At 33.1% G+C, this 288,358-nt stretch overlaps 18 protein-coding genes and 1 long non-coding RNA gene across 29 annotated transcripts; 10 read left to right on the top strand and 9 right to left on the bottom strand.

The window, feature by feature from the left end:
• Positions 1–13,293: 13,293 nt before the first annotated feature.
• On the bottom strand, positions 13,294–16,953 carry LOC132703370 (facilitated trehalose transporter Tret1-like). The gene is made up of 3 exons (XM_060672592.1): positions 16,751–16,953; positions 15,524–15,809; positions 13,294–14,555 (listed from the first exon to the last, which is right to left on the bottom strand). The coding sequence occupies exons 1-3, from the start codon at positions 16,932–16,934 to the stop codon at positions 13,520–13,522; spliced, it is 1,506 nt and encodes a 501-aa protein (XP_060528575.1). The 5' UTR covers positions 16,935–16,953; the 3' UTR covers positions 13,294–13,519.
• Positions 16,954–41,021: 24,068 nt separating this feature from the next.
• Positions 41,022–45,289, bottom strand: LOC132703180 (cytosolic non-specific dipeptidase-like). The gene is made up of 5 exons (XM_060672309.1): positions 44,748–45,289; positions 42,650–42,880; positions 42,139–42,343; positions 41,741–42,071; positions 41,022–41,234 (listed from the first exon to the last, which is right to left on the bottom strand). Exons 1-5 carry the CDS (start codon positions 45,247–45,249, stop codon positions 41,022–41,024), a joined length of 1,482 nt encoding a protein of 493 aa, XP_060528292.1. The 5' UTR covers positions 45,250–45,289.
• A 341-nt stretch (positions 45,290–45,630) lies between these two features.
• Positions 45,631–48,827, top strand: LOC132702787 (cytochrome P450 4C1-like). The gene is made up of 11 exons (XM_060671568.1): positions 45,631–45,880; positions 46,504–46,610; positions 46,663–46,753; positions 46,977–47,162; positions 47,254–47,323; positions 47,421–47,547; positions 47,807–47,977; positions 48,031–48,099; positions 48,158–48,326; positions 48,458–48,637; positions 48,700–48,827. The coding sequence occupies exons 1-11, from the start codon at positions 45,697–45,699 to the stop codon at positions 48,717–48,719; spliced, it is 1,374 nt and encodes a 457-aa protein (XP_060527551.1). The 5' UTR covers positions 45,631–45,696; the 3' UTR covers positions 48,720–48,827.
• A 4,854-nt stretch (positions 48,828–53,681) lies between these two features.
• On the top strand, positions 53,682–54,267 carry LOC132703178 (uncharacterized). Its single transcript, XM_060672308.1, has 2 exons — positions 53,682–53,756; positions 53,824–54,267. Exons 1-2 carry the CDS (start codon positions 53,682–53,684, stop codon positions 54,265–54,267), a joined length of 519 nt encoding a protein of 172 aa, XP_060528291.1.
• Positions 54,268–54,695: 428 nt separating this feature from the next.
• Positions 54,696–78,349, top strand: LOC132703177 (uncharacterized). Its single transcript, XM_060672307.1, has 36 exons — positions 54,696–54,759; positions 54,814–54,863; positions 55,353–55,502; positions 56,400–56,506; positions 56,559–56,649; positions 56,873–57,058; positions 57,150–57,219; positions 57,934–58,060; positions 58,345–58,515; positions 58,569–58,637; positions 58,700–58,868; positions 58,994–59,173; positions 59,251–59,408; positions 59,874–60,076; positions 63,850–64,040; positions 64,412–64,518; positions 64,569–64,659; positions 66,594–66,779; positions 66,830–66,899; positions 67,530–67,656; positions 67,710–67,880; positions 67,934–68,026; positions 68,116–68,284; positions 68,939–69,118; positions 69,384–69,540; positions 71,306–71,493; positions 72,037–72,143; positions 72,459–72,549; positions 74,259–74,444; positions 74,565–74,634; positions 75,429–75,555; positions 75,614–75,784; positions 76,050–76,118; positions 76,173–76,341; positions 76,389–76,568; positions 77,767–78,349. The coding sequence occupies exons 1-36, from the start codon at positions 54,728–54,730 to the stop codon at positions 77,925–77,927; spliced, it is 4,824 nt and encodes a 1,607-aa protein (XP_060528290.1). The 5' UTR covers positions 54,696–54,727; the 3' UTR covers positions 77,928–78,349.
• Positions 78,350–85,605: 7,256 nt separating this feature from the next.
• Positions 85,606–92,998, top strand: LOC132703176 (cytochrome P450 4C1-like). Its single transcript, XM_060672306.1, has 12 exons — positions 85,606–85,683; positions 86,203–86,390; positions 86,967–87,073; positions 87,417–87,507; positions 89,020–89,205; positions 89,326–89,395; positions 90,204–90,330; positions 90,389–90,559; positions 90,807–90,875; positions 90,930–91,098; positions 91,146–91,325; positions 92,554–92,998. The coding sequence occupies exons 1-12, from the start codon at positions 85,670–85,672 to the stop codon at positions 92,604–92,606; spliced, it is 1,425 nt and encodes a 474-aa protein (XP_060528289.1). The 5' UTR covers positions 85,606–85,669; the 3' UTR covers positions 92,607–92,998.
• Positions 92,999–93,465: 467 nt separating this feature from the next.
• LOC132703033 (uncharacterized) lies at positions 93,466–105,319 on the top strand. The gene is made up of 15 exons (XM_060672054.1): positions 93,466–93,765; positions 93,823–93,959; positions 94,016–94,329; positions 94,490–94,849; positions 95,010–95,174; positions 95,232–95,458; positions 95,512–95,898; positions 96,392–96,638; positions 97,389–97,657; positions 97,766–97,932; positions 98,169–98,293; positions 98,354–98,624; positions 98,677–98,858; positions 98,920–99,318; positions 101,858–105,319. The coding sequence occupies exons 1-15, from the start codon at positions 93,647–93,649 to the stop codon at positions 103,082–103,084; spliced, it is 4,596 nt and encodes a 1,531-aa protein (XP_060528037.1). The 5' UTR covers positions 93,466–93,646; the 3' UTR covers positions 103,085–105,319.
• A 1,487-nt stretch (positions 105,320–106,806) lies between these two features.
• LOC132703034 (protein krasavietz) lies at positions 106,807–109,107 on the bottom strand. The gene has a single exon (XM_060672055.1). The coding sequence runs from the start codon at positions 108,781–108,783 to the stop codon at positions 107,515–107,517; it is 1,269 nt and encodes a 422-aa protein (XP_060528038.1). The 5' UTR covers positions 108,784–109,107; the 3' UTR covers positions 106,807–107,514.
• A 1,589-nt stretch (positions 109,108–110,696) lies between these two features.
• On the bottom strand, positions 110,697–111,371 carry LOC132703296 (histone H2A). Its single transcript, XM_060672453.1, has one exon. The coding sequence runs from the start codon at positions 111,201–111,203 to the stop codon at positions 110,796–110,798; it is 408 nt and encodes a 135-aa protein (XP_060528436.1). The 5' UTR covers positions 111,204–111,371; the 3' UTR covers positions 110,697–110,795.
• Positions 111,372–111,965: 594 nt separating this feature from the next.
• LOC132703496 (myosin-6-like) lies at positions 111,966–122,148 on the top strand. 4 transcript variants are annotated; one of them, XM_060672799.1, is made up of 16 exons: positions 111,972–112,107; positions 112,154–112,271; positions 112,384–112,533; positions 112,848–113,005; positions 113,812–113,971; positions 114,344–114,512; positions 114,579–114,773; positions 115,267–115,333; positions 115,574–115,710; positions 116,081–118,011; positions 118,322–118,519; positions 118,587–118,754; positions 118,805–119,005; positions 119,598–119,657; positions 119,722–119,889; positions 122,090–122,148. In XM_060672799.1, exons 1-16 carry the CDS (start codon positions 112,074–112,076, stop codon positions 122,094–122,096), a joined length of 3,921 nt encoding a protein of 1,306 aa, XP_060528782.1. In that variant the 5' UTR covers positions 111,972–112,073; the 3' UTR covers positions 122,097–122,148. The 4 variants fall into 4 exon arrangements, with proteins under 4 accessions (XP_060528780.1, XP_060528778.1, XP_060528782.1 ...); XM_060672797.1 differs by having other exon boundaries at positions 111,966–112,095; positions 115,267–115,710; XM_060672795.1 differs by having other exon boundaries at positions 111,970–112,107; positions 115,267–115,710.
• On the bottom strand, positions 120,143–242,428 carry LOC132703495 (nascent polypeptide-associated complex subunit alpha, muscle-specific form-like). The gene is made up of 17 exons (XM_060672794.1): positions 242,033–242,428; positions 236,430–236,539; positions 235,608–235,816; positions 235,281–235,469; positions 235,075–235,224; positions 234,839–234,935; positions 233,599–233,763; positions 154,569–154,859; positions 151,362–151,706; positions 131,866–131,978; positions 130,269–130,529; positions 126,400–127,794; positions 125,942–126,160; positions 125,602–125,834; positions 125,045–125,450; positions 123,271–123,537; positions 120,143–121,152 (listed from the first exon to the last, which is right to left on the bottom strand). Exons 1-17 carry the CDS (start codon positions 242,200–242,202, stop codon positions 120,871–120,873), a joined length of 4,902 nt encoding a protein of 1,633 aa, XP_060528777.1. The 5' UTR covers positions 242,203–242,428; the 3' UTR covers positions 120,143–120,870.
• LOC132703965 (transportin-2-like) lies at positions 237,001–240,918 on the bottom strand. Its single transcript, XM_060673541.1, has 2 exons — positions 240,823–240,918; positions 237,001–240,719 (listed from the first exon to the last, which is right to left on the bottom strand). The coding sequence occupies exon 2, from the start codon at positions 240,698–240,700 to the stop codon at positions 238,016–238,018; it is 2,685 nt and encodes an 894-aa protein (XP_060529524.1). The 5' UTR covers positions 240,701–240,719; positions 240,823–240,918; the 3' UTR covers positions 237,001–238,015.
• On the top strand, positions 241,022–246,973 carry LOC132703500 (fatty acid-binding protein-like). 7 transcript variants are annotated; one of them, XM_060672805.1, is made up of 6 exons: positions 241,022–241,100; positions 241,909–241,977; positions 245,868–245,943; positions 246,057–246,229; positions 246,668–246,772; positions 246,837–246,973. In XM_060672805.1, the coding sequence occupies exons 3-6, from the start codon at positions 245,874–245,876 to the stop codon at positions 246,891–246,893; spliced, it is 405 nt and encodes a 134-aa protein (XP_060528788.1). In that variant the 5' UTR covers positions 241,022–241,100; positions 241,909–241,977; positions 245,868–245,873; the 3' UTR covers positions 246,894–246,973. The 7 variants fall into 7 exon arrangements, with proteins under 7 accessions (XP_060528788.1, XP_060528794.1, XP_060528791.1 ...); XM_060672808.1 differs by lacking the exon at positions 241,022–241,100 and adding an exon at positions 241,737–241,815; XM_060672811.1 differs by lacking the exon at positions 241,909–241,977.
• Positions 242,894–244,236, top strand: LOC132703499 (intraflagellar transport protein 52 homolog). Its single transcript, XM_060672803.1, has one exon. It carries the CDS (start codon positions 242,947–242,949, stop codon positions 244,210–244,212), a length of 1,266 nt encoding a protein of 421 aa, XP_060528786.1. The 5' UTR covers positions 242,894–242,946; the 3' UTR covers positions 244,213–244,236.
• LOC132703501 (UPF0545 protein C22orf39 homolog) lies at positions 244,245–244,942 on the bottom strand. The gene is made up of 3 exons (XM_060672812.1): positions 244,803–244,942; positions 244,584–244,748; positions 244,245–244,525 (listed from the first exon to the last, which is right to left on the bottom strand). Exons 1-3 carry the CDS (start codon positions 244,851–244,853, stop codon positions 244,295–244,297), a joined length of 447 nt encoding a protein of 148 aa, XP_060528795.1. The 5' UTR covers positions 244,854–244,942; the 3' UTR covers positions 244,245–244,294.
• Positions 246,974–247,144: 171 nt separating the features above from the next.
• Positions 247,145–252,535, bottom strand: LOC132703497 (E3 ubiquitin-protein ligase RNF10). Its single transcript, XM_060672800.1, has 9 exons — positions 252,157–252,535; positions 251,566–251,941; positions 251,385–251,475; positions 250,746–250,930; positions 250,207–250,682; positions 249,907–250,158; positions 248,347–248,651; positions 247,736–247,985; positions 247,145–247,288 (listed from the first exon to the last, which is right to left on the bottom strand). The coding sequence occupies exons 1-9, from the start codon at positions 252,227–252,229 to the stop codon at positions 247,200–247,202; spliced, it is 2,097 nt and encodes a 698-aa protein (XP_060528783.1). The 5' UTR covers positions 252,230–252,535; the 3' UTR covers positions 247,145–247,199.
• An 840-nt stretch (positions 252,536–253,375) lies between these two features.
• Positions 253,376–256,018, bottom strand: LOC132703498 (T-cell immunomodulatory protein). 2 transcript variants are annotated; one of them, XM_060672802.1, is made up of 3 exons: positions 255,208–256,018; positions 254,742–254,845; positions 253,376–254,579 (listed from the first exon to the last, which is right to left on the bottom strand). In XM_060672802.1, the coding sequence occupies exons 1-3, from the start codon at positions 255,842–255,844 to the stop codon at positions 253,674–253,676; spliced, it is 1,647 nt and encodes a 548-aa protein (XP_060528785.1). In that variant the 5' UTR covers positions 255,845–256,018; the 3' UTR covers positions 253,376–253,673. The 2 variants fall into 2 exon arrangements, with proteins under 2 accessions (XP_060528785.1, XP_060528784.1); XM_060672801.1 differs by having other exon boundaries at positions 253,376–254,845.
• A 1,304-nt stretch (positions 256,019–257,322) lies between these two features.
• On the top strand, positions 257,323–263,573 carry LOC132703252 (uncharacterized). The gene is made up of 2 exons (XM_060672400.1): positions 257,323–257,423; positions 262,826–263,573. The coding sequence occupies exons 1-2, from the start codon at positions 257,336–257,338 to the stop codon at positions 263,035–263,037; spliced, it is 300 nt and encodes a 99-aa protein (XP_060528383.1). The 5' UTR covers positions 257,323–257,335; the 3' UTR covers positions 263,038–263,573.
• An 11,600-nt stretch (positions 263,574–275,173) lies between these two features.
• On the top strand, positions 275,174–282,536 carry LOC132704087 (uncharacterized). Its single transcript, XR_009619226.1, has 4 exons — positions 275,174–275,277; positions 277,603–277,681; positions 278,262–278,512; positions 279,263–282,536. It is a non-coding gene; the product is annotated as an uncharacterized LOC132704087 (long non-coding RNA).
• Positions 282,537–288,358: the final 5,822 nt, after the last annotated feature.

Here is a 288,358-nt window from a genome sequence, read left to right as displayed (position 1 = left end):
AACAATTTCATGACGAAGCATCATTAATAATATCTGAGTTAAGGTTAAAATCTAGAAATGGGAACAAGTATTTAGCTTGGCTTGTCTAAAGATGATTAATAACGTATTTTACGCACACCGTTAACAAAAAAAAATGGAGATGATGATAGGCTACTACCGCCATATGTCATGTACGTGTTTCAGTCGCTGTTGCAACTTCGTATAGTGTCAACTAGGAGTTAAATTTTAACTAAAAATTCGTCGCTATAAGGACCAGATACGATTATAATAATCTAATCAAATAATTGTTGCAAGGTGTGTTATCTTACACCATCATTCTTTGTATTTTAGAACAGAAACGTTATAAATACTTATAGAATTACTTCTATTTTCATGAAAGTATTCGTTGTCAAACAAAAATTCCAAAAGAGTTTTCCCACGTAGTAACTATAACTGACTCGAATTAATTCGTAATACAAATTTTATTGTTTTTTAATAGTTTTAGCGAAGTAGTCCAGATGTGAGTGTCAAAAGTGTAGTTTTGGTTAGTTTTATTTAGTTTTGGTATATATGTTGGATATAATTTGGATATTTGTTGTTTCCTAGAAAACCTTCTATAACACCAGTGAAACCATTAACGAACTGTTTATCTTCCATTAATCGTTTTATTTGAGGACCTACAAAAATTCTTTCCTTTTATTTTGCAGTTGAGAGAGCAGGAAATTTTCCGCATGGGCATTGAAAGCTTTAGCATACTGGTTCATCAGTTGCAACGGTGGTAAAAGAATTTTTCGTCTTTGCTTCTTTTTCACTCAATGTTGAGACATAGAAAGCCTTCAGTCGTCAGAATTGTAGCATATAGAGCAGGAATAACAATTCAATAAACAAGTGAACCACTTTGTTCAAAATTTCCTATAAATTCTCTCTCGCGCTTCCTGCAATATGAGATTTGAACGTCTTGTGCCAGTAAATATTTATTTCGACGTCTAGCTAAAGTTTCAGAAATATCTTTAGGTAAGCGTAAGTCTCTCACTAAGTCATTAAGTTCTGATCTATTTGATATTCACAAAAACTGATGGTATGTTCTTCTAAATTGGCTAGGTTTCAGCAATTGCGACATCTGAGGTTCGGATAAAGAATGTTTTTTAAATTTTTAGTGTTATATCCACGAACATTACACGTGCCGAAATCGTAGGACTCTCTGCATATCATACATAGGTGGTGCCATTATTGATTTGATTTTTGATTGATCACCAAATTCTCTGTAAAATAAGCATAGTATTGTTTTTTAAGCAGGGGTGTAATTTTACGTGTAAGATCCACTAAATTACTTCAAGAGACCTCCAATTTTTGGTAGAGGCAGGAATGAGGCAAAGCTTTTGGGATATTGATGAGATTTTTGTGTTGTTCTAAATTATTGTGGATTTTCTAAAATTGGAGGTGCACAACATGAAATATTATGCAATACATGCGGCAAACGGCATTTGACTCACGATTTTATTTGACAGAAGCGGAGCGAGTGCTTAATAAACGAGTGATTTAAAAAGTTTACCGAACGTGTTGCATACCATACTTTTCTACGACAGTTAATTTTTGGGCAAAACAACACGAATACATTCACTGACAAACGTCAAAATTCAAGGCGTGGGAAATATCTCCGAAAACATCCGATTGCTCCCAAACCCGTGCAATAAAATCCCGGAAAAGTGGCTCGAATCCGTGGGAAACGAAAGTGACGTTGTAAAGTGACGCTTCCCGCACGCTAGATCGATGTGTAATTAGGCATTTTACATACAGGAGTAGAAAAATGTAATTCCGTTACAATATTCTTACACATTCGTCTGCAATAATTGTGGGCTTTTACTTGATGAAAATTCATTTATCAGAATAAATAAGAACTAAAAGTTCAAATTTTCACAAAATTATATATTTTGACATGACAATTGTTTCGACAACACCGTGTCTTTATCAAATGTAATATTTACAAACTACCTGCTACTATATATACCAAAAAATGGCCATAAAACCTTAATTAATGTTGTGAGAATTTAAGTTCAATAACGGAGACGTATTTAAATCTAATCGATCGTTAAGCAATACATATGAATGTTTCGTTTTGTTAATCTCCATGGCTTCCAATAAATTTAATTTTCTACTTTTTGTGACTGTGTGTAAAATATCAAAATTGTCGTCAAAAATGTGTTATTTTGTGTTTAAGTGTGTAGCACAATTAGAATCTGGACTATTGTTTTAAACGCTCTTTTATGTTCGTTAGTGCGTTTCTGGAAGGATCTACCTGTTTGTCCAATATAATCATATCCTTCATATCATAAACCTTCACACATGGACACAGTCATACATAACAGCTCAAATCACCCTTATACACACAAAATGTCTGCATTTAACTCTTTTAAGAGACTTCTTAATACGCCACTCTCAACAGAAAATTACAACAAAGAATTTCATATCATTAAACAAATTCTACTGAACAACGTCTACAATCCGTCAATTGTAGATAAAATTATAAATAAAAAACAAATACAGACAACGGTAAACTCTATTTATCCGAAACCAAATACAGAACACGAACAATTTAAAACAATTACATACATAGGAGAACCTAGTGAAAAACTTTCAAAGCATTTGTCAAAATGTGATTTAAAAAAAGCTTTCATAACTAACAACACAATAGGAAAATATTTACAAAACAATAAAAAAAAATGCCCAAAATCCCAAAAATCGGGGGTCTACAGGTTGAAACGTGGATCTTGTCCTAAAATTTATATTGGTCAAACAAAAAGATCCTTCAAGAAACGCATTAACGAACATAAAAGAGCGTTTAAAAACAATAGTCCAGATTCTAATTATGCTACACACTCAAACACAGAAAAACACATTTTTGACGACAATTTTGATATTTTGCATACAAGCACAAAAAGTAGAAAATTAAATTTATTGGAAGCCATGCAGATTAACAAAATGAGACATTCAAATGCATAGCTTAACGATCAATTACATTTAAATACCTCTGAGTTATTGAACTTAAATTCTCACAACATTAATTAAGGTTTTATGGCCATTTTTCGGTATATATAGTAGCAGGTAGTTTACATTTGATAAAGACACGTTGTTGTCGAAACAATTGTCATGTCAAAATATATAATTTCGTGAAAATCTTTTAGTTCTTATTTATTTCGTCTGCAATGCTTCAAATGCTTTAGAATAGTTTTCCCATAAGTGGAAGTTATAATACAAATTTAAATAAAAGATTCTTATATTTTTTATTATTGCCAAATATATTTATTTAACTTATTTCCGTATTAAATATATAAAATTATAGTACAGAATATCGAAGTAAGGAGAAAATTTCATCACCAAACTGCAAATATTGCTGAAGATTTTATTGCGGTCACACAAGGACATTATCCGTATCTTGGTCAGTATTTCAATCAGTTTAGACAGCGTCGCCGCGTGATATTTGCATTTGATTGCACCAAAACTGACCACACACACGAGACCCGTTGAATTTACTTACTCTTACTTTTTAAGAAACACCACCACGAAGTAGGCGCGTTTACAATTTTAAACAAGCGCCACCCATTTGAAAACGTCAACCAACGGACGCTGTTCTAAGAAGTTTCGACGATTATTATTCCCGGTATCCAAGCGCGACGTGCTTCACACTCCTGATAAATCAAAGATATTCTATTAAATGGGTATTCCGGTCATGCGACCCTATCATCTTCTCGTTTGTTATTTATTAGTGCGCCTTGTCGACACCTTGAAATTAAAAAAAAGTGTTTGATTTGTATCTAAATATGCGTCGCAATTAATAATTCTGCATTTAAACCGGACACCGGAGGAAGTCGGGGGCTAAAAATAAAATTAAATCTGATTAAACAAAGCTTACCATTTGCATACAGTCGATCGAAGAGCTGCTGGTCAAAGCGGCATGCAGGAATGCAGTAAGAATTATTTTGAGAATAGGCGACGAGATTTAGCAAAAACACTACACAAATAACAAATTAACTTTCAAGTGATGGTAAGTAAACCAAATTCCCAAACGAATTTGATGGAACGATGTGACAAAATCTATGAAAACTTGATTTCAAATAAAATGTGCTCTCACAATTACAGAAATAATTCAAACTGAAGCAGGTGCACTGAAGAAGCAATAGAGACAGAAAAGATAACAATATTGGAATATCTCGACTCTATCTGACATCATCTTGGGTTGAGATTGACGTATATTCTGAATACTGAAAGTATAACATAGTAAGAACAATGGTAGGTCTATTGACGGGCCATTGCCGGCTCAAACGATATCTAAGTCCAATAGGAATGGAAGAAAACACTGAATGTAGATTCTGTCAAAAAGGGCCTCAGCTATACAGGTATTACGCCAAAGCAATAAGCTACATCAAGGAACCACTATCGGGCTGTGGAGTCTGTTCAGAGAGACGAAGCTGAATAGTTATGGAGAGAGTCCCAATAGATCATTTAGCTTGCAGTAATGGACAAAAGAACTGATAATCTTCCAAATTTGAATCTTCAATCTTGAAACTTGGGGCTCCTAAGCTGAACCCGAAGGCGTAAAATATTTATTAACAAATTCTAAGATTTTTTTACAATTAGAAGTTAGTTTTGAAATTTAATACAACAATGTTAGTGCCTAGAAAAAAATATAAAATAATTTTTGGTTTATCACATTAAACGTATAACTATTAGCATTATCTATTTTTAACAAAGGTTATATCAACTACTACTACTACTAATAAACTTAAACTAAGTAGTATACCAAACCAAAGAATATTAACCACAGGTAGGTATAAAATTATTTTCTATTACGGACCACAATTTTACCTGAATTTAAATTCCGAAACTTTAGGTAATAATCTTGTTGCATTGTATGTTAATGACCACCCTTGGATAATCCCATTCAAAAGCAATTGGTCACTTTCTTATATCTATGATCAGACCATACACCATACCAGTTACGCTAAGAGCAAATGTCTAGTCCTAAAATTGTATAGATTCCATTTCAAACTTTCTTTTTTTTTCTGTCATCGTCACAATAATAAAATGGCCGCGTTTTGGTACGAATAATAAGAATTACAAAAAAAGACACGCTCACGTCAATGGTCTTGTTAAGTATGAAAAATGGCGTCCCGATAAACAAACGATTTATTTAAAACCGTTTTGGAATTCACAATTCTCATCGTCTTAATCCACATAGCTGGTTCCGAATCATCATGTCATGCTAATAATTACTATTGTATGAAGGGACGATGTGTTACACGGTCCGGCTCCCGCTGGTCTCTTGAAAGGTCTTCGAGGCCGGCAGTCGGGCAGGTTGCTCAACCCATCAGGAATTTGAGGAAGGTAGATTGCTATTTGGATTGTTCTTGTTTTGTTTTCTTGTTTACATCCCGACGAGAAAGGTACCGTATGTGTCTATTATATGATATGGAAAAAAAATTACCCACGTCATCGTTGTTTGAAATAATAAGCGACGATTATTGAGACCGAACCGTCTGATGCCCATAGCTTTCCTACAGTTTTCTTTATCTATAATTTTTGTTTTGTTAACATATTTTAAAGTTAAATGGGAAAAGGACATATAAATACTAAGAAAAAATGTTAATACCAAAACATGATCATGTAGGATTTTAATCATAAATAAATATTTTCTTTTTATTTTCTAAAAAATAGTGATGCAAGTACTATGCATCCGTGTGCTTTGTGGTCAGAGCTTCTCATCTATTATGCTTGCACATGCACAAGTATAGTACCCCTTCCATGGAGAGTTTGAATAGTTCCTCGGACTCAAATAGTTGATAGTCTTCATTTTCTACTCCCTAGTGGTTCCCAGTTGGTTAGGAGATGAATTGAAGTTTCGTGACTTCTAAACACTCTCTCGATGCAGTCATCTATTCAGCTCGCTATTCAGTACACTGTCTGTTATATCAGCTGACGCTCCTGTCCAATAAACGATACTTTTTTATCCATTGATCACAAAAAGATGCTTTCTACCATTTCTTTAATAATTCACAATTTTTTGCACAAAATCAGCTGTTTTTAAGTTTTCAATAGTTTTTTTCTGTCAAAATATTTTTAAAAGACTAAAATAATGTGTCTTCGCTGTCCCTTTTTCATTTTTTGAATATTCTTTACACTTACAATAATAATGTAATATCAAACTTATTTATCAAGTGAATATTAACATATAATGCACGTAATACATCGATCAGTTGATAAACTATTTAGCAGTGAAATAATATTTATTGCTTGTTACTGCTTGTTTGTTCTCATTACATGTATAATGACTGGAAGCCACTTTAACAATCCAGAATACTGTCGCAATTGAGTTTAGAGTAGTCGCAATGCAGATAATACACTCTCAATTAAATTTACATAAAGTCGATGTGTTTTTTTATTTAATCACATCTAAGGTTACAATGTCTATTTGTGTGATTTTATTAATTATTAAACTGTCTAAGGTACCTGGAATTAAAAGATTTCCCAAATACACACTACCAAATATGAAATCAAACCTTTCCTTAGGTCTGCTTTGAGTGTCTTTAAAGTTCTCCAGGTAAAAAGTTTAAAAGCTTTTGAGCGAGCAATATAAATGATATTTGATTGACAGTTTTATTACTCACTGGGATCACTACATAATTATTTTCATTCTGTTTTCTGTTGATGTGTAATAGTTACAAGTTCAATTTTTTCTCTGTTGACCGATAGAAGCACAGTATCAAAATAAAGTTGACGGGTATCTAATTTTGGTTTCTTCATACAAAGCTAAAGTTAACATATTAATGTAAATATGCTTTTAATATTAATAACCTATGTTGTGGCAGAAATTTTTCATTGCATTTTAGAAAGCCATTTTGCAAGAACTTTTAAAGAGAGATTTGGTGAAAACCTTGATACACCCAACCAAAATTTCCCTATCATTTTTCTCTTCTTTTATGTCTAGATCTAATCTAAACTAAGTCTCAATGTAACTGACTCAAAAACCGTTCATTTATCTGGCCAAAAATCTTTGAAAACCATTTATTACATACTGAAATATAATATTTTACGATATTAAAATAAGTTGCAATACAAGACAACGATTTTAAATCATGTGTATCCAAATTCCTTGTTAGTTGTAAAGTGGTAAAATCAGCATCCTCCATGTCCTCTACTTTGGTTTTCCTAATTTAACAGTCTCGAAAACTTTGCAAATATTCAAAGAATTAGTCGTGACATCTCTAACTCACTCAGACATTTGAATCTTTTCAAGTCAAGTATATTTATATATATATATATACAAAGTATATTAGCGAGATTTTATCCCTGCAACTATATTTAAACTAGTTTTCGGGAGCGGAATCGAAACTATAATTTAACAACAATTGTGCTGGCATAAACCAAGACCGACAATCTAGATCGTATAGCGAACCTAATACGGCAGATATGAATTTTAACTAACTTCATAACACAATGCGGCATGGCTCGTATATGCAACTCTGGGACTCTATTGTTTCAAACAGACACTATATTTACTTTCGGCCAGATGAATTCAACACCAGCGTCGCATTTATGAATGTATGCGAATCTTGTGCAATTTATTTTCTTTTGGAATTGTCGGGACGAGACCATTGAAACGCGGTTGCGTTTGTTTTATTTGTTTCCGACACATGCAAGAAGCGCTACGTGCTTTCATTTATTCTTTGAAACAATGCTTATCCCGGTTTGAGGGGCCTTTACATGCTACTCGTACGCCAATATACCTGGCATAAAAGGCAATTGATAAAGACACGGTGTTGTCTAAACAAGTGTCATGTCAAAATATATAATTTCGTGAAAATTTGAACTTTTAGTTCTTATTTATTTTGATAAATGGATTTTCATCAAGTAAAAGCCTCCGCAGTTCAACAATTGTGGTAGATTTGTCTGCCAAGACGAGAGAAATTTAATGGAAGTTTGAGGTTTATTAATCTTTGACATTCAATCATAACACATAATAAGATAATGAAAATGGCGAGTTACATCGACTTTGGCAATGGAGCCTCTCGCTTTTGCGCTCCGGATATCTTTTATTTAGTTTTCAGAGAAATTATACAGTTATCTACATCGAGGAAGGCATATTGGGACTACTGCTCTACAGATTGGTCCTCTTATTACATTGTACATGTTTAGAAGACAAAGAAATTTCATCTTCACAATAATAACCAGTAGACCAATCACAATCACATCACACAATGATTACACTGATATGATGATATGAATGATAATTAACATATATCATCACTCCCACCCTAACAATTCCGTATATAAAAAGTACAACAGAAAAGATCAGACGAATAGCGAAAAATTATAACGTCCAAACAGTATTCAAAGCAGGAGGGTCTTTAAGCAACACATTTAACTGCATGACTCGAATTTAACAAAAAACGCTCACAGATAGGCGAAACAGTAAAATGTGAGATGTTCTAGGTCGAATACGGCAGAACACTGCCTGCAGGGAACCTTACTGGAAGCAGCATAAATTTAGAGAAGTTGTGTTCATCGGAAATATTAACAAAGTTTTCCGCAAACCAAGCGTGGAAATACCCGCCGGCAACCGCTAGTCCTGGCGTCCTCATTGGGCAACTTTAGGATTGACTACACCCAACTTGGTCAAGGTTGAATACCTCAAATTATTACAAAAACCCAATGTTCTTCTGAATTATTGAAAATTGAAAATTCATTTAGTTACAACATAGGCAGGCGTACTTTTGTGCTGTAATTTTACTCTAAAATAGTGAAACAGAGCAAAAACTACAGATCTGAAATATTTTTGCAAATTTCAGCCCCCCCTCGTTTCATATTTTCGCCAATTAAATAGCGAAACAGTTTTCCAAAAATCTCTGTACATCACTTTGTACCAATTAAAAGAGAATAACTCTACGAAATGACCGGGGTCCCTGCTGAGGTCTGTTTAACGGACAATAGGCCTGCTGCAGGATCGGACCAGTCATCCTCAGTATTACTTGACCCAGAGGGGGGTACAGTGGAGTCATCATGGGCCCCAGGCGCCCGCCCGCAAATCCATGAGAACGATACTAAACGACGTGTGTAGTTATTGACTGATTGGCTGTTACGTAATTGCTTTTCTTTTTTGATTTCGGCTTCATATAAATAATGCAAATATTCAAATTTTTCTTATTAAATAATTTCAGGCTGATATTAATTTATAGTGTTCATTATTTTATATTGCAATCATATACGTGGCGTTTGAAGAAGACGTTTCATTCTATTACCAACGAAGATTATTTCAACAAATTTCCAAATGGAACTGTGTTAATAATAACGTTTTATATTTTTGAAGCCATTTTCAACTCTTTCTATTTTAAACCAATTTATCCAAAAGGTTTATACATAGAGTGTCCGGAAATAACGTTCAAATAGGTATAACAGGTAATTCTACATGAAATAATAAAAAAAATAATATAAACATGCATCCGGAAAGGCATAGGTTTGGAGATACAGGATGTCAAACATTTTAATAATCTTGCTTGGTTTCCGAAAAAAAAAAAACGAAAATGTATAAGTTTGCCTCTTATTGAAGATGTATGTAAAACCCGATCAGAATTGGTTGCCAATTAGGAACATGTAATAGACTGGCTTTTATTTATTTTTCTCAAAACGGAAGGAAGATTCGAAAAAAAGACATAAAAGCCTAAACGGTTTTAAAAAATACGTACAAATAATATTAAATACCGGTGAAATAACATCTTTTTATATTTTTTCGAGAACTAAATCTTCTTTTTTGACATAGGCAAAAATTATTATACTAAAAATGGATTTGATGGATCAACACATACTTTTTCAAACAAACCATGTTTGTTAAAATCCTATGAATCGATTAGCAGTTACAAATGTTTATTTAAAAAAGGAAACATTTACTACCGAACACTACTTTATAACTTATACAAAAATTAAAATAAAACTTCTTGAAAGTCTGAAAATATTCTCCCTAGTCTCCTTGTGACACTTTAGTAATAAAAATTGATACCATACCCCGTACTTTTGGCTGACCCATTCTTCTTTTGTTTGTCCACAATATCAGGTGGCAGTTTTATCTGAGTGATAGCCACGTAACTTTTTTAAATACGGACTAATACTATTTTAAGCATTTTTTAAAATAATTTTAATCTTGTCTCTGGTTTGGTTTAATTGAAGTTTTTTTTTTTTGATCCCAATGTGGCCCAACATATACGTTATATACCATTTGCAAAGACAATAATTTCTTTTATATTTATAACATATATTCTCCAATGCGTTTCAGCAGTCCGTGACATTGATTTAGCACCCCCTCGATATTACAGCAAAACAAAAACTGAAACGAGAAATATGGAACACTGAGGTAATTAAATAAATTACACAGTCCAAAGTTTAAAAGCTGTTATTTGGCATAATGTATATATTCACGATCGGGTAAGCGAGCGTTAAAAAAAGGGATCACCCCGCCGGCCCATCTTACCTTCTTTTTGTTATTATATTAGAATATATACATTTTTAAAATTCTATCGGGCGTACGCAGCTATCAATTATGTATTAAAGATAAACGACTATCGAAATGCTTATGGCTAAATATGTGTATATACATACATAATTATATAGTTCAGGTTTTTATCGAGTGTACCTTGAGTGGGGGCTCTGGTCCTGTTGGGCCCCTTGGGGTCCTTCGCAGTCACACTCTCCTGCGTTCTGCTACATATTTTATAATCGCCTCATTTGAATATTATTGACCGTATTCGTATTTTCTATTGGCCTTTTATGATCGCTGGTGGCAAAGTTACTCCCTTCTCTTAACTTACTCGCTTATTGTCTTATTTTTCATTTTTGCTGCAGCGTAATGAGAAAATTTCCAACAAAAACAGTTGACGTTTACAATTTTAAACCAGTTTGTTAATTTAATTACAGAAGTTTACTGCATTTTTATTATATTATATTATATTTAATTTTCTGTCTACTTGAAACAATGATATAAATGTGAAAATTAAATATGTGTTGTTTTATGGATTCCCACGTAACACGTAAAAAATCAGACTGCTTTTGCTCTCTGCATATTTCTCTGGAAACGAAAACTCTACCCATAACGACAACATTAAATAGATTATTTACAAACCTTCTGTATTCCTCCTACTAGGGATTCTTGATCATGAGGTCAAATAACAAAAGTATCATGGACGTAGCCTTCCATAAATATATTCGCGATGATTGGTGATAGTGGAGAACCCATAGCTGTTCAAAAATTGACCGTTATAAGAAAAAATGTTCCAGACAAGCATTTTTCAGTTAAGGTGAGAAGGTTTGGTTGCAGATTCACGCCAGATTCCGCCCCCACCCCACTTCCAACAAAACAACATATAAGCAGGTAAAGAGAAAATGCGAGAAAGTTTCAGTAAAGCTCTGAAGAAGCCAACAGGATGATTGGCGAAACGCAGGAGGAATCCAGAAGTTTTGCAAATACAGTAAGCATGTAGAAGGTTCTTTGAATAATTAACATTGATCATATTTAACAGTTTCAAAAATAGCTTATTGAACTACCATGACCTCAATATTTAGGGCTAAACAGATTACTCTGGATTTTCTTGCAATCAAATACGGAAGAATTTTTAATTAGGGAAGTCGTTTGCATAAAAATCAATACTCACAAATTTAGCGTGTGTGTATTGACAATTTTTAAAATGACTGTTCTATGAGGTAGTGCCTTGGTGATCCAAAACTGCCGAGGAGGAGGTCCACCGTGGAGCCGTTGGTTTGTTTTGGTTAGCCTCTGTTATTGTCTTGGTGATGCCAGACCGTCGTAGAGGATGTCCATGTGATGAATTCATATGCGTGTGCTACAAGGAGCGACACCGCGCAACAAATTCGGTAGAAGGATGGCATCATCGACTCAACAACCGTGTTGGGAAAACGCAACCAAATATTTATGAACTGCTTAAAATCCTTCAAGAAGAAATACGGTTCTACAATATTATTGTAAAAAAAAACTGAGCTGAATATGAACACTCTACACATGTAAGTCGTACAGGCGAAACGACAAGGTTTTATGATACCTCACGAAACGCGGTACCCCAAACAACCACAAACCCTGCAGGTTTGCTTGCCTTGCGTATTAAATCCGACATTAAATTTGGTCAATCGCGTGGTCCGCGTTAGAATCCACCAAATGACACGGATCAAAAGTTGGTCAGTGAGCAACTATCTCGTATTAATAAATAAATGAGTCTATTGTTGCGGCTCCCTATCTCGTGTCCGTATATGCCTTCTCGGCATCGGCAGTCCCGAGATGGGATCGGGTCGATCCATCATGTATTGTCACACGGAGGCCGATCGTTCATTGTTCTCTCCGCTCCTCTAATCCATTCATTTCACTCGTCCGTTGGTACCACAGTTCAGGAATGGCAGGCCAGAACATGTTTTAATTAATTTTCATTTTTGTCGTTCGCCGAATAGAGTGGGATGAGCATGATTGAAAACGGTGGCTTTGTGTTTTTGTCGTGTAACCCTATGGTGTCTCGCGTCCCAGATAGACGCACTCGAAGTATCGACAATAGGAACAACGTCTACCGGCTTACGACTGCGCGATTTATCTATCGTTTACTTTTCTTAGTGTATTCTGATGTCGAACAAACCGACGAAGATAACTTGTTTTTGCGACTGAAATGGGTTGGAGTAGTTGAGGTCGTTTTAAAAAAAATATTGATCAGAAAATGGCAGCATAAATTTTTCAGGAATATTACTTATGCACATTTAACCAATATCTTTTATTTTTTGATTTCTTACATAAGATTGTCACCGTGAAAATTAGTCAAAATATATGAAAAGCAGTTCGAAGAATGATAAATGATAACAATAAATAATTTCCTTACAAAACTGATATTGGTTGCAATAGTGGACCCACACTAGTACAGACAGTGTTCTGAACTCACAAAATTGTGGAAGCAACCTTAAACCTGGGTTTTTAATTATTGTATGTGTTGTGCATTGGTAACAACCAAATAAAGGAAGAAAACTCCCACCAAAACACATACGACAACACACTGTCTTGATTTCTTTCTAATTATACCCATTGGCAACGACTCTTACGATACTATATTACTCAACTTGCATCTTTTTGTTATCAGAACTGCATGCGGAAATAACAAAAGTATTGAAAATTATGTCCTCCCCGTTTAAAAATTCTTTTGAACATTAAATTAAATTGGCCATAGTGTGCATTAAATAAATGGAGATAACGTTTATAATCGTAGTTATAATTTTGAGCCTGAACATTACAGTTTTCGTTAGTTTTGGTTAGTTGGGTATCGTCGAGACAACCCCACAAAATATTGAGGTATAGAATTTCATTTGTCGAAGATTAAGAGCTAAAAATGAAAAACTGGATAATGGAGTTATGAAAATAAAAACAGCCTACACAAAAAATTTAATACAAAATAAAATTGGATACAGAAATTTACAGATCTTTGCCTCATCCGTCACCTCAGATTACGAATCGTTAATCGCTTAGCATTTCCTGAATCTGAGCCAAAGTTTTGCCTCTCGTTTCCGGTACTACGAAGTAAATAAAGGTTAAAGATATCACGCAGAAGCCTCCAAATACCCAAAACACAACGCCGAGTCCTAAACAATCAGTTACGATAGGGAACAAAAATCCCAATATAAACGCGACCACAAAACTGACGGTAGTCACGAAAGCTGTGGCTGCTGATCTTACGTTAGAGGGAAATATTTCATTTAACACGGTCATGGATACCGGACCCATGCCTAAATTAAAACATACAAAATATAGTACCATACAAACTAGAGGCAAAAACCAAAGGTTCTGGACGAGTTCCGGGTTACGAGATTGCAAGAAGAAGTAAAGTCCGAGAATGGAGAGTACGATCGAGATCCCGATCGCGGAAAATAGCAAAAGGAATCTCCTACCGAGCCGTTCTATGATGGCAGATGTAACGAATATCGCTAGTACTTTGATGGTACCCACGATTATGCTGGCATACTTTGCTGAAATTATATTCTCGGTGGCACCGAAGATATTGTGAAGCACACCGACCACTACCGATATTCCTGTCAGTTGGGGTATTGCCGATATACCCAATCCCAAAAGTAAAGCACGTCTAAGAACTTTCGATTGGAAAAGATTTCTGATTCCTTGTTTCTCGTCGGAATTTGCGGAGACGAACTCCCTTATTTCCAGGAGATCCTTTTCTATGCTACTTACATTTCGGTTGCGTAGCTTAGCCAATGCCCATCCTGCCGCATCTAGATCGCCGGACTTCACCAGGTATACGGGCGATTCGGGGACAAAAATCGGAAAGAGAACAAGAAATACCACCAGAGGTATAATGGACACAAGGCAAAACATTTTGATGCTGAGGAAGGGTCCTACTAGATAGGGAAACAGAACACCCGAGGAAACGAGAAGCACAGATATGCAGCTGAATTTGCCTCTGTTGTGTTGTTGTGTAATTTCGGCTATATACATTGCGATCACGGTCATGCATCCGGCAAGTCCCAGTCCATGAAGGATCCTAAAAAATATTATATCATAGCATTTTTGATGCATGGTGCGTGAATTTTGATTATTGTTAGTTTCTTCCCAGATGTGCCGACCTTATTAATTGTTACACTGTTGCAGAAAATGATACCCTGGAGGCATTTTGATATAGTTTCAGTTAACAAACTTAAACTCGACTTTTTTTTCTCCTTCACATATTGTCATTAATCCAAAATTAGATAAATAACTTCCTAATATCAAGGACCCTTTGACGCCACAGTGTCCTGAGTGACACCCAGAATTGTATTTAAAAAAAAGCATCATATGGCAGATATAGGACTTAGTCTTTGTAAACTTTGTAAATGTTTGTGATCCCAAAACGAGTGCAAAAACTTCGCTTTTGCGAAAAACTCTTTGAAGTTCATGAAATATCGATCGAAACGTCTATAAAAAGTTACAAAAAGTAGATATTTAACATAATACACCTTGCACTGCGACGCGCACCAAGTCGAGCAAATCCGCGTCCTGAGGAACAACAAAACTTTTAATATATTGACATTTCTTTTATTAAATTTTGTAGCAAACTAAAAGTTACTAAATTGTAATACTTGTTCTTTATTACTGCACCTAACTATGAGCGGACTCTTTTAATCCTTACTTTGACTTGCTTTTTGATTAGTTTATGTTTTGTGATATCTCAAAAATGTTAGAGTATATAAAACAATGAGTTTCGGACCAGCCAAATCTTTGTAGAAAATAACAATGATTAAAAGTGGTCCATATATTTTATATGCTTCGCTTACAATATATTCAGATAATGACGAATGGTTGTTTGGTTAAATAAATTTTTCATTAACTTAATTTTGTCTAATTTGTTTCAAGAATCCTATAAACTGAACACCTTACGTCACTGCTTTGAACTACGGTGAATTGCCAAAACTTTAGTAGCTACATCCAAAAAACAACGTGATTAATATAAATAGCACGAAAATTAAATCTTACCTGGCTACGTAGTAAAGCCGTACATCAGTCGCGAAGGCCAAAATCACAAATCCAACCAGCAAAGGAAAGGCGATTAGGATCATAGTTTTCTTCCTACCAATTTTGTCAGAGAAATACCCAAAAATAAAAGGGCCTATGACCTGACCAACTGATAGAAGAGAAATGATCCAACTCTTTTGAAGAGTATCGATTGGCGCGCCGAATGGACTTTCCGCCGACTGAAGTTTTGGAAATACTGGAGACGTCCATGAGAGTGAAATGCCGGCGCCGAAAGATGTTAAACTTGCTATAAAAATATGATTGTTAAAACGCGGGGTGCAATTGAAAATACGTATTATTATATAAATAACCAAGTTCAAATTTTGACTTAACAACAAATTAGATTAGCTTATCAACATAAATTGTAATCCTAGCGATAACAAGTCAAATCAATGACGGGTATTACTTAGAATTACTTAGAAATTACAAATTCTAATTTAATAAAAACGTTCTCTTGAATTTATAGCGCCTTTATTTTGTTTTTATTGTATAAATAAATGTATAAAAATATTACAAATACATGAAAAAATTAATAATTACTTTCGCAGTGGTGAAAATCAGATCTCTATAAGTGATAAGATTGAAGTACAGCGTAGACCATTTCACATTTTGTAAATTTGCTTATCAATTTTTTAAGCGCAACCTCCTTCATCTCCTAGCCCTCTCGCCATCGATATATAGTATGCTCTGTCTAAAATACGATGTGATACTTGTCCAGTAAACCCCAACAGTCTGCATACGTAAACAGTAAATGTCTGAGAAATTTATTTTAGTTTAGGTTGTGTATTTTTCGGTTAAGCAACTAATTTTTCTTATGTAGATACTAATAAGAATTAATTTGAACGTTCTTGTTTATTTTACTTTTCTTTTCTTTTCTTTAAAGAATAATAAAGTTTTAAAAAATATGATAAAACTATATGACAATGACAATTACATTGACTAAAATTTAAGAAAACTGTCTCCTCTTATGTTTAAAAAGAAACGTTAAAGTGACAATTGACCGACATCTTAAAATACTTAAAATAATATATTTATTAGAAAGCTGCATATGTATTCTACACTAATTATATTGTTAATTTATATTGACCCAATGACAGATTTTCTTTATTAAGTTGCTAGTTGTTAATTCTCAGTTTGTTAATTGTTAGTTGCTATTTTTTTATAAACCCACCATAACTGTAAACTCACCCAAAACCGTGGTAAAATACAAAAAGAAGGGATCACTATCTTTTTTTAATGTTTCCGGTTGCAAGCATTCAAAATCGCGAAAACGCTGATCAACGGATGTGGGTCTGTAAACAGTCCCACCTTCAGCATTCCCTTGGTCGGCAATTGGAACAGTCTCCTCAAAATCAGTGTTTTGGGCGACCATTTTACGATGTACCGTTAAAAAAAATAGGAAATGCTGAAGCACTACAACTTTGCTGTGTCATTCGGGACTTTTATTCCCAAATTTTTTGGTAATCACAAGGCAAACAACACTTTTGTTATCGCCAGTATTTGGCAAACTATAAATACGCATTGTGATTATACAAACACAAGTTAGGTATAATAATCTCCAAAATCTAGAGAAGACGAAAAATTTGAATGGGTTGGTAAACAAAATAATTGAATGCTCGATTCTTAAATTGTTGTAAATGTGTCTTTATCTGACAGACTAACGGTAATGTTTTGTTTGTTTATTTAAATGTATAGATCAATTAGCATTTTTAATAAAATCAATCTGTAGGGAGTTGACTCAACTATCATTACAAAGCTTTAAGCTATTTTATTTTGAACCGAATTAGTATGGTTTGGAATTATCTCATTTCACCTTGATACACAACAGTTCAAGCACATTCAATTCAATAATCGACGAATTGACAGCTTTATGGTATTCAATAAGTAACAATTACTGCTAAGCATTTATATATATTCATAATCGCAATCAAGTTAACAAACGGGGGCGCGTTTACACATGAAAGTAGAATTGTGACTTTTTTAAACCTCAATTTTTATTCGGTTCCTATTTTGTATTTATGTTTATCAGGTTGTAAGTATGATAAATTCGCATATAATGAATAAGGCGAAGCTTGTAGTAGTTCTAGCTGCACAAAAAGAAACAATCAGTAGTCTGAGCTTCTTATATATTTTATTCTAATTGTAATTTTTTATACCCAAAACGTATTTATATATTAAATTTGAGTTTGCTACCGATGTGTCCATAATAAAACAAAATCAATCCCTATTTCTATTATTATTCACCCACAAAATATAGAAATAATAGAAGCTAAATATTGTTATTTGCGACAGGCTTATTTCGTTTTATAATTATCGCAAACCATAAATCATCTTTTTGCGCAGTAGAAAATTAAAAATTTAAACAATTTAAAAAAAAATACATTTAAGCTTTTGCCTTGATGAAGAGGGGGGAGACTTGTTATTGGAAGAGTCATATAGATATTTGGTACTTATCTCGAGGACAAAATTCAGGTGTAACATATTCAAATGTAATGGCAGAAACTTAATGTACCTAAAATTCTCGGACGATAATCGGTTGATTTGGTAATTAAAAAACTGCCCTTTTTAACGAATAAATAGTAGAAGAAGGCTAGGGTAATAGAGTTTCTAAGAAGATGCTTTTAACTTATACATTTCAGCATAGGTGTCGAATATTGGGCTTTAAAAACCATACAAAATCAGGGAGATCGGTTTCTATTGTACCTACAGCAAAAGTTAAATGGGGAGAGTTTTAGAGCAAACTTAGGGGCTTTAAAAACTGGCTTCAGAAAATGACATATTTTGTTTATCGCCAGTAAATTCAAAACGGTTAAATTAACAGCTGACACTCTTTAAGACGAGTAAGATAACATCGGTTTTTGGTTACTTTATGAATTAGATTTTGCATTACATTGTTTGTAAATTGTTTCTGTCGCGAGTTTCTTTTCCAATGTTTATCGAACTTGCACTTTGCTCAAGTGTTAATTAAATTAATAAAGACTTTTCCGACTTTTTCTTTTTAAGAAGCACACAGGTTGTAATTTGCACAAAATATCTGACTTGTTAAGAAGCGTGCTGAAAGCGTTACGTTTTAGGATTTATATTTCCCACGCCTTGAATTTCGACATTTGTCAATTCTGACGATCATGCCAATGAATGTATTCGTGTTGTTTTGCGAAAATGTACCCAAAAACTAACCGTCGTAGAAAAGGTATAGTATGCAACACGTTTGGTAAACTTTTTGACACACTCGTTTATTAAACACTCGCTCTGCTTGTGTCAAAAAAACTCGTGAGTCAAATGCCGCTTATCGCACTTGTTGCATAATATACTTTTTCTATTCCCTTCTATTTATCTACCGTACAGAAAGTGTCGTCTTATCGCGTCAGTTTCGTTTCCCACGGAACCAAGTCACTTCGGACATTTCCGGGACATTACCGCACCAGTTTAGTAGTAATCGTTTTATTTCGCAGGGCTGGAACTTGACGTTTTTTCTTCTTCCTTGCTTCTAATAGCCACGTCTACATCAGGTCATTCGGTCAGCTTAAAAAATTACTAACAATATTCAAAATTCCTAAAGGAGGCCTTCAAAAGAAAAGAGTCTGGATTATTCCATCATCCTCCAGGGTTGTTGACATAATCTTAATTCGTTCTTAGCTTGCAAAAAAGTACTTAACTTCCAGCAAAGGGAAATCCGAGCCCATCCCACCTTTAACAACGACTACAAACGTTAAAACCTTCACCTAGGAAACAAAAACCACATAATTGAAATGGATATCAAAACTTTATGGGAAGATTACAAAAGATTATGTCGGGAGCGAGAGGAAGTTAAGCGGCCATGTGCAATGCTCACGACAGAATCATTTTGACATTTATCAATTTTTGACGTTTATGTCAGAAAAGGTATTCGTGTTATTTTGCTAAAATGTATCCAAAAACTAACGGTTCTAGAAAAAGTATAGTATGCAACACCTTTGGTAAACGTTTTTTTCTACTCTCGCCTGTAAAATACCTAATTACACACCGATCTAGCGTGCGGGATGCGTCACTTTAGCACGTCAGTTTCGTTTTCCACGAATCCGAGCCACTTCGGACATTTCCGGGATTTTACGGTACGGATTTGGGAGCAATCGGATGTTTTCGGAAATATTTCCCACGCTTTGAATTTTGACGTTTGTCAATAATGACGGTCATGTCAGTGAATGTATTTGTGTTGTTTTGAGAAAACATTCCCAAAAACTAACGGTCTTAGAAGAAGTATAGTATGCAACACGTTCGGTAAACGTTTTAACTCACTCGTTTATCAAAAACTCGCTCCGCTCCTGCCAAATAAACTCGTGAGTCAAATGCCGCTTACCGCACTTATTGCATATTATACTATAAGCAACGCGTTTATTAAAGAACTTGCTCCGCTCGTGTCAAATAAACTCGTGACTCAAAATCTATTTTTCATGTGTTACTTATTAATATAAATATTAAGTAAGTCACGGCCTACTGATAAAATAATTATGACCTAACTTTACGAAGTGCGGCAAAAAAAATTGTGCACTTGTGAGACATCACTGAACCGTAAATGTTGCGCTCTTCTCAAAAATCGAAGAATCCAATATGGCGACCTTAAGAAAAATTAAAGTTAAGGCAGACTATCGAGGCATGTCACAAACGCCATCCTACTTTTCTTAAATGTCACATTTTGATAGCTGTGAACCAATTGACCGATGGTAAATCTGGAACCGATTGTTAAAGCCACTAAGTTATTATTATATAGAAGCCTTTCCTATTCATTTCAAAACTAGTTTTCAACCAATTATAGCTGACATTTCAATTCTCGTTGTCAACCAATCCGGCGGTTTTTCTAAAATTTCCAGATATATATTCATGAAAATGTTATATCCACGAGATGGGCATCGATTTTTCGGTATTGACGGCCCCTGTATTTTATAAGAGCGCAAGTTTTCAAGCACGTCTTCCACAGAGAACCAGGTCACTACGTTCACATCCAAATTATTTATTTTTCAAGAATTTATTCAAAAAGAATTCAAGAACGTGTCCCATGGGCTCCATCGTCCTCTCGAGCAGCAGAGGGGGAACATCAAACGTTTACTGGCGGCTGTTTCCCAACTTCCGACAAAGTGTTATTCAAATGATCTCGCATACTAACGACTTTTTAAATTCCACAAAACTGACCATATTGACCCGGAGAGAGTAGACGACAAGAGTGCGTATACTCGAAGTCTTTCGCGACAAAAGATGCGGGGGTGAGATATGCCAACCGCGGCTCTCTATGATGTACCAAGCGGCGTGATACTATGCGGGACAAATGACATACGATAAAGCCTACGTGATCTGAACTATGCATAACCTACACGACAATTCAGACGGCCGTCTTTGTTAGTGTGAGAATCACTACACGATGCGAAAATCTTGACTGCTTATGATGCTCGTAAAAAAAAGATTAGTATTTATAAGGACGGAGAGCCTAATGCCGCCGCCATGTACGGACCGGAAATATTTTTATTGCGTGAGCGTCATTTTTGGAAAGACAGCGAATAAAATCTTAAGTAAAATTTGCTCAGTTCACTTCAAAATCCTCATGGATTAAACAGTGCCGGATCATTAACCCAAATCTATCTCATACAAATGTCGATGGTTTAGGAAATCCAGAGCGATAAAAAATTGAATTGAACTGGCTAATCAATTTTCAATTTCTCGATGCTAACATTTACAGCTTTGCTCACACAGTGCGCTAGTTGTTTAATAAGTGCTTGATGAGAAGCACCATCTACATCTATTGCTGCATAGATTTACTGACGTAAGTTTTATTATATATTTTTGAAATATGAAAGCTAAACGAGCGCTCAAAAAAAGAAAAGTGAACTAGTTGGGAGATAATGAGTTCATGAATAAGATTTAAATTATCGCGAGCAGGCGCACTCGACAGCCAGTCAGTCGAAAAGCGAAACCTGAGCGCAAAAATATAAAAAATCTATTCTATTCTATTCTAAAAAAATATTCTGACGACTGAAATATTCGACTTCCACCACGAGAAGACGAATACCGCTTCCTAGTCAGTCAAAAAGCTGAAACCGTAGTTATTTTGTTCGAAATAAATTTTGAGTTCCGTTTATACAAAGAGACCTGCTTAATTTGATCTTCACGTTTGGCGAACCAAAATTATTTAAAAACATTAAAATACATTGAAAACAAAAAAAAACGACAGTAGTCAATTTTTTTCAAGTTACGTATAAAACAAAGGCATATCATCATATTATATATTTTTTTCATAGAATTTTTTACTATGATTACAATTTATTATTATTAAAATTGTTTTTCTCGAATTTAGTATCAGTAAAAAAAATGATATGCTTCAAATATGTGCAACCGCTGGTCGTTGTCAGTGTATTAGACTAAATTCGCCAGAAACCATTTTGATCAGAATAACTGCAAAAATAATTCAAAAATCAACGTTATTAACAGGTGAACAAACAATGAATTATTTTTAATTCACAATTATGACACAATTTTGCTATACCTTTTTCAACGGCTTTACTGTGACTTCCAAAAGGGACTTAATATACCCCACAAACAATTTTGTTTACGTTCTTTACATCATGTATATTTGATTCACGTTTTACCGGTCCATGGAATAACAATATCTTCAAATTAAATACAACTTTAATAAATATCAGAATGACAAGAATTCTTTTATAATTGTTATGTTAACTATGCATTTTATTCAATGGCTGAACCATACCTACGCATATTAAGCATTTATTTATGAAAATAGTAGTGATCCTCACTGAATAAATGCCACCATATTTAACATCGCGCGACCACCTGCTTTGGGTTATTCGTCTTAATATGCAAAAAGAAACGTCAAATAGAAACGCGCTTGTCTAGACCTAGACCATAGCAAGAAACCGAATACTTGGAAAATACTACGTATCCGCCCCCTGACAATTATTTTTAGTATTACGAGGGAATATTATAGTTAGTGTCGATGTTACTAGACGTAGATATAGGCCACTTTTCCATAGGAAATTTTCCGAAATCTATAGATTTGAGAAAGCAGATATCAAATATTTTTTAACGCTAAAATTCATACTCATACTTGATATAGCACAGTTGAAGAGGAACTAGGCAAGCAATTTTCAATTTCCAGTGCTGGAAGAGCAAAAACTGTTTGTGCAAAGAAAAGATGAACCTAATTCTTGAAGGAAAGACGAACCACGGGGAAATATCTAGCTTAGTTTTATGACTTTCTAATAGATAGCGTAAAAACCATTTTGCATCAAGAACTCGGTCCCGAAAAGATAAGTGCGATGGGTACCGCAAATTCAATAGGTCTATTCAGATTTGAAATTAGCCGCCTTTAAGCGAAATACTGCAAGATTTGGTACGGTGGTTGAAACACGCCTATGATCCAGTGTTTAACAGGCAGCAGAGTAATGGAGGTCCGAGGCTACACCACCGCTGCAGCAGCATCTGCAGGGGAGAAGATGGCCAAAGTTTTTTGAGATATTCAGAACCGACTTTTTTAGACTTTTTGCAGAGTGGTCACACTGGGCAAAATTATGCGCCTTTATTTTCCAGATTTATCATCTGACCACATATGCCACAAAATACCACAAACCTTTGTAGCATTAATTTTCTGGACGATGAGACGCTGGTGATGGAGGTGAACAAACCAACAGACCAAAAAAATATGTCGTTAATGGTGTTTACTGTACCCTCGCAAATTGAAAATAATACGTAATTGTCTGGACACAAGCCTGATAAAAACTATTATTTCGCGTATAAATATATCAATAAACTTTTTGCTCAGACGCGAACGATTTCGGGGAATTTCAAAAAACCTGTCCCAACATTCCGGTCCCATGTTATAATGAATATTTCAATAAATTTCAGCAATTTTAATTTAATCCGCCATCGAATCTTAAATAATAGATTCCTATCCGGGGAAGAGCGACTGTCAAAGTGGCGCATCGACAGTCGAAAAAAGGGCCACCTACGATTGCAATTCATCGGTTTTGTCCACTGGCGGAGGCAAGAGGAGTCGGCACAGAAAAGAAAAACAGCAAGGATCGCACTTTTACGTTTAATGACCAAAAGTTGATTTTCGGGAATATTTACATGATGAGAAGTTTGGCTTATTTTTCTCCATCGGATCCTCCACCAGTTGTCGAGAAGATAATAAATGGCAGTCCTTATATACGCCAATTTTTAAAAATTACTTTAAGATATAAAACATTAGCCTGTAGATTAAAGAAAATCAGGAAGTAAAAATATTGACACGAAACTCAAAACACATGTTATTATTTAGGTGATACGTGTGTTATTTAGCTTGTCTACAGCACCATAGCAGTGGACTTAGGAAAATTTTTCTGCAACACTTAAAACACTTTCACAAGAAATGATGATAATGATTTTGATGATCTTCAAGAATAGATTCTGTTGTGGTTGGTTGTGATGTTTTGTTTCCTGTTCGACGATGACACTTCTGTAGTGTTTCCAAACTTTATTCTTATACCAAAGTAATAAAATAATTCGTTTTTATTTTCAATATGCATTTTAATATTTCACAGTTGAATAGAATTTTATTTGTTTATTTATTGATGGTCCACGTTTATCCATAAAATTTATTATGCATGATGTGATGACAGTAGGGACCAATATGTTGAGCAGGAGTTCACGACGAAGAAAAGCAACAGCAACTTTGCACTCTGCTACTTAGTGACTAATGATTTTTAGCTTTAAATTTTTAAAATTTACTTGTTCCGGACAAGAGTATTACGTTTTTAATTTTTTAAAAATTTCTTAGCATTATAACTTTGGGTTAATCCCAAACAGCGTAAGAAAAAGAGAACAGCGTTGACCTGTCATTTAAATAACTGAAATTTTGAAGAAAAACGGGCTCATTTGGGTCAGTTCAAAGTTATATTTCAAATGAAAAGTTTCAATGCTTTGAAGGACGTTAAATTTATCTGGAACAGAAGTGATGTAAATTTTCAAAAATCAAATAAAAACTACGGGGGGAATTCAGAGAATTCCTTGGAGTCTATGCACAACAGTGATTTTGTTTCTCCACATCCACTGGATCTCAATGGATATTGCACCTAGTTACACATGATATTTTCACAGGCTAGAATGGGGCAATCAACAAGAAGCATATTCTTCTCTCTCCTTTCCTTTTTATCTCGAGGGTGCGGTGGTTTTTACAGTCATCGGCAGTAACGAGATGAAAATTGCTTTGTGTAAGTTGAAGGACTTGCAGACAATGTGGCTAGTGTTAAGAATTACCAAATTTTGCATATCTACTACTAAGCTTTTGAAAAGAGCAGTTTTGTTCAATTTGTTGACAAAGAACGAGGTATCACCCCAGTAACCGACATCACCAGAGGCAGTATGACCCTTACCTGTGGCCATTATATTGGCAGATATTATTTCAATTGAGAATCGCAATTTCTATTAAGTATATCTCTTTATAATTTTTATCTATTAATATGACCGATTGGCAAGGATAATTCTGTCCCAGTATAGTTTAAAGCTGTCGTTTTTCAGGATATCCTCAGGGTCGTATCTGTAATGTGGAACGGACTCTTCGGTCAGCTTGCAGAGCTGAGTGCATCGCAAATGTGCAATTTCTCTCAGGCAAGTATGGAGATTTAGATATTCATTTTGAGAAGTTGTCGTCCTCACTGTTTCCTGCTGATATTTTCTGCATCTGTCATCCAACAAATTATTATTATTTCAAATAAAAGTTTTAACTAATTCGTCGATCAGCGGACAAGACGATTAGTTGGTGCAGTTTTCTATTCCAATTGTGCGGCAAACTATCGAGCATGTATCTTAGATCCATTCCTATATCTAGCTTGGGATTTCGCTGGTGGTTCCAATAAGAATAGGTATTATCTTCACTACCTCCATGATAAGTATTTATTTATTTTTTCATGATGTTCAGTTCTTAAATTGGTATGCAGAAAGATTGCAATGTCTGTTATGCACTTTTTCTGTTGGTTGTTCAATGTGAGTACAAGATCTGCTATACTGTTTGGAATCGGTTTATGTGATAATACGTCGATTCAATGTAGCCCTCCTTGCTCACTTTCACAGATTGATGATGTTGATAATAGGGTACTGTTTCCTGAGCGGATATTCGCCACTCTACTATGATCACCTAGGTAAGCTTTGGATGGGGCACCCGGACCGCAAATGATGCAAAAACAGTTTTTCTTGAATTATGCACCTTTTTCATATTTTTGTTGGTTTTCTTGTTGATATAATTCCTTCTGTTTGTCTAATTAAAATTCCTGTTTCCCCTTTTCTATTTCACAGGTTATCGTCTAGGTCGGGTTTGCACCAAGGCTACCGATGTTCTTCACCTGGAAAGAATTTGCGAACAATAGGCACCTTTCCGAGTATTTCCTTGAAACGCGGCAGGAACTGCAGGAAATGATCAAGTCAGTTTTTATGTACCAATCCATTTGCCGATATTATTATAGCAAATATGTCGACTCTTTCAAGTTCCCATAACAGCTTCATTACAAATGATAGCTGCTGTCTCACCTTCTCAGCGGAGGCTCTTTGGCTTTAGTAGAGAGAGGCTACTGGGACGCCCAAACTGTATTTTCTGTAAGTTCTTGTTGGCACAACCTGGTGCTGAATGGAGCTGGAAAACCCTTCTATCTCAGCGGTTAGCTTTCGATATATTAGGGCTGGTATGAAACCTACCATGCAATTCCTTACTTTTCCGGCTTTCCGCTAGTGCTCGCAGGAGATCATTTAATCTTAGGTGTTCTTCGTTGTTCAAGCTGTTTATCTTTCTCACTATACCCTGAATGATCGGAGTAGTGATTGCATGAAAAAATTTTTTTAGGTTCCTCGTTTCATCTGCTGATTCTTGATTTAATAGCTCCCTTCATCGCGAGGTAAGTATAGCCTTTCCATAGCCGATTTGGTGTGGTCGACATTCTGTTATTATTCATATTTTCGATGTCTGTCTTTGATCATTTCAAAATACCGAACATATAGATTATGGTTCCAACCGAAGTTTCTAATATATTAGAATAAGGTTTTGGTTTGGATATGATTGTTTCGCAACGCCCCGTTCGGCGCCCCTGTCAACTGGCAGCAAAAAGTGGAGCCGGTGCCTGCCGCAGCCGAGGCGCACGACGTACGCGACGATGGCGTAGGAACCGCGCGGAATGCGTCGCTCGTCCAGCGCCAAAACACAAATCGGCCACCGCCGCATGCATACATTCATCTCGCGCCGCTTTTTATTGTCCACCGTTGTTTTCTGACTTATGAATGTCGCTGACAGTTTTGCGACTCGACCATTATAAGCGGTTCTTTTATTGTCTTGTATAGATTCCCTTGTATTCATATCGAGGCGAGGAATAAATTTATATTAAATGTGCCCCTATAACCGAATACGAGACTTTCATACTCACGCATATTCTCTAGCGCGAAGCCCAGTGAAAACTATTTAACTGGGATGAGTTTGGAATAAATTTTCTATAATTTTACTCACTGTCGATTTTGTAATAGGTCTTTCTGGCTTTTGCGTTAACCAAATTACAAAGTTCTTCTCGAGATCTCGTTTTGTTCCCATAACCAATAAAAATTAAACTTTCAATTCTCTGGGTTTCATTTAGATGCCCCATATATTCATTTTCATTGCTGAAAGAAATGTAATTGTGACAGTTTAAGAACTTTACTGGTACTACTGTTGATTCAAAATTTAACTTTTGTTTTTTATTATTTTGCTCGTAAAACGTGACACGTCAGTATTATTTGGCACAGAGTCATTTTCTAACCAATATTCCTGGATTTGAGTTTTTGAAATTGATAAGGCTGGTGCTCTGCATAGCTGACGCTATCCATGACAATGGCACTGTTATTGGGAACATTTCTTAAACGACAGTTTTGAAACCAATTTTCAAAAAGTTCAGCACTTGTATGCTCATGATAATCCAAGCGGGAATTCTTATATTCTTCGCAGACAACAGCAATCTGTCTTCTGATCCAGCGTGTATTTTGGTGATGTATTTTCCTTTGAAGGTGCTTTCATCTGACACTTTTACACACACTCTATGGAGACAGACCCGGCTTATATTTATATTGGTTTCATATTCTAGCTTCTTTTCCAGTTTATCCAACGTTTGATATTGATATTTTCCCTCTTATTATCCCTGATCCCTGATCACTGTTGTCTATACGGGGAGTTTCAAAATCGCTTCTTATTTAATAACTCCTCTACTGATTAAAGTTTCATACACATTTTTCACAACCGGTTTTGCATTTCGTAAAATAACTTTTTCTAAACGCATTTTATAAAGGATTATTAACGCTGCCACAAATGGTCAACATTCAAGAAATGTATCAAAGAGAACGAAATATACTTGGCCCTCCCCTGCCTTGTCACCCAAATAGGAATAAATTTTTTGTTAATGGCCTTACCCAATGATAATAGGTAATAACAAAGTTAAAGTTTTATTGGGGAGGGTCCGTCGAAAGCCAATACGATGTAGATTCAGATAGACTATACCGACATTTACTTTCTGACCGACTCTGTATATTTTCTGTTTACTGCAAAAAATGCATAACAACAAATTATGCTGGACGTGTGCGAGCATTTACCAGATTTTTAAGTGAATTTGTTCCATATTTTAGCCGTTCACTGCATATTCTCGTCTTTCTACTTGTTCATTTATATAAATGGCAAAATGCGGTGTACACGTTGTTGATCGATTTTTTTTAAATAATTTATTCATTCTAATTCACAACACAATACAAACAAAAATAAACACAAAGTAACAGTCTACATCATTAAAGTTCCTTAAATTTAACATAATATATTTGATCTACATGTAATAACCATTCTTTGGTGTTTATCACAGTGGATCTAAGTATATTTTCTCATTGTATAATATAGTTATACACATATATTTTTTTTTGTATAATATAATTATACATATTTTTATATCTATCAGGAAGCTTACATTTAGAACTACGTACCTGATTAGAAACTACAACTTGTATGCCAGACACCCAGTTGCTCAGTTGCATGTGTGCGTCTCTCATAGTTATACAGTACCTTTAACGACTTATTTTGCAAAATCTGCATTAAATTAAAGGTTATACACACATCCCAAACACAGGGAGAAGGTGTTTAAAATGGCTCAAAAAGAAAACATAATATGAATTAAACTTACATTTTTCTGTTAAATAATTTCTACATTTATACGTAACCAGGATTATGGTGAGAATTTTATTTGACATATTATTCACTTGTTAGGACTAGCTTAAGTTTTCACCTACATGTAGACAATATTACTTTATAGCAGAAACCCTCTGCTTCCATGTGGTCTTATCTACAAGTATTAATTAATTAGGTATTAATAGCTGGAAGGTTAGCGAGCTGCTGGCTCTGGAGACAGGGAACCTTCAAGCGGGGCCCGTACAACATGTTAGAAGGCTGGCTCGGGGATCGCATCGCATGGGCATGCCAAGTGACATAATGGTCCCTGAGACGACCTTCTTTGACAAGTGGACCTTTCAGGGGAGTAGTGGAGTGAGGGCAGAGTTGGCTCCTGCGATGGACTCCTCTGGTACACAGACGAGTCCAGAATGGGAGATTTGGCCGGAGCTGGGGCGTACTACACAGTATGCACCGTGTTTCAGGCGGAAATTTTCGCTATATTGATGGCGGCCAGAGAGGTGTTTCGGCTCAACCACGATAGCAGAAGAGTATTCTTCTGCTCTGGCAAAAGGGCTGCACTTATGGCGCTAAAGTCAGTGCGCACGCGCTCCTTGTTGATAAAGGAATGCAAACGGGTACTGAGGAAAGTGGCCCAGGTAAGGACTCTCACGTTGGTCACGGGTAACACTTGGATCCGGGGCAATGAGGCAGCAGACGCCTTAGCTAGGGAGGGCTCCTCGCACGGCATATGGGATCAGAGCCCCGCCTGGGGATCGCTCCGTGCGTGAAGCCTGGTTGAGAGAACGGACCGTCGTGGGCTGGAGGGTTGCTCCGGCAATGAGGCTGGCGAAGCTTATAATAAGTGAGCCCGCCCTCCCTCGGACTAGGAAGCTGCTTGGACTGCCCAGAAGGGACTGTAGAGCACACAGGACAGGCAGGCTTAGGAGGCATCTTTGCTTGCTAGGCATTGGAGACGATCCGGAGTGCAGGTGGTGCATGGAAGGGGAGGAGACCCCGTATAATCTGTTCACCGAATGCCCTGCTTTGATATGGGCAAGATTTGGAGTCTTCCAAACAGAACTGCTCGATCGGGAATGAGTGCACGGTATTGAGCTAAAGGAGTTGCTGACGTTCTATAGGAGGGGCGGCATTCTGAACGCCCTCTAGCACGGTTTTGGTTCACAACGGGCCCATCTGATGGCCTAAGTGCTTGGACGCCAGCGGAGGGCCCCCCTTAATAGCAATATCAATACCAATACCAATAGGTATTAATTATTACTTTATTAATAACCAGTGCACATAGACCTTAGTAAAATCATTTTGCACATATATTGAACAGGCTTCAACTTTTCTGAAGTTTAAAAAAAGCATATTAGTCAAAAAATGGCAATATTCCTGTTTTTAAAATACACAAGTTTTAGTTTTACTTACCAAGCTTACCAAAACTAAAAATAGTAAACTATTATTACATATAAATACTTTATTTATGTAATGATATTTATATTGTTTATTGATACTCTTCATTTATTATATAATATCCGCTGATGGTAATATTCAGAAGGTGTAAATGCTATACTTTTTTTGCCGAATTACATTACTACAAGTGCATACGACACAATAATTTGCCTTTTTCTATTATTATTTAACACCGACATGAATAGCCAGAGTATAACACAACCACTTTGTTGGCAATGATTTGGTAGGAAGGAATCCCTTATTTCACGTATTTACCATTAGCATTAAACGGGTAGGACAAAAAAATCAATTTAGACACTTGTCAAAAAAAATGAGTAGTCAATATTTTGTCCATATTTCTTAAAATACACATTTTCTATTGCCGTTTCAAAAAAAAAATGTTTTGCCACATCTCACCACAAATCGCAACCATTTTCGAAGAAAATGAACTTAAACAAGTTCCAGTTCTACTGAATGTATTGAATATTTTAAGTAAATATTTAATTATGATAAAAATGCATCTAGCAAATCAAACAATTTACGCATTCTGCATTTTGAATCTCTGTTGTTATGGCGCATTTAATTTTAAAATAGAAGGTACGTATTTGTAAAAATATAGATTGTTTCTCTAACGAACAATGCATATTGCGCCTTTGTATTTCTACTACTGAATTATTGAGAAATGAGATGCGTATATTTGTTTGTATGAAAAATGAAACGGGCAAATTGAATTTTAACAAAAACATTATAAGTAGATACTACCCAAAATGTTTAATTATTTCCTATTTTCAAATTAGTGGGTATATGATATGAGACTAATCTATTAAAAACAATAATATAGGTGAAGAATTAAAATAAATGGAATATAATGGAATGGGAAGTTAAACTTGTTTGAATTTCAATTAATGGATGAGAAGCATTTAATTTATTCTTTTCTGGACATTCCTCTCAGTATTAGGTTTATCCAAACAGCTTGTAAAAGGGCACGTTTTGCGTGGTCGTTAATTGTTTATATATATAATAATTTACCGAATTTGTAATTGTAATTAACTTACCGAAACTAACCAAAAGCGGGAACTTACTGCATTATTGAAAACGGGTTAGCTCCTATGGTATGAGTGTACTCTTTGCTAATAGCTGTCAAAATCAAAAATTTAATAAGGTCGTTCTTTTGTATACCGAATTCCTATACAAAACTTTTGTTGCTCTTTTATTTTCTGATTTCAAAAACTTTCAGTACACCCCTCGTTAAAATTATTACAATGAAAAATTTGCTGCAAAATACATCATATTGTTTATCCGTTGCTTCGATATAGACGCGTACTGCAGTTATTTTGAATCACATATCGGTGAAATCTGAATGCTGTTTCTAATAATTTTAGAAACTTGATAAGATTAGATCCCAAATGCTGTGTTAGCAAGTATGGTGTTTAATCGGAGTGGTGACTCATTTTGACGGTCATGTTAAAAGTTGTGGAGAAATAAAAAAGAACTTTTTATAATTTAGTATCTTGCTTATTGTGATATTTATATCTAAAAAAATGTATTAACCGGACTTAAGGGCAGCACACATATTATTGAAGTTTCAAATATACGTACAACTTGAATTTTAGCAAAAAGATATAACTATTGCTCAAAAAAATAAACATTTTCAATTATTTCATTTTTCAGATTAGTGGCAAGTAGGCTATGGGAGTAATCTTTCAAAAACGTAAAGAAACTACCTACTAGTTGTTCATTATTTTTTTTTTTAGCCGAATTTTTTCAATGTGCAATTTGCAATTAACTTTCCAAAATCTTCAAAAAGGCAAAGAAGAAAAACGAGTTTAAAGTTGATTAGTCTACTGAAAACAAAATTAATATAAACTAAACAATTATTTTACATATACTGTAAATTCTTGTGAAGTCAATTGAGCTACAAAATTAGTACTTAATTACATGTTTTTATTGTTTTAAAGTTATTTAACTTTACTTTATAAAAATTTTGAATTATCAATCAATGAAAATGGGATTCTAATATTGTCAAATAAAATATTAGTAAATTTTTGTAATTATTGTTTTTCTTACATATGTTGACGTCAACATCGACATTCGTGAACTTGAAGATGGGCTTTTATTATTTTCTCAGTTAAAGTTAATCAAAATCAGTTTTATGTGACTTTGTTGTTTAGGGGTTACGAAAGGTTCATAAAATTAAATTTTCCGTCTACAACTTTTATTTTGAAAACTGCATTAAACGTTAATCACGCACCTCCAATATTTTTACATCAAACTTCATCGCATCACCTAGTATATAACGCAGATTATCTTGACGACACCGAAAGAGTTCTGTTTCGGTGGAAGTTTCCAGTTCCGCCCTCAGAATATTAAAAAATTTTGTGTAAACCAGAACGAACCTGTCTAGTCCCGGATCGCTGCCGTACATTTTTATATAACCACCTATTCTCTGATTTGAAATTTTCTGACTATAATCCAGAATAATGGAAATACAAGGATATTCATTTAAAATCTTTTTTTTTAAAAACATGTTTATTCGGGTTGTACACTTTCTCTCCGATTTCGATTTTCATTAAATCGGCGAAAGTGCATTCGAAATTATTAGACTCAACAGGCACAGACGCAGACTTTTTATTAGTCCAACGAGCTTTCTCAGTGAAATGACCATCTGCTTTATTTGAATGGCAAGTTATATTTGCTTGAGCTTTAATTAAATGATTAGAACTATTTGGTTTATTCACTTCCTGGATATTCTTCTCAATCAAAGGTTTCTCCAAACCACATGTAATGGGTGCCATATTATTATCTTTCTTCGTACGTTTGGCATTGTCGCCGATTTTTTCAATGTGGGGTTTACATACAATAACTTCCCCGAGTTGTAATTTTTTGGGATTAACTTTAAAACTTCGAACTTTCCCGCCCCATATTGAACACGGTATAGTTTCTGTGGTATGAGTGAACTTTTTACTTGATGATGTCAAAGTAAATTGTTGCAGAAATTCACCATCCTTCCTCTGCAAGACGCTGATGTCCAAAAGTAACAGTTCTGACTCGGAGTCGACTGTGATGAAAACAAAAAAAAGCAAACATTCTTGTAGGAAATAATGTACTTTTTCGTCGTCATCATCTATGGAATCTACGTCCAATAGAAACGACATATTTCTTTGTTCCTGGTCTGGGTGGCAATCCTTAAGATGACCCACCAATTCGCAAGAGACGCCACTAAATTCTTGGCAACATGGGCAGTTATACCGAGTTTTCTTACAAACCTTTTGGTGCCCATATATCATCTGACTACTGAAAAGTTTAGTACACCCCTCGTAAAAATTAGCGCAATGAAACAACTGTTCAGCTGCACTCTCGGTTAGAAATCCTCGGCAAGATGTACAAAATGGTTCAACCATTGCTTCGATATAGACACGTACTGCAGTCATGTCAATTCAGATATCGGTATAATCAGAAAGTTATTTCTAATAACTTTTTAAAAAGTTGCAAATTGATAAGATTATTTCATAGGTGCGGTGTTTATTTGGACTACTGAATCATTTTTAAAGTTGCAGTAAAAGTTCTGGAGAAATAACAAAGGGACTGTTTCAAATTTGGGAAGTATGAAGCCAAATAAATTAGCAAAGTAATATGTGCTGACAAAATGGTGAATGTAGAAAAACAATTTAATTTTCGAATAAAACAATGTTCGGCGCTAGACTCTTAATTTATTTAAATCGAGAATTTTACCATACAATATCACCTACCTGTACTTCCGCGACTTCCTTCCTCTCTCGCAGGTACATCGCTTACATAACTTCACATCTTCTTTAATTGTTTGTTTGCGAAAACGGGATTTTTTGAAGATAAGATGTTGAAAAATTGAACGGAAAACGACTTTGATGTGGTAAACCGGTTTTGGATCACATGGAAAGAGAGATGCTAAATAAATGCGCATGCACGCCTAGCATCTTCTTTTGCAGTAGAATTAAAATTGTATTGTGTCAAATTAAAACTAAAGCATTTTTTTTAATGGAATCTACTGCACAATTTTCTTAGTACATTAAAGTTCTTACGCAATATTGATATATAATATTGACGGTGTACTTCAAAAATGAAAATCACATTCAGTGCGTATGGATTGTTCTGCTGTCATATAAAAAGTAATTTATATAATTTAATGACTATGATTTAAGACATATTAAAGAAATGCGATATGATAGGAGCGTATATTGTGTGCAGGAAAATTAGTTTTTACGTGCTGGAACAATATGATCAAATGGTCGTGAATCTGGTCAGTCATACGGGAGGCATATCCTAAATTGTATAGAAAATTCAAAAAGAACAAAAACGTCAATCAAAAAATTAAAACTAAGAATAAGTTCAGATTAAATGAATAACAAATCTCAAAAAATCCTGATTTAGTCAGAAATTTAGAACTACCTAATTCAATTGTTATTCTGTAATTACCGTCGACATAAGAAATACTAGTACTTTTATTAATTTTACCTACATCGTATCTCTAATAGTAAAAAAGTTAGCAATAACGATCACAACAAGGATTTGATATTGATTTTTACTAAAATATTTGCATCCGGTTAGATGAAACCTATGAAATTATACCCAAAGGGGACATGACAGTTCATTCAGGAAACAGACAGCCCACATAAACAAACATTTATGAATGGTTTGGTTAACATGAATCATGTTCTACGCCTGCCAGTTTATGCTGTGCGATGTCACCATAGGTGTTAGCTATTCTATGAAAACTGAAGTGAGAATAATTGTAACTGGCTGGTAAACACACCGAATAGCGCTAAAAAAAAATAACTGTTTTTGTACTCCCGTCGGAAAATACCTAATTACACATCGATCTAGCGTGAGGGAAGCGTCGCTTTACCACGTCAGTTTCGTTACCCACGAATCGGAGCCACTTCGGACATTTCCGGGATTTTACCGCACGGATTTGGGAGCAATCGGATGTTTTCGGAGATATTTCTCACGCTTTGAATTTTGACGTTTGTCAATTCTGACGGTCATGTCAGTGAATGAATTTTGTTGTTTGGCGATCGTAGAAAAAGTATAGTATGCAACACGTTCGGTAAACTTTTTTAACCCACTCGTTTATTAAAAACTCGCTCCGCTGCGCTCTGCTCGTGTCAAATAAACTCGTGAGTCGAATGCCGTTTACCGAACTTGTTGCATAATATACTATTAACTAATATTTGAAATTAAAAAAAAAAATCAGTAACAGCAAATTCGAATAATAATAAGTAATAGCGGCTTGTCGGATCTCTTCGATATATGCAAAGTGTGAATTTCGAATTTTTCGAATTTTTAAACATTTGGTTGCGCAAAATTCGAAGATTCAAATACTACAGGAAAATTCTAATTTGATTAAGATAGGAAAAACTTTACCCGCGGAGATGTGCAAAATCTAAAATTGGTTATGTAAAACTGCGCAAAATTGAAAGAATATAATGTTTAGGAGAGAAAATATTATCATAGTCAATATACAATGTGTCCCACTTTAGAACACCCTTGTAAAATATTTTATTTCGGTTTGATTTTCATAATTTTTGTTGTTGTATAGATCTCTCAAAAACGCACTTAAACCTTATGTTTCTTATTACATCAATCTGAAGTCATGGCTAACTGGGACTAATTTTTAATGTCCAATATCACTGTTAGGGATTTCTTTAAGAATAAAGTGTTAACAAATTCTTATTCAGGACTACATAAAACCTAACTATAGATTTCAGTGAAAGACGCTAACTATTTTTGATGAGTTGATATGATTAGATAGGATTAGATATGAACTAAACAAACTTTACAACGCTGTATTTTTTTAATTAAAAAGGATATGAATAATAATGAAAATAACAAAAATATTAAAATTGATTGACGTCGGGATACAATTTCCTCGTAAAACCAAGTTTGCCACGGAGAAGAGAATATTCGAATATTTTAATTTTGTTTACATCTTTCGAATACTAAGATTAAAGATAAAATTAAATGTCCCTTAAAACGTTTTTTTGATCATTATTTTTGAACATTGTAAAATTAAAATTTGGTCTATTTACTTTTAGGCTGTCCTGAACACGAATCTGTTGTGATTTTCATTTCGAAAAAGTCTCTAAAAGTACTTCTAGATGTTCCGCTTCAAGAAATGGTGTCAGCCATGACTTTCGTCGATGCTATACGAAAAAATCGTTTCAATTCCCTTTAGTAAGATCTATCCAACAAAAAAGAATTATCAAAATTGAGTCATAAGCAAACATTTTATACGAGTATTCGAACTTCATGGAAATTGGTACAGTTAGGTATTATTATTAGAATAAGAATTCGTTGACACTTAATTCTTAAAGAAATCCCTAATAACCTTTCCCCAGTGAGAAATACCAATTTAATAACCAAACAAGGTTTTAGTGCATTTTTCCAAGGCCAATCCAACAACAAAATTATCTAAATCGAACCATAAACAACGATTTTACAAGGATGTACAGTGTACAGGAACATCACTTTTTTTAAATTTTATTTCAAAAACCTGTCCAAAATTGTGTGAGCGTTATTTGAGTACGGTTTATGGTGATATCCAATATATAATTGGAGGATGATCTTGACGAGCCGCTTTCCTCATCTCTATGGAGACACAAAAATTCTTCGTTAGCGGTGGTAGAAAAAAAAGTTATAAACGCAAGATTAGCGATGCTACGCTCCATGGGATCGTTTGGCTGATCGTCATCTTCACGGCGCGACGAGGAACACAGTTACTTCAGTTCCGCGGTACCTACGTAACCTATCGTTTAATGACATAACTAATCGTACGGGCGTTCTTTTATTTTCAACACAACGTTCAACAAACATCTCATTACTTTAAACGAGAAGGAAGAGGCAATAAACTGCGAAAAGCTCACCACAGATACAACACATTATTCGCGATAGATAACAGGGGTCGCGCTCGGCACTTCGCCCCGCCCCCCTCGCCGAAACAATATTAAATACTGCGAGAAAATCGCCGAATCTGATCGCGGGGGGGATTTTCGAGGCAGCTGGCCGCACGATTTTACCGTTTTGTGAACACATATATATCTATATAATATGCGAGAGAGTAAACCGGCCAGCATAACAAGGGAAAGATGTAAGGTCCAGATGAAGTGAAAAAGATCCAGATCGAATATATGCCAGGCCCCCTTCATTACACGGTGGGTAGCGATAGTCACGACTCGGTAATGTGTGTACACATACCGACTCGGATAATAACTTTTATTATGAACCATCCCGGAGAGTATTGTACGTCTTCTTTTGCCGAGGCTTCGCACTTTTTCTGATTTATTTTCTTAGGTATATATGGCCCGGGGCGACTCGATTCCCGTCATAATTTATTGCAATATGAGGCGGCAATACTTAATGGCGCGCGCGCCTTTTTTTTTTTCAAATTTGAGCGAGACCAAAAAAAAGTCGTAGATGTCTCGGGGTCAAACGATCTCGGGTTCTTTTTTAAGGGCTTATAATGCGCTTGCGATGGGTGTATCGGTTTTACGCCTCGTTCGCAGGAAAATCGACGCGTCGACGCTTATCTCTTGATATAATTGCTTATGAGTAATTGTGTGTCTTCGCGGTATACGCATTAGAAGCAGGAAGGTATAATGTGTAACCGCCATATGCCATATGTGCTAAAAATGAAATGCACTAAGGCTACGTTTAACTCTTTTAGACATCTAAGATTAATTAACAACGAAAATACTGAATCACAACTTAAACTTTTAAACATTTAAAAAGCATACATTAAATAGCAGTTTAACCCTCACTTTTAATGAGATTAGCCAGACTGATATTAAAAAATGTTCGACTTCTATAAGAACAAAATGTGAGCAATATTCCCAATTTTTTTTGAAAACTGCCTGCCTCAATTTAAACTAACCAAAAATTTCAATTCAAGATATACTAGAAAAAAATTTCTTCACCTCATGTCAGTGAACATATTATCTAGGCCACAAAACGGATAAACTACGTAAAAAATTAACGAACCAAAAAACCTGGGACCATGGATTGATATTAACTAATTCCCAAACATGTCAATGGGCTGTGTTAATACTCCTATTGATTGCTCAGGAAGCTCTATTCAAATGGTAAAATAATGGGTCTTAACCTTAAATTATTGCTGTGCTCAATTTCATTAACGACGAGGGATAGTGCCAGATTTCAGAATTTCAGATCGTTTGCTTCCGATTTTCTTGCATAAGGCAAACAAACAAACTGAATTTAATATCTTGCACCGCCTCAATCTTACTTGCAAAACGTTAAAAAACTATCAGCAGTCTTACTTATTTGTATTTTTTTAGGGAACTTTTTCGTATAAAATGATCAACAAATTATGATTAGATTTTTACGCCACTTATTAATTAATAAAACTACAAAAAAGGCTAAAAACATATTTTTTTGATGATAGGGAGGATTTTTTATTATAATGATATGTATATGCCCATGGATGTTTGGTTTTGTTGTTGTTGAGTGGTTTTATTTTTAGCAGGTTATTTTCTTAAAATATCCATGTGCCTTTTCTCTTGAAAACATTTAATTATTTGGATAATGAAGAAATATAAAAAAGTTCAATAGGTTCCAGTTTTCGAATATCTGTGGATATGCAGGTGGTTCCGAACGTTTGTTGTTACTTTTTCCCACGAACTACGTTTAGTTTGCAATTCCGAAATTGGAAATACACCACAAAGTGGTACCTGGTTAAATATATTTAAAATCTTTTAGAAATAATAGCTCCAGTGAGAGAACTTTGGAAACATACAGTTTTTTTTATTTGGCAACTGAGCAGCAATCCATCATGAGTTAACTTATAACTTTCCATCTATTTTTAGTGCCTCTGGTTACAACCTATAATACTATAGATCTTCTATGAATTAACGGTACCATTTTCTCTCAGCCGTTCTCCTTTTCGTCCATATCGAAGATGCCACCTTTGTTAAGTCTCCTCATTAAAACAAGCCAGTCAAAGTAATAACAGTTTTTATTTGGAATTGCGTTTTTACAATTTCAATAAAAAACTCATCCTATCTATCTATCAGAATATTGTGTAAGAACCGAAACTGCTATCGGGTGTGTTTGACTTCAAAATTCACTATTGCCATAAATTTTTGATTTACTTTGAAATACAGTCATCTATTTGCCAAGAGTGAGGGACAATTCATCTATTGCACCAGAACACAAAATAACAGTTACTCTAGTTATAAACGTTCAGTGGAGCCATATGGTAATAGTCATAAATCTTCAGTTTTGACTGACAGAAGATGAATCTTAATAAAATACATCACAGCATTAATGGTGATTATCCAGTACGATCATATTTTAAAATTTGTCAAGAAATAAATATAAGCTACGCTTGTCATAAAATAAAACTATCGTTACCCACTACAAGAATCTCGAATTCGCAAACGATTCTGCATGTTTCGAACAAAATCGATTGCATTCTCGGACTCATATATTAACCATCAGAAAATGTCACCCAAGTTTTATCCCAGGTAATATTTCCAGTGGCGTATATCTGTTTTCCTTTTTGACTGAGTTATAAACAATAATCTAATTAACAAGATCCAAATTGATTTTAAAATAATTTTGAAAAGCCACATACATTTGATCCTCGAATTATTCCAAGCAATTACAGAAAGGAATATTCTCAAAATAAATAAGAACTAACAGTTCAGATTTTCAAGAAATTATATATTTTGACATGACAATTGTTTCGACAACACCCTGTCTTTATTAAATTTGATAAAGACACGGTGTGTATAATTTCGTGAACATCTGAACTTTTAGTTGTTATTTATTTTGATAAATGAATTTTCATCAAGAAAAAGCCGTTTCGATCGCAAGTAAGTTTAAGAACGCTAACTCTGGTAAAACCCAACATTTTTTCCAGGTGATCGTGAATCTCTAGGTGATTTTACCGTTCTAAGAGCAAGCCTTGAAATCGGAATGCATCAACCCTTTAATCCAACGTCTATGTTCCTATTTAAATTTCTTAACCTTTGCAAATAGTTAACAGTACGAGCTAAATCCAGTACACGGTTGATCAGAAATAAATCTGCTTATTTGTGCTAATCAATCTTGAACTTGCTCACGTTCAACCGCTCTAAACATTATGCGACCAGTATGTGGATACGCTACTGATAACCGACCCTGGGTTGTTATAGGCTCTCACGACTCCCCAGGTGACTTATAACGATTGTTTCTTGTTTTCTATATACACAAACAATTGCAAGCACGCTCCTTGGTATTGTTTATTTTGGCAGATTTTATTTATACACAGGTTCCACCATTGTTCAAACTAATTGTATGTTTTACGTATAGGTACGTTATCGGTTCTATATTATCGACGTGTGATTTTGGTAGTGACAATTTGTAGGAAAAATATTACTCTAACGGTTGAATAAACATCAGCTTATTAGCATTGAACTTGTACTTGAAGCAAATTCCGTGAAACCACAAGGCGAAATGATACTAGTTCATCTTGATAAAATTTTGTTCCAGGGGATTTAAAAAGTATCATGTTTCTTTTAAAACCCGTTTGTTTTTTAGAAAAATAGGATATGCGAAACAATATTCTTTTCTAACGGCCGATATTTTTCATTTTTATTTTATTTTCTTACAAAAACTCACGCCGTATATCAATATATTATATTGAAGGTTTTGGCGTTTTATTTGATTATTTTACCAAGTGATACCAATTTTTACCAACTTCTTCAAGGAACTTCAATTTTACGATCAACTCAAATTTAATATGTAATAAGCAGAAGACGAATTATATCAAGAAACGTAAATATTTAATTACTAAATATTTGACATTTGAAATAAATAAGCTGCTATTAATTTGGTCCCCTCATAAAAATTCCTGCTCGAAATATTCTCGTTGGGTTCACCAGGGTTGGAGCCTCTACATGACAAAGGCAACATCACAATGTTTTTCTCTAAAACTCTGTCGAAAATTGTAACAGCTTGTCTGGCTCTAGCTTCTCGAATCATATTTGGATCTTCTTTGTAAATCTGAAAGTTGGTAAAAAAAAATATTTTAGCATATAGAGCGCCATCCAGTGTGAAGTAGTCAAACTTGGTTAAGCTTGGGAGTCAGGATAAACACTCTAATATATGATTCACCTGCACGCTTTAAATAGTTCGCGTCGTTACTACTAGATGGATGGTTTACCAGAACTAGGAATGGTTTTACATGTTTCTTTTATTTTATTTCACAGAGCCAAATAAATTGTCAAAACAAATAACCAATAATTATATAATATAATAATATAATTTAAAAAAATATTTACATTTATATTGACCACTTTTACATTTATTCGCAAGATTGGAACGACACAAATAGTTATAAATCGTGTGCTGGTTGGATTTTGTCTCCACTTTCCTTTCCTCTTCTTTTTAACTTATTTCTACCTACATTTGAGAATGGTTTTCACAAGAATCTTTCGATTTGGGAAAGCATTTTTGTAAAAATTTGATATATATATATATATAAAAAAAAATCACACTGAGCTACTTACTTGCCTGCACGCTCTCCTTGCTGCATTATAACAAGGCAATCTGAAGTTTTCGAACCAGGGCCTTGTGGACGACATCAGTTCACAGGTGACATTATTTTCGATTTTCAGTTCTTTGACAGTATTTCTGATGTGCTGTTTTGTTGATTTTTCCACCTGATCAACAACCTGTCGCGGAACAATTTTCAAAGTAAAGATCTTCTTAATTTTGGAATAGTCCTTCTTATCGCAGATACATTCGAGGGTGTCGTGCAATATTATGGACGGCAACCTCCAAAAACTCATCAATAGTTTTACTTTATCCCAAGATCTTTTAAACTCCGGAAGATTATTTCTAAAATTAATTTTTATAACAACAAAATTATTCTAATTCGTGAGTCCAATTATGCTTAGAATATTACCTTATCTCTTCACAATCAAAATCTCGTATATTTTCGTATTCAATTTCTTCGTCCGGCGTAATTTGTTCAACATACTCATTGAAGTCCCTTATAAGAATATTTCCTTCAGCATCCGTCAGATTCGCAACAATTTTTTCCATATCTTCCCTAATATCTGCGCTGGACGTCTCCGACTTTGTTATGGATACTTCAAAGTGCAAAATACCTACAAACAAGATTAGTTAATTCCTTAAGTTTGTTGTTTGTTAAATTTGAATACGATTTTTAGAATTTAATAATTCTGCAACTTTCTGTTCGCAAATAACAAAAAAAACGTGCTTTTTATAACTTGTGTATTCATTATGAGAAGACTCTACATTTTGATATTATAGGACGAGTTTCTCTGATATCTGTTTTTCTGTTTGTGTACATAAAATTCCTCTGCCGGAAGTTAATCTTTCTCTAAGCACAAGATTAAAAATTTCTACCAATATTTTGTTATGGATGTAATAAAATTCAAATTTTCTCTCACCTACGCATCCGTAAATCAAACACGGATATTTTTCCCCGATCCATTCCGATTCGCATATAACCACGTTATAAACGTCATAGAAAAAGATTTGAGTTTTGGTCGCTAAGAAGGCAGCCAAACCCCTACTTTTTTGATGATGCATGGACTCTATTACAAATTTTATGTTCACTGGTAATTGGATGCCAGAATTCTGGAACGCTTCTACTACATGGAACCACATCAACAGGGGACCTGCACAGGAAATTGAGTAGTTCTAGATAATCAAATCAAATAAAGACGGTGCTTGCAAACATAAGGTACATACGGATAGGATTTCTGACTCAATTTGCATAATACAACACCAGGGCATATCCATGTTGAGGAAGTGTTCGAAATGGTAACTACAGGCATCAAAAAAGAAGTACTCTTCAAATTGTGTTGTTTCCTTCTAATTGTTATTATTTACTTTTTTATTGTAATGATTATTACCAAAACTTTACATAATCGAGCCATCCCAGAGAAAATAAATTGCTCTAGTAATTAGAGGTGCCCTAATAATGGAAGGAATTTAACTTCATCGATCTAATTACAGAAAAACTTAAGTTTTTCTCTCAATACAAAACCGAAACTTCATCTAGTAGTTTGTAATCTATCAGCAAGGGCGCGGATTACCGAATACAGAACTCACCAATTCCATAGCAATTTTAAGAAGAAAAGTATTAAAAAGTACAAAAAAATAAAATAGTATAGTGCTTAATAAACGAGCAACTCAGGAAGTTCGATTACATTGCATACTATTCTTTTTCTGCGACAATTAGTTTTAGGGTATATTTTTGCAAAATAACATTCGCTAAGTGAAGTGGAGGCGACAGCCTGAACATCAAAATGTCTTAAACTGACACTTACACTTAATGTATTTTATTTAACACTATAATAAATGCAATTTTTGAAAACACAATCAAAATTACAAACAGTTATGTAATGAAGAATTCTTAAATTTCTGGCAAATGATACCTCCCAAAAGTCAACATACAAATTCAATGCGAAAAAAAAACAATATTTTAAATTCGAAATTTAACATTTAATATTTTCAGTTATACTTGGAGTAATTTCAACCCATACTGACTATAAAGAAGCAGTTAATGAACCTTTAGTGATGTCGTATTTTCGTAACCTTCTTCCTAGCTCCTTCCAAAAAGACTCAATAGGTTAAAGATCTGGAGATCTGGGAGCTGAATGCAGGTGTTTTGCTTTTGCTTGTTTTGAATCGTTGTCTTGTTGTGGACTTAAACCCGGATTTTCGAATTGAGGACAGTAGATTTTCACGCCACATGTTCAAGTATAGTTCATTGTATTTTCCATAAAAACCAATTTTCCCACCCCAGCCGCTGCTATAGAGCCCCAAACGATAACATCCCAGCCTGCGTCCTGCGGGTACTAACTTTTCCGGTTTCATTTCTTGATTTACTTGTCGCCATATTTGTTCTTTTGCTATCCTTGTCCATGTACTGTCTAGCGCGGTCAAGTCGTTTTTTTTTATTTCTCCTATGATATAAACTTTCTTTCTTAAAATCAACCATTCATAACCTCATAGGTATCGGTACTCAATTAATAAACACGCTGTATGATATAACGATTTAAGTTGCACCACGATTGCCACATACTTTCCACTGAGAAAAATTTACTATAATGGACATCATTGTTACCTAAAAAAATTTAGATGAAATATGTTAACTGTTAAAACATCAATTAAAATAAATAAGTTATTAAGAACCTTTTAAAACAGCAGATGGAGTAAAGAAAAAATAAAATTTCAAAATAAGATTTTCGATATTGACCGATAAACAAAACAAAACAAACGGAGCATCAATTAAATAATACAACATTTCTCCACATGCCACATCTCCCTTACCACATGTGTGCGCCCTTCTACATGGTCACCAACACTTGGCACACCCGATGGCATACATTTGCATTAAATGACTTAAGACCTAGTAGGGCTCGAAAATAAAACTCTTTTTAAAATATTTGGACATCCTAAAGGTTGCGTTTGGGAAATACATTGAAAAATTCATCTCTTTCGTATGTACCGCGTGTTTAGGAATACTCAATAATTAACCTTTGCCACAACAAGTGCCGCATCCGTAAAACGTGTTATTTTTTTGAGTAAGATCCCACGGATTTTCAATCCATGTCGACAAATCAGGTTCCGGTACGTCGAGATGAAGGTAAGCGCAGACAGTTTTCTTTTTAGGATCGTTTCCAACAGACGCTAGGATGACAGGAGGTAATCTAACTCTAGTACCGTCCACATCGTGAAACCCGATATTGAAACATTCGTATTTAACGTTGAGTTTGTTCAACCATTCTTCCGTGAATCTGATCATTCGAATAATTTCATCTCGGTATTTCAATTTATTACTAACTGAACGAATTTTCACAGCTTCCTTAATGTTTTCCAAAAACTGAGCGCGGTTCGAATCGATGTACTGCAAAATTTTCAAAAGTGCGGGTGAAATGGCGATCTTTCTGCTTTGCCTGCTCGCATAGTAATCGCCGTAAACGCAATTGGTGGTAAGGGTTTCACTGTGCTCCGTCCTGTATGTATGCGGATAAACCATTTTTTCTTAAGGGTCGTAAAATAATCACACGACAATAATAAACACGTGAAATGACAAATGTCAAAAACTTGTGGTGTGGTTTTAGTTAATTTTAGCGCAATTGTTAAATAAAGGATAAAGTGAAGAACGCACTGTTTGAAGAATATACTGAGTGTTGCAAATTGGTCTGCAAAGTAATTAAACAACGGGAAGACCTCCATTTAAAGAAATAATTTTTATTTTTTTATTATGGTATCCCATGTTAATTTGAGAAAAAAATGTCAGCAAATAAACTCAAAACTAACCAACATGAACCCGTTATCAATAATTATCGCGTCTTATCGGTGCGAATATATAAATAAATGATACCAACGACTTAAAATAATTTGTTTGGTTGTCTGGTTTCCAGATTATGATAATTATAAGAAAGTGCATTAAGAAGACAAATCGCTTTATGACAGATCAAAAATGGTCTCCGTAAGCGAAATTTTATTTGGTTTGGGACTGGTTCTTCTAATTGTCTATGGATCAACTTTGTGGAACTGGTACAAAAGAAGGAGAGAAATAGTCAAAGCGGTAGATGCGTTCCCAGGCGAAAAGTGGTATCCGATCATTGGAACTTCATTGACGTTTCTTGTGGCACCGAGAGAAAGTAAATACACATAAAAATTTAGTAATAATTACTAATAGATGTAATTATTATTACTTGACAGCAACTATTTTTGTACAAAAAATAATACAGTCAAATTATTGCCCCACGTAAATTGAACGAAAATTCTTTATGTTCGATTGAACTAAAATATTCTGATTGATTTGGTAGCATAGCATTTTATTACACTTTTAGATTCACTGCTTTCTTCTGATAATTCAAAATATCACATCACCGAAACTTTAATTTGCACTCACTCAGTGCTAAATTTTGGTTGCCGTTTGCGAAGGCCTTTTATATTAGATTTACCCAGGATTAATGTTTTCAAATGGAACGCCCTGTATATTATTTCAAATTCTGAAATAAAATTGAGTTTCGCTTTTCTAAACCTTATTGGTCTAGTCCTGATTCTTCTAAACATTGTTTTTTTAGCATTTGTAAATCGTTACGATGTAAAGACAGAAAATTGTTCGACTTCCTTAGTATTCTTTTTTGTGGCTTTCGTATATAATGTATTTATTTTCCTGTTTTTCGTGTTTTGGCAAAACAAGAAAAATACTAAAAGTTCCCAAAAAAAGCGCTGCAATGGACTTATTGATTTCATTCCATACTTTTCATTTTACTAGAACGATGGAAGATATTTAAGGAGTTACAAAAGCAATTTGGTCCGACCTCGAGAGCATGGATGGGAAATATTCCCATAGTTGGGATTAGTAAAGCGGAGCATCTCGAGGTAAGATTTTATAACTATTTGCTACTGTTATATACTGCAATTTTGCTTTTAGTTAATTTTTAAAAGCAACGTAAGCATAAATAAAGGAATATTCTACAACATATTGAAACCTTGGTTAGGCGAAGGACTAGTGACAGCGCATGGTAAGACATAGATATTTTGAAGAATCGGCTAATAAGTCTATATTTTATTGGTAATTTATGTTAGAATCTTTTGTGGATTAAAATTAAATTAGAAAATGTTCTGCATAGAACATCTAGGATAGTAAAAAAAAATTAAAATTACGTTTTAAATTCCAAATTGAAGAACAGAGTCGAATTAAATTGTACTTGCTCTTTGCCAAAAAAAGACAAAAATGCTTTTCAGGGTTCAAATGGAAGGAACATAGAAGACTATTAACTCCAGCCTTTCACTTCAAAATTTTGGATAGATATACGGAAGTTTTTTCTGAAAAAGCTATCGAACTTGCTCGTATCCTTGAAGAGAAAGTTGGCGACGAATATTTTGAAGCGAGTGTTTATTTTACTAGATGTGCCTTGGATATTATATCAGGTATATTTTCGTATTACTCGTATTATTCGTATTATTACAGTTTCTGAAATGTGAGCTCAATTAACAGTAACAGTAATTGTAAATTTTTTAGAAACAGCCATGGGTGTAAAATTTAATGCTCTCCGAGATCCGACTTGTGAGTATGCCAATGCTATATTCGGGTAAGTGCACTTTCAAATTAATGATCCAAAGGTGATGTTGCTCTCGATTTGTGAAAACTATTTCTGACTCCATTTCTAATAACTCAAAATTTTTTAGACTATGTGAAATTATATCACTTAGAACTGATAATCCACTGTTGGGCTTGGATTTAATTTTCAACTGCACTAGCGAGGGAAAGAGATTTAGTCGGCATTTGAAGACGATCCACGACACCACGAATAGGGTAAAAACTAATCGTAAACCTGTAGATACAGGGTGGTTCATTCAAAAAGTAGGACTGCAAGGAAAATTTATTGTCGACCAAAAGTCTAATCCCCTTTCGTATATTTGACAATCCGACGAAGGAGAGTCAAGTCCTCATAAAATAAATAGAATTTTTATTTCGGCAAAAACTCCTCTTGCCATTTTTCTTGTTATCAGTACCTTTTTATTGTTCCACCCTGCGTCGTCAAAAAGTACCGACAATTTAAATTAGTTATTAGATTATTGAAACGCGAAGAGAGGAATTTAAAAAGAGACAAATTGGAACGGGCACCGACGATCTAGGTAGAAAGGAAAAATTTGCCTTTCTAGATATTTTGCTGGAAAGCGAGAAAGAAAACAAATTTACCAATAAAGAAATAGCCGATGAAGTGAACACATTCATGTTTGCGGTAACCTAAAAGCGTTTGCTGCCTAGCAGAAGTGAAATGGGCTTCATTTATAGGGCCAAGACACTACTGCGTCTACTGTCACTTACACACTTTTTGCATTAGGGAATTATCTGGACATTCAAGTAAAGTATTTTGATGAGCTTAATCTATTGGTAATTTTAAAAAATTTGAATTGTCCAGACAAAAGTGCAGGAAGAATTAGACGCAATTTTCCACGGCGAAGAGCGACCGATCTCACCGCAAGATATTTCAAGTATGGAATATCTTGACAGAGTCATAAAAGAAGCTTTGAGGATGTTTACTTTCGTGCCATATATTTTTAGAGTTCTTGAAGAAGATGTAGTTATTGGTATGTTTGCAAAGAATTGAAAATATTAAATTAAATGGATCTTTAAGCTCGTTTACAATGAGCAGAACTGGATGCTAATAAATAGGAGATCCCATAAATAGACCAACGCTTTTTCTTTCCCCTATTTTCAGATGGACATCGTATCCCGGCTGGAGTAACAATGGGGTTGTCACTTTACGACTTACACCACAACGCGGAGCATTGGCCAGATCCGGAAAGATTTGACCCAGATCGTTTTCTCCCTGAATTTGCCAGCAAAAGACACCCCTACGCTTTCGCACCCTTCAGTGCTGGACCTAGAAACTGCATAGGTATTTTCTTGGGAAATATTCACTTTTGGAGGGTTTAATCTACGCCGAAAATGTGTCAGAAGTTTGGAACAAGGAACAGTAAAACGTTACTGGCAGCAATTTTAAGAAAGTACAAAGTGAAATGCTTGGAAACTCCCGAAACACTAGAAGAATACGCAGAAATTGTATTAAGGCCACAACAAGGTCTACATTTGCAGCTAGAATTGAGAAAGTAGAATAATAAAATGAATTTTATCGTATTTATTTTGTTTTACTATGACATTTCATTCTTAAATCGAAGACACTGGTTGTGCGAATTTTTTGGGATTTTATTTTAACGCCGTAAAATTGGTAATTCAACACATACATACAAGCCATTCAAGGGCGAAGTCTAGCTGACTAAGTCCCAACACCATTAATGTATATATTATGCACCTTTTTGACAATACAACATGTAACAAGATAACCGATAGTAAAGAAAAATAAAATAAAAAAAGTAAGTAATAATAAAAATAACGCTATGATTAATTAAAAAACGAACAACCCAGTCAACAATTTATGTATCTAATAACACCCCTTCAATGTTCTTCCCAAATAGTTTTAATGTCTATGCCGATTAAAAGTTTTTACCGCATTTTAACCATAGCGTAATCTCCATATTTACATTATGGGTTTCACAGCGAATAACTAGCTTTCAAATAGGGAGGGCTAGGAGATTTTTTTAAAAGGCGTAGACAGTCAAGGAGCGCTAAACATGGATAAAACAATACACACAGTTTTATCCTAACTTTAAGGTCTTTAAGGTTCAATCTATGCTTATTGGCATATAGTCTTAAGTAAAAGGTAAATTCTTTTATTTAAATTTGAAATGTGCTCACTAAATCTTAATGATACGTCCACCGCTACGACAAGGGTTCCCCACTTATCGCAAGATGCAAGTATCTTTTCAGGAAGTGCATTGCAGTGTCGCGAACAAAGAGTAGCACCTGAGTTTTAGTCGCATTTAACCTTAAAGCATGTCTCTCATAAGTGAAAACCTGTCGCAGATCAAAATTAATATCTGCTTCGACCTCATCATAATGGAACGGGTCAAAGAAAATAAACAAGCTGGGTATCGTCAGCACATGACTGAGATTGGCAAATCTGAGGAGCGGTACCCAAATCAAATATATACAGTAAAAATAATAGCCGCCCCAAGATTGATGCCTGATACCACTTCAACAACTTTCGACACACTAGCTATCGTCTTAACAACTTGTCTTCTATTTGCTACTATGCCGCTTTTACACCCCTTAATGAGAATAAAGCAAAATTGCGAAAGTGCTTATAGGTATCCCAACTGGAAATTGATTTATTCCATTTAACCCAAGGACCATCAGTCTCACGGAAGGGCATGGCTATCGAATATTTTAACCAAATTCGTAGTAAGAAACTCAATTTTAATATCAATATAATTCATATAATAGGCTTCGTCCCATTTAATGTTGTTTATGTCATAGTAGAAAGCTGGGTTGTCAAAATGCTTGTACATTATTTATTTTCGACTTTTAACTGTAAGTGAGAGCTCACAAAACGCCAATACTGTGATCAGACATTAAATCTGTATTCAACACTCCATGATCTTTCACATACAATATATTACTTATGAAAATAGGATCCGCAAAACATATTATAACAGTCAAAACAGCTGCTGATAGGATTTGAATAAGTTCACATTTATATCGCCGACAATAACTGTGCAGTTAAATGTTGGATAATATTGTACGATACGAGTTTACGGATTCCCCTACTCTGTGGGCAAACGATATACAACTCCTAGACAATTTTTTAATACTAAAATTGACCAGCACAACATAGCATCAGCATAAATAGCTAGCCCGCAATAGAAGGGAGTGAAGACTAACAATTAGGACACTTATTTGCGAGTAATAGCGTAAAGAAGAGTTTACTTATCCTGTACTCCGCGCTGTACAAGATCATTGGCGTGTCCCAAATCATTCATGCTAATAGCGCGATCCCCATCATTTTTCCTGACAAAAACATGCCAATTGTATTTGTAGTCTTTGGTCTTCAATTTCATAGCATTCACAGCTCATAAGTTGTTTTACACAACTCTTCGTTGATAAAAATTTTATGTTTTAGGTTGTTAATGCCAAAGCACCTTTTTATTTTTTAAGGCGCAAAAATTCTGTAGCCAGGTTCTTCTCTTTTAAGCTAATAAAAGTCGATGGTCGCCTATTCCTAGGCCTGATAATTTTTAGATTTTCAATACTACCTTCGGTTATGCGACTATTTACTTTTTATTACTTTTAAGGTTTTCTTCTTAATCGCTGTGTGGTCACCATGATCGTCATATGCTCCATTTAGAAGTAGCTTCATTCCCAATCTCTCAACTTCCATATTATGTAATTGGAGTTGAAGAAATCTATCCTTTATAGATCTAATTCCTTTATAGATAAGAATTCCTGTTTAAGGATTGAAATATCATTCTTAAAATCAAGTATTAATAGACAAAGTGACTCATCATTATCATCACTGACAACACCCTGGTATGGCTTGTATTTATATTTGAGGAACACTGTGCTTCTCCGAACGATGATGCAGTCTTCCTCCTATATACCCCACGTACCCTAATTCTATTTTCTTCAGCTATCACTCGCAACTCTATTTCGCTTAATTTTGCAAAAATTAAGTGATGCCATTTGCAGTAGCAAGATACAGTAGAACACTGTATCTTGCTACATTTCTTGGATACACCTTTCCCGAAACCAATAGGGACCGTCGACGGAAATCGAACGCTCCAGGCTCACACATTATAAAAACACACGTGCAGTTCTGGCAAAAATTGCCCAGCCGTAATGTATAACAATACCTTTACACATCTTTTTAGAAATTATTTACAAGTAAAATTCCCAAAAAATAGCACTTAACTACTAGATGGACGAACTACCAGATCTAGGAGTGGTGACTATATTTATTTGTATAGTATTCACTTACTTATTAGGCTTACTCTGTCTTATACCACGATTGGAACGACAAAAAAGACAATCTGAAGAGTCTTGTGGACGACATCAGTTCACAGGTGACATTATTTTCGATTTTCAGTTCTTTGACAGTATTTCTGATGTGTTGTTTTGTTGATTTTTCCACCTGGTGAACAACGCGGAACAATTTTGAAATTGGAGATCTTCTTAATTTTAGAATAGACCTACTTATCGCAGATACATTCGAGGATGTCGTGCAATATTATAGACGGCAACCTCCAAAAACTTATTAATAGTTTTACTTTATCCCAAGATCTTAAACTTCGACAGATTACCTCTAAAATTAATTTTTATAACAACAAAGTTATTCTAATCTTGTTCGTGAGTCCACTTATGCTTAGAATAATAGTTTATCTCTCCACAATCAAAATCTCGGTATTTTCGTATTCAATTCTAATGTGCGCTACACACTCATTAAAGTCCATTATTTCCTTCGGAATCTGCCAGAATCGCAACATTATTTTCCATATCTTCCCTGATATCTGCAGTGGTTGTCTCCGACCTTGTTATGGTTACTTCAAGGTGCAAAAAACCAACAAACAAGATGCTTTTATTATAAAAAAAAAGCTAATTCTTTAAGTTTGTTATGGACGTATTTCATAAATTGTTAACTCTTGACTTAATTTCAATACGTTTTGTACGTTTTAGAATTTAAGAATTACAGCAAAAGCTCTATATTACGCAACCTTCTGTTTGCAAATAACAAAAAACCTATGAAATAAAGACGGTGCTCTTAAACATAAGGTACATACGGATGGGATATGTACTTGTATAATACAACACTAGGGAATATGTTGAGGAAGTTTGTTGGGTTGTTTCCTTCTTATTGTTATTATTTACTTTTTTATTGTAATAATTATTACAACAAATTTACATGATCGAGCCATCCCATAGAAAATAAATTGCTATAATGATTATAGGTGCCCTTATTATGGAAGGAGTGTAACTTCTTCGATCTAATTACAGAAAAAGGTTTCATGATTTTCTCTCAATACAAAACAAAAACTTGATCTAGTAGTTTATAATCTATCAACAAGGGCGGCAAATTACCGAATACAGAATTCAGAAGTTACATACTTCAGCAATTTTAAGAAGAAAAGTATTAAAAACTACTGTTGGGGTTGGTGATGAAGGACCACCCTGTTTCCAGGGACGAGATTGACGACAATTCGAGTGGATTGTAATTACTGTTTTATTTTTAAGAAACACTTAGAAACGAAGAAAACTTAATAACAAATTCGCTTCTTCGCTTCTTTCTTCCGACCGTCTCTGTACACGTCTCGCAAAGCTCTCTCGGCTCTCGTCGTGCCGCCCCGCAGTCGCACTAGTTTCGCACTGTTAGCCTTGTTGCCGAGTCTTTCACAAACTCCAACAACTACGATAAAATAAAATAGTATAGTGCTTAATAAACGATTAACTGAAAAAGTTTGAATGTGTTGCATACTATTATTTTTCTACGACCATTAGTTTTAGGGTATATTTTTGCAAAATAACATTCGCTTAGTGAAGTGGAGGCGACCGTCTAAACGTCAAAATGTCTTAAAGTGATACTTACCGCTCCCTAGATTGGATTGTCGAATTGCGGGCAGCAGATTTTCACTCAAAATATTGTTGTATTTCAATAAAAACCAATTTTTCCTCCCCAGACGATGCTATACTTCATTTCTTGGTTTACTTGTCGCCATATTGTTTCCTTTGCTATCGAGTCCAAATATATTGAATTTACATTTTTTGGAAAATCATAATTCTTGTCAATATACTGTCTAGCGAGGCGAAGTCATTTTTGTCTATTTCTCCCATAATATTCCTTCTTAAAATGAAGCATTCATACCCGTTGGTATAGCATTAGACCAGGCAAACCTAAGCGTCAAGAAACAACTATATAGAAACTGCCACATTAAAGTCAAGGTCGGCCAAAATATGTCCAATGTATTTACACCCACCCTCTTCAAGATATATCTTGAGCAAGCGTTAAGGACATGGAAGCAAAAATGCAGAAATGTTGGCATCAGCAAGTCATAATGGCGCAAGACTACGATGACGTAGAATACATGATGCGAAAACTGATCGAAGAATACAAGAAATGGGTGTTGGAGGTAAGTACAGTTACCAAAGACAAAGTGCATGTGTATCGGTGGAGCACAACGCGACCTCCTGTTAGAGGACGGTCAGACTATCAAAAGCTGCGAAACCTACAAATACCTGGGAATGTATATATCCAACAGTGGGACGTTAGACTACGCCATTAAAGAACAAAATAATCAAGGCAGAAAGGCAATTACTATGCTGAACACCTTCTTGTGGGACCAAAAAATCACGAGACGAAACAAACACCTAATATACAATACGATCATTAAAAGCATAGTCACATATAGCAGTGAAGTTTGGCCACCAAAAGAAAGAAACATGAAAACGCTGGAGGCAACAAAGATGGACTTTTGGAGAAAAGCGGCAGGAAGGTCAAGAACCGAAAGAGTCCCAAGCGAAGCAATTCGCACAACCATGAAGGTGGGCCACACGATTTTAGACGAAATAAGAACAAAACAGTTAAAGTGGTACGGACACGTCCAAAGAATGGAAGAACAGCGACTGACTGGAGAGGACTGAAGAGGACCTATGGAAGGACAGAAATCGATGGAGATTGGAAATCGGACGACGTCGGAGGACGTTATAAAAACCGATGTATTTTCTATTGCTGCCACATACTTGACACTGAGAAAAATTTACCATAATGGACATCATTGTTATCTACAAAAATTTAGATGAAATATGTTAACTGTTAAAACATCAATTAAAATAAATAAGTTATTAAGAACCTTTTAAAACAGCAGATGGAGTAAAGAAAAAATAAAATTTCAAAATAAGATTATCGATATTAACCGATAAAGAAAACAAAACAAACGGATCATCAACATCAATTAAATAATACAAGTCCAACATTTCTTCACATGCCATATCTCAACACTTGGCACACCCGACAGTAAAGGTCGTACCGCGTAACTATTTTTTCGCATTTGCCTTATTGATTTGAGACCGAGCGTAGCCAGAAAGTAAATCTTTTTTTAAAATGTTTGGATTTGGATTTCGCGTTTGGGAAATGTAACGAAAAATTCATCTCTCCCGTATGTACCGGATAATAAACCTTTGCCACAGGTGCCGCATCCGTATCTCGACAAATCGGGTCGCGATTCGTCGAGGTGGAGGTAAGAGCAAAAAATTATGGTTTTTGTTAATTTTAGTGTAATTATTGAATAAAAGATTGAGTTAATAAATTGAAGAACGCAATGTTTGAAGGAGTGTTTTGTGAAATTGGTCTGCAAAGTAATTAAACAACGGCAAGACCTCATTCTGTCATTTATATAAATAGACACAACTTTTTTCATTAGCCCTTCTGCGCTATCGTAGGGTTCCATTTAAAGAAATAATTTTATTTTTTCATTATGTTATCCCGTGTTAATTTGAGAAAAAAATGCCAGCAAATAAACTCAAAACTAACCAACACGGACCCGTTATCAATAATTATCTCGTCTTATCGGTGCGAACATATAAATAAATTATATCAACGACGAAAATAATTTGTTTGGTTGTCTGCTTTCCAGATGATAATAATTATAAGAAATTGTATTAAGAAAACCAATCGTTTTATGACAGATCAAAAATGGTCTTCCTAAGCGAAATTTTATTTGGTTTAGGACTGGTTCTTCTAATTGTCTATGGATCAACTTTGTGGAACTGGTGCAAAAGAAGGAGAGAAATAGTCAAAGCGGTAGATGCATTCCCAGGCGAAAAGTGGTATCCGATCATTGGAACTTCATTGACGTTTCTTGTGGCACCGAGAGAAAGTAAATACAAACAAAAATTTAGTAAAAATTACTAATAGACGTAATAATTATTATTTGACAGTAACTATTTTGGTACAAAAAGAATAATACAGTCAAATTATTGCCCCACGTTAATTGACAGTCGATGGTAGCTTAAAAGTTTGAGGAGAACAAAAATTCTTTATGCTCGATCGAACTGTTGATTGATTTTGGAGCATAGCATTTTATTACATTTTTAGATTCACTGCTTCTGATAATTTCTAAATATTAATATTTTTTTCTCCAAAATATGACATCACCGAAACTTTAATTTGGTTGCTATTTGAACTCAATGAGAGCTAAAGTTTTGGTTGCAGTTTACGCAGGTCTTTTATATTAGATTTACCTAGGATTAATGCCTTCAAATGGAACGCCCTGTAAATTATTTCAAATTCTGAAATAAAATTGAGTTTCGCTTTTCTAAACCTTATTGGTCTAGTCCTGATTCTTCTAAACATTGTTTTTTTTGCATTTCTAAATCGTTATGCTGTAAAGACAAAAAATTATTCGACTTCCTTAGTATTCTTTTTTGTGGGTTTCGTATATAATGTATTTATTTTCGTGTTTTTCGTGTTTTGGCAAAACAAGAAAAATACTAAAAGTTCCCAAAAAAAGCGCTGCAATGGACTTATTGATTTCATGGTAATGGTCTTAGTCCTCATTTTTCTAAACACTATTTTTTGCATTTCTAAATCTTTATGCTGTAAAGACAAAAAATTGTTCGACTTCCTAATTATTCATTTTTTGTGGCGTCCGTATATAATATATTTATTTTCCTGTTTTCGGTGTTTTGACAAAACAAGAAAAATATTAAAAGTTTCCGAAAATATGCGCTGCAATACACTTATTGATTTCGTTCCATACTTTTCATTTTTCTAGAACGATGGAATATATTTAAGGAGTTACAAAAGCAATTTGGTCCCACCTCGAGAGCGTGGATGGGAAATATTCCCATAGTTTTGATTAGTAAACCGGAGCATCTCGAGGTAAGATTTTATAATTATTTGCTACTTTTATAAACTGCAATTTTGATTTCAGTTAATTTTTAAAAGCAACGTAAGCATAAATAAAGGAATATTCTACAACATATTGAAACCTTGGTTAGGCGAAGGACTAGTGACAGCACATGGTAAGACATAGATACTTCGAAGAATCGGGTAATAAGTCTATATTTTATTGGTAATTTATGTTAGAATATTTTGTGGATTAAAATTGTATTAGAAAATATTCTGCATAGAACATCTAGGATAGTAAAGAAAACTTAAAATTATGTTTTAAACTCCAAATTGAAGAACAGAGTCGAATTAAATTGTACTTGCTCTTTGCCAAAAAAAGACAAAAATGCTTTTCAGGGTTCAAATGGAAGGAACATAGAAGACTATTAACTCCAGCCTTTCACTTCAAAATTTTGGATAAATATACGGAAGTTTTTTCTGAAAAAGCTATCGAACTTGCTCGTATTCTTGAAGAGAAAGTTGGAGACGAATATTTTGAAGCGAGTGTTTATTTTACTAGATGTGCCTTGGATATTATATCAGGTATATTTTCGTATAACTCGTATTATTCGTATTATTACAATTTCTGAAATGTAAACTCAATTAACATTAACTTATTATTGTATTTTTTTAGAAACAGCCATGGGCGTAAAATTTAATGCTCTGCGAGATCCGACTTGTGAGTATGCCAATGCAATATTCGGGTAAGTGCACTTTCAAATTAAGTGATCCTGTTCCGTCCAATCGGAATTGTCTTTGTTTTATTTTTCCTCTTTAGTTTTTGATAATTCGAGCAAATTGAAATTGGTTTTCATTTAAGTCGTTGCTTAATGTGAGAGCATCTCGAGTGCCGTCAAGCATTGCGAAACTGTGCTAGTCAACAGTCAGAACTGCATCTAGGTAGGCCAAGAAGAAAAGAGATTGTCATTTTTCGTCTCGTTACATCAATATATTATTACTAAATCGCCGCGTTATTTCTAGCTTCAATTTATAAAAATTTACAGTCCAACCAGATCCAGATTACTACATTTAGAGAATTTAATCAGATTTCTTCCTATTTCGAAGCTAATGATGATAAAAATGCTTTCAAATAAAAAAATTGCCACAAGTAGTAAAAACCTATAAAAGTTGATAGATATTAAGGATATCGAAGAATAACAGCTTTGAATACCAAATCGTCTGGGCGCCCTAACTGTGACATTTTTAGTTGTCCCATACCATACGATTCAGCAATCAGCACAGTAAATAAAATGTTTAGTGTATTAATAAAAGAAATCGTATTTTTTCAATTTAATCATTTTGTAATATTTTTCACTAACAGAGGGCATCCACCCACAGAGGTACGAGCTAATGTGATGTTGCATTCGATTTGTGAAAACTGTTTCTGACTTCAATTCTAATAACTCGACAATTTGTAGACTATGTGAAATTATATCACTTAGAACTGATAATCCATTGCTGGGCTTGGATTTTATTTTTAACTTCACCAACGAGGGAAAGAGATTTAGTCGGCATTTAAAGACCATCCAGGACACCACGAATAGGGTAAAAACTGATCGTAAACCTGTATATACAGGGTGGTTCAATAAAAAAAGTAGGACTGAAAAGAAAATTTCTTATCAGCAAAAAATCTAACCTACTTTCGTATATTTGACAACCCGACTAAGGAGACTCAAGTTTAAAGTATTATTGATATTATTGTCCTCACAAAATAAATACATTTCTTAATTCGGCAAAAACTCCTCTTAGCATTTTTCTTGTTATCAGTACGTTTTTGTTGTTCCACCCTGTATCGTCAAAAGGTACCCACAATTTAAATTATTTGTTAGATTATTGAAACGAGAAGAGAGGAATTTAAACTGCGACAAGTTGGAACGGGCACTGACGATCTAGGTAGAAAGGAAAAATTAGCCTTTCTAGATATTTTGCTGGAAAGCGAGAAAGAAAACAAATTTACCAATAAAGAAATAGCCGATGAAGTGAATACGTTCATGTTTGCGGTAGCCTAAAAGCGTTTTCGGTCTAGCAGAAATGAAATCGGATTCGTTTATAGGGCCAAGACACTACTGCGTCGACTGTCACATACGCACTTTTGGCATTAGGGAATTATCTGGATATTCAAGTAAGGTGCTTTGATGAAATAATCTATTACATTGGCAAATTTACAAAATTTGAATTTTCTAGACAAAAGTGCAGGAAGAATTAGATGCAATTTTCCACGGCGAAGAGCGACCGATCTCTCCGCAAGATATTTCAAGTATGGAATATCTCGACAGAGTCGTCAAGGAAACTTTGAGGATGTTTACATTCGTGCCAAACATTTCTAGAGTACTTGAAGAAGATATAGTTATTGGTATGTTTCAAGCAATCGAGGAAAATTAAATAGACGGGTCTCTAAGCTCGTTTACAATTTCCATCTTGATGAGCAGAACTGGATGCTAGTAAATAAACCAACGCTTTTTTTTCGGTTATTTTCAGATGGACATCGTATTCCGGCTGGTGTAACAATGGGGTTATCACTTTACGACTTACACCACAACGCGGAGCATTGGCCAGATCCGGAGAGATTTGACCCAGATCGTTTTCTCCCTGAGTTTGCCAGCAAAAGACACCCCTACGCTTTCGCACCCTTCAGTGCTGGACCTAGAAACTGTATAGGTATTTTCTTTGAAATTTTATTTTATTAATTTTTGGACGTTTTAATCTACGGTGAAATGTTTATAAATTTTTCTCAGGTCAGAAGTTTGGAACGAGGAATAGTAAAACGTTACTGGCAGCAATTTTAAGAAAGTACAAAGTGAAATGCTTGGAAACTCCCGAAACATTAGAAGAATACGCAGAAATTGTATTAAGGCCACAACAAGGTCTACATCTGCAACTGCAATTGAGAAAATAGAACAATAAAATGAATTTTATCGTATTTATTATTGTTTTACTGTGAAATTTGATTCTTAAATCGAAAACGCTGGTTGTGCGAATTTTTTGGGATTTTATTTTACTGTAGTAAAGTTGTTTCAACACATAAATACAAGCCATTCCTTTCTATTGGGTAAAAAAATAGTGTTATTGGTTTAAATAGTTAAGCAACAACAATACAAAACAATTAAGGCTGCCAAGTTAGTAATTGTTGATAACATCATAACGAACTCAACAAAAATTAGTCGATGTCATCTACTGCTATGTAAGATATCTAAATATCAAAAAATAGTACTAAACAAGAAAATTTTCGATAATTCTCTCAAAACAGTGGTCCCTTTGATAAATTTGGGCGTTATTTCCCACACTTAAAATTAAGCTTAAACTATTCTTAGCGATAATTAAAATCACTGCGACCTAAATTTACTTTAGTTGAAACCAGAAGGAGAATATAGTGCCTGTAAGCGTATCAGACGAAATTGAAAGTCGGCTAGGTGTCCGCAGCATTACTTTTTGCTCACAGCGCATAAAGCCTACTAGTCTACTAGAGCTTCTTAACAGAACAACACAAGTCTGCGACAAAAACTCATATTTATTGGCAAACACCGGCCTATTCTTCATAACCTCGTTGAGAAGCTCGTCTATGTGCAAACTATCATTAATGAGAACTGGAAGCATATAATGGAGATAACATGTCGGATCGAGATAGAACATCATTCTTAAACTTAAATGAAAGTCTTCATTTCAACCTACCTCACTAGATTATTTAGGGGTTTCGTGTTTACTATACTTCTGTACGGCATAGAAGCTTTGACTCTGAAGCTTCACTAAAAAGGTGCAATGCCAAATATTTAACAGTATAGTATGCAACATGATGATAAACTTCTTAGGTTTATTAAACACAAACTCCGCTCGTACCAAAACAAACCACACAGAGAAATTTTTTAACAACGAACGTTACGAAACAACCCACTACAACAATAAAATTGCGTTCACAGAAAATAAGCTTTTGTTAAGACAAAATTGATTATATTTTTACTTTAATCGTCTTAACTAAAATATTTAATTCAATAATCCATAGTTTTGTAAATTATATTATGCAAGTAAATCTCTAATTTCCGGAAGCATTATCATTGTCAGCCATTTGTATTGCCCCCATGTTATAGGCTGACTGTGAATGTGGATAATGGATAAATTATTATCTGAAGGGGGAGGGCAACATCTTTTCCGGTATTTCAAGGTGTATAGAAATTAAATTATTTTATACTTAATAGATCCCTCAAACTTAAAAAGTGGAAACCTAATATTGCTGAGTCTATTGAAGGAAGTAAATTTAGAGTATGACTTATTGTAGACGTCTATTCAGATCAAAGGAGCTATAAGTACTAAAAGAGAAAAAGTAAAAAAATATGGCAAAACATTACAACCCTTTACCATTGTAGAAGCTCCCACAATGACAAAGGTTACACCCACATTGCTCTTGGTCATGCAAACAAATATCTCTGGATATTGTAGGTTTTAGACCACCACGACCACAACAAGTAGTTACGCGAAGAAACCTACCTGAACATAGCAAATTTCATTTAGCCGAAACGTCAACTTTCGCTACATTTCGTTCAATTCAATATACTTCCTTATAACGCAAATTAATTTTACTCTGGTTGAAATAAATATTTCACTTTTGTTACTTCAAAGAAAAGTTTTCGCAAATAAATAATAATTGTTCTTAGTATACCCACTTTCTTGAAAATAAAGTAGAATTGTAATAATAAAAACATATTTCTTGTAATAGTGTAAGACTTATCCTGGCAAATAGAATTTTCTTGCAACAAATATATTTGAGTTGAGATACTAAAAAAAATATAATTCCCCGAATTTGATATTTAATTGCTGGATACGAATTAAATTATTTAATAAGAAAAAATATGCTTTATTTTCAGGAACTAATTTTTTTCTCTGTGCTGTATCTAAAGTATATGTAATATACATTCTTTTTGTTGGCGTTAGAGTTGATAAATATTAAGTTTTGTTAAATAAGGTTTCTAAATAGAAGCTTTGATACAAAGGTTTCGAAAAGTTTGCGGAAGCAAATCAACATTGATTTCGCAGCCCATACTTAAGAAATATTTTATATACATATAAATTTGCAACAGATTCTCAGAGTGGGGTTAATTTTTATTTCAAAGAAGTAAAGAAGTTAAGAAGTTAAATGTTAGCGATAGTATATACAGATAATCCAAAAACAAAAAATACAAGGAGTGTGCTGTTTCAAAAATAAACTGACAAAATTGTTTAACAAGGACTTGTCTAAATTTTTTTTAATCATTCGGCAGACTTAATATAACATCTACTGTGAACCACCCGGTATAGAATACTAATTCTAATTTCACAAACGTCGATCGTTTTTAATAAACCTTTTGTTAATAAATAACGCAAAAAGTACGATCACTTCTCCTTATCTGGCAGTGAATCATAAAATTAAAAACCTAATTCTCCGCGTTGTCTCGTTCAGTGTGTGGCGGCGCGACTGGATTCAACTGAATTTTGAACCTTATAACAATGTAACATCAGTATTTTTCTTTGAAGCGTCTATTTCGCTAGATCTAAATATGAATTATTAACGGGGATTACTAATTATATATGGGGCAGATTACCCTATGTCAAACCAAGTATAGAATATCCCCTTATTTTAGAAAATCTAACTTTATATCTTCAGAAAAAATTTCAGGCAGTTCTAAACACTATCACAATGTATGAGATTCTGGGGTTATGCTTAGACAAGCACTAGTATTGCAAAAGTGCGTGCATTTATTAAAAAATACAGTGGAGTGTCTAGTGGTTTAGTATTATACACCACAGAAGAATAAAAAGCCCCAGACTAAAATTATTTTATTATTTCAGATGGTCATCGCGCGTCCCATCAGATAAATATAGACGTTATCGATTCCGATTTGATATATAAAAATGGAGTGTTTTGTAGCATATTTTAGTCTCGTTTCGTGTCTTTGCGAATTTCTGAGCGCCAAAGTTACGCTAATTGGTTAAGCATTAGTGATTTTATGAAGGGACATTGTCATCTATTTATTTATTCGCACAACCATAACTAGTAAAGGTGTGTATTGCTTTTTGGTATGAAGTTTTATTAATAAATTTGGCAAATATTAAAAATCTAAAATCTTAATTTCCCTTTTTCTACTCCCTGCTGTAAAATAGCCAATTATGCACTCATTAAGAGTACGTAAAATATCACTTTAAGACTTCAGCTGTTGCTAGCCATTTCGGATGTTTCCGGTAACTTAATCACAGCTCACCATCGATACATTCTTGATTCTGACATTCACGTCACACGTGACCCAGGGAATCTATTCGTGCTGTTTTGCACATGGTGCGTAAACAAATAAACAAGATTCATATCACAATGTTTACACAAAATTCAAATCCAGACATCTCCACTGTGTACACAAAATGTGAATGGAACATATATAAAGTCTGCTTTGAAGTTTTTATTGATTCGTTATTTTAAAATAGTTCAAATTAGATAAGTGAAGTTTTTTTTTTCCTAAAATTTACAGTCACAATACCATCAGGGTTTAAAATCCACCGAAAACATTCGATTACACCTAACCCATGACTAAAGTACCCAAAACACTCGGAGTGACTCGCGACAGTGTCTAGTGAACCTAAGGTTTTAAAGTGAGATTTTACGTACGTACGATCACTGCGTAATTGTTTACTTTAGAGTAAGGAAAGAAAAAAATGATGTTTAGGTACTAATTTACTGTATTTTTATTTTGTATAATATTTTAACTCAATTTTTTCAAGGCTAGATATTGACAATTAAGCATTTCTTTTAATTTTTCTATTATTTATTTTCTTAATTACCATTTAACATTTTGAAGCGGTGTTTAATTATGAAAAATATATATAGAATATAACATATAACATATAACATGGATTCGGAGATTCAGCCTTTGGTTTGGGAGTTTAATTTAATTTTTATTATTTATTGTCTACCACTGTATCTAGATATAGAAATACCTGTACCTATAAGATGGCTTAAACAATTTTACATGTTATTTTGCCATGAAGGCTGTGAAAGTTTTGACGATTGAACTGCTGGCAGCGGTAAATGGTTCGCAATAACTGTACCTAATTAAAATTAGCAAGAATTTTACTCGTGTCGATGCTTATTTTAAATAGCACACAATATTCTTTCGAGAATTCGAGACTTTAAAATGTATTCAGTAAATGCAATGCGATTTAATTTTTCTGGCAGAGAGCCGAAACCTAGAGTCATATTCTCAGTTAATGAAATTCCAAAATAATTTGTGCGTCTTTGTTCGTCGGAAATATCGCAGTCAGAGACATGAAAGAATAAAATATTTATCCACCGCATTTATCTACAATATTTGTTGTAGATCGAAAATGGGATCCCTATTTGACATTCCGCTAGGTATAGGCGCAATTGTTCTTATAGTTTATGGGTCGGCTTTGTGGAGTTGGTATAAACGGCGAAGAGAAATATCCAAAGCCATAGACGTCCTTCCAGGCGAGAGATGGTATCCTATCATTGGAACCACATGGAGGGTTCTTAAAAGTCCGAGAGAAAGTAAATATTATGTAAACTTATTTAACAAAACAGATTTTTTCTGCTCCAGGATTTTCAAATTTTAGTTTTCAAAATATTAGTTAACATTATATATTAGTCCTTTTGTCCGTATGGGATTTTTTATTTGTTAGTTTCTTGAAAATCTTTCAAAATCGCAGTGCATTACTTTTGAAAACCTGCTATTGCTACATTGCCTTGTTTTTATTAAATTAAGAACGGAGTCTTTCAAAAAATTTAGTTATCCTGAATAAACTTATTTTTTGCAGATTTTGCAAAAATGTTTAACACAAATCTACCACAAGAGTAAAAGTTTTTAATTAGTTTTCAAATTTGTTTCATTGTGAATGATGATTTTGTTTTCAACATTTCAGAACGATGGAATGAAATGAAGTTGTTGCTCCAAAAATATGGACCCGTCTCAAGAGGATGGACTGGGCATCTTCCTATGGTCTTCATCAGGAAACCGGAACATCTCGAGGTAAACAACTGCCTATTAAATAAATGCCATATCAATATCCGTGATTTTAGCTGCTGTTTAAGAGCAACGTTAACATAAACAAGGGAGAGTTCTACAACTTACTATATCCATGGTTGGGTGGAGGACTACTTACAGCACATGGTAAATGATTCTTCGCCTTATGGTTATGTAGAATATGAAAATCGCAATCGTGGGATTTAGTTAATTTTTTGCTAATATAATATACAGCGACTCACAGCTTAAATGATGCAGCCGCTATAACAAAAACTAACTGGTTTGAATGTCTCTTTATTTGAAATTAAGTTAGTAAAGAGCCTTCTAAAAATGTGCATTACTTTTTGTCTTAAATATGCCTTACTTAGTTAACAATAAAGAATTAAATAAATTATGCAAAACAAAATATAACCAAATCAATAGAGAAAAACAACTTGATAATTTGAAATATTCCTACTAATATTTAGATAACATTTTGTGGTCTTTTGGGTATTGATTCAACTCATTTTCTAGTACACTCCGGGGAAATTATGTTCCATACTTCAGTAATTTTTACCTTTAAATCATTCTTGTTAGATATGATGGCACTACTTACTTTGTTTTTTAATGTCACAAATTATCAATTACATTTAAGCCTGGTGTCTTAACAACATTTGGGACGTTATAAAGCAACCAACTGCGGACCCGAAATGACGTGTGCTTTAGATCATTGTCATGATAGAACAGATAATTTTTACCCATACTAGCAACCAGATGCTGTCTTAATATATCCAAATACATACATTGGTTCATATTTCCTTCAATGAAATGCATATTACCTACTCCTGCAGATGACATACAGCCCCATAACATCACTCCACCTCTACCGTGCTTTACCGTAGCTTTTAAATTTTTCAATTTTAATTCTTCCTTAGGCTTTCCCCATACTGATATTTTTCCAATCCAAATAAGTTTATTTTGAAAAATATTACTGAATTCCAAAAGTTCAAATCTTCGTTCGACCATGTAAATTATTTTTTCGCAAGATTCGTCGAATTGTTTCGGGGTTTCACCTTTTTCCAAACTGTCCTTCCACCTCGACACACATCTTTGGAGCACTTTTTTTTAGATAATTCGATACCTCTCTTACATCTTTCTTCACTTTCATTGAAGATCTTATTTGGAGCTTCCCTTGACTTATTCTCGACCCTACTTTCGTTACAGTAACGCTCAATGATATACTGAACAGTTTACTATTTTGGCTATGTCTCTTTGGCTGTATCCATTTCTGTGATGAGTAATAATTAAATTTCTCTCAGAAATTGTAGTACGTTTTACTGAATGAAAAATGAAAAAATAAATTAAAGCCGCTTTGGTAAATTTCTTCTAAACTTATAAGTTTTGACTCTAGTTATTATTTTTGTATCATTTAACCTGTGACGTTAATATTGCATAGAATTATCTCTTTACTAAATTAATTTCAATAAGTCGTTTTTTGCCAACTAAATAGACATTCAGACCAGTTAGTTTTTGTTATAGCGACTGCATCATTTAAGCTGTGAGTGAGTGTGTTTTGACATTTTGATGTAGCTGTCTTAGTAAACAGGTTTTATTCTCAGACACGATAAAGGGTTTAATCAGTTCAGTTTATTAAACAGAAGAGTTATTGATTCAAAGCACTTTTTGCTGCAAAAATGTGGGAAGTTGTGCAGTAGATCATACAGAAATTAATTATTACTTAAAGGGCGGATTTAATACGATTAAAATGTGTGTGCCAGTGCGCCACTCATGAGCACGACTGAATTTTCATTCTAACTTTCAAGAATGTAGAGTTAACCATTTTTTTTTACAAAAACAAGACGTACAACATTGCAATCTGTTTTGTCAATAAAAATTAAGTATTTCACAAAAATTTCAAACCAAATTACTCTATTTGGAATAATTTTAAATACTGGAAGTTTTAGTTAAGAATATTAAACATTTCCGTCATTACGCAAGAAGGCTCCTTCACGCGATCTAATATTTTGAGATGATAAAGGATAAATTTTTGCCGTAAAAAGAATAATGACTTTTTTTTCTCATATATTTCTTTCCATTCGTAGGTGCGAAATGGAAGGAGCACAGAAGACTGTTAACTTCAGCGTTCCATTTCAAAATTTTGGATAAATATTCGGAAATATTTTCCGAAAAAGCTGCGGAACTTGTTCGAATTTTGGAGGAAAAAGTTGGAACTGGCTATTTTGAAGCGAGTGCATATTTCACGAGATGCGCTTTGGATATTATTTCGGGTATGTAAAACGTATATAAATTAATAATGAAACAATAACGTGTTTTTTAGAAACGGCAATGGGTGTAAAGTTTAACGCTCTCAAAGATCCGACTTGTGAATATGCCAATGCCATATTCGGGTAAGTGTGAATATGGATATGTGAATAAAATACAGAAATGTCCAAAAAAACAAAATTCCCTTTATTAGTAATGTTTTTATATTTATTAACCCATCTTATTGAAGACACCCCACTAACCTAATTTTTATTATTATGTAATTTATTTAAACAACAAACTTTTTTGAGTCGAACTAAAAGTTATTTTACAAAAGTTACACATTCGTGAATAGAAATCGTTTCTACAAAAAAGTGAAGTAGTATAGATTAAGTATGGTTGCCCAAATGCTCTTATCACAGAACTTTTGGGTATTTTGTCTCCCGACAATTTTTTAACTAAACGCGGCATTCCCTCAACCAAGTAATCACCGTCTTAGCAGGTCTATGAAAACCAACAGTAACTAAAAATTTTAAGAATACACAAGGACATCGTCTAAGCCATTGCCAGATTGATGCAATGGAAATAATTGAACGCTTAACAATGCGTTATTAATTCACAAACAAATCAGAAACAAATTTAACAATACAATTGGTTGTTAAATAAAATAAAAACAATATTATTAGGGTATTTTCTTTCTTTCGGAGGACTCTATATAAAATATGTTAAATATTGATTGATAATAATAAAATATATAAATTGATAAATGATTGTAGGCTGTGTGAAATCGTGAGTACTAGAATCGACCATCCGCTTTTGAACATCGAATTAATATTTAAGCTTAGTAAAGAAGGAACTCGATTTAAAACCTATTTAAAAACTATTCAAGATACTACGAATAAGGTAGAAAACCGAACTAAATTATCTTAAATACGTAATTGTGATCGGATTTTTAGATAATCGAAAAACGAAGAGCAGAATTCGAACAACGCCAATTTGGAGAACACATCGATGATCTAGGGAGAAAGGAAAAATTGGCGTTTTTGGATGTTTTGCTGGCGAGCGAAAAAGAAAACAAATTTACCAACAAAGAAATAGCGGACGAAGTAAATACGTTCATGTTTGCGGTAAGACAAGAAGTCTTGCGATTTGGAAGAAATTAAACATGTAAGACTTTCAGGGTCAAGATACTACAGCATCAACTGTCACTTACGCCCTCTTCGCATTGGGTAACAATCCTGATATCCAAGTAAATGTTTCTCTTTGGCAAAACGTAAACTTGTTGTGGTTGCATTTTTCATATGTTATGAAAAATACAACCTTTTTGGAATATAGTTACTTCTGATGATTTTCCTTACTCAGGTGAAGGTACAAGAAGAATTAGATGGCATTTTTGGTGGCGAAGAACGAACTATAACTCCTCAGGACATTTCCAACATGGAATATCTGGAAAGGGTCATCAAAGAAACGTTAAGAAAGTTTTCGTTTATACCGTTAATCGGCAGGTTGCTCGATGAAGAGTTAGTTATTGGTAAGGAATATTATTTATGTATTTTGAGAATCGATATGCAATATTTTAAAATAGGTGTGATTTTCATCTCTTATATTTTCTATTTATATTATATATATATTCTATTTATTATATATTCTATTTATATTGTATGAAAACATTTATTCTAATTAATTTTGTTTAATAAATGCGCATATATTGCAGCCGTAATGATTGTGCTGGTTTCCTCTTTTTGTTAAATATTTTGTATTTATTCGCTAGCTTTAAATTGCTATAATTATTGCTGAGAAGATATTTACTTATATCATATATAAATATGTTATTTACAGGCTTTATTTTAAGTATTTATTTATTTCTATTTAGATGAAAAATATTAAAAATAAGTCGGAAACCTATTTACATAGAACTATAAGTAATATATATATATATATATATATATATATATATATATATATATATATATATATATATATATATATATATATATATATATATATATATATATATATATATATATATATATATATATATATATATATATATATATATAGAGAGAGAGAGAGAGAGAGAGAGAGAGAGAGAGAGAGAGAGAGCGAGAGAGAGACACTAACAACACAAAGTATTGTTAATGATCACCTAATTATAACGCATTTATATATGCTACCTCAATTTTAGACGAACATCAGATTCCATCAGGAGTTGGAATTGGAATGTCGATCTATACTCTGCATCACGATCCTAATCATTGGCCAGAACCAGATCTATTTGATCCTGACCGTTTTCTACCAGAGGTTGCTGCCAAAAGACATCCCTACGCTTTCGTACCATTCAGTGCAGGTGCTAGAAATTGCATAGGTAAGTCCCATGTTTGCATAGATATTGCATTATAGACTGAGAATGGTCACCATCCACGATTATGAAAGAAATTTAACAAAAAAAAGAAACAAAACTAAAAATTTATGTCCAAACAATTCTACTACAATAAACGGTTTGACCAAGACTAGCAACTAAATTTGGTTGGTTGTCGAATATACCAGCATTTTTACAAAACTCCATTATCGATACATATAAATTGCTTAGTTGCACGTGGCGGTTCGAAAAGTAACATTTATTTGTTCAGGTCAGAAGTTTGCAACAAGAAATAGCAAAACCCTGTTAGCAGCAATCCTTAGGAAGTACAACGTGAAATGTTTAGAGACTCCAGAGACGTTCCACGAGTACATGGACATTGTATTAAGACCCCAGAAAGGCTTACATCTACAATTAGAATTTAGAAAATAATGAGCACTGTTTTATATGTCACAATTAGTTATATTTATTTATTTAATGTTAATAAATCTTAATAAAATAGTAAACCTTTTTATTGGTATTTCGTTTTTGAAAGAAATTGACAAACCAACGATGTATAACTAGTTAATGTCATCTGCTGATGATACTCAAAGGCTAAGGTTAATAAAAGATTTAGGCAATTTCTATAGCATTTAGATTTGTAGTGCTCCATTGTGTAGTACACTGAATGAATCATTATTCCCACATTAAATAGGTAAGTTCCTTTGTAGTAAATGCAAACGTGAATGGAAGTGCATTTGCCAAGATTCGTAAAACTTTTGACCTATTAAAGGAAAGCAGATACCGCGGAATATCATCATGGAAAATCCATTCTATCGCCAGAACCAAAGGAACCCAACCATTCATTAATATTGTTTTGTATTGGCTAACGGTCATGTGATTACCCTTGGCCTCCTGTCTGTTAGGGCAAGTGAGTTGCGGAGTTGAGATATCCATTGAATTATTTCTACCTTTTTTCTAGCTTCAGGTTTACAATTTTTCAATACAATAAATGATATATATTAATTTTTCAACTCATTTGTATAAATCATTCAGAAATAATGGTTGAATGATTGTTATTGATATTTTTATAAATTAAAATAAATAATTTATATATATTAAATTATATATTTTTATTATATGAGCCCTGTTCGTTCCTTTTACTGAGGCTACATATTTGTGGTAAAAAGTGAACATTAATATATTCAATAAACTTTTTTATAGATTTTTGTTAATTCCTTTATGCCATTTAAAATTAAATTAAATATAATATCTACGTTTGGATAATAAAATGGACATCTAGCACCTATACAATATCCCATATTGGTGTATTTAGTGAGTTCCATTGCCTTCGAACTGGCCGCCGCAAACACTGAACATATTTAAATCAAACGCTAAGTTTAATTATGCAATTATATTTTACTGCTATAATTTTCCGTATTCACAACAATTTCCTCGTATAATGAACAAGTAATTTTAAAATTTTCCAACGGCGGCTACTGCGCGCCTGCTAATATTTATTATATCTGCATTCATCAGCGGAGATCATTTTTAGTTCTACTCGTGGGTCGTGGGTGATCACACGCTCTTTACGGAAATTTAACGCTTACCGCTTTTGATTTATTTACGTCTTTATGTCCTGATTGAGGTAAGTTTTGCGCTTATTCTACTGTGCAGTTTTGATTGAATGGTCAGGCTATGTATCTTGTTGCGGACTAACTAACGATAACCAAAATCGTTATATGTTTCTCCAAAATTTAATTTTATTATGTATCTACGAAAAAATAGTTCGGTTGAAAATATTTTAACAATAAATAAATGAAATGATTTCCGCATACCGCGTTGTTAATTACTTAATATATAATTTTAATAATATTTATATTTACAAACTTATAACATTTAAAATGGTTGTCTCCTTTAATTTTACTTCGTATCTTGTTAATATTTCATGAACAAAAGGTTAGATAACATGTTTCAAATTCACGAATCGTTTTATGTGATTCCATATTTACCACACTTACTACCATTCTTACCATTTACATTCTGATCCCACCAGGAGAATGTTTTAAGGACATCAGTAGAGAAGAATATTATATACAGTCTCGCACAAACACGTTTTGCAATTTTTATACATATACTTGATTTGCTGTAATTACAGTAAACTGTATAACATTAAATGATCATTAATGGTATGTTGTTGTTGTTTAATTGCAGCATGGATTCGCTGCCGGACATTTGGGTTGCCCTGGGAATTATTTTGCTCACTGTAGCGGTATATTTGCCAGTTTGGAAATTTTACAAAAAGCGAAAGCAATTGGCTGAAGCTGTAGATGCTTTTCCGGGGCCCACGTGGTATCCTTTAATTGGTACTGGCTGGGATTTATTGGTAGCGCCAAGAGAAGGTAATTACATGTTTTTACATAATCTTCGTTTTTATATTTGAATTAAAGGTCACCCAATAACTCTAATTGTATTTAACTTGATGGAGACGTACTAATTGATAACATGGCTCATTTTAAAACTTTTGTTTAATATATTAAGCATCAAAAATTGTATTTTGAGACAAATTTTATTTTCCAAAGCAATAGCAAAAAAAAACAAAAATATATTAGTACTTTTCCAAATTTTTCATGTGATTATTTTCGAATTTTAGTTTATAGCCCCATTCATTGTTGACATTGTGATTGTGTTGATTGTGAATCCTGTGGTATAGACTTGTGAAAACAAATCCCACAAATGTATGCTAAATTTAATATAACAATCTATTTGAACATCGGATTAAAATGCATATTTTACAAGGACATTTAAAATTCAAATGGATCACAGTGCCTTCTTAAATAAAATTGTTTTTGTTTTGCAAAATATTATTGTGGTATAATAGAAATTTTAAAAAGACTGTTAATATTTTCGAATTATTCTTTGCCTGATTTAATCGAATTTTGCAGACAGATGGAACATAATAAAAAAGTGGGGTCAACAATACAGTCGTGTGATGCGAGTATGGGTCGGATTTAACCCCATTGTCGTACTTTCCAAACCTGATCATCTTGAGGTAAATGAAACTAAAAATTCGATTCGATTCGAAGTGACACGTGGTATGTGAATGTTGAATTAATTTATAATTGTAATATTAGAAATTCTTGCACAATATTGCCAAAGTTGAGAGCTTAAAAACAATCAAAATCACATTTTAGTATTTATTTTCTGCAGTCGTAGAAAGATAATCGTATACAAGATGTTTTAAACTGACCGTTTATGCTGCTAGTTTCCTAGCACTTCATGCGTTCCACAAGTAATTATTTTGAGATAAAAAAAAGCGGCTTTTCGTTGTAACTTATTTTAAACGAAATCGATACGAAATTTTCAGATCCTATTCAAAAGTCACGTTAACGTAAACAAGGGAATATTCTATCGATACATGATGCCATGGTTAGGAGAGGGATTAATTACAGCATCAGGTGGGTAACCAAAGTTTTACAAAAAAGTGCACAGCAAATTCCCGTCTTCATATCCTTTTAGTTTTCAATTAGTTACAAACATTTGTTGAAGTCACCATCGTTATTGAGTAAAAGGACAGTGAGTGATCCATAGAAATATTAGACCTCCCCTCTAATTTAGTTATTTTACATTTTACAAAAAAAAGTTTAATACAAAAGTTTGTGGTTTAATGTGTGGATTGAATTTTACATACTTATTTGTGTACAAAATTGTTAGCTCTGTGTATTATTCCATTCCGCTGATTTCAAAAACAAATATCATTTTATAATTACTTTTTACCTTAAGGGCCAGAACTAGTCAAAAATAAGATCGTCATTTAGTTGGTCATGCATCGTGGCGTCACCCGTCTTTTGTTTAATTATGACAATTGTGGCAAATCTTTAATAATATTATTGTTTAGAAATGAATAATCGTTGTATAAAAAAAAAGAGAAAAATGCAAATAGAGTCCGCAAATATATTATATAGATAATACAAATGCAATAAAAAGTAATTTATTTATCTAAAGCTTTAATTATTCAGTAAAGAAACAAATCATTAATATTATTAGGTCACTCCTAATGTTGTCAATATTATTTTTTTAATACTCCCACAATGAACTAGGTGGTAGGATAAGAACTGGGCTATTGCCTGGCCCTATCGCCCAATCCATGTTGGATATGTATTCAAATATCCTGTTGCCAGATGCGCTAATTTATTGATTCTGATGTTTCTAAAAGATAGGTTCTCTTAAAAATCTTAAATAAATAGATTTCTGCAGTCATTGCCGAGTTATAAAAAATGGATTGGATAATTTGTTTTTTTTTGAAACCACATACTAAACGTTTAAGGATCAATGTCTAGAATGTTTAACAACTAAATATTTTTCCGAATTTTATACCGACCAATAAGTTTTTTTGACTGGGCACTTCTGCTGTGGCGAAAGATGATTCGTCAGTTCATAAAATTTCGGGACCAAAGATATATCTACAAAACTACTGAATTTTTTCAAATGTTTTCCAAATTCTTCTAAAAATCGATAACACCTTCGAGCTTGGAATTTAATAGACTTTCTAAAAATATTTAAAATGTTATGTTAATCTAATTCGCTAAACCAGTTGTTTAACAAACCTACCTAAGTAATATAAAATTTGTTATATTTAATTTTCTATCAGGATTTGAGAAGCAATGCTTTGTTTTTCTCTCCATGTATGCCTACCCTCCCTATGTATTTCCTTCTATTCGCTTCCGAGCCTATTTATATTTTCAGCATTTTCAGCGAGTGAAAAAAAAACCTTTATTGAATTTCGAATAATTATAATATTCAATGTATGTGATAAGTAAATGAGGCCACGAAATAACTTTTTTTTTAAATCAACACACAATAATATATAACTCTGATATACTATGCTGTTCTGGCACACCTTGTATATAAATAAATATGTAATATTAGTAACTCTACAAGTTATATATTAAACTTTTATTTCTATTTCTAAAATGTAAAATAAACAAGTTACAGGAGGATTATAATGGATTGCCCCTGTACCAGAAATGATATGAAACTCACAATACCTGACTGGTTGTTAGCACATATCTTCTTTTATACCATGCACAAATTGCTTCCTTACAGCCTTGCTCTTTCATATACTGCAGCGAATGACATGAGTTAACTACGTTTTATTCAATTTAAGGCAACAAATGGAAAGAGCATAGGAGACTTTTGACTCCTGCATTCCATTTTAAAATTTTGGATAAATATTCGGAAGTCTTTTCTGAGAAAGCCTCAGAACTGGTGGAAATATTTGAAGAAAAGGTTGGAAAAGGGCCTTTCGACGCCAGTACTTATATTACTAGATGTGCGCTAGATATAATTTCAGGTGAGAAAGCCTGTATTCTTTGTATTAATCTTAGAGAAACATTAAATGACTCCCCATATTCCATAATGGTTTGTTGGTTTCGGAAGATATGAGCTACTTTTCAGTTACATGTTTTTTTAGAAACTGCGATGGGGGTAAAATTCGATTGCCTCAAAAATCCAAGTTCCGATTATGCCGTTGCTATATTTGGGTAAGTAGATAAATAGAATTAGACTATATTACATACATTATACACCAAATTATTATTATTTTCATTAACATTTAGAAGCGCCCAAGCATGCATTCTTTTAAATCAGTGTCTAACATTTCCAATAATTTAATTTATTAAATTCGCTGAAGAAAAAACTCGTTTCATCACGTGATAGTAACCGTATTATATTTACAATTTTTGAGTTTAACTTGGGCTTATTTTAATTTATGTTGAGTGTTTATCTGGGAAAAACGGTACAAATGAACCAACCATATTAAACATATTGTCATTAAGAGTTTTGGTACTGCAAAAAGAGAAACGAAAGCCGTCATTTAAGAAAAAGGGAATAAAACATCATAAATAAACTGATGAAATAATTCTTAATAGTTGAAGCCCTTGTAAAGTATTCCAATAAAGTATAATAAATTACTGTGCATAATATACTCGCATGAACGATATTATCTGCAACATAAATAAAATATCATTAAAATCATATTTGATATGAGTACATACCAAAACAAAAATTATTCTTTGTACTGTCTAATAATTTACAATGTTTAATTGCCTACCAAGAGTCGATGCACGTTTTTGTAGTTAATTTTGAACTACTTAAAGATTGTTAATTTCTACAATTCTTTCATGTCTATTTTGTTAAATTGATAAAGAGATAACTTTGGAGAAATACCAATATTTTATATTTCAATATGTCTAAATATTCTGTAGTAAGATCTACGTTTAAAACAATTTCGTACAATAATTCTAAATAATACAATTATTACCACAATTCTGTGTAGGCTATGTGAAGGAGTGGCCAATAGAGGAAACAATCCATTTTACGCATTTGACTTTGTCTTCAAATCTAGCAAGGAAGGAAAAAAATATTACAGTTGTCTAAAAACTGTCGAGCAAACCACGTACAAGGTAAATTACAACCTGCTTTCATGTAGATAAAATTATATAACGAGACACCTAATTTTAGATAATAAACGACAGGAGAACAGAATTCCAGAAACATAAAACTGAGCAAAAAATCGACGAGCTAGGCAGAAAGGAGAAGTTGGCGTTTTTGGACATTTTGCTAGCCAATCAACTAGAGAATAAATTCTCTGATAGACAAATTGCCGATGAAGTAAACACGTTCATGTTTGCTGTGAGTTTTGCAAATCGAAAAATATGGGCACTATCAAAATTATTGTGTAAATGCAAATAATTTTCAACAAAATATAACTTTTTCAAATTTTGAGATATGATTTGATATGATGCACCCAATTTCCGCTTAAATCTTCCGACTGCTGCTTTCTTCGGTCATAATGCTATGCACAATTTTCTGCATAGACCTCAAATCTATATCCAGCGCTTATATTTCCTTATAGCAGACACGTCTAAATGACAGAAATATACGATATAACTTTCAGGGTCAAGATACAACTGCATCTACGGTGATGTATACCCTTCTCGCTTTAGGAAATTACTTGGATATCCAGGTAAACGAAAAATATTGAATTTGTATTTTCACACATTATAGTGCAATATTCCAGGCCAAAGTACAAGAAGAGCTGGACGGCATCTTCAACGGCGAAGAAAGGTCTATTACGCCACAAGACATTGCCGACATGGAATATCTCGACAGGGTGATCAAAGAAACTTTAAGAAAGTTTTCTTTTGTTCCTTCTATTGGTAGAATTTTGGAGGAAGATATCACTATCGGTATGGATTTGTCTTCTATCTACGTAAGTCAAAACTTTTGTTTTCAGATGGACAACGTATTCCAGCAGGGGTCGGTGTTATCTTGTCACTATATAAATTGCATCACGACCCCGAATATTGGCCTGAACCAGATCGTTTTGATCCGGATCGCTTTTTAGCTGAAGTGGCAAACAAAAGACATCCATATGCTTTCGCACCGTTCAGCGCTGGTTCTCGGAATTGCATAGGTATGCACTTAAATCTTGAAATAACCAACCTTCCTACACGTCGGAGCTCAAGCGAGATCCTTGGTGGTCGTTTAATTTTTTTTTCAGTGAGTTTTAGTAACGTATACTCACTTGGGCAGGCTCTTTCTACATCTATATAAAAGTCTTCATCTATTGTTATTGCATTATTTCTTTATCAACTTCGTTGTGCACAGCTTCGCCTTCAGAGATCAATTTAGAGGGAATGTAGTCGGCCTATTTGCCTCTTGTTTAGTAGGCAAACTCCGCTCTGGTAATGACTTTTTACAATAAAATGAGAATGGAGAAAGATGAAGTTCACAATAATATAAATAGATAGATAGAACAGCAGTTTTACTACACAAATATTAACATTTCTCCTGAAGAGTTAGATTCCTATAAAATTAAAAAATTGGGTACTGTATTTTTTTTCTTTTTTTTATATACTTAAGTGTTTCTCTCTCAAATGTTGTGTGTTGTTTTTCTTTTAATATTGTTAATCTACAAGATAACAATCGAATTGTACTTTTCTGATTGCCGATTTTATTATTCAGCCCTTCAATACTGCCAATCAATAATGAAAAGTCAACGCGTCATATAAAATGCTTCGTTTTTGAGAGTGCCATAGTTTTATTTTTTATATAATGTCGATTTCTGAAAGAAAATGTAATGCCTGTGGGTTTTATGAGAAATTTGACTTTTTTTGGTTTATGGGATTTCCACTGGAAATTGTAGAAGCTGGCGAACAGCCTCGTCACCCTTTATTTTATTACATTAAATCCACTTAATACACAATCGACAACCTTGTTTTCTAAAACCCTACCCTAAAACCGTGTGATATGCCTTCTGTAGATCTATGAAAACAAGATGAGGAACTAAATCTGGTGCATATTATTATCTTATTTGTCAAACAAGAGACATTATTCCAATGTAACTACATCGTTGGATTCACAATAGTGGTTAATTTGTACTAATTTAGAAAAAAGAATGCCTCATAAACTTTTTCCTAGAGGACTTAAAAAAGGATACAAAAGAAATTAAACCCACTCAGTAATTACTCAAATGTTATCACTTACATTTCCGTAAATCAAAATGTCCAAAATTATCATAATTAAAAAACCAAATGCAAGCAAAATATCGGCAAGCGAAGCACTCTGGCGAATTTACTTAATTTTCTCATTGTTTTCTTTTTTTGTTTAAGGTCAGAAATTCGGGTCAAGAAACAGCAAGACTCTATTAGCGGCAATTTTAAGAAAATTTACAGTGAAATGTTTGGAAAATCCGGATGATCTGCAAGAATACGATGAAATAGTACTTAGGCCCCAGAATGGCGTTCGTTTAGAATTAACACTAAGAAAATAATAACTGTTTTAAAACTGATCAATTGTATGCGATTAATGAAATTAGTCTAAGGTTGGGATTAGGCAACTATGTTTTTTTGCAATTTTGAATCGCAAACGTATTAGCAAGTTTAAAACATCTTTTTCCAATTTTTCATTAACAATTGACACTTGACAATTTTCAGTTTTGCATAAGACCATTTTTTATGTATTTACTTTTTAGAAAATTGTGTATTGGACATTGGGATCTGTTCAAACCAATAGGTCGTATTTTAAAATATAATACTTTTAGGATTTAAGGAATTGTATAACCGATCTTATTTATTATCTATTTAGTATCTCAAATTATGGATTACGAATTGAGAATAGGAAATTGCCCAATCCGGGCTTAGATTTCTAGACATAAAAAACCGGGATATTTTCAATATATTCAATAAATTACGATATGTTTGAGTGTTTTTTTAACCAACAATAACAAAATTTACTGGAATTAAATGGATAGAATTTTGCAGAAATGTATAACAACCTACGATGTTTAAACGGCATTCGTCGTCTGTGGAACTATAATCTAAGCTTTGTTTACAAATTTTTCTCAATTTTGAAGTTTGGAACGAGGAACAGTAAAACGTTACTGCCAACAATTTTAAGAAAGTACAAAGTGAAATGCTTGGAAACTCCAGAAACACTAGAAGAATATGCAGAAATTGTATTAAGGCCACAACAAGGTCTACATATGCAGCTACCATTGAGAAAATAGAATAATAAAATGAATTTTATCGTACTTATTATTGTTTTACGATGAAATTTGACCTTAAATCGAAGACACCGGTTGTGCGAATTTTTTGGGATTTTATTTTACCGTAGTAAAGTTGTTAACACATAAATACAAGCCATTCCATTCTATTAGGTAAAAAATAGTCATTGGTTTAAATAATTAAGTAACAACAGTACAAAACGATCAAGGCGGTCAAGTTGGTAATTGTTGATAACATCATAACGAACTCAACAAAAATTAGTCGATGTCATCTATTGCTATCTAAGACATCTGAATACTCAAAAATAGTACCAAACAAGAAAATTCTCAATAATTCTCTCAAAACAATGGTTCCTTTGATAATTTTGGGCGTTATTTCCCACACTTAAATTTAAACTTAAACTATTCTTAGCGATAATTAAAATCACTGGGACCTAAATTTCTCACGAATAGTTTTGTTGAAACCAGAAGGAAAATATAGTGCCTGTAAGCGTATCAGACGAAATTGAAAGTCGGCTAGGTGTCGGCAGCATTACTTATTGCTCACAGCGCAAAAAAACCTACTAGCTTACTAGAGCTTCTTAACAGAACAACACAAGTCTGCGACAAAAACTCATATTTATTGGCAAACACCGGCCTATTCATAACCTCCTTGAGCAAACTATCATTAATGAGAACTGGAAGCATATCATGGAGATAGAATGTAGGATCGAGGCCAGAACATCATTCTGATACTTACACGAGAGTCTTAATCTCAACCTACCTCACTAGATTATTTAGGGGTTTCGTGTTTACTATACTTCTGTACGGCGTAGAGGCTTTGATTCTGAAGCTTCACTAAAAAGGTGCAAAGCCAAATATTTTTTCTACTCCCGTCTGTAAAATACCTAATTACCCACCGATCTAGCGTGCGGGAAGCGTCACTTTACCACGTCAGTTTCGTTTCCCATGAATCCGAGCCACTTCGGACATTTCCGGGATTTTACCGCACGGATTTGAAGGAACACCACAAATGATCGAATGTTTAAATGATCGAAAATCCCGAACGACGTTCGGTCCAGTTTCGGAAAGACACGGTGAATCTCGCCTAGCGAGGTATCTCGATGTAGCAGATGATCAAAAGGCAGACTTTGCAATTTGACAGTTGATGCTAGATAGATTTAATCCGAATACGAATTAAGAAAACGGTGCTTGTTTTAAAGATACAGGAGGTACATCGGTTGCTAAGTCCTCACAGGACACATGAATTCCGGTCAATTATTGTTTCCAAAAAAATATAGGTTAATTTTATCGAAAAATGAGTATCTTTTAAATATTTTGTTGTCATTATCGCCCCCTATTTATTACAGCCACCGGCTAAGGTAAAAGTTGACGTCTATCAAATCAAATTTATAAAAATTTTATGAATGATAATGTCCACAACAAAATTCATTTTTTAGCAAAATAGGTAGGGTTTACAGCTGATGATGGGAATAAAACTGATTATAAGCTGACTGAATGCACTGTGCAATTTGTTCTAGCCAGTTGCAAGTGAGCCTTGGGATAACACACATTTATTACCCCTAGCCTACTTTACAAATAAGATAGGGCATTTCCTATAGCCACATGAGAATCACATAAGAATGTACTTATGGTGATACAAAAATACTTTAAATCTACAGCATCGTGGACCTGCTTTCTGGACTCACAGCCCCAGAGGGGTCCATAAATGTCCGTAGGGGCCCCATCAAATCTTTTGTTGTTGAATTAGTGTACCAGAAAATATTTGTACTGATTGTTCTCTTTTATGATGTAAAACTGTTCAAATGGTTGAAATGAAACAAAAATTTTAAGCACAAGCATTTTAATGATTATTCCCAAAACAGTATTTCCTCCATAATTTTTTTCCATCCACATTTGACGTACAATCCACAGTGCCTTGTCCAAGTAAAATACTATAATATTTTTGATTTTTAGGACAAAAGTAACTTCTACCTTATTAGGATTTGCCAGTAATTTTTTTAATAAATGTCAAATATATTTATTTAAGACTTCAAAAATTACCAAGAAAGGTTATATACGTATTCCACTTTGATATATATATTATTATTTAATATTTATTGGCGGTTCCTATTAACTTATGCAAAGGTAGAGGTTACCTACCCAAAAAAATATAAAATACTTGCTATAGGCTCTGTGTGGGGGGGCGTGGTCACGGAAAAATTGGATGCCAGCGATCCTCGTGAGCGTCAGTCGAATCTTTGCACTCCAAATTTTCGTACACTCTAATGAGTAGTGTGATTAAAAGTGAAAATATAAATAATTTTAAACGGTTTTTAATTATAAATAAAAAATGGTTTGAACGAGGCGATCAGGAAATACTTGTTGTGTTCCTATAAGTTTCAAACTTGATATCCCTATAAAAATCGCTGGTTCTAACCTAAACATTCTGTCACTCGATCACGTATATGTCACGACTCAGCTGTTGGCGGATCGGCTGTTACAAACCACCCCCCGACCGAACTCGAACGCCGTGCGGGATTTTCGATCATTTGCAGATTCGTTCATTTGCTACCATCTCGGATTTGGGAGCAATCGGATGTTTTCGGAGATATTTCCCACGTTTTGAATTTTGAAGTTTGTCAATTCTGACGGTCATGTCAGTGAATGTACTCGTGTTTTGCGAAAATGTACTCAAAAACTAACGGTCGCAGAAAAAGTATAGTATGCAACACGTTCGGTCAACTTTTAACTAACTCGTTTATTAAAAACTCGCTCCGCTCGTGTCAAATAAACTCGTGAGTCAAATGTCGTTTACCGCACTTGTTATAGTAACAGTATAGTATGCAACATTAAACACAAACTCCGCTCGTACCAAAACAAACCACACAGAGAGAAATTTTTTCTTGAGCTGAATTACATCATTTTAATAACGAACGTTACGAAAAAATTCACTACAACAATAAAATTACGTTCACAGAAAATAAGCTTTTGTTGAGACAAAATTGATTATATTTTTACTTCAATCGTTTTAACTAAAATATTTAATTCAATAATTTTGTAATTATATTCTGCAAGTAAATCTCTAATTTCCGGAAGCATTGTCATTGTCAGCCATTTGTATTGCCGTCATGTTATAAACTGACTGTAAATGTGGATAATGGATAAATTATTATCTGAATGGGGAGGGCAAGATCTTGTTCCATAATTTAGGTGTGTAGAAATTAAATTATTTTATACTTAATAGATCCCCCAAACTTAAAAAGTGGAAACCTAATATTGCCGAGTCTATTGAAGGAAGTAAATTTAGAGTATGAGTTATTGTAGACGTCTATTCAGATCAAAGGAGCTATAAGGACTAAAAGAGAGAAAATAAAAAATATGGCAAAACATTACAACCCTTTACCATTGTAGAAGCTCCCACATTGACAAAGGTTACACCAACATTGCTCTTGCTCATGCAAACAAATATCTCTGGATATTGTAGGTTTTAGACCACCTTGACCAAAACAAGTAGCTACGCGAAGAAACCTACCCGCCAAAACATCAACTTTCGCTACATTTCGTTTAATTAAATATTATTCCTGATAATGCAAATTAATTTTACTCTGCTTGAAATAAATGTCTCACTTTTGTTACTTCAACGAAAAGTTTTCGCAAATAAATAATAATTGTACTCAGTATACCCCTTTTATTGTAATAAATAAAGTAGAATTGTAATATTTAATTGTGATATTTAATTGTTCGATACGAATTAAATTATTTAATTAGAACAAATATGCTTTATTCTCAGGAACTAATTTTTTTTCTCTGTGTAGTATCTAAAGTGTGTGTAACATACGTTTTTTTTTGTTTTGTTAAATAACGTTTTTAAATAGAAACTTTGATTCAAATTTAATACAAACAAATCAACATTGATTTCGCAACGCATACTTAAGAAATATTTTATATGAACATAAATTTGCAACAGATTCTCATAGTGGGATTCATTTTCATTTCGAAGAAGTTAAGAGATTGGTATTAGCGATAGTATATACATATAATCCAAAAATAAAAAATACAAGGAGTGTGCCGTTTCAAAAATAAACTGACAAAACTGTTTATCAAGAACTTGTCTATTTTTTTTAAACCCGGCAGACTTAATAGAACATCTACTGTGAGCCACCCGGTATAGATTACTAATTATAATTTCACAAACATCGATCGTTTTTAAAAAACCATTTGCTAATAAATAACGCAAAACGCACGATCACTTCTCCTTATCTGGCAGTGAATCATAAAATTAAAAACCTAATTCTCCGCGTTGGCTCGTTCAGTGCGTAACGGCGCGACTGGATTCAACTGAATTTTGAACCTTATAACAATGTAACATCAGTATTTTTTTTCAAGCGTCTAGATCTAAATATGAATTATTAAGTGGGATGATTAATTATATATGGGGCAGATTACCCCATGTCAAACCAAGTATAGAATATCCCCTTAATTTAGAAAATCTAAGAAAAAAATTCAGACAGTTCTAAACACTATCACAATGTATGAGATTTTGGGGTTATGCTTAGACAAGCACTAGTATTGCAAAAGTGCGTGCATTTATTAAACGCTAGAAACAAAAAAATGTGGAGTGTCTAGTGGTTTAGTATTATACACCACAGAAAAATAAAAAGCGCCAGACAAAAATTATTTTATTATTTCAGGTGCTCATCGTGCGTCCCACCAGATAAATTTTTTTCGATTCCTATTTGATATATATTTGATATGATTAGTGATTTTATATTTATTCGCACACCAATAACTAGTAAAGGTGTGTATTGCTTTTTGGTATGAAGTTTTATTCATAAATTTATCAAATATTAAAAGTCTAAAAAACAATTAAAATTAAATCGAAACATCAGTTATTTCCCCGAACTTTCCCTTTTTCTACTTCCCGCTATAAAATAGTCAATAAAATAGCTCATTAAACTAGCCACTTCGGATGTTTCCGGTACTTTAACCACAGGTCACCATCGATACATTCTTGATTCTGACATTCACGTCACACGTGACCGAAGAAATCTATTCGTGGTGTTTCTTTCATGATATTATATTTACGCACATGGTGCGTACACAAATAAACAAGATTCATATCACAATTTTTACACAAAATTCAAATCCAGACATCTCCACTGTGTACACAAAATGTGAATGGAACATATATAAAGTCTGCTTTGAAGTTTTTATAGATTCGTTATTTTAAAATAGCTCAAATTAGTTCAGTGAAGTTTTTTGTTTTTCCTTAAATTTACATTCGATTACTCCCAACCCATGACTAAAGTACCCAAAACACTGAAAGTGGCTGGCGACAGTGACTAGTGAAGCTAAGGTTTTAAAGTAAGACTTTACGTACACCCGATCACTGAGTAATTGTTTACTTAAGAGTAAGGATAGAAAAAAAATGACGTTTAGGTACTAATTTACTGTATTTTTTAACTCAAAATTTTCAAGGCTAGATATTGACAATTAAGTAAAATATATAATATATAATAATATATATTGTCTACCACTATATCTAGATATAGAAATACCTGTACCTATAAGATTATTGAACTGCTGGCAGCGTTAAATGGTTAAATGGTACCTATTTATAATTAGCAACAATTTTACTCGTGTCGATGCTTATTTTAAATAGCACACAATATTCTTTCGAGAATTCGAGACCTTAAAATTTATTCAGTAAATGCAATGCGATTTAATTTTTCTGGCAGAGAGCCGAAACCTAGAGGCATATTCTTCGTTAATGAAATTCCAAAATAATTTGTGCGTCTTTGCGCGTCGGAAATATCGCAGTCAGAGACATGAAAGAATAAAATATGTATCCACCGTATTTATCTACAATATTTGTTGTAGATCGAAAATGAGATTCCTATTTGATATTCCGCTATGTATAGGCGCAATTGTTCTTATAGTTTATGGGTCGGATTTGTAGAGTTGGTATAAACGGCGAAGAGAAATATCCAAAGCCATAGACGTGCTTTCAGGCGAGAGATGGTATCCTATCATTGGGTCCACAAGTCCGAAAGCAAGTAAACATTATGTAAACTAAATTAACAAAACAGATTTTTTCTGCTCCAGGATTTTCAATTTTTTTTTTTTTACTTTTCAAAATTGGCCTTGCATGACTTTTGAAAACCTGCTATTCCCGCATTGCCTTCTTTTTATTAAATAACAACGGAGTATTTCAAAAAATGTAATTATCCCGAATAAACTTATTTTCTGCAGATTTTGTACCTGAATAGTATTTTGCGAAATTTAGGATGAAACAAAAATATTTGAAACAAATCTACCATAAAAGTAAAGGTTTTTAATTAATTTTCAAATTCGTATCATTGTGAATGATTATTTTGCTTTCAACATTTCAGAACGATGGAATGAAATTAAGCTGTTGCTCCAAAAATATGGACCAGTCTCAAGAGGATGGAGCGGACATCTTCCTATGGTCTTCATCAGGAAACCGGAACATCTTGAGGTAAACAACTGCCTATTAAATAAATGTCATATCAATATTGAGATTTTAGTTTTAGATTTAGTTCATTTTTTGCTAATATAATAGTGACTCACAGCTTTACAGCTATAACAAAATCTAACTAGTTTGAATGTCTCTTTATCTATTTGGAAAAAAACAACTTATTGAAATTAAGTTAGTAAAGAGCCTGAATTACTTTTTGTTTTAAATATGCCTTACTTAGTTAACAATAAAGAATTCGGAATATCGGATTCCATCAGGAGTTGGAATCGGAATGTCGATCTATACTCTGCATCACGATCCTAATCATTGGCCAGAACAAGATCGATTTAATCCTGATCGTTTTTTACCAGAGATTGCTGCCAAAAAAAGTAATTTTAAAATTTTCCAACGCCGGCTACTGCGCGCCTGCAAATAGTTATATCTGCATTCATCAGCGGAGATCATTTTTAGTTCTCCTCGTGGGTCGTGGGTGATCACACACTGTTTACGGAAATTAAACGCTTACCGCTTTTGATTTATTTACATATTTATGTTCGGGTTGAGGTAAGTTTTGCTCTTATTCTAATGTGCAGTTTTGATTGATTCGTTAAATTACAAAAATAAAAAAAATAAATAAATTACAAAGATAACCAAAATCGTTATATGTTTCTCCAAAATTTAATTTTATTATGTATCTACGAAAAAATAGTTCGGTTGAAACTATTTTAACAATAAACAAATAAAATGATTTCCGCATACAGCGTTATAATTACTTTATATACATAATTTTAATAATATTTATGTTTACAATTTTATAACATTTCTAAATATAATTTATAATGGTTGTCTCCATTAATTTTACTTCGTATCTTGCTAACATTTCATGCACAATGAATCGTTTTATGTGATTGTATATTTTCCATTCTTACCACACTGATCTCACTAGTAGAATGTATATATTGTATATACATATTGTATACAGTCTCGCGCAAACACGTTTTGCAATTTTTATACATAAACTTGATTTGCTGTAACTGTATAATATCAAATGGTCATTAATGGTATGTTGTTGCTTAATTGCAGCATGAATTCGTTGCCGGACATTTGGGTTGCCCTAGGAATTATTTTGCTCACTGCAGCGGTATATTTCCCAGTTTGGAAATTTTACAAAAAGCGAAAGGAATTGGCTGAAGCTGTAGATGCTTTTCCTGGGGCCACGTGGTATCCTTTAATTGGTACTGGCTGGGATTTATTGGTAGCGCCAAGAGAAGGTAATTACATGTTTTTACATAATCTTCGTTTTTATATTTGAATTAATGATCTCCCAATAACTCTAATTGTATTTAACTTGATGGAGACGTGCTAATTGATGGCATTTTAAAACTTTTGTAAATAAAAGTTATACTTGGGAAACGCCCCTCTCAAATGAGCATTTCTCAAACACATTGTTTAATACATTAAGGATCAAAAACTGTATTTTGAGACAAATTTTATTTTTCAAAGCAATAGCAAAAAAAAATTATTAGGATTTTTCCAAATTTTTCGTGTGACCGTAAGCTTAGTCAATTTTGGAATTTTAGTTTATCGCCCATGCATTGTTGACATTGTGATTGTGTTGATTGTGAATCCTGTGGTCTAGACAGTTTTGGAAAGAAATTGAATTGTTTGTATGCTAAATTTAATATAACAATCTGTTTGAACATCGGATTAAAATGCATATTTTACAAGGACATTTAAAATTCAAATAGATCACAGTGCGTTCTTAAATAAAATTCTATAATAGAAATTTTAAAAAGACTGTTAATATTTTCGAATTATTCTTTGCCTGATTTAATCGAATTTTGCAGACAGATGGAACATAATAAAAAAGTGGCATCAACAATACAGTCGTGTGATGCGAATGTGGGTAGGATTTAACCCCATTCTCGTACTTTCCAAACCCGATCATCTTGAGGTAAATAAAACTAAAAATTTGATTTTTCTCCGACTGCTACGCAAAGTGTCTAGAAACAAAAATTAAACAAGATCTCAAAATGACACATGGTGTATGAATTGTTGAATTAATTTATAATGGCAATATTAAAAGTTTTTACACAATATTGCCAAAGTCAAATCAAAATCACATTTTAATATTTATTTTCTGCAGTCCTAGAAAGATAATCGTATATAAGAGGTTTTAAGCTGACCGTTTATGCTGCTAGTTTCCTAGCACTTCATGCGTTCCACAAGTAATCATTTTGAGATAAAAAAAAAGCGGCTTTTAGTTGTAACTTATTTTAAACGAAATTGATTTTCAGATTCTATTTAAAAGTCACGTAAATGTAAACAAGGGAATATTCTATCGATACATGACGCCATGGTTAGGAGAAGGATTAATTACAGCATCAGGTGGGTAACCAAAGTTTTACAAAAAAGTGCACAGCAAATTCCCGTCGTCAGATCCTTGTTAGCTGTGTGTATGATTTCATTCCGCTGATTTCAAAAACAAATAGCATTTTATAATTAATTTTTACCTTAAGGGCCAGAACTAGCCAAAAATAAGATCGTCATTTAGTTGGTCATGCATCGTGGCGTCACCCATCTTTTGTTTAATTATGACAGTTGTGGCAAATCTTTAATATTATTATTGTTTAGAAATGAATAATCGTTGTATAGAAAAAGAGAAAAATGCAAATTGAGTCAGCGAATATATTATATAGATAATACAAATGCAATAAAAACTAATTTATTTATCTGAAGCTTTAATTATTCAGTAAAGAAGCAAATCATTAGTATTATTTAGGTCACTCCTAATGTTGTCAATATTGTCATACCGCCCAAAACAAATATTATTTTTTTAATACTCCCACAATGAACTAGGTGGTAGAATAAGAACTGGGCTATTGCCTGGCCCTATCGTCCAATCCATGTTAGATATGTATTCAAATATCCTGTTGCCAGATGCGCTAATTTATTGATTCTGATGTTTCTAAAAGATAGGTTCTCTTAAAAATCTTAAATAAATAGATTGGATAATTTGTTTTTTTTTGAAACCACATACTAAACGTTTAAGGATCAATGTCTAGAACGTTTAACAACTAAATATTTTTCCGATTTTTCTACCGACCAATAATTTTATTTGATTGGGCACTTCTGCTGTAGCGAAAGACGATTCGTCAGTCCATAAAATTTCAGGACCAAATATAGATCTACAAAACTACCGAGCTTTGGTAAACTTGGTGGAATTTATTACATTTGTAATTTTTCCAAATGTTTTTGAATTTAATAGACTTTCTAAAAATATTTAAAATGTTATGTTAATCTAATTCGCTGAATCAGTTGTTTAACAAACCTACCAAAGTAATATAAAATTTGGTATATTTAATTTTCTATCAGGATTTGAAAAGCACTGCTTAGTTTTTCTCTCCAGTGTATACACCTACCTTCCCTATGTATTTCCTTCTATTTGCTTCTGAGCCTATTTATATTTTCAGCATTTTTAGCAAGTGAAAAAATTATACCTTTATTGAATTTGGAATAATTATAATATTCAATGTATGCCACAACTGTGATAAGTAAATGAGGCCACGAAATAACTTTTTTATTAAATCAATACACAATAATATATAACTCTGATATACTATGCTGTTCTGGCACACCTTGTATATAATTAAATATGTAATATTAGTAACTCAACAAGTTATGTATTAAACTTTTATTTCTATTTCTAAAATGTAAAATAAACAAGTTACAGGAGAATTATAATGGATTGCCCCTGTACCAGAGATGATATGAAACTCACAATACCTGACTGGTTGTTGTTTTATACCTCAATTACAATACAAGTTGCTTCCTTACAGCCTTGCTCTTTCATGTGCTGCAGCTAATGACATGAGTTAACTACCTTTTATTCAATTTAAGGCAACAAATGGAAAGAGCATAGGAGACTTTTGACTCCTGCATTCCATTTTAAAATTTTGGATAAATATTCGGAAGTTTTTTCTGAGAAAGCCTCAGAACTGGTAGAAATATTTGAAGAAAAAGTTGGAAAAGGGCCTTTCGATGCCAGTACCTATATTACTAGATGTGCCCTAGATATAATTTCAGGTTAGAAAGCCTGTATTCTTTGTATTAATCTTTGAGAAACATTAAATGACTCCCCATATTCCGTAATGGCATGTTGGTTTCGGGAGATATGAGCTACGTTTCAGTTACATGTTTTTTTAGAAACTGCGATGGGGGTAAAATTCGATTGCCTTAAACATCCAAGTTCCGATTATGCCGTTGCTATATTTGGGTTAGTAGATAAATGTATTACATACATTATACAGCAAATTATTATTATTTTCATTAACATTGAGAAGCGCCCAAACATGCATTTTTTTAAATCGGTGTCTAACATTTCCAATAATTTAATTTATTAAATTCGCTGAAGGAAAAACTTGTTTCATGCTATGATGAGAAAAGCTTACAGATCACGTGATAGTAACCGTATTATTTTTACAATTTTTGAGTTTAACTTCGGTTTATTTTAATTTATGTTGAGTGCATATCTGGGCAGAACGGCACAAATGGACCAACCATATTAAACATAGTGTCGTTAAGAGTTTTGGTATTGCAAAAAGAGAAACGAAAGCCGTCATTTAAGAAAAAGGGAATAAAACATGATAAATAAACTGATGAAAGAATATAATAGTTGAAGCCCTTGTAAAGTATTCCAATAAAATATAATAAATTACTGTGCATAATATACTCGCATGAACGATATTATCTGCAACATAAAAATAAAATATCATTAAAATCATATTTGATATGAGTACATACCAAAACAAAAATTATTCTTTGTACTGTCTAATAATTTACAATGTTTAATTGCCTACCAAAAGTCGATGCACGTTTTGGTAGTTAATTTTGAACTACTTAAAGATTGTTAATTTCTACAATTCTTTCATGTCTATTTTGTTAAATTGATAAAGAGATAACTTTGGAGAAATAAAAATATTTTATATTTCAATATGTCTAAATATTCTGTAGTAAGGTCTACGTTTAAAACAATTTCATACAATAATTCGAAAAAATACAATTAGTATCATAATTCTGTGTAGGCTATGTGAAGGGGTGGTCAATAGAGGAGACAATCCATTTTACGCATTTGACTTTTTCTTCAAATCTAGCAAGGAAGGAAAAAAATTTTACAGTTGTCTAAAAACTGTCGAGCAAACCACGTACAAGGTAAATTACAACCTGCTTTCATGTAGATAAAATTATATAACGAAACACTTAAATTTAGATAACAAAGGACAGGAGAACAGAATTCCAGAAACATAAAACTGAGCAAAAAATCGACGAGCTAGGCAGAAAGGAGAAGTTGGCGTTTTTGGACATTTTGCTAGCCAATCAACTAGAGAATAAATTCTCTGATAGACAAATTGCCGATGAAGTAAACACGTTCATGTTTGCTGTGAGTTTTGCAAATCGAAAAATATGGGCACTATCAAAATTATTGTGTAAATGCAAATAATTTTCAACAAAATATAACTTTTTCAAATTTTGAGATATGATTTGATATGATGCACCCAATTTCCGCTTAAATCTTCCGACTGCTGCTTTCTTCGGTTATACTGCTATGCACAATTTTCTGCATAGACCTCAAATCTATTTCCAGCGCTTATATTTCCTTATAGCAGACACGTCTAAATGACTTTCAGGGTCGAGATACAACTGCATCTACAGTGATGTATACCCTTCTCGCTTTAGGACATTACTTGGATATCCAGGTGAAGGATAAACATTGAATTTGTATTTTCACACATTATAGTGCAACATTCCAGGCCAAAGTACAAGAAGAGCTGGACGGCATCTTCAACGGCGAAGAAAGGTCTATTACGCCACAAGACATTGCCGACATGGAATATCTCGACAGGGTGATCAAAGAAACCTTAAGAAAGTTTTCTTTTGTTCCGTCTATTGGTAGAATTTTGGAGGAAGATATCACTATCGGTATGGATTTGTCTTCTATCTACGTAAGTAAAAACTTTTGTTTTCAGATGGACAACGTATTCCAGCAGGGGTCGGTGTTATCTTGTCACTGTATAAATTGCATCACGACCCCGAATATTGGCCTGAACCAGATCGTTTTGATCCGGATCGCTTTTTAGCTGAAGTGGCAAACAAAAGACATCCTTATGCTTTCGCACCGTTCAGCGCTGGTTCTCGGAATTGCATAGGTATGCATTTAAATCTTGAAATAGTCAACCTTCCTACACGTCTGAGCTCAAGCGCGATCCTTCGTGGTCGTTTAATTTTTTTTTCAGGGAATTTTAGTAACGTATACTCACATGGGTAGGCTCTTTCTATATTTATATCAAAGTCTTGGTCTATTCTTATTGCATTATTTCTTTATCAACTTCGTTGTGCACTTGCATGGTTTAAACTAAAGATCTCACAGCTTCGCCTTCAGAGATCAATTTAGAGGGAATGTAGTCGGCCTATTTGCCTGTTGTTTAGTAGGCAAACTCCGCTCTGGTAATGGCTTTTTACAATGAAATGAGAAGGGAGAAAGATGAAGTTCACAATAATATAAATAGATAGATAGAAGAGCAGTTTTACTACACAAATATAAGCATTTCTCCTGAAGAGTTAGATTCCTATAAAATTTAAAAATTGGGTACTGTATTTTTTTTCTTTTTTTTTTAAATATACTTAAGTGTTTCTCTCTCAAATGTTATGTGTTGTTTTTCTTGTAATATCGTTATTCTACAAGATAACAATCGAATTGTACTTTTCTGATTGCCGATTTTATTATTCGGCCCTTCAATACTGCCAATCAATAATGAAAAGTCAACGCGTCATATAAAATGCTTCGTTTTTGAGAGTGCCAAAGTTTTATTTTTTTTTATTTAATGCCGATTTCTGAAAGAAAATTTAATACTTGCCTGTTTTATGAAAAATTTGATTTTTTTTTTGTTATGGTATTTCCACTGGAAATTGTAGAAGCCGGCGAACACCCTCGTCGCCCTTTATTTTTTTACATTAAATTCACTTAATACACTACCGACAACCTTGTTTTCTAAAACCCTACCCTAAAACCGTGTGATATGCCTTCTGTAGATCTACGAAAACAAGATGAGGAACTAAATCTGGTGCATATTATTATCTTATTTGTCAAACATGAGACATTATTCCAATGTAACTACATCGTTGGATTCACAATAGTGGTTAATTTTTACTAATTTAGAAAAAAGAATGCCTCATAAACTTTTTCCTAGAGGACTTAAAAAAGGATACAAAAGAAATTAAACCCACTCAATAATTCTATTTTATCACTTACATTTCCGTAAATCAAAATGTCAAAAATTATCGTAATTAAAAAACCAAATGCAAACAAAATATCGGCATGTGAAGCACTCTGGCGAATTTACTTAATTTTCTCATTATTTTCTTTTTTTGTTTAAGGTCAGAAATTCGGGTCAAGAAACAGCAAGACTCTATTAGCGGCAATTTTATGAAAATTTACAGTGAAATGTTTAGAAAATCCGGATGATCTGCAAGAATACAATGAAATAGTACTTAGGCCCCAGAATGGCGTTAATTTAGAATTAAAACTAAGAAAGTAATAACTGTTTTAAAAGTGATCAATTGTATGCGATTAATGAAATTAGTCTAAGGCCGGGATTAGGCAACTATGTTTTTTTGTCATTTTTAAACGTAAACGTATTAGCAAGTTTAAAACACCTTTTCCAATTTTTCATTTGTTGACACTTGACAATTTTCATTACTGCATAAGTCCATTTTTTTATGTATTTACTTTTTAGGAAATTCAGTATTGGACATTGGGTATCTGTTCAAACCAATAGGTCATATTTTAAAATAAAATACTTTTAGGATTTAAGGAATTGTATAATCGATCTTATTTATTATCTCAGTTAGTATCTTAAATTATGGATTACGAATTGAGAATATCCAATCCGGGATATTTTCAATATATTCAATAAATTACGATACGTTTGAGTGTTTTTTCAACCAACAATAACAAAATTTACTGGAATTAATTGGATTGAATTTTGCAGAAATTTCTAACAACCTACCATGTTTAAACGGCATTCGTCGTCTGGGGAACTATAATCTAAATTTTCATCTTCCAAGTCTGACGTCAGAATCGTCAGACAAGTAGTTATGTTTTACGAAATCAAGTCTCACAAAGAAGATATTGCAGCAAACCTTATTTTTTTATATTTTGTCTGCTATTTACTTATTATTTCCGTTTTTGAAAATTGCCCGGGAAGTGATACGCAAGCGAACATAGTACAACTACGGAACACACTTCAAAGAATGTCAGTCGGACAAATGTCAAAATCATATGATTAATCAGTCAACATTTTGAAATTTTAAATATTAGTGCTTTACCCTCTCTATCATGTATTTGTTCATTTGTTGTTTATACTCGTAGTTTGAATGTGGTGTCTGTTTGGAACTGCTCGGTTTTAGAAAATGTTTTCAAGCGAGTTTTTATATATGTGCCATGCTGGTAAATGAATGAAAAAGAAGCATGTCTTTGCCAGTCATTCAAAATGTATTTGAATTAAAATGCTTATTAGAAAATATTAATATAAAATTGTGTGCCTACTGCGAAAGCGGCGTTAAACAAATATTAGCACTGATAACAAGGTAAGTTAGATGCTAATTATTTATAATAAAGTATATGTTATTTATAAACCTTTTAAGTGACAATGAAATAGTATTATATTATTGCTATGGGGAACTACCCCCTACTGTAAAAAGAATCCCTTGGTTCTCAGACAGCCACAAACAAATTCAAGCCATTTGCTTTGATGCTTCAGCAACTTGGTTATTAATAGTTTGTAAGTTGTACAAACTATTTTATAGACTTAATATCTGCTCACATTTAATTTTTCAGCCCTTGATGGCTCTCTACACATACTACCGGCTTTAAATATAGTAGACAATAAACAAAAAATAGATTGCAAATGGTCCTTAAGTGACATTACCCAATTCCATAACACTTCACAAATATGCAGTGTTAGGCCAACTAGCTGTGTGTGGTGGCAGACTTTAGATTGTAATCAAAATGCTTTAGTTGGTTATGAAAATGGAGCTATTGTTTTATTCAGTTTAACTGATGGTAGATGTTTAGGAACCTGTAGCATTCCAGAACCTGTTAAAAAATTGTTCCTGTGTCAAGATAATACCCTAGAAACTGTTTCTTTACTGGTAAGTGTTTATTTTTGTGCAAATTTACATAAAAAAACAGGTGCTACTTGATATAGTTCTCAACAGGATAAGTCAAGCTTGTTTACAATAAACTTATGTTAACAACAATTGTTCAGACAAAATAAAAAAGAATTTTACCTTTTAAAATATGTGTTTGTAGATAAATAGTAAAGATGACCATCAGTGGCGCTTAATATTGGAACACCATTCAGTGGGATATTTATGGCCACCTGAATCCAATATCAACACAGATGATTCTTCAAAGTCCAAATTCAACAGCTTAAAGCAGTTAGGTGTAGATAAATTCTCTTCACTTAGACAGCGCTTTGCAGAAGTTAGAGGGAATCGCAAAGATAGTCAAAGTGACACCGCCAGTGAGTCGTCACACTCTGAATCAAATCATTCCATTTATTCAGGACCAGAGTTGTTGCCTCACTTATGTGACACATATTTTGCACCACAGTATGCAAGGAAACGATATCTGTTTTCTGCATTATATAAACCTACAAGCTTACTAACAGTATGTAAAGTTTTGATAATAATGTCAGCCTTAGTTTTGTTTGGTTAGTTAATTCCTAGCGCTTTATACCTAATGTGTAATTATTATTTTTTTTTTTAATTTATTTGCTGTCTTAATTAGTATTGTTTAATATTGCATTAATTACAACATTTTTTTGTAGATTCATGTTGCTGATATAGAGACTGCACCTTTATATGTGTATAAGTTGATACCAAAAACTAAAACCTTAATTTTAACAGACAAATTGATTTTTGCGGTTAGTGAGGACAATACAATATCAGTTATAAGCTGTCAATTATCAGAGAGTAGATTGGAAGGCGATGCTGTAAGGCATATTAAGTTTCATATCAGGCTTGTGAAACTTAATCGATTTTTCTTTTAGGAATTTAATGATGAAGCCTTGGTTCAGCAATTTTCAGTAAATGATGCCATTATAGAGGTTTTTAAAGTAGCTGACTTGTCTGCAGTAAATTCTTATAAAAATTATTTGGAAAATAGGGACCCAAACATTCAATTGCCAAAGAAGGCCACCGATATTAATTATCCCAGATTAAGAATAGACACCTGTCTAGTGGTTACTGACAGTGCCGTTTTCAAATTACACATCAGGTATTCATTAGGTAGTGCTGTTCAGCTCTCTGACATAAGTTTAAACTTTTTAGGAGTTCTCCAGTACAGAAGTTCCTGTACTATGTGACCGAAGAAAATGACCTAGAAAAGGCTGAAAAATTATCTATGATATTTGGATTAAATCTACAAGAACTTCTTGAATTATGTGGAGATTTGATGATTTCCAGGGGTTCTTTCCATTCTGGAATTATTTTATACAAACAAGCAAAGGTGCATCTTCTTAAAAGGGTTTTGAAGCTCGCGATTTCTGCCGACTGTAAAACATTACTTAAATTTGTACACTTATGTTTAAGTGCCAGTAAAGTGGATATGTCGATTACTACTAAAATTCATATTGGAAATGTAGCTGTTTTGGCTTATACTGAACTGATATTGAGGTCTAATGGTCAGACAAAAGTTTCTAATACCAAAGATTTCATGTAAGTGTTTTTATATTGCATTTTCTGTGCTTATTGGTATTGGGTTGTGGTAAGTTGGAAATCACAAATGCATAATAATTTAATATAACATACATACATTTATTAATTAATGATAGATAACACTCTACAATTGATTTTTCAATTAAAAAGTGGTCAAGTACTGTTAGAGAGAATTTATTATGTGTATTCTAGAAACTCTAAAATAATTGAAAGCATATGTTGCATGATTACTTTGACTACCACGTGACAAAAGCTGTCCTGCGTATCATGTGAAAAAGCCTAGATTGGGATTTACGACGCCTCGTCCCAAATTATTTAATCTGACCCCAACAATAGGAAAACCAAGAGTATCCATTTGTGCTGTTGTTAGTGTTGGTGTTTAATGTGTACTATACTTTCATACACAAATTTATAATGCAATGAATTATGTTTTTTACTTTGAGAAATAAATATAATTTTTGTTCTGTGGTGTTTACTGATTCTTTTGTTATAGGAAGTTTCTGTATTACGAATCTCACTATGATCAAATATTGGCTGTGAATGTCGCTTGTCAAGCTGGCCAATGGAATGTGATGACTTTGTTGGCAAAATCAAAAGGATTGCAACCCGAGGTCATAACAGCAATTGGAAAAATATTGCAAGGTGGCAAGGCTCCAAAACCTGATGATGTTGAGTTTCTTTATGCATTATCTGAGCCGAGTTTGACCCAAGGTTTGTTGGTATTGCCGCAATGGTCCCAGGTAGGTTAAATTAGTAATAACTGTTCTGTTTATGTGTTTCTCGGCTATATTTCAGTATTGTTCATAGATTGTGTCATTAGTTTTAAGACGTGAACAATAATGCTTATTTTTGGTCAATTATTTGCAATTTTTTTTTGCATTTCTGTTAAAGGCATTAAACACCTTCCAATTTTTAAAACTGCCCTGTCATAATTCATGCTATTAAAATTGTTTTATTTATTTATTGTATTATGTATCTTCTTGGCATCGTCAATTTACCCAAAAAAATTTTTCTGAAATGTTGGAAGTCAACCTTATTTGGATACATTGTATATGACCCTAATGACTAGTTTATAAACTACATTAACGGTTACATTTTAACCTTATTTAAATTACCTCTTTAAGATTAAGATATTTTTGTGTTTGAAGAAAACATAATTTATAATTAATGTAGCAAAAATTATTGTCATTAACTTCTTTCTTAAAAAGACCACTCCTATATAATGATTATTTATGCATTCCCGATTTAAAAGATCAGCATTGTTTGAATTTCCTTTTAAGCTACCATATTTGATTGCATCATAGGTGAAGGATTCTACTGTATTTATAGCACCTGTCATCTTTCACTTAATTGCATTAAAGTACTTTACAACCTGGAGTAAAAATACTTAAATTAAACCTTAAATGATAATTAATTCTTATGTTATATGAAAGCTTAACCGTTAAAGTAATTGATCAAATTGCATTAAGTATATTTTTAATGGCTTCTAGATAATATTTTGCTACATTCGTATGAACTTAGACGGCTTTCCAATTGAAATTTTGAAGAGACTGGCAGCACAATTGGATCCTAGTCAACCCAGTGCCATAGCTTTAGTTAATGCCATATTTAAGACGACTAAAAGTAATTCTAGTTTAGACACTAGCAATGAGTATTCAGATTTTGAACCCTCAGATAGCTACTGTGTTACAGCAAGAGACTTGGTAGAGACATTTCTTTATGTCATAATTTTTTTGATTGCAAAGCAAGACAACAATAGGTAAGAGTAGAAAATTTTTGCATTTCTGTGATAATAGGTCAAATGAAAACCACGGTCATTTGTTTTTGGCTTGTTAAGTTTTAAAACTTGATTCAACTTTATTTTTAGTTTCGAGTTAAGCTTGTTGGAAGATGTGCCTGATAAAATTTCTGAAGATATTTCTGTGATCAAAAATTTTCCAGATTTGAGATTATTGAGTTGTGGTTATGAACATGCTGCTGTTATTAGGAACACTTCAGTTTACACTATGGGTGTATCAAGTGCTGGCTGTTTGGGTATGTATGCTTCATTTGGTGGTTGATAATTGATTGTGCATAGATAATGAATTTCCGAATTTTCATTTAAAAATAAAACAATTTAAAATATACATAAAATTAGATACACACACTGAATGTATATTATTTATGTCTATAGTATCGACTCCATAGTTTTAGAATTTTTGCTCAAAAATCAAAATGTTATTTTGACTGTTTTATATAACAAAAATTGGCATGTTTTTGAATTATTTTAGGTATGGGTCCATTGCTTACCCACACCAGTCCTCCTCGACTTGTCAACACCCTGCGCGACTTAAAAGTTATAGCTTTGTCAATTAGTTGTGGTCGCAAACACACTATATGTGCTGCAGATTGTGGGGTAAATACGACCCAACTACAAGAATATATACTGAGTTAAAAACAAATTATATCTGTATAGGTGTATGCTTGGGGATCAAATGTCTATGGGCAACTTGGTCTCGGCAATCATGTTTATGAAAGTCCTTATCCACAAATTTTAACTGCACTGTCGTCTGTCAAAGTGATTGATATTTCTGCTGGCCAGTACCATAGCATTGCTCTGACCTCTGACGGCAAAGTATACACTTGGGGTTGGGGTATTCACGGACAATTGGGACATGGAAATTGTGATACTGAGTTTTTACCCAAGTTATTAGATTTTGATCAACCCGCTAAACAGGTTGCCGCAGGTTAGTTGCAGCAACATGTAGTAAACATGAGTTGAATATAACTCTTCCATAGGTCATGCGCATAGTTTGATATTAACTTGTGATGGAAAATTGTATGGTTTTGGTTCAAATGTATTTGGGCAACTCGAGAATTCTCAAATTAAGACTAAAAAAAGCACCACACCAATTTGGATATTGCTAATGCCTGATATGTATACTCCTGTAGAAAAAATTGCAACTTCGTACTTTCATAATGTAAGTTTTTATTATCTCCTGTTATTTAATTTTAAACACTCTGCTTTGTATTTTTTTGTAGATTGCAGTAACATCAGACCAAAAAGTTTACACTTGGGGTGCGAGCCCTGAAGAAGTAAGAATAGCCCAGTCAAAATTAAATCAAAAACAAAATGGTCTCGGTTCTTTAAAACTGTCAACTCCCTGGCGGTCGTGCGTCAATGTTTATACCGGCCATACTTCAAAACCAATCAAGCAAGTTGCCATAGGTTACCGCCAAACCACTATACTAGATAATGGAAGAATATGGTGGGGAAAAAATAAGGAGGAAGAACTGACGCAACCTCATATCAGAGATCAAATTTATATGAACAATGTTTTTACACAAAAATTTTGGCATGTCTCGTGTGGATTCGACTACACAATGGCAATCGATCATACTGGGCAGGTACTTGCCTGGGGCAGTCCTTCAATGATACAGGTAAGGGTTATGTGGGATAAAATATACTATTGCGAGTTTGATATGATTTTTACATACTAATGGAAGTGGTTATCAATTGGGTTAAAATAAAAAAGTTTCTTGGTAAAATTTATCTATTAAGAGTGGGGAAAATCCACCCAAACGTTCATAAAGGCTGAAGCGAAAGAAGAATTTCACAGATAGTCTTATTAAACCGCAATCTGATTCTGCACTGCTAAATGTTAAGCAGGATGAAAATTTTTGGATTAACATTTTTGTCTACCCTGATTTCTTCTTCCTACTGCATGTAGGCATGATTGCTTGTTTTCTTCACATCTTTGCCATCGTTCAGCCATTTGGGAGGTTGTTGCTCCACGTTTTCCTAGGTCTTCCAAGTTTCCTTTTTCCTGCTGGTGATTTGTCCCTCGATATCTCCACTATTCCTTCTGTCATACGATCAATGTGTTCATTCCATATTTTATCTTTCGATCCAACGCCCAGTCATTGATGTTATCTACCCGCACACTCGCTTAATATCTTCACTCCTTTCCCTATCTATCTACGCTATTCTTCGAACTATTTTCATTTCCATGGTCTCTACTATTCTTTTTATTTTCGAGGTCTTAGGTCAGTAGGTTGGGTAAGTAGCAATAGCAGTTTTGGCTAGTTATATATCGGGTCTTTTGCTGCAGTTCGGAGGTGTTTATTGTGCCAGATGGTATCGTTCAAGTATGCTGCTACCCTAGACGGCCTTGTAGCTTGGTTCCTTAATTATGTCTCAACGTCTCATTATATTTCAGTTCTTAAATATTTGAATTTTATTTGCTGTTGCTAACCACAAGTTTGCATCTGAACGTATATTAAATTGTTTGACTGTTTTGTTGAACTCGTACAGAAATCTCTGAAGATCATCTTCATTCTCCGCCACAAGAACCGCGTCATCTGCATAGCACAGAATTTTTACTATCCTATTTCCCATTTTGTATCCTCTTAGTTTGCCAACTTGTTTTATTATTTCATCCATTAAGATGTTAAAAAGAAGCGGGCTTAAAGAGTCGCAATGCCATTACTTGCAAATATTTGTTCGCCATTTATTTTTGATCGTATGTTATTTTGATGATGTTGAATGGAATTTGTCCATTGTAAAGAAGGTTCATTATATGTTTTAATTGTATTCCGATCGAAAGCTTTCTGCAAGTCGATAAAAGACATGAAGACTGGTCGGTTGTATTCCATTGATTTTTCTGTTATTTGTCTTATTACAAAGATTTTTTGTAATAAGACAAGTAATTTGTCTGCTAGTGTGATATATTCATTAATTTTGTTCGTTTTTTTTATCTCCCTTTTTGAATAAGAGAATCATAACGCTAGTTCGCTATTCATCTGGTATTCTATGTTGGGAGAAAATCTTCTTGATTAAAGCTATTAACTGTTGGTTAAGATTTTCACCTTCATACTTAAGTAGCTCGTTTGTGATGTTATCATGACCCGGGCTCTTTCAGTTCCTTAATTTTTGTAGTGCCATTACTATATCTTTTTTTTTCTATATCGATCTGGTCACTTGTTATTATATCTAGTGTATTGGGTTCAGTTTTGGCCTTCTCTTTATTGTAAAGTCCCTCCAAGTATTTCATCCAAGTATCCTTTTCTATGTGTATTGTATTTATGAATTCATTTCTGTTCTCTGCTTTTTTATTAGTCGCCAGATTTGTTTCTGTAGTCCATAAAAGTCACGTTCCATTCTTTTGTAGAAGATTTCCCAGTGTTTGTCTTTGGATAGTTTAACTAGTTTTGTTTGTTGTTTTAGTGTCGTTGCGGATTCACTTATATTCTTCGTATGCTTCTGCCGTTTTTGATGACATGTACTTTAAACAACAAACAAAACCACGGTGTTTTGTTCGTTCCTTGTTTTTACTGTTTTATAGTTCGTGTTCTGAGCGATTCCATTGCTGTTTCTATATTGTTCTCTTTTAGTTTCTTCCAACTATTGTTAATATCTTGATTTTCGTCTATCGGGTTTTTATTGATTTTTTGTGTTAGTTGATTTTGATAAAGTTCTTTTATGGTGGTGTCTCACATAAATTCGACATTTATTTTTTGTATATGTGTTCTTGTTTCTTTTTTCTTCCACCTCTGAAACTTCAAACATTTACGAACTTCAGTGTCCTTATTTCTTGTACCTGTGTCGGCTATATACACCTATTGATTACAACGTGGTCTATTGTTAATTGTTGTCCTCGAGAATTTCTGAAAGTAAATTTGTATTACGGTTTGGTTATTTTAAAACATTCTAATTCTATATAAAATTTGGGATTTAAGCGCTAACTGTTTATATCCTTTAAAACAGTTTAAGGACGTCATATTGTATTTGACCACTGCAATCAGTAAAAATAACTACAATTTCCGAAATAGTCTTTTTATATTAATCCGAACTTAAATTTAAAAGAAACCCGCAGCACATTATTTTGGGATTGAAACTTTTAACCTAAGAATTATATTCTATTAATGTTACGCACTTCCATTTTGTTGAGATTGAAGAAATACCGTTTTTGCGTTTCAGACAATATTAGGATCAACATCTGAGAGCGATAGAAAAAAAATTGAGGGAAAATTAATGTTATTAAGAAACACGAAAAGAGTTGTCAAATTCCCCAACTTGACCTCTAATTCTGAGCTCTACCCCGTAGAAATATCTGTTCTGCCATCCTTAGCATTCACATTCAACCAAACGAATCCCAAATTGTTACTTTCACATAAAATTACGCCATACTTTGTAATGGCGGTTGAGAATAATGACGAAATATTTTTGCGAAGAGTTGCAGTAAAAAATGGCAAACAGGATTTTCAACACATATATGATGTTCCCGACATTCATGTTGGACAGAAGACATTACACTACACCTTACAGACATTTTTTGGCTTTTTTGATGTCGAAAACGTAATTATACAGTGCGTAAATGTAAATAACTATCAGGCGGCCAGCAAAATATCATTCCTCGATGGCCATTTTGGAGATAGTTTCGGATTTATATTGGATGCTTTCAAGAAACATCTTGAAAAGTTAAATGTGAACCTGCAATCTATGTTCTTGTGCAAGGACTCTTATGATATGAAGGAGAAAGAGCAAGGAGTCGAAATCATAATAAGAAATATGAAAGAAAAGCAAGAACACAGCAGTTGTAGTTCTCCAGCACAAATGCTTAGTTCAAGCTCATCACTGGACAGCTTGAGGCAGTTTGGAGATGAAGGAGGCTGCGAGAGTCCTTGTGAATTGGGCGATATTCGTCAAAACATTACAAACTATGTTCAGTCCTTAAAAAAGTCTGATTCATCCCCTCTTCGAGAGGTGCCTAATAGTTTGTCTGAAAATGATAGAAACATTAATAAACTGCAAAGTGTGAGGAAGCATCACCATATAAAAGTCAAAGATAAAACTGCCAAAGAAATAATAGACGCGGCTTCATATTTGGTAGAATTTTACATAAAAAGTATTTATATTTCCGAAAATCACATTTTAATGCAAAACATACTACTCAGATGTATCGAATTTTGGTTGTCCCATAATTTACCGGTTCCAATTTTAGAAGATATACTCTTAAAAAATCTGGATAAGTACTTTTATCCGTTATCAATACTGTTATTTTGCAAGAATTTTTATAGCGATGAAGACTTGACGAAAGATGAACACCTCATCGAGCCGAGTTCATCTGGTTTTCTAAAGGAGTTTTCAACCAAGTTTTGCCTTCAGCTTTGTTCTATGGTATTAGAAAATTCAAATAAATCATAATGAATATGTTTTAATATTTTTAAATTAGTCGCCATGATCTCTTTTGTAATATAAGTGCTGAATAATTTATATAATGTTTCACTAATTTTTGGGTTGAGGTTGTTCGATAATATCAAAACTGCTTAAATTTTTAAAAATTTAAAGATTTCTTTAAATATTCTATACATATATGTTATATATAAGATATACAGGTTGTTTCAAAACAAATGCAATAACCTTAAGGGGGTGATTCCCTGTTTAATTATTTTTTCTATTTTATGTGTTATTTTGAAACTTTTCTCCTGTAATTTTTTTATAATACTTGCCGTTTCCGAATAAAAAAATAAAAGCTAAAATCTAGTGCATTTACTGTCAATTCTTAACGCCTTTCTTATCACTTAGTTTGAATACAAAATACTACTAATGGCAAGACTTTTTTTTCCTGGGGCGTCTTGCTTATTTGTTGAGTTTTGTTTAAATAAAATGTTTACGCAATTAGTTTTATAGCTGTTAAATAAATTATTTTCAAAATCTAATTGTTGAGAAGATAATTGATAAATGTTGGGACAAAATGTAATTGTTTTTCAACACCCAACTAAATTATTTTTCTAAAATATTTTTTCTTTCCACGTGTAATGCTTTACATTGTATGTTTTCATTTGGAAACCGTTAGTTTTATGAGAAAGTTGTAGAATACAAAACAGTTTCTAAATCAAAGATAACATATAAAAATCCTTTTTTTATGTCATAGCATAAGTTTTTCCTCAAATTTAGGCAGGAGGAATAATTTGAGTAGTTTAATTCCCCTCCACTCATTTTAAATAAATAAGATAAAAAATAAAAACATTATTTTTACGCCATATTTGATACCTCCCTAATGGTCGACTCTTGATCCAACGTTTTTATAACAAACTTCCCTTTATTTTAAACAAGGAATCACCTTTGAAGTATTATATATTATATAATCTATCTAAATATTATTGAACAGCCTCTACCCAAGAACGACCGAAGCATTATATGTATTTCAAAGTTAAGAATAAAAAGATGCTTTTTATTTATTTGTGCATGTAAAAAGTAAGGCCCCATGTAATAGAAAAGTGTACAGTGGCGTCATTAGTTCCCAAGCAAAACATTGTCTTTTCTCTCAATTGGTTCTGGCCAAGCTGTGTAGCTCTACATTCCTACAAATTATAATAAATAATAAAGGACTGGAAGGGGATAATAATCAAATATTTTTTGCACCGAAGCTAATAATGTCACTGTAATCTTTTTTAATAATTTTAGCAGAGGAATGAATCGAGTTGATTGTATATGTTTGTATGTGGAGTAGACAAATCATCAAAGTAAATAATGAGACAAACGAAATATAAGGGTTCTATCCAAAAATTAAAGTAAACTGATATTTTAATTCTTCATTCATTCTAGGAATTTAATTATTGATGTTTGGTTACAATTTTGTATAAATTATTAGGTGCTTTCCCAATTTCTATTCGGAACAGGACATATTTTATCACAGCATGTGATGCAACTTAATAATAATTTTTAATTAGTAATGCACACCAGCATAAGCAGTGAAGGCTTTATTTCATTTTTGTGGTAATAAGCAAAGAAATTATTTATAGTTAATTACTATGAGTGTATGATTATAGAGACAGGTATTTTTTCAAAAATTTGAAATATTCCAAATTCAAAAGCTGATCAAAGAACGGAAGTTGTTTCAAGTTCTTACAAAGTTAAATTGCTACTAAATTAACAATTAAGTAACTTGCAATAAGATATTCATATAGGAAAGCGTCCGACGCTGGTAACTTGTGGATACACCATATAACTATACCTAGTAGCTATATGTGGTGCACTATTCTAAAAAACTTAAACCTAACATTCTGTTAAATAAACAAACACAAAAACGAGCAACTAACAAATTCTCTGTATAATCAGCGACTGTAGAATATTCGAGAATTGTTGTATGTGGGATACACCTTGCGCAAAAGCATTATTTTAAATTAGTGGGAATCTATTAACGGACACTTATTTTGTTTTAGCTGTTAATAAAATTTTTTTTTTATATTTTTGTAAGAATCGAAATATGATACCTAAACAGTACTAGTCATTAGTCATATCTAGATTAGTAGTGAAAAACTTAATTATGTAGGTCTTAATTTTACTGCAACCCAATACATTTTTTGAGCTCTAGTGGCACAAAACCGTATAGTTATATTAGACCCTGTTATACTGTCCATTAAATGTTAGAAAGACTTTTTGTGTATGAGATTAATAGCGTCAGACACCATTATTTTCATAAAATACTGGCTGTGATATTAACCAAATATATTACGCCATAATTTTTATTCATTCCTTCCATTTCCTCAGCTACCATAAAGATGAGTTCATTTAAATTTATATTTATTGTTGAAATTTTCTCCTAAGATGTGTCCAGGGAGTTAAATTACCTAGGCCAGAATGTTATAAAAAATCTTTCCATAATTATGCATAAAGCAAGTTACTTTTCACACTTTGATATAAAGTGAATATAAAATGTGTTTAAAGCAATAGTAAATGTTTTAAAATAAATACTGCAATACCATATCACAAGCACTCTATATTCATAATTAATTCAAAGCAATAGTATCAATAAGTATAACATCAAAATAGTAACCAAAAATAAATCTAAACATGCAATACAAGAAGCAAATTGTCACAACGAAAGGTTTACATATTCCTCAAAAACTTAATTCAATAACTGGTAACTCAATATCTTCCACCAATTCAACATCTTCATCAAATCCATTTTCCAAATACTTTGGATCCAAATCTCTAGGAACTTTTTGTGTATTAGGCACTTTGTCAAATGTTGGAGAAGGTGGAGGAGTTAACATATTCAAAACACAATAATTACGCATAACATTCAAAACGCCTTGCTTGTCGAGCTGTGTCGAATATGATATATCACTAAATGAATCGCAGACTTCTTTAAAAGAAAACAAATCATCAAACTTTAAATCTAAACTTGGAGAATTTTGTGGTGATTGGGCTTCCACCTTCTTTGTTGTGCTTTTTAGTCTATTTAACTCGGGAGATTTCCGATTAATGGTTTTATCGAGAAACGGTTGTCGTGAAAGAATATTGTTTTCAGGCTTTCTTTGTATCAAACTTTCCGCATCTAAAAATTTGAAATTGGCAAAAATTAATTAATAACAAATAAAAGCGGTGAACTTGAACCGTTGGGATTTTACAACTTACTTTCTGAATTAAAAATGCGGATTGCGGGTGAAGAAAACTTGTTCATATCTTTCAATCCAAATTGCAAATGGTACGACCAGCTTTTTTTTACTAGCTTTAGATTTTTTAATTGACCGTTACATTTATTTTAAACTGACACTAGTGACATATTTCGTAAGTTTGCAAATGATGTTATGATTATGATAGAATATTTGCTGTCTCAACTATCCTTTATATGATCTGTGATCTCCAAAATATATAATGCTCACAGTTTGTCGGTAATGGGCAAAGGTGTTTCGATATTGGTGCAACGTTGTTAAGCGCAAACGAAGTATACGTGACCTTTAACTTGAGTATTCCATAATGCTGCTCAACTGAAGGCGAGACCATAGATAAATTTGACTCCTACTCCAATGCAATTAAAGCAAGACCAATAATTAACATCAGGAACTTTTTTATTATTACATCTAGTTCTGGGTTTACTAGAGCGACTGTCGCCAAAAAAATAATCGTCAAACTATAATTCCATTCGATGCATTTATTATGGTTTCTATTATAACGTTACATCAAGGTCAAGTCGATTTAGGCATCCCTAACGACCAAATTGATTTCTATAAAGTTTAATTTCTATCCCCTAATTATTTATCTATAATCCATCGATCGTTTGCCGTACATTTAATTTTACATTAACCTAATCAGTTTTTTTTTATTTTTAAAATACTGCAAAATGTATTTTTAACCAAGCTCTAAATATAGACCAAGATATAAAACATCATCGAGAAGTTATATCACCCTTGCTTATTCATTAATACTCCCGTTCTTACTTGTTTATTTGATTTATACATCTTCAAATCATTGATTATTTAAATTAAGAATTAAAGTTTTCAAAGTACTATTGAGCCTTTAAGACAGTGGAAAGTAGAACAATTAATTTGAAATTTGTTTTTGGAGTTTCTTAAATGAACTTATTCAAAATTTTTAAACAGCTAAAGACTTGTTTGGAGTAGATATTTTTTTAAAAAATTGAACTTATTTTTGTAATTTATTTAATCTCTGCAAATATTATTGCTTGCCTTCACCACACACCAACACAATAAGGCACCATAATGTTTATACATTATGAATCATTTATATAATAGTTATAGAATGATATATACATTGGAGAAAAAAGTGTTACTATCTTCATGGTTGAGTCAACTTGGTGGCACTAGTTTCGATAGGGCGATTACTTTTTATTCACTTTCTTCATCGGAATCGCTCTCCTCTTCAGCGTTTTGCAACCACTCCACAAACTGCTTCATCTGGTCAAGGAACATCATCTTGCCCTTTACATTGTAATCTTGTCTGTACCATTTAAGTATAGTTTGTTCTGATATGACGTCCGTCTTGTAAAACAACATAATAATTTTATGGAAAGCACGCATAAATGTCATATTCGAGTAGCAATATTCTTGCACTTTCAACAGAAGGTTTAGTTCGGCTCGAGCTGACTGAGTGAAAGCTGAGAATAATGTGGTGTACTGCTTCAAATGACGGACAGCCTGATCTGTAACTAACTCCTCCTTTTTGGACCACTCTGGTATGTCCATTACCGTTGTCCAAATAATGCACACAGTTTCATGTTCTTGAATTGCATTCTGGGTAGAAATCTCTTTCAGCTCAGTCACAATGTCACGGATAGATTTATTTTCAGCTAAGCTGTCAGCCAATAAGATTTGCAACTCTTTTTTGGCTACCTGCTGATGTTGATCTTCATATAGTTTGAGAATTTCTTCAAGTCCATTGTCTTGAAAAGCATTACGAAAGTATGTTTGTGATTGCTTTGTATCTGGTATGAAGCTATTTAAATGCTGCTCCAAATTAGCTTTACGTATCGCTGTTTGCAGTGAATTGACGCCTCGTTCTTGGCGCCAATATTTGAATAAATCAATTAGAAAATCAAATGCAAGATGATCTTTTATTAGATGTGAGTTATTTAATACAAGGACGGCTGTAAATGGTACACTACCATTTGAGATCCACAATGCTAACATGGCCGATAACTTTTTTCGTTGTGGTTCATTGAAATATTTAACAAACATCAAGATCTTCTTGATTTCATCTTGGAAAATTTTCTCTAGGTACTTATACCTCCTCATTAACTTTGTAAAAACCTGTTCCCAATTTTTCATTTCTTCCATATTGATTTCATCCTTGGTGTTAAAAATACAAGCATCTGTCTTGTGTGGGCCATCACCTTCCTGGGATAATGTACCTCCTGGTACAAGAATGCCGCCGGCAATGAGAATGTCAAATAAAGATTCTCCATAACGGCGATAGTCAAGTTTGTTTCCAGCACCATCCAAATATCGGGATATTGCTTCGAAATCGTTAGCACATTTATCGAGTCCAGCAATTACTGCATCTCTAAAGCCAGTTGGGTCATATCTCTCCCTTTCATCCCTTTTTCTGGTCTTTATGCGCTGACCCGATAGGACTGGTTTTTCTACCTTTTGACTCATACAAATACCTGTTTTTACGGTTCTATAAAAACCACCTTAAAGGACACTCCAAAAAATAACCAACGTATGGTTTAACTCGGTGAAAATCAGATCGTCTTGCCTACTCTTTGCTCCTTGCTAGAGAGTGGAATCGATAAATTTCGTCCACGCTAGAAATTTGTAACGAATACCTTTATACTCCACGTGCTATTTTAATCACTTGAGATAATTTTTTAAACAAAAACTAATATTCAATTGCGGAAATAAAACTGCCACGTGCTCTCAACTAAACAAAAAAACCAGTGACTTTCTCCAGTGACTAAGACTTTTTAGACATTGCTTCCCCTCTTCTTTCCGTAAATATTCAATGGCCGCCGCCCGTTGACAGCATGAATAACAATGCCGTAATCCGCAGACCGCAAAACGCAATACGTAATCTATGCTGATTTTTCAATTTTAGATTATTAAAGCGACTTTAAAAGCCCTAAGGGATTAACTAAGACTAGATATTTTAATGTTATGTCGGTGTTATGTGTTGGTTTTGTTCTATTTAGGTGGAATATGATTTGAATTAATGATTAAATTATTTATATTTTCATGTAGAATACAATAAGGCATGTTAACCTTTGCTTATTATTAACTAATAAGAAGTTTCTCGATCAATTTGCCAAAGCCAAAGTTACGTTTAAAGTACACTGTCAGCGAAATACAAGTTCCGATAACACAATATGTTGGTCTATGCTTCTGTCACCTAAATCGCCGTAAACAACAAGAGATCAGCGGTTCTTTTAAATTACTTATAGCGCTGTTCCGCAATTGTTCATGTGGTGGTTCATTTAATAGATTTTTTTATTAAATAGATAGGCTTTAAACGAAAATACATAAAAATACTTAATTATATCGCCGTTATAATATTCAAATACGTTGAACATAACTGGGAATTTCCCAAATTATTTTTGATTCCTTTCATTGCTTAAGATGAGATACCTACTAAATTTTATTGCATAAATTATTTTGAAAGTAAAATAATACAAATGGCTATAGTTTTTTGAATTCTACAAATCTTCCAAATACAAAACTTTGCCTTACTAAAACACAAATCCTGAATCTGAATACAAGTGAAAATAAATACATTTTTTGTTTATTGATAACATATCTATACCATTACTAGTTTATATTTATTACTAAATTGTTTTTCATTTTTTAAACAATTTTTCGTGCACAACATTCCTATGAGGTCCTTTTGTGGGTTTTTTTTTTCTCCAACTTTTCGTTTCAATACTTAATCCTTATGAATATATTTTGTAGCAAAAAACATCTTGCTGGTTCCAATTCAATAGGGTGCCTTAAAAACGTTCAATAACTTTTTTTACTATTTTAAGATCCTTACCATCATTTCTCTTACATCTCTGAATCCAGATTTGTTGAAGTTATCTTTCAGGAATAGATAAAATGATATACTTTTATCAGATCGTAGTGCCTTTATTCATCATGTATTTCTACCATACATACATACCGTTTCTTCTAATCCACTATGGATTATTACTTAATACATTTTTACCCCAAAACGGCTCTTCTAAATATTAACGTAAACAACGTCTGCAATTGTAGCAACTCAATGGGGACTAAGTTTTATGCTGGGTCACCAATCGAAGTGTTGTACTATTGCCTGCACTTCCCCTTCACCCTGCCTCCAACTCGTCGAGTTGATTTGTGTAGGATCAAATTGTTTACCACTTTAATATCATTTTGGCTTTTGATGCTTATGGGAAGTAACTTAACTCCCGTTTTTCATTCTTGTTATATAAATTACCAGCGACTGAATGATGTATAGAAGGAATTGTTTTTTATTATTATTTTTCTTAACCAATTGTACATTATTTGGGCAACAACCTTTTAATTTTTAAACAAATACAAACTAACTTTAATTTTTGAAAAACTTTATTTCTCTGAATTCATTTATTTCAACTTTTAATTATTAACTACCTAGCAAACAGAACATTAGACATTACATTAAACCAAAGTGTATATGATTAATAATCTTGAGATTGAGATTTGGACTTTCCAGAAGCTGTACCACCAGATTTCTTGGGAAGTAATACTGCCTGAATGTTGGGAAGCACTCCACCCTGTGCAATTGTTACCCCAGATAGCAGCTTATTAAGCTCTTCATCATTACGAATAGCAAGTTGAAGGTGCCTCGGTATTATTCTAGTCTTCTTGTTGTCCCTTGCTGCATTGCCTGCCAACTCTAGCACTTCTGCAGCTAAATACTCCATTACGGCCGCCAAATATACAGGGGCGCCGGCACCAACGCGTTCACCATAATTGCCCTTGCGTAATAGACGGTGAATTCGGCCTACTGGGAATTGCAAACCAGCTCGGGATGAACGGGACTTTGCCTTTGATTTCACTTTACCACCCTTTCCACGTCCAGTCATTGTAATAACTCTCTTTTATAAAAATTCCAAACGACGCCACAAACGCGGGAAAACGCGTCCGTTACAACCAAAAGTACTGAAACGAAAAAGCCGGGAGATAAACCAGAAGAACGGATTCCTCCACAGAACATTGCAAGAAAGATAGTTAACGTTTTGGATTGGAAAAGAAGAGGGGCGACGGCAATTTCTGATTCTATCATTTTATTGGGAACGTAGCTGGTTAGCGCCTATGTGCATATTCTAGCATATCTTCAATTCTCCGACATACTAGAGACCTTTACACTTTTTTCAGTAAAATCGAATTTATATGAGGCAGATAAAATGTTTCTCTGGTAATGACGCACGCCCTTTGGTTTGGGCAGAGCTAACTGTTACCACTGCCAATAGCAAAGTTCCCTGATTTCGGATGTGTGACGAATACAACCCGTTCAAAGGTATCAGAATCAGAAGAAGTGGTTGTAGACCAAACTTGTGGTGTTCTTGCACAGAGATTGATAGTTAGACATTAAACTAACCAAAACTTCTTTTATAACCAATGTTTATTAGGATATGAAAATTAGAGGCAAAAATAATATCAAAAGGCATCAAACTTGTTTTGGAAGGGGCAGATGACGTCACGGCAGCAGCAAACGCTCGCACCAAATTAGCAAAAATGAATTGGTCGGGAATCATGTTCAAAGAGTTTAGAGGTGGCAAACCTGGCATGGCAAATTTTCAATATATTTGAATCGACAAATCCTAATGCAGTATTATCCCGTCCGTCGAAAGTATAACGTTTTGTGTGATTTGAACTTTAATAAGTAGTGATGTATTTTGAACTTGGGATTGGGATAATTGGAAGTTTCTATATTTGAATGTAATTAATCTATAATGGATCCAATAAACGTGTCCGGTACAAATAAAGGTATGTTTCTGCAAAAAAAGTTTTTTTATTAGTAGTATTTTTTTAGAAATGGATGTTGCTACAATATCTAGAAATATTTACATATCCTGTGACACTGATAATACGGACTCGGTTTCGGTTTCCAAATTGATCGAATTTATTAAGCCTTATATGACAGAAAATTTGTAAGTTTATATAAAATGTTTCATAAAATTAAATATTTGTGCAAAAAAGAAAATCGTAGTCTGTACTTACATTAAAAGCATCATGTTTGCGTATTGCGTATTAAATTCGTAGGAGTGCCCTGGAAGAGCTCCAGTTAGCGTTAGATCCGGATAAGAAGGATATTAATATTCCTAATGCTCTGTTTATGGAAGTAATGATTAAATGGAGTCAGAAAATGGCTGGTTCTTCAGATTCGGAACATGATTTTAACAGGACACCTAAGTAATTAATTTTGTTTTTATTTGGGCACAATATATGTAATAATCAATATAAAATATATAAAATATAATATAATACAAAACTAAATCGTAATGTTATATATAATTATATCATTATATAAATTGACTGGCATGTCCTACATAATAAAATTTCACACAAAATTATAAACACTTTTAATTATATTTATTTAAAATTCATAATTAACTGTGTAGGAGTTTCTGCCTAAGGTATTGGACGATTACATTGTCTATCATAAAAAGAAATTTTGAAAAATGTTTATTAATTTGTTATACAGTTTTTTAAATTTGCATTTGCAGCCACTTAATTGTATTGGAAGATAAGGACTTACCCTATACTCATTCAACACCTAGAGCAAGTTTAGGAGATAAACTTCTAAAGTGCAAAGATCTCTTAAATCTATCAAATGTGTCTGCGTATAGCTTGTCCACCAGTAAATTGGAGGATACAAATCCTGGTAAGGATAATAAGTTAATTTTTAAATTTATGTTCCTTTATTATGTTTATTATTAGAAAATTTCGTTCAACATCTAGCGTTATAGATTTATGAAGTAAAAACGCACCATAACAAGTATAAATAAATTTAGTCTAGAGGCCTTATTAATACTGATAACATAGATACTTTGATAGGCAACTAACATCAAAAATGCTATTGATGGATATATACGTATATAGTTGATTAGACATTTTGGGAAAAGATCCTGCTGAAAATTTGGTCAAAAAAGGTTTTTGTCACAATGTTGCTGCTGGTATTGAAAAGTGGTGACAACTTTGATTTTTTTAATTGAGCGACCAATATATTGTCACTTTCAGATCATTTTCGTAAAAAATAAAAACCTATATCCATGTCTAGCGGTTTTCGAGTTATTAATAATTTTCTATATTTAACCCCTGAAATAAACCGCAATTTAAATTTGTATTGCTCGCTTATTTGAACATTTAGAAAACCGAAATTTCTTTTATTTCACTTGCTTCGTTGAGTTACGCTAGTGCTAAGTCAAACTCTAACTGACTAAATAAATAAATAATATAAATAATGATTATTATCAATCTTGTATATGTATACTGTTAATCCTAATATCTAGAAACATGATGAATCATTGAAAAGGACATTTAATTGGACCCGTCCTTTAAAATAAATCAAAGGCCATTTTACCCGGATGGGAGCTTTACAATCAGAATTAATTTTCGGTTATAATTTTGGCTCTATCTTTAGCGGGCGGAAAAATTTTTTCTAACTTATTTTTCGTTTTAATAACAAAGTGGACCTCACAGTTCTCGAGGAAGAAGTTAAAAGGTTACAGCATCAGCTTTCAAAAACAGCGGATGAGTTGTCGATGACAAGACAACAAGTGGCGCTTTTAGAAGATCAAAATGAGGTGCTGCATGCGGATATCGTCAGGTTGAATAAAAAATTAACTTCGTGAGTGACTCCCATATATTTTTAGCATATACACTGTGTTGTTTTGATTGACGACAATTCAGTATTTATTTAAAGAGAACCTGATTTTTCAAATGTTTATCTTTGTTTTTTTCTTTCAACAATAGGAGAATCACAAAACTACCGCATACTTTTGTAGTCTATTTAGAAAGTAGATAACTGTAAAATAGGCGAACATTATTCAGAAGTGTTGAAAAGTACATATCCTGTACATTTATCGATCTTTTTTAATAACTTCAATCCCGTGATATTCTCACCTACTTTTAGTTACTTTTTTTTAAATATCAAATATCAAAACATCCCCAATAATGTGCTTTCATATGCGTTAAAGGGAGACTGATTTAATTTTTTTAGCGAACAACACATTTTGGAGCAGCACCAAAAGGACAAAATTTATATCGAAGGATTACGCGAGGAAATAGCATGTTCAAAGAAAGTTGCGGAAGAATATAAAAAGAAACTGATCGCTTCTGAAAAAGACACCTTCTATTTAAACGAGTTGTTAAAGAATATGGAGAAAGAAGTAGGATGACTCTTGCTTAATCCCATTGTGCGCTTGTCATAGATATTTATTTTTATGTGATTTTAGAAATGCGCTCTAGAAAATAAGAATGAGATGTTCTGTAAACAGCTGAAAGATGCATTGAAAGAAAATTTTGAAATGCATACCATAGTTGAATCAAAGGATCAGGGAATTGCCGAAATAAAACAAAAATATGATGACTTAAAGGTTCAATGTTCTAAACAAAGAGATTTTATTGATCAACTGGAAAATGCAAAGGAAGTAAGTACCATTTCTGTACCGATTTCGTACATTGCTTGAGCATGTGTTTGTTACTTTTTAATTTCAAATAGGTCGATCTATATTTCTTAGCGATTCAAATTCTACGCAACATCAGTGTTATTTAACTTTTTATCGCTGGTATTTATGATTCATTTTAAAAAATGGTGTGAAATGTTCATGGGAATATATATATGGAGATATTGTATCTAAGATTGTTGCTCAATGAAATAAGACAATGTGTGCTGATGCGTGATTTATAAAATTCCATGATCTCCCTTCTCTAAAATACACTAATATTTATTAATATAATGGTACTGCATAAGTACTCTATTCAGTACCATTATATTATTAAATATTTCTTTTTCAACAATGGGGCAGCAACTATGTAATATATACAGATAGTTTAGATATTGATGAATGTGAAATTCGTTTCGAAAATATTTCATTTCCCTTTATTTAGTTATAGTATTAACTTTATTTATTGCAATTCCAGATATTAGAGCACCAAAAGTGCACCTTAGAAAACACATTGAAGGAAAAGTCTACATTCAACTCTCTAGGTAATGCATCTCTGTCTGCAGGCAAATATCAAAAATTAATATCCAACATACAGATTCAATCGAATCAAAGTATACTGAGACAGGTATTGGTTAAACACTCGACCCCAATGAAATGTTTGGCACAAAATATAATTGGTAAAGATGAATCAAACCATGTGACAGATATTTCCTGTATTCTCCCGTCGGATGATTGCCATGTGAGTTTCGGGAAATCTCTAATTGTTTCTAATAATACCGCAGGATGTAAGGAAGGAAACGACAGTAGCGAAGAGGATGTTGCGTGGAAAGTACCAGCCGATAAATCTGAAGAATATAATGATGCACCTTGCACCACTAATGAAATTGAATCATTGGAAACTGAGCTGCAAAGGATAAAGGTGATTTTATTATCAATTAGTTTTTTTCTGTAAATCACCCTATACGACACTCCGCCCCTATTTCAACCCATATCGAATATTACAGTATACGCAAAAGTTAACAACAAATTATTAAAAAAATCCATTTCCTACAAAGTTGAAAAAATAGAAGTCATAGATAATATATGGCTGGAATATAAATAAATAATAAAATAATAATAATAAAATAAATAATTAAGAACTAGATAGTTTTCGTAAGTATATAATTTTATTTTATTTGCATTGACCATTATTCGAGGTAATTTTACTTTTAATTACTCTATCTTGTAGTGAAAAAGATTATCGTAATATGGAACTATTGTATACTGTAATTTGCATACTGTTTTTATAGGCTTTTCCAATCTCTTACCAACACAGTACTATTCTATATGAACGCGATGAGCAGATTATAGAACTAGAGGAGGAAGTAGACAAGTTAAAAAAGGAGATTGAGTATTTCAAAGAGGAAAGTGCAATTTGCGCAATGAATTTAAAGTGTCAGATTGTAAAGCCTGCAGAAATCCAGCAATCTATCATCTCGCTTGGTAATGAGGTTGATTTTTGTAAAGACAAAATCGATAAATTAAAGACCAAAATACCCATGACATGTAATAAAGAAGTTCAAGTAGATTTGTTTAGTGATGGGGACCTCAAGAAAGAATTAAGCGAAATCTCTATGGAGAAAGAACAAACTGAAAAGCGTTTTGAAGGTTTTAGAGAGGAGGCAAAGGTCAAAGAGCGCGAATTCAACGACAAAGTTTTAAATTTAGAAAATGATCTACAAAACTACCAAAATCTTGTTACGATGCTTCGTAATAATGTGTCAGAACTTCAAAACGTTAAACGAGAACTCGAACATGAAAAAAGCGAATTAGTGGTGAATTTGAGAAGGTTGGAAACTGCAAACCAGAGCATGTCAAAGGCATTAGAAGACACAACAAGTAAAATCAAATATTTGAGTGGGGAAATTGAGCGGAAGGAATTCGAAGTGAAACAGTGTAAGGAAGTTTGTGAGAAAAGATATGCAATAGAGTTTGAAGAAAGAACCAGAATATTTAAAGAGAATTTAGAAATAGAGTTGAAAAAGAAATTAGAGAAAGATAGGTCACAAAATCAGTTGCAATCAAAAATTGTGGAACTAAATAAGAAAATACAAAATTTGGAGATTAGTAAAAATACTTTGCAATCAGAATGTGAATCAAATAACCGGCTTAAGGACGATTTGCACACTATGCAGTTAGAACTTGCTGTTAAACAAAAACACAATGACCATTTAATTGAAGAGCATAAGAAATTGTCTGAATCCTATGAACAGTTGAAAATTGAGCACGCTCAGGCTGTGGCTTCTTACCATGCTGAGGTTAATATCGCGCAAGAGCTGAACGGGGAACTTTCTAAAGCAAAAAAGCTGTATGAAAAAAGTGTATGGCAGATTGAACAAAACGAGAAAGACATTCAAAAATTCGTTAACGATGTATCTTTGTTAAATGGGCAAATTGACAATCAATTCAAAGAAATAAACGGTATTAAAGTTGCTATGGAAAAGAAGAATAAAGAGTGTAATGCATTAAGAGATGAGCTGAAAAAAGTGAATGCAGTCAACAGTACGCTTGAAATTCAGTTGGAACATATGAAATTAGAAAATGAAAAGTTTAATGACATTTATATTAAATATAACAATATATTAGTTCAAATTGAAGCGCAAAAGAATGAGGAAAAAGATTTGGAGGGTGAAATCTCTGATAAGGATACGAAATTAGAAGAATTAAGAGCCGAAAGAGGTGAAATGGTCACTCGAGAAGAACTTGCCGCAGTTTCTGGAGTGAATGTAGGTAGGAGTAAATTAGTGAAAACTACTTCAAAGCAAGGCGGCAATGTCGAAAGAAAAACTTCATTCTCAAAGCAACAGGTGTTGATTGAAAAATTAAAAGAAAAACTTGAACGCCTTGAGACACAATTAGTGGAAGAAAGGGAAAGGAGTAATGAGTTGGCTAATAAGTTGAAACTAACCGCACCACCTCTCCACAATGATGTAGATGAAAAACTAGTTTTGCAAGATTTGGAAATGAAACTCTCTGACGCAGAACACAAATATGAAACGCTTTATACCGAAATTTTGGCAAAAGATTCTCAAATTGACGAAGCTAATGAAAAATACAAAAAATTATTGCAACTTGGCCAATCTGAAAACTTAAGAACGACAGAGCTAATGAAAACTGAAGAAAGAATAATGGTATCCAGTACAGAAGTGAATTTGTTTGATCCGTTCAAATTCACCAAAAGGTTAGTAGTAGTTTATATATATATATTTATATAAATTTATTAGTAAATTAACTTTTTTGTCGACATTAGTTCATAACTTTTTTCAACCTTAATTTTTAATTGTCTGACAATTGTGATTAAGTTTCCCATGGCGTATGTGGTTATTAAAAAAATCTTGTTAGGAAAAATTGTAGCTCTGAAATTAATTCAAAAATAAATAAGGATTTCAATTAATTTCAACGGGAGATTTTTTTGTTAATTATGGGTGTCATGAAAAACGCGATACGCTTCATTGATTTATTACCATATGACTTCATCCTTTTTTATTTAGTGATGGAAATTCCGTTAAGAAATTTGAAAAATCTTTAAGTTGTCCGTCTAGTCCAAATTCCCCATCTGAAGATGTTCTACACACAAAAATTGTCCAGCCAAATAGTGAACTACATTTGATTCAACTACCTACTTTTAAGTTTTCCGATTTTTCTGATCAGCTTTTAGAAGAAGTAGGTTCAAGGGAAGGAAGTCAGGGGTTAGTATTTACACAGAAATTATCAATCTTGCCAATTGCTTTGCTGCAATTTTAACGATGTTTACAGAAAGAAATTTAGTAAGAGTGAAATGGAAACGATGGTTACCACACTGGCTGTGCAGTTTCTTTCGAATTCGCGAGATTTAATGGAAAGGGTGGTTCATGAGACCAATAAATATAAATTGGAATATGTTGGTCTCATGTCACTTTGGTGGGAGATATCTAATCGTCTAAGGTGAGGAAAACATTTATTATTTTCTTAACATAATTTGAACTTTTTTATAGGGAACATCGAGGTAAACCTACAAAGGCGGTTTTTGTTTTGTTAGAAGAGCTAAAATTAAGAATGGGAGATTTATTGCAGACGACCGGGCAAGTGGGAATATTGCTCCACGAAAGTAGGATGAGAAAGTGTTGGAATTTGGCGACCAACTATATGACCACGCTGAGACAAGAAAATGAGAAATTGCAGAAGAACGGGGCCAGGTAAACTAATTTCTAACTGGCGATTTTTAATAAACGGATAAAATAATTGCATTCTATCACTTAATGAATGAAAAAGCACTCTTCTCTAATGCCTAATCTAATGTAAATCAGTTTGTTTTTTGAAGCGTATCCCTTTTTAATGCACAGTTGACGCCACTAACATAAATTAATCATAAATAAAAATTTCACAAGCAAAACTTTGACAGCCTTTTTCAATATTAAGGAATCGATAGGTTTTTGGGTTGGCTTTATGCAAAATCAAATTCTTATGCGGTCGTTAGATATTATATAGATTAGTTATAGATTACATATACTTAAAATCGTGTTGTTTATATACTTTGCTTCATTTTAGAACGCGATTTTAAGTGTTGTAATTTCATTTAGTGTCCTGAAAAATGTGTAATAAAAATGCCGAAACGCCGACCACATAAGAATTTGATTTTTTATAAACCCAGTTTAAAACCCAATTCGTTAATAGATATCAACATTTTGAAGCTTAAAAGTCCATGGCACTCAATTCAGTTGCAATTGGAAGAAAGAGTAAAAAAAATTGTCAAAAATTTTTAATGCAAATATAATTTTTTTTTTATAGTTTTGAAAATATGTCCAGGCATAATGCCTGTTCATCAGAATCAGATCAATTCAAAGAAAGGTAAAAGAAATTGTAACCTCCTCTTGGGACCTGTTAGAACTTTCATTGTCAATTTAAATTTTAGGACCAATTGCAAATCTAAGTTATTGGTAGCCATATCTATCGGAGCCCTGGCCCTTATATCCAGTTTATGTGTAGTGCTCCATCTGCATTGTAGACTGACTAGTTCCGAAATTCAGTATTGCCCCTTGGATGGAATTATAACTAGACAAGCCATAGGAATTCCGCCCATGTAAGGTCCACATTCTCGAATTACTAAATTATTCAAAATTATTTGTTGTAAATATTAAGAAAAATGTAGTCGTTTTTTGTTTTGTTGTTGATTTTATATTAGATATTTTTTATGGATTTGCTTTTTTGCCTCGTATCTGCGTTATTAGATTTTTTAAAAAACCCTTTTTGTTTTGAGTAAAGACCATGGATACTGTGGATGTTCCACTGATCTTTTCCAAAATCAGCCCTACTTCTGTTCTACCACTATACACAGATAAAAAACATTTTTCTCAGAGTTTTTATTTTGTGCTCAAATATTTCACAATAAATAAAATAGCAAACTAAGACAAACACAATAATAAAATTTTTAAACATTAAAACAAAATCTTAAGTAAAAAAAATGAAATACCGATGGATACATTGAATAGTTTATTTAAAGTATGATAAAATAAAATGCAGTAAAACTTAAGCATGGATACTCAAACGATCGCTACATATGCCAAAGTGGTTTTAGCACCCAATATAAAAACTTTACGAATATAACTTTTAATTATTATATACAAAAAGAATAGTGCGTAGCATCACATCAGCACACCTAAGCGATAAGAAGCTTAACTTAGGATTTTTTTTTTATTTCTTAGTAATTTTTCGGCGAATATAAACATAGTTAAAGTTACGCCAATATAAAAATTATGATTTTAAAATCAGCTTCCAAAAGAGAAACCCTGGACTTAAGTACCAAATGAATGTTATTGCTGAAGCTAAAAGGATGTCGATTATCAATCAAGTCCACTATGTTCTTACATAAACTAACTTTAGCCTTTTCAAATTTTACAGCCCGGTGTTCATCCACACCACTTAACCCAAACTTTTAAAAAATTAACACAGCTCTATAAACACAGTTAAGGGGTATAATATATATAGTTATAAAAAAACTAAAATAGGACTCTAACAGTTATCTAAAAAATAAATGTTAGTGCATTTATAAAGAGCTACACTTTCAGTCTGCATTATTGACACCTATCAGTGCACTTTCAACCGTTAACTTGTTATCAATTGGCGAGTTATCTTTTAAAAGTTGGCTTTCCAATTCATTCACCATATTATTGACTACAGTGATTTCTTCAGTCACAATTGTTGCAGAAACACCATTTTCTTTGGGCTTTTCTATTTTGGTGGTTTTCGTTTTGCTAACGCTTTTAACTTCGCCTGGCTTCTTACCTAACGTTGACTTGGCTGTGGTAGTTGTAGTTTTGGCGGCGGTTCGGTTTGTAGTTGTAGGCTGAAACAAAAACATCAATCAACACCAATTTAAAATAGTTACTTATTATTAATATATATAATATAAAAGGGGGTGGGGGGGGGGGCTGCTGCTGGATCAACAACAAAATTTACATACAGAATAAAAAATAATATCGTAATATTTTTTAATTTTTACCATAAGTACAATTTATTAATATAAAAAAATAATATATTATTCCTTGACATATTTTTTATTTCAGTAAATTTGTTTCGGTAAATTGTCGTTTTTTAAAATATTGCAAAAATCTTCACAAGAATTTGTCATTTTTCTCATGTCCGCACTTGATTTACTGTAGAAAAAACGCGTTCTGTCAGTCAGTCAGATGGTGCATATTCCACAATTTTTATTATATTATTGTATGGAACATAGTTTATTTCCAAATGATGAAATATTCCTAACCATTTGTTTCCTACTGTTATTTTTTCTGATGCCCAATATTTAAGCTTTTAGTATTCAATATATTTTTTACTAATGACACTTTATTAAAAAGATCATTTTCAGAAATATTACTATTTGTGAATTTTTGAGAATAATAAAATGATTTTTAATGTATCTCAACGACAGTGATCAATATCATTACATTATACCGTCCAGTCGTTAAGTTAACTTCATTTGCTACTTCGATGCCGACATTTTGTCACCTTCTGATATTTAATTTCCTCAGTTTCATAAAAATTTTCAAGCATTTCAACGCGCACATTGTACATATAGAACTAAGAATATATTTTAAGAACAATATTTTTCTAATCTACTGGAAACAACTCAGCAGCTGTTTGAATAGCGTTATGTATTATATGCGATGAACACACAACACCAATAATATTTTGATTCAGATCTTTCCTCGCTTTTCCTCCGTAATTTCTATTCCTGTTGTCTGCAGAATATGAAATAATTTTTTGTTTTAAATTTATTTTAGTTCTTAAACTGCATATCGGGAAAACACATTACGTGCAATTGCTTCGGTCTTTGTTCTCGCACAGGTAATTTTTTTATTAAACAGCTTTCTGAAAACTTGTGATGTACAATCCATAAATCTAAAGGAATGATTGTGATTAACAGCACGAAAATACGTAAGTCCTTCTGCTAACGCTAAATTCATTTCTTTATATCCGCAAGAAGTTTTTCAAAAAAATCCAGCATTTTGGAAGATGATGCAGAATTATTTTATGTTTCATGCAGCCGTGCAAAATACTAAATTCGCCATTACGTGTTTTTTAATAAAAGGAAATTCACCTCTTAAATCATCGTTGAATTTACATTACTCATTCCTTAATTATTTTGATAAAAATCTAAATTAAAGCAAACTATAAATTATTATATACACAAAAACACGCAAATAAATTCAAATTTTGAATTAATTTGTTATTCTGTGTTTTTTAGTGAACTATAATATTTATTATATGTCAATGAGAATTAATAAAAATACTAAAACACATACAGTACAAATATTCGTTGCACATCGGCAAAATTTCGCCGAATTAATTTGCATTAAACATAATTTACAGTTGTAACGAAATTAGTTTGATTGACTTAAAATATTTGGAAAATTTTATTAGTATATTTCTTTCTAAAATTTCTTTTAAGGTTTAGGTCGGTGATATACTTTTTGACATCGATATAAAACATGAAGACTACGAATATTTTAAGCCAAGTTTAAGAAAATTTAAGTATTTATGAAATATATAAATATATTACTTAACTTAATTATCTATTGTAAATAGCAGATTTGTAATATTTATTTGTTTAATTAGTTTGCTAGCACGCAGTACAAACACGAAGTGTATTATCTGAGAGACAAATAGAATGTAACTGGGTAGCAGCAACAGCAATGTTGGTCATCGTAGCCCCTAGGATTCTTAGAACACAACACAATGATTTTCGTAAACACAAAATTTAACTTAATTTTAAAAGTCGGGACTTTTGAAAAACCTCGCGGGACAAATTGTGAAAAATAGGGAGTGTCCCGCCAAAAGCGGGATGTCTGGTCACCTTACTTATTATTGACATACCAGGCCTGATGTTGCCAAATTATCATTCACTTAAACACGTTGTTCAACTGACGTTTCTACATAGGGGCAAGAAAATACTTATTATTACCTTAATTTCTGTCTTCTTTACGGTAGTGCTGGTCGTCCTGCTGGATGCACTTTGCGTGCTGGTTTTCGTTGTGGTTGTTCGTGAGGCCGTAAGTTTATTCGCGCTTTCTTTGTGTTGTTTTTCCACATCGGCACTTTTCGTTATTGTTTTTGTCAGAGGCACCCTGGGTTTTGGGGCGGCACTCGTTAGAGTTCTCGGTTTCGCCAAGGGAACGGTCGTAGAGGGTTTTGGAGAGACACTAAGTGTTTTCGGCGCAGCGGATGACAGCTACATGAAAATAAATATATTACAATATTAACAAATCGTTTTTTTTTTTTTAGTGTTTGGCACGCAATGCATTCCAATGATTTGTATTTGTTATACCGATATAGCTTGTTTTTTAATACGAGAGAGTAATAAAATGTAAATTGGCAATGACAGGGATCATTAAACAGGGTGGACAACTTAAAGGTTATATCGTAAAGTTCAGATCAATTGCAATGATAGTTTCTGATACACACACACTACACACCTCGAGTCGTACCTAAATTAGAGCCACACTAATTTGCACACAATAGAAAGACAACTTTTAGTGAATGAAAGTAATGTGACAGTACAGGTAGAACAACAAACAATAATTATACAGGATTATAGTTATAGAGATGGACAGATAATTGACATATTAGTTATGCTAAGAATTTATGTTGAATTAAGATTACAAAATTTTATGAGGTTAAAGTAACGTTCGGACTAGTCAAAAAATGTTTTAACTAACATCTTGAAATGTTTTTTATATTAAATTGTTATGCTTTATGATGTTCAATTTACTTATAACCCTCTTCAAGGAATATCCGAATAGGCTACTTAGTGATTTGGGGAATCCCAATATAAATAAATATATATAAATAAATAAATATAAATTTCATCTTATTTTTAAAATTATTTCGGTCAATTGTCCACTTTTTAATTGATTAGCCAATAAATGTTTTAAATAACATTTTGCAATTGTATAGTGTTGTCCATCATTATTTAATAATATTTATTTTATTTTATTTATTTATTTTTTAATTCTATATTAATTATGCATTTGTGATGTCCAATTTGCCCATAATCCTCTTCAAGAAATATCCGAATACAATACTTAACGATTCGGGGAATTGCAATAATAAAATTAAATCCATTTGGTTCCCAGAACGACGCGACGGCGACGTAACGCGCAATATAATATATAAAAATAAATAAATATAAATTTCGTGATATTTTTAAAATTATTTCATTCAATTAACACAAAAAAAATTTGGCCGGTCAATTACACAACGTTAGGTTAAAGTCATAGTAATATGGCGGAAGGCGAAGCATATAATTTGTTTTGAAGGGATTTTGTTGGCAACAATTTTTGTAAGTAAGCTAATGAAGGGGTCATTTTTTTTTCAACAAATTCAGAAACAGTAACCATTTTTAAGAATGAACTTTGCCAATAACTACCGCAAAGTAAATATAATTTCAAGTTTTACAGTCCCACAATGATTTATAACTTTCTCGCATTAAGGAACAGAGCCGAGTAATAAAAATTCAACATTTTCATCGACAACAATGTCATTTTAATTATTTTAAACATCAAGTAACGGTAATATTTTAATTATTTTTCAGATGCTAATGACATTTTTAATACAATTACAAAGAACTATTGAATCAAATTCATTATTGAAGAATGCTAAGATACACCCATTTAACAAAGATTTTTTTTATAACATAAATTAAAATTAAGGAAAAAAAAAAAAGGCAAGGCAGTTACCTTAGTGGGTGCACCGATTGAAGGCTTGCTGGTAGCGGTTGCATTTTTTGAGGTTGCTGTGGCTGGTTTAGGTTTGGCCGTAGCTGTGGTAGTCCCCAGACGAAGTGTGCTTGTCTTTGACAGAGGAGGAACAGTCTTGGGCGCGGTGACCGGTCTTGATGTCTTGACCAGACTAGGTTTCCCGCTTGATGGGGATGCCTTGGGCATTGCTTTAGTTGCTGCTGGTTCTCCAACTGGCTTTCTAGCAATAGCCGTTGTTCGTGCAGTGGCTGCTTTTGATTCTCCATTAGTTAATTTGGAATCGGATGTTCTTGATGTCAATTTCGCAGTTGTCGTTGAAGAGATTGTCTTTGGTTTGGGTGATGTTTTAGGTTGTGTTGTTTTCGCAACGGGTGGCTTAACAGATCTACAACAAAAAATCGATGTCATACAAAACTGCTAGACAGTCACAAACCGGTACACAAAAATTGTTGATTGTTTACAAAACAAAAAAAAATCATTTTGATTCACTTTGATGTATGAAAATTCATACAACACATATTGAAGAAATTGTTTACCCAGTCTTTGGGGGCACTCTTGGCGAAATTGTTGGTTTTGTTGGTGCTACTTTTGGAGACAGTGGATATTTTTGTGAAGTTTTAGAGGGTCCAACTTTACCAAGAGCTGGCTTCTTTGCTAATGTAGTTGATTTTTTCTCTTCGTTTTTAATCTCTTCTTGGATTGCCACCGTCGCAACCACTTCCTCTGCTTTTTCTAGTTCTTCTGGTTCTTGGCTTAAAGTCTCTAATATCTGCCAAAACAAAAAATACATAACATGTTCAAAATGGTTCAATGAATGACAACTTAATAAAAAAAAACTCGCCAGAGGTTTACCAAAACTTAATAAAAAAAACTCACCAGAGGTTTATCAGAAACTTGTTTGTTGTCCTCTTCTGAAGGTGTCAATACTGTTTGTTCTGCAAACTCCGGAATAATATTTTCAGTCTTAATTGCAATTTGCTCGCTCAAAGCTGCTTCCCCATTTGAAGAAAGGATATCATCAACTGGTTTCAAGGAATCCGACGTCACTGGTAAAATCGCTATATCCTGCTGCACATCCCCTATATTTGATAAATTCTGAAAATTGTTTTAGTTAGGCTTTTCTCAAATTTAAATTTTCGGGACGCTAAGTCAGTGTATAATTAGATGTTACAAAAGGGAGTAGAAAAACAAATTCGTGAAATTTTTAATAAAACATATTATAGAGAAGAGAAAAAAGTGAATATAGGAAAAACTTGTTTTGTTCAGCGTTAAAGTAGAGGAATGTCTTCAGGTACCAGGAACGAGGAACTAAAGAAAATTAACACAAAAATTACCTCAATAGCGGAAGGGTAACTTGAATGCACTTGAGCTTGCGTTTGTTTCTCTTCAAGATAGTCAACAGTAGTGGATGCATCTTTGGTAATAAATTCAGCTGGTGAAATATCATATATTGTATATTCAGCAAGCTCAACTTTACCACTATCAATCAATAAATCATCGGGCGATTTCATTTCATATGCCTCTACACTTGGGAAATGAGAAGCTTGTAAGTCGCAAGTCAATATGGGAGATTCGATAGGGATTGGCTCCAAATCTTCTGGAGGTTTAGATGACACTTCAGTGTCAAACATGTCCTCGGATCTATATTCACGGGGTTCCTCAACAGCGTCCGGTGTAACAGTTCTCACCGCGTCATCATCCAGTAATTTTTCTTTTGGTAGTTTATAGCAAGGAGAAAGTGATTCATTTTGGTCAGGAGTCTTTGAGGAATGGATTTCTGGTAAATCGGAAACAGGAGATTGGGTTTCCGGCAATTTTAATTGTGTAACATCAGGCAATGGCGAATTTGAAGAAGGCAACTCGCAAAGAGGTGAATCAGCTTTGGAGATTTCAGGAAGAAGAGGTGAATCTGCTTTAGATGATTCACTTAAAGCAGATTTTGACTCAGAGAAATCAAGTGGGCTCCGCGATTCTGTTCTTGGTTCAAGCAAGTCTCCCACTAGGTTTTCTGTAGCTTCTAGTAAAGGAGATACAAAAGGTGGTTCTAAAAGATTTTGAACATCAACCTCTGAATGAACAGGATGCGGTGATTTTGAAATTCCGCTTGCATCTATTGCAACTTCGGTTTTATTGCAAATAAAATCACCTAGCAGATTTTCTTCAGTAGGTTGAGGAGTTTTTGACAAATGAGATTCTTGCTCCAAATCTGGAATTTCTTGTTCCAACGGCGATGCCAACTCTTTCTCGTCATCTTTGGAAAGTCTATCGAAACCACTAGACCGAATAGCATCATCATTATTGAGAGGTTTGCCTAAAGGATAGTGTTCCGGCAAATCTGATATTGTTTCATCCAGAGCTTCCTCTTTTTCATCATCAAAATTATCTGGCAAAACTTGGACCTTATTTAAATCGAACGGATTACTGTCTCCCCGTTCCTCCGAGAAAGACATTGACATTGGATCGTTATTTTCTTTATTAAATGTTTCACTAAACGATGTATCTAAAGTGGCAACAGATTCGTCACCATACACAGCCTTAGTTGATAGGGCAGCTTCAGATTGGTCCAAAAGTTTTGGGGTAAATGGAGCAGCGTTTGGCCCAAAATGGAACTCTTCAGAGGCAGCGAGTACTTTTGTCGGCGTACTGCCGGGATAAAATTCTGGTATTTCATCGATGCTTTTGCCATTCAGCAAGTTTTCCATGTTATCATTTGGGGTAGTGTTAAGGTCCTACAAAAAACGAAAATTTATATTACAGCGTGTCAGGTAACAATAACGTAAATGTCAAATTATGTATTTTTTAAACAATGAATATGTCAGACTAACCAATGAAGGATGATGAACTGAAAAAAATTCACACATTCTAATCAATTTCTAATTAATTCTCTAAATAACGATTAATAGCCCTGGCCTCGAGAATAATTACAATTCTTTATCACAGTGTTTGGGAGATTTATTTATAACAAAATGTGTTTTAATTTGCATATTTTTTAAGTTTTCTGGGACTCTACAACTAGCAGAAACAGGTTGTGTTATTAAGTTCTATATTTGTTCTTTTATATCTTTTACAAATATTATTTAGAGATGTATGTATGTATAATAATGTTAAGTTCAGTTCGTGTCCGTTAGCCTAACACAAATAACAGTTTCGAAATTCTATTATGAAGCACTTGAGATGGGTTAAAATTACTTTGACAATTGTAGTACATGAAGCGGGTTATTTTTAAACGGGTTTTAAAAATTTTGATGTTAAATTTTTGCAAAAAACGTTTGGATATTAATTGGGATTAGAAAAGAGAAGAAGCTGTTAAGATAGGGCGTGAGATAGTTAATAATAGACCTAAAATTACTGGTGAACAGGGTCAACAACGAAAGCATTAAAATGGAGCTTACAATAAATACTGTAAAAATTAAATTCATGATTTTCTCGAAAAACTGCCAATCAAGGTCAGCTGATGATACAAGGAAAACTCGTAGAGTGCGTGGAAAAATATTGTTAGAAACCAGGGTAGGACCAGTTAAAATTATTTATTCATTGCTGGATATTTTTCGATATTTGCTACCAAAGTCGCTTCCGGTCAAAGAGAGTGCCAGCCCACGAAGTGTACTTGAGGATAAGGGTTCCCAGATGTTTATGTTTATCTTATGGCGCCAATTGGGTTAACTTGCCGCTTTCGTTGTTATATTCGTTGAATGAATTAAACGTTATTGGACTGCATACGTGCCTACGTCGATAGTGAACTATCTACTTGTGTTTTGGTGGGGAAAACCCCTTTGTGCTTGTGAAGAAACGAAGAGAACGATCTTTTAAACAAAAACAATTGACGATGGCATCCAATGATAGTGATGGTTCAACTAGCGCAATTTTATTGGATTTGGTAAAAGCATTGTAGTCTGAAAAATGTAGTGATTAGATAGATTGATTCCCGCAAATGGTAAGTCATGTTGATCATGTTAAAAAGAAAACTGGATTATCTGATGTACAAATTTTGATAAAAATTGCTCGCTATCTTTTAAATGATTCAGAAAGATGGTTCAAACTATGGGATGCAAGCTTGATTATCATAACCGATTATTAAGGTTCTCGAATAGAACGCAGACAACAGAATTCCAGAATAAACTTAAGGAAGTGCTGGACCACTTCGGCGGTATAATTAGAAGTGAAAACAAAGTAGGTGCAGTTAACAATGTCACTTTAAAGATCCAATTGCAAAAAAATGTTGTGATTAATCGTGCTCCATATCGATTTTGAGTCAGTGAAACAGAGGTTGTGCGTGGAATAACTGATAATAAAACAGCTGACCAAACAACACATGTCATCACGGTGGGACGAAGAACAGGAGATTGCACGGCGGTGTGTCATCGAGCATCTGATATCGAGACCGTTGCTAGCAATTTACAATCAAGAGTTGCCGATAGAATTGCACACAGATGCAAGCAGTTTGGGTTATGGAGGAATTCTTATTCAGAAACTTGAAGGTCAGCCCACAGTGGTTTCCTACTTTAATAAAAAGAACTACAAAGTTGGAAACTTTAGCAATAGTCCAGCTGTCAAACTTTGTTGTATTGTAATTCTATCAAGGCAACAATGGTCAAAAAGGATTTATTGCCCCGAATCGCAAGAGCGGTATGAAATAAAGAGATGCGACGTCAGACTGATATTCTCCCTGCTTGGGTTAACTTCGTTCGTTTCGTTGAATAAAAGTAAATCTTACAAACTTCAGACTTAGATCAAGATCAAGAAATAATTGAAGTTGCTAGGAAGTCTTTCGTAAGATTTAAAACACTATTCAGCGACAAAAATCTATTCCTTAAACTAAGATTATTTGAGGCCTATGTGCCTGAAATGTGCCTGCATCGCAAAAAAGTGTTAAGAATAGGATAAAATTAAGAAAAACAGCTTATCTTGGCCATATTGTAAGAAATAATTAATACAGGCTAAATACGAATTACTACAGACTACCATGCAGAGACGAGTGGATGGAACAAAACCAATAGGAAGAAAGAAGAAATCCTGGCTAAGAAACATCAGAGACTAGTACACAGATGAGTGTACGAGAGCTTCACGTTGCAAGAGACAAAGACGCATTTAGAAAAGTGGTAGCCAACCTCCATTAGGGGAAGGCACTAGAAAAAGAAAATAATTAAAAAGTAGTTGTTACCAATGCTTAGTTTAGAAAACGCACTGTGTAAGTGAAACTTACACTATCGCTCTCATCGTGACCATTGTCCAAAGCAGCGACATCGCTTGGTCTCGATTTCACCTCCTTGTCAAAATCGTTTTCGCTAGGGACATTTATATCCATATTGAGCGGCCTCTTTGGCGACGATTGGGCTATTACTTCGTCGTTGATTAGCGCCCTACAAGCCGGAGACGGTATGCTCCTCGTAGGTGAAACCGGAACAAATTCGGCAGCATTTGGGTTCAACTGCGACATCGCGTCCTCTTCTGAACACTCAACAACCTATAATCATAATGGACGTTACGAGTATCAATTACTAACCTGTTTAATATTTAGTTTTTAGTGTATATGTGATGTTATATTTCCGAAAAACAGAAAATTACACTCAGAAAGCAAACTAGAGTAGAGCTCCGCTAATCCGAACTCCACTAATCTGGACAAAATTTAAATATTACTTATTTACATTATGTATTCTATAATCCGGATTTCTTATTGTCTAGATCATGTGTTCTTCGATAATTTCATATAACTTTTATGGTGTTGTCTAGGTGAATCCCCTAATTATTAAAAAGCCGCAAAAGGCAATTCTTATGGGGGCACATGCAGGCAAGTCCGCGTGCAAGTGTGTCCAGATAAGTCCGCTAGCAAGTGCGAAACGAATTACGGCCACGCAATATTCAGGTAAACGTCGAGGTTCGTTAGTTGGTAGGACCTGTTGCTGTGCGAAAAATGAAGTTGGCTTTCGCACTTACTCTAAAAATCAGACACAATCTGATTCGCTTCGAGCCGCGCTTGGAACTGAACGCGTTGTGAGTTTTGACACATACACATTCGTACTTACTCGCGTGTCTCGACCTGTACAGGCAAGTCTTAACACTTGCCTGCACGTGTATAGGCCGCTTTAGAGGTTAAAAAGCATCATGGCCCCGAAGAGAGCACACGAAAATGCCGGTGGGTGTTCTTGCTAGGAAATGTTTACATTTTTCGTGTTAATAAATGCTACAACAATGTGTATTTGGTGAATTTTTATAGCTTTTAAAAGATTAAAATAATCCGGATGTTTCACTAATTCGGATTGCCCTCGGTTTTTATTAATCCGGATTACCGAAGCTCTACAGTATATAGGTATAGGACTTGAATAGAAATTGGAACAATATGGGATCCCGACACACCACGCAGCGGTTACAAGAAATGAATTTGATCACTCAACCTGAAAGCATTGCCTAAGACAACCATACAACGTGAATGGAGTGGGAACGCAACTATTGCCCATCTTGACTTGACATCTTTTTGCATTGGTGGCAACACAAATTCACTAAGTACAAACGGTACAGATCAAAAGTATTAAGAAAAAGCGTAAGTGAAAGTGTAACACGGAAAGTAAAACGACCCTCTACGGTGCATAATTTGTTAGAAGACAACGAGAACAAGCTGTAGTTTCAACTCAGATATAATCATATATTACGATGTTTAATGAATATTTTCAGAAAAATAAACACCAATAATAAAAACTGGAAAAACATGTACAATAAAAACAGTTTGGTCTGGAAAATTTGTTCCCAACCTAACCAACGTTTGAATTGATCTTGACAGTTTAAATTCGACCCTCAATGATTACCGTTTCGGGTTGTGAGGGATTGCCCTTTTTTGCTTCGTCTCCCTTGAAGTAGTTCCACTCGTCTTCAGAATCACTATCCGCTTGGTTTTCTTCTAAGTCGGTAGGACCATGAACTGAAACCAAATTATACATCATTACGAACAAGGATTAAGAGTTGAACACGACATTTTTAATAATCGTTTTTCTGCAATACAGAGAATTAAAAATAAAAGCAAAAATAAGCGAATTTAGAAGCCACACCTTGGGGTAATGTTTATTCTATCGCTACTGTACCTCAGACGTCGCCGCGATTCGTATCTTATCGACTGGTGAGAAAACATGTTGGGGTCGGTCAGGAGCAAATTCGATAGGATAGAGATAGACAGATATTTGTAAATATAATATGAAAAATTTAACACTAATTACCGCAAATTTTGAAAGTATTTTAATATGGAGCGTTTTTGAATAGCTTTGCGCATTTGTTGCAATTCGATTTTCAACATTTCAAAGTCGCAAATTTCTATCGTTTTCATTTTTTCGGCAACTAGTTAAAAATGAGTTTTACATCGACTGAGAATATAATAATCATCTGTAATTGAGAAGTTAATTCAGACACAAAATAAATTGTAGGGAGATGTAAACACTTATTTTAAAGTTCACTAACGAACGCGACGTCGCGAAAACGAACAATAATTTCAGAACCCATGTCGGTGAGCGACATAGTAGGCGTGCGATGCACCAGGCAACATGGCCTACCCTCGGATAATCGGCAACGTGGACCTGACGAAATTTCTCAGCTGTTCTGAGGGAAAATCGGGACCAAGGCGGGCGCGTTGCGCGGCGAACAGGTGGGTTATTACCGTGTAGAAGAGCCCGAGCACCCTCGTTGTGTAGACCAAGCAACACAAAGCGGCATTTTTATGCACTCGCAAAGGCCGCAAACGAAATGCTCGTTTTAAAAGAGACATTTTATAAGACCGTTTGATAAGGGGCGGTCAATTTTTCGACAATGGAAAAAAGAAAAACAAAGTTTATTCGGTAAATACATTTCTGTTAACAAGGGGTTTAAATTAAGTTTAAAGTTTTATATTAAAGAACGATCAGTCCGTATGACTTCGTTTTTGAACAACTGCGTGTTAAAATTTGATTTTTTTCTAAGGAACCTTTATTTTTTGACAAACAAAAATTATTTAAAAAAAAAATCCGGGAACTTTCAAGCAAACCTGAAAATAATTTGATCTTTTTTGTGCGTGAGTTGCGAAGAGTAAAACTGTTTTTGGAACATATGCTGGGATTCGCTGCACACAATTTTGTTCATCACACCAAATTATACCAGAAAAAAGCCACCGTTTGACGTAAGTCATGATAGAATATTTATTTACTGTTTTGTGACGTTACTCATGAAACATTGCCGTTCAGCGGCTTGAAAAACATTCTTACTTATTTCGTTCGAAATTACGTACTACAAACAGTAAAAGTAACCGCTTTTTGCAGGTTCTTAGACATTTTTACATTTACAGATATGGTTTTGCATATCGCATCAATTCAGCGAGTAAAATTCGTAGTATGTTATTTGTATCGGCGCTTATTTTTACAGAATTTTATCCTTGGAATAATGTAGGCAGAATGGAATTAAAACCCAAAGTGCTCCAATAAAAAAAAAAACAATTTAAATACGCCCCCGCCGAAGTATAATGCAAACACTCGGTGTATCTATGATCGGGATTATCTTTTTTGGAAAGTTAAATGTGGAATATTAAAATACATAAATAACTATTAACCCAGGAATTGTCTTCGAACCCATACTTTTTAAAGAAAAATTGAAATTAATGCTGTTGCGTAACAGTGTGGTATATTTTCCTAACAACTACTGACGAAAAATGTTTCACTCGTATAATCAATCATCCGTAGCATGAGCCCTAAGATTTTCACATTCGTTCGCACAAGTAATTCTGAGATTTGACACCCAAACAAGTATCGAACCTCCACATTAATTATTCAAAACTTTCTAAAGCCGCTAACTTCTTCATGTCATCTAAATAAAAATAATACTAGTTGAATATGCCAACCACATATAACATGTACCCGAAAGGCAACAACATCCGCCATTTGAATACCAATTAAGGAACCTATGCTAAAAGTGTTACAAAATTGGGAGAGTGGAATACCGATACTCCTCGATGAGTAACACCAATACCTAAACAATATACATATAAATATGCGGGTTGCCTTGTCTCAGAGTCGTTTTCATTGGACTAACCCACATAGGTACCATGAAAAAATGTTGAGAAGGGCCTTTTAACATGCGCATGCGTGGTCATTTCGAATCTCGATTGCAACAGAGAAGTCCTGTCATTCCAAATCAACTAATAAGACCTCTCGGTGTTCAACAACCAACATGGCTGACACTTCCTCAATTCGATAGTTTTCAGTTTGCCCAGATTCCATTAAATGTTTGGGGAAAACGAGTTAAGCGTGTGGAAATCGCTCCTTTGATAGAAAATGAAGCATCAGCGCATCACGTTTTACCTCCTTACGTTACCTAATAGTATAATAATAATATGGACTAACCAAAAGTAATCCCATCTCATACCAATTTTATCAAAAATCAGAAAGGGTGAGATGGGTGTAATTTTTTAACCGCAAATATTTCTTACTGTCATTTGTATGTAGGCACACAGTCGCCGTCATTTACATCTTAGGCCTGCCTACTAAGGCACGAGAAAAAAAAATAGTGGAGGAAGCGGTTAAATATTTATAGGAGCCGGTCTTGGGTATATAAATTTAAGCGGGAATTTTTCTTAAAGTTCAATTTATTGTCTTTTTCGCTCAGTGCGAGACCGCGTCAATAACTATGCCCACTTTAGAATGGCCTACACGAATAATTGTGCATAGCGGATTAGATACTACCTACAACCAATAACGCGTCTAAGTTTTATATTGGTAATAAATAGTAAAATATGGCGGAAAAACTAAAATTTTCGTTTCAATAATAATAATCCTCCATCTCAAATATCCTATATCGTTTTTCAAAACGACCATGCTTTTCACCAACAACAAAAATATACGCTTAGAAACTGTAAAACTTGAAATCAAGGTCAGAAATTGGAGTCTACGGAAGAAATTAAAAATTCATGTGAATAAAGACTGGGGCTTATTCGTTTCAATCTATAACTGACCCCACTGAGAGAAGATGGAAGACAAAAAGTCAAATACTGCTTCCGACGCGGTAAAAAATCTACCATTAGCGAAATGGGTATTGAACCTTTAAAACAAAACATGGCAGTTGTAAGCCCCAACATTTTACCTAGACGTAAATCTTGGGTAACTTAACCCGGAAACCTTTCTATTCGTTTCCACTAGTTTCTTGCACTTTTTTACCTGCATGAAACGAGAGAACGCGCAGTCTGGTCTGGGATATTCCTTTTATCAAGCGAACATTTGCTTGGTGGTTTCATGAAGGTCATGAGTGAATAATAAACAAACAAAATGTAACCACAATAATTAAACACCTCGACGCAAGCATTTCATATTAAGGTGATAACGATTTCATATTCATAAGGGTTTAGTTTAGATAAAATGCACTAGCTATAGGTATTAACGGAGCGAATAATACATGCACATATCACGCGATACTGAATATATTTAAAAATAGATTTTCTCACAGCGTGATTAAGATAGAGATAGTGAGAACTTTCGAAACATCAATAACTGAGAGGCGTAATTTTCAGCTTTCTCGATTCGCACTGTCCGAAACGATAACAGGGCTTCCTCGGCACGACCGATCCATCTTACGACTTTTTTAATTTAAACACAAAATAGAGTAACCTCGACGATTCATTGGCGTTGTCTTATTTATGATCTATTAATAACCAACATGACCGGAGAATAAAAATGTCAAGAATACCAGAAAATATTATGTTACCTCACAACACACACACGATGCGGTAAAATATATCACAGAACACAGGTTAGACTAAAAAAACGGTTAGTAATTTAGGCACTTTTTACAACAAACTTAACACTGAACGGCTCGAAGCCGGTCCACGACTAAACCGATCGGGCTGGGCAACGGAACGCGCATGTGTCGCACTCCGCGGGTTTCAGGTCTGGCAGACCTACTATGTTGATAAACAGTTTACGGAAGTTGTGCGTGTATTTCCAAAATAGTTTCCACTGCAAGTGATTACGAATTTTACGCTTAAATCAATCTAACGAATAATGTAAACTTTTATTTAGATACAGTCACTGAAAACTCGCTGGCACTAAATCCAGACGACATTGACGATACCATGTCAATCATACACTGGGTGTCCCAGTAAGGCCAACGTAATATGGTATTAGGTAAACTGACGGTCCTAGACATTAAAAAAAATATTAAGAGTAAATGGTTACCACAGCCGTAATTTTGTAATCTTAAATTTTAAAATTAAAATTTGTAATGCAAATACAAATGATTTTTGTTCTCCTAATTGCTCCATCTCTGCAAGGAGAGTTTGGGATGGAATATTTTCTTAAACAAATGCCCATATCCTCAAAAAGGCTAAACACATTATAATAAACTTCAAACAAGGGTCCAAAAACGCTGTGAAAACTACATCTCAACATTATCCTGACCTAAAATATGGTTAAAAGAAAACGCGAAAAAAAAATTGTTGAATTTTGCGAAAACTTTTCACTTAAAGGGTTACAATTTACCAAATAAAACGCTGACTTATTATTTACGATACCAAATGATATTTAAAATTAAAATAAAATTTTGTTTGTATCTTTTATTTTTTTACAATGTTCGCCAGCCAGTACTACGATTTAACAATATCGTGGCCTGTTTTTAATTAATTAATTATTATCCATAAGTTCTTCATTAATAATTAGGTTCAGTCAACTAACCAAAACTAATAAATTGTTGGATACTAACCAATTTTATTAATTATTGAATTATTTAAATAGAAAGATGTGTGGTCAGCTAAAAAAAAACGAAACTTGTTTTCATGGCAATTGGAAATGAATTATTAATTCTTTTCTTTCTTTCATTATTTAAGCAATATGATATGACAAAGTTATTACGAAGAAATAATGCCAAGTTTGGCGCAAGTCTAGCCTTTGGCTACTTTACTGAACCAAACAAACAAACATAGTTTAACAATACTATGTTAATCCTATAAAAAATTTATCTAGAGAAATTATTGAAATTATACCCGTAGAAATAAGTAAAAGAAAAAACAAATTATATACATTATAGTATTTATTTTATAATATTTTGATATGTAGGTACAATTATTAACATTGCGGACAGTGTTAGAAATATTATACGATTTGGAATTAGGATTATTTATTACATTAAACAAAAATGCGGTCACTCATTTTGAGCCATTTTATATCATTGTATAAGTGCGATACATGATCAAATTTCCTCAGACCATAGACAAATCTAATACATGCATTCTGTACTATCTGAACGGGTTTTTTACTTTCCTGATAAAAACAAAAACCATAGACAAAGTCATATGAATTGAAATTAGATAGGAAGGGAATCACACAAACCTCTTTTCAGTTGTTTACTTAAAATATGTTTATTATTATACAAAAGTTTAATGTAGGCAAAAGATTTTTGAAATATTTTTTTAGGTGTTCTTTGAATCTAAGTTTGCTGCCTAATATAACTCGCGGATTCTTGGCACAATCTTTAAAATTTAATTTTGAGTTGCTGATCCCTATGTTTAATATGTTCATTAGGAAGTTAACATTCTTATAATTCCTAAACACCATAACACATTATTTACTTAGATTAAGTTTTAAGTTGCGGTCTTAATGGAAGTTTCAAATTGTTTATAATTGTCAGGGCCTAAGATTGATCCCTGAGGGACACCGGATAGAATTTCAACCTCCGACAAAAAAATGTTTGAAATCTATAAGTTAAATATGATTTCAGGTAGGTTTGACTATCTAATGACGTCAATAAAGTCATATTCTTGCGTTTATTTTTTCAATTTTTTTTTTGAGATTATGTCAAAAAAGGCTTCCTGGATAACAATTACTCGCCCTGGTTATCAATTCAGGAAATAATGTCCATATTTTTTTGCATATTTACTTAATAATTCTTTCTTCAAATCATAGGCAAATTTCCACCAGATAAGTATCTAAATAATTCCTTTGGAACATTCACATTTGTTAATTCGCGCAAAGAGAAATATACAAAAATCTACAGGATTGAGTTATCCGTTTATAAGCGTGTTCAAATTTTCAAGAGCGACAACCGAAGTAAAAATATTCGTTAATCGGATCACGCACAACACCACTACAGTTACATTTAATATGAGCTACCGCTATTTTACTTATGCACAAGAATGTACTTATACGTCGTCGTAATAATAGAGACGTTATGAACGTTAGTAACACACGGGAGGACATTTAAAATAAATTAAAATTTGGGTTTTTTGGAAAAACAACGATTAATTTTCAATTCAATTCAACTCGAAAACAATTTATTCCGCAAGAGAGGGGAGATTGAATTGGTATAAAAATTATCATTTTAGAGATGGCTATGATGGCTAATCTATAAATCAAACGCACTGATTTATATTGCCATGACCGGTAAAAAGCAAACTTGTCAACCTAAATGCGATACTGCGTCTTGTAACATTTAGACAAGACGTCTTCATTTCCATCGCATTCAGACGATGCCATTTTTAGACGCAAGACAATAAATGTTAGAGCTAAGTACTATTAATGGTGATGGCTTCATCTGAGTACTTAATGCCGATATGGCAGATGGTGGTATTTACGTCGTATGGCAACCCAAGGCGGAAAAACATACTAACTATAAAATTTTTGCGGTTTGGCACTTGGCAATGATAGGTTTGCACCAAACCGTTACCATAAAGCGTCAAGCAAAATTTCTCATTTAATTCTAACTTGGTTTGGCTTTGAACTTTAATTAATTGATTAATTTTAAGTCTTAAATACGCATGCTGGATAAGTACACATAATCCACAACCAGATAAAGTAGAAAAACGCATTTAGGTGAAATTATGGCGAAAGTGGATATTATGCATGCTCTCAATTCGGCCTCTTATTATAGGTACAGAGAATATGGCTCATATTATAGTAGCCATCACAGTACCATTACTTGAGGCGATCCACATGGTATAACATTTGGTTGACTGTGAAATCCGAGTATTGCGAGAATGTATAAGTTTTGGCAGTTGAGAATGCAGAAATCAGTGGATAAAATCAAAAGGAATGATTTACATAAAACAAATACAGTGTGAATAAAAGTTGAAGGCGATAATAATCACTTTACTATTACACAATTTATTGTCTGTGTAAATCTGGTCAGTTGAATTTCGTTATACTTGCTAACAAAGTAACGAATGCCTCATGCCACAAATACATCTATATATGTACAATACTCGCACAACGCAAAAAACATCATATATGTATTTGTATAATTGTCTTGCAAGAACATGAAAAGTGTAATTAATTTAATTAAAGAACAGTTAAGATATTTAAGGGATACGTATTTCGAAAAATGCACAATTGTTAATGGGATACACCAGAGAAGACAACTAAAGAACTAAATTGGCGTTTTTGCTATTTAAAGCCTTTTATTTAAGGAGATGAATATAGGTACTTTGGAAAAGGAAAACGTCTTTGGCAAAACTTAGGGAAATAATTCATTATGGCCAGACAATGAAGGGAGCGTCGATCATGTCATATCATTATAGATTAGCCATAACTTTTGCCGAAAATAATTGTATTTTTATTGGTGTAGAATTTCACAACATCACTATTTGTGGTTGTCCTAAGTTATATTTCTTTTTTAATGAGAGTATCAAGTTATAATAAAATAACCATCGCACTGGCAAAACATAAGCCGACGCGTTTGCGATTTTAATCGCCTCCGCCATTTTAGTCAATTACTTATTCGTAATTATAACGTTCTAATTAAAATGCAAATAAGATTTTTTACAGTTTCTATGATAATTACCTCAACTTCCTAATTATAGTGCAATTTTTAACGATCCATAAGAGCACCACTTTTTTAAGGCACTCGTTTTTCGCGTAAAATCTTCAAGGCGACATATACACCACTTTTAAAAATATTGCTGTACGGATATTATTTTACGGTCTTCTGCTTGGGATCACTGAAGAAACTTTCTTGTCTTACTCGTTGCCACAGCCAAAAGCATTTTCACGTGTTATTTTTGGATATTGGACAGGCAGGAACGGATTTACCACAATCCGTTGGAGATGTCCCACAGGTCCCCATGCCATGCAAATATTAAGTAAGGGATAAATTAGAGGTCTAAAACAACCACTTCAAAGAGCTGCTAAATTATTTATATTTATTGATATATTTAGTGGCATATGTATATTGAAAAATATATATCACGGAGAAAATAAAATATATTTAAAGAGGAATTTGCAGCGATGCTAAAAAGAAAGATATGGAGAAATCGAACACTTTGCGGATGTCAAAATTTGTGTCCCTCCTTATATGTAAGCAGCTCAAGTTCTCGATCTAGGTAGAATGTCGGCAGATTTTGGTTGCATCAAGTTATTTATTATTATTTATTCTTATTTAGATTTACTCTCTTAAGCAGGGCTCGCACCAATATTTATTGACGAGGGAAAGTGTTAAAAGAACTTAGTAATTAGTATAATAAAGATATTACCTAATAATAACAGAGATCTGGTGTTTTATGGCTTTTAAAATATAAAAATTATTAAAAATCCGCAGATAACAAATCATCCGCCCATAAAACAAGAACATTTCCCGACGTTGAGCTACTGCTCGATTACCATTCATTCTCTTCTCTAATTAAGCAAACGGGGAACTACTCTAAAATGCTGAATTACGCACTGATCAGACCGTGCGGAAAGTGTCACTTTTAAACGTCAGGTTCATTAAACACGATGACGAGCCGGTACTTTAGTCATGGATTCGGTGTGATCCGAAGTTTTCTTCTTATTTTCTGAATTTTGTTATTAAAATCGTAAAACGAAAAACAAACCAAATAATTATATTCCTACATCTTTGCGTTACCTTATGACGTCAGAATTTTTTATAGATACACTGCATAACTATTTCATTACAGTTTTATTTCTTTGTTCACAATTATGTATCTAAATCCCATCAATCTCCAAGAAGGTTACTAGTGATTAGATAAATTTGAATAAATTTTGAGATACATTAATTTTACTTTTTATTTTTCTATTGCCACATCGACCTTTTAATTTATGAATTTTGTTATTAAAATCGTAAAACGAAAAACAAACCAAATAATTATATACATTAATTTTACACTTTGTTTTTCTATTGCCGATCTTAAAATGTAGTTTCGAAAAAAACCTACTGTACTTTTTGTAATCCTATTATGGTTACGTTTAGTCCTCACCTCCTCTTTTGTCAGAAACTCTGTATAATATATGAAATTTGCTAGCCAACACCCTAATCCTCACAACGTTTCATTTTATCTCTGATGATGAAAAATAAAATAGCGAGTTGTAGTTGAAATTAAACGCATTTGCCATGATTTCGAGATATACAATGGAAAAATCCAATTTAAGTCTTGGGTGCTAATTTCAAAATTAAAAAAGGGAAAAGCAATAACTAGTTTTTCAATGCAATGCTTTTTCATTCCATTTCATACTATTCCGCTGGAATTACCATCGAAGTCATGAAACTACGAACGATGTCTACAATAAACACAACTAATAAGAGGTACAAAATTAGTCGAATAAAGTCAGTCCCTGTCTCCAGAGCGTACATGGAAGGTTCATTAACACAAGAAGGAATCGTATACGAAAATAAATTGTCCCCAAGCTGATTTCGCTTTGCTGGCGTTGCGGCTGTTGGAAGTTGACGCTCTATCACGTTCGACTAAAAAACGACCAAGATGCGCGAATGTCTTGTCTTTCGTATCCGACAACATAACAAAATAGAAACGTTGGGGCTGCGGCTGCTGCTGCAGTTGCGTACACGTAATCAACGAGACAATAATCTATCACCTAAAGAAGACACTGTCGGCAGTGATTTATCTTCTATATAAGCGGAAAATCTAGAGAAAGTCCTATTATATAAGAATACTGCCGTGCTTGAAATACTATTTTAAAGAGTAAGCTATAAGTTTGGTAATGATAAATTCATTACCTAATGGCAAATAGGCATCAACATATGACAGAATAAGTAGTGTAATTTTCTTTATTTCAATACCACTTTAACCGTTTACGGTCAACGATAAAAAGCATCTAGTTGACGTAGGTGTCCCATTATCAATTAAACATTTTTTATATCTAATTTAGTGCTCTTTTTATTTTTATTTAATCACAGAACAAAAAATCTACTTAAGCTAATCAAAAAGTCCTTTCATTAATAGAAAGGAACACGCAAGCAAACAACACTGCCTCACGCCTATGTTCTTTTTCTTTATATCGTCCAGGAAATTAATTTGGCACCATTAAGGGTACCGCATATTTATGCAAAAGTTGCTATTAATCTTACACATACTGCAGGATGTATTTATTCTCTATTGTGCAGCAGGTCCTTTTTTGTTCGCGCTTCAAAATGACGGTCTTTTAATTTATTACGAGAGAACTCATTAATATGAAGTACGGCGGAAGTAAAAGCATTTACCGCTGTATAGGAGGTTTAGATGATTTATTTCAGGAGACTGAGACGCAGTCAAGTTTGAGCGTTTCAAACAAGAAATCGTTAATCGTCATTTCGCAGAGTTAGAACTGCAGGGGATAAGGTAGACAATAAAACCAAAAACTTACTAAATTTTTAGTTAAGACGAAAAGTGCAAAGAAAACTGGTAAACCATGGGTAGATGCAATGTTAAACACAAAAGGTTATTTTATTTTATTTAATAATGCATAATTCGCTGACTAAATAATAACGACAATTACCCTAACTTAATATATTTAAAGTAAATTAACTCTCCTCCGTACATTTAGTACTTAAAGTTTTGACCCAGCTCAAGATGGTGTAATCCTCTTATGCATTTTTCCTACCTTCATATTAGTTTATAGTTTCTGACCAGGGTGGGATGCTTTTTTTTATTTTCTATAATATGCGTTAGCTGAAAATGAGCACTTGAGTACTCTAAACATGGACTGACGTATTGACGCCTTTTTATTAAGGTTGTTTCTTTTCTCTTGAATTTACTACTCCACTTTAGAAATTATAATTAATAATTGAGAAATGGCATTAGTTTGTTGCGTTTAAACATTTAAAAAAATCAAAAAAGAATGTTAACAATTTACTCATGCTTACCAATTTCTTCCATAAAAAATTGCCCCATTGGGCACACTAATATCATCCTTGCTTTATAATTAAACATATTTTGTAAATAAAAGACTAAACTTCGAGTTAAATCGCGAGGCAGAGGTCGGTCATACGTATATTAGGGTAATATATGATACAGGTCAAAATATAACCCCGAAACTCTTTTTCTTCCATAACATGAATATATCAAAGCGGTTAAAAAAGCGTCCTTGCCACAATCTCGGAAACATGACCATCATAAACAATTGGAATGGATTTCTGGTGTGTGAGTTTCGGAAAATGTTAAATCAGAATGTGTCTTTATTTTTATTAATTATATTAATATTACACCACAGAATAAGGGGTATAAATTAAACAATTTTATGTACCTCAGTAGGAGTCATCTCACAAATGACAAACAAAAAAGAAAAAAGTTTTTGTTTTCCTTAGAACTACACTCACCGCACAAAAGAAACAGTCTATTAAAAACTGGACCCCAATTCAAAGTTGGTTTTGTTGTTTGTTTTAAAATTGTAAATGGATTCAGTAACGAATGAAAATGATTTGAAATGAAATTTTTATTTTCATTTAAAAATCATCGGTTATCAACTCTCTTATTTACACAGCCGTAAAACTATCCCAGCCCGAGTCACTGAACCCAGAATTAAAACATCTTACCTCAGCTCTTCTCTCTAATAATTTCCATACTAAAGATATTAAGCGTTCCATCACAAAATACACGTCACCACAATTTTCCAAAAGCAATGAGACCGACCTACACTTGCCACTATTGTCCTGCCTTACATTCAAAAAATCACTGACCACATATCAAAAGTTCTAAAGAAATATAACGTCAAATCCAGATTAACCACTTGTCCAAAAATCCATGCATATATGCGGCAAGGAATACATTGGAGAGACCGGACGAAAAATGTCAACTAGGCTCAAAGAACATGAAAGAGACTTACGAAAAAGACAAATAAATTTATCAGCAGTTGCCGAACACAATCACGAAATCGGACATAAAATTTTATTCGATGAAACTAAAATTCTTGCATGTAATGAAATTTTCTACCAACGGGGGAATCAGTCACCTGAGACGGTGTTTATGCCCCTTATTTAGCTCCGCCCCCCTTAAAAAATATATAAGCCGGTACAGAGTAAAATGCGAGCCAGGTTCTGTCAAGCTCTGAAGAAGCCAACAGGATGATTGGCGAAATGTTAGCAAGTTCCGCCGTAAGAGGAATCTTGAAGTTTTGTAAAAGTATTATCTCTGTTTTCATCGGAGATACATGGCTTTAATATTTTTTTTATGTTGTAAATCTTTCTGTTCTTTTTAGTTTACGGTCTGGTGTTTATTTGTTACGTTTTCACGGCTTAATCCAATGATCTCGTTTGGAAACAGTTTATTTCCAATAAAGACAGAAATAATGTCATGACTAAAAAACTAAGCGTTCAGAGAAGATCCTGCTCTACAGTTGACAAGAGCTGCCACCGCTGTTGCATTCTACAGGGTGTTCCAAGTTTCGGGACAAAAACTTCATTGCTCAAATTCAAATCTGAATAAAATTTTCTGAAACAGCATCGTTACTAACCGATACCTATTGGTACCATTTTTTGTATTTTTTTTTTCGTTCCATTATCATATTGCGATCTCCATAACGTTGCATTTTGTTTATAATTTGGCTTACTACATATAGCAATATTATTCAGTAATAACTACGTGCAACAATTTCCTCGAAATATGAATGGATTCGGGCGTTTCAGCTAAAACCCACGACAATTATTACGATCGACAATAAAGCGCTAGCGATTAAAAATGCATTAAAAACTCATATGGAACCATGCAAAGTTATTATCTGCATGTCAAAGAGCTGCACTCGTTGCAGTAAAATGTAAAGGGTGATTCAATAAGGGTTTCCACATTAAAATAATAAAACTCGGAAGAATATAAAAATATACAAACATTTTTATTTGCCATTTTAGATTAGTGTATTACAATTAGGTATGAAAGGTGATGTCATTCAAATGACCCCCGCGACTCATGTGGCATGACTATCACTTTTTGAGACAATTCAGGTTCTATGCCAGCTATTTCGCGTCTAATCTTCTGTTTCAGCTCTGGAATAGTGTTTGATTTATTTCTATACACTCTGCTTTTTAGATACTCCCAAAAAAAAATCTAGGGTAGTAAGATCACATGATCGCGGCGGCCAATTGATATCGCCGTTACGTGAAATAATCCGACCAGGAAACTTGCTCCGCAGCATTTGCATCGTTTCTCTGGATGTGTGACAAGTGGCTCCATCCTGTTGGAATCACAAATCTTCAATGTCCATACCTTCCAACTGCTCCCAGAAAACATCAGATATCAGCGTTCTCCGCATTATCCTCGAAAAAAAAAGGGCCAATTATTCTTCCGCACCAAACAGTCACTTTTTGAGGATGCATTGCTTTTTGAACAATCTCTCTTGGATTTTCTAATCCCTAAATACGAGCATTGTGTTTGTTTACAAAGCCGCCAACGTGGAAATGTGCCTCATCGCTAAAGATGATTTTCGTTGAAAAATGAACCCCTTGTTCTCGTATCCATTCTGCAAACACGCAGCGCTGTTGATGATCTGGAGGTTTCAACTTCTGAATTATTTGGACTTTATATGGGTGTAAATGCAAGTCTTTTGTTAAAATTCGCTGTGTTGTTGAATACGTAAGGCCCACTTGCCGCGATCGATGTCGAATCGATGTGTTTGGATCTTCGGCTACACTTTCGCGAACAATAGCAATATTTTGATCTGACCGACCTGCACGAGCACGTTGAGGTACTTTGAGGTTAGTTACAGATCCAGTTTGCTCAAATATTTGAACCACATTCCAAATTGTTCTCTCAGAAGGTCGATTTTGCGCGCTGAAAAATTCACGTAGAGCCCGAAATGCATTTTTTCTTGATGGAACATTTTCATAATAGGCTTGCACAAATTTTACAAGTTGTTCAGTCGTATATTGTTCCATGACTAATTTTGTTTATGTTTTGAGGTTAGAAATCTCATATGATAATAAACAAATACAGTGGCGTTTGAAAAATATTTCAGATTGTAATGTGGAAACTCTTATTGGATCACCCGTTATAAACCAACGTCGCGGCACAACATCTTGAAAAGTCCAAGTTTTAAAGACGTCCAGGTTAGTGGGAGTCCTGAAAAATGGGTTTACATATTTCTGATTAACTCCACTTGTCACGTCAGAGATTTCGCATTCATAACTCATGAATGAAGCCATATGTCCGGCAGAAAGATGTTTAACACCGAGAAAAAAACTCTACGTGAATGTGACGTGCTCGGTTATCTGAAAATAACTACCAACAAAATGATTTTCAAACTAAACAATAAAATCGAGCACAGGCCACATCACACGATATTTTATAGCCTCTTTATTACTTTTTCCGTAAGTACGTTTAATGGCTTCAAACGCTCATAATCCTACGTTTATACGCTGGAGTCCTTTTGCGACCTTTTTCGAAATAAAAACTCATAGACGGATCTTTGAAATATAAATCGTAGCGGAAGCAACTAACAAATTTTAAGCTTTGATAATTGAACCGTCTAACGCAACAAAATCGCTTTCAAATTGTCTGCGCCAATATACAAATATCAGAATCCTTTGTAAAATCTAAACAAATAGATACACCCCGTTAAAATTTGAAAGGTTCCGCTTCCAGTAATTCAATATAACCTGTACCAAGGACCCTTTTAACATAAAAGCATAGGCAGACAGAAACAACATATATTCGTTTCGCTTAACATTTTCGGGACATTTTCATATCGATGTCATATAAAATTGCTTGCTGAGGACACTTTTTAAAAATTGCTCAGATCCCAATTTTGACGATCAGTAATAAACGAAAAACAAACATTGGGGAAACTTGGGGAAGACTCAAATTAATCAGAAATGCGTGATCTTGAGCCGTTATTTATATTCGAGCGAGCCCGATAACAATCTTTTGTTCAAAATACTCTACACTGAGATTAGTAAAATGTCGATATGAGTTGATCTTCCCATATGGATTCTCCCTGTTAGATTACTTTTAAATTAAATATTTTGAAATAATTAATTCGCATGAAGAAATTGCTGTCATTCAGGGTATACATAAAAATTGACAAAAACATTACTCGAACGGACACAAAAATATATTCGTATAGAAGGGGGAGACTAACGTCACTTAATGCGGCTACCCTTTTGTATGTAAAAGTTTAACGAGCGTCCCCATGCATAACAATATCAAGGGTTGAAACCCTTTCCTGGAGTTATTCTTTTACTCGCTTTTACATAATTTAACGTTAAATTAGAGTGCGTATGTGCACAAGTAACGTGCAGTGCATTCATGCTTTACGAATTACATATAAAATTCAAGATCACGGTTGGTTCTTGCAGATATACACTGCCGCTTAATTGCGAACTCATTGACGATACGAGAATGGACGGTAATTGGAAGTGCAATTCGAAGGTTTCAATGGGCAAGTTTATCATTGGTCCAGCAGATACGTTTAAGTACCGATTTATGCTTTTTAAAGTCTTAGCTAATTTTTAACCATGTCAGGTTTTTTTGTTGTTCTTGTTGAGAAGACCATGATAAACTCGACAATATACAGATCTCTCAAAAAACGTATTAAAACCTTATGTTTCTTACTACGTCAACCTGAAGTCATGGCTAACTGGGACTAATTTCTGATGTCAAATATCGAGCACTATTAGGGATTTACTAAAGTATTTAAAAGTTACTAGATCAATGACCACAGTTTTTAATGTTTTTTTTATTGTAATTCTTGTTAATAACGATTATTGTGCATGTGATTTTAAAATCTTAAAAATTTTAATTATACAAATTACAAAAATAATGATAAAGACTTTTTAAGGGCCATTCATTTTTAGTATCATATTAAAACAACAGCACTAATAAATCCTAGTATTCGAACGATATAATGTAACCAAAATTAATATATAAATTAGCGAGTGAATTTGATCGTCGAATATTCGCTTCACCATGGCAAACTTTTTTTTTACAAAGGAAACTTGATGAGAATTAAAAATCCTTTTTAATTAAAAAAATACAGCGGTACAATGTCTGATTAGTTCACATCTAATCCTCTGTAACCATATTTAATTTTAAGAAAATCGTTAGTGTCTTTCAGTAAAATTCACCCAACAAAAAAGAATTTTCAAAATTGAGATATAAACAAACATTCTACAGCAGTAAGCTTGGAAAGCTTAATGCTTGGAAATTAGTATAGTTAGCTATTCTGTAGCCGTTGACAATTTATTCTTAAAAAAATCCCTAATAGCCGTTCTCGATATTCGACATAAAAAATTAGACCCAGTTGGCCATGACTTAAGGTTGATGTAAAAAGAAACATAAGATTTTAGTACGTTTTTGAGAGATGTACCCAAAAAAAAAGTTATCAAAACCAAATCGTAATCAAAGATTTTACACCGATGTACAGCCTTAAGCGGGGCGTAAACGATATTTCAAATACCTTGTAATGAAACATTATAGAAATTGGTATAGTTGAGTTCTAAGTACTCCTGAACAAGAATTCGTTTTTCTTTGTTAAATAGTCCCATTTGGCCATGAGTGAAAGGTAAAGCAATAAGCAACACAAGGTTTAAGTGCATTTTTCAAAAATCTAAAAAAAATTAAAATCTATCGATAAACAAATATTTCGCAAGGGTGTACAGTTCTTAAATAGGACACACTGTATATTAACGGGACGTGTCCGCAACCATTAAAAAGCAACCCTTAATTCCCTAAAGACGCAGGAAACAATCGATTTGGGTCCAGCGCTATTCTTTTGTTTGACCGGCGGCTCTCTCGTTGTCACGGTAACCGGACGGGCCGTCGGTAAACAAAACCTCGAACGATCGGGCGACAGATCGGACGACAATCGCAATCAACGTTATTTACGCCACGGAATTGTCATTCATGAGACGACGAAATAATGGAACCTTATAATTCCACAACTGTCACGGACCGTCTGTAATGCCCGCAGGCATCACGGGAAGAATTGGAAATGCAAATGGAAGATAATTTAATGCAGAGCGGAGAATTTCTGCCGGAGGAAACTAAACCATCGATGATATTTATGTATACCTACTTAAAAGATAGAAAAATTCTATTCGTCACTTAGCCCAAAAGGCATAATATTAATTGGGAATTTTCGAAGTTGTAGAAAATTAAGTCAGTCGCGTATTTTAGGTATTTGAATACTTTTGCTTCAAAAACTTCCGAGTTTCAACATTCTTATCTGCGGTAAAAGAAAGAATGGAGACCCTAAACTTCACCTCAACGTTATCTTTCTCTCTCTCTCGGATACTACTACAACAAGTAATGAATTTAACATAAAGTAGCAAATAGCAACACTAATTATTGTTTTAGAACTAAAGTTTAAGGCTTCTTTGGAACAATACATAACATATACCGAACATTAGTAAAATAGAGATTTAAATATTAGTAAATATTGTACACAGAGTAAGAACTAATTCTACCTATAGTGAGTTTGTTATCGAAAATTGAATTAAATGGTTATGTGACATAACGATCACGTTCACGACATAATAAAAAATCTACGGAACAGGCCAATATTAGCTCTGAATTTCACTGAACATTTGAAAGTTGGCGGAAAAAATATTTTCTGAACGCGCGGAACGAAATTTGTACTTCCGATAATAGTGTATAAAACAACATGGTCTCAGAAGCCATCTGCTAATTTATTCAATTCATGTAGTTAACTCATTGCATTTAATTTGTTTAGGAGAGTGGAATGACATCGGGATGACGTAATTTAATGAATACTAATTCATGGTTATAATAGAGATAAAATCTGCTTGTTATCTAGGAAATAGCATAATTTGGGATGCGCGTTAATATATAACGCCACGCGTATTCATAAGTGTGTAATATTTTCTTTACTACCACACTTTTAGTGATTGTTCAGCCCTAATGGCCACTTCTTGTAACCCGAAGGCTTTTCGCGCCAACATGGGTGTCGAATCCTAACGCATTTGTCTAGCCTCGGGGCTGCGATTCAAATAAAAGGGGCGAATAAACTGAAAAGGGCTGGAGTTCCCAAGGGACCCCTCTAACGTCCAGTCCAATTCATAACGACTATATGATATTACTTGTCATAATAATTAAAACTCAACTCGTTCTGTTGATCACTATATATGCAACGAACAAATCCGAAAGAAAAATACGCAATATAAATTGTATAAAGTACTAATTTAAATACGATGACGGAAAGTAAAAAAACCAATACTTTCATTGAACTCATTCCCAACTGCTATAGCTGATACCTTAATTAACTAATTCATTTTTTCATCTATGCATTTTTACCGGTAAAATTTCAAATCTTCGTCGCAAAAAAAATTGAAACAATTAAAAGACTCAAAATGCATGGACCAATTGTTCTTTGGTGGGAATGTATTTTTTTCGGTTGAAATATTATGTATTTAATATTGCGATAAATATTTTCATTAAATTTTTGTTATATATATATTTTTTTGTGTAATATTATAAAACAACGGAAACATCTCTCATTTAACGAATACTTTATGGCAACGAAAGGGACATAAAAAATAGGCAAAATAAAATAAATAAGAACTAAAACTTCAGATTTTCACGAAATTATATATTTTCACATGGCAATTGTTTCGAGAACACCGCGTCTTTATCAAATCATATTTGATAAAGACACGGTGTTGAAACAATTGCCATGTGAAAATATATGTGAAAATTATTTTCTTAAATAGATTTTCAAGTAAAAACCACCTCAGTTCAATTTTTAAAAAATAGGTATTTTCCAAAAATCAAATAATAAAACATATTCAAAAACAAGTCCCTTCGTCGAAGTATTTTATTTTGTGTTCCGAATTAGCCTCCAAATTAACGCAACTGTCATTTATAAGGCTCATTATTATAAGACGTGTCTCAAACAGAGTGGTAAATATTGGTTCTTGTAAAAACACAGTCTGTAGTCTTTCTCCCTGTTTTGGTTCAAATTGATTTCTTTGTAAGAACTTTACGAATTTGAAATGCGGTTTTCGTCGGAGTTATTTAATATGTTTTTTTTTTTCATATTTGTCAAGGAAGGTGCCCCAATTTAACCTTATTGTAATTTTTAATACTCATTATTATAAGTGGTCTGTCAAAAACAACGGGAAACTGTGCGTCGTTCGACATGAACTATATTCTTACCTGTCTCTCCCGGTGGAGTAGGGGTCTCTTCCCTAAGCGACGGCGATCTACGATCCTGGCTGAAATCTTCTGTTTCTATTTTGTCAGGTTTGATAATAATTTCGGAATCGGTTTCTAGTGCAGCCTTTTCCAAATGCTCCAGGAACGGGTTGTACGATTCCTCCAGTGGATTATTATTGGACAGTCCATCGTTAAACGACTTTGTCTTCTCGATCGGGGAGAGAATTGGTTCATCGATAGCGTCCACGTCTGTTTCGGGTCCAAAGTCGTCATCGTCGAATTCCGACGCTGATCGTTTGCCATTCGAATTTTCTGTACGCAATATGTCTGCAGCATGATCAGTTCCTGCAAAAATATACTTGAAATCAGTTAACTAATACGAAATCTACTCTTTAAAACTCAAATCAAAATGATCACTCGTAAAAAAAAAAAAAACAAAGAAACCTTTTGAAAATTACCAAAATTTTGAATATTTCCGCAACTTTTGAAGTTGTAGAAGTGATTTCAAGATAAATTGCGTTTTGAGTGGATAGTGATTTTACAAGATAAAAACGGCATTTGACAAACAATTTTTGAATCCACCGTTATTGAGTTGCCAACGTACATTTCGCCCTGTATTTTTTCCTGTCATAAAATAGTGCAAATATTTACTCTGTGTTTTGCTGGACAGAAACAACATTTCATTAGATGCAAAAACTAATACAAATACAACCGTACAACATAGCTTATTAAAAGTCATGTTAATTTTTTATGGTCACGAGAGATTATCGAGATTTACCTTGAATCATCCTGGGACTTCTAAAGTTGAGGAAATATTTTATAAAAAAACTCCAATAACACCAAAGTTAGAAACGTATATCTTAAATTGTTCTTACTGTATATTGCGTAATTTTTGAAACAAGTTCAACATTCCAGAATCCAAAATGTACTAATGGAGCAATTATATTCCGATTACAAAAAATATATTTCAGTGCCGTATGGAAAGTATCTAAATTTTGAGGCGGAAACTAACTGCTCTATTGCACTTTTTAAAATTGATATTACTTCCGGTCAAAACCGAAAGTTCAAAGTTTGATTTCGTTAATAAAATCTCATAGATTAAGTTGCCAAATTTTGGCACACACTATATCAAAAAAAAATTATTAATTTCCACATAAAATGTACATCTAATGAAACAAATGGCGCTTAAGTTTCGCATGGAGACTGTTAAATGAAAAAATGAACAACGGGCATTAAGGTTTACAAATAACTGTCATCGGTGCGACAGGTTGGTGGAGAAAGTTGAATTTATCTCTAATATAATCAGTGTGAGAAACAGATCGACCGCCTTAAATAAACGGAGACTTGCTTGCACAAAAACTATCGAAAACTAGTGCAACTCATGATTCAATTTGATGACGAGCCTGTTATGGATCGGAACATTTCGCCATTAATGTCGAATTAATTTCCATAATTAAGTGCATGCAGCATATTTGAGAACACAGACCGAATGAGTTGCAATAAATATGACTAATTGCGATAATTATGCTTAAATTGATTTCAATTCTTTTTTCAAGAACTGAACTTTCAGGATTTTTTTGCAATAACAAATAAATATATAAAATAAGGTTAAAATACTGCAGAAAATCAAGATTGTTCGACTTTTTTGTAGAAAACTAATAAAAATTATCGATATTTACAAAAAAAAAACCTAATTTTATATAAAAAAATATATTTATTTATTTCTATTTATTTATGTTATAACAAATAAATAAAATAATAATAAAAGATCTCCGGAGATTGTTACTAAATAGTATTTCAGTTATTTGATTTTATTACAATTCAAAGAGGCACTGATTAAAAAAAAAGATAATTAAGTTAACTCTTTTAATTGTAATAAAATCAGCTAAACTTTACTTGGTCTTGAAATGTTAAAACCATATTATATTAACTTTGCATCAACTTAGACGACACACTAAAGATTTTCTTTGAAATCGAGTGTTTAACACAAAGTTAAACGAAAACACTTTATTAAAGAATTCAGTCTAATCCATCTAAGTAGTTTGATTCATATTTAATTAAATTAGGATTTATAAAAGCTAGGTTAAAATATTTACAAAAAAAACCTAATTTTATATATAAAAAATATAGAATAGAATAGAAATAAATAAAAATATTTATTTATTTCTATTTATTTATATTGTGCGTTACGTCGCCGTCGCGTCATTCTGAGAACCAAATGGAGTCGATATTATTATTGGGAGTCCCCGAATCGCTAAGTATCGTATTCGTATATTCCTTGAAGAGTGTTATGTGTAAATTGGGCATTACATAAGCATAATAATTTATTATAAAATACATATTATTATTAAATGATAGATAACACTCTACAATTGCGAGACGTTATTTAAAACATTTCTTGACTAGTCAATTTAGAAGTGGTCAATTGCCCAGCAACAGCACTAGTGGCGACAATGATATTCAAGTTTTGACGTTTATGTTAATTAATTAAGTTTTCAGATTTTGAAAGTATGTTAGGGACCGTATAAGAAGCATGTATTGTTCAATACGTTAAAATAATTTTAATTTAAAATTTTAAGCAAAATAATTTAGATTGAAATATCAAAAATCAAAAATAACATAAATGACCAAAATATTAAAAATTACATCTTTTTCGTGGTCAATTGAAAGTGCCCAAACTTGACAAGTTACAACCGAGTGGCTTGCATAAAATTTCTGCCAGATATAATTTGAAATATGCTTAACTTGGTTAATATTTAATTATTTAATAGTCAAAACATTTATTATTTAGAAAAATGAACTAGTTAACACGGACTAACAGACAAAACAAAACAAATTCTTAGTACTATTTTAAGAGACATAATGTAATTTACAAGTACAGAGGATAAAGTGAGTTTTATCCAATGACGTTCCTTTTTTTTTAATATACTTAAATATACTTTAATCTATATTACCTGTGAAAACTGAGGAGAGGATGTTCGTAAAAAATTATCCCACACATTAAGCAGCATAAAACAAAAGTGGCATTTAAAAATTCGAAACATAATCACTTCTATAAGAAGCGCAAAGTCGCCAATTTAAACATAAATATTCGAACGCGAGGTTAAAAATTTTTAAGACATCGTCGAAACATATTAGAATGAAACCTCAAATCGGATAAGTCAAAATAAAAGTTTATTGGTTATATGACAGCGTTATCAAACTTACCATTCGATTTATAATTGTCTGTGATATTTAGCAGCAGGCTTTCGTTTTGCTTCTGCAAATGGATATTATCGTTGGCGACGGCGCCATTCGAATTCGTGAAGGGGTTGTTCGCGTTATCGACACCGGTATCCATTGTGTTAAATGGTGGACCGTTGCGGTTTGCCCAACGATGGGCTTCCGCTGCGATCTTCGATGGTTCCTTTAGGAACACCACAATCACCGAAATGTTATCGCTAGAACCTCTATACTGGGCCCACCGGGCTAGCCGCTTGCTGACCCTTTCTATGTTCTCTGCAACGAGAAAAAACATACAAATTAAACCAAAAAAAAGTATTACAAACTTGGTGTGAAACAAACAATTTCAAATTTTAAGGCAATAAATGTAGAGTAACTTAAAAAACTTTAGATATATTACAACTTTTACTTTGATTCGGACTGGGGCCACATTTTTAATTTGAGATAATTATCCCATTGCGGCGTTATAAATGATAATCTTTTTTACAAAAGTACCTTGCTACTGAACAATAGCAAAAAAACAATTTTATTTAATAAATATTCAGTTCCTTCCTACGCCACTGGTTATTCCATATGATGAAAGTTTTTCATACAATTGCACCTTTGTTACACAAGTATTTAGTACATTTGCAGTGTAGAATAAGAAAAAAGTCTTAAAAAAAAAACGTCTACCGGAAGTACAGTCACATCCACCTTTGTTCACCTAGTTTCAGGTGCATTGTCTTAATCGGGCAAAATATTCTCTTCTAGTACTTGGTATTGGTAATTGAAAATTGAATCGAAAATACATAAAAAATGCAGTGAATGCAAATGAAATATAATATATGGCAGAAAAATACGTATATGCTGCTAGCGACTGTAAAGATGGTTGGATTCCAAATGGGCTTTCTCTGTCTGCGAAAAATATTAAAGATTCTTCTCTGGATTACCCTGAAGACACCACCGCTGATTTATTTGAAGGTTGTTTTAAAAACAAATTAGTTCCAAACATTCCACCTAATAGCGTAATTGTAATGGACAATACAAGTTATCACAGTGGACAGTTGACTAAAACCCCTTCCTCATGTGACACAAAACCAACAATCCAAAACTACAAGTATAATAACGACATTTATCTTCACGAAGATTATACCAAAAAGCAATTAACTGAGGTTCTACAAAGCTTGAACCTACAAAAGGAATACGTCTGTGATAATTATGCAAAAAATCTACTCATTGAACATGTTTGGCACCAACTGAAATTTGCCATTGGTCGTAACAATGTTTTCCCCGTGTTAACTCCAATGCCCTCAAACTTATAGAAACCGAAGTTTTTAACATCCCTCAACAAAGTTGGGCAAATTCTGTTAAACATATAGAAAAAACCGAACAATCGTATATCCATATTGCAAATAATATAGAACAAATAATAATTAGAACACGCGATGATAGGGATAGTGATACTGATATATTATGTGAATAATTTTAAGTAATTTAAGTAGGTAATAAAAATAATTTGTAATTTTATTTTAGATTTAAACATAAATACATACATAAATAAATGAATATTGTTTAGTATCTTTCCTAACAAAACCCCAAATAATTAAATTCTAAGCAAAGTACGGACCTGTTGAGCCATATTTCATTCTTACAGATTGCCCGGGTCTTTCCTTAATTCGTATTAGTTAGTCACTTTCTCATATCTATGAACAGACTTTACCTACACCATTGATTTGTCAATGTTTTTAGTAATTGAATTTTAATTTTCTGCGGTCCAGCGTCGGTAAAGAAAACTTAAATTAAAAAATAGCGGTAACCGTAACATTTAAAATGGCTAAATATTTTTTCTATTCAACGGCTTTGAGCGAAATTGAAAATTTTTATAAAGTCTCCTCCTTTATAACTACACGCTGCTTGTCAGCTGTAAAGAAGTTCCGTCTTCGTATATAACTGACCAAAACTAATCTAATATGCACACCTCATATAAAAAAACGTAGAAAAGAAATCCTTTAATGAACACAGTCTGTATACCGTACGAATCGTAATAATTACAGTTTTATTGAAATCATACTTTGTAATAAACGAACCCAGCAATAAGTATTGCATCAACGAATGGAAATTTTCGTTATGCACAGCCGTTCATTGATCTAGCGAAATTATTGGACGGCTTGCCGTCAACGTTAACATTAATAAACAATTGTTGTTCTTCGGATCGTCCAAGCACGTCTTAGTTCGCACTCTTTTTTCTACGTATTCGGTCACGGCACCAACATGCCAGTGAACTAGAGCAAGACTGCATAATAAAATAGAAAATGACGAAAGCATTGTGTTATATTTAAAGAGAAAAAAATTAATGACGTGTGACTTTGTATAAAACGAAATTACTTTTATAATATCGAAGAATAGAAAACTGGAGCAAGCCCGGTTAGGACGTTAATAGTAATAATTTTATTACGGAATTCGAGCAGCTGCACAATAGTTTTTCATATATTAACAGCCCGTGATATCCCCAGTAAACATATAACATTTGCGCTTGAAATAAGGGGGTGCGTGGAATCTTTGTGCAATATATAAGTCTATCCGTAGATATTATAATATGTAAAATGGAAAAACAAGCTACAGCGATATCCGGGTTAGTAAACAATCAGTAATAAAACTAAAAATAAACAAGAATTTAGAAAGACAAAAACAAAAAAATAATAGAGTTAAGTTATCATCCTTATTTTCACCTGAAGTCATGTTCGAAGTTATGGATGGTGTCGTTAACACTTTTCTTGCTATAATGCACATATTCGTTACAACTGAAGTTACGAAATTATTTTTTAAGTTGGTCTTCCATTATAAATTTTAGTTAAATATATAACAAATAAAATTATATAAATTATTACAGAACGCTTTTATGATTAGACATTTTGCCACGCGATGTGAACAAAGTAGGTATAGCCATTAAGAGGTCCATGAATATCCAAAACTTTATTTTTAACAATTGCATCGAACAATTACAAATAATTTTTAAACATATTTAAGGACTTTACAGAATAGGCCCCCTTTAGGAGGAAACTTCTTTTTCTAAAGGAAATAGACTAATGTCGGTGTCATAATGACAAAAATCGATATCTGTTACCGTTTCAAAGTGCCATTTGAAAAATGTACATTTTTAAAAACTTTGTTGAAATGGAAAATAACATAATTTCACAAGCGCTTATTTTCTTATAATCTAATAGTTTAAGTATCCATCAAAAAAGTCATACTAAATATTTTCTGTTAATACATGAGAGATTTTGATTTGTGTGAGTATTAATTAGGAACAAACGCTCTAATTACACCGATAACTAGTTCTATATTAAATAAACGATAAACTCCGGGTAATTGCTTGCCTGGAATTGTACACTGGTCGAATAGCGATAAAAAAATAATTGCATTTTGGAAAAAAGTATATTACAGAGCCTACAGAGTTTTGGTAAAATATGATATTCACTGGCGAAACAAAAATTAATATTTTAGAATACATGTGGAGAAAAACGAAAACAGCATTCAAACCGAAGTATCTCCGATCAACCATTAAGCATGGATGTCGTAATTTGGGAATACATGTCAGCATCTGGCTTTTTCAAATATCATTACGGGTCACATGCTGAGGGAACAATAGACGCCTAGTATATAAAAATTGGCCGTTGCATGTTTCAACAGAATAATTATCCGAAACATATGGCTAAAGTCTTGTAGGAATGGTAAATATATTTAACCTTCGGCAGCTACTGCGGCATAAGATATGAACCCGATAGTGCCTCTGTGCGATAAGTTAGAGCGACGTGTGGGCATAGCCAATTTTTCAAGGAAAAATTTAAGGCCAGGTTTACAGAAGAATGGAATAATATTCCAAGATAAGACATCATAAAATATATAGTTTGCTATTAAACGGGCTACAAGGTACGCCTCAAAATATGAAATTCTCAAAATATATTTTACAAACACAAATATTTATTATAATATTTTAAATGTCCGAAACTTTTTTTAATATGGTTTTGTGTACGTTTCGAGAAGAAATTTAAATGACTTTAAAAAAAAATTGATATTTTAAATATCGGAAACGACTCAGTACTCATTTTAGCTGCAATCCGCGTCATTGATTTTTAAGCTCCACTCAATTAGGAGTTTTGAGGCGACTAAAAGAACGAACGATCGAGAATATTGGCTTGTTTTCTATTCCGCGGCGATATCTATATAAGGCAAAAGATTCAAAAAATTTCATTAAAATAGCGACTCATTTCCTATTACCGGAACGCGATTAGATTAAAGATCGTTTGTTAAAATGGATTACGCGCGCAAGTTTTTGTACCCCTTTGGAAATATTTGTCATTTCAGATAATGAGCAATTATCTTTAACGATCAATACTTTAGCAGATTAATGTACATTTTTATACAAATATGGAGTTAACTGCCGATTAAACATTTTCTTTTCCATTAATTTAAAAAGCGGTAGGAATATTATCGCAACCTATTTTGTTTGCCCTTGCTTGTGTTATTCTAAATATCAAATAATTGTTTTCTATAAGCGCGCCTGTTTTTAACCCTCATCACGACCAGTTTACAGTAAATCGTATTACTGATAAAACCAAATCAGAAATGAAAATACATATTTTTTTATTTTTTGTAGGTTCCTCGAATTAAAATCCGAAATACATGAGACCAATCAGGCTTCTACTTCGTTCAAGCGAACATTCTTCCATTAGATTTGGTGGGTATGTGACTTATTTTACCTATAATTATTGAAAAAGTAACAACTCGAAACTTCTTTAAAATTAGGAATTTTAAAAAACAATAAAAAAAAAATATCTCAAAAAAGAAAATTTTTAATAGCGTAATAGATAAGAAGCAACAAATTATTTTTAAGGATACATTTGAATTTCGCTATTTCTATTCAATAGGCAATTTATAACGAAAAGATCAGCCGCAGGGGGAAACCCACTCCAGAAAAGGAGGAATTCAGAGAGGAATAAACGTAGGAATCGTACTACTGTTCCAACAAACCAAAGTAATCCTGATGGGCGCAGTCCCCTTATAACAAGGGAATAAACAGCAATTTTTTTAAAACGTAATTCACTTGTATCGGAATATGAGAATCTAGTCAACAACACTCTTCTGCTGGATTCTACTTTCATTAAAACCGACCAATCATCTCAGTTTTACGTTCATTTTATATTAATTTCTGAATACAATTTAATTTGATCACCAGTCGTTTTAATCGCTTTTCTTACAGTCTCAGATGACGTATTAGAAAGACTAGACACGGTGTGTCCCACTTAAGAACTGTACACGCTTGTAAAATCTTTGTTTAGGGTCAGATTTTGATAATTTTTTTTTGTTGGATAGGCGTCTGAGAAATGCACTAAAACCTTGTTTTGCTTATTGCTTCGACTTAAAGTCATGGCCAACTCAGATTATTTAACAAAGGAGAGGGAAGAAAGAAGTACTATTACGCATTAAAAAAAAATGGCACCGGATTCTCATTCAGTGGTACTTAGAACCCAAGTTTACCAATTTTTATAATGTTTCAATACATTGTGCTCGAAATATCGCGGACGTTAGCATTACTCCTGGAGAATGTTTGTTTATGGTTCAATTTTGATAATTCTTTCTTGTTGGATGGAATAGCAGTTATTACGAATTTCTTTTAAAATAAAGTGTCAATTAATTCTTATTCATAAATAAAACCTAACTATACTAATTTCCTTATACTTCCTTCCTTTATGGCTCAATTTTGAAAATTCTCTTTTGCTGATTAGATGTTACCAAAGAGAAATGAAACGGTTTTTCCGAATAGTATCGACTAAAGTCTTGGCTAACTGACACATTTTTTTGAAGCAGAAAATCGAGAAGTACTTTTAGGGACACACATTCGTGTTCAGGGCTACCTAAAAGTAACTAGACCAATGACTAAAGTTTTCAAAGTTTTCAAACAATGAATATTGCAAACCTTGTAAATAACGATTATTTTGTATGTGATTTTAAGATCTTCAAATTTTAATTATTCAAATTAAAAAAAAAATGATAAAAACACTTCTTAAGGACATTAATTTTTTTGTATTATCTTAAAACAGCATTAATAAATCTTAGCATTCCAAAAATACAATGTAAACAAATTTAAAACATAAATTAACGAATGAATTTGACTGTCCAAAATTCGCTTCTCGATAGCAAACGTGGTTTTACGAAGGAAACAGTTTACCGACGTCGATTTTTATTATTTGATGAGAATTTAAAATCTTTTTAATTAAAAAAATACAGAGTTGTAAAGTTTGTTTAGTTCATATCAAATCCTCTCTAAACATATTTAATTTTTAGTTAGGTTAGGTTAGTGTGTTTCAGTGAAATTTATCCAACAAAAAAAAAAGAATTATCAAAATTGAGCCATAAACAAACATTCTACAGGAGTAATGCTTAAGGAAATTAGTATAGTTAGGTTTTATGTGGTCCTGAATAAGAATTCGTTGACACTTCATTCTTAAAGAAATCCGTAATAACACTCTCGCAATTTTACATCAAAAATTATTCCCAGTTAGCTTCAGGTTGATGTAATAAGAAACATGAAGTTTTGGTGCGTTTTTGAGAGATCTATCCAACAAAAAAAATATCAAAATCAAACCATAACCAAAGATTTAACAACGATGTACACCCAGTATTGAAACATTATACATGTCGGTAAAGTTGGGTTTTCTAAGAATAAGAATAAGAATTCGTTGCCAATTTATTTTTAAAAAATCCCTAATAGTACTTCTCTCTTCTCACTCTTTTGTTAAATAGTCTCAGTTGGGCATGACTTTAAACTGAAGCAAAATAGAGTCTTGGTGCATTTTTCAGAGACCTACCTGCATATGACTGCTGCATACTGCATGCCATAACAAACTGCTTGTATAAAATGCTTCGGTAAATCCCGATTTCCAAAAGATCAATCCAAATTATGTTTATAGAAATAAGAGCGGTTGCAAGGAAAATTGGTGACGAAATGTGCCATCCTGCCAAAATATTAGCGCTCGCCCTCTGGCGGTGTTGTTACCGTAATGGGTTGTGGCGGTGTGGCGTTGTTCAACAGCCGTAACGTGCACTGGTTCGATGAACCCCCCAGGCGGCGGCAGCCGTCACCGTTCGTTGCAGATGATCCGCAGGTGGCTGGTACCGAAAGATGAAGCAGAAGACCATCTTCGACCGCCGATCCGCGAAGATAAGCGGACCCGCTCGAATGATCGCCCCTTGGTGAGCGAATTTAATTGATTGCGATTTTTATCCGACGGCACGTAATGACGGTACCACCACGTACCGCGGAGAATCGTCTCAACTGTCCCATTTTAAAGACCAGGGTGGAACGGTTGCTAACGAGATAGCGCGAAATGTAATTCAATTGAAGTGGCGTCTTGACACTAACAAAACGTTAACGCCGCTCAATTTTTTAAATGAAAGAGAAATGTTTTTATTTAACAATAACATTTTCTTGATTATACGTTAAAGTACATGCTTACTAATGACAGCAGCCTGTGAAATATATAGATAATATAGGAATAGGTAAAATTATAAAAAAATAAGATTAATAATTCGTAATTTTAAAATAATTTCAACTTGACATTTCGACAATTTGAAAGTTTCGTGTTCTAATTCAAAATCCTAAGGATAAAGTTATAAGATTTTTTTTTATTTACATTATTTTAATTTCTTCGAAACACTTGAGTTTTCGGAACTCAATATATATATTGACATGCTTCAAATAAGAACGAGCAAAAAGCTTTTAAAATAAATTGTTAAGAAAATTGCTCGGTTTGTAAGACATGATCTCGCTGAAAGCTCGATTCATTCCTCATAGTTAATTTAATTTAAAAACATCATATTATTGAATGGAATGCACAAATTTGTTACGAAAAAAAAAACAATGTCTTCAAATTCGTCTTCCGACCATTAATTTTAAACAAATCTAGATAAAATCAAGACAAAACGTAAATATTTTGAATAAAATTGAAAAATTATATTTTAAAATTGGGTATTTGTTTTGTTGCATGTCCTTTATACGTTCTTAGAAAAGAATATAATGACTCGTGAAAATGATGTGCGCGCCCGCAAAATCGAAATGATGCACTGATGGTATTCATGTTACCCAAGAGGCCCCGTAATTGTTTCAACTTTTAAATAAATTAGGGACGTTTCGGTGTTCACAAAAAAAAGAAACCTTTTTTGAGCTTTTAAAATTTTGTGTTACAACCTCAGGTAAAAGTATGTATATTTTTCAGTTACGGCATGTTAAAGTTTAAAAAAACAGTAATCTGTTCTTTAGCATAACTAAGAACTTCTCAAATACATATTTTATGAAATTTGGCACCTGCTCTCTAAGCACCAACATCCATTTTCAAGTTTTTTTTTCAGTGGTGTCCGTACTTGAAATCGTCAAAAATCATACATAACGACATATCTTCAATTGGAACAAAAACATCTCAAAATTAAAATATGCCAGAAAAAATATATTTAAATAATAATAATTTAAATAATTTTTATTTTAAGCGTGTATAGTATAATCAAAATATCAAAATTTTATTAAAAGGTCTAACAAAAATCAATTGTTCTTAAAATCATCTTCACGAATACAGCTTTTGGGTACCCTTCAACCAGTTAATATTGCCATGAAAATGTCATACCTAGGTTGTCAAGAGAGACTCGTTTTAATCACTGTTATGTAAGTTACAAAAAAAAAATCTCCATCATAATGGTTTTTTGTGTAATAAAGAGTTTGCGAGAACCGTACCTCTAGAGCTGTAAAAGTTCAGAAGAAGGAGAATGGTACAATATAAATTCGTTAAACTATAAAAGCAACAGACCATCAAACGAACCTCTTTAAATAAAAAAAAAATTAAATATCCAAAAATAATCTGGGATAATTAGTAGCTTGCGAGTAGGCTTCGCGATTGTTGGGCCACCTCTTAAGTCATGTCAAGTACTCTGGGCTGCTTAATTTCCTTTCTTTTGCTCTACTATTTAAATCTCCACTTACTCACTTCAGACGGATACCAAAGGCAGAACTACCTTTTTATCGTACTCAACATTTTATTTAGTAATTTAAGGCAGTAGTTTAATTTAATCAAGAGTTCCGCAACCATAATCGAGCGTATCGGAATACCGACTTTTACGCATTCCCGTTCAAACGGTATCCAATTATTTTTACCATAAAGTGGTGCCGCGCGCGCAACCGACACTCCACGCTTGCGAAAAGAATATGGCCGATCGGTAACTAATCGGCAACAACTGGCGTTGCGTTCCTATTCTTTTTTTTTTTGCGGAATCCGCCTCCGTTCTTGTAACGCAATATCCACCTCGCGGTTCCCTTTTCGAAGGACATTTAATCTCTTAGCAAATAAAATGAACACGAGACGGCGGAACTGTGGGGGTAACGAGGTTGCCAGACGGACGACGACATATGGTCGATTGGTTATAATATAAACCTGAACGGATATGCACCAAAAACCAAAATTTCAACTTTTACAGTCTGCTGCGTATTCATCCAAGTCATGAAAAACAACGAATATCTTGTCCACCAAAAAAAGAAATCAAGAAATGGAAATCGGTATGTCGATTATTATTAATTAGGTCATACTAGAAAAAATGAAAATTCCAATTATGGTTTGACCTAATTCTGAACCAAAAATCAAAAATATATAGCATCTGCATATGTGACAACAAAGCTAGCTACAATTTTTGGTACTTCTCCTCTGTGTGGACGGTACTAAAATTTTAAGACATACATTAAATACTCAGTGTCTTAAACAAAATTGGGACTGACGCTAGCACATTTAAAATATTCAATATGGACAACTGTTTATCCCGATTCTTTATTAATCGTATACAACTTGAGAATCTGCATTTTAAAACCACAGCGAACGCGATAATTTATTTCCGACGAATTCTGACACTTCGAAAGCCTAAAATGTGGACCGTACGCCGCCTCCTATTTTAAGAATTCATTTATTATCGAATACCACATACCTTACGGAAAAATAAAATATACACTGTACATTCGTCTTTTAGAAAACGGCACATAGTTGAAAATTGGCCAACTTTGTCAAAGGAATGTCAAGGAAGGACTAAAATTTTTGGGTAGGTCCAGCATAATAAATGTAAATATTCTGCGAACCAACGCACCTTTAGAATATTACCTGGCCTACATCAAATCCTTACAAACCTTAGCAAATAAATAAAAATGGGAATTGCGTCACCCAGAAGGATTGGTTATGTCGATTCCTTCAGAGTCAGTTTATGGTAAAAGATTTAAATTCTTCACATATTGTAAACCTTAAAAAATCCTCAACAAAAAGCTGTTGCCCGAAGAAAGAATTTAAGCATCACACTATGTTATATTAGAAGATAACCAAAAAATCATTTCACAATTCATTTGATCATTTTATCTTAATAGTTTTATTATCGCACAAACGACACTTTGGTTTATAAATGTGTTGTCTATAATCTTTTTACGATCACTACATTTTTGCAAAATAATAAGTATGAGTGACGTGATGGATATACAGTCACCAGAACCGATAAACGTCAAAATACTATCACTGTTTTTAATATCCAAAGAAAACCATCCCATGGCTCCCAGTTCATGACTAAAATACTGGAAACGCTGGTGTCGACTCGTGGTGTTTAACGAATCTAAAGTTATGAAGTTTCAGATAAAAAGTTTTTGCAAATACTTTGCGAATACCCTGTATACTATATTTGACTTGGCTTGATTAAATGACGTGTCACAGTCGTCCTATGGCTGTTTTCTTAGTTAAATTGCACTCTCTTCTATAAATAGAAAAGAAGAATAAACGTATAATGCAGCTTTAACAGCAGCAGCGGTACTTATCCAAATTCTTGCCTCGCGACATCCACACTGGCCGGTAATGTGCGAAACCCTGGTTTGACATGCAATGTTTAAAGAAAAATCGCCTTAAAATGAATTTATAAACGGTTGGAAGCGTAATTGCATGTAATGTGGTTGTCGCCGTCGAAGCGTGAATTTTTTTGCTGCAAAATTCTTCAACGGTGAACGCTAATTTGTAGAAAATTATTTATATCAACTTAATTTTGAAATTATACCCGTTTTTATAAGATACGTAGCACTTATTTCGTGCTATAAATGTTCCCGAATGTACCTAAAATAATATGGGATGATCGTGATAATGGCACGTACTTAAAAATTACATTAACCTGCACAAAATCTGTGGTATTTTTCCAGAATCTGTGAATATGATGGGTTCGGCTTAGTTCTAGAATTTATCAAAACTTAAGTGGTTATGGGAGTGGCTAGCAATAAGAAATATAACAGTTAAATTGAATACAAATTAAAATATAATATACATGTAATATGAAAATATAAATATAAAATAAAAATACCAGGAATATACAGGCAGCGGAAACACAATTGACTTGGATGTAAATGGCTTCTTAAAGGTTTAACGGTTTTACTGCACCTTCCAAAGGAACGAGGTACAGAAAATTTTGGTATAGTTATTACACTTTAATATACACAGTAACTGACAATGTTAAAGATCAAGTTCCCAATTATTTATGAATGTTTGCGATGATGAAATTGATTCCGTCATTTTTTGTTATTCCAGCAGCAAGTTACGATCGAATTATCCGACATAAATAACAATTGTACAGTAAACAGACAGCTATTAAACTTTTTGTTCATTTGTTTCTCAACATTCATTCTCATTGGGCTGTCAATATATTATATGGTTCATTCTTTCTTTGCAACTGTATATTACTTAATGAAATACATATTTTTTAAAAGTCCCAGTGTTTAACGAGAAGAGCAAAAAAAAGACAGCGGCTGCATGGTTCCAATTTATTGATTTAACTTTTCTAGATTTCCTTTAACAAAGAGGGGAACTTTATATGTGTAGAACAATATCTGTTGAGTATTCCAGCAAATGAAGAAACTCTACACTTTTTTTACGAAAAACTTTGAAAGTCATTCGTTATAATAATATAATAAAATAATACTTTTGAAACGATTACATTTGATAATTGTCTGAACAGACATTTTTTATTATAAATCGAAAGCCACTTAAAGCAAAATGAAGAATAATCGAAAACGAATTTCAGGTCGACTTTGGGATAATTTAAGGAAGTTCTCTGACATTTTCAGGTGTATCAGTTTAGAAGGAACCATGGGCCTGCGGGTTTCTTGTAATACTAGATTTCTGGACTTTAAAAATATATGTTTTAATTATACAAAATGTATTTTCGTAAGGTTTATTTCGTGCTCCTCCATAATCGTAAATTCGCATCCCGACAGGATCCACTTTTGAAAATATCGGACGAGCTGAAAACTGTCTACGAAACACATAAAAGTCAAAGTTAATGTTTACCAGTACTCCTCGGCTTTAAGTTTTGTTAAGATTTAACCGATGCGCAGCTGGTCAGCATTTTCCGACGAGCGTAAAGTTTCGACGTCTAAATATTTACGTACGTAAATCACCAAGTTTTTATTTACCCTTTGTGGGCTGAGATTGCTGGATAAATTTCGTCAACATTTTTTGGTAGATCGTTTATAGATTAAATCACAAATTATCAAATACTAAAAATTTTTTTGAACCTATTCAAATTTAGTGTCAATGAAGTTTCTAAAAAGTTTTTTCAGTCCGACGAATAAGTTACGTTTTAAATGTGAAATATCCGTTGCAAAGACTGGACCGAATTTGACAATTTCTTTATCCGAAAACATTATTATTAAACAAATGCAGGTTTAGATTAGGTTTATAGGCAAGTATTTTTGATTAAACTTATTGAAAGTTTAAAGCGGTGGGAATAATGGTGACGAGTGTGGTGGCCAAACTAAACTTTTAATTAGGCCCGAAAAAACATTATTGTTACTTCCTTATTACAAAGCCGACTCGAACGATTCTGAAAATGTCACTTACTCAAAACTCGTTTGATATTTCACAAATCTCTGTGCTCATTAGAAAAAAAAAAGATAGAAGAAAAAAAGTCGGCAACAACAATGCCATTAAAGTGTAGTTGATCCCAAGCATGGGTAAGGTGTATGAGAATAAATCCTCTTGAAATGAATCATAAGAAATTGATGAAAATATTTTCCTATAACCACTAAAAATTTGTTTTAAAAATGGAAGATTCGAAATTGAATTAAAAATGAAAATTTGTGCGACACCTGGGGTCTATAAAAAGTTATTATTTTCTTTCTTATTAAATTAACGAAAAAAGCGATTTACAATGTTACTTTTTCCTTTACTAATGGGGCGTGGTTAAAGACATCCGAATCTTGAAATCTTAAAAATTGAATAACATATTTTAAGGATCCATGACTCAATAATATGAAGCTAACTTATTATTTCTAAAAAATAAGTAACGATGATATTCATTAATGATTTAGTTTACTAATTAGAGTCAAATATATACGTACATTTTAAATCGTCGCTCATGTGCTAAAAATAACGCTTGGCTTTGGTCAGGTCAGTGCTAGTCAAGCTACATTGGATCACTTTGTGATTAATGCTGCGTTTTCAAAATCAATGTTAATTGTCCGGCCAATATGTCACTAGACATGTACGTTTTCGGGTCGATACGATCGGAATTACGATATTATATTGTCTCTCTCTCTCTTTTGAGATTACTCGTTTTGTCAACACAACTGCATTTAGAATTCTGGTTTCCTCACGACATAGAAGGACTTACCCTTGGATGAATTGGATGAATATCGCCCGAAGCACGAGCGCGAGTAAGGCGAGAGGGGAGCGTTGACATTCATTCCCCTAAATATTAGATACAATTTATCTCCACTCGGAAAAATGACCATTGACTTCAATACGGTCCTATTTCGAATTTTCGAGAGACTATTTGATTCCCAAAGGTGCGAGCGCAATAAATCACAAGAAATATATTTAGGGGTGGGTTCTGCGTTTACGAGTTTTATAAATAAATAAGATGAAGTTTGAACTTATATTCAATTGCAGACTTGCAGTCCTTTTTTTGTGTTTTTGTATTGCTGCCATATTATATAATAAATACACACACAGTGGCTTCCGTACAAGGACCTTTTTGCAAATTCTCGAATTTATTAGATTGTTTCATATGCAGAAAGGAGAGCTATGGTTAAGCATTTTGGTAAAATAATTAAAATTTCACTTGAATTTTGTCAAGCTGTTAAAAACCCTTTACATTATACATTTGGATCTGCAATTAAATCACGTAAGCAGATGATCAATGAATAGAAAAAAGTAATTAAAAAATAATTTTAAATCAAAGATGAGGAAATAATAACAAAAACACAGCATAAAATCTGCCTTTTCTGTGACAGAGAGAAAATCATATCAAACTAGAAACAATATGTTTTTGAGTTAAGTAAAAATCATTTTCAGTACTAAGTGACACCAATGTAATACTAAAATCAGTTTATATTTTAAAGCATCTTAGAGCATTAATTTGCTTTCTTAAGGAGGGGATCTATGTACTCTAAAAACGCTTATGGCACTATACTCACGTCATATCCTTCCCAAGGTACTCACCTGAAATTAAAAAGAGAAAAAATTAATATCATTGATTTTTCGGACTAACAACAAACTACCCACATAATTAGCTAAATTGGAAATCGAAGTTTAACGAATAAATTATGGGTTAAATTTTGCATTCGAATTCAATAGAATCGTATCATACAAAATCGTGAAAAAACTACTAAATTAAATAAAGTTTACAATTAGTAAATTTAAATTAAAGTTACATCAAATAGTGCACCAACAAAATATGGAAATAATTTAATAATTTTAATTTAAGCCGCTCTTTTGGTTTCGTTTGCATTACATGTCACATGTCAATTGTTTGCAAGCTATGCAACTGAATTAAATATTTTAAAACGTGACAGAATGACCTGACCCTCCGCAGGGAAATGAACACAGATAAAATAATACATTTTGGTCGGATCTAATTATACGGCACCACAGATGTCACATAGCTTTAAATTAGATGTTAATTTCAGAGCGACACGTCAGAACTCTTTTGTATAATGGCCGAAATTTTCATTACAATCAATGATTGCAAACGAAGGACAAGAAAAGAAAATCGATTTCTGTAAAATTAAAGATGAATTATTGCATTTTCCTAAGAAAAGGTAAATCATATTTTTTTATCATCGATAAAAGTTCAAGGTCAATTTCACAATACGAATGAACAACCGAACGAATGAACGATTGTTGTGAAATATCCGCCACAGCATTGCCAAGGCGATAACACTATAGTCGCATTGACAGAATAAGACTCTCCCCATATCGCATGAGTTATAGCCAAAACAAAGTAAAAACCACTCAACGACACACATTTTTTTTATTACTTCGGTATAAATTACTTTCGTTGAACCGTTAACATTTTACGAACAGCCTTTATACCGCTCTGTATCTGTATTATAAACTCCGATAGTGCTGCATTCTACCCAATGAAAACAAACAGTGCTTTAGCTTCACGGATATAGCTTGTTTATTGCTTTTTGGCAGACGTAAAATGCGACTTCATTTTCGCCCCGCATGTCAATCATCGACCATATTCTTAATTAAAATTTGGCGTTCAATATTTAAAAATTCCTTAATTTAATTATTTTATAAAATACGTATAAGACAGATGCATGTCTCTAAAGCTTACCATAAATAACTGACAGCCCTCAAGGACGTTTTTTTTTAATTCGGGCGCACCAAATTCTAATCATAGTTCTGATGGATTAACTGAATAATGTGCGCAAGTCCCGTAATTTCAATGGTGGCGTTCAATATGATCTGTGACAGCACTGCGGTTAGTTCGTGAGAGTTCACCACTTTCCACTTTGGTTGCACCGTTTAAAAAATGGCAAAAATACAGGATTAGACCTTTACCTTTATTATCTAAGACCTAATTCTCAGAGTACTAGAGTATTCTCCTTTTAAAATCGTTCCGCTATAACGCAATAGTATATTAGGCAACAAATAAACGGCATTTGACTTATAAGTTTATTTGACACGAGGGGAGCGCAGCGCAGCAGGTGTTCAATAAACTAGTGACTAAAAAAGTTTATCGAATGTGTTGCATACTCTACTTCTTCTACGACCGTTAGTTTTTGGGTACATATTCGCAAAACAACACGAATACATTCACTAACATGACCGTCCGAATTGACAAACGTCAAAATTCAAAGCGTGGGAAATATCTCCGAAAACATCCGATTGCTCCCAAACCCGCGCGGTGAAATCCCTGAAATGTACGAAGTTGCTTGGATCCGTGGGAAACGAAACTGACGTGGTAAAGTGACGCTTCCAAAGAAAAATTAACTTTAAACTATGTTCTGTAGATAAGCGCTATATATTTCATATAAACTATGTTTTAGATTATATTTCTGATCAACTAATAAAGCTATATCTCAACAATTTCAATATTGATCGGTTTTGGATTCAACATAAACAAATATTTGTCTATTTCCTATACATTTCATTCCTACAAAGTACCAGGTCGATTTTTCTTGAATAACTTTAAAAGTACGCGGCGGAAGAGATACCCTGTGGTATAAGACAGAAAAATATATTTATTTATACCAATTATTTCCAATTAATATTTTATTTTTGATAAAAAAAGTCAAGTATCATTTCAAAAAAAAAAAAAATAGAACTTTAATTTAAATTCAAATTCTTTATCAGTTTCGAGCAATACTGCAAAGAAGATTGGAATATACAGAGGCATGAAATATTTTTACAATAAAAAGAAATGACTAACACTCAAAAATATACGTATATAGAACATAGCTGTACTAAAAATGATAATAAATAAGTCTTGAATCGTGTAGAAAGTAGGAGACAACAACCATTTCCAAAATTGTGCCTTCTTTTATGTCCACTTCAACGAACTGATAAATTTTACATCCCGAATAATAAGAACGTTTGGGGATGAAGACTAGTAGGTTTAGTAAGTATATACTGACCACCATTAATCGATTGTACTTTCTAATGACCTCCCGACATGATTCCTTGTATTTCAAACAGACAATGAGACGCAGAATTCTTTTCTGTCAAATGAATACACAATTGCCCACATATAATTATATTATATGAGAGAATGCAATACACTAAAGAATAATAAAAAATAATAAACTGCTATAATATAAAGATATAAAGATTTATTGCACGTTTTTTTTTATTTAAAGTAAAGGAGATATTTAGAACCTAGGTCGCTAACCTGCCGATCGCTAGCTATCCCCGGTAGCTCGCGGAGGCAATTCCGGTAGCTCTCACAACGATTTTAATTTTAAAAATACAAACTGCAAAGATCAGAGAAGCTTCAAAATTCCACAAACAAATTGTCATATGTAAGTCAAAGGGGCAGCTCACTGTTTATTCCAAAATTAACAAAGTAGCTCAACACATTGAAGAGGTTGTCGACCACTGATTGAGAAGCTAAGGCCACTATTTCAAAAGGTCCGTTCTGGTGTCTTCGAGTATACCTTGTAAAATAAGTTTTGGAGCACACCCTTGTGTTGGCGTCCATCTTTCCCGGATCGACAAGTAAATAAAAACGCCATCGGCAAAAAAGAGAAACAAGAGTTGCGTAATTAATTTTGATAGTTGACAAACTTGCTGAACAATCGTAATAGAAGTTTCGCACGAAAGAAGCTTAAGGGGGCATTAACAAACCGGTTCGGATCGAAGCTATACAGTGTTGTATTAAGGGTATAATACGGAGTTTACTCTGGCACTTTGTAAATCGATTCTAATTCGGCTTTTGGACTTTAATCGCCAATATTGGAAACACCCCGCAATCCTCGTTTGACTTAATAAAACGCAATTCGCAATTCCCGTCCGTTGTTCCTAGCCAAACCAATTTTGCTAACATCCCCTAAAATTTAGCAATTTCAGTGCGGAAAGGCTCGGGGTGCAATTAGTCGTCGTCAGTGTATTTAATCAGCGGGACTGCCAACTTAAGTGATTAACTTTCGGGCAAACGTGACGGAGCTCTATACCATCGGCTGCGGTTTCAACTAAACATACAATTTGACTTGCAAAGCATCGCGGCGTGAATTCTTTGGGAAGATCTCCGTTATTATTGTTAATTCGATACAATTATATAACGGTACCCGTTGATTGTTTTATTTTGACACCACGTATAATTTGACTTTTAGCAAACCACTGACAACAAGAAGTTCTAGAAAACCCGATACCAGACTTGTATATATTCTGGTACCGTAATGAATGTGCCAAAAAGAAATCCTATATTAAACTCGTTAAAATGATGTTATTGAGCTAAATAACACTCAGCAAAATGTCGCTCATTAGCGATTACTTTTTAATTTTTTATATTATGTTGAGGGAGCTAGTTACAATTCTGTTAAGACAGAGAGTATGTCTATTCGTTCCTCTTGTAGTTTTTTTTTCTATTTATTTACATTGAAAGTTTAAATTATATTTTATTTCGTCTTTTATTACTATACCAAAGTTGACGATAATAGCATGTAGCATATTATAGTAGATTTTTAACTCATATTAATAAATGAGAACTAGGCACACTCAAAAACTTGCAGCTGATTTTAGATCTGCCGCGGCATTTGAAGCCACAAAAAATTCGATTTATTATATATTGCCTTCTGCACCACATTAAACCTATATTATAGAAAATTTTCAGATGAAAATGGTGCCTAATTATGAAGGGAAGCACAATTATTTGTTATCATACTGGCACACCCAAGTGGTAGAAAAAACACCCAGTTTGGCACACAGAAACCTCTTGATATCTGTAGTATCTAAAGGAAACCCAACGAATCATAATCAAGCCAAAACAAAACACCAATACCAAATTGTCATAATTATTTCTTGTATTGCTATGAGAAGAAAAATTTTCATCAGAATCGAGATTTGGTTTTCAACATGTTAATAATAAAACAAGAGTTCGAGCATACCTTCCATTTTATGAAATTATGTTTGCGTCCACCAATTTCTCTTAACATCTGTATTTCCGCCTTAAATTATGTATTCGTAAGGCCAAATGTCATATCGTTAGTGCCGTTGAGTTTGCGTTGAATTATGTTGCCATTAACAACAGGCGATGGTGTACGTCTATTTGGTTTTCCGCAGACTCACTGGGTGGTTTGTCAGTGTCTGTGACTGCGCGCGCGCGATTCAACAGATGAAATCACAGCTTTGCGTTACAGGTACGAGATTAATGATGCAATGATGGTAATAAATTTGTGGTTTGGGATGATTTACATTCCCAATAAAGGAAAAGGAGTGGCCATCTTTGGCTTTCTGCTCTCTTAAATTAATTATTCGGTGAGCGTAACATTTTATTTGATGATTTCAATTCAGTTTACATATTTCCGCGGGCATATAGTGTTCAAATAAATTACGAGCTCACGAGTTCAATAAACTTGTGTGTAATATAGTGGAAACAGTCAAAATAGCAATGTTTCAGCGTGCACCGACCCAAGGTCTTCTTATACGGTCTGTTACCTTATAGAGGGTGTTTTTTAACCTGTCTTTGACTCTGTGTTGCTTTATAAAATTATTATTGTACATCTTCCTGCTTACCAAACAAATAAAATTGGATATTGCATTGTTTTGCAGTCATTTTCTTTTTTTTTTTTTCATCCCTAATTTGCACTGTCTTTGGAGAATGTGCTTGTGTATTTGGCACTATCAACATTACATATAAAATAATATAGTAGGCTATTATTATTATTATATTCTGGCGATATTTGGTACACATAATAAGGGGTTTCAGTACTTCTTTGGGTCTATTTTAAACTCTTCAGTTAGTTCACGGGCAATGAGTACCAGAGTTCAAAAGAGATGTGAGGAAAATGCAAGACACGTAATTTGCTTAAAACTAATTTTAAATGCTGAACAAACGCGTACTATTTAGTTTTTGCAAAATTAAGGTACATATCAAATGCGAAAATCGACGCTGAGTTTTTACCATCACACAAATTTGCGATTAAGTTTTTGCATAAATTTAAAAAATAAAAAAGTTGTGCGAGGCTACATGCAATAGCTTCTTATCACAACAGACTAGACTAGCTTGACAACTTATTCAAAATTTCATATTTTCAGGTCTCCGGTTAAATTTTAAAGTTTGGCTAATCATAAATGGAGATACTTCTTATTGAGACACAAAAGCAGGTATATTAATAGGCTTTATTGGATACATGAGGCTTCAAAACTCACTCATCACAGACTCATTGAATTCGCTCAAAGAAAGCTGACCAACATTTGTTACGGTTTGACCCGAGTGAAAAATAAACTTAATTGTTTTTGCATTCTCTGTTTTAAAATTCTCACTGCCGAACGAGTTAGAGACCAGAAATTCTCGCGAGTTTATTTGCTTTGTCATACTAAAATAAACCGTGACATTCTATTGTGCAGTTTTCGTTCCCTAACCGCCGTTTTCGGGTGTTTTTTTTTTCCTTAAACAAAACTATTACCGACAATAATAGAACTAGCTGTAAATGACTAAACCGCCCATTGTCTGTGCCGCCGCTATTGTTTTTGCAGTCGGTGTTACGGGGCCTTGATTTGGATGAAACGGAAAAAAGAATATGCAACACTTGATATACAATGCGTTTATCACACTTATTTTTCTTTCTTGATAATTTATATTCTCATCAAGACAAAAACAGAAACTAATTAAACTATCTTTGCAGGAGATTAGCGGGTATTTGAAATCACCAACAAAAAAGTTAATATGAAATAATAAGCCAAGAAGTTTCCAGGGTATACTAAAAACAAAGCACAATGTAATAAATAACACGCGCGATATAAAACATTCACAAGCATTCTCTCTTTTAGGTGATTTACAATTCTATAGAATTTCAAATATTTCTGGAACCCTAGAAATCCAATTAAAAATTAGCATCAAAAGAGAAATTATTTAAAATACTGCTACAATAAACTCTGTACATGGACTTTACATGTACAACCAAGGCAATAGCAACTGAAATATTAATTACATACATGGTGCAACATGTGGTTTCCCGTATCTAGGTATTTGGTTGAAGCTATTGATAAATTGATAGTAGTAGCTAAAAATTCGTTCAAATAAACAAAAGCAGTTTCTTTTTTTTCATCAAACCTCTTATGACAATAAATTAAATCAGCTTCTCTTTTCTCCTTGTATCTTTTATCGATTTTGTTCATTTTGCTTAATATTTATTTTTCCATTCATTAATTGATAAATTTGTTAATAATAGAGTAGATAAATAATAGATAATATCTCAAATCGGAACTTCACTTTCTTTAATGGAATATAAGCTGAACATTTTACTTAAGATGAAATTAATTTTAATCCGATTTCAAAAATATATAGCTTGTCGGTAGTTGGTTTAGCAGTTTTTTTTTAAATTAATTTGCGTTAATGGATAATATAGAAAAAATAATAAAACTTTTAAATAAAAAGATTTTACCTAGCCCTTTTATTAAACTCTGGAGATTGGTGTCAAAATGTAAATGAAAACCCTGTACATATGTGAATATGTATATTTTTTAAAAAAATTTCCGTATTAACCTACAAAGAATATATCCTATATCAAAGAGAAAAAGGTCATAAGAAATATAGAATTACTTCCGAATTAACAGTGCGATGACAGCGTAAAAATACTATCCCGATAATTGACTGTGAATCTGGACTATTTAGATAACAAAACCGTGTTTACGACTTGTTAAAAATAAATGCATGCCAGTGATAGGTCACTTCGTGATGGGCGTTTTTAATTAACCAGGTGAAAACACCATGTTTCACGAGATATCGATCGTTGGGTCCCCCTGCCAGCTAATATAAATTCAATTAATCGTGCTTTATATTCTGAAAACTACGTACTCAAAAACCATTAAAAAAAACATTTGATTAATAACATTTTTATGGTCAGTTGCCTTGTCAATTTATGCTATAAATGTAAAAATTAATGATCGAAAAATAGAATTGCGTCCTATACAAAACAACAAACGTCAAAAATCCTCCTACTTCTGGATCCAGAAGATCGATGTCTACAGGTGACTTTCATCCATTTTTTGCGGTTTTCGTAAAAACCCCTCTTTGGAGCCACTGATCAATTTAGAAGGTGAGAATTTAAGTTGATATAACGAAATAAGTAGCGGAAAAGCTGGTTTTGACTGGCATTTGGCCGAAATCGACTGGGACAAGTGGAGTTTCATCACTTTTCTTCATTCAGATACCTTGGAGCTACCCAGAAAGTAAGGTTTTAAGTTAATATCTGCAAGTTTGATATTGTTTTCGTAATTGACGAAAAAGCTGAGATTTTGACTGTCATTTGATCGAAACTACTTTTTTTTAAGTTATTAAGACTAAGTCTAAACTCTGCCGCAAATCTGGTAAGCTGGCTACTACTTGGTGACGGCTTGAGAGTGATCGGATGTTTTTGGTAAGTAAATATTGAAAACATTGATGATGTTCAGATCTGACGGTTCCACATGTGGTAGGTGGCCGGCCGTACAAAAATTATAATATGCAACACGTTTATAAATCCCTTCAGATAGTCGTTTAACTCGCGACTAGAGTCGTTTATTAAATTTGTTGCATAATACACAACTACAAACAGACAAATATTTACCTTACTTTTATGATTTGTGAGAATCTCAGAGAAGTGTATTTTTATAATAACATTAGTTTTTTTTTAAATTTGTTGAATATATATGCAAGGTTTGTCGATAATATGAACTTTAAATTGTTATTAAGAAAAGTTGTCAGAATTTTTTAAGCTTTCCTGGGTTAGCATTGATAATTTACCTGTCACGACATGCACAAGAACCGGTTGTCTAAAAAGACATGGTGGTTATACTGAACGTTAGTAAATTGAAATAAATACAAATTATTTTATTTAAAATATTGTTACTAATGTTAAATTTACGTATTAATTAAGTAATTTAATTTTCATTTGCGAAATAAAATATGATATGTATGCATTAAATATTCAAATGCAATAGAACATTGTTTCATTGTATTTAAGTTAAACCGAAAATTATATATATATATATATATATATATATATATATATATATATATATATATATATATATATATATATATATATATATATATATATATATATATATATATATATATATATATAAACGATGTAGAACTTTTCTAAGCAATAACGTTTCTTCATAAAACTAACATGGTGCCAATTTCATTGAACACATACATAAAAAAAATGAAACTATTTGAAATAGATATTATGTATTAGATATTTCTGAAAAGCTAATAGCAAGTCAAATAAAATTATTAAAAAGCATACATTGTGTTTAATTAAAAAAGCACAAGCACAATTTGTAAGACAGAAGATAACTGGGCCTACGAAGATACCTATTTCTGTTGGTGCCTGTATCACCTATCATTCCATTTCATAAAAAAGTAGCCTTGGGTTACCAAAACCGAGACACACTAGTTTTGGTATAAAGAGCTTATTAGTAAGGAAGATAAGCGGTAAAACTATCAAAAATAGAACACACTGTACATATGTAGCGTGCGTTTATCTTGATAACATTTTAAATGGCTGTAACTTTTTTGTTTTTAGATATATCAAGGTAAACAAAAAAACAAAATGTAGGGTTAATAGCCAAGTTTTTTTCCAAGTGACGTATAAAATCGATCAACACTATCAATTTTTTATCATAATTTTTGAAAAGGAACACCCTGTATATCATACATGTGTTTAATAGAATATCTTATTCCGATTGCAATGATGTAACACACTTCATATTTTAGTCCACTCGTTCTTGACAAATCGGAGAAAATAGGAAAAGAAATCCCTGACTGGCAAATAAAAATATGTTTACTTTTGACATATTAGCAAACAACGTTGACGGTTGAATTATTGTTCAAGTCATTATTGTCGCGAATTTAGCATTCGTGAAAAGAGTAATATGCTTCAAGTATACTTTCTGAATAATAAAAGTGTAACCGCAGCTCGTCGTCAATATATTAGACTCTATAAAGAGCGCCGAGCTCCTTCAAAACAGATATTTTCAAAGAAATTTGCAGAAAACGGTAACGTATTAAATGCTAAAAAGGTATGCCGGAATCATAATGTTTTAAATGAAGAAAATAAGGCAAACATAGTTGGATTCTATGAAGCACATCCAGTTTCCTCTATTACTAGAGTATATGAAGGACAGGTATTTATCGGAGATCAATCCACTCGGTTTTGAAAGAATATAAATATAATGGATTTAAATTTCATAAAACTCAAAAACTAAGTGAACAATGTCAAATGAGAATGCAGTGTTGTTTGGATTTTATCAATAGACATAATGAGAACAATAAATTTTTGAAAAACATTTTATGGGCTGATGAAAGTTCGTTCATTACAAGAAAGGGTTGCATTAGATAAAATACGCGATATTGGTCTTTAAATAATCCTAGACAAATACACGAAATAAAATCCCAGGAGCACCAATCAATGGTTTGGTGTTATAGATGGGCATATTTTGGATCCCATATTCATAGATGAAAAGTTAACTGGAGATCACAATATTGTGCAAGTTTAAAATTTTCTTAAAGTGGAATGAATATCTCCAGCCAACAACCCCGACGTAACTGTAATGGATTTTTTCTTTTAGCGGCACATAAAAAATCACGGGCACAGAACTCCTTGTAATAATGTCGTGGAATTTCGGCAAAGCATTTCAGAGGCAATCAATCAGTTAAGAGACAATCCGGAAACGTTACTAAATGCAAGACGTCATACAATCAGAGTGTATGAGAAAAGTGTTCAGGAAAGTACAGCAATATTTAGAACAGTTAAAGATTTTTTTACTTTAGTGTGTCTTATCATTTATAGTGATTTTGTTCTACTTTAATTTGCAAATAATTATTGTTTCTGCAGTCAGTCACGGCACACATTAGAAATTATATAAAAAAAAATTTTGGCGATTTGTCAAAAAAGAGAGGACTAAAATATAATGTGTGTCCCATCATTGTAATCGGAATAATTTATTCCATTAAACGCATATATAATATACAGGGCGTTCCATTTAAAAATATGTCACATCGGCTTATGTGTCAGAAAATTGATAGTGTTTTGTTTTATACGTCACTTGGAAAAAAACTTGGCTACCAGCCCTGCATTTTGTTTTTTTTTGTTTAACTTGTTATCTCTAAAAACAAAAAATTACATTCAGTTAAAATTGTTATCAAGATAAATCGGAGGCACGGTACAATGATTAAAAAGGCATGAACCGTAAAATATAATAATTGCAATAAGCATAAATAATATATAATAATCCGGTCGTGAATTGGGGGCGTCAACACCTCTAAGCAGAAAAACTCAAGCCGATACTGGGTTAACAAACTTTCGCGTGGGGATTAAAATTAAAACGTCTGCCAATCGAGCCCGCCCGCTTATCGTGTCTCACCCCCGTGTGAGGTGCCGCAAAAAAAGGACGGTCTCGGGCGCACCTTTTTAACGTTGCGTTCCAGCCTAGGTGTATATGTGTTTATTTACATGATGTGTCTAGGGATCCTGGGCAACACACCCACGGACCGAAATTTACAAATTCCAATTAGGGAAATTGCCTTTGGGCGAAGCATTTTTTTTTATTTTCGTCGGGATTTAGGAATTTTTAAACCGTCGTGGTGGTCTCATGGGGACGAAACGCGGTGGTTTAATTTTAATTCAATTTGAAGCATAAAATTGACGGAAAAAATGTTGAAGTAAATTTTTATACGTTATGCACCCCATGAGGTTAAAAACGTTTTCTGGGTGTCAAAATTTGATCCTTTTTTTGTTCTTTTCATATTTATGAAATATTTATTTTCAATTTATCACAGACAAAAAAGAAATAAAAAAATATATCAAAAATTTCTTGATAGAAACAGCTGTGGATTTATATAAAAATGTATTGTCTGGGTCTGGTAATGGACGGCGAGTTAAGATTTACAAAGCATATTAACAAATGTATTCGGAGAGCCTTTACTAATCTTGAACTTATATATTATAACCAACGTATTTTATCAGTCCAGATGTTAGATTGAAAAAAAATATATGCGAAAGTTTGGTTCGGTCAAACTTTACTTCTTGTGACGTTGTGTAGGAAGCGTGACTGCCAAAATGAAAAACAATGGCTCTTTGGAGAAAGAAGACTTTTTCACAATCTAACTTTCTATTATAACGTAATCTCCTTCAAACGTTCAGCCTATTTGCATCAAAAAGTAAAATTTAGGCTTTTGCACAGAACGACACAATATGAAGACCATTTGGTTACCAGGTCTACAGCAGTCAATACAGTACCAAATAGCTTAAAAGTTCTCGGTAACTTTAAATTTTATAAAGAGGTTTGTAAGATCGTTTATCGTTTGTTACTTTAAATAACTGATTTTTCATAAGCCTAGTTGCTTATCTAGTTAAGTTAAGAAGCTAAGCTACAACTTTTCCTATTGAAATTATTATTATTATTAAATAATAAATTAGTGATCTAATTCTACAGTTATTTTTTTATACAATTTTTGTTCCTGTAATAACTATACGCGGCATTCATTAAGGGAATGTCAATACTGAACGGGATAGATAATTCTTGAATTCATAATAAAAAAAAATCATATCAACGTATGACTTTTATCATAATGCATAAAAGTTTGTTTTTTCTTGTCAGATGCACTGGAACACTCTGTGCAGGTAAAATTTATAAACATTCCTATTTGTGATTATCGTAATTTTATTTCTTATTTCGAACATTTTTGAGCGCTACAAAGGACTTAATATACAAGATTAATTCTAAATAATAAAGTTTTTCTTTTTGATGAGGTGCCATAAAATATGGATCGCTATAAACGACAATATAATTGCAGATCATAACCGTCAAGTTGGATTTGTTATTTATCTGACCGAAACAACATTCACCTTGAAAGTATACCGACCTTTCCAAATCGCTACTCAACAAATATTTCGCAAAGAAACGAAGCTAAATTATTAAACAGACAACGTCTAGCCTCTTGAAAACACTAAATTATCAGATGTTTTTCTTTCCCATTCGAACTGCTCGTGTGCAAAGCTATAATTAGAACGAGTTTAAAAATAATCCGTCCAAAGGATAAACTCTACTAATCAAATGTTTGGTTCTTTTACTTTCGTTCTTAGTATATATGTCACGTGGTGGCGAGTGATACGACACATCCATGGAGACCTTTAAGTATATAAAAATAAAAAGGCACAACGCTTATTCCGGCGACGACTAAGTAGTGTTTCAACTGAGCTTGGACGATACGAATAGATTCAGAAGAGGCCATAAAAAAGTTATATTCTTATTTTAATAAAAGCATTAAGCAATTGTTGGCTATAAGAATATATGAACTTTGTTCAATTCGGTTTAAGAACGAAGGAAAAAATTGACGTGATTGAAGAGAAGAACTGTCACTCTCTTTTGAATAAAGTATTTGTATTTATTGACTCTGTTGCAGATCTCAAAGTCTGATTAATAAATCAAAATCACTATTTTTTTAAACAATTTTTTAACAATCCTAATTACAATTATTTAGTTAATAATCGATCATTTTGGGACCAGTTAATAGAAGCAAATTTGCAAGTTTTCGTTGAAACAAAAATTTATTTAAGTAGAAATTCCAATAACAAATGTTAACAGTTTAACCAATAAAAGCTGACCGCATGATAAATAGCCAAAAATATAAATGACCGTTAAAGAACTTTGACGTGTCATTTCAACATCGTTCTATTCGATAATATGCATAATCGTTTCCTTTGGCGAGTATACGAAAATGGTAATAATGAATCATTTAATTTAGCATAACAAATGGCAATTTTCCAAGCAGAGCAAATTTTGCGCACACACTGTAAATTCGAGAAAATGAAAACTGCATTTCCGCAGGCTTATGACTTTTTAGCTTAGCTCGCAAACACTAGTGTTTTGTAATGTAAAACAGCAACATATCATATTTACCTAATTTTTCTGATTTTCTAGTTTGAAAATCTCGCACAAATATCAAATTTTCATATCCAGAAGTTGTCTATTTAGGTGCATAATGCTCTGAAGCTACCAAAATTAATGCTATGTTGATAGTAGTTTAAAACTAGACGTTCTGTAGACAAAAAAAGTAATAAGTGAATTCCGAAAATATTCGTTGTCAACGCTACACAATATGCTTTTGTAAAACATTGCTTGGTCCAACTCTGACAATTTAATTTTGGTAGCTTCAGGGCATTCATGTAAATACACAACTTTTATCCTATTTAACCGACCCTGCATATTTTAATGGCTTAACAATTACCCATGCCTAGTTAAACGAAATTTTATCCAATTCCCCCGGAAATCAAAACGAAATTTAAAGAAAAATGTCGTTTATAAATCTCAATTTTTCGCGCGGGGCCGACACAAATGGATGATGTCATAGGAAGTCTGGAATACGTGCGTTTCTTATTAAGGATTCGCATGAGTAAACGGCACCAAGAATATATTGCGTATAATAAATTTCCGTCCTTCCTTTTTTACTTCGCTGGTTCGCGTGCGAAAGAAAACTCGGGGAAAGCCAGTGCCGTAACAACGACATAGCAAATATACTATGTCTGAAATGTTTATCGTTTTGAAAGCGGCGCACGCCTGTGGTTAAAATAATCGCCCTTTAAAAACGTTTGGCATCGCTGTAGAGTGATTCACGTTATATGTTTTTAAAGTCGGGTATGATCTCGCGGAAAAAACATTTTGTGGCTGTTAAACCGGTACCGTTTTAGATACGTAAATTCGGAGAAATGATGTTGATACTATTTTAAACATTGTTTTAACATGTTTACAGAATAATGGTAGATTATCAATAACATACACAGTGTGTTAGATTGTGTCAACATTTTTGTAATACAACGTTTCGTCTCTCGAGATTAATACTACAAATGAGTCTTTCCCCTAAACTGTTTTTGAGAGTATAGCAAGTTGTGGACGTTTAAATGAAAAAAAAAATTAAAATCATTGGCACTTGTAGTTACTCATCATACTGACTTGTAAAACAATGTTTCCTTATTTCATTCAATGAAAACAAAGAAAATGTTGTATTAGTTGTAGAGTATCATTCACAACCGCTTAAGAACGTATGGCATATATATATATATATATATATATATATATATATATATATATATATATATATATATATATATATATATATATATATATATATATATATATATATATATATATATATATATTTCATTACGAAAAATTTATACGCAGTTGAATTGAAATTAATAATATACGAAAACAATGACTAATATCCTGTTTCCTTCATTAGCGATTTAGATTTTAGGTAAACAGTTCACAAATATAGCGTTTCTCATTGTTGAATAAATTTGGTGAATTTTGCAGATAGTACTTAACTAAAGTTTAGATGCGCAGGTAAGGTCTATTCTACAAATTGGAAAAATTTGCTTCGCACTTTTGCTTCGTTTCGTTTTGAACGGGTAAAAAAAAATTAAATTCCCATTGAACTGTTCAATCTAACCGCAACAATGGGAAAACTGAAAATGAGTGGCATGGCGGTCAACGTTTGGGATCGAAACAAACGAATTTAACATGGTCTCGATATGAGTGTTTGTAAGTGTTTCAGTTTTTGCGTGGTGTCTAATTACTATCGATTATTGAACAACGTTCGTGATTATTTATGAACAGTGTTACTATTCAATTAGTACTCTGTAAATCTTAGAATTGGAAATGAAACGAGCATTTTATTGAAAATGCAAATATAATTTACAAACGCATTACTTATGTTTGTCTTTATTATAGGATTGGTTGCGATCTTAAAAGAAATCATGTTTCCCTCTAATTGTAATACCATTGTGATTAAAATCAAACTTGTAGGATACTAATGTACTCCTTCTATGTCATCATAAATGATAACGAACTCTTTTAAATAGTCTACTCACACAAAAACTGAAACAACCGCAGAAACCTCGATAAAAACTGAATGTCAAATCGGTTTGTCTTGATCCCATACGTTGACAAAAAAAGTACCTGGCGTGCCTGAGTTTCTAGGATTGAGTTTGGATGAATTTTTAAACTGCAACTCTCCTTATTTCAACTCTAGATAGTGTAAACTATCTTTTTATAAATCTTCGTGAGATTTGAACTACGCAGCAGTTGCTTAATTTATACTATGCGAAGGTGGAGTCCCGATTACGTTATGGGATCAATTTGTCGGGGAGCATCTGTAAACGTATATTAAGGAGTATTGGGCACATTTCCAAGTTTACAACTTGTAGAGGGGTTTATTTGCCCAATACAGAATTCTCACACTGGCGAGTCTATTGATTTTTGAAATGTCATTGTATGTCTTTAACAATTTATCAAATTTTAAGTCAGTTGGCATTCTAAGCACACAAAGATTAAAAAAATATTTTTGTTTTATAGTCTAGACGAATTCTTTTGAGTAAGTATTATGTAATTTGACTATTCCTATACAATTTTGTACTTTTATTTGGGAAAATAAACATTATTATCTCATATTGGTTAGTTATTCGTTAGAACAGGATTATAGCTCACCAAACTGTTCTGACAAACAACTTTAAATATAGGTTGGGATAATCCTAAGGGACTCGGGTGCCTAAGTAATTATCTACATTTTGTATGATCTTATGCTACTGTTACACGGCGTGTTGAATTAAAAACTGTGTAACGGCATCTTTACAAATATGACAACGTGTGTCTAAAAATAGGATTCTACATAAATCAGCATCCGGTTAAAAACTGAACCAAAAGTAAACAGCGTTCCTGCATGCGCCACAAAAAAACATTCGACGCATTTTTCACGATTATACAGAGGGAATTTTGATATATTCCGGAGGTCGCATTTTCGCCATCAACAAAAACTTATGCCCGTACTTATTTGTTGTTGAGCAGATTAGGGTTATCAGTCATCGTAACGTTATATTGTCGGCTATATTTCAGTCGACAATATCAAATGAACCGACAGTGATACGCAACGTTGAGACCCGATAACGAAATATTAAATTTATCGTTGGCTGTTTGCGATATTGCAATGGCAGATAATTCGCATATACGATTAGTGGCAGTTTAAACTGGTGGGTTTGTAAGTCCCCGTCAAAATGAAATGCCCCTATATTATTTTTCAATTTCAATATTCGCAATACCTTCATGGCGTATGGAAATCAATAAATTATTGCTGTGGAGAAAAAAAAACTAAACACGTATTTGTAACATGCAAAAGTAGCAATCCTGTCTGTTTGACTGGTCTTCTCAAATGGATCTTACTAGAACAGTGGAGTTATGGTTGAGTCATACCAAACAGTGTACGAATTTGTGCTTCAGAACTATGAGGTATCACTGAAATGGATAATACCCAACCTTTCACTAGGTCGAGGTGAAAACTGCAATTACTGCAAACGACTCAAAACCTGTTTCTTTGCAAAATGTAATTTCTAATTTTTTATGTTAAATCGATCGTTTCTCTAAAATATTTCGTTTTTTCTTGAATTCTGTTAATGTCGAATTTGCTTTTCTCAATAAAAGAAATGTTAATCATTAGTATTAGTTTTGGCCAACTTACTTATAAATATGAGTTAAATAAAGATTTTCAACCAGAATTTTTTGGGATTTTTTAAAGATGTAAGTAAAAAATGTTTTTAGATTTCATATTGAAAACGCCACAGGTTCCGACAAAAATTGAAGAAACAAATTTTTGTTGTCGTAACACAACGAAATTTGTTCAATATTTTTTGTCAATAACATCGGTTAGAGTCATGTTGCAAAATTTCTCTGCAAAATTTCCGAAATTCGAAATCTATAGAAACTAAACAAAGCAACTCTGTACGCTGGAAACAAAAGCAAAATTCTAGTGTTTTAGTTGGCTTTGAAATGAGCAAAAAATGTTATTCTGAGCAGAACTCGAAAATTGAATAATATCCATGGAGTTAAAATATTTAAAAGTTTTTCATTAAAAAAATTTTTTTTTTCATCTCAATCCTCCCTAAAACGCATATTTCATGGCGATTATATCACGTGGTTAAAAAAATTATAGTGAGGAATGGACTTTTGCTAATATTGGTCATAAAACAACGAAAAATGCTAATTTTGGTTAGTTCTAGTTTCCAAAATAGCCACAGTTTGCAAACGTTAATGAGTTTAAAAATTTCTATCGATTAGTCATTGCAACAAATTCTATTCGGGTCAAATAAACAAAAACATGAGTTCGTTAGAATCAAGGTGACACGGCGATATTACAAAAACATTCTTTTCCTATAAACCAGGTTCTGGGTACATGTCAGAGAAGGAAAAAAAACAATTAAAACGAACGAACCAAGTGGTTTCTAATTCATCGAACTGAAAATTCTCGCGTTTCGTAATGCTTGAAAAACTAGGTAGCACAGCAACAGCGATTTCTTATTAAGTGCTTAATGATACAACTTGAAATGTCTTGGAACATAAATTTTTTGTATGGCAACTATAAGGTAAAGGAGGAAAATAATGTATTTTATAATTATGGGACTATTTGGGAGATATTATTATAAATAAATACAGATACGAGGATTTCAATGTTTCAGATTTACGTATTTTTTCAGTTTTGGTTGGCCTTGCTTACACATTGATGGACCCAAGGTTTTCACTAGGCCTAAAAATAACTCCCCAGGTTCGCCACTTTACTTGCACTAACATATTTTTTATACCTGTTTATATAAATTGAAAAAAAAAACTGTTCATATAATAGCACTAAATAATTTTTCAAGAACTGTAGCACAATTTCTATTAAAATTAGGTATTATCTCCACCTTGCATATGTGCAAAGGCTTTTTTGTTTTAATTATTTCATCCTATTACAATAAATTCGGGTAATCGCAACACTATTATAATGTCAATTTACAATACCAATTTTGTAATGTTATATACGCATTTTGCTCGCCGATGCTACATCAGCGACTCCCAGACACATTTGCGAATATGTATTAATGGTAAACGCAAATTAATATAAGCAACTATTTATTTTGTGAATAAAGTTTTTAGGCAAAAAATAATAATAAGGAATAATATTTTTTTCAATAAAATTTTCTGGAAAAAGTTTATTAGTGTAATGTAACTACACCATATAAATTGAGAGAATCTGCAAGTTGGCCGAATTGAAAGATAAAATAATCGTACAAAATATTATAATGCATTTTTTATAATCATATTATAATATCCTTTTAAGAAACTTTGTGGATACACTATTACAGACAATGAGAAAAACAAAATCTAAAAATAATCTAATAATGTATTTATTGTTTCCATGTATCTGCCGTGTTATCAAAAACAAATACAATAAAATTGTTGCTAACCCATGGTGTTTTACTATTATTAGAACAAAGCTTTAAAGGAAAATATGTATTTCAAATCATAACTTTAAAGACCATTTTCAAATACGACTAACTAAAAAGCGAACGAACCAAAATTTTCGACGCTTGTGTTTAATAGATATTTACGTTTCGGCCGAAGGGGCCCTAAATGAACCCGGGAATGTAAATGCGAAAATAATAGCTTTTGTTGCATTCAACGTGTATGACTAAATACATGCATGTATGCCTGCACCATTTGGCAAGCGCATTTTCTCTGAAAACTATTCATAAGCGCGGAATTTTCAATTATTAAAAAACCCGTAAAATTAAAATAGCATTTTTTTAATTTATAAAAATGTAAGTAGACACATTGGCAAATACTGAACGCTCGGCGGCGAAATCAACAATAAAATATGATAAAATTATGCGGTTTTGTCGAGGTTCATGTGAAAACAAATTATTTGTACCTATCATACAATTAAATACATAAAATTACAAAATTAGACCCAATATTTTACTAGTTGAGGTGAGGCGTGAATTTGAAGATCTTGTTTTTGATGATGTCACGTCCCGCATGCGATTCGTTTCAGCGCTCCCTATTGAGCCAGTTTCCCATTCAAAACGCTACACAAAGACTATTTTACAAGTATATAGCCCAACGTTGCACCTGGCGTTTACTGAAATTGGCACAGCGTTTGGTGGATGATACCGAGAAGTCATGTTGTCCATTGGTTTATAGAACTACTTGTAGCGAATTACAAGCGACAGACAGTACTTTCAAATTGCTTTCCACACACCCTTACATTTTCATCAATTTATTAAATCATAAATTTTCTTTGACTTATAGTTATCCAGTTTAACTATTTATATAAAGCGAGTTTAATAAAGCTCACACACAACAACGAAAGAACTCGAACGAAGAAGGAATTAAAAAATTATATAATAAAAACTTTTAAGGCATTGAAAATTCTAGAAAAAAAAGAAAAGGGGAATTGTAGCTTAACAATTGAAATTAACACACACACACACCACGCCGTATTACAAGTAAGTGAAAAAATTCTGCATTCAAAAATTGGCTTGAAGAAGCAAAATGTTGACTAAAAAAGCTTATTCCAACAAGAAATTAGCTAAGACCAAGACAGAATTTAAATTTTAGAAAAGTAAATGGTAAAGATAATAAAAAAAAAACCTTAAATACGTTGAGAATCCGCTTCGGATGACGAAAGGCGTATGCAGCGCGAGCTTTTATCGGTGATATTCCTCTTCTCGGTGACACGAAACAACCGACAAAAAATAACTAAACCGGCAAAAACAACGCACTCGCGAACTTTCTTCGAATAAGGTACGAAAAAAACGAAGAGGGCCAACGGAATAATAAGCGCACGACGAAAAACGGACGGTTCGTCGTCGTAGCCAAGCGATGAAGTAGTTTTGTTCGGTCGGCGAAATAAAACGGGGAAATGAGCCGGCTCTGCCACTCGGGTTTGCGACGGGCTGTGAGTCACCACAGCTGAAGAGAGGCGAACGAAAGCTCGTAGTGACAGGAGCTCGGGGCTTGCTCGCTGCGCCCGATGTGGTTCGTTCACGTTCACGTTCGGGTTATAGGCCTGCCGGCCGGCTTTTTACACGGTGGACAATAATAATTATTCGCTAAGCTGGACACGAATCGATATCGGCGTGTACGAAGCGCCAGAGTAACATCAACCAAACCGGCCCCAAAAAAGCGGATAAAGTAGGATTTAGGAAAAAATTAACTAAATAAAATAAACATAAATAGAGCGTGTTTAACCCATATTATCCCAAGCATAAAAAAAACACTGAAAAAATACTTGTTTGCTCTAAAATTATTTATTTTGTTGCGCTTAAGAATACATGGCGTGTCAAAAAAAAATAAAAACTAGAAACATACGAAAAAATACTGGTGCATAAACGACCCACTGGGAAAAAACATTAAATAATGTTTTGGGGCACATAAGATGTAACATATAATTTATACATAAATATACAAAAGAAAGTTCAAATTCGAGAGAAAACAACTAAAAGTAAACGGTTTTCCAAATAGAACCTGATTTGATACAAAAAAACGCATAATATTTTATGGTGTACCACACCCGGTTTCATTTCTGGTGATATTTTATAAAGCGTGAAGTATGTAAATGCACATTACACTTATTACAAACGTAAATTGTGTGAGTGTGGCAGATTCTACATCTCCGTCGGGCTTTATTAGCATGAGATGACTTTGAATATCATAACGCACTTCATCTATGGCAAGTGCAAGATATCTTTGAGTAATTGTTTATCAGTTTTTAAAAGTCGCAAAGCAATGTCATCAAAAAACATATATTTCAAGCAGAGTTTTTTAATTTTTAATTTAATTGTAATTTTAATAAGTCTTTTAAATTCATCGGATATGTGAGTGTACTCGATCTGACCTTTCTTCCATTTGACAGTAGAAGCAAGCGTGTCGTTTGCAGAAAGCATACGTCTTCTTTTGAATTCCAGGGTTTCATCATCTGATGAGTCCCATTCAGGTTCAGTAGTTGATGAATTACAGGACTGTTGAAGGACAGGGGTGTACGTAACTTGAACTATATCAGTTGGGTCCCCAAACTCTTGTAGATTCATGTTATCGTTCATATCTTCTTCGTCAGTCAAGGTATCCATGTCGGGTGGAAGATAGACTGCGTCAATATGTTCTGTAAATATTTTTTCACGTTATTTTTGGCATAAATTTACAAGAAATGGAATGCTACAGTACATAACAATACTTAAATACAAATAATACTTACGACTTTCATTGTTATTGTCCTCATCCATCACGATCTCCTCCTATAATTCCTTTTGAGTCAAATACCTCGGAAATGCTATATTTTACGAACTGTAACGTTCACTGCACAAGGCACAAACTAATACTAAAGAACCCGCTAATTGTTGGATGTTTATTCTACATACGCTGACTTGTTTAGACTTGCAATAACAAAGTTTTGTTTCACAGATAAAAACCAGTGGTGCGCTCACGCACCAGTAAATATTTTCAAAAAATAAAACATGATCAATATAGTATTTCCAATGTATGTTTTCTGCGATGTAATCTACATGCTATAGACTTAACAAAAATAGCAATACAAATCCACAATATTTTTTTTTTACTATTTTGGATTTACTTGAAAATGTAATACAAATTTATGTACCGCTTTTGTTAACTTTTGAAGTCATATATTATGTCCTTTAGTAGTGATAATAATAAAATTTCTAAATGGATGTGCAAAAATATTTCCTGGATGTGACAAAAAAAATCATAGAATACTTTGAAAAACTAAAACAATAGTAACTTTCAAACAATGGAACAAATTTTTGTTAATTTGCCCTCTACTTCTGCGAGTGTTACTGAAGGAGGTGGTTCTTCTTTACGTCTCACGTGGATCTCTTCAGGAGGTTCCACATTCCGATTCTCCCAAGAAGCACGAAGGGAACTAACTATTCCTGGGACTTCTACTAAGACTTCGTAGTGCTTACGTGCTTCGATTGAATACCAAGAGTTGATTGAAGACTAGAGCAAGCATTGGTACTTGGTTGAGGATTGATGCTAGTACTTGGTTCGTCAGCCATTGCTGGTTATATTTCGCATTTTCAAAATTTGGCCTTAGATTCCACCACAAATAAAGGAGGTCGGTTGGCTTTGGATATTGTTTTTCCTTCCAACCATTGGTTTAGAGCTTCGTGCAAAATCACCTTGTCATCAATTTTCATTTCCTGTAAACATAATCCTCCCCCTCCATCAAAGGTTTATTTCTGTGTGTTTCTCACTTTTGTTAATTTTTCGGCAATTCTGTTGTTTTTCAAGTAATAGTGATTGCTGTTGGTCTTCTACGGTGGATATGATGATCTTTGATTTTCTCACACCAAGCAATAATTTTAGAGAGAAAATAAATTACTAAATTACCAAAAAGATTAAATTATAAATGTAGTGTTTATTGTCCTAAATCAATAAATAAATGAATAAAAAATCAATAAATAAAACGGTAAAGGAAAGGAAAATTCGCATAACAAAGTAAATGAAAACCAGACACTACGAGAACTGATGCCTTGTCCCAGGGGGAAGGCATTTTTTATAAATCTGGTGTACCAGCTGCGACGATTACGGCCGATTCGCGAAATTTATTGAGAATTTCCGAAGATTTGTTGAGGATTTATCGATAATTTACGACAGTCCATCAAAGATTTAGAAAGGATGCAAATCAACTGTTAATTTATTTCAATATTTATGTTTTTCTCTTTTTAATAATATAAATATAATAAATAATAAAAAAAATTCCTTGAATACACATTTTCAACAAATTTAATTGTTAACCAATAACACTTAAAAAAAAATGTGTGGCACAGACTAAGCTTTTTGGTCACTCGTATTTTGCTTGGTACTAGACTTTACCTTCGTGAGAAAAAATAAAAACCATGGTACAGTGCATCCCAAATTGGGTGCCTTGCTTTCTTGAAAACTATTACATATTTCTAAATTTGAAATTATTGAAATTCGTTTTTATGAAAAATTTAATAGGGCTCATAACTGATTATCATTAATCATTATTAATTTTCGACATGGTTAAAATTAACCCAGTTTGTTTTACGAACAAGGTTAGGAAATAACCGATTTTCTCTCAGAAAACATAAAATTTTGAGGACGTGAGTTCAACAATCCCAACAAACACTGCAATTTACTAATTGAAATTGTTGCTGTTTCCTTTGAACCAACCTATTATCTGAACCATTTACACTACTAAATGTAGTGTTGGGACTGGTCAATTGACCACTTCTTAATTGACTAGTCAAATTTTTTTTTAAATAACATCTTGCAACTATAGGGTGTTACCTATAATTATTGAATAATAATAAGTATTTTATAACAAATTACTATGCGTCTGTGGTGTCCCATTTACCTATAACCCTCTTCAAGGAATACCCGAATACGGATACTAAGCGATTCGGGGAATCGCAATAAATTTAACCGGTCAATTCCACAACCATAGCTAACAACTAATTCATAAATAAAATATTTACAAAGTTCAAGTTCTAATAATGGTAATACTACATTATTGCCCTGGCGGTTTAAAAAAAAAAGAGTGTGAGATAATTTTCTTTTCTTTCACGACAAAAAACTTCCCAAATCAATTAATGTATATGTTAACCATTAAAAATTTGCAATTGAACCCAAATAAACATTTATTAGTTTAAACCAAATTATTCTACTTAATTAGTATCTGCGAATATAGGACGATTGGCGGTTTCTTGTTGGGTCCGGTATGCGGCAGCAAATAGTAAAATTCAAAGAAAATTAGTACAGTTAGTCGTAGTTTATGAAGCGTAATAATCTATGTGAGATGCTTTTCGAGCAAACATTAGAAAGACGAAACTGTAGTATGATCAACACGGACAAATGTTGACAAATTGGGGAAATCAATGTTTAACTATATGACAAACATTTAACAATAAACCGAAGTTTATTTGATGTGACTCTCTCTATAGTTTTTTACTAAGAAGCATCTTGGCATATTTAAGGAGAGATTTTTTAGAGCAAATTAAACTAACAAAGCCATTTTAGTGACAAATTTAATAAACGAGAGTCTGATAAACTTTATCAATGTGATGCATACTGTACTTTTTGCGATTATTAGTTTTCGGATACATTTTTGCAAAACATCATTACCACTGAGTGACGTGTTATGTGATCATCACAATTGGCAAAATTCCAATGTTTCAAATCTACCGAAAATATTACAAAACTGTGCATAAAATTCCGGAAACTGCCTAAATGGCTCGCGGCAGTGGTTAAAGAAGATGAGTTCTTAAAATAACACTTTAAGAACTCATCATCAGTGCACAATCGGGTGGAATAGAGTAGAACAAAATATTTGGACTGGTATTTGACCAAATAATATCTATGATGACTACCAAAGTTGTGAAACATATTACTGAAACTTAGGATTCACTTAAATTAGATTAATTATGTATTAATGTATGTATTAATTATGCTAATTAACAACTCCATTAGGGTAATTTATTTCGACTTCTTTATTCGAGTTACATATTTATTTGCTAATTGGAGTACGTGTTGCTTATTTTAAGGCCAACATTGTTGAAAATACAAGGTCTTATTTATTTACAGGTAATCCAACACATTTTAATCGTTATAATAGCGGATCCGGCAGAACTCATCATGACCCATAGCATTTTTAGACGTATAATTTGACAATTATAAAATTGACATACATTGACACTAGCTTTTCATACCTTTTGAATAGCATTTTTTTCTGTTAAAAAAAAGCTTGTGAATTTGTTTCTACTCCCGCTGCACTGATCAAGCGTGCCCAAAGTAAATTTAGCCACGGATATTTTGAAATTCATTAAGTCTAATAGTTACGTCACTCAGTGCATTTATTCGTGACGTTTTGCAAACATGTATCCAAAATATAATGATGTTCAAGATGGTTCATAAACTTCTGAAGTGTGGTTTATCAAACTTGTTGAATAATATTATTATTACAACACTTTCCGATCAATTAAAAAACAGAAAGGAACAAAATACGATGCGATAACTTACTAACCGAGAGGCACAGTAAATAAAACGCTGCCGTTAATTGGAGGCGTTAATTACACCTAACTGGAATAGATCAATTGCAATAAGTTCCCATTACCTTGTCGCCGTGTTTTCACAAAACGTCATCGCAGATGGTGGCAGTTTCCTTCTGCCACATTTAGCTTTAAGATAATAAGGTGTTATTCACGCGTCAATAACGGAATTCAGAACAGAACCATCATCATTTTCAAAAACGGAAGGCCACCACCGTTTATGTAAATCTTTATACAAAACCACGCGGAACAGTTAGCCGAGTGATTTGAATGGGAAATTAAATTCTGTATATTTGTTTAAGCTGATATACTTCCAGGCAGCACTAATTAACACGTTTGTTATTAATCGAACACAAATACGTAAAAATTACGGGTATCATCACAACTCAAACGATAACAGTATTTCCTCTTTTCTAGATTCTTAAAAATTTGAATATATCAATGAAAAAATGTTAACAATTGAAGAATCATATATATTAACATATTATAACAATTTTTTCAAATTTTGTAATGTAAAAGCGGTCAAAGTAATTGTTATAAATTTACAATATATCATAGAGTTATGAAGGTGTCGTAACTCTATGATATATTAAGCGCAAGTACTAAATTGTCCAAAAACCACGATATATGAACATATTTTTTATTATAAAAACAGTCAACTATCCTCACAGGGGAGTACCTAATAGAAGAATATATTTAAGGAAAACTACATTCTTCACTGAAATTGAATGAAAGAGCATATACGTGTTTCGGGCACTTAATATATATCATAATTTGTGCGACTGCCGATTCATTCATTAACCAGCTTCAGTTTCGATTCTCTAGAAAAATTTTGTGACTTTGGATGACATTAGTGTGTTTCTAGTCACGCAAATTGTGATCTTTTAAATTTTAAACTTAAATGCCCCAAATTTATTTTTAATTAAATTATTGCAAAGAACGAGAAACATAGTTTCTTCTAATTTTGTATCAATGGTACTTAACCAATATAAATCGCAGGCAAGGTGGATGGTAGCTAAAATGTTTAAAACAAGTAGGAATATTCTGAAAACTTCGTACATTTTTTAGCGGTGCCGCTTCTTTAGAAAAGTAGAAGTATTTTTGATACTTTAAATGAGACAACCGACATATTAATGCATTTTATTACTTTCGAATCCATATACCAACCTTTTCAAGGTTCAGTTTTTAAGAATATATTTTCTTTATTTTCTGTATAAAATATAGCTTCAAGGATACTGTCATGTTGAACTCCTGGAAAGCTGAAATTTTGGGTACAGTTTACCAAGTGGCACTCCGATGATTTTTTAATGACCTTCTATTTTAAAACGAAATATGAAGAGCTGAAATAGACGATGAAAACTAATCTTTTATATATTTCAGAAATATGTTAACAATATATCTTTCTCTTATAACTCTTAAATTGATATTTAATATAATAATATATCTAAGTCGTCCAAAAATACAAATACTGATTTTAATTGATTTCAATCACATTTGCAATCAATCAATAGGTTACCAGAATAACAATTTTTTTTAATTCAAACTCGATCGAAAAAAATATTTTTGTTTTTAGATGATCTTGAAGTTACCAAAATATCATTTTCAACCATTACATTTGGAAAATATGTATATGTGTTTTAATCCAAGATGGCGTTCAACAGCGATTTAAAAAATATATCCTGTCATTTAAGTTATCCAACTTAGTGGTATATGTAATTTAAAAACTAACAGGAAACGAATTTTTAAATATATATAATTACATAGTTAAATAAATCAAATCAAACTGATTGTACTGCTACCACTCGCAACATGAACGAAATGCCATCTTACTCGGTACCGACAGCAAACGTTTTTGGAATAATTCTTAAAAACGATTAATGGACACACGCCTCCCATACACTATACGCAAAAGGTAAGCCGGAAAATGTTGGTCGTAGACGTTGATGAATTATGTGATTTCTATACAATTTCTACATCATGAATGGGCGATACAAAGTGGTCATGAAATTTAAATGAACCAAACAGTTTCTTGAATAACGAAGATAAATAACGTGTTACTGTTATGTCCCTCGCATTTAGATTAATTATGTATTAGACCATCCAGCCAATTAACAACTCCTTTAGGGTAATTTATGGCGATAAAATAACGGATTGCCGTTGATGCGTTGCAAATTATCGAAATTATTGGACGTTATCACTGGAATGTGAAAGCTCGCGAACCGTTTTGCGATATACCGCGAAACGCCTTCCAAATAGACTTCTATTAACCAATTTTTTTCGCTACCGATCGAACAGATGAGAACCACGACACAATTGGAAGAACTAAAATAACTATAACCCCTACCTCCATGATGATTAATCAAAACAGATAATGTTGTCGCCAAATTTTACTAGAAATTTCTAATTATTCATTACAAAATAGCAAAATTAGAAACCCTTTTTTAATATACATTGTATAAAAATGTTTGATATTTAATAATTAATAATTCTTTCGCCATACTTGAATGGGCCGGCCATCGCTCCCACATAGACAACTCAAAGCAAGAAAAAAAGATGCAAGATCTGAAGATAAATTAAATGAAAAAAGGGAAAGGGAACGGAAACAGACCACGATATGTACAGATGGTCCCAACGTATAATACATAAAATATAATGAAGTACACGCGTGGGCCAAATTATTAGTGGTTATTTTTGATTAGTATGCGGAAAAGTTGGTTTAGGGTTCGTTTTATAGAAAACATTTTTTTAAGCTAATGTGAAATAGATTATGCGTTTGGGTTTAAATTTTATGCTTATTTAAGTTATTATATTACTATTACCTTACATATTCATCTTTAATAAGCATGATCATATCGACTCGTTGGATTCCCTTGACATTATTATAAGATTATACACAAATTTGGCAATATTTGTTATTTACGCGAATTAACTTTTGTTTTTATATTTATGACGTGAGTACATATGAGTGCCTTGTATCCACATTGACTCCATAACACAGCTTAAATTTTGTATAAATTTTCTTTTCCACCCCCAAGAATTTCGAACAAAACATGATACAATAAAAAAAAACAATATCTGATTTACTTTTACGTAACTTTTAACTTTTAACTTGTACAATTTATTGGGTATCAAAATGCGTGACAAATGAGTTAGTGCTTGATTCTAGAAAAAAATATATCTTCATAAAATCACTCGTATATTCGTAGTTTATACATAAAGTACCCAAACATGCATAGGAAAATCCTCCGAAATCCATTAGCCGTGAGTCAGCGTTACAGCACCGCAAAATAACAGGCGTACTATTAAAGCCAGACAATTTTGCATGTATATGTACACATCTCCGAAGCAATTTGCAACTTTCTATAGGCCTCCATATACATCTAACAATAGTTTATTGAGTTTATTATACTCGCCCATTATAATAATGCTGTTGGAATCACACGTTCGTAGCTGCAGCAATTTTTTTCAATTTACGATGTGAGTCATTACCATTTCAAGGACAAGAAACGTAGCCATTAAAATAATTGTTATCGTAAGCGTCAAGTGAATGTTTATCTTTCTGTTGTATCATTTTTAATTTGATCATTCTCTTGACGCAATAAGTATCGCACATGTTACAGAAACTTCATTGTATAAAATTAACCAATAGTTTCGCAATTATCGTCTTCTAACTCGCGTATCTTTAAGAAAAAAGGACGAAAACCGGTTTGCTAAGTGCCTAACTTTAAATTATATTACAATACTCACCTGCTTAATAGGCAGAATATTATAACAACTTACAAAATGGAAATTACAAAATGGAAATGCTCAACACTTCAACGATTTAGTCTTGATATTAAAATGAGCACCTTTTTTCTCAAAACAAAAATTCTGTTCATTTTTGATTCAGCTTTTCAATCCAATCCAATAATTGACGTTCTCCAGCTGTAACCTGCATTTAATGGGCGAGACTTTCGACGCTATCTCCATCATGGTCACACTATTATATTTTTAGCAGTCACCTATTGTCTTCAATAAAATTCGCACGCATCACACTTTGCCTATTTCTCAACAAAAGAGCGAGTCAGTAAACGGAATTTAAAGACAATAAAATTCTCCTGGCTGTCAGGCGGACAAGAAGCACAAATTCTTTAGGTATTAACAATGCAAATCACAGAAAAAAGAGCCGGTGCGTTTAAAGCATTCTTCGACTTCCATTACTATGGTACTCTGCACCGGTACATTGAGTTTAGTAACATGGCTGACACGGCTAGTCGATTTCCATTACATCTTAATCCTTGACCTGTACAGTAAAAAAAAATTCTTACGAAATAAGTAGTTTCAAATTTTACCGTTAGGAAAATAGATATAAAAAATATACAAATTACGTTATAAACAAATATGGGTTTTTATTACTCGATTTATTTCAACCACCACAAAACGAGATTGAAAAAAAATAAAAATTGAAAATAACTTTTCCCTTGTCATTTAATATTGATTTGACACGGCATTGATTCTAACAGGATTTTGAAGTTGTGTTTTTAGTACATAAAAATACCACTTTCAGAGAAACATTGATTTGAAGTAGACGGTTAATTGTACATTCATCTACTTTTGGTTTTGATAAATTAATATCAAAGTTATATGGTGTGCAACCAAAAAACAGAAACGTATCAATAATTTGTTCAACAATCGTAAAAGCACGATAGCAATTCCAGGCAGTTACGTCGTGATGTGCGGGAAATACTCCGAACGATGTCAATTAATTAATTTTCTAACTAATTTAAGTCCGACCGATAGTAAATCAAGCTTAATCCCATTAGGACAGACAATAAAATTATTCCATTGTTTTCTAAACCATTAGGTTGCATAAACCTATAATGAAATCCAATTGATAGAATTATAATATTAGAGCTACGACATACGTTACAAAGCAACGGAAAATCGCTTATAGCGTGGGCAAAAAAATGTTATGGATAAATAAGTATGTTTGATGAGCGGATCATTTAACGAACTACACTTCTTTTTTTTACATTTTAAATATCTGTTATGTTAGTGAACACTGTATATAAATTTATCAACAATTTGGTTCTCAGTTATTAACGTATTGCCAAGATTTTATCTTCCGTGCCAAGATTTGATAAGAAACACGTGAGCAAACTGGACAAGACCCATTTTTATCCAACGCTCTATTGACATCTACCACATTTATCATTATGCCCTCTGAATAATTCATGGCTACAGATCAAGGTAATTTCACACAGACGGTAGCAGTAGCTACGAAAGCAGATAACTCAGTGAAACATGATGGATGAGACGTAGTCTCAACTGGCTACGACCGGGCTGAAACAGAGGTAACAGTAATTAAGATTTCGTTTTATTTATCATCGGATGCATGCCTCTCTGCCATCAATTTAAAAGGACACGACTGTCTATTGCTATTGCGTATCTCGTCTTCGATCTGTGTTCTTCTTGTTTTAGAACAAAACTTGTGATTTAAGATTAAAGGAATTTATTACTGAGCCTGTGGTAGGCATGCGATTTATTTTCTGGAAGCTTTAAATACCTTAATGGTTTAGATTTACAATTGATCTGTCCTGATGCATTATTTCCTATTCGTAAAGTCGCGATCTTAAGAAAAGCTGTCGCAATCAGTGTCCATACGAGTTCATGTGCTGTGCATCGCGAAGGTATCTATAGCAAAATTTTTAATGTTTTCAAACATTAATAGGAAATTTTATTGACTGAACTAGAAATGGAAATCTACCTAGAATTGTTCATTGCTTGAAGAACCTTGTTTGATAACATAATTTAATATACATACACGAAAATAATAATAATTTTATTGACTCTATATATATATATATATATATATATATATATATATATATATATATATATATATATATATATATATATATATATATATATATATATATATATATATATATATATATATATATATATATATATATATATATATATATATATATATATATTTTTTTTTTTTTTTTTTCTTAAATCTAACTCCTACATAAACAGAGCTAACGAAAGCAATGGTGACAACATAACAAAATTACTTTCATGAACACATCAACCAAGAATGTCTCAACATATAATAATTCTACGTAAAAAAATTCACTGATAATTGCAAAACTTGTGTTGTCTTTATACACATATGACTGTGTTATTATGTTATTGAAAGTCTCTGCGAAATGCGGGCAACTGCATTTTCCGAAAAAATTCCCTCACAGAAAACCGAAAATATGTAATTATAATATATTATGCAACAAATGCGGGAAACGGCATTTGACTCACGAGTTTATTTGACACAAGTTTACCGAACGTGTTGCATACTATACTTTTTCTACGACCGTTAATTTTTGGGTACTTTTTCGCAAGACAGGAATACATTCATTAACATGACAAACTTCAAAATTGAAAGCGTGCGAAATATCTCCGAAAACATCCGATTGCTAACAAACCCGTGCGGTAAAATCCCGGAAATGTCCGAAGTGGCTCGGATCACTGGGAAACGAAACTGACGTTGTAAAGTGACGCTTCCCGCACGTAAGATCGGTGTGTAATTAGGTATTTTACAGACGGCAGTAGAAAATAGTATATTATGCAACAAGTGCAATAAACGGCATTTCAATAATGAGTTTATTTGGTACGAGAGGAGCGCAACGGAGATGTATTGTTGGATATGTCATATAAACAATGGAATAAACACAATTTTAAAAAGTTATGTTGCTTATTTAACTTTTACAATTGATTATTAACTAGTTTATTTAAAGAAAAAGACTGCAATTGGAAGAAAAATCATTTAAGAATTGAGCTTTTAAGAGGATTAAATTTTTAAGATCTTACAAGCGAGGAAAAGCAGGTCCTAAACTTCAATTTTGTTTTGTTTTTACTGATGAGACATTCATATTTGAAAATCGTACAATTGGTCTTGGCAGGATGTTAATCTAAAAACTGTAAAAACCACTAAAGTTCACGGAACTGACGTGGTAAAGTGACGCTTCCCGCACGCTAGATCGGTGGGTAGACAGGAGTAGTAAAATATATTTTCTTTACATCTTTACATCGCACAAATTAAATATCGCCTTTTTATAAAGCATTTTGAGGCTAAACGAGTTTTGGGTTCCCTTAGGGCGTCACGAACAGTTTAAAACATTTACGTGAAAAGGAGCAAATGAATATATCAATACACAAACAACAAAATACTATCGTCTTAAATTTCCATTTAAAGAGTCTAAGAAATAAAAATTAGCAGAATTGATTATTCTAACCCCCTGACCAGACCCTTAAATTTGTAAGGGCTGTTTGGAAGCTAATTGAAACACAATGAATTCGCACTAAACATTGCAAAAAATATGTGGTTCATTTGTTATAATGTCCTTCAAATTTTTCGTTTATACTGTAACAAAATCACAAGGTGTAAATTTGAAAAAAAAAACCGTGCCTCTTGAGAACGAAAAACATCAAAGATCGGTTCTAGAAGACAATTTTTGATGCTTAATATAAATCAAACAACCTAATCTGAAAAAACATAACAAATAAAAAGCAAAAGGAGAAAAAGTTCCCATTTAAAATAAATTATTAAACAAATCCACCCTGTATGAAAAACGGTGAAATTTTTATCGCAGAGTTCGATGCAATGGTGTCACCATTCGCGCGGAATGGTACTTTCGGAGAACTGGTTTTGGCCAATTTTAAAAGCTGCCTTAAGGTCCTAAATTTTACAACCACGCCAGCCACCGTGAAGGCGTAAAATTTATGGCAATGTACTTACAGGCAATTCAATCCCACTTTAGAGATATGTAGATAATTTGAAAATTTATCTTAAATGTAATTGACAACTGACACATCATACAATACAATCTGTATTTGGTTAGATATTACAAATAACAAAAGCGTTTCTCTATGTCAATACAGCTGAATCTATTAAAAGTCTAAAACACGTTTGGATCTTAACCAGATTTTAAGGTATTATTTTTCTTCGTTTGATATTTAGTCGAAATTAATTTGATATTTTTTTAAACTTTCATTAATTTTAAATCCTGTTTAACCTAAACCTTATCAAAAAGGAGTATAATAGTAAGAGTAAGAGTAATAATAATATACTTTATTGTATTATTTTTGTTATTTCTTAAAAGTACAACCAGATTGAAGAATGTTTTTCACAAAGGATAGCTAATTCGCTGGTGAATTTAAAGTAATTTAAAGGCGTAAAAAATACAGTTGCAAAAAATTCGAATAAGATTCGAAATCACTGTTACATAACAAACACGAATTATATTAATTATAAATATATATTGTTCTTCAGGCTCGGTCTGGCCAATGAACTTGGTTCAGACGGAAGTAGAGGTGTGAAATTTTGGCGATGTGCCCGCTCAAGTTCATAACACAAAAAAGAAACGGTTTCCGGTCAAGTGCGAACGTGATGGTTATTTAAGACGTGGCGCAATTCGTTTGTTTATAAATATACATGACAAAACAAGCGTGAACTGTTTATTTTTGAACTTCGCATTGCATTAGTTTAAACGACCTCGCCCTTTTCCTGGAATTATGGGTACATCCCCTTTCTATTCCCATATTTACGAAAAATTACATTGTATATTTCGACGGTTTGGCAAATTATATGCAAGAACAGGTGCCTTTTGTGAAAACTAGTACATCCGGTCACTTTGCAAGGAGTTTATTAAATTTGTTTTTAGCAAATTTTTGTTTTCAAGTGACACATTGGCCAGCAAAATTAATGCACCACTGTGAATTATTTTTGGAAATTCATATAAAAATGAAAATACTTATTTTTATTGTAAGCTGCCATAGTACATATAATCCAAATTTATATAGTTGTTTATTTATAGAAGTCTGTTTATCTTATTTGTAAATAACACCTTGCTTTTTGTAAGTTTTATTGCTAAAATTTATCATTTGTCATAGTAAAGTGTGTATTACGGAACGCCAATCCAGAAATTTAACCACCGAAGAGTGTGCCCAAGCAGTCATTTGGCTGGAAGAGGGCTGTAGCTTTCGAAGAATTGGACAGAGAGTTGGTGTATCGTACGTTACAGGGAGACAGGTCAGGACTTAAGAAGACCGTATTTATGCGAGTCTATGCTTTAAGCAGGTGTACACAGAATTTCAACTTAGACGCCTGTTTGAAACAGATCTGACACCAAGAAACCTAACGCGAGGACCAACTTTGACCCCTTGAAGAGTGGGAAAGAGTTCTTTGGTCAGATGAAACCAGATATTGTCAGATAGACGTATAAAAGCTTATCGAAAACCAAGTGAAAGATATGCCCAATGTAACATGGTTTTAAGCTATATTTTAGGAAGGAGTTTCTTTAACTGCTCGTACTGACTTGGTGGTTATTAATAATGGCAGTTTAACACCAAATAGGTACATACGGCAGATCAGCGAGATAATACTCGACCGCATGTTGCTCAGATTGTGCAAAGTTGTGCAATTGAGAATGTTTGGGACATGATCTACAGGCGATTTCAAGGACTTTCTAACGCTCCTTACACCTTGAAAAAGCTTACTGGAGATATTGTTCAAATATATAATATACTTTGGATCAAAACGAGATAGGTTTAAGCATAAATAATCGCTGCCGGTAATAATTTTATTTTTTGAAGTTTCTTGGTTTTTTTATTATTTTATTCTTCTTTTGGGATTTTATCTTTTGTTTGTACACTTATTAAGTTAGAATAAGAATGTACATAATTAAGACATGAAAATATTTTATGAGTATTATGAAATAAAAAATATTTTTCGAAATATGGTAGTGCAAAATGCAAAAAAAAATAATTCTCCAAAACTCTGATTCTGTTGGTCACAGAGTACGGCTGCCAAAACTAGTAGTGCCAGCCCCGTAGCGGCAGTATGCATTTTTTTCAGTTTTTCTTTCTTTTTAAATCGAAGAAGCCATATCCTTTTGCATTTTTCTGTAATTATTATTTTAAAAAAGCGGGTCCATATTTATAATAATAAATTGATGGTTTTTGCATGGAAGCGAAAAGTAGGGGGAAAAAAATTTGGTATGGCAGTGTAAAATTAGTTTTACGATTTAATTCTAAATAATACGTTCCTAGGAGTCAGTTCGAGCTCGATATAAAAAATTAATTATAAATAGTAACAATTTTTTTACTTGCGGATACACTTAGTTGCAGCTGCAGAATATTAATAACTATATTAAACAAGAGAAACCAAATGGAAGATTGAGAATGTGGCACAACTTTTGTTAGCTACATGATGTGAATATACATCAAATGGAACAATTTGACAAAAAAATTCAAATTGCCATGTCTTAACTTAGTTTTTCTCGAAAAGCAGTCATCCTTTAAACCTGCCACAATGCAAAACACTTTGACACGGTCTCTTGGTTTCGCGTATCTGCTTCCTGAATCTGCAGTAAAACTAAAAAGTATACATTCTCATGCAAAATACGTTAGTTACGAATCTACTTTTGTTTTTCTAACATGAATAATTTATAATTCTTCTGTATTACAAGCGAAAATCGATTTCTATACGCAACAATAGTGGCAAAATGTTTATTATTATTATTATTAACTTTATTGCCGTTTGTGGCGGTTTTGCATGTGCTAAATAATTGCGGAATTGTGACCAACCCACGCTGTGAATCCCAAATGGGCAGCAATAAAAAGCAACACCAACATTATACGCGAATAATATAGGTCAGACGATGCGGACGTCGCTAATTAACGGGACGTGATCACGTTACACCACTACATACATAGATCTCGAGGTTTTAATTTAAAGTAATGCGACGATGAACACCTTTAAAGGGCGCAACTTGACATTCCGAGCTGAAATTAGTGGATAAAATTCTCCTTCTAGGCGACTTGCGGTTTGTTTGTGGTCTAGTGGAGCCCGATTCTCAAAAACGGGCAACGTAACAAAGTAAGTAACAAAGATATAAATCGTTCCGATGAAAAAGTTTCTACCCGTGCTCCAATTCGATAATCGAAATTTATTTAAATTTTAGAAACATTGATAATTGCAAAAGTAAATCAGATCAGCATTGTACAACTAGCTAAAAATGCAATGGTAGATAAGATAAGATAGATGTAGTACAGTTTCCAGTAACTACTCTAAACTACCCAATTCTATAGTGTCTTTTGTTCGTTAAACACTCGCTACGTTCCACTTCGCTCGTACCATAACCTACTCGTGTCTAAAGTTCATGACATTCTCCGACAGTTCAATGCAGTGTCACAAAGATAAATTAAAAGGCTTCTCATTAAAATCCCCTAATATTTAAGAATAATATTCATAAATCCCGATTTTATTGATTCAAACGAAAAAGAAACCACAAAAACAAACTAAAAATCAGAGTCATGCGAAAATCGCATCTTAAGTGTTTATTCAGTTTTATACCAGTTTAGGTTACATTCCTTGACCTACAGAAATACTTTTTGCATACGTACTTACTTTATCGTGTAGTCGAGTCAGATGCCAGACGGCTGACAACTGACATTTATGGAAAATAAATTTAGTGGCTTCTGTCGCAAGAGACCATTAAGGCATGCATTTACTATATTAATCTCTGTAAAAAAAAAATATAACGTTAAGTTCCCAAACAAGAGTGAACAGAATTAATTAGTTCTTCGTTGTTTTACACCTTTTTATTTCGGTTACTTTTTAACATGTTCACTAAACGAAACTGGCTTTAAATTGTAACAGAACACAACCAACCGAGACCAACCCGACAGAGTTCGAGATGTGACATCGACAAAACACAGGTGTCAAAGCCCTCTCATGAGCTGGTAGGATTTTTTAATGCAAAGCAAATACAATCAATGTTTTAATGATGATATGAACTACCAAAAGAATAGATTGAGGAAATATAGAGAGTTTGCCAATAAAAAAAACTATAGGTTTTTTTGAAATAACTCTTTTTATTTTTTTATTAATCTTCATCTTTTCGTTTTCTTTTGGTATCCTCTCCATAACTAATGATCTTATAGCCATTTAGTACTGAAGTATTAAAATTATCTGTTGACATTTTTTATATTTTTTTAATAAAAATCAATATTTATCCAGCTAGAGGTAGATAGGCTCATTTCAAGTTCGCCATATATAATTTCTTCAAATAGTCACAGTTAACCATAACACAGGTTTACAAAAACCATATTTTGATATGTTCTTTTTAGTTTAGGCTGTAATTTCCAAGTTTTATACACTTTTAAACTACAGAAGAAATTTGATGGAATTGAGTTGAGAATCGAAACAATACCAGCAAATGTTTAACACACTCCTTGCATTTAGGATAACTAACCAACATTCTGTGCTGGTGTCAGCAAGTCGGAGAAGCATTATGGTTGGTAGTTTAGGAGAACGTAAACATCTTCTAAAAGGAAAACAAAGAACATTTTAATTGGCCACATTGAGAACCGTATATTCATTTGTGTCTATAATTACCGAAACGCGGGCGTATATAATTTGACCTCTCAGTGCCTACTAAAGTACGCAATTAAACGGGTTATAATTGGCCTATAAAGGGGAATTATTTATGCGCGAGGCAGTCTCGTTATTTCAACTTGAAATTTTATGGAATATGTACGATGAAATTTCAAAAACACAGTAAAACGTTTGATTTATAAATGTTTAGACGATAATTGCCTAATTGGAAACCCGACGCGCGAGCAAAACGACGACTAACGATTAATATTTCGTAATTCCATGTTTGCCTTTAAAGGGGGAACGGTTTTATTCACTTATACCGATTTGGGATTTGTTGAGGAATACGACCGGTCGAAAATTATGCAGTTTCACCGACTATGCGCAATTAAACAACAGCCGGACGTAATCACCGTCTTCGAAGTTTCTTCAGAAATTTATCTCGGCCGCCGTCTCAAACCAGAATCTAGCGTTAACGCTTATTTTATTTATCCATTCGATATGAGTGTGCCCAAATTATATACATTGGCAGGCATATATAATAACAGGTATGAAAACGAATTTCTATTTGAACATCACTTAAATATTTTGACTGCTCAAAGAAACTTTTATAGAAATTCTTGATCTTCAAAACGTTCTAATCGTTTGACAATAAGGCCATGGTATTCATTACTTTTGTTGTTGTTTAACGAATAAATATGTAATGTTTTTAGTACACTCTTTAAATGTGACCAGCCCAGTAGCTGTAACCTAACCAAAGCATTGTTAAAACTGAAAGTAAAAAAAAAAGTTCTGTTGTCGGTGGAGATGGATGCCGCTTAAGTTTTTAAACATTATACAACAATTAACAAGAGTGTTTTCTGATATAATAAGAAAATCATTATTTATTATTAATTATTTTGTCACAAAATATGATTTTCTACTTTAAGTATAGTGAAACAAAACTAAATAATAGATGTTTAAAAACTTATCCTATTTGAAGAACAAACTGTTGTAATTAAGTCCTATCTTTTCTTTTTATTTAGTTTCAGTTTTAGTATATTTTAGTTTGGCTATTATTTCTTTTTCTTATGTTTTCCGCAATATGAAAAATGGTTAAGTAAATATCGTTAAAGTAAAATTGTGTGCATATTGCATATGGTGCAGTTTACATTTTCTTTTTTTGATTAAGTGAAAGAACAGGTGCGGATTTTTTGTTAACTGAACTTCGCGCCCTATGTTCGTATTTTTTTTCAAGCTTAAGGAATTAATATCCGAGGTAGAAAAGGACAAATAGAAAAAAAAGGGCAGTTCGTAATAATTTCAGATTTCTTCAAACCTTTTATTAACCATTTTCAAAACCAATTGTTATATAAATTTTTACATCAATTTAAAAATCCTCAATTTAGTGTACTTTTCCATAATTTGAAACACCCGTAACTCGAATTGGACTTACCGTCCCGTTGAGAATTAGGAAAGTTCCATTGTAGATTTATTTTTACTTACAGAACTATAAATCCCACTAGAATCCTAATTAAGTTGTTTAAACTGAACATCGTACGTTTTTTTTTTCAAAATTGTTGCTGAATCGAACTTGCTGACGTTTCGCCATTTATCCTGTTAAATTATTCAGAGCTTAACGGAAACTGGCCAGTGAGGAATCCAGAAGTTCTGTAAATAGTATCGTACGCTTAAAACATCTCAATGATGATCAATCCTTTCTGTTTGTAAGTTGCTAATTTTTCTAGAAACTACAGGTGGTAATGAAAAATTACCTTATTTATATTTTTAAATAATAGGCAACGGCCTCTTTGCATTTTTAATAATAACGGAGTTTCCTGTAAGAACGCATCGAAAATGGGACAGCTAGTACAACGCGATAACGTTATATCCAAAGCATATCTGACGAGAGAAGTCACTTAATATTTATGGACCGACATTTGCATCATATTCTAAACACATGTGGTTACCATTGGAGCAATTTACTACGATCCAAACTGAACGCCATCAGTGGACGAGATATGTTATGACCATAATTACTATAGTAATAATAAATGGAAACTGGAGACATTTTATGTGAAAAGCCATTCTGTCGACAAAAGAGTGTAACGTTAATTGTTTTCAATATTTTCGATATTTTGGATACTTGTAAACAGAAACGGAAATGACCGGTAACATATGATTTCGCATCAAAAACTTTAGTTACTAACTAACTAAAGTTAGAGCTCATTTAAATTAAAAATCGATTTGTAAGTTTCACTAAAATTAGAGAAATTAATTTGGAATTTTGCCTTAGTAGTGAGGCAATTCTAATGTATTCACGGGATAAAAAGACAATTACCAACTTTTCCCAATTAAGATTCCGAAATCGAATGCTTCTCTCCAATGCAATAGGAAATAACTTCATGCCGTAATGAACATCTAATTGCCAATTGACTTCCGTTTAATGGGAAAAATAACGAATAAAACCGACGATGTACTTCCATGGCGTTTGGTATCGGGCACCTTAAAGAGGTTCGTTTTGAGGCTCTGTCACCTATTAAATTTCCATTTTGGCGCATGCAAATCCGATAGTTAACGAAATATGGATCGCACGTGCGGGAAGTAGAATTGATATACACGGTGTCGCAAATTAAACGTCAATATTATAACCATTTACTCTTTAAAGTTCTTATAAATTAGAATCTACAACTTCTTTGTGGATCGCACGTGCGGGAAGTAGAATTGATATACACGGTGTCGCAAATTAAACGTCAATATTATAACCATTTATTCTTTAAAGTTCTTATAAATTAGAATCTACAACTTCTTTGTTTTTAAGATCTTAAAATGAAGAGGCGTGAAAATTGCTGAGGTCGCGCTTTTTGTAAAATAAATAAAATAAAAAATAAAGCAAATAAAATTAAAAATGAAATAAAAAATAAAATTACATTATTTGTACCCTAATGTGTATAGTGAAAAGGTTATGAACTTGCTTATTTCTTTTATATTTTTTTTATTTATTCTTTCCAGAAAAAAAAACATTTTCGAATAACAACGCAATTACAACTAAATTAAATAAAATCAGTGTTAGAGAAAAAAAAAATTAAAAAAGAAAAAACTTCAAACCGGAAGGATATTGAGTTCCTATCTCTTTAACATTTTTGGGTATCGAGTCATTACTATTTATTACCACACAAGTTACCTTTCAAAAAAGTTCTAGAAAAATTCTTGAATATTCATTACTGTCTCAAACAAAAAACAAAATACTTGAACAAATTGGCACTACATTTAAAGTTAATAGAAACAGGCAAGAACATTTACTTCTCAGGATTGAGAATGTTAATTAATTCGTTAATGCACTTAAATTCCCTTTTCAAAAAAAGGTTTATTAATTAGTACAATTGCCAACGTTGCCTTTCACTTAACCACGATGACGTTTAGGTGTTGGTGGTTATTGGGCGTAATTTTTTGGAGAATTGAATTTGTGTTTAATTTTGCTGTAATCACTTTTATCCCACCCAGACTGCAAAACACATTCTATTGCTAAAAAAGCATACAAAAAGCCTTAGTTTATATTGCCATCCGGTTTGAGCGTTGACTTGTCTGGTCTCCATTGAGGAAAATGTCATTGAAACAACCTGCTAGGGCAAAACAACACTATTTTACAGTTTACCCTCAGCACGAGGTACAGTTGAACGTCAACATCATGGATTGTTTGAATACATCGATCATAATATGATCGTAATACCGCTCTACACATAAGATCAAAAAATATTTGTACATATAGGACAATCGCAAATTACCCAAATTACGTGAAGAAACTGCGATTTCTAACGCATAATTATGCGTAATAACTACTGCAATTGCATATATGTACAACATTTCTGAGTCATCTGATGCATGTTTATGCATTAAAGGAATTTAATATTCCATTCGAAGATTTTTTCAATCTATGAAAAATAATGTGTTATTATTATATAAATAGAATTCCATTTACTTAATAATAACGCGTTTTAAACAGGGCTTTCCTTTGGTTTTCTTTTTGTAACGAAACAATGCGCACAGGCGAGGAATTAAATGCTATGAAATTGACACTCATCGTCATAGAACCGTTCAGACTCAACGCCAATATTTTTGGTTAGTTTTGATTGGGTTTTATTCTTTATTCTCTAAAATTGGGAGTTTCCGTTACGTTACATGGACTAACCAAAACTAACCAAACGGTTATGAAAAGTTACAGAAATCAATTTTTAAGGGTGATATTGAAGACAGGAAAAAAGTATTTTGTTAGTTTAGATTACCTAGTCAGTATTATTATAATATGTGAAATAATAGGCATGTTGTGTTTCATTTATATTTCTTCCTTTTTTCCACTAAGTGTTTTTTTTTGTTTTAGTCAGTTTAAATATTGGGCGTTTTAAAAAATCGTTTCACCAATTCCTAATAAAATAGGAATAAAATATTATACGATTCCAGAAAAAAGTATATAGTTATAAAATGGGAAATTTCGTCCAGTTTCGCTCAATTTTGGTGTCTGTAATCTCAATCCACTTATCTGATATATTGTCCCTCATTATTTCTTTATAAGGGGAAATGAATGACAGGTTAATGACAGCTTAATGACAAAGTTAACCACGGTAGCACCGTTATACGTATATTTGTTTCGTTTAACACGCTGTTAATTACAGATTAGTAATAAAATTGCGACATTCACACCAAGGAAAAGATGTATCAGAAAAAGAAGCGACCGTATTGGACGCGCACAGGGATTTCCAAAAAAAGATTTGCTATACCTTCAGTAGCACCATATGGTAGATTACCACAAAGACACGAATTCGTATATGAATGGATATGAAAGGCTGTTTGATGAAATGATAATATATCTTCCCACTAGGTCAGTAACAGTTACGGATAACGAAAACCATCATTGATGACGTATAGAGAAGACTCCAAATGGTTATCCAATATAAAAACTCGTGACTCAAATGCTGTTTACGACACTAACGGTTTAAGATACCTAAACGAAATTTATAACACAGATACGTTGACACATTTCAAGTTCAAAATAAATTACAATATTTTTAACTGGTCTAAAAATAATCATTATTCCGTAAATTTTAATGAAAATTACTTAAAATAATTTATCAATTTGGTCAGCATTACTGGCCAAACCCTCAAATAACCCCAAACCCGATTTTTTTTAAAATTTTATTATTTATTTATTTAATTTAAAATTTTTGTCCAAAAAATTAATTACTATAAATTATAAAATTATAAATATCCTCATAAAAAAAGTTCTCGCCCAAAATAAAGGGTAATAAATAAAAAGCGACGCTTATCAACGAAATATTAATTAATTATATAATAATTATTATTAATTATCCCAAATAAATATTATTAGTGTTCCCTTGTTTGGTAAAGAAAAAATAAGACTTTCGGTACACTCAGCCGTAACTGAATGGAACGGATAAAACATATTCGAGAGTATTTTTTTAGCTGCTGAGCGACTGTTTAATGTAACGAAAACAACGCTGGCGACTGAGAATAAATTACGCCAAATTAAAAAAATATGCGGCGCCACAAACTATAATTTGCTCTCGTAAACCCAACGCCACAGCAAAACGTAAGGAAGGAAACAACTTTCGAAGACACATTTACGATATTCCGACAGGCGCCGAAGAAGCAGAATATCGTCATGGTCGTTGACGTTGGCCAAATATGGTGGGTTTCAGCGTGTCTTGAAGAACTTTCGCATTTTTTCGCATTTGGGCAATTGGGGGTACCTTATAAAAACCTCCACTGATTGGATATTTTCGGCAAATTTTAAACACTGATGATATTTTGAAGTTTGTTAGTTTTGTTAATGCTTGTTGTGTGGCAAAAATGTAACCAATGGTCGTAGAAAAAGTATGGTATGCAACAGTATAGTATGAAACTTGCAAAATGATGTAACCAGATTTTGAATATAGCAGGAGTCGTTCTAAGCCACGGGGGAAAATTGCAAAATTGGGAATTTTAAAAATTCGTCATATCTTCCGTAATAAGAAAAGAAGTTTTCATTTCAAAATAAAATAGAACATTTAAAATTTGAATTCAAAGTTTTGTTTTTCGGGACCGCTATCTCTCCATTCATGATGGTGCAACTCAAATTTTATTATTGCGAGGCTTTTAGTCTCAAAAATATTATCTTTTGGATTTTTCTAATACGGAGTTGTTATGTTTTTTTATTATTTTACATTTTCTGATATCTTTACCCTAACAATAAAATTATTATTTAGTATGAAACTTAACTTTAACTTACTCCGTAGAATTCTACTTTAGGTTTTCAAACTGACGACCGTAACAAACAATAAGATTATTACAAGAATATAAGAAAACATAAACTAATAAAAGTAGCAGGAACAATACGAAAATAAAATTTAAATTGAACCAAAGCAACAAAAACGGATAAAAATTATGTAAAAAAAATCGTTCTTTATTTAACATGGCAATGAAACGAAAATCTTTGAATTAAAGATTTAAGTGCGCCACTTTTATATCTGTTACACCCATTAGTTTAGTGAAAGCAGTATTCACGAAGTCTTTGCTTAAAGTTCAAAATACAAACATTTCTGCCGTTTACATACGCAAACCGAAAAATGTCCTCTACTCGCGCCGATGTCAAAGGGCGTATATAAATACGACAGTGGGCAGTCAAAAGCAAATTAAAACAAAAGACAGCACCACAACGTGGGCGCATGGACCGCATGCCTGCGCCCGGTATAGATGACTCAAGTCGTGGAACTTTTATTACAGTAAATGAAGCTCAGGAATTTCCGTTGGCGCTGGGAGAAATAGTGCCTGTTCTCTCTCCTATTACCTTTTAGATTCGCAATGGTTTTGAAAAGATAAGCGGAGACGTGAAGCACTGAAATCTTCCCGCAATAATTTGTTTTATACCGGGACTTTTAAGTGAATTGTCGATGGCCCAAAGTCCTCCAAGCAATACCTAGTGCAAAGGAGCGTCACCGACGGAAATAAAAGCGTAATGGACGGAACTAGAACTGACGAAATTGGGATCGTTTTTCCGATATTAACTATTCGGGTATAATATCTAAAATCTCCAATACCATACCTGTCAGTAAAACTTTGCTTAATTTTTTAAAACATAATTATTAATTATTAATTATTATTAATTTTTGGTTTTTTGCAAGTTATTGATGTGCAAAAATCAATCTACCATGTTTTTTGTGTCTCTTAAGAAACCATTTTGCAGGCACAATTCGATCCTCCTAAGTCTCAAGCACCGGTTCTGTACTATAATGGTAGGCACTTTTTTGAATAAAATGAAAGTTCAGAACTAGTTTCTGGTGTAATATATGCAAAATATAATGAAAATGCAATGCAATGGGAAAATGGATTTCGAAATATTGAAAAAATTGTTTAGAATGACATTTTGAAGCTCTATACGAAGTTTACGGAGAACCAAAAAAAGCTTTTTTTTTAAATTCTTCAAACGAACCGATCGATGATACCCGAAAATAATATTTGTAACAAGAATGTTCAGAAAATTATACGAATATGTAATGTAAAAAAACAATGATAGAAAGTGAGTGAGATTTTCTGGGTTAAAACTAAAAGCAAATCCAAATTTCACACGATCATTATGAATGTTTTGGCGCACTTATCCGCATATCCTCCTCAAGCATCCGTCCGAACTGTAACAGCTCTGTCGCACACTTACAATAATAATTGACCAATTATTATTAAACAATATGGCGTTGAAGGGCTATTTAATATAAATACGTCAAGATATGACTTTTGGACGTATCACAATTATTTCGAAAATCTTGCTACTTACATATATCAATATTCTACATCAATTTAAAGAATATTTAAAGTGATATTGAAAATGATAATATTTATTTACCTTTTAGAATTTTGATAGGTATAGGAGCAAAAACAATTAGAAGAAAAGAGTGGAAAATTGATAATAATATGACATTATACACCAAATGCGAAGTTGAGGTAACACTTTTTTACTTAACCTTCAATTGCAAATGTATTAATGATTTGTTATTTGTTAGTTATTAGTTAAGCCTGTACAATATAGAAATAAAGAACAGAAAAAAAATTAAAAAATAGTAGCAGTAGTAGTAATAAAATATAAGTAATAAAGTATACAATTAGATCAGGATGTTGCCATATGTTATAGTTAGAAACAGCAATATTGCATCATCCAAAATATTTTAGTTTTCAAAAAGAATCTCTTTTCAGTTCATTATCAACTTCTAGCCTATGATCGGCCATCAATCACCCGGCATTTAGTGGTCGTTATTAGGGAACTGTGTATATTAACTTACAGAAGGATAGTTTTCATATTATTTTTATTTGTAATAAATCACTGCCTTATAGAAAAAAACAATATTAAAAAAAAGGACACTTCTGTGAGAAGTTTTCTATATTTTTATAATCGACATACGATAGAGGTTGAGAACTGCAAAATAGGGACAGTTAAAAGTTAAAAATAAATTACGGAAACTGGCATTATATTTCTTCCGTACCCATTTTTTTTCCAATGATGCTTTCTAGCCTCTCGAACATTACGACGAGGAAAACATTGTTTCTTTTTCAAATAATGCATAGCCATCCATATAGGAAACGATAAAGTGGTGCAATTTACAATTACGCTCGCGACCGGGTGACTCATTATTTAAAAAAAAAGTGTTAAATTTAATGAGGTAAACTAACGTAATAATTATACGGATTTACCGTTACGCAATTATTCAGCGAGACCTTTGCAATTCAGATTTGATTGTTTCTGTTTGAAAAATAAATTAAAACCACTAATTACGAAGGTCGTGCCGAAGCGGACAATTTAACGCCATGTTTAAATAAAATGTTCGCGCAGATCGCGACGCAGTATCTGAATTCCTCATTTTAATTAGGTATTTCTTAGGTACCCGTAGGTAAGTCATTCAATGCGGCAAATATATAATAAATATTCCACACTAAAGTAAAATTTTATATTGCTAGGACTCTAAGCACTCAGTAGGCGTTGAATAGAAATGATCTAGCAACCACTGTTTGGACAGGGTAAAAGCGAAGAGAATTATTACAATAATTTTTGCTTTGGGAATTAAGTAAGAGTTATAATTAAAATGTAACAAGCGTTAATTATTAAGTGCTTACTTTTTAATATGATGAAAACGATAGATATTCTTTTACCGAACATACCAAAATTATTGATTACTTTTTATTATTTTTGTTTGTCTAGTTTAAACACTTACGCTAAATTTTCATATGTTCTAAATTAAAAAAAGATTTTTTATGTTCCGCAAATTTCCCTGTTTCAGGATTTACTATTCTGGTTATAGGAAATAAAATACAATTTTAGGCATAGTTGCGCTACGACTTTAAATTAATTTTTTAAAATGCAATATATCCGAAATTAAGTTATATGAAGTTATTTCTTTCACATAAAATTAGGCAAAAAACTGCAAAAAATAAGTGATTCGCACTGTATAATAATGATATTTGGAGTTTACGTATTTATTTGATCCAATAGATCCATTGTGTGTTTATTATGTTTAAAGATTGATTCACCCGGCAGTGTTTTTAGTTACCATCAATGCCAATACACATAAAATTGATACTTTATTCGATTTATTCTGAGGCTCGAATTTGATAAAAAATCGGTTCAAACAAAAATTACACAGCTAAGTTTGGGCACTAGATTGCATTTTTAAAATAAAAAATTTAATAATTTGAAGAATAGGTTACTATCTGCGGAATACTTATCAAACACCCTGTATATTTTACATATTTGAAAAGAGTTTAAGAAGATCTTTTCCACGAGGTCTCTGCCAGGCTCGTAAACAGTACAGCTCACTCTGGTGGTTACGCAATATTTCCATCGTGCAGCAGCAATTGAGAAATTCCATTTAGCACATTAACAATAATTACGTGCCTGTCAAATCAAATATTTATCGAAAATCTGTTATCTAATGCGTAATATATCAAACTTGGTCAAACGAACAAAGAACAAGCACAAACAAAAAATATTACGTATCGAAAATAATTGGTTCGCCATAACCTGTTGAACACCGGGCCACGTAATACTCGAAAAGCCAAATTTCGACACACGTGCCGTGACTCATTCTCTATGGAACCGAAAGTTACAACTCGCGAGTTAATTATATTGGTAAATTATTATTTGCAGTACTTAAGACAGTGGCGTATATTAACTTCCCATACCCCAAACAGGTATTTAACAGAGTCAAACTCAATGTTTCCTTAAATATTTTCACTTTGCAAACTTCGTTAACCACAACTCTAAAGAGATTACGCAATGGTCGTGGTGCTTACATTCAAATGGAATGAAAAGCTTGTATTTTTTAAAACTTATATAATGTGTTTTACTACCTAGAAATGCGCCCTTATAGTACTAACCAATATTACTAAATTAAGCTGGTCCTTTTCATTCATTCATTACAATAGAATGTGCTTCACAATTTGGAAGTGCTTCCAGCCATCAAATGCAATCTCATTTTCGAAATCGTAAAACGACAAAACTAGAATTCCAACAGCAACGCTGAGAATGTCCTAGCTACCAACTGATAAGAAAGTGTGTTTTAACAAATTATATATTAAGTAAGTATTAAGTAAACCATAAACGCTTCATTTGGAGCATTTAATTAATGTTGTCGGTATCCTTTCGATATATATTTAGTTATTTATTTGGTTATAAACCCTATAGGTATAATAAATAATGCAACAATAATATAACGACACTGTGACGCCAATGATTACAACGCACGGACGTGTAGAAGTTTCAAATTTCTAGGTCACGGTATGTTTCATTTACCAGTTTCTTGAACGATCAGTCCCATTTACGCGACACAATAACAGAAAAAGAAAGAAGAATTAAAAGATTTAGCCAGAATGTTTTAACCGCTGCCGCCTAATCCCGGATTGACATACAATCATACATTTCCATAATTTTCTAAATTTGATTTAGTGAGTACTACTTTGAAGTTATAAGGTACAGTATGGGATTGTTAATAATTATAGAAAATAAATTTGCAATAAAGTTAGCAAGAATACAATTTACAAAGTTATAAAAAATGAAACTAGTAGTGAAATTAAAAATAATCCATAAACACCTCATAATGACAAGTAATTGAATTGTGCATTTGGAATGTGATCTATACACACGAAGAGCTTCCCTGGATATAATTGACATTGTCAACCATACTCACCCCTACACGTAATCCCGTTGCAAATCTCACAATATCGAACAAATATTAAGATGAATTTGACGCAGATATAAGGCCCTATAGTGAGGAAAACAAAATGACTCAAACCCGGCGTATAATTGGAGAACGGGGGTGAATCACCCTAGATGCGTAAGGGATAATAACATCGATACTGTTCTTGAGGGTCGCCAATCTTGGTGCAATAAAACAGTTATGGGGGCCATCGGATTGTTTACGTTGCGACACGCGCCATGTAGGGTCGGTGTATATATATATATATATATATATATATATATATATATATTTATACTAACGCCTGTTAATGATTATGCATATACTTCTAACAATGAGATATTTTGAGTTTTGAATCCAAAATACGCACGCCACTGCAAAATAATCAAATTTATTTAATAAGACTCCATATGATATTAAATACAAAACGAAGAAACCTCTAACGGTATAATACGCATAGAAGAAAAGAAATGGAATTTGTATGTCGTATTCCTTAAGCCCGCGGCTTTTAAGTCCAATCTTAATCCGATATTTAAGTTCCACTACTCCCATCGTTATCTGAACAGATGTCTAACCAATCTGTACTTGAAGATAAACCTCGGTCTACTACAAATGTTTACGCTCCGAACATTTCGAAACAGTTATCTGATTTTTTCAGAGTCACATTACACAGATGGAAGGGATAATACAGACGTCCAACAGGAGAGAAGATTGAGTTAGAAAGCCTCAAAAAATAGTAATTGGATTTTCTTAATTGAAATGCAATCACAAATCAATTGGTGTTTCCAACATTTTATCAAAGTTTCTTGTGTAATTTTTTAAACATTTTATTGAAAACGATTTACAAGACAAATTTTTTCTTCCACTCCTAAGAAAATGATATTTTCGACCCCAGGAGAAAATGACCCTTTGCTAGAAAAAGAAATGGATTTTTTTTCTTCCTTGCAAGTAAAGAGGAAAGTTTTCCCTCCTCGCAAAGCAATAACACATTTTTTTCCGCAGCAGAGTTTCCTTGGCTATATTTTCATTTTGGCGGAAGATTAGTTTTAAATATTATTTTATTCATTCAAAGGACTTAATCTATTATAAATTGTATAAAAATTAACTGTACCGAATGACAAAAGAGAATAGGAACACAATTCTTATTAAATTTTGAAAATTGTACATTAGTGGATTGATCACAACAAATATTTACCGAGCAGACTGGGAACGGGAAAAATTTTAATTGAAACTTTTTGTTACCTCTCCAATGGCAAATAATGTAATGAACTAATATTATAAAAAACCGTAATTTTTTGCAACCTTTTAAAAACATATTTTTGGAAAACTGTTAAGAAATAAGCTTACAGTAAGGAAAAAACAGAACAAAATACTACATGGAAGACATTTTTGATTGATTTTGATGATATATATACCAACTTTTTTTCCATTTGTAAATCGATTGTTTGCCATGAATTAAAAAATCAATTTAAAAAACAGTGTACAAACTGTAAACATGCCGATGGACAAAAGCAACAGCAATGTAATATTTAAAAAAAAAGTATTTACTGATCTGGTTTTTTCCTTCCTGTGTGTTTTTTTAGTTGGTCCTGCTAAGAATAATCTCCTAAATCCAAAAATATAGTTTATGCCATTTAAAGCTACCGTCGTTTCTGACCGACTTCATTTGCATTTGCACATTTGGCCTACGCTACCCAAATTTCAAATCGCCGATCAAACAAACCATTTATAAGTTGTAGGGCGTGCGCACTTTCTTGTGTGACACTGTAAAACTATTTACAGTTATTGAAATTAATGGCGAAATTTGCAAAATTACTAAACAAAATGTATCCAAAGCTTCTTTCGAATAGAAGATAAAGAATATTGTTCCAAATCTTGAAATGATTACAAAACTTTGTAGGAAACATTTAATTCATGTCCATAGAGAAAAATTTAAAATTTTCGAAGGTTTTTGTTTGGACATATACTAACATTTTATTATTCATCAATAAAAAAATGTTTTCACGTACCACCACCCTCCCACACTATTATCGATTGTTGGAAACGGAATGCACGATGATGATAATCTCGAAAATGGGAAATGGCGGCGGGCGGCGGCCCGTTAGCTGTTTACGGACAGAATCGAGTAAATCACTCGCCGTCACTTCCGCGTCTCGGGCAAATTTTAATAGAAATTAAGTTTAATATAAAGCGCGAGATCCTCTTCGGTTCGGTTACCAGATCGGCCGATCGCCTCGTTTCTCAATTTATACAGGGTGTTCCGTCAGTTTTTCTGCCATAGAGCAACTGGAGATACTACAACAAATGTGGTGGCAAATGCAATGACAGCACCCGATAGCACTTCTTGGCGCTCTCTGACAACAAACAGCGGAAGGTTAAAAAAGTAACATTGAGATTTACTCCCCTTCGCAACGTATAGCAAAATCTAGCATTTTTAGAAAGAAAATTGTGAACAATAAACACTTGAATTGTAGTTGCAACGCATAAAATGTTCTTCTAGTCAAAATTAGCCGTTGAGAAATTTTAAAAATCCCTGGTATTTAACCATAAACCCCTGCGTTTCACAACTTTTCTTCTAATCATTAGTTTATTCTGTCAATGGTTATGAGTAAAACATTTTCAAAACTATTACAATTCAACTTCTTGATGAAATTTATATGCTGATCTGTAGCGGGCAAGTCATGCGACACCCTGTAAACCGGCAAAGGAAATTATTAAGGTGAACTCCCGCGAACAGTTTTCGTTATGGGCCCATCCAACCGATACAACCTCTACAGTGAAAGGATTCTACGAATTGCGATTTTCTCGCTTCGCTGGACAGTTTTTGTCGATTTTGGCATTACAGTTCTTATAAAAGTTCCTTACTTTGTGTTGCGATAAATTTCTGTTGCCGGTTTAAACTATCTCACTTCACAACATTTGAAAACATTAAATCAGTATAAAAAAAATCTTTTATCGCACTTTAACCAGAATTTTATAGTGATTTTTTTTTGTAAATCAATATTTTACTATTCTTAGAGAATGAAATAATTTAAAAGAAAATCCACAGGCGAAGTGCAGGTAGATCAAAAACCATTAACCCCGGAGCAACTACAAGTCGTACCTTGTATTCGAATATAATATGCATTTATTTGCCTCAAAATAAAAATAACAAAATTGGACACGGGCATAGAATGCGGAACAATAAGATAAATCATACAGTCCCGAGGCAGATAACGCATACCAATATATCAGAACAAATGGGTCAGGTGAAGCGGAGATTACCGTAACAAATTTATTCGTGTCAATTCGATATTAAACTCTAAACAAAAAATTCTCCAATCTTAATCGCTAGCGCTTCCTGAAAACTTTTTAATAAGGATATATTTTGTTGTTCGCACTTCAAGTAACCAACAGTTTGGAAAACATATTATACATTTTATATTTTGTTAGAGATAGGGAAATATTTTGCTGCATGCTTAGTTAACTTTCTAGTTCGTTTTGTTTCCAGTGCACTAAACGCAGTTTTATTAAAATATCAATAAAACCTAATGTGTAGGAACAAGAGGAACAGAAAGAAGTTGCGAAATTGAAGTATGAGTGGAAAAGTTATGGATGATTCATTCTCCATCAGAAATTAAGAAAAAAACGAGCAATTTATTATGTATCAAGAGAAAGAGTAAGAATTTGCATAATTTTTAAATCAATAATTAAATACAGCATATGACAAATTCTGTGACATAAGAACTATAATAAACTTATATTTTTTTAAAAAGTTGCCATAAAAGCTACAACAGCAGGTCGGATTTTTTAAATTTAAAATTTGTAGCTCCTTTACCATGGCAGGATTCTACAGGGAAGTGAAAAAGTCTAAGAGTTTGGACCCAATATTTTTGTAAAGATACACGGTATGTCAAATTCTAATAATATTTCCAGAAGCTATAGAAATTACGGATATTATTAAATTGAAGCCCAACGGCAGGTTTCCATGTGTAAGAATATTATGCCGAATGCCGTTGTGAAACTTCTAAAATTCAATGTAATTCCGGAGATATTCCATAAAACCAGTAGATTAAAAATGATTTTCTATTTGACCATTTAATATGCGGTCTATGCAAGCTTTGGTTAGCTTTTTGTTGTTTCATTTTGCTTCGGATTTCATGCAACTAGAAACTAACCAAAACTAACCAGATCTTAACCAATAAGCTTGGGTAGACCCAATACTCAGAGTTTTCTGGTTTTTTTTTTCCAGGTAGCACATTCTTTAATATATTTTCGGTACATTTGTATATAAAACAAATAAATATTTTAATACAAATATTAAAAAAATATATTATTATATTATTATTATTATTTAAAAAATTATTAAAATATATTATATTATAAATTATATATTAATTTCATTCCCATTGGCACTATAACACACAAGTTGGGATGTAGTGCGGTAGGACTTCGGTGTGGTATATCAAATATGGTTAGAAAGTTCCGAGGAATTAAAAAATGCCTTAATGTAGAGGGTATTTCATTTAAAATAAGAAAGTTGGTAAGTGTAGTATTTTAAGAGTGTGGGTGGGTCCAAACAATTTTTGTCTTAATTTTTTTTATGTTCTTTGCAAATTCTGAGAGAAGGTATTGGTATTGGGTATAGTGTTGCGACTGGTCAAATGACCACTTCTTAATTGACCGGTCAATTGACCGACAATTGACTAGTCAAAGTTGATCAAAATGTTGTACATAACAATTGTAGAGTGTTATCTATCATTATTTAATAATAATATGTGTTTTATAATAAATTTTTATGCGTTTGTGATGTCCAATTAACCTATAATCCTCTTCAAGGAATACCCGAATACGATACTTAGCAATTCGGGGAATCCCAATAAAAATATCCACTTCATTTAGTTCTCAGAACGACACGATAGCGACGTAAGGCACAATATAAATAAATACAAATGTTAAGTTTTGTAAAGACTTTTAGTAACGGTGGCAACACTGTATTAATAATTGGCGTCAAGTCGGCGTATGTACTATATAGTCTGCCGTAAGTTTTTTGAGCACTCCGCCGAGTGTCGGCAGAGCTAGTTAGTTATCGTTAAGCTGCTAACCTGTTACGATTCACCCTTACTTATATGGGAACACAAATTCATTTCAGGTTTAAGCTAGTAGTTTAATTCCTGATAAACAAATTAAGAAAAGGAGACTCGATTCAACAATAAATTTCATTGCATTTTTTTAATTATTTTGGTCAATTGACACACAAAAAAAATGACCGGTCGATTCCGCAACCCTAGTTTCATCCCCTACCTACTAGATACATCACCGTTTAATAAAGTTTTGTTGCAATGATATTTGGCAATACTTTTCAAAATGAAGGTACTTTAAAAAAGCAACACAATATCCTAAATGTATTCAGCGCCATTCGACATGTTGTCTATAGACTGTTAATAGAACGGTCTTCATAATTGCTTGGTTATTACATTGTCATTTACTGCCATGACTAATAAACACTAATATTATTATTAAATCGTGCTCGTATTTGGACGTTTGTCGTTATTGAAGGTTCCTGTAAGTACCTACAACGCGTCACTGTGTAATTCTCTTCGTGACGTTAGAAAAAGTATAGTAACTTCTTTCGACTATACTTTTTCTACGACCGTCAGGAAACAGATTTACTGCATGACGCGATGATACACAACAAATAAAAAAATAGTAGAACTTGACAAACCTCAGAGTTTTAATAATCTGTTGAAATATCCCATTACTCTAGTGTTTAATGAAGCTGACGCTTAAAAGTTACACGGGGCATAATTTTCTGAGTAGGGACTTGAAAAAACAAATTTTATTGCGACAAATACGGTGTCCCATTTTCTATAACCGGACGAACATTTTATATAAAGAAACTGCTCCGTTCTTTCTAATACGAGTATACAATAAAATTTCTACGAGCACGATTTTAAAGAAAAAACTTTAGTCATGTTCTATAAGTATCAATCATTTGACCCGAATATACCTCGGTAATGCAAGTAATACCCGGTTCAGTTCTGCGATGATTTCTACGAAACGAAAACACTTATCGACAAAACGGGGATTAGTCGACCACAGCATCCCGTAAGATCTCCGACATAGTATCACAAAGCGCCGCATCGTGCTGTGAAATGCCAAACGAATGGAGATGAAAACCATAATACTTTCTGTTACAATCAGAGCATTAATTTTTTTGTTACATTCTCGTCTAAGGTATACTGTTAGACCGAACACCATATATGGTCGGTCAATAAATTAACATCAACAAATTTGGTACTAACAAACGATTCGTACACGTCAATACTATAATGATTATTTTTGTAAAAGTGTCGCCATCACCATGCAACATGTCAAATACTCCCGGAGGATCCTCAGCAAATCTTTGGATTTTGAGATTCCGCGACTTTTCGCTGACCAAAAATTTATTTACTTGGATCTAGCACATCTGTGGCTAAAATATAACGCAAACATCATTCAAACCCGTGAAGGAAGCTGAAATATACGAAGCGGCGCGCGACGGTGCGTAACGAAGATCATGTTTTAAAGTACCACTTTCCCCACGCTTTAGTGAAAAAAAAAACACTCTATTTTTCTATCTGGCTAATTCTCAAAACCAGTATTTTAAGCACATTTTGGAAAAAAATAAAACAAAAACTTGCGATTTACAACCGATTATTTAGTTCTATTTTGCGTTCAATTATTGAGAATGATGATTTTCTAAATTGGTATTTTTTGCGTCACAATTTTTTTATAGCAAAAGTACAAAAATAAAACAAAACAAAAAAATATTAGAGTGTAAAGTTGACTGATTTGAAAATAATGAGCGAATGAATAAAAAGAAAACCGGAAGGAATAAAAACGGGAAATAATCGAAACATTTCAAGTTTGTTGTCTAAATTGCCTGTTAAATGTATAGTATAGTATGCAACAAGTGCGGTAAACGGCATTTGACTCCGCTGAGCTCCGCTCGTGTCAAATAAACGAGTGACTTAAAAAGTTTACCGAACGTGTTGCATACTATACTTTTTCTACGACCATTAGTTTTTGGGTACACTTTCGCAAAACACGAAAACATTCACTGACATGACCGTCAGAATTGAAAAGCGTCAAAATTCAAGGCGTAGGAAATATCTCCGAAAACATCCGATTGCTTCCAAACCCGCTGCGGTAAAATCCCGGAAATGTCCGAAGTGGCTCAGATCGGTGGGAAACGAAACTGACGTGGTAAAGCAATCGGATGTTTTCGGAGATTTGACCGCACGGGTTTAATTTTACGTTTGTCAATCTGATGGTCATGTCAATTTCACCCAAAAACGAATACACAGAGAAATGTTATGCAATATATCAGAAAATTTAAGTACTACGTGCTATAAGCTACAATTAAAAACTAGTGAACTAGTCGGTAGGTAAAGTGACATTTATAATTTAAGTTTCCCACAGAAATTTTACATACCGTTCGCATGAACTTTAGTGGTTTTCACAGTTTTTATATTAATGTCTTGCAAAGACCAATTGTACGATCTTCAAATATCCATGTCTCATCAGTACAAACAAAACAAAATTGAAGGTTAGGACCTGATTTTTTTGGCTTATACGATACGATTATTAAGCACTCGCTCCGCTCGTATCAAAGAAACTCGTGAGTCAAATGCCGTTTACCGTACTTGTCGCATAATATACTATTTCCATCTTTGATGTTTTTTTGAAGCGTTAACGCAATTATAGGTACGATTCACAGAAGGGACCGTGATATAGTTAATTGTAATAATTACCGTGTATAGACACAACTATTCAACGGTTTACTGCAAAGCGATGTAATTTAAAAACTTTCCCGACTTCAAAAATTTTCCACTCGACCTGGGGCATGTTGTAATTAAGAACGGCCAATTGAAAACAAATCAGAAAACTTCGAAACTATTAAGCACACAAAGACGCTAATCATAATTTTTCAATGGCTGCAAATAGACCAACAATGTTGCAAGTAAATTTAATGATGGTCTCTCGGGTTAAGTCATCCGTGTTGTTTGCGTCGATGGAATTGGCCACGGTCGTTTTAGATGTATTTAATGAAGGCCAAGTGCAAATTCCTATGCCTTCCTATGCGCTATAAAAGTAAAACAAAATTATTTTGTTAATATAAAATAAAACAGAAAATAAATTTAAAGAACAAAGAATGAACTTCTGACTTACGCTTGTTCGTTGTGCACCATGTTCCAGAGAGGATCAGGAAATATTAATTATTATAATAATGGTAATAAAATAGTACATTATACAACAAGTTTGACATTTGAGTCGAGAGTTTTGTTTGGGTTAGTGACTGAAAAAAATTACTAACTTGGTGCATACTATACTTTATTAATTAGTGTTTTTCGGTACACTTGAGTGAGTAACATCTCGGAAAACATGAAATGCCTCAAATGCAAATATGCCTCGCAGTCATAGGTAACAATCCGTATATAATTTGGTATTTTAGAAAAGAAAGAAATATTTAAAAATATTTCAATTGAAATTAATTTAAGACGTCCGCTTTGTTACCCACAGTCGCGAACCAGATTCCCGATACTTTAGTCATGAGTTTGGGAGCGATCGGATGTTTTAGGTACAGACTTTGACGTTTTGCGGTTCACGTCACTCAGCAAAAATGTATCCAAAAACTTGTGATTTTTATGTTTCCATGAAAAAGGAAGGCTTCCAATAATGTGTTTCAAGAATATATTCAGAACTTTCCGAAGGGGTTCTCATAGGACGTTACTGCTTCGTTGTTTTTGACAGATATTTTCCAAATACGCATATCGTACGTTGTAGATTTCATCTCAGCCATTTAGAATATACCGTAGGTTTTGACAATAACAATGAACCGTATTCAAAATATCTATAGCAAACGCATATGGACTCCTCAGGAGCAGATACTTATTAGACGTTTTATAACTTTGGGATAGTGTGTTAATACGCTCCGAGATTTGATTCCCATCACAATATCAGTACTTTGATCAAATGTAGAAAATGCAGAAAAAAGAAATAGTGATTCTCAGCACTGTAGTATAGTAGGTCTTCTTTAGTTTACTGCTGCTACAAGAAACTTAAGCTCGCGCCGTACGGTTTTCCGTTCTGAAATCCTACTCCCACCGCTTGTCGCAAGCTCTCGCTTTTCGGTTTCCATTTCCGTTAGTAAGACTTCTATTTTGTCGGTTACATAAGGCTTAAACTCCCGGTGGTAGGCAGATATGAAATGACACCGTGTAAATTATCTTGCTGCTATACTATTATTTTCATAATAGCCTCTCGTTTTTGGGAGTAAGAGAAATATTTTGTGCCTTGTTAAATAAAAGAAGCAGGGTAAAACGTCAGGAAGGGGAGTGGTTTGTCAAAAGTAATATACTTTTGACCTCACTTTCATAATACTCAAATATTTAACATGCTTTTCGATGATATCCAAAATATCCGACTTTTTCAACTCTTAATTAAATTCAACAAAAGTGAACACGAAAAAGTTTCTTTGAAAAAATTTACAACTTGGAAGCATACATGCCTGATGCTGCCAATGAGAGCGAAAAAAGTAACCGTCATATCAGTATTTGATACCTATTTAATGTTCAATTTTAGTAACAGCAGATCTACTTAAAATTTAAACGCGAAATAAATATTTGTTAAGTTGTTGTTTGCTGCAAAAAAAATAACGCCAATTTAAACCGGTTCAAATCGCGATATTTTATGTACCGATCGTGAGAAAATTATCTTCATTGAGAACACACCGAGCTAGGAAATAACAGGAACTCGTAAATATCTACAGTTACCTGCGCAAAAATCAATCAAAATGTAATTAGGTAGAAACCACGTCTCTAACAGAATCGTATCGCCATTACGTAGAAAATACTAAAACTGTTGGCATTGCAATATTTTTTTCGATGAGAACGAAGTGATACTTTATAATTAAATCAAAATCGCCAAAGGCTAGTATAAGAAACTCATTTGGGAGTTGATTAAAACCGATTGATTGGAAAATATAAGATTATATTAAAATCAGATTTGCTTAATTCACACAACAAACATCAACTTTAATTTTTAAAATCACTGTTTTCAGGATTCTCCGAACAAGTACGCTTATACCACTGTTATATTATACGGGCAAGCTTAATTAACCATGCAATGGTCGATACGTTATTGTAAATACCACTTTAATAAAGAAAAAAAAACGGTTGTCTAATTCACCTAATCGCTCAAAGCATGACAATACACTTTTTAAAATAAAAAAAAAGAAAACGGAAGCAAAAATGTGTAGTGAGATTTTATCTTTTAAATCAGTGCAGGACGTAATAAAACCAATTTTGAAATTTCTCAAGAAATATGGTTATAACTTTCTAAGTATATAAATGTTTAACTGTTCCCAACTTTACCAACTTTACACTGTTTGCTTGCGTTGCTTAAAATAAAATAAAATAGAGGATTTATCCAAAGAAATAACAACTTTTTTTGCGTCTTTTATTACCATTAGAAGTGTTGATGTTCTTTTTTATATTCATCTTTTTATTAAACAATTCATTCGATAAACATCGTATACTACAGTCGTTTTGATTTATTAGGAACGAAATCTACCTTTTGCTGCAGCTAATTTATATCGGTACATTTTTCCCGAACCTTCCGATATTCTCTTTCGAAAAAACATCGACAATGTTCATCCAATTTTATGATTAATATCTTCCACGAAGGGTGAAACTAAACCAATCCGGTAATCAGTCAGTGTCGTTGCACCCCTGTGGCGATCGGTCATTCTCGCATCCTGGGTCACGCGGATTAGACAAATTAACGCCACAAAGAGACCGAATAAGTGATGGTAGTTTAATCTTCCAAAACTCTATAATTGACAAAAAGAAAACGAGTAGGCATTTTTAACACTTCTATTAAGTTGTTAAATGTAGAATTTACAATGCAATTAGCACGTTACCATACTATACGAAGCGGATAGCACCGGCATTTTAAGTGAGAGTGGGTAACGTGAGAGCAAGAAAGAAAAAACGCGGTATACATGTTGCCGTTCGTGGGCTATAACTCCTCCAATCGCAAATTCAATAGCCATTTAATTATGGGCCCGTGATGTCGATCTTCCCACGCGAAACTAACCTACAATAAGCACGAGCTGTATACATTTATATATAGGAACTGCTAGCTATCATTTTAAATTTATTTGCAGACGTAAAATATGTACACTTAAATTGATGATGAGAAACCGTTTTTTTTAATGAGTGAAAGCAATCTATTCTACTTTTTGGACTAAATTTCCTCAGATACCCGAAGTAGAGTCGGTGCAGTCGGCGAGGCAAATATTCGTTAAAAATGCATGTACAGTCAGATTATTGCATAGCTTTTTGAGTTATGTTCATTTGACTGCCACCGAAACTGGCGTCACGTTTAAAATTTTAGCACCCTAAATATATTTTATTTTACCATTTTCGTTTAGTTTTTAAATTGTTTGAGTATAAAAACATAAAATAGCTATTTTCGTAAAGCCGATCCCGAACCTATTCGATGCGCATGCTCGTCACGGTACTAATTCAGTATAAATGGAGGCCGCGAACGTACTGCGGGATTTTACGAATAAGACGGCTTAGAAAAATGATTATTATGCCCACATTAGTTTTAGCTTTGAAATGAGTTGAAGAAGTATTGAACAATGTTACCTATCGGATGCATATAAATTACACATGTCCACAGTGATTTTGATGTTTGAAATCTGTTTGATTATTGGTATTTTTTTGGGGAGGTCATTTTTCCAAAAAATGCCATATTTCTGCTCTATCACGTCATCTTTTTTATAGCGCTCAATACCTTAAAAATGTTATTTTATTAATATATATCCCTATGACATGAATATGTATGTTTGTTCCATGTTAGGCATGATTTTTACGAAATTAAATGTGATTTGGCAACACTGGATGATATTGGCTTTCTCAGAGTTGTTGGTTGGCGCAGAAGCGTCAATACAGCGTTGTAACCTGCTTATGCGCAGTTTGGTTGTATTGGTGGTCGTGCTACAGTGTTCGCGGCTGTTGTATTCGTTGTTCCGTATTTCTAATATAATAATAATTAAGAAACTGGCAAAAAGGTAGGGGAAGAAATTTTTACGCGGCCTTAGAATCACAGTGATGATTGTTATTTTTGTTCGTGTAATTTTCAAGGATTCGACAGAAAAAATAAGAAACAAATTGTGTATCCCAATCTTGGCTCTGCTATTCGACCAGTTCCTCATGGACTAAATGTACCGATACCTACCGCCCCAAGAGAACTAGAAAACGTCATATCATCAGGCAGAGGAATCTAGTTCCGACCCAATGTTTATGTGTTTAATACGAGCGAATTAAATAGAGATTTGCACCTTCCAAAGGATGCATCCGAATTGAGTGTCCAGACTTCGTGCAAACATTTACTGACATCTGGCGTTACATCAAGCTTTTACCGGGATCGCGAAAAATAGTTTTGTCAATATTTTATTTAGGAAGGACCGCTAGTGTATTGCAACAATATTCCTGACTTAGTTTAACTAGGATTCTACTGTTTTACTGAATAAAAAAATAGATTATTTCAGAAACATCGTTTTTTTTTCTTCAATATTTGCAAAAAAACACCTTACGTGATACAAATAAATGCATAGAATTTTTGAAATAAGTCTACCAAAATTATATAAAATCAGTCAAAAAGTTAAATTTTGTAAACCTTGTTAGTTTTGCCGCTTTTTCGAAATTTTTAATATTGCCATATTCTTGGATTTATTTCGAAATTACAAGAGGCAGGTCAAGTTTACCGTTATACATTTAACTATTATTCTTGTCTTGCCCTTATTTTAGTCCAATGTATATGTAATTAATACGTAGCTATTCCGAATATGTGATCCTTTCCGCGAAAATTGCAATTATGAGCTATTATAACTTCAAAGGGTTTCAGGAGACGATTTCAAATTTATAATTCATCAATGATTTATTCACCTCTGCTTTCGAAACTTTCTACATAGAATTCATTTTTACTTGTTTAGCCGCAAACTACTTATATATAATCACAAAAAAAATGGAAAAAGAAAAGTCATCAATAGCTAGTGTTGTGACTGGTCAATTGACCACTTCCTAATAGACTAGTCAAAAAATGTTTTAAAGAACGTCTTGCAATTGTAGAGTGTTATTTATTATTATTTAATAATAATAAGTATTTTATAATAAATTATTATGCGTTTGTGATGTCCAATTTACCTATAACCCTCTTCAAGCAATATCCGAATACGATATTTAGCCATTCGGGGAATCCCAATAACAAAATCGACTCCATTTGGTCCCCAGAACGACGCGACGGCGACGTAACGCACAATATATATACAATTAACACAAAAAAAATTGAGCGGTCACCCCCAACCCTATCAATAGCCACACATGACATGAGTTGGTGATGTCTCCAAATTTCAGAATATTGTGATCCGCGTGACAAAACATTGTGAAAATTGTATATTATGCAAGAAGTTTGTTAAACAACACTTTAGTCATGAGTGTGTTTTAGCATGAGCAGAGCGAGACTGAAGACTGACGATATATTTTTTGCAAAACAGCAGAAATACATTCACTGAGTAAAGTATGAGGTGCTCCCAGAATTAACAAACGTCAAAAGACCATGGCTAAAGTCAACTCAAAATATCCGCTCGCTCCCAAACCCAACCCGTGACTAGAACGTTGAGAACTTTTGAAATGGCTGGCGACCGTAGGTAAAGTGGTCTATACACATGCAGGCAAGTGTTAAGACTTGCATGTACAGGTCGAGACACGCGAGTAAGTGCGAATGTGTATGGGTTAAAACTCAAGGCGCGTTCAGTTCCAAGCGCGGCTCCAAGCGAATCAGATTGTGTCTCATTTTTAGAGCAAGTGCGAAGACCAACTTCATTTTTCGCACAGCAGCAGGCCCCACCAACTAGTGAACCTCGAGGTTTACCGGAATAGTGTGTGGCCGCAATTCGTTTCGCACTTGCTCGCGAATTTACCTGGACACACTTGCGCGCGGACTTGCCTGCATAACGAAAGTGAACTTAAGTGACACTTTCGTCGATTTTGTCAAAATATTATTTATAACCTAATGTTCCGATATTAAATAAATTTATTCCGCCTAATTATACCTTTGATCTTTATACAATAATTTAGAAAAAAAAAATTAGCTCTCCCGGGTCCGTACCCGAACTTAACTTTTATAACCCGCATGATAAATAAAATAGGAGTATTTTAACTTTATATTTGGCGTTTTCTCAAAGCAGACACTTAAAATAATTATACTATTATAGATTGAATCTTTCTGTTGATAACTTTGTGCTTTTAAATGGCAAGTGATCATTTCTAACAATATTTTTTTTAATGTCGAATGAGGCCCGCTCCCCTTGCGGGCAACCAAGGTCAAAATGATAGCTCCTTTTAGTTAATTAAAATCGCTAAATTAAGAGCTCCTTATTTACGACTTATCGATCCAATTAAAAACTTAATGCACGCCGATAGTCCAATAATTTTCAATTGAAAATAGTAATCGCCGTTAAATTGCTTAAACTGACGTACACGGTGTGTCAAAAACCTGCAGGTGAATTTATACTCATGATCTTGGGAGAGCAGTTTTATGATCTAGAGATAAAATTCACTATAGAACCTCAAATAAGATAGGATAGATTACGCTTTACAAAATTTGACCTAAGAGAAAAAAAATTGTTGTAAAGGGATTTTCACTCAACCCGATTCTTCTATAATTTGCTATGTGGAATGTATAGAAAAATATTATGAATTATAGAGAGACCTTATTATTAAATAGAGGTGTAAAAGCATCAGCTAGATCTCCCGAATATAAAACTCCAATTTCGTAGGTATCACGCAAATCTTTTAAGAGAGCAAATTTGTTATACTGGTTACTTTGGAACGTAGGAAATTTCCCTTGAATCATTTGTCAAAATATCGAAAACCGATGTGGCTGCGATAGAAAAATAATTTAAAACAAACGATTTTCATTTGACGGTCTAAAAAGCATACTTACCGAAGTGCACAGTCGCTCGATTATTAAAGTGGTTAATAACTATAATTTGGTTCAACTCAACCATGCATCGCGCGTAAACTATTCATTAACGGGGGGGAAATTTCTACTGCTTTTTCTTCTGTAAAGACTGATAACATTCAACAAGTTAAAATCCCAAACTTTATAAAAAAATATGGACGGAGTAATGTTGTAAAATGTTTATGTGTCGTTACTTTACCAAAAAAAAGATACTTTGAATACTCCCCATGCCCATGCGAAGCCTACCAGAAACAGAAAATTTTACCGCATCTGGTCTTTTCTTTATATGAACGCATTTTTAAACGGGTTTCAAAGAAAAAATACACGAATAAAATACACAAGTGAAACAAGTAAAAGTAATAACAGGCTTACAAATATCAATATCATTGTTAATGGACTAACCTGAATCTTCAGCGAGCATATCATACACTTGTTGTGCAGCAGCATCTTCGGAGGTAAAATCCCAAAGACCATCGCAGGCTATTATTAAAAAGTCCTCGCCTCCATCTAATGAGATTTCCCTGACGTCTGGTATGGCGATTACAAAAGGTTTGTGGTTAGCATCACCTTTAAGTCGAAAAACACAAGATAGTAAAGCAATGAAATTACAACTTTAATCCGGCGGATCCGCCAGAATAGAAATGATTATTGTCTTCTGGTGTAGGTTCTGAATATCAGAGAAAAATGATAACCATTTCACAGATAGAAATGTAATTACCAAAATGCATTAAGATTAAAAACAAAAAATTAATAGCAAAAAGGTTTCGCCACTTAATAATGGTCTTAGTATCTATAGAACATTCCCCATAACCTTATCCCGATCAAGACAAAATTACAATCATAAGGCAAATGCACAAATTTGGCAATTTCAAAACTTATTAATTAACAAGTTTAAGACTCTAAAACTCTAATGAGAGTTTTAATTTTTGTTTTAATTATTATTCATTTTAATCCAGTTTTTAGGCTTGTGAAATAGACAGTTTTTTAAAGCACAACAACGGCTTAAGACTCTTCACATTGTCAAATAACGAAATGCATTAGTTGGAATTATATTCCGTTCTGTCGGCAAAAGAGTAGAAAGATGAGTGGAGTTCCATTCATAATTTCTACATCGTGGTTGTGTTCAAAAATAAATAATTTAGTTTTTTTTTTATTTTATTTAGAAAGTACAGCGTAAACATGACAATAATTTTTTGGGAAAGTACTTGAATATAATGTAATAGGCTAATATTGCCCCAATTTAAAATATTAATTCCATTGCGTTTTTAAAATTTGAATTAACAGGAAAGTTTTGCTGGTTTTTCATCTTGAAAAGAAAAACACATAGTAAAAATGGAAAAAGACAACAAAATATTGTACTGTTAGCTGATTAATATGCAAAAAAAAAATAAAAATGATTTTCTTGACTTTGATTGTAAAATTTAAATATGCTCTTATGATTTATAAAGGAGCAATGACATCGTTATACGCAGTAGTTATTTAGTTGGGAATACGTTATAAATGAATTTAGGGCAAAGTGATGGAGATGGCTATCATAGTTAGGATAATTTTTTTGCAGTTGCATTTAAGAAAATAAAGTTTTCTTGCAAACTATAAAATAAAAAAGAGTGCACAAATTGTTTTTATGTATATTGCTGTTTACCTATAGCTCTGGATACAGCAAGCTGTCCGCTTACTCTCCACACTCCATACCACATCATACATGATCCTCCAGCTTTCATTATGCGGTCTCGTTCATCCTAAACCAAAACGCTATTCATAGATACTACGTCAAACAACATATTAAAGTCCTAGAAAATGGCGACCCTATATGAACAACCATTGCACCTCAGATTAAAACAAAATTTTGCTGCGGGAATGAAATTTTCTTAGATGTACCTGTCTATTGGGTTTATGAGGATTTACGCATTGCATCACTCGGCCTTGGTTGACAAGCAAAGCCTGAGAATCCCCAGCCCATGCAATGTACAAAACTTTTTCTTTAGGTCTTAGTAAGGCAACAACGGCTGTAGTTCCACTGCTTAATTTCTGCCAAAAGTTCAAATGTTAAAGTTGAAATTTAAAAAAATATATACAGCACTTACTTCATCTTTACATTTCTCGAGAAGCAAAGCATCAGTCTTGCAAAAGGCGTCTAATAATGCCTGCGTAGGATTGCTTACAAAATATCTGTTTTCAGCTAGGAACTGATGTAAATGAGCGGAACTGTAAACTGCAGCATCTTGACCAGCATGGCCATCAAATATTGCATAGTAACTGGACGGAGTAGCATCCTGAAAGCATGTGTTATGGCACTATAGACCTTTCTAATATATCCTTTTTATCACACCAAGTTCTTCCGTGTTTCTGCGTTTGTATTACATGTACGATCTCTAAATTGCGAAAAAATTGTTCTCCAAAATTAAACATACCTGTAAGTGGAACATAGTGCTTAAATCATGTATAACTACATGTCTATCTTCCATTGTTCTTCTTCTGTTCCTAATGGAGCATATGCTTGTTGGAAAATAGTAACCAGAAGGAATAGGCAGTGAGCAGAGCATGCTGTTGTCGAGGTAACGAAGGCACACTTCGTTCGTTTTGGCCATCACAGATTGCATTAACTTCAGTGGTTCATAAGCTGCAAGATTTTTGGAAACTCTTTACAACTGTATGATAAAGTGACAATAAAATTCAACTCCTATTTGTAATAAGTAACCTCAAATAAAACAAAATGCAGGAATGACTTATTCTATTAAAGCATTCTTAATTTACTAAGGAAACTTCTACTATTAATCTATTCTGTTGAACCTTCGCTTTGGTTCAAAGGCGACATTTTCGTTTATATTGTTTTGTAACAAGTGTAAAAAGAAGATATATATATATATATATATATATATATATATATATATATATATATATATATATATATATATATATCCTATTTCACAAACACGTATTATGGCATTCAAATTTTATTTCAGTTAGTCATCCTATATTAGTTTTTTATACAACTAGGGAGTCAAATGTAATTTCACTCATGAGACTCGCCTCGTCAAACATCAGTCGAAATTAATTCTAATGACGAAAGAAAACTCAGAACAAATTAATGTGGGTTGCTATTATCGCCACAAAAACAAATATTTGAATTGATGAGGTTCTCCTGCGAGAGCACATGTCGTTCTGACCGAAAAGCTACTCCAATAATGAACGTAATAAAATCAGAAACACTAACACCAAATTGGTATACCTACCATTTTTCTCTTTGTTAAATCCATGAGCCAAAGGATCCTTCTTGCACGCCTTTCTTACTTCATCTATCACAATCTTAATAATGGGTGCATACAAGTATGGAGGACAATTCCTTAAAAATTAAGAAAGTATGATTGTGAGTATTATTTTCAATGGTGATGTTTTTATTTATTTTAATATTATTTCCGTTCATATAAAAACCTTTAAAATTTTATAACAAACTGATAAAGGCTGCGTACGTAGTAGTTTTTTGAATTTGAATTGAGTACAATCTTCTTGAAAAGACCGAGTAAGTTTTCATTACGTTAATTCAATCACAAGACCGTGAAAATGAAATTGTAATTCAGATTTTTTAAAAGTAATTGAAAGTCGATGAAACTTTAGTTACAGTTTGGTAGTGTTTTCTTTATTCAAAAAATTATCTTAGAAACCTGAATGTTCTTGCAGACAATTTTTTTTCTAGATATCAATGCCGTACGAGAACTACACACACGTTAAAGGAAAATAAAAGACTATAATAAGTAATTAAAAATATCGTTTATTAAAAACTAATGAAAAAAAAACAGCATTTTTATCAGGAATGTTAAATTGACATAAGATTTATAAGCTGGATATAAAACAACAACGAAAATATAAAACAAACAAAATTTGGCACAAAAACAAATATGATTAAGTACTGAGTTTTCGAAAATCGACACCATTATTGCTAACGAAGAAACGGTTAATTTGCGTATCACATTAAAACAACGGTATACAATGTAAGTAATACAATACAGTCACAAATCTTGAAAAATGCATGCAACAATCGCCATGCTTTTACCAGCATTGGGTTATAAATCACTTAACACGCTCACATTGTAGTTTTAGACAGGATATGCCATTATGAAGTTTAATTATTCAAATTACAAAATAATAAAGAATCTCAACACATAATTGACACCCATTTAACAATATATCTGTGGTATTTAAGACGAGGAAGAAAAAAGTTAAAGAATTATCACAAACCCTATAATGACTAGGGCTGTGTATAATTTTTATAAAATGCTTTTGAAACTAGTTGCTTTTTAAAAAAAGATTAATTTCTCCCATTTGGCACAAAATTGAATATAAACTCACTTTGACATTTCCTGTAATTACAACATAATATTGCAACATTATAAGAAACAATGTAATATAAGAAACATTGCGACCTTAAGAAACATTTTAAAGAAATAAATTTCTCATTCTTTAGAATAATGATATAAAAATAAAAATCGCTTTTTTGATAATTTACTCAGTTATAAAACGTTAACTACTTATCACAATGCTTCATTTATTTTTCTCTGGGATATCTGGGCTTTCACGGCTAAAACAAAAACCTCCTCTGGACATAATGAAAAAACTTTTCTGCTGCTGACGGTGAAAAAGTTTTAGAAATCAATATTTAAATACTGTTTGTCTCAACAGAAAATTACCTAATCAGTTTTGCAAAATTAAATCCCACCCATGCGGTATAATTAGGAAATAATAGAACGCGAACAAACTTAAGGCAGGTGCACTCAAGCTTTCCCACCCAATTTCAATTATCCCCAAAAAAGATTTTACCAAATCACACCCCGTAGATGTCAAATAGTCTACTCTTCAAGGCCTCGGGAAACTGACTATAGAACTGAAGCCAATTTTCTTCACCACACTGCTGTTTAAATGAAATTAAAACGTTTCTAATCGTGTCCTTTAAATCTGGTCTAATATTAAACCAAGATGCTGACGCGTCACAGAAAAATATGAAATAATTTTTGTTAAATTCCGGATGACGAAAGATTATCTGACACAGACCACGAAAGGCCCAATCTTTCTCATCAGAGTCACGTACATTTCGAATCAACATGCAACAGTTTTTAACAATAGCGTCTAATTCAGGTACATCTATATCTGGACAAACGAAAAATATAATGCAAAGAGAAATTGCAACTGTTTGGTGCATAGTCCGAGCAACCGCTGGATTACGAAGTATTTGAACAAACCTACTCAAAATTTCTGGCAAGTATGGTTGAATATCAATGCCCATAACTAAACACAATTTTCCGACAACCCATGCTGCATTATTACATACACCATCGCTGTGTTCGTCCAAGTTTTTAATAATTAATGGTAAATATTCATTAATATTGGAAGATAAAAATGGGTAACAAAGAGAAAGTAATTCCCCATACAAGGCTATAGCAGTTTGCCTGATTAAATTAGAGCCATCTTGCATAGTTGTGTAAAGTAAAGGAACTAGGTTACTATTTGTTGCAAATTTGACAAAATGAGATTTAAGTCCTAATGCCATGCTGTACAAAACATCATGGGCTACACTCATGGGTTCCTTATCGGGCGGATCATATTCATTCGGATGTTCCTGGTAATTTATACAAGAAATTAGAGTATCATGAATCAGCTGCAAACAATGAAAAAAAACTGTTTCTGCGTATGGTAAGAAGGACTCTTCTAAAGCTGGGATCACATTAGCTAGACATTCTAAGACAGCAATAAAATGGTCATCATAAGAACTATCTATTTCCGTGAACTTCATCATTAGAGGGGGCAAGAGCTTAGCAACATAACCTTGTTTGCTCAAATTATTGCCCACTGATTGAGCTAATGCCCCAATTGCATCATACAGTAAATACAAACTGCGGCAATGAAATTTTTCAAATCCCAAACAAAATCCATCCAAAATGAAATCTATATAGGGGACTAATTTTAATTGAGCTTCTTCCTGAAAAATGCAAAAAGCTGAGATTGCAGCTCTTTGCACACTCTTATTATCATCAATAAAATGCTTTAACAGAACTGTCATAACGGGTATAAAGTAAGTATGAGGAGCATCAGGGTGAACATTAATTATCCATGTAACATACCGACTCAATGTCCAACAAGTTATAACTCTAACCACAGAATTTTCGTCATTCATTGACTGCAGAAGAAAATTTAACAATTCAGGCAGATGTGCTTTCAGACCAGTCAAGCATCCCTCAGCTATTGCTCCAAGTGCTAAAATTGCTGATTCTTTAACCAAATAGTCAGAATGCATTAGCATTTCATTTATAAATGGAACTAATATTGGCAACAATTCATCACCAAACCTTAAGGCCAATGAGTCCAGCGATGCAGCACTACACTTCCTTAAAGTCCAACCCATATAAAAGTCATCAAAATCGTCCCCTTGTCCTTCAGTGTCATCATCTCCATCGCTGTAATAATCATCCTCTTGGCTAATTCTGTCTTTTACGTGGAATGGAGAAATATCTTGGGGCAAATCTTTATTATTTGCATCTGAACCCAAGCGATCTTTGATAAGATTTAATTCAACCGTTGAGTAATGCATATTTTTTAGCAAAATGGGCAGCAATTTGTTGATATGAGGTGAAATAATTTCCTTGCAAGTGGTCAATTTTGTTGTTGCTAACCAAAATTCACATGCTTGCAGTGCCACATCATGATCTTCATGTTGGCATTTATCCATTAAATACAAAATGACATTGTGCAAATGAGGCAATAGAGATCCCTCCTGCTTATCCACATAAATGACAAAAGTGTGGCACACATATTTTTGAAGTTCAATGTCATCTGTGTTAGCTAACTTCATGACATGTTTCAAATACAATCCTAGGTCAAGAGACTGTGTCATTAGTGGGAAAAAGTCCTGTAGAAACTGATTTGTCAATCTCACTATATCTAAATGCATCGGACAGTCTTCTTTTGAAAGATATTCAATGAATTTGGGAAACACTTCTTTAGTTACCTTATAAATTTCTTCCTGAGATTTTTGATTATTAATTAAGTCCTCGCAAATTTTAAAAAGAGTTGTCAACGCAACTTCACTAAATTCATTTTGAGCAATAAAGTTTTTCAGTAAAATGGGTATCAATTCAGGCCACGATTTCAAATGATCTCGTGCTATAACAACAATGACATTGGAAATGCTAATTCTGACTTCACGAGATGAATCATTTAACAGATGCAAACACTCTTGCTTAAGTTTGGATACACTTTCTAAACTTAGATTTCCATATGTGGTTGCCAAATTATTCTTCAGTAAAATTCCACTAAGAGATCTAATATCTTCGGAAAAGCTGGGGTTTCCAAGTATAAATAACAGATAGTATGTGAAGTCTGATAAATTTTGAATAATATTGATTTTCTCTTGCACATTTTTCTGAACTTCGCTGTCTGGTATTAAAGCTTCTTGTAACACATCCTTTACTGACAATAAAATATTTTCTTGAGGCCTCCATTCGTTACAATTCATTATATGTATGTCCCTAGATCTGAAAAATGAGAAAACAAAGTTAGGTTAAGTCACCAAAATCCGTTAAACGAATTCATTTCACAGGCACAACTAATTGAAAAGTTAAATAATCTTGTACTTACCTACTATCTGATATTAGACTTATTTAAAGCACAAAAGTTTTTCCAAGATATTGACAGTGCTTTTAATAACTTCAAATACACAAACCCTGCCAAATCACATGCGCAAGACCAGAACAAATCAACAAATCAAAATACAATGAACCACAGATTAAATTAACCAATGAAAGCATATTTTGCACAGAGATGGATTCAGTAGTATAAAATGTTGAAGTAATACATTTTTCCCATTCTCGTTATGAGTTCTCAGCCCAAAATAAAATATCTAATGGAATGAAAAAGTAAGTAAGTAAGTTTAAATGTTTCTTAGACTATTAACAATTTATAAAATAAAGAAATTATGATCATCCAATAATACAGCATTATCCTGCAAAAAAATGAAACTTCTAAAATTTGACAGGGGCTCTAGCAATACTTATCCCGTTCGCTAACAAAAACGGTAGTTTCTTTTCAGATAATACAAAAAATCGACAGATAGATATTCTCGTCTGCAATGTTTTTGGAGAAGTGCAAAATCTTGTAGGTTTCGTTTTTATCAAATTATCATAATGGAATTTTTTTTTTAATTCGACATCAAGTATGGAAGAAAATCTATTATTTGCTATAAAAGGAAAAATGGACATTTATCTTAAAATTAGGTTGGCTAAATATAAAATGACAGTGTGGGTGAATTTCTTCTTTCCAAGCAATTGTATCGACTTATTAAAAATGGTATCGCCGCCCAGATAGCGGCAATAACAATTAAGAGGTTATTTACCTTTACATTACATAATACCGCTAAAAGAAATGAAACGCCATATAACCTACAAATAAGGTGTAGCAACCAGAGTTGCATCACTAAATTAACATTTAAATAATATCTTTATTCATCTAAATGAAAATGTTAATTTGGGAGGCTTTTCGTATAGCAAAAACGTAGTTGATTTTTCATAGTAAAATCTTCTAGAACATTATTGCAGTAAAACGGATATTATAACTCATTTTAAATCAAATAAGGTAAAACGTTTAAAAAAATTATCTCATTTGTTTACAAGTTAAACTGGCGCAGTCGCACATTCATATTATTGACTGAAGTTGTTTTTTTGTTAGTCCACCCAGTTTCGCGACATTCTACAGCGAAGTAAACAACAAACCGCAACGTGAAAAGTTACTTAAAAGGTAAAAAATATTAAGCAAGTTGAAATTGTAAATCCACGCCGCTATAAATACTTACTTTTGTGAAAGATATTGTGTCGTCCAGTCAATTACGGCGCCGACAACCTCAACATTAACCAATTTATAACTGGCTAGTTTTACAGGTAGTTGATCACATGGATCGACAGTCTGAGCAAAATATTCGAAAAATTCTCGGTAATTTGTCAAATAATCGTCCTTATTGGCCATTTTCCACTTTACTTATCACAGATTGTTATAAACACAAATACACAAATTGCACAATCAATGTTTACAAAAGTTGAGACGCATAAATATAATCCGCGTTTTGTACTTTTGACTGCGTTATCATGCAGGTCCTGATTTAATTAGGAATACTGGGAATCATTTAAAGTATAATAATAGTAGTAATAAATAACAACTGTAAAAATCGCCACAAACTATGAAATGCATTTAACTATGCATTACTGAATTTAACCCTACCTAAATGAAAATTTGCGGCGTTGCAGTAAGTCTTGCAATGCTACCAACCTAAGGCAACTCATTGAAATATCCATTCTACTTCTTTTTTCCATGCAAATTTAGTTCTGGCAGCGCAAATACAAATTTTTTGGTCGTGGACGTAGAATTACGCGTTATATTCTTTTTTTGGTTCGTTTAATTATGAAAAATTATTAAGATAATGCCTAAATCGTGATTTAAAACACGCTAGGCAGCCGCAGAGGCGCAGCACATTTTCCTATATTGTCTTTTATTTTTTATGTCGAATATCATTTAATTCAAAAAATAACGCGTTTTAAAAAAAGAAACTGAACTCAGAACTCTTTAGATCCCCAGAACAGAATTTGTTTTGATAGGATTGTGTATGGGAATACTAAAAATATATATATTTTCATGGTGTGCACAGAACAGGAAAATACGTAGTTTTTTCCTCGCCCGTTGCTAGGAGACCAATTGTAATAAAAATAGAAGGCAATGGCACCGATAGCAGACGAAAATTATGAACCAGATACAAAAATAATAATATTTAATGCTTCAAAGCAAGAACTATTTCAATTTAATGAGAACTACAAAAGCTTCCATAGGAAATTGAAGTCTGCAGCAAAAGTGGTTATTAACAGGGATGAGATCAACTCGGAGTTGTTAAAAACTTGTTCATTATTTATTCTGCCAGGATCTCAAATAATTTTTGAAGACTCGGAAATAAAGGCCTTAATAAATTACTTAGAGACTGGGGGAAGAATGCTTATATGTTTGCAAGAGGCTAATGCTGATGATCCTTGCAATATAAATGTATTATTAGAACATTTTGGGATAACTCCAAATATAGACAGCCTGATTCGAACACATTATTACAAATATTTTCATCCAAAGGAATGTTTCATAGGAGATGCTCATATAATTTCTGCAATCAATAGAGATAAATTGGAAATAAAGCTTGTATATCCTTTCGGTTGCACAATGAATGTAATGAAGCCTAGTGTTATTTTATTTTCAAGCGGATTTGCATCATTTCCTGTAGATTGCCCCCTGGGGGCAGTATATTATAATGAAAAAACTGGAGGAAGATTGATAGCTGTTGGTTCCGGGCATATGTTTTCTGATAAATATCTTGACCAAGAAAATAACAACAAATTTGGAGAAATAATTATTGATTTTTTAAAAGATTCCAACAAAGTAATTTTTTTACCAAATGATCAAGACGATATTGATATATCCGACCGAAATATTGTCCCAGACACTGCAGAATTAGCTGAGAAACCCAAGGTTTGCCTCACAGATGTCACTGGCAGTACATCATACATGGATTACATGAAATTATTTGATCATAAAGTTTATTCAATGAATACCAATCTGGTTCTTGAAACATTAAAATTGTATGAAGAGTTAGGGGTGAAACATGTTCAATTGAAGATCATTACTCCAAAATTTGAAGCTCCATTTCCTGCACTTCAGCCTGCTGTTTTCCCACCTTCATTCCGAGAATTACCACCACCAATGTTGGAATTATTTGATTTAGATGAAGCTTTTAGCTCCATATATTCAAAGTTAGCGCAATTTACGAATAAATATATGTTGTCCCCAAATATTGATCAAAATGATGAAAACCTTTTGGAAATGTACATATCTACTTGTGCCAGAATTATGAACAGCTATAGTGCAAATGGTGTGAAAGACATTCTGTTCATTATGGGTAAGGAAATTGCTGATTTTAAGAGTGTTGATAATTTCAATATCTGAGAATGTTAAGAATGTTAAAAAAAACTTGGGTTTTAAAAAAATCTGGCATTTTTATTAACTAAAAACCTATTGGATCACCAGCTCATAAAATTGTACATGATCCTGTATTTAGATCCATGGAAGGTGGCAATTCACCTTTAATTTCTTTTGATTTTACATTAAGATATGAATTTTCATATTCTTTCTGCAAATATTCAGGCAGAGGGCAATTCCAATTTTCTGGCGGTTCTTTCCTTCTTTTCCATATATTGTTCCTTACATGATTTAGAAGTCTATCTTTTCTTTTCTCTTTCTCTGATTCGATAAGTTCTTTCTACAATATAATATTACAAATTTTCTGGCTGTCCTAGCATCATTAAAATCCTACTGACCCCAGCATTGACGTCTTTCTTTTCAGTCCATTTGTAGCAATTAATTGAATCTCGTTTCCATTGTGAACAGTTTATCATGTGGCCAAAAATAAAATACTGATGAAATCTGGCTTTGATAGAAGTGCAGTCACTATATTCTTCATCATAAACTTGACAATTTCGAATCTACAATCAAGGGTAAGGAAAATTTGAGTATTTTGTTCCTATAATTGTGCGTACCAACCACTCATCTTCAATGCATTCCGCCGGCCGATTATTTTCGGACGACATTGCTTATGTTTCAAGTTTGACTAATTATTAAGTATAATAGAATTCAATAAAACTTCAACTTATATTTAGGTTATGTAATCATTACTAAAGTTAGCCTCAATCCGGAGTCTGTCACATCATGCAAAGTTTATTTTTGGTTCCATACGATTTAAATTTGCTAAAAATTTCACAAATAATTTTCTTTTTAATTAATCTATCTTTAAAAAACATACTGATATGTTTATTAATTTAACGGCTATGTACCAAAGGATAAAAAGGTAACCATCAAATGTAAAATCACAAAAATAGTCAGTCAATGTTTTTGTTATGAGAATATTTAACCATTTATCTTCGCCCGACAAAGTTCAGGACAATATAGTATGTAATTGTTGCCAAGGCATAGGGAAGTTATCATAACACCGAAATTTAGTTTTCTAGATACAATTTTCTACCAGTAAAACTGGAGCGCTACAGTTTGATTCGTACGCTACCACACTTTTTGGAGAAATATTTCTTTGTAGTCTACGCAGTCATCTCTATATAGCCACCTAACAGCTAATTAATAATACTATACAGGGTAACTTAACATTCTCATAAAAAATGTATTTCATTTTTTTTAAATCATAGCTCGCTGTCTTTGATCCTACTTACAATTATATTAGTTGAAATTAGTACAAATCTCAATCTCAACTTTTATTGCCATTTGAACTTAAAAACAATGCACATATTTTAATTTTATATATGTATTATATAGATGTTGCTAAATATACTTAGCAAGAGATGAATTTGTTGCAATAGTTTTAGAGTTTTCAACTTAACTTAAACTTAAGTATTTGTTTGTTTTGTAAGTTAATCATTTCCTTAAGTTTTAGAATGTTAAAATATATTTTTTTAAGATGAAAAATATCTGACTCAGCGCAAACAATTAAAATGCTTATCATTTTTTTGCCTAGATATTAGATAACATCAATTTTTTTTATCAGCCACGGTGTTCAGATAATTGGAAAATCTACATTTAATTCATTTTTCTTTCAGAAAAACATGGCTCAAATGGTTGGAAAGTACATTCACGAAAAAAGCGAAAATTTGGACGAATACTTCAAAGCCATAGGTGCGCGATTAAAAAACAGCTTTCAGATTATCATTATTTTCCGCAACGTCGTTCTTTTTTGGATTAGTTTAGATAATTTCATGTAAACGTAGCAATTAATAACGTTCTTGTAGGAGTACCATATATACCCAGGAAAATGATGATCGCTTCAAATCCAACTGTGGAAGTGACTACTTCGGAAGATGGCCAGTGGTCAATAACAATTACTACCCTTTTTAGGACAGTATCTTACAAATTTAATCTTGGGGAGGAATATGAAGAGCACATGCCTGGTGCTACAATAAAGGTACTATTTTCCTAAGCCAGAAACTATATGCAGGTGGTAAACTTCTTGAATTTAAAATATGGTTAGCCAATTGGTTAAGCCTGAATAAATTACTTTTACCAAGCGCAACCTCACTTTTTTGTTTAAAATTTTGGAGGTATTTTCCTTTGAATTTAGATCTTTTACTTTATTTGTTAAAAGACCATTTGAGAAATTAACTGAAACTGAAATTACCCTGAATATTTTGACCCGATTCGCATGGATAGTAACATGTTTATTTATTTCTTATCTCTAAAATCAAAAAATTAGAAACTATCAGGGCCATATTTTAAAAAACAACTTTACAATTTAATCGATTTTATTTGTAAACAAAGACTCAACTTTACAGATAGGCACTGAAAACTGCTTATGTAAGTTTCCGGGGATTTTAGATTTACCACAGTTCTGCTTTTTTTCCAGAGCATTACAACAATCGAAGGGGACAAATTAATTACTCAATGTATTAGTCCAGACAATACTCACACCACACGGGTGTATTCATTTTCGGAAGATGGTTTAATAATAGTAAGTTTATTCACCTTTTTAAAATACATTCACAAAGTTTTGAACTCTCTTCTCTTATGTTTAGAGCTATAAACATGAAGAATCAGGAAAGGAGGCTATTCGTCACTTTAAAAGGGTATAATACTTGACAGAAAAATATAAAATTTCTAACAATGCAATTATTACTTTTCCTTTCTAACTTTACAAAATGTTTACAATAAGATTATTGCCCTGGTTGAGCCCATAACCCAAACAAAAACTATATCCAAAATTTTAATTATTTATTTATTTGTTTTCCTGACTAATTAACAAAATCATTTTAAAAAAATGAAAACTCTATTCATGAAACAATTAACCGAATATTTTCATTATTGATATTTTAAATAAAGTGTATCCTGGACCTAAACATAAAATTGACAATGAACAAACCAGTGATTAATAAATAAAATTAGTTTCCCTTGCAAGCCATATTAGTCGCAAACAATACCTTCTGTTTTGTTTTCTTCTTTTTTTTCTTTCCTGCTTCCACCAGAGTTCCTAAAGCGATATAAACAAATTAAAAATATAAAAATAAAAAATAATTAAAAAAAATATTCTATTCTAAACTAAGCACCTCCTGACAGGGTTCGTTGCAAAAAATTGTTTTACATATCGCAAAATAAAAAAGAAAAACATATAAAATGTGTGGACAATAATTAATAATAAACACACCAAGAACTTTTTTTTTTTAATAAGGTATTAAGTTAAGAATTAAGTTAAAGTAGGCCGAGTTTGAGTATAACAAAAGTGATGTAGCTTGAAGCAGATATGGAATTCTACTGAAGTAACCCACCAATTTTAATTTGTCTAAAGATTACAAATTCACTCAGCACCCTTATTCTAAAAATACAGTTACTACTGTTAGATTGGACATATAAACAAAAGCTATTTAAACATGTACCCAAATTCCCAAAACTTAGCATTCAGTTAAACGCGGCCACTTACCAACTTCGACATTGTTTGTTTCATTCTTCGCTAGTGCTTGAGCTAGAGCATCACCAAAACTACTATGGTAGCTAGGAACCGGCTCATAATCATCTGGCTCGGGATCGCTATCTGGTCTGGCATGTGTTTTTGTTGGGATGGTCATTTTCAAACCCGTCACAGGTATAAGTTTTAAGGGTGGAGCTTGAAGGAGCGGTAGTTTTGAAGTATGCCAGACAGGCAACTCCTTTTTTTTATCAGATGCAAGCATCTAAACATGGACATCAAAATGTGGATCAGCAGAAAAAATGATATAACTTTCGATTTTGGGATGATTTTCTTGTACAAGAGCAAAAATATCAAAAAATGACTAAATAACTTGCTAAACTCAAAACTAAAACCCTTTACCTAATACATTTTCAAAAATAGTGATATATTTTTAAAATAATCCTTTGCGATTTTTATCCATATCAGGATGTAGTAGAGGGGACTGACCTTGATGTCCATAGCCATGGAAACAAGGTTAATTATCCTCACAGTGATCTGGCACAGGACTCAAAATGAATATGTTAAATCCATAGACATTTGAAGATTACTCTGTGCACCAAGAAATGACTACAAAATTGACTTACAGTTGCAAATGACGGGCCTGCAGTACAACTGTCCAGTGAAAAACCTGAAGGAGATGAAAAATCTGGCGACGAACTTCTGTCGCTAATAGTCTCGGATTGAGATCTTGTCCTGTGTTCTGAACCGACTTCTGGAAATTGAACATGGACTTCACTTACGCCAGGGAACTGATCGTGGGATTCTAGGTGTAAATTCGGAGCAGTGAACTTTCCAATTTTGCGATTCTCTTCTGCCTCTATTCTCTTCTCCCGCCGCTTTTCTTCTTTCACCCTGCGCTGTCGCCTTCTCCTTCTATTCTCAAGTTGTTCTGTAAAGGAATTACTTCGTTTAGAAGATTACTCCGCATACCTGCTTTTCTTCAGATTTTGAGGTTTTGAGTGCCTTAGGCATTAGTGCTGGAAGCAGTGTTATTTATAATATATGTCAGACCTTGCTGAGCACATGACGTGCAACATTAGTATATATGCTGGCCATACTAAGGTTTTTGGCAACCCAACTTTACAGCATGGGGCCCTAGTTGAAGATTTAGCTAAACTAGAAAGATGGACAAGGGACTAAAGTTTCATCAGACCAGTCCTGGAACATGCTGTAGTGGTGTGGTCTCCATGCTTCCAAAAGGACGTAAATCTTGTGGAACGGGTCAGAGGCGAGCAACAAAAAACCCACCATCTTTAAGGATTGATTAAAATGTCTTCTTTGAACCACCTTAGAAGAAAGAAGAAGGAGGGGGGGGGGCTTAATTGAATGCTACAAAGTCATGCATGGCCATTACTCATGTGATATTGACTTTTTTCATCGAAATAATAACCTAAAATTCACTAAAATTGTGTACTGAAATCTGTCACAGACTTTCACGCCAAAAATTTATAACAAACCATATTGTAAATGAGTGGAACAGTTTATCAGATGATGTTGTGACTGCACCTACTCTGAATAGCTTTAAGAATAGATAATTTTGTAAATATACAGTCAACACATTGTCAATATTCTTCTGTATATAGTGCAGATCCATATACTAGTGCAGTTTTACCGGATTTGCCACCTACTGCCTCATAGTATAATAATAAAAATATTAACATATCATTCATAATATGAGAATCAATCATAAATTTTTAGGAAGTTTAAAATCTATTGGTTTTGCAAGATCCCATTCCCCTTGAAAATACTTAATGAAAACAATCCTGTGTTATTAGGGAGGAAGAATTCTGGAAGTCACATCTTTTATTTTACAATAAGTGGGTATTACACTGTTACCTATCCAAATAAACTCATATTATATCATATCGGTTATAGTTTCCAGTCTTTAGGCATAAAATACATTGGTAACTACTAAATGTTTATATTTTTAACTGTAAATTTTTGCAAATACTTGCAGGACACAAACTGGCATTGAATGAATAATTACAACAATTTGACTTTTGATTAAACTTTCTGTAAATGCTATAGCACTTCTGTGTTTAAATGCGTTTGCTTAATTAACTTCGTTTTAATAAAAAAATACTGATCCGTATAAATATAGATTCTTGAAAGTCATTTTGGGACCATATTACTAAGGAACTTACCGGAAAAATATTTAAGAGTGTCCTCTGTAACAATTGTTTCAGTTAACTGAATTTCAGCAATTTCAAATTGACATGTCACTGGCAAATGTTGCAGATATCTCAGCTTCTTCCTAAGTTCTTCAGTCATTGATCCTCCTTCCTTCTCTAGGATCCTCCCAGATAACATTGTAGGTCCATATTCTAAAGAGCCATAAGTATGTTCAATCATTTTAGCATTTATGGCATGAAGATATATGTGTTGGCCATCAGATGCTAAAATCATTGTGATTAGGACAATTAAAAATAGAAATTCGCAAATACCTTGATAAAAATAATGGAATTTTTGGGCAGATGTGCTATCTTCCCCAGACTCTGCACCAGATTCAGCATTGACAGCTTCATCTTCGAGACTTCCTTGATCACCCTGAAGAGTTAAATCAACCAAATTCTGCACTGAGTTGTCGCAAGTTTGTTGAACAATGTTATCACGTCTCAATTTTAGTAAAGTCACAGCTTGTTCAATGAAACACTTTTCAGGGCAGTTCTCGTCCTCTGCCATTTGAACTTCTAGTTCAATAGATTCGCGATCAATTATGGAAAGGATATTTGCTTTACTTGCGAGAATAAGTTTGGAATAAAAATTATGACTATTTTCATCAGACATTCTGAACAGCTCATCTTCAGACAGTACGTTCACTTCGGCAGGGTAGGCTGTGAGGCTTCCACGAGGTCTCTTCATTAACTTAAATTTTATTGTTTCATTAACTTTAAAAGTTTTAAAAGGAATCGCAACTACACTGAAAATTGAGAAAAAACAAGTTATTGCTATATTCACCACTGTATAAAAATAACATATATACCTTCTAAGATCACTTTTTTTAACAGAGTCAAAACAAATAGGGCACTTTCTCCAATCTTTATCCGAAAGAGCCAAATAATGAAGAATACAAGACCAGCAATAAATATGACCGCACTTGGTCATTTTTGCAGCAACAGGTGGATACAAACATATGGGGCATGATGGATTTTCAGACACTTGCAAATTCTATAAATAAATTACATACCCTCAGGGAGTAACCTCACTTTATATCTTTTTAAATTTGTCACGTTTGTACAAAAATAACCAGATGTTTACCATAAAATAAATCAATTTTTGGAGTCATTTTAGGGCAAAAGTCAAATTTAAATAATAATTAAAATTTGGAATATCTAACTGGAATTAAAATTTTTAGTTCTCCAATATGCAAAGCCTTTAATTACATGAAAAGTCAGTATCTGATTTAACATACATTCACGCAACATCAAATATGACGGGAACTACAGGTAAATCAGTTTGCTATACCAAAGCTTCAATTTCACACAGCTGATGTATACAGTCAGTATGTACTCAACACTTTGGATAATACTACTTACTCTTTTTGTTAAAAATATTTTTTTAAGCAAAAGTTGGTATGAAGTTTGTGAATTTTAATTGTAACATTAATTAAAATTGCACTCACCACTTGCTCAACCAAATCCCAACTGACCAATGAATCTGGATTACTCATGTACTTCTTATAATCACCCAGTTCATTTACAATAAACTGGCAACTATAATAAAAATATCATTTAAGCTACTCAATACAACTACATCATAAAAATAAATAAGTTCAACCATTAAGGCATACAGCATGTTCTTACTTTGCTTGCAAAAAGTGTTCCTTGTTGTATTTATGTTTCCGAGTCACAAGCAAACTTCCTGACTTGCCAAAACCTTTATAACCATGGTAACTGTCCCGAGGCGCATAAGAAAAATTCAATAAGTGATTGAGACTTTGCTTTTTGCTGCCCGGTACAAAAACTGAGCCCAATTCTGGTTCTATTTCATCTAGCCTGGTCGTCTCATCTCGAGGTGTCGAATTTGCGTAATAGAAACCTCGAGGTTTCGGACGCTTGTCAATGGTTTTGACGCGTTGCGGTTGAGGTTTGCGGGAAGGTTCATTTTTTGCTGAAAATCCTGGGCCATTTGGTTCACGACGTCTAGTACCCCTTGGCCATTGTTTGCTACTGGTAACATCTAACAAACCAATAATACTAAATAATCATTATCAAATATTAGACAGACTTTTGTAAATTTTGGTTATTTAGGCGTTGCGCATTACAATTTCAATTAACGTCGTTCAATTTAATAGAATTTAATGTTAACAATATTGAAGTGATCAAAATGCGCCATGCAGATTACACATGACCTTGGCAATTGCGCAACAAATAATTTGCCAGAATTTTACAAACCTTGGATTTTCCTCAAGTCAGTTGCTGACCCCCTCGAAGAATTTGAAAAATTGCGATTCCCTTTCTTCTCCATCTCTCCTTCCTCCAGCCTTAACAACTAAGATATTTTGGGAGTTTGACGCTCCTCCAAAGGGAGTATCAATGTAAGATTTCAGAACAGACATTTTAAAAAGCCATGTTTACAAATTCCTAATATAAAAAAACAAATCTGCGGTCAATTGTCGATTTAAAATGAGAGCAAAAAAGATGCTGTGAAGATCTACAGAAATTTTCGGGAGCAGGAAACTCCCCGGTCGTCGAAACCGACGATAAATTGCCGGAAAACACTAGCACGAAACGCCGCGGTAATGGCGACGGAAATAAAAAAAAAGCTGCTTCCCCAGGAGTGGGGCGACAGGTTGACATGTAATTTAATACCAACTGAGAGACGACGAATGCCTCTGAAAAATCTAAAGAAATATTAATCGGAGATTACAAAAAACAATTCTCTAGTTACTTATTAAACATATTGCAAGTTTCAAAACATTTCTTCAAAGAAACTTCCGCATTCTGTGGAACAATATAGCTATTAGATAATACAGTGATTTGTTTCCGTAGAAGGTAATGATTTTCCACCTATGCCTTTACCTTTACTTTGCGGCATTTTCTTTCCGAACGATTTTTCAGAAAATTTAATGAGATCTAGGCATATTTTTACAAAATACTGCCGTAAAAATGCTGCATCCAAACTTATTGAAGATGTCAATGGTCATGTTGGTTGCAAAATAACGCAAGTCTCGCACAAGTGCATGTTGACTGGAGCTTCTCAATTTTTTTACACAATTGTTCATGGGTTGCTGTATTATCAGCATATGCAGGCCCTTAAAATGTCTAGTAGCCATATGTGTGGAAAATATGTACCTGCAGGTTTTAAAAGGTACAACGTTTTGGCAATCATGACATTATATATATATATAACCATATAACCACTAGAAATATAAAGAGGCCTTGCCTAATAAAACAGGAACTTACGAAGCGACTATGAAAAATTTTTGAGAAAGTCTATTCAAGATTCAAGTCTGTGGATATCACTATTTAGAATGAAAATGTGAATGCCACACTTGAAAGTTTGTGTTAGGGATTTTGTGCTTTTGTTGTACCATGGAGAGTGGGACTTTATTGATAATTGTTGTCTGCTTGGGATTTAAATAAGCTTGGAACTTAGTGAATAAAATGTTCCTTTTCTAGTATATACAAGTATCTATTTTATCAAAAAATTTTAGATTGTGAATATTTCCTTCAACAATCTTTTATCATATAATAAAAGCGGTTCCTACATTAACATAAATTGTTACATCGGTACTGGTTTAATACACAAATATGTTACTGTACATTTTATATAATACAAAACAAAGGACAACAAAGAATAGTAGCATTTGAAATTATTATTTAATATCATAATAACTTTCAAGAACAGTAGTCATTTATTTGGTTTAATATTGTGTAAAAGCTGAACTAAAACTTTGGTAGACAGTGTTTTACATAGCATCAAAATGAAACCTATGAGACTCTGATAGCCTTTCCTTCTTATCCTCTTGCCTTTCCTTCCAATGCAAAACCCCAATTATCACAGTTATAATGCCACAAACCGCAGTTAATGCAGCAACAGACATCAATATCAATTTGCTTGGAGTGACAAATAACTGTGCTTTCCACTTATATGGTTGATCCGGAGGCCACGGGATCACCACCATCTGGGAGTTAGGAATGATTTGCGTCCAAGATTTGTGATTTTCAGAAAGACCTACTGTAACAGAGTCAACAAAATTCGGAGTCCTTCCTAAACCAAACGTTGTGTAAGGTAAATTTAAACTAAAATGAGCAGACTGTGGAAGCTGTGCTGATATTCCATGCCGCAAACTGCCTTCTTGTGTAGTGGTTTTGTATGAAATAAGAGGTCCTGGCAGATTAGTACCGTAGGTACGTCTTTTCTTACCCACCCTACCCATAATCATCTGATTATTTTTGTTTGTTAAACCAGTCAATACCATCACTTTTATAAAGTTGGCATCATAGTCCAGACTATTCCTGAATGCAGCAGCATGATATTCTTTGCCATTGTAAGTTACTATGATACAATCCAATATTCCATCTTGATAAAAGTCAAAGAAGGAAGCCATTGCAGTGCCATTTCTAAAAGGACTTAAAGCATTCCAGTTTATAGCATATGACCGTTTAAATTTCCCGCATCCCGATTTGCAAGCAACATTTTCTAATAAGAATGACTGGGGGTAATCACTGCCTTCGCGTGCCAATGTGGCCAACATATCTGGATATCCATCCATATTAAAATCCCCACTTCTTAGTGTAATAGTATCAGTGTATCTACTTCCTGGTTTCAAGTAAAACCGCCAAAGATTTGAGTTGTCATCTTTGAAATTTACCTGCAAATTTAACCATTCACCATCTGAATATACCATTAGGGCACTAGACGTGCAAAACTCATTATAGCATATTGGTGTAACTAAATCCATATGACCCCGCAATTCAACATCGATGAATATAGACTGACCAATTACTTTTGCATCTTTAGGAAATTGAATTACCGAATTGTATACAAATTTTCCAGGAGTTTTGCTACCAAGCCATATTTCAGCAGTGTTTTCTTTGGTTGTTATAAATAAATCAGACATAAAATCGCCGCTGAGATCTAAAAAAAAATAATTAAATATTGTTTAAAAACTAAATAACTTTTCATGTTTCAAAGAAACTTCCATAGGCTACTGTTATACTTTTTATAAAACTTCTGGATTCATCCTCCGTCGATTTTTGTTGAGTCAAACTAGCTAACATTTCGCCAATCATCCTGTTGGCTTCTTCAGAGCGTGACTGAAAGTTTCAGTTAGCTAGTTCGACCCAACAAAAACCGACACAGGAGGAATCCAGAAGTTTTACAAAAAATAGCCATTTGGGAAAGATAATAATTTATAAAACATGAAATAAAAAAGAATTTAATGAAATTTGATTTTAAAATATACAAAATGTATTAATAAACCTGATTATTGTATTTACCTAAAAATGCATGAGCATGAGGTCTTCTTAACTCTGCCCTACTTCTATTATCTTCCATAGGTATTGCTTGTGGTGGCCCTCTGGTGTTATTAAATACCCAAAACATTCGATTATTATGTTCATCTTGTCCAAATAAATCAATTATCAAATCTTGATTGTAATCAAATGCTAATGGTTGTCCAATCATTTGAATAATCGGTTTTTCTTCATCACTGCAATTCAAGTACGTAGCTCCTCCCCACAAAATATGCACATAAGTTAAGGATCGTTCAAGTTCGCTGTCTTGTTCGGTTCTCTTGTGAATGGTAGTCACCATAACATCCATCAAAGCATCTCCGTCAAAGTCCCCTGGTACCACACTTGTAATAATGGAATTGCTAAATGGACACCTTAAACGTTCTTGTTTGGCTGGTCTTAACAAAGGTTCTTCTTCATAGGCCAATAATATCTCAAGAGTTTTTTGGTTATCCAGCAAGACAAACACATCTGTAAGTTCATCCGAATTGAAATCACCAAAAGCTGCCGGCATGCCATCCGTAAATCCCGAAAATACTAGATGAGTAATATCGCTGGACCATACAACTCCAAAAACTAAACATTGTGTTCCAATTAAAAAGGTCACCCATTGAAGATTCATTATTATTTTTAACTGTTTGCACAATTTAAACTACATAATTACACCCAAACTATACTAAAAAGCTACAAATTTAAGAGAAAGTCTTTTTTTTTCCTGAAAATGTAATAGCTTTGCAAATAGTGCTAATCCTCTTTACATTGATTTGTCAAGGGATTTGTCATTTACAGTGCTTACTTTCTGTGTTCATAGATAAAACCAATTGGTAAGTCACTATTCTACAGAACAAGAAAGACAGAGTCGCCAACATTGCAAAATTTATTACAAAATTAAATGGAAATCGTAAATTTAATAAATAAAATGTTATGTTTAGTTAATTATGCAGTTATATAAATAATTATAAAAATTAAAAATTATAGCTCATTCTTAACCCTTTTTCATTATGGATAACAACACCAGTGAGATGAACGTCGCAGCAGGTAGAGTATGATTTGTAGTGGAGTGACGTTTGTGGCCCAGTTGGAATAAATTTCGTACTTTATTTTTAAATACTGTAAAAGCTTAATATAAGCCGTGTTTTCATAATCTAGCTCCCATATGATAAGGTTCTTAAGATTTTCCGTTGGAGCAATCCAGGATTGGGAATTAAGATCCATGCGCGGAAGTCTTTTGTTGTTTGGAATTGTTGTCATATGTGGTGACTAATTGTTTACGATAAATTTCCGCCATAAATTTATCACATACAGCGCGCGCCGTTAAGAATTTCTTTCAAATCAAGTAGGACTCCACGTCGCGAAAATGTCATAGTTATGTTTTTTAATATTATTTTTACTTTTGTTACAAGAGTTTGACGGAGCAACAAAAGTGAGAGTTTATTTTAAGTACATTTATTTTTAATGTCTATCGAACAAGAACATAATAGAGACGAGCAACGTAAATTAACTGATCATGTTACAATCGGATGCGGGAAGTTTCAAGAACCATCTAACAGAAGTAAGAACTACTATATCTTCGCCGGCCTTGCATCTGTCGTAGTCTGTACGTGAGCGTGTACAACCCATCCGTACACGAGCACTTAGTTGAAATTCATCAAATATTTTTATACTGTTTATAAGTTCTTTTCATGATAGATTTTATAATTTCGAGTTCTAATAAATAATATGTGTATTTGCTATCGTCGAACCATTTCTATATTAGATAACAACTATAACTACCCTGCAAGGTTTGCAACCTTAAACACACCAATAAGACTGTGGATAAAACAGTGACCGCGGCGCACAATAACCTCAGGCTGTTTCAATTTAGATTAACTAAAATTGCTAAGAAACAAAAAAGGTAAAGTTGAAATGGATATTCAACGTTAAAAAACAATGCCTATTAGTACAGTCAGATCATATTGATCACTTGCACTTGCCAGCATCCAATTTGGAAGTAATTTTCCGGTCTGGAGGGAGCTTAGTGGGAGTTAGATAATTATTTGCCGTATTTCACGAGCCGCAAAGGCATTTTTGTGACAGTAGGTGACACCCAGGCAGGCTTTATATTTTGTGTGAGATGTTCCTGTGTTATGGTTGGCAGGTGGCCAGGACGCCTTGCTTATGTGGCGTCGCGACCGGGCGCTTTAACGGTCCTGAAACTCCCGGTATCGTTGCAGACGAAGACGGAAGATAGAACGGCTATTACGTTGTCCGTAGCGTTGAAAGATAAATTACAACTTATGATTTTAATGCGAGTTCGAAAGGGACATATTTGTTACATTGAAATTACTTTAAAGAAATTTTAAATAGCTCGTTTAGGTATTATTGTAAGCAATGTGATTGTATAAATAGAGGCGGATATAGTTAAAGATAAGAACTAGTAATTTAAAGATTTAAATAATTGCAAATAGGCATTACTCTCGTGCATATACAGTTCGTACAGAGAGGACATGCCACATCACACTGTTTTTTTTTAGGAAGTAATTTTGAGTCTTGAGTCAATTTAGTAGTAGCAAAGTTAAAGACTATCTTTTCTTGTGTTATAGTAAGTTACTTATTTAAAGTTTTTTTCCCTTATGTTACATTACATTGTAAAAATGTTCTTTATTTACTTACCTGCTCTCCTTTTATGACGTGATAGCCATCTTATTATTATTAGGTATTTCTGACGAGAAATGCAGGTTTCATAAAGTTAGCTGTGAGAATAGCAACAAACCACAACAAACTTCGCTTTGTACAACACATCACTGAAAACATATAAAAGTATTAAATAATGGACATATCTTGAGGAAGTACTTTTGAAAACGCCAAGCCAAACTAAATTACCGTGCTTCATTTCAATTACATACAAAAAGTAAATTGGAAATTGACAGAATCGTCATAAAAAGCACCTATACATCACTTTCGAAACATCTATAATAATAATATAATCTTTATTTAGCATTATGCTACATAAAAAATACAAAATACAAATTCTAAATACAAAATATAAAATTCCAGATAAACGGAAACCAAAAGCCAAACACACAGAAATCAGAATTTTGACAATACATGGCGTCTTAAAAGTCTTTTAAATTCATTAAGAAAATCACAATTTTTAATATCATGTGGTAAATTGTTAAAATGGGTTAGGCCTTTATGTAATATAGAGTTTTGTACATGACTAGAATAGCATTCTCTTAACATAAAATTACCACAATTCCTTGTATTGTAAGAATGAATGTCTCTGAAATAGGTAACTTTTTCACAAACATAATTGGGAACACACTGCAGTTTAATTTTAAACATAAATACATAGACATTAAATATTACTTTTTATTTTACAGACAAGAAATTAAGAACACCCAACATGCTTTGAATCGGCGTATATCTGTTACACTTTAGTATATTTCTCATGGCTCTATTTTGAACAATCTGCAATTGCTCCAATTTATAATTATGCAAATTGAACAAAAGTGTGGAACAAAATTCTAAATGGGGAGCAACTAGGCTGTTATACAATAAGATTTTGTTGTCAATTGACAAATTTTTCCCTATTCTAGATATAAAATTAGTCTTTTTAGAAAATTTATTCATTATGAAATCGGCATGTGTATGAAACGTCAAATTTGAGTCAAATATAACACCCAGATATTTAGTTTCGTTTTCATGAATTAATTTTTTGTTGTTAATATAAATGTTTACATCAAAATTTACTTAACTCAATTTATGTCGTTTACCAAAAATACAAAATTTTGACTTTTCCGGGTTTATACAAAGGTTATTATTGCACAGCCATTCAAAAGCTTTCTGCAGATCGGCATTCATTTTTCTTTGCATTTCATCCACATTTTCACCCACAATAAAAATCATAGTGTCATCCGCAAATAATACCGCTTTAGTATCATCTAAAATATTTAAAATATCGTTTATATACATAAGAAACAACAATGGTCCCAAAACTGTCCCCTGAGGAACACCATGTTCCACAGTTATGCAATCAGATATGCAATTTTTATATTTCGTTTTTTGTACCCTATCTGTTAAATACGAACAAAGCCATTTATACGCTGTTCCCTTAATACCCATTTTGTAAAATTTTCTTAACAGTCTAGTTCTACTTATTGTTTCGAAAGCACGCCTAAAATCCAAAAATACAGCCAACACAAATTTACCATCCTCCAAGGCCCTCAATAAATCATCACAGACAGTAACGACGACTGATTCGCATGAATGTTTGGAGTTGTTGAAAGTCCGACTGGTTAGGCACTAAAATATTGTTTACGTCACAATAGCCTAGCAGCTGCTGTTTCACCACAACCTCAAGAACCTTCTCATAAACTGGAACGGTATTAATTGGTCTAAACTCTTGAAATAGCTTGGTGTTCGAAACCTTCTGTACAGGGATCACCATTGATGTCTTCCATGCCTCCGGAAAAATTTCACTCGTAAGGGAGGTGTTCACAATGTGCAACAATCGATTTCCAACAACTGCACAGGCATTACACTCTTTGAGATACCACACTCATCACCAGGCACATTTTTTAATTTTCTTATTATTTTTTTTAGGTCCTGCATAGTTATGGTATTAAACTGATCTATTTCTCCATAAGTTGATATTGGTGATATCATTCACAGCCTGAGCTGGCGGAATGCCAGTCAAAATATTTTGAACACTGTCTATAAAATACCTATTAAATTCATTAGCTATGTCTTGCTTAAGTGAAGCAATTCGCCAAGGGAAGGGAAGGAAAAACCAATAAGCAAGGAGAACATTCAAAAAATTTAGGGAATGATAATGGAATGACTTAAAACGAATCAAATATTGAAAACAACTTTCACCTACAATATATGGCATGAAATAGGTTGCATAAACGTTATGACGTGGTTTGGAAATATCAAACAATTTTTAAAGCTGCTTTAATAGTGTCCCGGACGAACAAATCACTAAAATCACGGAAAACATTTAAAAATAACTTGCAGCGCATGGGTAAAAAATAGCTAAACGAAAATAAAATAGTTGGTCTATTTTTATTTTGTCATAAATACATTTACAAATATTATTATTATTTGAGGAGAAGCGATTTGCATGCAGCTTTTATGGCATGATGGGAGGAACGAACACTGCGCTGAGTCCGTCTATACATGGGATAAAAATCTTTATTAAAATTACATTTGAGAAATCGAAATTTAAAAAGTATAAAAAACAACGATCATAACAGAGTAACATAATTGATAAAAGACTGCGTGCCATTTATCTTGATTGGCTGTATCTTTTTTGTTTTTAAACATATCAAGGTAAATAAAATAATAAAATGCAGGGTTAGCAACCAAGTTTTTTTCTTAATTGACATGTGAAACCAAAAACTAACAATTTTCTGAAATCTCAACCTAATCGATATTTAAAAAAAAATGAAACACCCAGTTTATGTTATCGGTATTTAATAGAACATGTTATTCTGATTATAATTATATAACACGCTTTATATTTTAATCCACTTGTTTTCGAGATATGGGCAAAAATATATGTTTGAAAACTTGCACAAAAATTGGAAGCCACCAGTAACGAGTTAATTGTGAAAAACGAAAATAAAACAAATATTTTTCGTTGACTACAACAAAAAGATTTAATAGACAAAGTACGCGATACTGGTCTATAAATAAACCTAGAGAAATGCATGAAATATCTACCCCTAAATACATTAACACAAATAACATGGCAACAAGATGGTGCGCTTTCTCTCAATGTCATCAAGATCAAACATTTTCTAAGTATGGAGGGGTTGGATGGGGAACTATTGCTTAAACAGCCAATAGGCCGGACCTGACTTCAATGGATTTCTTCTTTTGAGGGCACATAAAAAATAAAGTGCACAAAACTCCTAGTGAGAGTGTCCTGCAAATACAACAATATTAATATCTTCATTTGACAATTGTAATAAAATAAAAAACACTTATTTTGGTCAATATTTCAAAAACAATAAATATAAATATATTATATACACAGGTGAAATAACGTGTTCCATTAAAAAAAATACAGCATGTTCCATTTAAAAATATATCAAATATGCTGAGATCTCAGAAGAGTTTTGTTCTACATCGAAAAAACTCACTCTACATATTGTTTTTTATATCTGTGACTATTGTTGACGACATTTAAACAACTCTATCCATCATTTACAGCTCTTTGTTGCGCCACAATAGTCAACATTCACACAGCTGCTTTACAGCTGCGAGGGACGAGCTGAGGAACTGAAGTTGGAGCTTCTCCAGCCCCATGTTGAATTCAAAGTTTCTCCTCCTTTCGCAATGGTTCCTAAGACAGATATCTGCAATAAAATTTTCGACAAAGATACGCCAATTAGTGATTTCCATAAGAATTTATTGACTATTTGTCAATAAAGAGGGTTTTATGGACAACTGATTAACATATATTGGAATCAATAGGAATTTCCGTTCTAACTGATAGCTGCAAAAAAAATTCCTTGTTGTTGTGTAGAGATCCATTTTCTTACTCATTATCTGTCGTTCTCAGCAGGATAAAGAAATTCGCTTTTTGAGAGTTGTTCATGGAAATATGAAGGAAAGGGCGACTTAAAAAAATCGTTCCAAAGTTAATATTTTATTAGCCCATGCGATTAGTTGCTGCGACACTACTTCTGCCGTTTTTGCGAAGGAAGAATCACAGACTATGAACTTAATAGATACAAGAAATAATTTACAATAAGTGGTCGCCTTATACACACTGCACTATCGGTTTATATTATTTACTCAGTTAGTTGGTCAAGCGAGTCACTCAGTCATTTTGTCTAGACTACCACACACACACACACACACACAGAGACACACCCTCACACACATCTGTTGCGTAAACACAACATTCAAGTCGCGTTTTTCATCAAATTCATTTGTGTTAAATACAACTAAGTGGAAAGTGAAAAAAAGCTGGTGAACGATTTTGCAGAGGCAGATAATTAAACAGTTGTATTTAATTAGTGGAATAGGCCTACAGGGCAACTACTGTTAAAAAATGAACCGAGAACTCGAATTTATTTCAAGGGTGGGGTGGAAACGACCTCAAAGTATATAATCACAGGTTAAAAAAATATCATTGGACCACCAACAGTTGCTAGTATTTTCTAGTTATTGCTTGTTAACTTAATATATAATAATAATATATAATAATATTTTTCAAAGATACCTCCACAGGCTACTGTAATACTTTCTATAAAACTTCTGGATTCCTCCTGCGTTAGTTTTTGCTGAGTCGAAATTGCTGACGTTTCGCCAATCATCTTGTTTCAGTTTCAGTGAAGCTCTGAAAGATACGGTTTACAAACAAGACTCTCACATGCGGCCGTGTGGTCCATTATTTCAAAAAATTTTGTGTTTTTATTTTACTACACTATTGGAAAAGACTAAATATGTATTCTAATTCCATAATGAATTGAAGTCGCATAATAATTAATGTAAACGCAGTTATTTTAAGAAGGCGTCGTCTTCTTTTCTTTGACTGTCGAACTGTCAAATTCTGTTTGAAAGTTAAACGTGCAAATGTGGTACGAAATAATACCTTCATTAATTATAGTTGGAGGCGGCATTGCCGTACCGCATGCTGTTGGTTACATTATGAACTACCTTTTTCTTGGAAATATGTATCGCCGTTCTTTAGAAACTCCGGAAAGACAGATGCAATATATCAGAGATACCAGGATTACCGGAAACCCCTACAAAGTCGCGAGTCTGGAGACAATTCCTGACGAACAAGAAGTTGATGGTGAAGATGTGAAATCAAAGTGAAACGTGTTGGCGAATGCGTGGACTGACGAACAAAAAGTTGATGGTGAAGATGTGAAATCAAAGTGAAACGTGTTGGCGAATTTGTGGACTAGTTTGAAAATTGAGTTTTGAGTGTGAGTTGTTGAGAATTTTTTCCATTATATGTTCTTCTAAGGTCTCGGAAATGGTTTAATGCTTTTAGACGGAATAAACCAATTATTTTTGAAGCTTCTAATTCGTTTTTCTCGTTATGAAAACCAATTTTCAACATCTTTATTTTAGATATTCTCAATAATCGACCAAAACTAACGTGATAAATTTTTGTCTATTCTCTACTCGAACGGATTGTTTCGGTAGTTTTTATCATTTTAGCATTTTCAAGTTGTAGTAAATTCTGACGGTCATGTCATACGTCAATCAGTAAAGGTGTTGTTTCGCAAAATTGTACCTAAAAACTAATATGTATATAGTATGTATGCATATGTTGATAAACTTCTGCAATTATTCATTTATTAATCACTCGCAAGCATTCACAAAACTAACCAATAATTTTATAATCAAACGGGACTCTATGATCTCCTAGCTAATATCTAACTTAACTTTGTAATTAACTTAATAAATAATAGATTAACATTATTAGTTAGTGGGCCCACAAAAGCAATAATTTTTGTTGGCGTGTTTATAAATATGGATTTAAATTAAATCATAAAAAAACATGAGGATGAATATACTTCAAAGCGTTAAGTATTTTTCCGAGGAATGCTTGCCACTCTATCTACGTTCTAATTGGTAAATGATCATTGTGCAAACTTAAACTAGACACGAGAAAGCAGAGAATATAGTTGTTTATAATAATTATAATAATATCTTTATTTCTCACATATTTAGAATACAATCACAGTGTATTATGGATTTTGTCAATTCAGTTAAAAATAAGTACATAATATAATGCATGCAAATGAGGTAGTAAATTACACTAGTTTTTTTAATTGAAGCAGTCTTTTTTATTTTCATTTTTATACACCCATAAACAAATGTCTAATGTTTTTACACGCTAAAGCAAGTATTTTAATCTTGCAGAATAGGAATTTCTGTTGCGATTTGAGAACAGATGTCGCAAAAAGGTTTTTTTTTTTTTTAGAAAACAAGAAAGTATAGAGTGTTCCAATATAGTTCGAGCGACTAGACATCCATAGAATTTTTTGTTTATTTTGTGGACACTACACTTGTTTTTGGACAAAAAAGTTTATTAAACTTCAACAGTCGTCAGCGAACGATGTTTAACCCAGACTAGATAGATGTGCAGAAAGTTCATTGATAAAATAAATTAAAGAGGGCCATTGTACCTTGCCTGAGTCGATATATTGGACGATGTAAATTAGACTAGAGTATAATACGTTCACATATTAGAGGGAGTTATTAACGCATTTTTTTATTATAAATAAAAGTTTCTGTAGCACATTCTGTAATTATTTTATCCAGTCAAAATCCAAAAGCATTTTATAACAAATCTGTGGAGTTTTTTCTTGAATATTATAGAGATGGCAACCGTTACAACGAGTATTTTTACCATCCATCGATTCTGTACCTAACTCATTAATATATATTAGTCATTTCAATAATACTTACATATTTCTTTATTCTTCAGATGATCCAAATTTTGTTTCTTGGGGACTGAGAACGTTGGTCCGTAACACACTCATCCATACTTCTGAATAGCGGCTTTGCGATCTCTTCGTGTTTCCTTTATAATTTTTCAACTCTGAAAATGTACTTTTATCGTTATGGGGCGTTTTATCTGCTGTTTATCTTAGTTTCCAATGTGCCAGTGATCCAAACACCGCAAACACCGACTAATATCTAATGTCACATCATCCATTGCTATAGAAGCGTGGAGGTCATCGTCAATTAGTTTAAACGTTGTACGGGCCCAGCTTATATTCTAATTACATTTGCATAGCAATGAGGCCATAAATTGTAATAAAAGGGGCAGGTTTTTACTGTTTTTAGGCATTACGTGTCGGCTAGGTTGGCATGTCTGTTACTATTAGCTGTTGCTGGCCCCTGATATGCAAATGTGATATATGGGCTAATCGATTTTTCTCTGGTCTGGCTTCACGAATGAGAATTTTATTAAGAGAGAAAAAAAATAGTGTCGGCATTTTTATATAAAACCCTTAGTCTGGCGTTATTGGCCTTATATCGCGTGATATGATTGACTGCGATAGTCAGCGACTTGTTTAATTTTAGGCGATGCCAGAAACTTACAAAAAGCCTTTAGGATATACAGGATGGACTTTTAAATCGGCACACAGGCGCGCGGTTGGATTTATTTTTAAATTTTAGTAAAGTCCATCGAAGGAACTGATGGAATAATGCAGCCGTTAAGTATGTGCGCACATTTATTTGGACGGTCTTAATAATAATAATAATCTTTATTGTCTAACAGATTAACATCGATTTAGAAGACAATTTCATCTTGAGAACTATATCTATAATTATAATAAGTAGTCAACTATATCCACTCCAGCAAAGTTATGGTGAAACATACAATCCATTACAACATTTCAAATTTACTTTTAATTAATGTGGTCAATATCATTGCAGAAATCCTTAAATAATTTCATCAACTAATAAAGAACACCTTTAATCAAAAAACTGGTTCTTGGAGTTACTAGGTGAAATACAGGTGACGCCCTTATAGTCATTGAGGAAACATGGAAGTTCAGCTGGCTCAGCAACTCAGGGCAATCCACTAAAGAATTGCCAAGTTTATATAAAAACTGAAATGAAAGGTACCTCCTATGATTCAACAGTCAGGGAACCTTAAACATTAGTAATAAATCACTCTGTGGCAGTCCTCTAGCTGGGTAGGAAGCATTTATTTGAAAGTGAAGAACTTTCTCTGTACGTTTTCAATTTGAGTGATGTACTTGAACCGTACTATAGTTTCGAGCGCACGTAACTATAGTATAACAGTTTTAAAGTATCTCTAGAGTTTCTCGCTATGAATCCCAGCATTTTGAATGCACTTCCACAGGCTTTATCAATATGATGAGTGACCCCGGAGCTCCACATACTGTATTCTGTTATGCAGATATGAATTTATGAATGCCACAAGGTCATTACAAAATCCAAGCGTCCTCAGTTTAGAGAGTAGAGCAGTACAGTGTGGTTTACCCGGTCAAAGGCCTTTGAAAAGTCTGTGTATAGCACATCCACCCGCCTCCCGTCGTCCAAAGCCTTAGCAGTGAATTCTGTAAAGCAAGCCAAATTACTGATGGTACTTAGACCCTTAAAGAAACCATGTTGTTTATGAGTTGTGGGTGATTGAAAATACTATCATGCTGCGACATCTCGAATGCCCCCGTAAAAGGCGATATTATCGATACAGGCCTGTAGTTGGATATATTAGATGCTTTTCCTTTCTTTAGGACGGGAGTAATTCTGGCCCAGACATCTGGGAAGGTGTTTGTTGCTAGGGCTAAGTTAAAAATACGAGACATGGGTTTAAGCAAAGCATGTGCACAATCTCGCACAATGAAACAAGGAATTTTATCAGGATCACAAGATACTTTGTTCTTAACTCGTGCTAATGCTCTTAATATAGTGTCATCACTTAAGTGATCAATGGTAATAAAATGAGTTAGAAAATTAATTCAACTTAGGGATCTGTTGTTGAGGAGTATTGTATACCCCCCCACCCCCAAAAAACTTAACAAAAGCATTAACAATCTCTTTAATGCTGGTGTAACTCTCTTTCCTGTGAAAGTGAAAATCTCTGGCAATTCCGTATTCCGTAAAGACCAGCAAGAAGTCAGATCCTCTGTGACTGCATTTTTGACCTTGAAGATGTAGTTTCTATGTGGGACATCAATCATTCTTTTAATAATCGCACGTATTTTTTAATGGATTAAAACTGTCTCTGATCTGTGGTGTTTTTTGAATAACCCATGCTTTCGCCTATTTTTTTCGGATGTCAACCATACCGGATATGGGGTCAAAGCGCCCTTTTTTAGTTCTCTGAAATAGTAAATAAAAGGCATTTACATAACTTATGCGTCGGATGTTGTTGAGTTGAGTTGAGTTTACTTCATCAAAAACCGACACAGGAGGAATCCAAGAGATTTGTAAATAGGATTACAGTAACCTGTGTTGGTTTTATTATCAATTACCAGTTTTAAAAAGAAAACATTTTCTTATGGATAATCCTGGCTTCAGCTGTATTATTTTCAGTAGGAAGCATAGACAGGTTGACGATTGCCATCGAAGAAAATTTATCCAAATTAATTGCACTAAAAAACTTGTTTCAATTATGCAACAGCCAACACCTTAGCTGCATATGTAAAAATCTAATTTTTCTCAAAGAATTTTCAAATGTTCTTGGTTCGGTTACAAAAGATACTTAAATAATTAATTAATACAAACATTAATAATTAATTAAGAGAATGTAGTATCGAAAGACTGGCGTTATTTTAATCTGGTTCACTTGCATGTAATAGCTGTCAGCAAAGGGAACAGAAATTTTCCAGATACTAGCGCACCAATGATTACGCTAGAAGAAACGTTGTATGAGAAAACTATTGAAATTCCACATGCATTTATGGATGCGGAAAAGTCCCGTACTTGTTGGGCCAATAGCAAAACCGAGAGATTCGCCGCGACCAAATATTATTGGGCCTCTCCAACGCGCAAAATCCCTCAGCATCTTATCGACGAATCTCCAAATTCAGGACTCCAGCAAACATCCTTTAACCACTCCTTTACACGCCACCCCTTAAAAACGGTTGGTGATTTCGTGCCGGGGACAATTAATGCTAGAGAGGACTTTTTATTAGTTATTTTAATGCCGTAAGGCAATATACTGCAATCAAATAAGCCCCCGACTACAATATTAAAATTAAATTCCATTTTCAAATATGATTCCAAATAAACCAATTTATGGAAGATAGGAATTTAAAATCGAAATAGAAACATAATTCCATGTACAGGGTGGTCGTGATTGAAGCGTTTTAACAGCAAAAACCTCTTTTTAAACTAAATGCAGTAGAGTTCTCGGATTTTTTTGTGTCATGAAAAATGTCGGAAATCTCAAGCGATCTTTATTTTTGTGTAAGTAGGCGGTGCAATATCAATTAAGGACACTGCTTTTATCCTTTATTAGAATTTGTGTTCTTCGAATCGAAATTTTCAAAAATAAGTTCACGGCAAGTTTCTAAAAGGTTGGAAATTGAAAAACGTCTTAATCTCGGTCGGTAGTGATGATATCGCGATGATTCTCAAAAATCGAGCTTAAGATATTTTTGCCCATTTTGCTCTATTTAGTTTAAAAATTGATTTTTTCCTGTGAAAATATCCCAATTGTGATCATCTGTAAAAAAATATTTAAAAAAAGAATAAATTGTTTATTAAGGAAATTTTGAATTCTTCGGAAGTTTCTTGACATATTTTAGGTATAATATATTACCTATACCCAAGTCCTTATCATTTCTCGAACTCTCAGTTTTATGTCAAAAGGTGTGGGTATGCGATCCAAATATATCTATTGATTTTTCCGACTTTCTTATATATTTGGGGTTGATTTTCTTACAGAAGGAATTAAGGATCTACTTAAGAGGTACTTGTTAATATTTTAAAAATAAATATATACAAAGTAGCAAAAAACTGGAGTGAAAAAATCGGTAAAAGTAAAATTTTATCACATTTGGTGTTTAAAAAAAACCTTTTTCCATTGTAAAAATCCTAAACGGCTATTAATTGACCAAGAAGATACTGGCGAAACATGGCAGAAAAGAAAACAATTCAGCACTAATGCTTTTCTTTGACATTCTTTTTAGAAATTTTAGAAATCATGACTGGTTTATTTTATTTTTTAACACAATTTTTTTAAATGTGTTTACTCTCTGAAATTTTAACAAATTTTATTAGATACATTTAGACGTTTTGCTAAAAAACCTCCAGATGGATAAAAATCTACAACACTGCTTTAAACTAATATTAGAAAAAATTAAGTTTAGAACTGTTATGTAAAATTATTATATACATATTATGTTGTTATTAATGTTGCAAATGATAAACTTTTTATTTTGTTTTATTTATTATTAGTATTTCGCATTTCATTAGAAAAACATTTTAATTATTTGGCATTACTTCTTGTAATAAAATAACCATAAAAAGAAAAATGTTAAGCAGCGCTAAACTACCAAACAATGATTTCCAAACCCACAGCAGGTTTTGTAGAGCTGGATTGTTTTTTTCGCCATGTTTCGCATAGCATTTTTTCATTGAGTAAAAAAAAGTTTTATTGCTTATATCTCGAAATCTACAACTTTTTCAAAAAGGCAGCCTTTTACAAAGTCACCCTTTTTTAAAACTCGAAATATGACAAAACAATTTAAAAAAATAAAAAATGATTTCACGATTTTTTTCATTAAATTTGTTATCTTACTTTTTAATCACCTGTATTTATTTATTTTTAAAATACTAACACAGACCACTAAAGTAGATTCTTTCCATAAGGAAATCATCCCCAAATATATAAAAGAGGCTTTCAGTCGGTGAAGTCGAAAAATATTATTAAACTTGCAAACGGCACTTCTATACATCTAAAATCTTTCGAAGAATTCAAAAATTAGTCAATATATCGGGTGTTTTATTTAAAATAAGGAAGTTGTTACTTCTCGACTAAAATACAAGCACCCGATATATATAGTAATATAATACTTTAAAAGTACAAATAAAACTAAAAAAAATTGGCCTCTGAGGGTGTTGACACACATTAGTATTTACCAATTGAATTTGTATTTTTTATTATTGTAGATTTAATTTTGATAATTCAATTATTTAGGCAAAATTAGATATACTTATTAGTCGAAGAAACTGTTGAGAATTAATGGGACTTTATTTTATGGTCGGATATCCCGTAGATACCATATAAGAAAGTATTCTAATATCTTCTGTCAAGATTACAGTGCCTCAGAGGAATTTAAATTTTATCAAGATTTCAAAACCGCATTAAATTAATTTACAAAACCGGGGACTGACTGCACGTAACTCACCGACATTTCGTATTATAAACGGGCAATGAATAATGCAGACGAGACCAAACAATTACTTGTCCCTTTCACGAGTTAAATTATTCGATTCGTGAAAGTTAAAACTTGGGCATATTTGGTATTTAAATGGTGTAGTTTTTTTAATATTCCTTTTCCGGTGCGATTCTCAATTCATCGACACCGACGAATTGTGCTCTCTCTGCCTTGTGCATTCGCGAACAGCGTAATATAATTCAATAATTTACATGTTCAAAATATATACATAAAAAATGCAGCACCCAGTAAATTTGTTATAGCTTTATTTATAATGTTTTGTCGGTTGATTCCCCGCATGAAATGTAGTAAACTATAACACTTTGGTCCTAGAGTCTGCTTACTAGACTTTTCTTTAATTTCACAAAAAATCAACATCGTTTATTACTATAATTTTTTAAGAATTTGCTTAGAGTTATTCAGGTTTAATGCCTTTGAGATATTGAAACAATAAGTGAATTTTAACGAGGTGATATAGTAGGAGAAATTGTAAAGTAATTATAAAAAGGTTTGTACATAAAAGAAAAATAGTAGCCATTTATAATAAGCATTTTTTTTAACAGTGTTCACGACTTTTACAGTTAATCATTTATTATGATAATTATTAAGTTAATAATATTTGGGTAAAAATTGTAATTAGATTTTTATATTATAAAAATTTGGCGTAAAAAAGGGAAACAGGAAAAGTTCTTAGTAATGCCCAGTCAAAAAGGATGGGAGATGAGTAGGGAGCTACGTAACGTAATTAGTTTTTTAATCATCGAGATGGTTTGAGAAAGCAAGAAAATTAATAATTCGCAATCGACAGAAAAATATAAAGAATTTAAAAAAATAAAACCAAAAGAAAACACACAACGCAAATAAGTCGTGGAAAATAATAAACAACAATATCAAAAATCAAAAAAAAAAAATCAAATCGCAATCACAATCAAATCGCTGAAAAACAGAATACGGGGTTGGGGTTCGAGGGTGTTAGAAGCACCTGCATTTCTCCAACCTTAATAACTATGGAAACGACTTACTGGAAACAATAGAGTTACCAACAAATTACGCTAGAGATTCAAATGGAATTGTGACAAAAAGTCTCAATCTGAAGTAACACAAGCCGCAAACGACTGAGTAAAAAACAAGCCTATATAAGAAAATCTCTTAGTTAGGGCCGAGGAGAAGTCTATCGCAAATTTAAAAATAGGAATAAAACTGGATCAAAAACTAACTCGGAAAAATCATATTTTTAGTTTCCAATGTTCTAAAATAAGTTCAAAGTGTTTTGTAATAAAAAAGGGAGGTAAGGGAAACGGTCTCAAACGAAGTTCTAAAGCTTCTATAATAATCTTATCATACAAAGTAAACACTTTATTTAAATAATAGTAATGCGCTCCATGAGCAAAATATCGTCAAAAAACTTCATGCTTTTTATGCTCCAGTCTAATTACACATCGATCTAGCGTGTGGGAAGCGTCACTTTACCTCGTCAGATTCGTTTCCCACTAATCCGAGCCACTTCGGACATTTCCGAGATTTTACCGCACGAGTTTGGGAGTAATCGGAGGTTTTCGGAGATATCTCCCACGCTTTGAATTTTGACGTTTGTCAATTCGGACGGTCATTTTAGTGAATGTATTCATGTTGTTCTGCGAAAATGTACTCAAAAACTAACGGTCGTAGAAAAAGTATAGTATGCAACACGTTTGGTAAACTTTTTGACACGCTCGTTTATTAAACACTCGCTCTGCTTGTGTCAAAAAAACTCGTGAGTCAAATGCCGTTTACTGCATTTTTTGCATAATATACTATTATATCTTTGGGCATATTGATATTACCATCGCCAGCTATATTCATAATTATGATATGATGATATTAAACCTGGTTCACGTTAAATCTAAAGCTCACTGTTCCTCAATTTAAAGCAAAAGTGAAGGAATCGATTATTCAAAAATGATACTACTCCCTACTAGATTTCTTATCAGATATTTAAGAAACAATTTATGTAATATTTACATTTTTTTGTTGGCGTATTCGCGAATTTAGAATATCGCAGTGTATTTGTATCACTTGACACATACACACATTCAAACAACGTTAAAATGTAAGCACCACCACCCTCAACGACACTTACCCCAAAAAAGGAAACAATCGCTTAAGAAACAACCACCTGGTTGTTCTCATGTTCAGTGATACCCTGTATGTATTTTAAATTAAGTTGCTTATTTTTAGAAAAAAGGTAAGTTTTAAACATGTTTACAATGGTGCTTAGTTTTGCAAAACCAAAGGCTTTTTGGAATTTAAAATTTATTAAATATTAAATAGAGAAGAGAAATTGAAAATTTTATTTTGAAAGTTGACGAAATAAAAAATTTAAAATTAAATTACTTCTTAGAAACCAAATAATAAACAAATGGCGAATAAACGATAAAACAGAAGTGATGCAGTGCGATATTTTTCATAAGAAAATTATAATCTTGGTGGTTAATATTGTTGAAATAAATTAAATGGAATCAATTTTATTTATACGGACGCTTTCTTATATTTGGGGACTTTTTTATTGGTTGCCTTCATTAATCTTTCAATTATACAACTGACAATTGTCGCGTGGTTTGGAAAATGGAGTCCTAAATGACACAAACTGATTATTACTGTAAATTTCTCCTCAATCTCTTACGGTGCAATTACTTTAATGACCAACTGCAGCCAGTTCACCGAGTCAAATCCTCTTCGGCTTATATGGAACAAAAACTCAAAAATAAAACAACCATAATGCGGGATATTCACTATAAATAGGAGGATAAGTATCGTTGCATTTTTTGCTGCTATAATCAGCAACTGCCTACTGGTCAGCACCACCCACTGAATGTCAAACGCGACGTTGCCGTGTTTGCGGATTTTTCGTATATTATATTTAAATTTTTTATGCAAATTACATTTTGTCCCAAATGTTTGAATTACTTACAAGATCATCCCAACAGTTTATTTTACAAAGTAAATAGAGATAGATAACTGTCGCAAATCGCAAAATTATACTACTAAGCGATAAGATATGTGAAAAATCCCAAAGCATATCAAAGAACATAAATGGGAACAGCATTTTCCACAGAACCTGATAGATTAAAATTTATATAGATGATAGTAAACTGCACCAATTGTACATTTAGAACACGCTAGTATATAAAAATATTCCTTTCGACGTAATGCATTTGATTTGAATGGTGGTTATTTTATTTTCTGTGACTTATTACAGAAAATTTTTCAATTATAAACGCAGCTTTGTAATGGAAAGGGTACAGGGTATGTCGTGCGACTATTTAGAAGACAACCGGCAACGGCTAATATGAGAGCGGCTCATGACTATAGACCGGTCGGACCGCAGGTTGTTACCGGTTACATTATTCGGTCCGTGCACTTGGTCCCAGCTTGGACCCACTCCTTGCATACCAACTGAAAGTCCGCTCCATCACTACATAAATATTCCGCCTATCTGTTGCAAATTGATTGTGAATAGCTTTTGACCGGGATTTCCTTTTAAAGGATGTTCTTTCAGTGGACCTCGCTGAATCGTCATATTGCGGGTCTCGTGCAGTGGCGTAGTTTTCTTGCACGCACCCCTATGCGGTGCACGAAATGTTGAATTTATTAAAAGAGGTTTTATATTAAATTCAATCAACGGAGAAATGTTTTGGACCCTGTGTAGCATCGAGCGAGATATCTAATAAAGAGGCGGGTGAAAGTGACAGTCGTGAACGTGTGTCAAACTCAGGTTAATAATGTAACAGAACTGAGCGTTAATAAAAGTAATTATCTCGTCATCTGCGTCTGCTTTGATGCATTTCCGTAGAACTGATGTTATTCTGACATGTGGCAATATACCTTCATTCCGGTACAATAAAAAGAATCGGGTCTTTTATAATTATTTAGAAAAAATATGTTTTAATTTTCTATTAGCAGCAACTATCAATCTGTCCAATTTTTCCCATTTTGGTCATTTTCTTAACCCAGTATACGTGATTCGCCATTCAAAATTGCTTAATTAAAATACTTTTGGGTATATGAATCAATGTTATAAACAAATCAAATAAAATGAAAGCTCATACAGTTTGTTTTGGTGTTATTGGTCGAAAATTAGTTTATTGATGCCAGAATGAGAGATCACATTGTGGGTATATTGTACTGCAACGCCAGTTTAATATTTGTTTCTTTTGAAAATTCCCTGGAAAATCTCTTATGGCAATCAAGTTTAAATTTAAGTGAGATTTAGTTCCGTATTTTTTTGTGAGCTCTATCCAACAATAATAGAATTGACAAATGAAATAATAGAATGTGGAAAATGGTCAAGTCACTTTGCTGAAGTCAACGATGAACCTTCGAAATCGTAAAGCAATATCCCGATCTGTTACCTCTTGGTATTAAGATTTGGTAGGGTAGACAAGAAACTGTCCATTATTATACAATTATTAGGTTTCACTTCTATTTGATATTTTATTGTTGTCTTCAGAATCACCATTAGAAAAGTTTACTGACCAAAGACATTTCGCCAAATGGGAGGCTAAAAGAAGTGCTAACAGTAAGCAGACAAAACCCAATATGGAAGTTGGTTTCAAAATTACGCTTTTTTTATAAAGGTAAATCTCAATTAATTTATTGTGTTGTTATTGCTTTACAGTATTTAGCGGAAATTTGGCAGGTTTATATATGATTTGACAAAATTTAGGTGACCAAAACCGAATGGAATTAGGTCGAAAATTTTAACCATTATAAAAGTAAGAACAGAGATTTTGATTCTTGAAATTATCGATGTTTCTAATATTTAATCCTCCGGGGAAGACCCAACAGGTTATTGATAAATATAGTTTACTGCACGCCAATCAATCAAACTTTCACGAAAAATTAATTCAATAGCTTGGAAGCATCGTATTCCGCTTGAAAAATGTTATGTTGGCAATAATATTATCATTTTGCATTGCGTGTTGTGTCCATTAAGGAAACGCCTACATGCGGTTTCTTGTAAAAAAATAACTGGTTATAAATTTGTTTATTCTACATCGGAAAAATTTAATGAAACGATCAATGAAAAAGAGAACGCCAATGGAGTATGACTATGCTGGAATATGTTACCTCACGATAATTACCGAAGCGCCTTTTTGTTGTGGAATAAGTAACCCATTCACACTTAGAACGTGTAAGTACCCATAAATATGTTATAAATTATCCTCATTCGACGTGATTTTACTAGTATTGCCTTCGAAATGGTATCCTATGGCGTATATACGTTTATTGCAGCACGCTCAAATTTACAGGGTGTGTTAATCTTAGGGCTGAATACTAATTATTTTATCCCACGATTTATCCTTGTTTCGTTCGTCAGATATCGCAGACAATTATAAAAACATTTAAGAAGAAATAAACGAAAAATTCGACAACAATAACACCAAAAGTGCGATCTTACCAAAAATTCAAATTATTTTCGAATCACCTATTTGATGAGTAGTGTACAAGCTGTCCCATAGTATATCCACTAAATAGGAGATAGGTGATTATTATAAAGGAGAATAAAAAGATAGAAAATACACTGCATGCATTGAAAGTAAACCTTAAATTTAATGGTTAGTTTTGGTTTTGGTTATATTCAAATCATCGACAAAAATTATGCATATACCTTTTTATACAAAAGTTAGCAAAACTGTAAATTAATTTTTCACAAGCGAGATAAATGCACAAATGTATAATTGGTTGCATAAGTACTCACTCCTAGTACAATGTTTTTACTGATATATTAGAAAAACACTACGCATTACTTCATACGCAAATAACATATATTACAAAAAGTTAGTATCTTGGTTGTTTGTCAGATATATTTGCACAAAAGTTGGACAACTCGGAAAAAAAGCTTATTTCTAATTAAAAAAAATTGCAATTAAAAAAAAATATATAAGAAACATTATATTGCCAGTATGGCTTGTTTACAAAAACCCAGCCTGTTTTATATAGTTAGAAACTGCTTGTATACAGGGTTTTTCAAACAACACGTATCAAAGCTCGGCTGGAGATAGATTCTTATCCAAAAAACCAAAGGAAAAGTGCATAATCTTGCATTTTACCTTATATTCGTTAAAGTTTTCGTTTCTTCCACAGAACGTCCATGAGGCAAAGGACTGGTTAATGACAAAAAACAATGTTTGGCAATAAATCCAAAAAAGAGTCAAGTAAAGAACTTTCAACCCATTAAGTTGAATAACGAAGTTCTCGAGTGCCCAACTATTTCTAGAAATCTAGGACTGTTGCTGGATGTCAATTTAAGGTTTTCGAGCCATGCCGGCAACTGCTTAAAGAAGGTATTTGCTAGTCTTAAACTTTGGTCTTATCGCAGTTTCATTTTTGTGACACTGTATATGGTCCTTGTCTTTGAGAGCGTGATGCAAGATCCATTTACCTTATTATATGACCGGGGGTTGGTGCTTTATGAGATCCTTCTCTTTTGTTATATAGTTTTTTATATAAATACATTGATGTAAATAAAAACAGGTACATGTTTTATATGAGTTTCCCTTCTTCTCTTCTGTCTTTTCTTTTTTTTCTCTCTCCTAATTTTAGTTTATATTTTGTACGGGCTTAACTGTTAATTGTTATTGAGTAAGTTCCTTCTATCATATGAAATTATTCATTCAATTGTGAGGAAGTATCAACTTTAGCTTTTTTGATGTGTAATGTATTTACAATAGTCATGTTATTATTATTAATATATATTTTTTTGTCTTCTCACAACTTTTGTTGGGTCCTTTTCCACCATGGAACAATTGGAACTTTGCTAGTCGACGACTCCTCCATGCGCCACCACCCTTCGGACTATGTTGCACGTGCCCAATATTGTCGCCTTCTGCACCAGCGTGGTAATTTTCTTGTAGTTTTCTATGCCCAAAAGTTGTAAACACTTGGGCAAGTTCTTTTCCTCAATTCCGTTTGCAGAGATTATTATTGGAAATATTGATACTTTTGCAAGTTGCAAGCAAGCTTGTCTGCTAGATCAATCAGAAACTCCTCTTTCTTTTGCTTATCGAGAACCACTATATCTGGTCCTTGTACGTTTCGTTTTCGATGACATTTTGCGGTAAGTGTTTGTAGTACGGGAGTTCACTATTTATCAGCTTTTTGTCCTTGCAGATATGCTGATGGATAATCCCTGCAACCTGATTATGCCGCTTAAAGTAATCTTTTGGCGCTGATATTAAATACTGAATCGTTTCAGGACAATTTCCACACATTCTACAGTTCTCGTTTGGCACCGCTTGTTTTAGTACTTATTTTCTATTATTTCGCGTGGGAACTACTTGGTCCTGTATAGAGCTCATGAAACCTTCCGTTTCTGGCCTAAGACATCCTTGGGTAAGATATAATGTGGACAGTTGTTTGTTGAGCTTCGACATCATTTAGCGCCTTAGCATACCTTCCATGTAGAGCTTTGTTTTTCCATTCTTCTTCCATGTCTTTAATCGATGTTTTGTTTCAGGTCGTCGGCGGGCAGCGAGGTTCAGTGGAGAGGCTATGCGGCAGATGGCTGTGTGAAGTCTATCGGCGCTGTTTGTGAGGTAAGTAGTTAGTTTTCTTAGCAGGTTCGAATTGAGTAGTTGAGTAGAGGTTTATTTATTATTATTATAATAAGAATAGATCCGGAAATGCTTAATTTCCAAAAAATATAAACAAATAATATTTGTTAAATATTTTTGCCAGATATTGATAAAATTTGGCAACGTAATATATAATTTTAAAGGGCTAACTTTGCTTCAACTAGATTAAAATTATGAATTGTGAATTCCTGTCGCAGGAGTTATGCTAAGGAATAATATTGTCAAAGAGATGTACGTCACTGACTTTTTGCAATTTTTGTTATTTAGTTTGAACAATTCGTTAAAAGTACAAATTCTTTTACTCTTAAGTTGTTTTTGCATCTTGCTTCATTTTCAAATGAAAAAATAAAAATTATATTGATGAAATTTGATTACAATACAAGAGTTTTTTTTTTTAATTTTGAACATTCCGTGTATCTTGAAAAATAAGCATTTCTGGACTTACTGGGACTTTTTTTATGATGAACCTCAAACCGAGCGATATATTTGAAACTTAAAGCTGCTTGGTGATGTTTGAAAAATGTCATTTCTACTTTATTAGAGGAGAAACACGATGACAAAGCCAATAAAGAAAACAAAACTGCATTCGACGGTGCAGTGAAAATTCCCCTATCATCGAACAGATCCCCGGCCGTAATTGTAAATTAAATTAACTTTGTAAGGCAAGAATGAATGTAGCGACCATCAACTATAATTCACCCGGCAAAATAAATTAAGAGCGGTGGTGTGAACTCCACCCAGTTGCGGGAACGTACAGTGCTGGCGCATTCGTTTATAAACCTTATATCGAAGGTACAGTTACTTACTCTTGCTTTTTTGTTATGGAGCATATTTATTTGTTTTTATCGTTGATCAGCTTTGATATCATAGTTAGGGTGGTTAGAGCCAAATACAAAATACAAATCCGGTTTTTCCAGTCAACAAATCATCAAAGTTCCGAAAAAACTTTGATATAAAAATTAAAATCAAAATACCCATTACTTAATAATTTTATTCTGCGAGTTTAAATATTTTCCACGAAATTTTGAAAATTACGAATTAAACTAAACATATAATATGCCTAAGACCGAGATGATTGTTGTCATGCGCATTGTTAAGTATTCACCTGCAGTTCCATATAAATCATATGTTTACAATAGAGACAAAGTTGTATGAACATTTATCATTCTCCATTACCTTTAAACCAACAGAAAATAATGCAGATAACTAAAAATGTTGTTGTACCCTAGGTTAAATCTGCAATGCAACAAGGTTACATTGAATTGGAAACAAAATGATACGTTTCTCTATAAGCGCTGTTGTCATATTAGTCAAAGATTTTCGCGTTGTGCTGTACCTACTAATTGAAACAGCAAGCATAAAAACTGCACGGTAGCAATAACGGACCATTTTTCATCTCTGTCCCTTCCTTTCAAATATGGGAGTAACTTTGTCTCATTTTGTACAAGAAAATTTTTGTTATCTGCATGATAATTATTATATATAATTGTAAAATTGACCTCCAGTCTATATATAAGGTCATTATTATTATTATTATTTCAGCATAATGTGTTACTACTTGAATAATTAAGCAACTGAACACACTCCCTCTTCTTCATTCAAGGACAATGGCGGTTACGTCTATGGAAGAACACATGTCAGCAGGGAAGCCCGGTAAATGGTGTTTGTTTCTGTGCCAAAATCGATAGCTCTCCTATTGATTATTCGCGAGAAAGGAGTTATCAGTATGGCAAACGCGGAAAGCGCAAACATTTTTTTTTTCAATTAGAGTTTCAGTCCAAGCGACTTTGTTTACTTTTTGCTGAAAATAACGGGCTCTCTCGCGATGGTCGTAATTGGAATTGGCGAACTTTGAAAATTTTTTACATGTGTGTTTTTGAGCTATTAAAAATAATATTTGCATGAATTGGTATAAATGTTGTTTGTAAAAATTATTAAATTATAAAAACATAGGCATTTAAAAATTGGGTTGTGGCCATGGGAGACTATGATCGCTATTTTCAAATATTGGAAACATTGTAGGGTTACCAACACCTACTTAATTTTTTTTTTTAATGAAATGCCCTGCATATTATTAAATTTTTAGATTCAATAAATAATTATTAAACTTTCTATACATTATATATATACACCCATACATTAAATTTTAATAAATTTGGCGAATAACATCTGTCATGAAGATAATTATCCATTTTACAACCGTTTTAGATAAAAATCTGCAATTTTGTTTACGGATTGTCAATAGGCTGCTGTATCATATTATATCAAATTATACACATTTTGCACAATATATTAATGTCAGTTAAATATGATTATTCAGACAATATAACGACCGATTCATTCTTGATCTAAAAGTATTACGACATACCAATTTTGAACAGTTTCGGAGTTAAAAGCGAAGAGCAATAATGAAAATTAAGCAAATATGAAAAATATGCAATACTTAGTAGTACACCAGGGCGATATAGTTTTGACAATTGAATTAGAGAGTATTTATCACACAATTTATTAAGATTTTTTTTTTGATGTGGTCATTTCATATTCAAACGATGATTTATTAATATAACAAACAAAATTGGGTTTCTGTAACTCAAAAGCGTAATTTTCGTTTGTTGAACATTTCTTTTGTGAAAATGCACAATCATCAGATCAAATAATACCTTTTAAAAGTAAGATCCAAAACCTGATATTTTATTGTATTTAAGAACCATATTGTTGAATTGATACCTATAATTTATAGTAGATTATTTGGTTCGTCTATAGCTATTTTTCTGCACATAAATTAATAAATAAAATAAACTGCTTGATAAATACTATTTAATTCAACTGTCAACTATCAACTGTCAAACTATATCTTTTAACTCCGAAACGGTTCAAAATAGCTATGGGATATTATAATACTTGTAGATACAGAATGAATCTTCCCTTTAATTAACGTAATAAAATACAGGGGGTTCCTCTCAAAATTTGCGTTTAATTTACATTTATTTATTTTGTAAACATCCCGTATGTGATAACTGGAATCTTATGTCATAATATTATACAACATCACATTGGCAAGCTGTGTAATTTTCGTGACACAAAACTGTAATATTATATAGGGAATTCTATAAATAGAAAAGGAAGTTGCAGCCTGGTTCCAGTAGATGTGGCAATACTGTATGTCCAAAATATTGCAAAAATAGAGAACGTCTCCTCATATGACCGGAACTCAGTTTCTAAATGCCTATCCTTATCCATTTTTCATATACTTACATCTAATATAGACCATCGATTTTTGTGGAACACTGTATACGAGGGTTGCCTGAAAAGTTTCGGACCTAACAATGATTTGTTTGTTTGTTTTTAATTTTTCTACATAGTCTCTTTGTAAGTCTATACACTTCTCTTCATAATAATAAAAAGAAGTCGCTTGGGGCTAGATACGGCGAGTAACGAGGATGGTGCAATCCAGTTTTCCAGCTTTTGCTTTTTTCGGAGTCGGTTTTCCCTTCGCAGTTCACTGATTTGACTGTATTTTTGATTCGGGCGTACAATGGTATATCCAAATTTCATCTACACTAATTAATTGGCGCTAAAACTCGGATTTATTGCGCCTAAAGCGTAGGAAACATTCATTCGAACACGTTTTTGATTTAAAATGTGACAAACACGTTCTTCGAACATTTTCATAACCTCTCTCTTTTTTTAATTCATTTAACACCACAGTTTAGCAATATTATCGTCAGTAGTTACAGTTTTTGGAAAACACGAATGTTCATCTCCGGTCACGTTTAAATTCAGCTCAAAATTTCACTGTGGTAAACGATGGGCAGAGTTCCCATACACAGAGTTCAACTCAACTTTAATTTGCGTAGGCGGATTGCCTTTCAAAAACAAATATTTTATAACAGCTCCCATCGACTCATTTAAACGGTTCTCAACTAAAAACCACAGCTCCAAAATGGCTGAAACTTTGATAAGTAACTATCAAGGGGAGCACAACAAGATCACTAGCTTTTAGTAACTAGTGCCGCCATTTTCAAAGTGAAGTCGGAAAAGTTTTCAAGTGGCCCTCGTATATACCTACGTTTCTTTTTCCGAGGAAGTTCAATAGTACCTAAATATAATTCCGATATTTTCCCATTTTTTATTTCCAATAAGCAAATTGACAATCAATTCCGGTATTACTGGAAGTGGTTCAAAAAGATAAACCCTGGGTGTGTTTTTGTAGTTATAACAATAGTAGTTCTGCCCTAATAGACCAACGAGGATTCCGGTGGAAGATCCTGTTTAGCAAAGGAATTACATATACCTAATATGGTGATCGCTTACACTGTATACTTTTAGAATGGCAGCCAGAGGCGATTTAATTCGTTTTAAACCTATCAACAGTTTGAATTGCTAAACTTACCTCTAACGCATGAACATTCAATGATACTACGGCGATATAGCAAATCCGCTGCCGACGATTAGCTAGCACTTACGGTTTTACGATTAATTTGACCACTGGTTATCGTCCATAAATTCCAACGCGTAGGAACACTTTCTAAAGTCTTCTTTAGCACGAACTTTATATGGTGGCCCCAACTTTCATAATCCGATCGAACTAAATTAATTCCAATCGCGAGCAATTAACTCGATTCATTTCGATCTTCGATCACTGTAGTACCTACTCCCAAAAATCCCAAATTTTGCAATAAAGGTTACCTATATTAAATGCTATAAGCATTTATCCACCAAATTCATCATTTGAGAATTAAATTTTCTGATCTTATATAAACTTTGCAGGTCTAATTAATGGAGTCGTTATTTAGCTGATTGTATCCAAAATCCATTATCCATCCAAGATATTTTTTCTGAATGAAAAAAAAATTTAAACGAAATTTGTCTTTCTTAAGTATTTTAAATCTTCTATAAAATTCCTAATCAAGGAAACAAAACTGTAAGACTGCAAAAAAAACATTTAAAAGTTTGAATTTTCAAATTCAAATAAAAAAGTAAAAAAGTAAAAATATACATATTAGTGAAAAATAGTTGATATGACATTAAGAAAAAGAACATTGCCTTTAAAGACTTTCTGGCTACGCCTTAAATGTATACATTTAAGAGTCTCAGTATATAATTTTGATGGTGGTTAACAATTATGGAGAAGCTTATTTTTCTATTGCTATTGAGACAAAAAGGATGAACAATTTTCATGCTTTCTGCATTTAATAAAAAATGTAAAAAAAACTTTTACTAAACTTATGGAGAGAATTTACAATGAATTAAATATAAAAACATAACTAACTCTAAACATCAAGACTCCTGCGCAAGGATCCCGCGCATTATGTGGATTTACGGGTTAGTTTAAGAAACCTGTAACTTTCAATGACTTGATCGCTGGAATGGATAAAATTACGGAGCTAGATCGCAAAAGATACGGCTTAGATATTTTGCGGCAAACTAAAATTTGACTATTTTTGTTATTATTTGATAGATGAAACGTCAGAAAGTCAATTCAGGTAATGGGCGAGTGTCATTAGAAGAGCGGCCTACCGTGATCTAAAATATGACAAGACGAATGTACGCCAAATGTCTTTGACTAGAATTTCTCATTTAATGTTCGTTACTGTGGTGTCCGTTAATGTTAAACAGTTTGCCATAGACATTATTAAAGATTAATAAATGTTCCCCAAAGTTGATACAACATAAATTTGTAAGTAAATGATGTGCAATTTGTAAGTAAATAAAATCAGCTTAATAAATTGCAGACCGAATCTACATTTCCATTTGCGGCATTCAGAACCCCTTAATCGGAATGTAGGTGAGTGTTATTAACTTAACTCGTTTGTTTACCTATTTGTCCTTTTTACAAAGGTTGATGTTTTCTTTCTGAAGTCTGGCCTATTCGAGGAAAAAGTTTTGTGCTACCTTTTTATTAAAGTTTTGAGTACTTTGTAAACAAAATATTTTGAAAGCGTCTTCTATCCATAGACGTATCCTTATATCATTTTATAAGATTCAATGGTTCTATCCCATACAGGTGTTGATAACATAGTGGCGGTAAAAACGGTAAAAATTGATGCGCGTCGGTCGGGTATGATACTCTAAAGGCATCTTGCACAATTTTCTTTCTAAACAACGATCTATACAAACTTACCTCGCCTTGTTTAGGGGTTTTCCATATATAAGCATAGTTAAATTAAAATTACATTCTAAATACGAACGTAATTTCATCTTGGAAACTAGTTCACATAATGAGGCGCCTACATACAAAAACTTTAATGTGTGTGCAGAAGAGTTTCACATATTTGAGAGCACACTCAAAAAGGAACGCACACAATTTCGGTTTGTCTTTGGCATCGTTCAGGCATTACTGCGGATTTTGGGCGTACGTTTTTTTGAGAGGGTATATATTAACGCGAACATAAACGTTTAGTATGTGAACTAGTTTCCAGACAATAATTATAATTAAAAAAGACGTTTTTTACAAGTATAGCTGTGGTGAATGGAACGAAGGAACATAATTTTCTATTTCCATTCAATGGTATGGATTACTGTAGATTGATAAAACCCAATATTTGAAATTAAAGTTGCGCTCCTCTATGATCAAGCTGTTGTGGAAGTGAAACCAGGAGAGAAATGTGGGATCTGGATAAAGTGGTGAAGAATAGCATCGATTTAATTAAAATTTAAAATGCTTCAACTATATTGCATTACACCTACACTGATAAAAATAAGGGTCATCAAATTAACGAACTGATCACCAAGCAGAACCACAATAATTTTTTCTGCTTGCGTAGTTTTAAGGTTATAGTTAGTTATAGTATACATGAATTAGACTCTTTTCTTATAGACAAACCTCTTGAGTAGACAACTTTATTTATTTGTTTTAACTCCATTTTTAAAAAAAAGCCTTTTAGGTAAATATTTTGATGAAATGTTTTTTATGTTTTTAAAAAATCGTATAATTTTCTTTATAATTAAGTTATGCTGTTTCAATTGCGTTTTATTTTCAGCACATTAACACGGCATTAAATCAGAAATTCTTGGAAAAAATTGGAAAGAAACCCTCAATCGTTCACTAAAACATTGTAAATATACATTACACAAAGTTTACATTACTTTGTGACATTTTATGCAATAAAATATATTTAATATATAAATATGTAATTACATGCTGAATGTAGGATTTCAGGCACATGCTTGTGTGACATACAGGTAGCCAATGATATGTTTGTAATTTTACTTTTTTTATCAGTGTAGGTATATAAGTTATTATTATGTAGAATACGTGAATATTAGGAACTAGTCCCTAATAAATCTAAATCATTTTCTAGTAGTAGTGGTGGTTCTTTTGCATAGTGCAGGTTTAGTGAAATTTTATTACTGAAAACTCCACTCATGCACTCATTTAAAAATTTATTTAGAGTATCAATTTTCTATTAAGTAACTTTAGTTGGGGGGTGATTTGATTAAAGTATTGACACATTTGTGTTAATTGCAACCAAAAGTATATTTGGTATCTGCTCTTCGCCAAGTTTACCAAGTTTCTTAAACAAATCCAGTTCAACTGTCGAAAACTGCAAAACGCGAAACAAGAATATATGCATAAATTTATAATAAACCACTCGCGACCTTTAGCATCCAAGATAAATAACGATAGTTTTTCATAAACGACAACCGTTGATAATTGTATGGGAGTTTTTATGTAACCAGTTATGAAAATTCATTAAGACCTTGTCGGGCGTGTATCGATTTGAATCGGTTTTCACACATACTTAAAGTAGACGGGCTGACGGGAAAAAAAGTCGAGCCCTATTTCGAACACATGTTGGATTTTCTAACAAGTGGCACGTCTGGTACTGATATGCGGATTACCGGGGATGATTTATGTACATTTATCGAACAAGCAAGGGGCACAAAGTGCTTTTACATTAAAGGGTTTCTTGCCCTGGAAAAATAAATGATAATTGTGGAGATGACAAACGTGTAATTTGTTAATTTTTAAATTCGATTGATATAGGAATAGGGACAACCAGTTTTAATTAACTATAACTTCTGTGGATGTTGGATTCTCAGCTAGTGGTGCAAAGCGCCGTCCTTGGCTTATGAGTCAGTGACGTAGGAATCTTTTCTATATCTTTTCTTGATAAAAAGGTTGTAAATAATATAAGTTTGTAGTTCCTGTTTGATATTATTTTGTTGTTTGATGCGTTTTATATTTTTTATTAAATTGGAAATAAAGCGAGATAAAGTAACAATCATTTAAATCTACCTGTCCTCATTCAAAGTTCCGCCATCTAGAACCAGAAAATTAGTTACGCTGACGAATACGGTTCCACCATTTACTAGGGAATATACAACGTTTTTCTCGGAACTAGGACTTGCCGGTTACTGCGTTTGTTTTTCTGAATTGGTCTAGAGTCTAGAGAATATTTCATATAACGTTTTACCTCTTTCGCGCCCTGTGTGCTTTGCCGTTTCGAATGGAATCGGTAATTTGCACCTTAGACTCCGAACGTGGCCATTTACAATAAAACTACCTTATATGTAATTAACACGGCCATTACGCGATTATTTATATAAATGTATGTATCGTGCCGAACGCCTATATTTAGTCATAAACCGACCGCGCTGGCAACATTGTTGCGACCACATGTTTTTCTGCAGCGGGTTTGAAGAAATATGTGTCTGTATCCGGTACTGATATTGCCACGCCGCCGCGACGTAATCGGTAGGTCCTATGTATAAAAATATGTAAGGACATACTATATACAACTGTTTAGCAACAAATTATTTATCGTGTACCCGAGCATTCGGTACACACAAAAGTAATTTGACTACAAGATTACTTCTCTTGCCATTCGGCAGTCATCGGATAACGAAGTGCGCCAGAGACGTACGCGATTCCAATTTAGGGTTACAAACGACGAAATTTATATTAATTTTTTTTTAATTTATTATAAAAACATGCTTACTTTTACTGACAATGCCAAAAGGTTTTCCTAGATCTGGATGATGAACCGGACGATATTTAACAGCAAAACTCCGGAACCCCCCCTACATAATACCTTTAGGGTAGGTAATATAGATCTAATGTAAATATAAAGTATAAAGTATATATAAAAAATATAGCCATAGGTTATGAATAGTTTTTACTAGGTCACGAGTTACGCGCAGGTTAACTACTACCGACACAGATGTAACTCTCCCTCAATCTTCCTAAAAATAATTAATAATTGAAGGGCACAAATATTTTTGAATAACGAAGAGAAGGAATCGATCCTAAAGGCACATTGGTATCGTAAAAAAATGGTTGAACAATGCAAAAAAATAAGAAAAAAGCTTAACTTGCTTTTTGAAGTTAAAATGGTATTATACAACCGTATCTTACCTCGTTTTTGAACGAACATGTTTAATTAGGCAACGTGCTTTAGTTAACCGAGGCGTTAAAATTTACTTCTAGAAAAAATCAATGTTCGGTTTCAGAATGTTGACGTTAAAGGGGCGTTACACGGTACGGATAACTTCTGGCTAAAATCTAGTACTAGATTTTACTACTAAATGAATGTAGGCAGATACGTTAACACTACAATTTAGCGGTCAAACGAATAGAAAGCAGTTCTATTTACTGCAGTATAACTTTTGTCAATTAACTCCTCTATCAATACTTTCACACAAGATATCATGGATGTTTTCAGAAAAACAGGTTTGCGTTGTCCCTCGAATTGATAATTTAAACATTAAACGAAATACAAATTGGTTAAGTTGATGAACTGTTGTCCATGGCAATTTGATGCTCTTCGAAGGTAATTAAAAAAAAGTAATAAAGATAAATAATAACATTTTAAATATCATTTGGCATCTTAAATAATATATTAGCGTAAAATAGTTTTTTTTTTTAATCCAACCTTTTTGAGCGTTTTAATCATATTTTAGGTTAGGTTAAAGATATTAGGATGCGGTGCTCACTACTCTGTTATTCAACTATCTAAATTTAAGAAAATATTTTTTTTTGCGATTTTGTCAGGGAACGCAGCTTTAATATGGTACCTGGTCGTCCTTACTGGACAGTCGGTATTATAAAAATAAAATAATAAATAAACTTTAATTTCTTCTTTTTGGCTTCATGAACTTCGACAAGTTATTTAACATATATGTCTTTTAGTATTTTATTTTAGTGACTGATACGATGCAATTCCACCATTAATATCAGATCTGATTCACTTTCGGACGCGTCTATCGTGGCCGCGGAATGCGTTCGCCATAAATCGTCCAAACATTCGATTTGCGACGTAAAAACATTCTAAATGTTATTTACAGGAACAGAAAGCAGAATTGCAGCCCGATGATGTACAAAACGGCACAAGTTTGAAAATTAATTGGGATTTTCAAGTACAACTTTAAGAACGTAGGCGACCCATCACAGTTAGCACGTTATTTATTATTGTGTGTGGCGTAATTAAAATGTCACTTGATTTTGGTGGTTGATAAATTCGATGTCTATATATCATCAGGTGTGTGCGACATGAGGAAAAAATAAATATATATATATATAAAATAAATTAAGCACTGCGAGATAAATGCTTATTACCGTAATAATTAAATCAAAGTATCCCGAATATGATCCTGTCGTTGATCAGTGAGCATCAATATATAAAAGGAAGTATA

The sequence above is a fragment of the Cylas formicarius genome, unplaced genomic scaffold (assembly GCF_029955315.1).
Source record: "Cylas formicarius isolate icCylForm1 unplaced genomic scaffold, icCylForm1.1 PGA_scaffold_6__28_contigs__length_40554024, whole genome shotgun sequence".
Lineage (NCBI taxonomy): Eukaryota > Metazoa > Arthropoda > Insecta > Coleoptera > Brentidae > Cylas > Cylas formicarius.
Note: the sequence above shows the minus strand (reverse complement) of the source record. Positions and strands in the feature narration are given on the sequence as shown.

Coding starts and splice junctions, on each gene's coding strand:
- LOC132702787 (XM_060671568.1), top strand. CDS start 45,697: ATGGTCTCCGTAAGCGAAATTTTATTTGGTTTGGGACTGGTTCTTCTA. Junction 46,611..46,662: donor GTAAAGCGGAGCATCTCGAG/GTAAGATTTTAT, acceptor TTTTGCTTTTAG/TTAATTTTTAAAAGCAACGT. Junction 48,100..48,157: donor GGAATTATCTGGACATTCAA/GTAAAGTATTTT, acceptor TGAATTGTCCAG/ACAAAAGTGCAGGAAGAATT.
- LOC132703500 (XM_060672804.1), top strand. CDS start 245,160: ATGAGAATATTTAACCATTTATCTTCGCCCGACAAAGTTCAGGACAAT. Junction 245,944..246,056: donor CGAATACTTCAAAGCCATAG/GTGCGCGATTAA, acceptor ACGTTCTTGTAG/GAGTACCATATATACCCAGG. Junction 246,230..246,667: donor TGCCTGGTGCTACAATAAAG/GTACTATTTTCC, acceptor CTTTTTTTCCAG/AGCATTACAACAATCGAAGG.
- LOC132703496 (XM_060672795.1), top strand. CDS start 112,074: ATGGATCCAATAAACGTGTCCGGTACAAATAAAG. Junction 115,711..116,080: donor CTGAGCTGCAAAGGATAAAG/GTGATTTTATTA, acceptor CTGTTTTTATAG/GCTTTTCCAATCTCTTACCA. Junction 118,755..118,804: donor GAGATATCTAATCGTCTAAG/GTGAGGAAAACA, acceptor ACTTTTTTATAG/GGAACATCGAGGTAAACCTA.
- LOC132703178 (XM_060672308.1), top strand. CDS start 53,682: ATGGCGCAAGACTACGATGACGTAGAATACATGATGCGAAAACTGATC. Junction 53,757..53,823: donor ACAAGAAATGGGTGTTGGAG/GTAAGTACAGTT, acceptor CTCCTGTTAGAG/GACGGTCAGACTATCAAAAG.
- LOC132703499 (XM_060672803.1), top strand. CDS start 242,947: ATGGCACCGATAGCAGACGAAAATTATGAACCAGATACAAAAATAATA.
- LOC132703177 (XM_060672307.1), top strand. CDS start 54,728: ATGTTTGGATTTGGATTTCGCGTTTGGGAAAT. Junction 60,077..63,849: donor TCGTTGAGAAGCTCGTCTAT/GTGCAAACTATC, acceptor TATTTGTTGTAG/ATCGAAAATGGGATCCCTAT. Junction 71,494..72,036: donor ATTGGTAGCGCCAAGAGAAG/GTAATTACATGT, acceptor CGAATTTTGCAG/ACAGATGGAACATAATAAAA.
- LOC132703034 (XM_060672055.1), bottom strand. CDS start 108,783: ATGAGTCAAAAGGTAGAAAAACCAGTCCTATCGGGTCAGCGCATAAAG.
- LOC132703033 (XM_060672054.1), top strand. CDS start 93,647: ATGTCTTTGCCAGTCATTCAAAATGTATTTGAATTAAAATGCTTATTA. Junction 94,330..94,489: donor TAGAAACTGTTTCTTTACTG/GTAAGTGTTTAT, acceptor ATGTGTTTGTAG/ATAAATAGTAAAGATGACCA. Junction 99,319..101,857: donor GCAGTCCTTCAATGATACAG/GTAAGGGTTATG, acceptor TTTGCGTTTCAG/ACAATATTAGGATCAACATC.
- LOC132703965 (XM_060673541.1), bottom strand. CDS start 240,700: ATGAATTGTAACGAATGGAGGCCTCAAGAAAATATTTTATTGTCAGTA.
- LOC132703296 (XM_060672453.1), bottom strand. CDS start 111,203: ATGACTGGACGTGGAAAGGGTGGTAAAGTGAAATCAAAGGCAAAGTCC.
- LOC132703495 (XM_060672794.1), bottom strand. CDS start 242,202: ATGGCCAATAAGGACGATTATTTGACAAATTACCGAGAATTTTTCGAA. Junction 233,764..234,838: donor TGCTGTATCCAGAGCTATAG/GTAAACAGCAAT, acceptor TTCGACTTAAAG/GTGATGCTAACCACAAACCT. Junction 123,538..125,044: donor CAATCGGTGCACCCACTAAG/GTAACTGCCTTG, acceptor ATTTTCATGTAG/CTGTCATCCGCTGCGCCGAA.
- LOC132703370 (XM_060672592.1), bottom strand. CDS start 16,934: ATGGTCGCCCAAAACACTGATTTTGAGGAGACTGTTCCAATTGCCGAC. Junction 15,810..16,750: donor GTATTTTACCACGGTTTTGG/GTGAGTTTACAG, acceptor ATATTTTTATAG/CAAGTTTAACATCTTTCGGC. Junction 14,556..15,523: donor CGGCTTTACTACGTAGCCAG/GTAAGATTTAAT, acceptor AATATTTTTTAG/GATCCTTCATGGACTGGGAC.
- LOC132703498 (XM_060672801.1), bottom strand. CDS start 255,844: ATGAATCTTCAATGGGTGACCTTTTTAATTGGAACACAATGTTTAGTT. Junction 254,846..255,207: donor TCATGCTCATGCATTTTTAG/GTAAATACAATA, acceptor ATTTTTTTTTAG/ATCTCAGCGGCGATTTTATG.
- LOC132703252 (XM_060672400.1), top strand. CDS start 257,336: ATGTTCCTGTGTTATGGTTGGCAGGTGGCCAGGACGCCTTGCTTATGT. Junction 257,424..262,825: donor TAACGGTCCTGAAACTCCCG/GTATCGTTGCAG, acceptor CATTAATTATAG/TTGGAGGCGGCATTGCCGTA.
- LOC132703180 (XM_060672309.1), bottom strand. CDS start 45,249: ATGGTTTATCCGCATACATACAGGACGGAGCACAGTGAAACCCTTACC. Junction 42,881..44,747: donor CGGCACTTGTTGTGGCAAAG/GTTAATTATTGA, acceptor TTTCCTGTGCAG/GTCCCCTGTTGATGTGGTTC. Junction 42,344..42,649: donor TTTGATTTACGGATGCGTAG/GTGAGAGAAAAT, acceptor TCTTGTTTGTAG/GTATTTTGCACTTTGAAGTA.
- LOC132703176 (XM_060672306.1), top strand. Junction 87,508..89,019: donor AGGATTAATTACAGCATCAG/GTGGGTAACCAA, acceptor ATTCAATTTAAG/GCAACAAATGGAAAGAGCAT. Junction 91,099..91,145: donor GGAGGAAGATATCACTATCG/GTATGGATTTGT, acceptor TTTTGTTTTCAG/ATGGACAACGTATTCCAGCA.
- LOC132703501 (XM_060672812.1), bottom strand. CDS start 244,853: ATGTCGTCCGAAAATAATCGGCCGGCGGAATGCATTGAAGATGAGTGG. Junction 244,749..244,802: donor GCATTGAAGATGAGTGGTTG/GTACGCACAATT, acceptor CCTTGATTGTAG/ATTCGAAATTGTCAAGTTTA. Junction 244,526..244,583: donor AGAAAGACGTCAATGCTGGG/GTCAGTAGGATT, acceptor ATTATATTGTAG/AAAGAACTTATCGAATCAGA.
- LOC132703497 (XM_060672800.1), bottom strand. CDS start 252,229: ATGGAGAAGAAAGGGAATCGCAATTTTTCAAATTCTTCGAGGGGGTCA. Junction 250,159..250,206: donor ATTCCATTATTTTTATCAAG/GTATTTGCGAAT, acceptor CAATGATTTTAG/CATCTGATGGCCAACACATA. Junction 247,289..247,735: donor AACAAACAATGTCGAAGTTG/GTAAGTGGCCGC, acceptor ATATCGCTTTAG/GAACTCTGGTGGAAGCAGGA.